Genomic DNA, 257316 nt, shown 5'->3' on the forward strand with positions numbered 1-257316 from the left:
AAATTCTTACCATTATTAAGCAATGAAGTAATAACTAACGTGCAATCCATTTAAGCATGATTGTGTTTATCATAATTGTCTCAAGAAACTATAAAGTTCTCTTTCTAAGTTCATGCTTGTGGATGTCCAAACGTAGTAGTTTATGAGGATCAAGTTTCATTTTTTATTTGTTCATCATCAAACCAGAGTCCAACCTTATTAATTTAAGAGGCTTTCATTTAGTTTTTATCAACTTCGTGTCCAAAGGTGTAAGTGGCATGATTTTAATAGCTATGAAATTCAAGTTCCTTCTGTTCGATAAAAGGTCTCTATTCAATGCAAATTGATGTCCAACCTTACTTATTTATAAAACTTCAATATCGTTTGTTATCAATACAAGTTCAAAGATGTAAAATATGTGGCTTCGATCGTTAGCAAGTTCATGCTTATCTTAACCAATTCACAAGGCTTAAAGAATCTAAGATGGATTGTGTGGATGTCAACAATTTTGAGTAGCTGAAAAGAACTGTTACATTCTTAGCAGAGTAAAACCTGCTTGGTGAAGCAGAGATGAAACTTGAAAATTCTGTGTTCTTGATTCATCCTCCAGAGAAAATTATATAAATACAAGGTAACATTACACAAACTAAGTATTATATGCAACTACAAAGCATGCCATTTCAGAACTCTCTTCCTCATCAAATGTGTTGAGAAGATATTGAAAGATAGATATCAAGTGAAGCAAAAAAAGTGAGAGTGAGGATAATTAACATCATATTCATATGTATCCTCCAAATGGTGGCACTCATTAGTTGCATATACCGAGTCTGATAATTGCCTTTCTACACTGAAACCATCTTTTGGTAATTCGTTAATTCTTTGATGGGGAAAAGGCCAAGAGAAATCAAGTTGAGATGCATCTGGTGTGATACCCATCACACAATTGATCATATTCATATCTATTCCATACGTGTTATTAGAGACCTGGTTCTGAATCACAAACAAAGACTTATTGTTATTACCTTCACCACTAAAACCAGAGGTTTCTTCCATGACCATGATGTTATTGATATTTGGAGTTGTTGGAGTTACACTAGATGGCTGGTTTTGAACTTGACTTTGATTTGACATGGCGTTCTGATGAAGGAGATTTCTGAGTTTTAAGGAAATAGGAGAATTTGCAGCAATGGTGGTAGAGGGTTGAGCAAAGAAATTTGTGCGAGTGTTTGAACCTCTAAGGAGACATGCAGCTTCATCATAAGCTCGAGCAGCTTCCTCAGCAGTTTGATAAGTACCGAGCCACATCCTAATCTTCTTTGACGTGTCTTTGATCTCTGCAGCCCATTTCCCTGAAGCTCTTTGTCTGACTCCAACAAACTTCCTCTTGTTCTTCATCTTCACTTTATCACACAACATCTCTTCCTTCACCCTTTGCTTTTGATCTTCCATACCATCAATGCAAGTGCAATCATGTTAGACATAACATAAACAAGTATATATATATATAGGTACATACATGTGAAGCTTGAAAAATGTCATAGGTTAAGGTTGAGTCCACATTCTTAATTCTTTGGTGTAATACTCTACTAAACGTTGAAAATGCATTTATATTGGTACGTTACAATTTTTTAATATATTTTAAAACATTAAAATCAGCGTTCATCAGTATATTTTAAAGGTATAACACTGAAAAATCCAATAAAAGAATTTAAATTTATAAAGGTTGAGTTGGTTTGAGTCGTGGAAAGCTCGTATTTTGTTTGTTGATTGTATTTGGCTTATAGTTGTAGTAGTGGTTGTCATCACTTCTCGTCACCCTGGCTTGGATTGGTCAACCGAATTGAGACAAAGCCTAATTCGATCGTGATGACCACTTACATAAAAATGTTGTAAATTTTAATGTTGTTCCTATGCATTTCTGTACAAGGCACGGGGCATGTGGCTTTATTTTATGGAATCAACAACGAAAAAAATAATAGTTGTACGTTTTTTCCACCTTGTAATCACACCACTTACATTTCATGGTCGTAGAATGTGACATATGACCTATTTCAGAGCCAACCACAATGTCTTAACTTTTGTTTTTGTCTCCTAGCATGTGTGTGTGTATGTATGTCGTTTCTCACCTAACTTGTTAAAATGCATTCTTCTTACCTTAACCCAAGTGTTTCGTTTGTCCAAACACAGTATATTTGGTGATAAAAACAGTTCCACTAATCAACATTTGAAGTGGAAAATCCATGAAACCATGTTTCAGTTTTGAATAATGGGGTTTTGTGTGTATGATGTTGTCTTTTGCAAACCAATTGTCCATCACATAAATGCGACATATGTTCATTCTCTCATTGTTGGTTCACTTATCTCTGGAAATGTGCGTTGAAACTTGTAATAATGCTTAATCAGGATGATGTTCTCATTACACTGTAAATAAGATAAAAACATAATTCTAATTTTATTTGTTTCTTTATTCTCTCATAAAATGAACTTTTTTCATGAAATGCTCCCGTTTGGTTTATGTTATTTTCCTTAATTCTTAGAGATCTTCATTGCTTAGTAACTTGCAAAAAGCATTCCCAAGATCCACAATTTCTATTTGAGGAAAAACAAAATCATGTTCTCTTTTTCGAGAGCATTTTAGTATGAAATCTAGAAGTCATTTTTTTTTGCCATATTTTATATTTTTTCTTTAAATTTTTTTACAATTTTGTTTTCTTTTTATTTCATTGTTTTAGTTATCTTTTCATGTTTTAGACTTACATTTTATAATATTTGATAATGGATTTAATCAATATTAAAAAATGGCCACAGTCATCACAATCATGCCAAGAATTTTTTTGAAATGTATATAACCTTTAGCACACATTGCCAAAAATAAAATAAATATTTTAATTCAACAAGATGTGCTAAGATTATCCTACTTTATCCATTTATGTAATTATTAATAAAAATAAAACCAATTATATTAATAACATTGATAGATCCTCTAATAAGAAGTATTATCTCACATGAATTACAATGGTCTCTTTAACTTTAATGGATCTAGAGTTGTTAAAGTGACTCAGAATTCGTAGGTCAATTCGGCTCACCACGGGTTTGGGTTGGGTTGGGTTGGGTTAAAATTCTTTTACAAATCTACAGGTCAAATTTTTGACCTGACCCATCAAGAACCCAGCTCATCCGGATTGAACCCATGGTGAGCCGGGTTGGCCCACCAACCCGTATGGTTTTTTTTTAACCAAATACATTAATGGGTTGGCAAATGAAAATCTAGCTTCAACTCCAAATAGATGGAGAAAAAGAAGATGCTTCAAGAGATGAAAATGTTGTGGATTTATCCATTCAAGACTCTAATATTATAGTTGGATAAGTGACAAAAATGCTTTGATCTTAGATAGTAATTTTTTTTTTAAATTTTGGTTTGTATTAGAGTTTAACATCATTTTGGATTGTACTTAGATTGTATTGAAATTTTTTTAAATTTAATCTGAATTATAATTTATGACTTAAGAAAAAAAATTATATTTTATTTTAATTAAGTGGGCTAGTGAGCCAACCCATGGTGGGTTGGGTTGAGCCAAACCGGGTGTCCTATTTTGACAGCTCTAAATGGATCTAATGAATTTTTCAAAAATAAACAAATATGTGAACAAAATAAATAAATGAGAAAACATTGATCTGAATACGAGTTTTGAAAACAAAGGTAATTAAAATTACTGTGACATCATGAAACCAAGTCTCATTCTTGTTGTATAATTTTTAAAATTCTTTGGTGGCATGTCTTTAGGATACAATTATCATTTTAATGCTAATGCACCTTCTTTTCCTTAACATGTTCATTTATGACTAAATATTTAATATCTATGTGTTTATTTTGACTTTTATACTTGTTATAGTAGTCATAAATATCGCAACAAAATTATTACAATGCAACTTCAATAGCAACTTTTTTCCACAACTCTGAGTCCAAGTATAACATTCTTTAATCATACAATGTGTGACATAGCCTCAAAACAATGTACAAGATCAACCTCTATAATGAAAGTAGCACTCAAGGTATGTTTTCAACTGATGTAAGATACAACTTCACATGGTAGCATAAAAACATAACCAGATGCATATTTCTTGGTATCATCGTAGCCAACTAAGCTTAAATTAGAGTATCATATGACCTTCGAACTATTAGTTTGATTATATATGAGCATGAAATTCTTTATTCCTTAAAGGTATCACATTATCTTCTTTACAAATATATAACCGTCAAAACCTAGCTTGTCTTGATTTTGTACGTTGAGAATTGAATCTAGAGCTTATAGATTGTAGAAAATCGATTATGCTTGCCACAAGAATCAATTCTCTTTTGTTAAACATTGATTTTGGCACTGTTTGAGTGCATACTGTTGATAAGAATTTTCGGTGTATCACACAACAAAGGCTAGTAAGACTAATAGGAGAATACAAGACATTGTGAACTTCGGACTAGATCTTTCAATATAAGACGAAATTCTTGTCCCTAACAATTGGATATTAACATGCACCACACATTGCACCCTTGGCACCCATGCAAGCTGGTTGTGCACCGGTTTGTAGTGAACATTGTAAACCACTCACTCAATTATTATTTTAATTGATCACTTATTCAATTACTATTTTAACTAATCACTCATTCTCATGTAAAACATTCTCATATTTTTTCCTTCAAATTCATCATTTTTCACTTCCTCAAATTTATCCCTAAAAACAAACAAAAGCTAAAAGAAAATATAGGTTTTTTTTATTTCTGGGTAGTTTTGACCATTAATTTGTAGAATAGGGTCTGTTGAATTTTTTATTTTTTAAATTGGGTTAAGTCGTCATGGGGGAGGATGACATTAAAGGTGAAGTCATCCTCTCCCGAGCCGGTTTCGTTTTTACTTTTTGAAAAAGCGACGTCGTCAGGATGGAGACCAGTTTCTACACATATAAGATTGAAGTCATTATGGTGGAGGCCGATTTCTGCAATTGAAGTCGTCAAGATGGAGGCAAATTTCACTTTTAGTTTTTTTTTTTTTTTTTCATGTAGCACTTTTCAAAAATACAAAAAAGCCTTTTAACCCCTCATTCTCCCCACTGCACTGGATCAAAATGTCGTGCCAAGTTCCGGTGTCACAGAACTGAGCCTTGGTGGCGTAAACGGCGTTGCCGGAGCACTGTTCACACTGGGACAGAAGCGAAACCTTGGCCAAAAGGGTTCTCGTTTTGAACTTCTTCACCACATCTTCTTCTCCCAGAACGAGCCCTATCTCTGCATCGACCAAAATCGCCACGTAAAACCCTTCAACAAGTTCGGGACCGGTCTCGTACTTGGCCTTCGATAGGTCACAAAACACTTCAACCTTGGAGTCTTCGGATTATATGACCTTGCTTCCTTTCTTTTTCAAAAAAAACAAAAAAAATGAAACCGGATTGGGGAAGGACGACTTCACCTTTAATGTCGTCCTCCTCCAAGATAACTTGACCCTGTTTCGAAAAAAAAAATGAAGAAACCCTTTTTTACAAATTTGAAATATAATGGACCCCTAATTATAAAAAAACCCAAAATATACTTTCCCTCTGTTCGAACTTGAGAATAATATTAAATAAATATAATATTCTCTTAATATCCTCCGATATATACATACATTGTTTTCATAATAAATACTATTGTGAAAGTCATAAATTTCGTTAATTTTGACAATTGATATACATATATATAAAAAATAAACTAAATAAAATATAATCTATCAATCAACGATATTACTAAATCATAATTTTGCAATGATATTATCAATTAAGTAATTTGACGATTCATATATGCCTATAATATGATGCATTCACACGTGGAATACACACTTTCAATCTACACATGTAAATAATTATTTACACATTAAAATTGTAAATAATTACCAAGAGATGAAATGCGTAGATAATTACGTAAGATCTCTCTTATAGGACAAAGTCTGTGTTTGTTACCTTAGATCGCACTGTTCACGCATGTGTATGAAGGTACGAGTGACTGAGATGTTTGAATCAATGGTTTTGAAACGATTTTCGGACGACAGTATGCGAGAGATAACCATGAAACATTATGCGAATTGAGTATCAAATTTGAACTGTTCAGCATTGGAAAATACCAAAACACCCTTCACTTTAATTTGAAAAAATGATTTTGGATGCACGCTCAGGTCTGTGCTGCTGTTGCTGCTTTATGTGATGAATCTTTGGTGTTGATGGTGTGAAGTAACAGCGAGACTATGTAAGATGATTGTTCTTAGTTTGTGCGGAGGATGGAACAGGAAACAGAATATGCATGGCAGAGAAGATTTTCTTTATTTACTTATTATTACTTCAATTATTTTTTATTTTCGTATTTAAGTTATGAACTAAGAAAGTAAAACATCATTTTCAATAAGACATCGTTGCCAACAAAATCAACTTCTGGTAAAAGTTCATTCTATTAAGGGAAGTATGAAATTATAATATACACAGCCGTACCTACACTATTTTTTTTTTTCATAAATGAGTAAAAAGGTAACTTTTTAAAAGTCTAGAACATATTATCAATTTTATACTGTTTCATATACATATAACAATCCCAATCAAAAGATGTATCTTAGGCCTTAAAGAATCTTATTGGTACTTCAGAAATTGTAGGAATGATGTTTTCTATAATTCACCAACCTAAAACTTGCGAGCGATTCAACTCACATTTTTGAAATGGCCACCTGCAATAGAGATTCTTATGTCTTACGAATATCGAGGCATGCACTTTTCCCCTCAATGATTGCATATATCAGTGGCATCATCACGGGTTTGATGCTTTTACTGCTTTTTTTTTATTTGTACCTATAAAGACATTAGAATAAAATTTAATAACTCAATAATCAAATTAGTATTAATAAAATAATAATATAATTTATAAGAATATTAAAAATATATAATATAGCTTTTTAACTTAAAAATTAAAAAACAATATTTTATAAATTCTTAAATTCTTAAAATCCAAAATATGTATAAAAGTTCAAAACAAAAGCATCATCCAAATTAAATTTAAATGAAATATAATTATATCTATTAACAATATAAATTTAAATTAAAAAAATAAAAAAGAAAATAACATTAATATAGTAAAAAGTTTAAAAAATGTATATTAGAAAAATTTTTAAATTAATATAAGCAAACATATATGTTTCTTAGATAAATTAATGAACATTAATACCATAACTTCCACCTATTTATATTTTTCTTTAAATATATAAACTACGTCAAAAATAACTACAGTACCATTTCGCGCCGAGTTTAGCATCGATCTTTTTATCACAGTTTCACAAGTAAATAAAATCTAATTTTAAGGGTTAATGTTCACTCATTCGATCGGTTCAAATTTAATAAGCAGACAAACATATAAAACGCGGTCAGTACAAATTTGAAAAGCATGCTTTTCGAGTGAAAAGGACCTGTCCACACTTTCCCACTAAACACAATAATTTCATAAAAGCGGCTACCATGCAATAATAAGTTCTTCAGCCTCCGCTTCAACAAACGATGGATTTGAAAAACAATTTTGCAACCTTAATGAATAAATAGCATTATAATTTCATATGGTACACTTAATACTGTCTGATGTTGAAATAAAACCAATACAATAATATAGGCCAAAACTGCAAGAATTGCCCCAAAGACAACCCTATATTCTCACGCGACATGGTAAGAAAAAAACAGTAAGAGGAATAGAACGAGAAGCTCCCACACCACAATTGCCTAACATGCTCTTTTGGACTCAATCGGACTATTAACACTCATAATATACACATTCTACAGGAAGTTCCCTTTCCAATCACAATTGACTCTGCATTCTCAAAACTGAAGCCATGTTGCTATAAAACAACACCATGCATGAATGAATGATGGAAACCATCTTATGGCAAAAAGAATGAGTAACAAATAGAGACCACCAAACTGGAAAAAGCTTGTTCCCAAGAAGAGCAATACACCAAATGCCAAGCCAGGATGCTATGAATAAATGATGGACTGTAAACGCAGTGAAAACTATGAAGAAAGGATGGATTGCAATGCAATCTGTTGCTGTGGCTGCAAAGATGACCATGTAGAAGCAAAAGTAGAGGGTGGTAAAGTTTGCTGGAGCTGTCTCAGTAAATTAACCATACGGCCAGCTGTTTGTTCTGTCGCAAGGTCTTTACCAGCACACAAAACCTGTCGCAAAGGTTTCCATTAAATACAGAAGCAATATCAAATAAATATAATATAAAGCATACACATTATCAAAAAAAACAGTCGCTGCATGTGTCTCTTGATTACTGCAACGGAAGAGTGATAATTTCATAAACTCTACAGTATTCGTGGGATTAATGCATGAGGCGAAAATGTCAACTATGCATACATAGCATTGAATATGAAAAGGGTAATGGCTCGTTAAATGAAAGCACACTACTGAAATGATTGCATGACATCAACGAAAATAATTTGTCTAGTAAAATATGGCACGTTCTTAGTTGACAAGCTAGAGAAGTAATCACATTCTCCTTATGACTTGATTTATATAACAAGTCCTGTCATAAAAAACAAAAGGTCTAATCCTGTTTCTGATTGTATGCTATTCCTATCAATAAAAACAAAAAACAAAAAGATAAAAACCCTCAAAAGTTCAGGAAAAGCAGATGCAAATTGGAGTGGCAAGAAAAAATTAACCTCAGCGAACACTGCAACTATTTTTGGAAGGTATTGATTGTTTGGGCCCAGCAGCTCCCTGTCCGACCTGCAAATAAAAGCGATAATTAGAACACAGAAAAATAAGCATGGGCAAATCAGAATATTGAAAAGAGGAGTTATGTCCCAACCTCTCAGCCATTAAACAAAGTTGATCGTGAACAACTTTGGCCTCAATCAAATCACCTTTTATTGGCAAACAGTTTAGCCATGCGGGGACTACCTGCAAACATAACAGAAGAGATTAGCAGAACTATAATTTCAACAAAATAAAATAAAATAAAATCAGGATCAGAATTGGTTGTAATAATGATATCAAGAACCAAACCCCTAAAAGCGGGCTATAAACCACAAGAACAATTAATGACCTGGGCAGAATCAATACTGTCCCGATGAAATTGGCAAATTTTTCCCAGAGCAGAAACAGCATTGTCATATGCCATTACATTATCTGCATGAAGAGCATTGGGATGCTGGATCACAGCATTTAACCTCGAAAGAGCCTCTGCAGTAAAACACTTACTCGTTACTCAATGAAATGAAATATAGCATTTTACAAGTTTATTAATGTATCAAGCAGTACCTCCAACCAGTGGTTTGAACACAGATCCACCAAACTCTGCACAAACACCAAGGCCATAGACGGCAGCCTGCAAAAATGCCAGAAAATACCAATACCAACAATCAAACAACTTGAACAATAAAAATGGTTTTAAAATGCTAAGCAACAGAGAGAGCCTAATCCTGACCTGTCTGACATCAGGAGTTTCATCATTACAAGCTTCCAACAGGAAAGGGAGATATGTATCATAATACCTGCTCAATTGGCATATAAAAAGGTTAATAACACATGTCTTCATAATTATCAGTGCAAGCTAAAAAGGAAACATAGCACAACAAAGGGATTTTACTTGATAGCAGCTTCACGACACTGCTCTGCAACATCATCAAAAATACAAATTGCAATCCTTCTCTCTTCAGGAGTCTTGTCCCTTCCCTGTTTCCAACATATTAAACAAAAAATAAAAAACCATGACATCCATGTTTTATTCTTGAAAATGAGGCTTGAAATTAATCAGAAGACACAAAGCCTGTAAGAAATCTACTTGAGATGATAGAATAGACCATTCAAATAACAGAATGTGACTAAACCTTAGAGCTTAATCATGGTAGACTCATTTCATGAAAGAAAAAAAAAGAGTATTGTTCATGCAAGCTAGCTGCACTGGAGAACGAAAATAAACATGAACTTTAAGAGGGTAAGTGTACATAAAGAAAACAAAGACAAAAGAGAGCTCAGAGATTATAAACGTATAGGATTGAATTAGGTTAAACACAAGAACATGTGCAGGTGTGTGCTCCGCAAGTTTATCTCTAGATCTATACCTGGAGTTGCACCCAATCACCACTCAATTCACAATCTCAGAAAAATTGGTGATTCAATTGCAAACAAAACTAGGGTAATCACCTCGCTGTTTTCTTTATAAACTAAAGATTTCTTTACAAGATAATCAAGTACAGTATCATATTGACAAACAAAATGCCAAGCTGTTAAAATGGCTAAGTTAAAAAATTAGCAGCATGTACATCTTCGAAATCAATTCCATAATTTACACCAAAATAAAATACAGAAGATAAGGCCAGAAGGCCAGCTGAATGAATGAATGGAAATAGAAAATCTATATAATAGAATTACTAGCTTCCTCAAAGAACATACCCACATAGGTGTCAAATATGATGACAGTTCGTCAAAGAAAGGTAAGAAGGAGGCTTTGAAGGTTTTGATCAAAGTTCCCAATATCTCACCCACCTGCAACGATGTATACATAAATTAGAAGACCACAAACTGATCTGTAAAAGCTTAAAAACACAAAGATAGCAATCTAGTACTACTTATGATATTTTTAATTATTTTAGATTAGATTAAAAAACCAACTTGGTCAAAAACTTCTTCCTCTTGTTCATTTTCCTCTTTAATAAGTTCCCCCTCTTCGGCATCAAAATCTTCAGCTTGGGTCCTCTCAGCTCTCTCCCGTTTTCTGCTTGAACTAGCTGTGATCACCTGCTTAATCTCGTCAACAACAGATTTGACCTGGCTTTCGTCCAAAAGCATCCCAGAGATCTAAAAGAGGAAACAGAAACATTGGAACACACCCAAAGCAGACTTATAATGCACTATAGGCAAGGAAGGGAAAAATAAACAAAAAAGACACAAGAAATGGATCAATCATTACCCAAGCATCTGACACAATAACTCGTAATACTCATGCACACTTAACAAAAGCATGCAATGCACATGAAATGGAAGCAAATAAACAACAATTTAGCCTTCTCTCACAAGGCATGGTTTACTTCAATTTAATGACACCAAAATATTCTAATACTGGGAATCATATTTATAGAAAAACCACCGAGCTCAATATTGCTTAATAGTTTCACCAACAAAATATGAGTCTCACTCTACCTAGTCAGAATGCTAACCTAGATCAGCTCTCCTTAATAGGGCCTCATGGTGAGATTGAAGAAAAGCCGAAAATGCAGTGGTTGAAAAAGATTCCATTAGAAAATGAACTTTAAACCTAACTCAATCTCACAAAAAAGAAGTGAAGTTTGCACCCTACTCGTATTATAATTTGGCTTTATCTATAGTCAATTTGGAATCTCCAACAGATTCAATCAACATAATAGGAATTAAATTACCTGATAAAAAAACCTAGTCAAATAGTTATAATGGGATACTAGAAGAGGCTGAGAAAAAATAAACACAAGCAAAATTCACAGAGAAGCCTAATTGCACATGGCATATTCCACTTTATAAAACAAATATCACGAATCTACATCTATATGGAGTAAAGTGTGAAGTGCACCTATCATGAGACATTTATGAGGCAGGCAGTTGGGAAGTGAAAAATAAAAATATTGCAACCAAGTCAACTAAGCACCAATCTAAATCCCCTTACAAACCAAACATCAAAAAGGACTTAACCAAACTAAAAAATTTAGTTTTTATTTGCCAATTGACAACAAAACCTAGAAGGGATTGCATTGATTAGAATAATAAATTATAGCAGTTCCATTGAGGCTCTTCATCGACTTCTATTTTTAAATAATAATAATAATAATGATAAACATCAAATTTTAATTATAAGATAACACAACTATCCTAAGGTATATTCAATAGTCATGGCTTTGTACAATACATAGAATTTCATTCAAAAAGAGGCAAGGGAACTATATATATATATAACCATGTCATCGCATGATCCAAACCTGTAAGCATTCATTTAATGAATCCAACATGCTTGCACAAATCTCTGTGTCAGGTTCCTGCAAAACAAAGAGATGGTAAAAGCTTAGCAAGGAAACGCAAGGGATAGATAAGTCAGGCAACGCTCACCACAAATATAATCTACACAAACCTTGATCCTCAAACTCAAGCCACAACTGGGTCTCTTAGACTACTCACAAACGTTTACTTGAATATTTAAAACAATGAACAGCTTTTGAAGACAATTTTAAATCAAAACAAAAAATATTCACTTCTAAAAAGCACACATAAATTCCAAAATAACATAACAAGAATAAATAGAACTTGGATAACAATTTACCTTGTGTAAAGCTTCCACCAGAGAAGGGATTACACTATCAGACAAAAATTTCAAATAGGATAAATCTCGACCTAGAGATTGCCCCTTCTCTATAGCTAACTTTGCAGATCGCAATAGCTCCGGCATTGCTGTAGTGTTGATGGAAATTATAACAATTAAACAGTTATGCTAATGATTATAATTCCCTTTTACTGTGTAAGGAAAAATTAAAAGTGAAAAAAACATGCACAGGAACAATAATTTTTTATACCTGAAACAGCTGCCTTTCTGACCTCCTCATGGAAATAAAATTTAAGGAGTGGAACTAAAATTCCAGCGACCTACATATCATTAAAATTGTTAACATGGGAAAATATGTAAACAGACACAGTAAGAAATCTCAATGCCTAAAGGGATTCAAAGTAACATTCTAACCTGATCAATCCATGGAAAGAATCCTTCCTTGAGCTCATCAGCATAGCAACAAAGCATGTTACACGCTGTAGCTTTCTCCTCTAAAACACTAGTCTTGATCCCAATTCTCTTGTCCCCAAGAGTAATAGTTTCCATACTACAGTGGATAAACAAAAGTTGGTTTGAATCATTCAGCCTATACAAAAAATGTATTGATGCGCAGTTCTGATTCTCCAGTACAATAAATTGTTATTAGAAAATGAGAATGTGCATTAGGATTTTGTAGACATTAGTTTTCTGTGATCATGGTGGTGACGGTCATCATAATAAAAAAGACAAGAGTAAAACAATAAATGTGCCTTCACGTTTAAGGCTTAAACTATAGGTGAACATAACCAAAATGACAAGAAGTGCAGTAGACGCGTACATGAACTCATAATTTTAAAATTTTATGAAAAGAAGGACTAAAATTGAGACCTTTCATCGTCGGAATCCTCGATATCATTGTCTGAATCAGCTGATGTAATGGTTACATCGGGCTTAAGTGAAGCAGATTTAAGTAATGGAGGCATAACAAACTCCATGTAAGGAAGAAAATCTTGTCCTAGACATTTGCAGAGTCTCGCCCATGCCTGTAACAAATTAAAGTAATTAGACCAAACATAGTCCAATAGGCACTTCATGCATATGCTATATAAATAATACAAAAAACATACCTGTAGCATGTAACTTGTTGTTGGATCATCGGTCTCCAGTTGAGATACTTGAAGGGACATGAGAACTTCCATAACCTTTGGCACATATAGAATATTAAAATCATGAGATCTAGCTGAACATATAGAGAAGGCAGTGTTTAAAGAAGTTTCCGAGGCACCTAACTTCCTATCCCCCCCCCCCCAATTCTAGACCAACTATTTTCCAAATAATGATAAGCAGTATAAAATATGAATATACAAAACCAACCATACATCCTTGTAAATCAAAATTTTAAATAAGTTTGACTGAGCATAAAAATAAAGTAGCAAGAAACACCTACCTGCTTAGCATCTGCCCTAAACTTCTCCTTCCCAACAGCCATTCCAACCAAACTGATACACTCCATGGACTTAGCACGAAGCATCCGGTTAGATTTGTCGGTTGCATTAATCAATATAGCCTTCAGATAAGGCATTACAGCATCGTAATATTTTTGGAAGTGCTCCTAAGAAAGACCATTGTATTAAATGAGTAATCCAAAGAAGAGAAATAATTATAAATGTCAATTGAATAAATAAGTTCCCAAAGTACCTGAGAAGAATCAGCAACTGATGCCAAAGCAGTTAAGGCACCTTCCTGCACCATCTGCTTACCATTCTGAAACATGTATAGAACATCCAAAATTAAGGGAAAATTCAATCATATGATAATTCGGTAAAATGGCAATAATAACATTAACATACCTGAAGAAGTACAAGCAGTTTGCTGACTATTCCATCTAAGTATGGCGTTAAGATATCAGGTGTGCAGTTCTCACTGAAGTTGAGAACTGCAGAAGCAGCATGTGCCTGTGTAAACAATATTTTGAGAATAATTACACTAGAAAGCCTATTTAATTAACTTCACTTACAAATCACTCAATGACTAAAGGATAAGAGAAACAAATCATACACATTGCATACAATTGCAGTATATCAAAATGAATCATATCTGTATAAACTTAACTCGCATAAAGTAAAAAAATTGCAATTATTGTTTACAATATATATTGTAAACAATCAATGCTGAATAATATCCACTGAAAGAATCAGAAAATTTTCATTTCTAACACATTGAGCAAAAATTAAGCAATAATAAAGAAAATAAAGTAGATAAAAGGCCAGCTGACCTGTACACGAGGATTCTGAAAATCATCCATTGCACCAGCTAACGCTGGCAACACTCCTTGATGATATTTAACTTGCAAATCCGGACCCAAATCAGTAGATAGTTGTCCAATTGCATTAATGGCTGCCCACCTTACACGGGGGTGTTGGTCAGGAAAGGAGTTTAACACCATGGCCACCACTTGCTCCAAATTTTTTATCATCACCTGTATCAAATAAAAGGAGAAAATTAAAATCACAAGTGACACACACTCACCCGAACACAAATATACTTGCACAATAATAAATTGTTCATCATAATCAACTACAACTAACACAAACGTAATTATTGCAACAGAGCAGACATCTCCAATCAATACCTTCGAGCAGCCTTCAGCTATCTGAGCAAGTGCTATAAGTGCAGCATGGCGTTTTTGCCATTCCGGAGCAGCCAAGTAAGCAGGCAACTGTTCAGATGCAACCGGAACAATGGTGTTTCCACCCAAAGATATAGAGAGCCTATCCAAGCACTCTTGCCCTACACTGTAATTACTGGTTTCACCAGCATCCTCATCCTCTGTCTCGGCACTGTGCCACGCAGGATCATCCTCGATATCAAGAAGCATCTTCATGAGTATTGCAAACAACCTACTAATAAACTGCGGCAACTTCCTCATCATCCCAGGGGCACGCTCCCTTGCCTCTGCGAGTGTAATCACAAACTCAATCGCCAAATGCCGAGTTCCCTCCTCTAAGGACTCAGCCTCGGCAATCTGCAACATGGCGCCAACGACATCCACAAGCTGCCGCCGCAAAAACCTTGGCTCAGTGCCGGCGAGCTCGATGAGAAGCTCGAGCGCCTCTTGAGCGGTGGCCTCCTGGCCAGAATTAAGTGCCTCTGTCAAAGTGCGCATCATCGCAGGCAGCAGGTCCTGGAACCGGTCACGATCAGCGGAACCGGAGAGGCACTGAATGAAATTGATAACGGCGTTAAGCGCAGCAATTCGGACATCAGGATTAACGGAGGGATTGGTGAGGCACTGTAGGAAGATATCGTGGAGGTGCTTGATGTGAGGAGTGAGGGAATCCCCGATGTACTGCGACAGCTGAGCGAAGATTAAGAACGCAGATTCCTGAAGCTTAGGGGAATCGGAAGACACGCACTGGAACATGAAAGGGAGAAGCTCCGGCCAATCGTTATCCGGTAGAATTCCAGAGGCGAGTTCGGAGATGGTATCGCAAAGTTTCTTGGAGATTGATTTGGAGTTCTCAGTTTGAATCGAGGAGAGGAGGAGCGATTTAAGGGAGGACTGCGTCTGTGGAGAGAGGCGCGGCCAGAGGTAGGAGTCGTCGCGAGTGAGCTGCTTCCGGAGGAGGATTGCGGACATGGCACGCCCCTCGTGGTGCGGCGATGAGTGGAGGAGGTGCGCGAGCTTCAAGGAGAGGTTATCGGGATCGGTTTGTTTGCAGAGGTTGAAGAGTGCCTCTGCGTGGGAACGCTGTTCGTTGGAGGATGACATCAGGTGCGAGATCAGCGTCTCGAAAGCCGTTGGATCGGCACCGAGGATGGCGGCCACCTGCGATTGCTGCACCCCGGGATCCATGGCGGCGAAGAGAAAAAATTGAAGATGATGAGCGGCGACGAACACGCGCTGTTAGGGTTTTTATTGATGATGAGAGACTCGCGTCGCCACTCTCTTCTCCCTCGGGGTGTGTGAGTTTGTGTGTCGTTTATATATATACTGGTGAGTTTGCTGTTTTGTGTTGTTACTTGGCTTATGGGTGATAATATAAGTGCGAAAAGGGTTAGGTTACCGTGCACAGGAGTGGGGCTAATTAGGGCAACCACATGAATTTTATTAGCTGTGTTTTGTTTTCAAGGTCATGAATCATCATTAGCCTGTGCTTTTCTGCTCTTCTTTTTTTTCCACCATTGCTTAAATTTAATTTATTACATGTATCTATGTTTAAAATGTCTCCATGATTGGTCCTTTAAGTTAGTTAATGTAATAGTTTTAAGGGTTACTTTTTTTTTTTAATTTTAATGATTTTGTAAACGGTTTTAGGTGTTGACAATTTTTTACCTCTTCTATTCTTATCATTTTTTAGTTTCCATTCTTTTGAAAAACTACTTATAAAGATTGAAATTATTTTGACTGCATAATTATAATAATCAATAAAAATTAAAATATTTTATAACAACTTTAATTTATAATTTTACTTCTATTTTTTATGAAAAATTACAAATATTTCTACATATAATGATAATATTATAAAATATAATAAATAAAAAATTATGTCAATATATCAATATATTTTATGTATATCAATTACTTTTTTAAATAGTATACTTATAACATTTCTAATTAAATTTTAATTTTTACTATCATAAAAAATAGAAACGCATAGTCAGTGATGCATGTCCTTCCGATTGTATTTTTTAATAAATATTAATATATTGTAAGTAAACTACAATTAAACCGTAAAATAATTTTTAAATGGAATATTTGTGTTGTTAGTTGGTGGTTAATCATAGTTAAACATGTATATTGTACTTAAGTATACTAAGTGGTTCCCTTTGTTATTTGAGGTTTTTAGTCTTAAAATTATCAATTTTTTTAAATGAATTCAACTAGTTTCAGTTTCCTTTCTTTTTCTTCAGGAGACTTGAGTTAAGGAGATTTTGACTTGTTCTTTGGACAAAGAAATTCAACTTATCATTGTTATACCAAAAGATTAATGACCTACGTTATATATATATATATATATATATATATATATATATATATATATATATATATATATATATATATATATATATATATATATATATATATATTTTAAATAAGTTATATTGTATTTTCCTACAAACTCTATTGGTTTATATCCTTATATATCATGCAATCATTTTGGGTTTTCAAATGGTGTTTACCAATATATAAATATAAATAATATAAATGAGTATTACAATTTTAAGATTTATGGACATGATTTGTAGAATTTGAAATGCACTAAATTAGGAAAAACTAATGAAATATTGAGTAGATTAAAATATGTTGAAACCTGTTTCCAGATTCATAATATCTTTATGTACAATTTGAAAAAAATAAGATATAAAGGTAATTTTTATCTTTTATTATAATTTTAATCAGGAAAATTTGAGTTTTGTGGATTTTACCAGGGTGCAGGGAGAAGAAGAGATAAAAAAAAATAGTCGTACTATTGACATGACAAATTTATGATAAAATTATTATATATATATATATATATATATATATATATATATATATATATATATTTATAAACTAGCCTTTTCTCTTTCTACTAAAGGGTCATTTGTGGTGCATAATCTTAACAAAATTATAAATAACAAGGAACTGAGGTAAAACAAAAAAATTATTCAGTACTCAGAAACATAAATTTTTCTAGGTGGATACTTAATTTTAAAAAAATAATAATTGTAAAGACTTAAGACTCATTTACATGTGTATATATCAAGCAAGTCTTTTTTTTCTTCACAGATGTCATTGGTTCTCATAGAGAAAAAAATATTTGACTAACTCTTACATTTTTGTTTTTCTTTTCCCATCATCCTCTTACCATTTTTATATCTAATTTAAGATAATTTATTGAAAAAAAAGTGTAATATCCTTGTCTATCATATTCTTAACATATGTTTTGTTGTATGCTGCAAATTTTGAAAATAATCTATTTTTACTTTTAGTAAATTTATTTTGCCAACAAGAGTACAAAAATAGATGACTTAAATTCAAAAAACTAAAGTTAGGTTCAAGAATCATCAAAGAAGGCATTTGACCGAGTTAGATCCATATAAAACAAAATTTATGATTTTGATTAAATGTGTTAAACCAGTTTACTATATTTAACATACATGATTGTATTTACAAGAGCTCTTATGTTTTATTCTAGTAAAAAATATACAATGTACATCTTTTAAATTGTATTACTGATATGTACATGTATGAATCCTAAAAATATTGGTCAAGTGACTTATTTGAATTCGTCACATTTGATTGATGAATACATTGTATGAATTTAATTTAGTTTAGTTAGAAGATGTCAATTGTAAAAGAATTTAATTGAGATTGTGATTTTATATACCGATGTAGATTAATAAGTTTGAGATGACACAAAATGTCAAAAAATAAAATTGAACAATTTTATATTATTAAAATAAGATAATTAATTGTTAAGAATTTAAGTGTAAATCTAAATCTCACATTGATTATAAATGAAAAAGTAGATCACTGTATAAGAATAAAGACTCATAAATTCATTGTCTTATAAAATATTTTGTTAAAAATAATGTCAATTTCTTATATGGTTGGACTCGGATCTCATTAATATTTGTTCTTTTCAGTGAAACTCTTCTGTAAACCTAATATTACTTAAAAAATTGTTGTCATCTAAAATGTTAAGTTTGGTATGGGAGAGGTAAAAAAAATACATCAGAGTATAAGATTCAGAGATTATGTTGTTGTTATAGAGAAATAAAGGATGATGGTTATTATACATAATTGTTTTGGGGAAAATTAAAATTACCTGGTCTTCTACCTTATTGTCAACTAAACCTTTGATTCTACATCACGTGCTCTATGTTAGCTGAACGATTACACTAAACACAAATATTAAAGTTTCATTCATTCATTCACTAAGTAACAGGCCAACTAAATTATGCAAAACCTAGGATCGCTAATGTAATTGTGCTTTTTTCTTTCTTAATATTTACTCTCATGTACGTGACCTCATTTTATGCCTTCTCATTTATTATATTTATCTTTTATATTTAAAATTAAATATTAATCATTTAAATAAAATTTAAACTGTTCTAATTCAAGGTTGAAGTTTTAGCATTGTTCAAATTTAAATAAGCAAACTTTAATCGAACTTTATTTCATTTTTTTTACAAAACTTTAGAATATTGACTATATCCATTAAAAAGTATTTAAATATTTATTATAAATCTAAATGTAATTTATAAGCTTTATAAGTTATGCTTTTGAAAAATAATTTAGGGAAGGTGAATCAATTAATTTTGAGGGGATACAGTAGTATTGTTCTTCTTGAGAGATATAAAAGTGAAATTTAAAAGATTTGAAGAAAAAAATTGTAAAATTTTATGAATGAATTGATAAATATGACAAATACAAATATTTTATTAAATTAAAATGTAAAATTATATTTTTTATATTTAATATAAAATAAATTATAACCAGTTAAAATTTAATTTAAAATAGAATATGGATGATTGGTTTTAAAATAAAAATAATAATAGGGTAATTAACACTGATATTAACACACACAAAAAAATTATTTGTTACTTTAGTTTTTTTTATGTTTATTGCAAGTCTAATGTAATTGCGAAAGACACAAATTTACATTTGTTAAACTCTTCAACATACAGTATGTTAAAGAGATAACAAACATAAATTTTGGAATTCTTTTTCCAATACTACTCAAAATCGCTTAATGAAGATATCAAAACCCACACATGACCCTTGTTTCAAGTTCAGGTATGGATTATCTCATCCTAGTCCATTGAGCTCGCTAAGCGCTTTGTCTTTCTACATAACTCCAAAGTCATAGTCACCATTGTCACTTCCCAAACTTCTCGCGTCAAAACACATACCCTAAACTCAACCCTCCCACCTTCCCTTTCACCACCTCCGACTGCCTTCCATATCCTGTCGAGAAACTCAACCTGTGTTCTCCTCTACCATATTTTGCTGCATTGCCTCCTTAGTGTCTATATGGAAAGATGTTTGATTTCGCATTTCGGCTAGCGTATGAGCTGGTACTTTCAAAAGCGACACGGTAAAGGAATTTCATCGTACTCCCTTCACAAAGGCCCTCACTAGCGTTCCCTCATTTGGTTCTATTGGCCTCATACTGAGGTTGCAAAACCGATTTAAGAAACCCTTGAGTGACAAGTCCATCTACTGCTTGACGTTAAACATATTCGCCATCTCGAAAGATTTTGCACGGTTTGCAGCAAATCGTTTGAGAAACATCTTGGAGAACACATGGAATGAAACGACTGCATCATTCAGAATGACACTGAACCATTCAGAGGCGAGCCCGTCAGGGTTCCTGCAAACATCTTATAGTGGACCGCGTTGTTTCTGCCGTATTAAGGTCTGATGATTGATGACTTATGTTATATATATATATATATATATATATATATATATATATATAATACGAGTCTTAATAATTTATATAGGGACATGAATATGACAAGGATGAATATTATGGCAGGTATGTGGACAAGTACGAGGTGGATATATACATCCGTATCCTCCATCTCCAATTGAAAAAGTCGAGTATTATTTATACCCATTCAATGGAGAGATTCTCCCTCAAAATGAGAACAAATTCATACAATATCCATTGAGATAATTTTACTTGTCATCCTTAATCACAATAATAATTATGGTATAATTTATACTTAAGAATTTAAAATGATTTTTTTTATTATTTTAAACTTCAATTATATGATTACTTGAGTTAAACTCATTTGGTTAAAATTAATATTTCAGGTAAATTTTATCCTTGATCAACTTGAATGATTATCATCTTAATGTTTTAAGAGAAATTACAATAAAATATAAGATAAAAACAATATGAAAATGTAGAGAAGCAAAATAGTTATAGTCTCGTCTTGCAAGTTGCAACCTTTTGATAGGCATAATTTGTTGGAAGAGATGGTGAATCACAATTATTGCTTTGTGTAATAATTGAGGTTTTGGGTCACTAGTTTTTTTCCCTTTATTTAGGCATAATTTCAGAATACATTATTAGGCTTTTATTTCTTTTGAATATTACATTACCTTTTTTCTTTCTGAGAGATTAGAGTGCATGATATTTTTTTCCATTTTTTATTTTCTATTAAAGTTCCAGTCACGTTTTTGCAAAAAAGTACTATTTTTTTATCTGTTAACAGGTCAAGCTGCATACAGGCCTGCAACCCATCACAACAAGGTTAGACCCAAGACTTTAAATTAAAAAAAAAAAAATTGTCTAATAAAATAAAACCATTTTCTTAGAAAATAATAATTTAGAACGAGTAAAGAGTATAATTTGAACGCAGTGAGAACGCGAAGAATATTTTTTTTTTGCATCATTATTTAATTATAGATGGTAATGTTGTAAAAATCATTTTAAAACTCATATATAACTTACTTTTTTTTTATTGATGGTTCAATTTTTAAGTGTTTTTTTGCGTGTGATACCGACAATGTTGAAATATTAAAGGGTTAAATATGATTTTGTTCTCAAAATTTTAATCAAATTTAAAATCAGTCTCTCTTGTAAATTTTGAATCAATTTAGTCTATCAATTATGTATAAATGTGTGGATTTAGTTCTTTTAACTATATTTTATTAAGTTTATATGATGTTTCAAACACATTTTATTGTAGTATTTTAGTTTACACTATTTGACACATGTTCACTTCAATGTTAATTGAGAAACACATTTGAAACGTCAAATAAACTTAAAAAATATTATTTTAAAAGACTAAATTCACTCATTTATAAATATAAGTGATTAAGTTGGTTCAAGACTTCCAAAATGAACTAATTCAAATTTTCATTAAAAATTGAAGGATTAAAAACATATTTAACTCAATATTAAAATCTAAAACACATGGTTCTAACAATTAAAAGCGTTGGCATATCTTTTCGATACATTTATTAAAGAAATCGCTGTGATGGATAAATGAGAAAGACATTATAAAATGTTAGTATAAAAAAATTTTACACTATCACCTAGTCACAAAATGTTATGCAGTTTATATCTATTATTTTTTACAATAATTACCTTCAAAGTCGTTTAACAAATTATTTATGATTAAATAAAAAATTTAAATTATTTTATATTATTATTAAAGTAAATTTAAATATATATTTTTCAATTTCAATAATAAGAATATAAGATTTGTTGTCTTTCAAGCTAAAACCCATAAGAATAGTTCATGATTTTAGGATAGTCAATCCTTACACTTACATTGTAGTATTCAAATGATGACATGTTATATCAAACATTAAAAAAACATTGTGTTTTGAAGTTTGTAACTTGTTAAAAGAGAATCGTTCTCACTTATATTAATTATACTGAGACTAACACTCCTTGATTAATGTAGTTAATGATGACATGAAAGTAAAAAACATAACAATTTTATTATTCAACATTATTTCAATCAATGCAATAAAAGTCACTTTTTTTTAACACAATATCATTTTATATTGACCATAATTTTTCATGTTTGGAAATGTTAAAATAATTGAGTAAGATCACTAGAAAAATTATCAATCTCGTCACCTAATTACTGAAAAATCAAATAACAAATACCCTGTCCAATTAATGAAACAGAAACTCAATTAAAAAACTAAAAATATTCAAATTTATGATCTCCATAAAAACTCAATTAAAAATATTCAAATTTATGAAGAACTTATAACTTAATTAAGTCAAACTAAAAATAAAGATTTTAAATATTATAAGATGATTTTTTAAGCACTAAAATTAAAATCAACACATTATACACCAATTAAAAACCAAATTTAAATCTTAAATTACATTGTATTCACTAAAATGTTACACAGGGTTGGAGAAACATGCAGTAGAGGAGGAGTCTGATTATATGTATTCATTTATTTATATACACATATGTAAGGAATAAAGTGTGAACACAACATATACATGTTTTGCTTAGATGTTTATGTACCATCAGCAGTGTTGGAAATGTAATTGATTTGTGTTCATAATGAAAAAACAAGTTATACTAATCATGTGTTTGTTAATTTTTCTTATTTTTTTCATGAATTTTTTACTTTTACGTTTCCTTATATTTGGAAGAGTGAAAATGTTCAGATATTGAATCATATATTTAGACCTAGTTTTCCACAATGAAGGAATGGAGGCTATAATAATTTCTCTAGATATTTCCATTTGATCATAGAACATATACAATATAATTTGACATTTTTAAATACTTTGACTACTTCAATCACTATTTAAACTCTATGACATCTCAGTTTCACGATCTTTTTACAATCTTTTTACAATCTTTGATCCTATGAACCGATCATAAAACTAATTTTTAAGTCCTTAATCTTTGATTCTATGAACCAATTTTATAATTGATATTTAATCTGAAGCTTGGACACGTTTAATGATTTTTGTTGCCTTGTTTTCTTTCCCACGTTATTTTGAACTAAAATGGTACGACTTCAAATGTGCTAAACTGAAATCCCACACAATTTTTGATGAAAAGTGCACTAATGTTGTAATTACGGTTTGAAATTACCCTAACATGGTAAAAAAAACCTAAGACATTTCCTTTCACATGATTCTTGGTAGGTGTTTGCTTCATGCATCCCCTTATTTGTTACTTGCACCCCATGAGTTTTGAAATAACCGTTTTACCCTCTTGAACTTATGTTTGGAATGATCTTCTCCTTTCCCACAATGTTATTCCACTGTTGATTTTTCACTGGGGCTTGGAAGAAAAAGAAGTTCGACAATGAGTGGTGTTGATGATGTTTTGAAGTAATGATGTAACTTGTCAGGAAAGGGATCCGATCGGAGCCAAGGAGGGAACCAACCCAGGACCGCCAGCACAACAAGGAAAGGGGCTCCGAGAAGTAAGCACCTCATCAGGGAAGATTCAATAGAATTATCTGGTGCTTGAATGCATATGATGTTGTTTTATGCCGAACTTTATGTTTTATGTTTTATTTGTTGTTGATTTATGATTCTGTGTGAGTTGTTGCTCGAGTGCTTGAAAGCATAATCCCACGGTCACCCTCATTAATAACGCTCATCAAACTTCCCACACTCAACACCAACACTTTCATCACCCTTCAACCTCCGACACCAACCACGACTCAACCAATACAGCTTCATATTCTGCATTCTTCTCCGCCAATAAAACACTCCAGACCGTGAATGGGTGAGTGTTGGCTCACGCAGAGGAAGAAGAACCCCTAGGGTTTTACGTTCTAGGAGTTATTCTGGCGTTGGGCTTAAATCTGGTTCTATCAACTTCGTGCACTAGGCCATGTTTTGTTTCCTTCGTGCACCCCCAATGTTTGTTTATCTCGTACTTCTCCTGTGTTTGTTGTGATTGGGCTGTTTTCTATTTTTGAGTTTTCTCATTGCACCCCTAAATTTATTGTATACACTTTTCTTCCTTACTCATTGCACCCCACTCACTACATCATAGAACTAATCTCTAAGCCTTTAAACCGAAGCTTGGACACGCCTAATGACTTTTGTTGGCTGTTTTGTTTTCCATGTTATTTTGAAATAATGTTCTTCAAGCTCCTGGTTAAGTTGAAGAATGACGTGGTTTTGTGAAATAGAATTATTATGGAATTATGATTTCAGAAATGTGTAGTATAACTAGGTTGCCCCACAATTCATGAGAATGATTTCTTGATTTTACTTCTATTTTTCCATCAAAGCATTCTTTTAGAACAAGACTTGTAGACTGTTACATGTCTGTGGTTGTTATAAAATAAAATACTTGTTCATTTTTCTTGCTTGCCTTTAAGCATGCTGATTGACTTTAAGCCATGCACTGTGATGTTGTTGTTCACTAAAATATTAATAAATTTAATGATAAAATTTTAAGAAACAGTATACTTTCAATGGTAGCAAGTTTTTATTTTAACCTTTAAAAGTGGTGTTATTCGGTTGCAGAACTTAACTCACAGTCCAGTTTTTTCTCTCAAATAAAGCAAGATAGTGATGCCGGGGAGAGGGACTCAATGCTCCCTTTGAACCAAACTCACGGGATTGTTTCCCGTGGGTATCTTTCGTATATGTACTCCCTCTACCCCTCCACGTTGCTCCAGAAAGTTAGAGAGAAAGAGCAACAAAGTAATAATAATATTGCAGTTTATTTTTGTAGGATAATACTAACAACATAACATAGAGAGAGAGTGAGAGTTGTTGGAGTGTGGAAGGGAATTCAGCTGTCTTTTTTTTTTTTTTTTCATTCAAGATCAGGTAAGAAGGTGTTGTCTTGGGTCTTGGAGGTTTTCCCTATGATTATTGTCCCTTTTCTCATAGGATTTTACCATTGTGCTTTGTCTGTAATTCTTATCTCTTTACTCAAGGGTGAGGTTTTAAAGTTTTTAGCAACTATTTTAATGTTTTTCGTTATAGTCTCTGCTAACTTTCTCTGACCATTTTTTGTCCTCTAATGCAGTTCTTCACGAGGTCCTGTTAAAGTTTTTAGCAACTATTTTACACTTTACACTCTCTCTTCTGCACTAAACTCCACTTTCTTTGTCCCTCAACTTTTAAGACCAAGATTTTTTCATTTTGGTTTTCAGTTTTTTCTTTTACACACTGTCCCTGGTGTATTGAAACAACATTTGGCTTCACTTGGTTGTTACAGGTTGGACATGTTTGCTTTTAAATAAATGGACGTCTTTTTCGTCTTTAATTGTCAAAAGATATGGATTGTCAGTGGGGATAATTTGGTACCTGAATCTGTTATCGGTATAAACTGAGTCATACTTTTCTTTCCAGAGTTATAGCTTCATAGGTTGAATATTCACGTCTTTGATCAGAATCAGAATTTTGGTCCTTGCTTACTAATTGCATGTATGCACTTGTGGAATTTGTAGTTCTTACTGATTGGAAAAGGCTTGGTTGTTGAGGTTTGTGATTTTTGTCTAAGACACTTTGAAATTACAGATCTTGGAGGCAAAGACAGAGATTTGAGCATTAGAGATCGTAGAACAACCTAGACCTAAGAGAGCAGACAAGCAGGTAAGTGATCACTGTTCTTCATCTATATTTTCTTAATTCTTATTTACATAATTTTTCTTTTTAGCATTATTTTTACATGATCGAGTACATACTTGTTACGTGTTTTTTAGAAAATAAAGCAAATATCAAGTTCCACAAAATTTATCTTTAAAATTTGATTTCTTGATAGCGATACTTGCTTGATATTTTATTTCTCTCCAATTTGAAAATAGATTATTCTTTAATATTGTTGTAATAAAAAATATGAAGAGTAACCTATATTAATCTAATTCCATGGATTTTTAGAAAATAATCAATAGCATTTTTTCACTGGACAACATTAAACAAGGAAATTTGGTTCTTATTGTCATTGTTTTGTTCACGTGGTTTGATAGCCATAGGTTTCCTAAAAGGCACAAGTTCAACAACTCTATTAGTAAATTACGGGTAAAACCCGACACCCATTGCTCGATTGCACGGCTTCGAATCGTGGGCGCACATAACGGTGAGTTGCTGCAGTGATTAGTGATTGCGAAGATGGAGAGAGAACGGTGATTGCTAAGACAGTTAATTCATTAATTTACTAATGCATATTCAACTTCGTCGTTTCGTTGATTTTCTCCGTTTACAACAGCATCGGATAGATGAAAGTGAAACTCTCTTATTTTGAATTTTGCTGCAGAGGAAATGCTTAATGGGTTAAGCCGGCGATGTTTATGCACCATTGCGCCACGCCCATGGCTTTTCGTGGGGTTGGGCAATCCTGGTGACAAGTACAAAGGAACTCGCCACAATGTACCTTTTTCCCTTTCCATTTTTCTTTTTTCTTTTTTTCGGCTTCCGCTTCTACAGCTTGTTAGTAGTTTGTTTTGGTAGTTACAAGTTTTAGTCATCTGTCTTTAACTTGCATTAGAAGTGTTCTGCAGTGTTAGGAGACATAATCAGCATCTGATTTTGCATTTTCTTGATGAATTTCCAAAATACGTTTTTGTCTAAATCAGGTCGGCTTTGAGATGATTGATGCATTTGCTGAGTCGCAGGGGATTCCTATGAACACTGGCCATTCCAAAGCCATTTTCGGAAAAGGTTTGTCTGCTGCCTTGCTTAGATATTTCTATTTTCTGTTTTTCTCTCGATGTTTGTTGTATTCATGAATTTTTGCGCAAGTTGGTTTGTTGCAGGTTTTGTTGGTGAAGTTCCTGTCTTCCTTGCAAAGCCTCAGACTTACATGAATCTGAGTGGTGAATCGGTAAGGAGACTGAATGTGCTATTTTTTTTTTTTCTCTTAAGCATGTGTGGATATTTAACTTTAGATTGTGCAAGTTGTGCTGTCTATATAGCTTGTCACTTGCCACTCCCAAAAATTTATTAACCAGGAGTTCCTTTAATCGCTTAAGCTTATAGTCTACTTTGAAGGCTAGCTTTTCTAATCTGCACATTGAAATTTACTCTTATTGGTTGGCATTGTTGTGAAGTTATATGTACTATAAAAATTGTAAACAGTTAAAAGATTGAAATTATTTAAGTTTAATATTACGACAACAGGGATAGGAAAATCTTGAAATTGACAATGGCTGCTAAAAGAATAACAGTATTTTCGGCAGTTTGAGCTCTGACAGAGTGGATGGTGTTTAATTCCTTAGTTTCTTCTCATTTTGAATATTGGGTGTTTAGAAGAGCTTATACTGAGCTAATTTTAACGTGACTTGTGAATTACTTATGAGTCCCTTTAGCTTATTTCAATTAGTTTCAAGGTGAATATAAACATAATCTCTTCTTATTTTAGTATGCTTATTATATGGGCTCTTATGTTATATTAGTCTTGAATAAAAACTTATTCTTCTTATCCAAATGCACCTATAATATTTCTAGACTGTTAGAGCCTAGCATATTGAAAACTAGGAAGTTGTAGCAAGTTTTGCGGTCATGCTGGCAATCTTGAAATCAAAAGTTCCTCTTGGTGAACCATGATTATTTGATGACATATTGACATTTGTAACCTTGTAAGTTTTGAATTGAACAGAGTACTTTGATTGTCTGGTATTATATGGCAATCAAAAAGAATTTTAAATATAAGAACTGTGAATCCAAGTTAATAGTTGGAAAGCCACCTTACCTGTGATCGATCTTGGGCTAGAAAAGGTTACCTACTGAGGGGTTGACCAGAAATACCAAGTTAAACATCATAGAGTACAACCATTGGGATGTAGGTCTTATGCGGTTGAGTCTCATCGATTAGAGGTATGACTTAATAGAGTCTATTGTTAGAATAGGTAAACTTGTTTGTACATCTATGATTTAAGGCTGTTTTGTCAGGGAAGACATGTAAAAAGAAATAAACTGTTTCAGCTACAACTTGATCTCTTTTATTCCCTCAACCTTTCTGATTCATCTTTCACATTTTGCTCTTCAAGAATTGTGTCTTAACTCTTCATTATCTTGTGTTGTTTTTGCTTGCAAGAATGATGCTACGCTTCACCTAAGTTGGTTGCCTTCGCCACAAACACTTTACCTTTGCTTCTTCATTTAGTTTTGGCTTGATTTCTTATTTCTTCACCGACTGTTGCACCATTTGCTTGAGCTTAGATTATTGTTGGTCCTCTCTTTCAAGAACACCGTGGAAAGTCTGCATTTCTTTGATGCAAGTTTCCATCTCATTTCTCTTCTTGCTTTAAGGTAGTCAATCTTTCAAAGACACGGTTACCACAAGTATCTTCAAATCTTTTGATCAAATCTGTAGAAAAGGATTCCCAATTTGAATTTGGGTTCATTTGGCACCAAGAATTTCGAACCATTGCATGACCATACCCTTCATGCCCATGAGTGCATATTGCAGCTTATGGAATGAATGAATTTCTTGTACCTCAGAATTTTTCAGCCCTAGCAATCAACCAATTGGGTCTGCCCCTATAGATGCTGGCAGCTCCTCCTTGTCCAAATTTGCACTTCATCTCCAACACTGCCTGTCCCTTGAAGATCCAGCAATTTGTAAGAATTACAAAAAGAAAAGAAAGAGGGATTTTTTATTGAATAGGATGAAAAGAACAAGAAATAGGAGAACTCTCTCACCTCCAAGGTTTGCCCTTCACAAAGGATTTCTCCTTTCATAAAGTGTCAAAATTTAATCTCCAAATGAACATTTATAAATACATGCATTTATTTAACTTATTAACTCCCTAACCAGTAATATCCTACCTGTATTAACTAACTATCACTTTCTCATAATCCTAACAGGTTGATGTTTAGGTTACATACGAAATCTTATTCTTATTATCAATTTATGTCATTCATGACTCTTCATTTTACTGCAGACAGGACCACTGGCTGCTTATTATAAGCTACCTCTAAATCAGGTGCTTGTGGTTAGTTATTCTGTATCCCAGTCCATTTCTTTAAAGTATCAGTGACAGGTGTGGTATTCTTTATTTACTCATCTATTTTTGGTTGCAGTTCCATGATGACATGACCTTGCCATGTGGGGTGCTTCGTCTTTATGACAAAGGGGGTCATGGAAGCCACAAAGGGTACAATACTAAATGATAATTCTGAAGTAAAATTAATACTATCTGTTTGACATTGACCGTAAGAAATTTGTTACTAATTGAAGTACCTACTGCCCTAGAGTTATTATGGTGTTTATTATGCATCACTAGATTATGTAACTCACTAATTTCCCATCCCAATAGTTATCTATGTTGAAATTAACATGTATATATTATTGGACTCATAATCAAATTCACATCACTTCGGAAGTCGGTTCTACGTTTTGTTATAATGAAAAAATAGATGGAGTAAGCCAAATTACATAAAACTGTGGTACATCAACATTACTGTGAATGGCTGTGCAATTTCATAAAACAATTTGGATATCTTAAGAGTCCTGATTAGGTTGCATCTTGCTTTGTGTGGCAAAAAACCCATGACCTATAAACTTTTCCCTCTCGATTAGATATTGATAGGAAATCAATATAGATTGAAAAAGAAAAAAACTGATACATATGTATTGAAGGATTCCCTTGCAACCAGAGGAGGAATCCTCTGTTATAGAAAACAAATGACATGAATGGAGTGAGGTCCTTAGAAGATGCCAAATAGGAATTAGAGCAAAATAAAAATGTTAACACCCGGTGACTGAGAAATGACAAGTTCCTCTGCTCAGACTAACAACCCAACACGATGCTTCATAAATTCCCTCATTTCCTCGTCCCTTTATTTGTTCGCACATCAAACTAAAAAATCGTTCTCTTTCCGTGTTTGATTTCTGGCTTCCGCATTCTGTCCTACATGCCACCTGTACAATTTGTTATTCCTCTCTCTTCTCCTCACGGTTTCTCTCATGTCATGTTTTTCCCTTTCCTCTCATATACTACCAGGCCTCGATTCTCAGGTCCACGCTCCTTTCATTCACTTCCTTACCCCTCGATTGCATAATTGGCCTATATCATACATAGTATAGTCCTTCCTAATGGTTCATCCTTTTCATTAATTCTTTCATGCAACTTTGTTTAGTTTTTCACAATCTTGTGCTTGTTCTGCTGTAACATGTTGATAATAATGTTTTGAATGTTGCCCAATCTAATTGTTGCCTAATCAATCATTTTGCAATCCTTGTTCTCTTCCAAGTCCATTTGTTTCTCAACAACATTAACTTGCTATCCAAGTTTTCCACTTTTTTTTGTTCTGCAACATCTCCCTCAACATCTCTGCAACCACCCTCAACATCTCCACAATCAAGTTCACCTACTCCCTTTGTCCTAAGATGCTCCTCCTGACCCACCAAACGTAATGTTCATCTTGCCGGCTAACATATGTGAAGTTGAGACGAATATTAAAATGAAATTTGGGAACCAAGAGGACATCGTGAAGGACAAAATTTGGAGAAAAAATAACTATTCCAGAAATGTAAGCAGTGACAATGTCAACACGTGCCACGATTGATAGTTGGTTCCATCAAAGACAGGAGTAATAGACACAGAGGAAGGACCATCACTAGGATGGATGAAATAAGGACTGGAAGGGTTGAGCGATGGATCGTCTTTCTTTGGACTGGAGGGTGGAGGGAGTTGTTGAAGATAGGGGAGGACAGCAGGCAGAGCTCCAGGAAGGAGCTCTGATACCATAAAACAAATAAGAACGAGGGAGAAGATATTTGGAATACTGAGGTAATGATTTGGAATTCAAGTCACATTTCAGCCAAAATACAACGTTATATACACGTTTTTGCCTAACCAATTTACATCTCATACTATTCTACAATCTTCTCCAGGGTTATAACAGAAAAAGGTTACATACAGAGATATTTACAAGAATTATAATGGGCCGAGGACAATTGGGCTGTATGGGTTTGGGCTATTACTTATTTACTGTGTAAGTTTGGATGTTGAGATAGCAGTTGACACTGGAAAATTTTGGTTCTGACAGTCAGGGTTGTTAGTTGTATTTACAGCTTCGTCTTTTGGTCCTTCACCTTCCTTCTTCTCACCAGCCTGCTGTAAGTTTTGTGCCCGTACCTAAATTATCAAAATTGTGTTCCAGTTCATCTGGAAAATTTTCATGACCTTTATTGTTGCTATCCATTTGGTTTCTGAAACTATGGAAGTGTCTTCTTTGTCCAATTAAAGTATTTTAGAAACTAATGACTGCAAGGTTAGATTGTTTCAATTCTATTCCTGATTTGTGTTTTGATATCCAAGCTTCAATGCACCCATGAGGAGTTATCCTCGACACCAGTTGTGGTTATTTGGAATCTAAATGGTAGGAAAATGCATATCAGTGAGAAAATATTTTATATCAAGAACTTTGTTACTCGAAAAAACTTCTATCCGCTCTAAACTAGTGGCTGACTAACTTTCCGTAAACAAACAGTCTATTAGTACTTTGTATGGAAACCTAATCACATAGTTTTTCTTCATCATTCATAGTGGATATATAGCTTCACCATTGTTAATTACATTTTGACTTCTCAATGGGCCATATGTTGTCATATCTGTAATAGTTCATGGTTTTCGGTAAAAAGGAAAATAGTTTTTTGGCGAAGCTGAAATAAAGGTGTTTATAATTCAATAATATTGTTTAAAGGATAAGTGGTGATGGAAATTGAGTTCATGAAACCTTCTCAGCTCTGATTTTTTCTTGTTGAGTGCTTCTTGACTCAAGTAATGCTACTCATCCTACTTCCTCCTTGCTTCTAACCGACAGACTAAGGAGTGTGATCTATCACTTCAGAGGAAATAGAGAATTTCCCAGACTGAGAATAGGTTGGTGCTTTTCTTGCAAATCTTTTATTGTTTCCCTAGTTCAGTTTATTGCTGTCATTTTTATTTTCAATTTGCTTTGTCATAGGAATTGGAAGTCCTCCTGGGCAAATGGATCCTAAAGCATTTTTGCTTCAAAAGTTTAATTTAACAGCTAGACAACGAGTAAGTTCTTCCTTAACTGCTAAATACACTTTTGGTTTCTCATGTAATGAACGTTTCAGTTTGGTTCTCATGGTTCAAATTGCAATGGTGCACCTCATGTTTTGTATGAAGTACGTAACTTGAATCCAATTATCAATGTCAATGTCATAAAAACGTGCTAATAGTTTTATAATACACCATAGGGTGGCTTTATAAAAATGAGTGTACTGATCCTGAAAGTTTTAGAGCAAAAGTTTTATAAGAGAGCCATAGTTGTTAAAACCATGTGATATGTGTAGAGGCAGTAGAGCACTACCCTGGGTGACATTACCCCATTTATATACTAAAGCAAATTTCTTGTGGTAAGCTTGTGGAAATTGCTTTTGCATATTTTTCACATCGTAGTATATGCACTGATTAAAACGGGCCAAGTTACAAAAATCTTCATCTCAATGTATCTGGCTTTTCTCGTTGAACAGATTGACGAGGCTTTGCAAGAGGGAGTTGATGCCTTGAAGCTCCTTTTATCTAAAGGTTTTACAGAGAGTGCAAAAAGATTCAACAAAGAACAAAAGTATAAGCACTTGAGAGTGCAAAACTTACCAGTTTGAAAGGATTTCCTTTTTCTCTTTAGGTTGCAATACATGTGTACAACTTAGTGATTGAAAATTGCCAGAATTTTGTAACATTCCACATAATATATGTGTATAAATCTTTCTATGTTGATTTGCTTTAATTTGGATATTGTCTCTGTGATGTGCAAAGTGAAAAGTTTACTACACTGGTGGGATAACTTAAAACGTATTAAAGTATTGCCACATTGTTATTCAACACGTTCATTTTGTTAATCGTAATCTTAGACGCGCTATTAACCATGGAGTAGGTAGGGAAATTTGACATAAACAGGTCAAATTATTTTTTGTTGAAAAGTTATTAAGACATCTTCCATACATTAGTTTATATATATACCTTAACTCTAGCTTGGAAAAAAAAATGATTTTGTTATTAAGATCGAAAAGGTTCATCTAAACTCGTTAAAAAAATAATTTTTCAAACTTCAACAATATTGGACTTGGTTGCAACTAGAAAATTGCAGATTAGGAACCTAACTTCTACTTCCTGTCCACTACCTACGTATGTGGCTTGATATACAGGTTAGTTAGAAGGTACAAATACTTGGATAAGAACAAGAAAAAAAATTAAGAGGATTGAACCTCTATCATAATAATCAATAAGACTTGAGTTTTAAAGTGTTGAATAATTTGGTTGGTAAACCATCACGAGTCATGTTACTTGATTTATGAATTATCTTTTAACTAATTTCTTCTGATTCTTTTATCTTGACTTTTCGGGAGTTAACACCCTTTGATATTAAGTTCATGTTTACACATTTGATTTGATGTTTTCCATAGCTAATTTAATTTTAAAAAAGCCATAAATTATACGGCTAAATATTAATCGAATTTATCATGTGAAATAAAAAAAAAAGTGTTCAATCACGTTAATTTTTTCAAAATTGAACCTTGCATCGATCCAACAGGTTTCATTTCATACGCTCCATGTTTTGATTATCACACAACACAACATTATGGGCCGAATACGACAGTAAAGGATTTACAGTAGCAGCCAGCTGTTCTGAGATCCAACCATGTCGATTCTGAAATTTTCAGAAACAGGTTTTCAACAATGTGCCGAGTAGAAAAATTTGCATGTGCTCCATCCATCCACGTCCCAAAGGGACCTTATAAACAAAATAATTGACAGATTTGATTTTCCGTAGTACCATATGCTTCCCTTGTACCATATTCACACTTCATATTTAATGTATTTATGTTTTAGGAATGCTTCATTTATGATCAACCAAAATAAATGAAAAAACCCACTATTCTTTTCTTTATTTACTTTCAAAACAAGTAGATGGCATTACATGTTCTCTGAGATACACCATGCTCATTCTTAGCCCTTTTCTACTTTTTCTTCTCTTTCAAAATTTACGCTGTTTGATTTATTCAACACGTCTATTTTCAACAGCTACATTATCATTTTCACAAAACACTTTTTGTATTCAGCTATAAAAACAGTGAAAAGGTCACAGTAATCGAAAAGGGGCAAAAACAAGCATTTTGGTGTTCCATGAAGTGTTTAGTACTAAGACAAAGCATTGTAACAGTTCAAACACTACTATTTGACTGTGATTCGATCTAATTTTTTTTCATAGAATAATTAATGTCACCTACAATATTTATGATCCATGAAGGGGGAAAAATATTAATTTTGATTGAAACAACTAACTTTATGGAGTGATTGTATAATAAAGGTGTATGTATATGTTGATGCAGGCCATGCAATTATGAAAGCTTAATTAATGTAATGGGTAGTGTTATCTGATACCAAATTGGAAATGGTACAATTGGTAGGTGGATTGTGCATGAATCATATATGCATGCCAGCTTGTTCATTTGGTGGTGTCCTTTTATTCATATAGTTGACCCTATCTTCTCTTCTCATCACTTCTTCTCACACTCTTTACCCTTTGCCTACACCTTCTCATTTTCCAACAACCTTTTCCCAGATCTAGGATTAAACTAATGTTTCACTTTGGTCAAATTTCATTGTTCTTTGCTTTCAAATACCTCTTTACTACAACCAAAGCCATGGCATGGAACACATGCTGCCTGCATTATTAATCTAATCACCAAGTTATTTCTACAGCTATAGCTTAGTTGATCACCTAACTATTTCTTAATATATTATTACAAAATATCATTAAGAAATAAACTTTAAACCTAACTCAATCCTACAAAACCAGCGTGTAAAGTAAGGTTTTACATCCATTTTTATACTATAAAACTGTCTGATCTCTAAATGATACGTGATCTTCAACGTATATACAGAGAGCAATGAGTATGTAACTGGGGATTGCTTGAGGCAGTGGTTAATTATGGTTAGAAATACACACATCATTGGAGAATTATTGAGGGACATATAATTGGTTCATCATTTATTTAATCCAACCACTGACATAGTGACATGTTTGTGTTTGTTTTAGCTGTAGGTGTTTGCAAAATCATATAACCTGCTCCTTAATTTCATATTTCGCCTACACCACGCATGCATGCTGTGTGCTGCATAATTAAATCCATATATGCTACATTTTCTCCTTCCTTTCTGACGTTAACTCTAATTAATTAAAACTATAATCTGCTTAAGCAATCATTAATCATCTTTCTCTTAATACCCTTTTGTGTCACATGCATATGTTCTGTTCCTCTCCCACACACACACACACAGAAATTCCATACATAAAACCAAGTACACACAAATACACAGTACTGTTGCAATTTGCAATCTGCATATTAATTAGCCTAATTAATACCAATAAATAGCAAGTAGCTAGCATCACATGTTGACTTTCACATGCCAACCACAGTGTGAAAAATTAAAAAGAGTTGTTGAGTAAGTTCTCAAAATTAGGGTTGACCTTAAATGAACACTTGTCAACTCCACTCTGAAAGAAATGGGGCAAAAGTAGAAGAGGTTACAGAATACGTGTTTGTGCTGTGTGGTATCTGAGTGTGTCGAGTGATCGAGATCCTTATTTGTAGCTGTGACACAGAGATCAGAGCAAACAAGTCAAACATGTGTGTTTATTATACACATCTATCTCAAGCACCTTCGTGGCTGCTTCCTCCTTCATGGAAAATTTTATTCAGTTTTTTTGGTTTTGTTGTGAAGGTGCCAAAAACACACACATAATATAAAAGACCAAGTCACCGACTTCTCTCACAAGTATCATGGACCGACTATTCTTCTCAGATATGGTTTGGTGACTGCTCCAATACATATGAAGAACCTTGAAAAAACACACACACAACAAAAGTAATGGAATTCAATTCCTTCTTTGAAATTTACAGTATCTTTTGGTTTGGAGAATTCATTTGCCACCCTCAAATAGAAATTGGATTTTCTGTTGATTTTTTTTGCATTATTATCTTGTTATATTCTCAAAATATATTCATGATCACTAATTTTAAAATTATTAAAAAAATATATATTAATATAATATATTTTTAATACTTAATGGTGTATAATATAAAAAAATTAAATAAAAAATTTGAATTTCATGAAATATTACTTATAAAATCACATAATTATTATTACTCTTTTATACATTAAGAAACAAACTACATTTTCTCTTCTTTTCAAACCTGAAATATATATATATATATATATATATATATATATATATATATATATATATATATATATATATATATATATATATATATATATATATGAATTAAATATGTTATATTTTTTAAATTTGAATTTAAATTTTGAAACATTTTAAATTTTAAATTTTAAAAATAAATGGATATTTTCATTTTAATTTAGTTACTTTAATTTTTTTCCCTTGTTAAAATATGTTTAGATTGGTATTTCAGCTATAATTTATCAAAAGGTACAAACAATTCAAACACTAAACTGGATAATATTATTTGACAAGTCAAAAAAACTTTAAAAAATATATTTATTCATTCTTATATTTTGGGAATCAAATTATTTTGTATCAAAATTTGATACATGAGGTGAAAGTTTAAAATTAAAAATATATTTAACCTATATTAATACACTAAATTAAATAGTATTAGGTTTTGTATTGGTAAGATGGGGTTATGAATATTTGACGTGTTGAAGGTTGGTAAAATGAAGATTGGAAAGTGTTAAAAGGAGTAGAGATGAGAAGGAATTGTTTGGTCAAAAAAAATGAAAGAAGAGATGTTAATTTATGTACTTTTTGTTGGACTGTGTTGACAATTGACCCAAAAGTTCTTGCTTGACAAGTATAGAATATTTTGGAGGATGAGTTTTGACAAAAATGGTTTCACTCATAACAAGTGGCACCAAATTCATTAATCAAAAATGGTGCTGCCAACCACTTCACAACAACATTATCTGCTGCCTCATTTACTCCTTTCGCTACTCACTATTATGTACTGTTATTGAAAAAAAAAAAACAATATAAAATAAAGATTCATCTATTTGATGTATAAAGATTATATTTTTGTCTTCTTTTAATTTAGAATAATCTTTAGTTGACAAATATCATTTTGTTTATATCAAAGGCTGGGCACTCTTGAGAGTAATATGCAACAAAATAAGGTAATTTTATGTTATTACCTAATAATGAATATAATAAACTTATTGAGTTTACAATAATTACCGTTATAAATTACATAAACAATAATATGAGATTAAATTAGTATGTAATATCTATACTTTTATATTCTATATTATTAATGGATTATTTCTTTTGGTATATACGTCTTTTTCAATTGTATTATTTTTTTTAATTATTAAAAAAATAGTTTTAACTTTTATTCTTTCGATTATAACTTTTGGATTTAAATAATTACTCATAATAAAAAATTAGTTATAATAAAATGATAATATTTTTTTTTATAATTATACGTTTTTATTCTAAATAAAATGTATTAAATTCATAAATCATTAGATTTTTTTTAATGTTAACTAAATATCGTAAGTGAAGTGTTCCTAATTTACCATAGTTATTCTTTAATAAAAAATCACTATAAGTAAGACTCAATAAAATTTAATCGATCATTTTTTTCCTTTTAAGGTAGAAAATTGAACTAATAATTCTTTTTCTTTATCATTAATCGAATGAGTGTTTGAGACTCGGGATTCTATTTGATCATCAATCCAATCACCATTCATGGTTTTTATGTTTCTTATCGATGAATAGATTGTTTTACTTTGATGGCTTAGATATCTCATATTTCTCGAAAAAACAATTCGATTGATGGGATTTTGTATAATACTTATGAGATTGATGAGATTCCAATATTTATTCTTAGAACTATCTATTTGACCCCATAAGCGAGACCACCACCCCATAACATGTTGCTACCAAAAGCAAAACTTTATATTTCTTCTAGAGAATCTCTTAATTGTTTTAGAGTAACTAGAAAAAGATTCTTTAACCAGAAAGAATTCAGTTTAGATGTAGGCTACATATCCAGAAGTTTTCACAACTCAATCATGTACGATGGAATCATCAAAGATTTTATCTTTTCGAACTCTGTTTGTAACTCGCTATAGACTCGATAAACAAAGAGAAGATGTTTACGAACGAGATATGTAACAAGGAGAATGAAAATGATTGAATAAAAGAACTCCTAAACATTTAGCGATCTCATATGTGTTGATATCAATAGTAACTCATTATTTCAACGAGTCAACAACAAGGAAAAGGAAAATGATTGAATAGAAGAACTCATGAAAATGTAACGATCTCAAATGTATTGATATCAGGACATCCGACACCCACTTTTTTTTTTTTTACTTTCGAAAATCTATTTATGGACTATAGCTTATGGTCATGAGTCCCTTTTTATAGAAAATGTAGATTATAACAATAAATTTAGTTTACTAATTATAAGAAGTTTAAGTACTTGAATGTATCAACAAACTCATTTCATTCCTTTTGTTAACGGTTCTAACAAAACTCATCTCATTAGAAGGTTTTGGTATCATCGTGGATATTCTATATCCTATCCATATGGAAATCTTTTGTTCAAATTCTTCGATATTCGATAAAAGATATCACTTTCTTTCCATTAATAAAGTTGTTTTTTTTATTACAATTGGAATAGTCTTTTTCCTCAAAAAAAATGGATTTATATTTTTTTTTAAAAGAGTCGACGAATTTTCTTGTTCCTGTATAACTTATATGTATGAGAATATGAATCTATCTTTCTTTTTCTACGTAACAAATATGCACGAATTAGATTTTTTTAGGAACATGTTAGATTTGGTTAGACAATGTGTGGTTGGAAATCAAGGATCACTTTTTTAACAAGATACAAAATGTATCATCAAATTTTCAATATGATTCTGCAATATCTAGTTTCATTCAAGTTAACATACATACAATCTTCCTCATGTATTTTGATTAATTAGATTAGGTTTTTATAAATTCTAATACAAAGATTTTGTACATATATTTATGGACATTGCTTTAACATGTCATCTAAAAAAACATTGTTCCACTAATTCTATAAATTTGTTTGGAATATTATATTATTTAATATCATTAAAAAAATTAAATTGATTAGAATTCCACCGATTAATATATCAAGATTTCAAACTTTTCTTACTATTAATAAATCAAGATTCCATAATTTTCTTAAATAGAAAAAACACTTAACATGTCATCTAAAAAACATTGTTCCACTAATTCTTTAAATTTGTTTGGACTACTATATTATATAATATCATTAAAAAAATTAAATTGATTAGTATTCCACCGATTAATAAATCAAGATTTCATACTTTTCTTACTATTAATAAATCAAGATTCCATAATTTTCTTAAATATAAAGAGATATACAAGAAAAAAAAAACTCTAAATGTAAGATATAAAAGGTGAATATTTTTTTTTTCATTTTTCGAGACCTTTTAAAATAAAACTTGAATAGTAGTTTTTTCTCTTTATAAGTTCTACATTTTAATAGTAAAATATTCAACTTTCATCTATAAGAAACTACTTCACTTTACTCGGTTATTTTCTACAAAAAAAAAAATATTTTATTAATAATGTAAACAAAATTTATAGTTTTATTTAATTATAGATTATTATGTATGTTAAGTTTGTTATTTTAAAATCATTTTAAAAATTATACTATTACGATTTCTTATTTTCAAGTTAATGATGTATATAAATTAGGCTCATATTGACTTAAGAATTTAAAAAAAAAAAGTAGTTATAATCTTTGTATACACTTACAATCTCAAGTAATTTTATGATAAATTACATTAAAAATTATACCAATAATAGTCTATGATTAATTAAAAATATAATTCTATTTACTTTATAAATATATATATATATATATATATATATATATATATATATAAAATCATTGAACGGTTTATATTGATGTTATTTTTTTTATCCGACAATATAAAATCTTTTGTGAATACAAGAGTAAATGAATATCGAGTTAAAATATCTTATCGAGTGTATTTATAAGTTTCCATGAGCCTTCTAATATAATCACAAATAAAATAAACCGAAGATATAATAACATATTAATTATATTAACAATGTAAGAAATGAATTTAATTCATAAAATATTGGGTCTTATGAGAAAGGATCATCTAGGAGATACAATATCAATAAATACGAGCTCAACCTACATATAAAGGATTGACATTACTCTTAATCTCAAACTTTAAGATAATAGATTTATGGGTCTTTATCTTATATAGTACTCTACCTTTTTATTTTTAGCCAACGTGGAATTTAGACTCATACTTAAATTCTTATCGTAAGATGAGTTTTGTTTATATTATTATAAATATCATTTTTATTTTATTTTAGGACTGTTAAATTAAGAGGAAGCTTACATATCCTTTTCATACTCTAAAATTATTTTTAAATATTATTGGTTTTGAATTAGCCAAATATAAAAATCATATTTTTCGTATATTCAAAAGTTTTAAAAACTAAAAGTTCTGCTATTATCAAAGTTCCCCACGCACCGACGCTACTAAACTCGCCAATCTCTCTGAGCCGTTTGTTCCGATATTAGATACTGAGGTATAGCAAGAAGACTTTTGAACCCTTCCATTATTAATAGTATTGAATTTACAAAAAAATCAAATTAAAAAATAAATGCAAGAAAATATTATCTAGATGAACAAAAAACAAAAAGTATAAAAAACTGAACAATTGTTTTTCTCTTTTAAGTGAATAAAAAATTAAACAACAAAGTTTTCGTCATAACAATCAATGAAGATTATTCATTTATGTAATTTTCGTATTTACACACTTTTCCTATCATTTTATTCCTGTAATGACATCTTTCTTGAAATTTATAAGTGAAGCAAATTAGTTAAATATACAAAATATGAGTTTAAGAATAATTTGTTTAATATAAAAAAAAATCTAATATAATTGTGATCTATTTTTATCATTTTAAACTTTGCAAACACAAAGATTATGATTATAATTTAAGGATGGAGATGGATTGAATTTTTTAAACTTTAGTCTACATTCCATAAAATACATCGGATATAAATTTTAATTAGATGAACTAAATTTAAATTTTTTCAATCTAATTTAAATTAGATTAAATTTAGTTTGAATCACTTTATCAATGTATAATTCATTTGACTCAACTTTTTAGATTGTTTATATATATATATATATATATATATATATATATATATATATATATATATATATATATATATATATATATATATACTAGCGTACACATAACACATAGACGTGATAGTGTATGTGTGTACACATTCTTTAATTATGAATGATAGTATGTTAGTAGGTGATAATAATGTAATATTATTAAGTTAATATATAAAATAAATTTATATTTATTAAAAATAAAGTGAAATAAAAATAGAAATTAATTGTTGATGAATAAAAAAAAAGAAAAAAAGAAAAAAAGTTTTGTAGAAAATAAGTACAAATAACCATTAATTTTAAAAAAATTAATAAATAATTATATTATAAAGAATAGAATTGACATTACAAATGTGAACACAAAAGAGGAAATTCAATTTATATACTACTAGCCTACACACAGACGTTGTCGCGTCTGTGTGTATGCATTTTTTAAATATGTATGATATTATATTAATAAATGATTATAATATAATGTTATTAAGTTAATATATAAAATAAAATTATATTTATTAAAAATAAAGTAATATATAACAAAAAAATGAGAGAATAATTGTTAATAAATAGAGAAAATAAATTTTTAAAAATAATGGTTAATTTTTAAAATTTAATAAATAATTATATTTTAAATAGTCAAATTAGTATTTTGAATTGTGAAAAAAAAATCTCTTTATTTATATATATATATATATATATATATATAATTTATATCAATTAATGAGATATTCTTTGTGGACGGTGGTTGTTGAGAATTGATAGGGGACTAAAAAAACTGTCGTTGTGGGAACTTGGAGAGGACACGTTTTGAAGTTTTGTTGATTGTTAATTACTACACAACATTTGTAGGTGAAATCATGCTTATAAACTCCATCCACGTCAATTGCATTACTTTCATGAGTTGTGTACGTAAATAACTTATGTAAACAATAATAATAATTACTTCACTCTTTTTTGAGGAATTTAGTTTACTTACATCATTTTTTTATTTAATTTATGATTATTATATTAAAGATGTGAGTGGGTGATTTTGTTTTTTTCCATACAAGTTAAGAAGGAATATTTATTAGGTATTTTAGACTTAATCACTGTGTCAGATCAAGATAAAAGAGCAAATTTCTTTGAAAAGCACTATTTTAATTTATACAAAATATAAAGTATGATTAAGATTTTTAAGTTACTTTTTATTTAATTATATAACTTCTTTTATTTATAGCAATCAAGAATGTGACTACCTTCTCAATTGTTCTTTTTACATGATTTTCACTGCTTTTATTATTATATACAACTAACTTTATTTTATAAATTTAATATAAATTCCAGTAACAATTTTTTATTTTGATAATTTTTATAACAATTTTTTTTATTATTATAAACAAAAGTGGAGATACACGCTCACATGTTTTACACTAGTATTAGATATAAAAACGTTATTTTTTTTAATTTGTTCTTTTTTGTCTTTAATTTTTTCCAGGATTTTTAGTTTTAAAATATTGTTATTGAAGTTTTATTAAAATATAATTGAAATGTGCATTGAATTTTTGGTTTTAAATATTACCACACTATTTTAATTTTTCAAAGCGATTATGAAAAAAAAATCAATAAAATAAAATTTAGGTTTAATTTAATTCTATATTTTTTTAGCAAATAGAATATATATAAACATGTAATAAAGATTCTTTTATTTATTATACACAAATATTTTCTTATTTTTTAATAACATTTTAAAGTTACAATAAAAATATTAGACATTAGTTATAAATTAATATATATATATATATATATATATATATATATATATATATATAATAGAACAATAAAGAAAAAAATGAAAGAAACTAAATTAGTAGAAATAAACCATTACTTAATACAATTGGATTTACAAGTCTTTAGATGTTTGTTTCTACATTTAAAATATTTTTTATAGCATAATCTTTATACAATGCACTTAAATATCTTATTTTCATATAATAACAACAAAGTTCCATAAAATAAAATATATATTTAAAAAATAAAATATTATTTTAATTTAAATGTAATAAAATAAAATAATACACCACATAGCCACATTAACAAAAGAAGACATTTGCTTTTGTTGATATAATATACAACAATAATACATAATACATAACACTCTTATTTTATTATTAGTTATATTTAAAATAACATTTTGAATCAACTAAACTATTTTATCTGATTAATAGTGGTGAAAAAGAGAAAAAAAAAATGTAAACACGTTCGCTACAAAAAGTTACCTACATTTTCAACTATTTAACAATATAATGATTCTTTTCTTTATTTTATGTAAATCTATACTTTATAACACTCTTCCAATGTTAATTTTATTGAAATTATATGTTACACATATTAAATATAAAAATAGTAATAGTTGTACATTTGAATAAATTTGTAAACTAATATAAATATTAAATTTAACTAGTTAAAATAAGATGTTATGATAAAAAATATAAATACATAATCCATGTATTTTTCACAAATAATAATAATAATAATAAAAAGATAAATAAATAAAATTGAAGTTTTCACAGACAAGGATGTACCTGCCGCCGATGTTAATGTTATTTATTAATTGGTTCTTCCTTTTTGTTTTATTTTACTTTACGAAATCATGAAACGGATCGCGTATTATTTTGTCGTAGATTACATCAAATCTTCAACCATTTTTAAAACACAGTGACGTTTTCCTTCTCTCACCACATCAAAAAGGTGTCACACATTTCAAGACAAAACACCTTTTTTTTTTTTCAGAAGTACTACTATTACATTAATTAATATCATATCTTTTATTATGTACTACACCTATTAATTCAAAGTAACAAATACGTTTTCCTTCTTTCCCTAAACTTTTTAAATAATACTGTGATTTATATGGGTTGTTGAATCGGTCTGGTCAAAAGAATAAAAGTGAACTATAAAGAAAAATTAATTAAAATATATAAATATTACAGGTGACATTAATTATTTCACGAAAAAATTAAATGAATTAAATTATGATTAAACAAATCGTGAAAAGAATGATTTTTAGTTTAGCGATAAGCGCTCATCCTAATAATTGATATTGAAAAAAAAATAAAGCTACATACATATTCAACTATATTAATTATTAATAAAATTAAACAAAAGCTATTGATATTAAAATTATACTTAAATATTAAATTGAACAAATGATATATACCTTAAAACGTTAAAAGATAACGTAGAATGGGAAAGAAATGGAACAAACGTCAAAGAAGTGAAAGAGGAGTTTGACTTTTGCGTGAGTTGTGGTGTTTGGGATTTTGAGAGGTTTGTTTGTTGCATTTTGCATGCGATGCGAGTGGTTCCACACACACACGTACGGGTCAAAAAAACACGTACGAAAAACTCACCCGCTTTAGTTTGAGTCGGTGTTTTATATGGTGTGGTGACCTTTTCTTTTGGTTTCCGCGTTCCATCTTTTTTTTTTTATTCTTCTTTTGGTTTCGCTTCAGAGTTCACATTAGTGGGCAGTGACCACAGAATCAGTAGAAAAAGCGACCAAAACATAACAAAAATGAACGACACTTTTCGTGCCAGCTGCTCATATTTAATTCACAACCATGCTCTACAGCTATATCTTCTTCTTCCTTCTGTTCCAGTCTTTATTAGTTGACGACAAAAAACAAATAAATAAGTGAAATTTCTTATAATACATATACAAATTAATAAATTTTAAGTTTATTATATAAAATGTATTATTTTCATCGATTTAAAATTTGTTTACCAACTTCTTCACTAAAAACGTGTTATTTTATCTATGCATATATATACGAATTTGGATTTTGTTCTGAGTTTTTTTTATATTTTTTCATTGTGTCTTTATAATATATTGATTATCATTAATTTTGACGTTTTAAAATATATAAAAAAATATTTAAAATATTAATACAATGTATTTTTAATACTCAATAGAGAATAATATAAAAAAAAATCAATAAAAAATCTGAAACTCTACCTTTCTATCTTATGCCTTCCACAAGAATAAGAAGCTAGTTCGATTAAATATATGTGATTCAAGATGAGTCTGTTTCCATGAGTTTTTTTTTTTTTTTCTGTATTGTTTATGGACCTGGAATGATTATTATCTAATCATTTATTTAGTTATTTAGTGGGAGTCACATGCTTATTTAATGTAAGTGGCTTTTAAAATATTATTTTTGTTTTTTTAGGATTTCATGCATTAGAGATTTGAATTAAATGATAATATTTTTTATAGGGTTGCCTAAATTTCTCTTTCATCAAATCATATACAAGTTTATCTGTGTTTATTATAACGACAATAATTATATATATATATATATATATATATATATATTGTATTATTCATTATCAAGTTTCTCTTTATTTCTATTTTGAATGTTTCTGCTGTGAGATAGAGGGTTATAGATCTTTTATATCAACTAGTCATGTGATTAAATTTTTAATATATAAAGGAGTCCAAATTCACCTCCTTAAATAAATTTTTGAGATTGAAATATAAATTATCTAAAATTGATTTGAAAAATTATAAGACATATTAGAAAAGACGACTCTACAAAAGTTAATCTTGAAAATATTACTATTTGGCTTAAAAAAAAACCCCGCCTCTTACAATTTAGTATTGACCAAAAGAAATCTCATTTTCGAGATAAAATAAATTTCTAGATCAAATTTTTTCTTTAAAATACAATGTCTTTCTTTATAGGATTGATAAATCAATTCAATGAATGAAAAAGAGAACAAAGGCTGAAAATTCCATCTTTTATATCCAGTTTCAAAATTTAAAGAATGTAATAAGATACGCTATAGAGCTATAGATATATGTTTTATTATTTACATATTTTATTGTATATTTGATTGAATTAATTTTGTGAGAATGAGTTAAATTTATATTTAACTACTATGATATTGGAGTTATTAAAATTTTATAATTGAGATTTGCACCTTCTGTGTCATATTATTAAATGGGTTAAATATGTTTTTGGTTTTTCAAGTTTCACTTAATTTTGGAATTAGTCTCTTTTCGAAATTTTATATCAATTTAGTTATTTATCTTTAGAAATACATATATTTAGTCTTTTTTACAAAATTTTGTTAAGTTTATTTAACATTTTAAACGTATTTTATTATAATATTTGAGTTAACATTGAAGCGAAAATGTGTCAAACGGTGTAAATAATTCAAATATTATTCTAAAATGTATTTAAAATATCAAATAAACTTAACAAAATTTAATTAAAAATAAATTTATATAATTTTAAATATGAAAGACTAAATTAGTCAAAAATTAAAAAAAAAAAACTGATTCTAAATTTCGCTTCATCTTAATAAAAGTATAAGATAGAATACATTGTACGTATAGCAAAGTGGATTTCTACATGAAAGCAAAACATAGAATACAGTGTAAAAGGGACAACAGGAACTGGAGAACAGATTTTGTGGTCTAGGGAAACGGTACGGTGTTACAAGTTACGGTGGCAACGTAGCGTGGCCCACTCTCATTATGACACGTGCACATCCCTCTTCTCTTTCACTGTTCCATGCATGCAGATCTCAAACACCATGACAGTTGGAAGTGACAATGTTTTGTCCATCTATTATATATCACCCATCTTATTTAAAACAAAAATATCCCTATCTATTTATTAATTAATATTTCTCACATCTTTTCAGTTTGAATTAATTAAAATGTTTTTTTTTTTCTTTCTTAAAACATCGAGCGTTACTTTTTGAGAACAGACAAGAGTACTGAAATGACTTACTGGATTAGCGTAGCTTTCTTTGCTTTGCGTTTGACTAACAGGTGTATTCAGGGTACAAAATTCCCCACTTTTTTAAATATATTAATTATTAATTGATTTATCTTCATTCTATATTAATCTCACCAGCATTTATTTCTTAAACGGTGCCGATTTAAAGTTGTGAAGTTTAGATTGTTTAGAAAGAATAGGAAGGTTCCTGATTTTGTTGAACGAAAAGATAGAACACGTGGTTTGTATAATTGTGATACATAGTCTTTGTTGAATCTGAAATGGAAAGATCTTGTTGTGGCTTGGTATAGATATAGTTGTAATTTTTTAAAATGGGAAAAGAATAAATGAAATGACCGAAAGATGAAACAGGAACACGTAGATTCCTAAATTATGTTTCCTTAATTACCACCTAAACCGGTCCTTTTCAATTTTTACTATAAAAAAACATAAGAACGGAAGAGAAAGTTTAATTACATAATTATATATTGTCTTCTCACCAACTTATTGTATATCTGTACATCACTTTCCGACACCGTACGTTTGCATTTGATACCAAATTAATATAATGTCTCTCTAGTTTTATATTTGGTTTTAGACTTTTAACACCAAAAGTAAACAATTTGTTTCCATTTTTTAAGAGCTTTACATTGTAATTATCTGTAAAAGAAAAACTCCAAACAATTATTTTCTTACAAAATAAAATAATCAAAATTGAAATATTTATAGATAAAATAAAGTTATAATATAATTGGCATATCATTTTGAAAAAAGTGAACCATTCCTTATTCAGCATTATATTATGACATTTCAGAGAGTACAATGAAATTGCAAAAAAAAAAACTTAACAGTTCAGCGAACTGTTGATGTTATTAAAATTATTTTTCTTAACTTCCCTTATACGAATTTTACGGTCATTCATCTTTAAAGTGTGACAAAAACAATTAATAGTGGTAAAACATATTATTTTGATTTCTGCTTTGGTAAAAAAATATATTTAAGATCAGAATTTTATTGGAAATAAATTTTTAAACAAGTAATGATAAAAATGTTTATAAACTCATTTTTATTAATATCATTTCCCTTAAATTCATATTTTTTTAAAACTACCTTAAGTTTAGAGAAGATTTTAACTATTGCGTTAAGAGATTATATCTACAAGGAGATAAATATTTTTTTTAGGGAATTCAATCCCTACTAAAGAATGTATTATTTTCTTCTCCTCTTTCAATAATTGGTTAAGAAGGGATTTTTCATGCAGGTTTGATCTTTGAAAAAATTATTTGTAATTTTGTTGATTTTCTAGAAGTGTCAACAAAAATTTAAGCTTGTAGGCACACTACGTTTAGAAATTAAGGCAAGTGAAGTTAATGATTATAGGTATTCAATGAATTGGTTGTTTAGATGAGTAAATAGTGTGATGGTTAACACACTGTTGAAAAAGTACATATTTTTTTTCACGTTAAATACTTACAAATTTTATTATGAAAAATAATTTTAAACAATTACTACTAATTATTTTGTAAAATATTTTGTATAAAATATTTTTCATACAAAATTTTGTAGAAAATTTTTGTAAAATAATATTTCATAAAAGTTGCTACCAATTATAGTTATATTATTTTATGTAAATATTCTATATAATATAAAAAATAAAAAAAATAAAAATGTTAACTAGCATCTCACTCAACACGGATTCACTTGTGTCATGTTACACTTAATATATGTTGTGTACTAAAAAAACCAACATATAGGTCATAGGTGTGATGACTTAGACATTATTTGGACTTCCATAAACACTTTTTGTTGCTATTAATTAGCCAATTAGAGACACCCCAAGAAGAACACAAGGAAATTTCCAACCTTTCACATCCCCACCACATTTTTCAAATTCATTACTTGCTTTGCACATCAAATTAACAATCTTTTTCCAACGACTATTCAATTAACATAAAAAATTGCAAGACTTATCGTCAGCAATGAGCTCCATAGGAGACACAAAGTTCATGATTCAATTTTGTAGTGGTTGTTTATCTTAACTTTGGGATAGTTTGACAAGGTTGATCATAAACAAACACTTAAACTAATTGACCTAAAAACCTTAGAATCAATGGTTGATTTTGATAAAGTCAATCTGGTTCTCACTTCGAATTCATGGATTGCATTTTACTTCAAGACTTTGTCAAGAAAATGACCCCTTCAAGATAGGGTTTGAAAAAGAGGGTTATTTCTTGGAAATTTTCTTTGGAGGATATACATGATCACAAAAATACAAAAATGTTTATAGCAGCAAGTCAAACCAAAATTCTAAGTAAATATGTTTCCTTTTTAATGTACATAAACTCGTAAAAACTGCCAGAAAAATAAATAGATACACTGTTTGTTATAGTTGTTGGTCAAATATACAAAATATTTCGTTGAGATTTGTCAACTCTTTAAATGAGTCTCAGATTTTCAATACTCGATTTCTTTTTTTCTTTTTCTTTTTTTACTTTCAAAGTCGTGTATTTACTAGCATTGGTGTTGTAAAAACTCAGATTACATCATTAATTACTTTGATTTAATTTTGGTATATTTCATTCCTGCTAATCTCTATAAAGTTGTTGAAATTTCACCATATTCATGAATTTAAGAACTTTAATTTTTTTTCCAGAATTAACAAATTAATTATAATTATATATGCTTAAGGTTAGAGTGTTTTAATTTTTAGTTCTCTTTAATAAGTTTTATTTCTAAGGTTAATTATTACACTTCATATATAAACTTTTAGACATGGTAAATTGTCTATTTACATAAATTTTGTTTTAAGCATTAAAAAACATTCCTAACCCAAAAACCAGGATGTAAATCAATCAATTCAAAATTATTTTATGCTTTATTTATATGGATGAAAATCGTCGTAATATGTATTTTTAAAAAATAGATTAAGAAGTAAATGATTTGATAAACTTATTATTGTTATTTAACTTTAACAAAAATTAATAATAATCAAATTAACCAAAAATTCTTTTTAAAAATATTAGTAATGATATAATCCATAATAATATACAAAAGAGATATTTTTTGTTTTTTATGTATACAATTTATATTTCTATTTTACGCTTAACTATATTTTAAGATTAAAAAAATTATAACAATATATAAAATAATATATGCTTGATATTTCTATTTTACTCTTAGTTATATTTTAAAAGTAAAAGCAAACTATTAAAACACTAAAAGTGATGATTATGCAATATGAATTATTTTTTTATGCAATTACTATTATTGATATTATGTTTTTCTTAGAATATATAAAATCACAAAGTGTCTCTTTTTCATTAGTATTTTTAATAATTTTTTTTTAATTTTATAAATAAAATATCTCTCCCATATAGTTAGGGTTACCAATTTATATATGTTCTGAAGAGAGACCCCTTATAATTAAAAATTTTGTTTTCCCTAATCGGGTATACATTAGCTAAGAAATAATAATATAATACACATTCTTTTATATAAGGTAATTTGCGTGGTTAAATATAAACTTAAGCACGATTATTTTTATTTTTATTTTCTCGAATGTACTTATCTTATTTTAGGTATCAAAAACAGAGACGTTGCTTAAGATATTGGGTCGACACTTGAACTCCAAGATTTACGAAACTAGTTTTCCACAATATTATATCAATTTGACTATCCTAATTTTTTAATATATATTTTGAAGATTGCAATGTTACGCGTACGCGTGAAACTGAAACAAAACGTTCACCAAGCTTTATTTCATTATATAAATATAAATATTTTATCAAATTCTTAGTTTTTCAAATCATTTTATTTCATATATTTAATTTTGTATTAACGAATAAATTCCCATTTTTCTAAAACGGATAAGAAATTAAAAGAAGGTTACATGTCACGTCATGGGTGTGCTGGTAAAGAAGCCACAAACCAGAGTCCTTCTAAAAATAATGTGAGGAAGAAAAATCTGAAAAAGAAAAATGGAAATAAAATAAAAGGAATTTGAGTATACTTGTTCGACTCCACGTGGTTGGAAAGTGGAAACACTGTCTCTCTCTTCATCTTCATCTTATTCTTTCTTCTCCTAACATGTATATATATATGTTAAGTGTTTCATAGTGAAGGATCCCATTACCTTTGATAACAAGTTCAAGCTAGCTACCAAGTTCAGTTTTCCTCTATCACCATCTCAAAAACCACCATTTCACTTCATGTAACATCTCATTTTCCTCAACTCAACAACACTCTTCATTAATATTCATTCTCTCATCTTATCAACCCATTACAGATTCTCTTCTTTTCTCCTTCCTGGTTTTCGAATCTTCAGGTACTCTACTACCCTCCATTTTCCTTTTGTTTTTAAGAATCTGTTTTAATATGTATTTCTTTTTGTGGAATGAATGGTTTGCATATCCATTTCTGCATATTGAATACGCTGCTGAATGTTTTTTCTTTGAAAGATATTCAGCTCAATCTAACTAACTTGAAGAAAAATATAATCTTTTTTATTGTTGGTGTTTTAGTGAAAGTTTTTGTTTTTAGATCCTTGCTATTCTTTAACTGGGTTACCTGATATGCGTTGGTTGGTTGGTTTGGAATCTGTTTAGGAGAATGAAATGGGTTTTGTATTTACTGTGTTTGAGGTTCTCCTTTCATGTATACGAGACTGTTTCCTGTGATTTGTCTTTCAAAATGGGAGTTTGGTTGGTGGGTTTTGCGGATCCGTGATCCTTTGTTTCTGATGATTCTGTAGCAGCATAAAATATGAGTTCTTGTTGATGCTTTTTGTTCTTGCCCACAGAATAGTAAAAAGAACAATGCATTTTGAAATGGGTCTCAAGAATTTTAGTTTTCTGTTCTTTTTATCTTGGTGGAATTGTGTGGCTGTGATGTGAGTACGGTCTGAAATTTTTTGGACAAATGGAAAATGCATCTTCTTGTATTTTAATGCCGACTTTGCTATTTTCAGGTCCACGGATTGCACAAGTTTCTGCAGATTGGTTTTGCTGTCATATGGGGATATCCTTTTCATGTCCATTTGCCAAGTACAATGATGTGGAAGATGGCTTAGATTCTGTGGTTGTAAAATCCATCAACTTTGGCAATGATGAAATCAAGACTCCAGTACGATCTATTAGTTTCAAAAAAGAAGATTTAGAACCCACCATTCTGAAATCTGTAGGTTCTGGAAAGATGACAATAGAGACATCAGTGAGCTTCAAAAGAAAAGACATTGATGACATTATCTCCACCAACACTTTGTCATTTGACAAAGAAGAAAACATGCCTATCTCAAGGACTACCAAAATGAGCAAAGAAATGGATGATGATCTGCCATTCAAGTCAGAGAATCAAGTGGAAACCATCCAATCAGCACTTCTAAATCCAAGCAGCCCCAAACACATTGCTGCGCTTAAGTTGCAGAAAGTGTACAAGAGCTTTCGTACCAGAAGAAAGCTAGCAGATTGTGCAATTCTTGTTGAACAAAGCTGGTACTTATTCATTGTCCTAAAAATCTTTCCTTTTTCACAAAACTCCATGTGTTTCTAACATGTTTTTGTCGAATCTTTGAATAGGTGGAAGCTTTTAGATTTTGCTGAACTCAAGCGCAGCTCCATATCTTTCTTTGACATTGAGAAACACGAGACTGCAGTTTCTCGTTGGTCTAGAGCCAGAACTAGAGCTGCCAAGGTACTTTAATACCTTCAATAACTACCATGCTCTAACCTTTTAGTTCAAATTTTCATGCTGGATTGAACTTGATTAAACTTTTCTTTGTCATTGCAGGTTGGAAAAGGGTTATCAAAAGATGATAAAGCTCAAAAACTTGCTTTACAGCACTGGCTTGAAGCGGTTAGTCAAACATAACTGTTCTAGTGCTTTCTCTGCTTATGTTTTGGTTTGGTTTGTTAGTGATTCATCAATTATTACTTACAGAAATGTTTTTCATGTGTAAAAACAGATTGACCCACGCCATCGTTATGGACATAATCTACACTTCTATTATGATAAGTGGCTTCGGTGTCAGAGCAGAGAACCCTTCTTCTACTGGTGAGATTCTTTGTAAATGTTACAACTTAACATAGATCTTAAGTCACCAGAGTTTGAAACTAATCTTGTTTGAAATTGCAGGCTAGATATAGGAGAAGGAAAGGAAGTAAATCTTGAGAAGTGCCCTCGTTTCAAACTTCAACAGCAGTGCATTAAATATCTGGGTCCGGTAAGGTTTCCTCCATTTATGTGAACACCTCTTGATAGATAAATTTGCTTGAGACTCTTTTATTTCAACTTTTACTAATCATTTTCATTCTGCTTTGTTCCAGATGGAAAGATTGGCATATGAAGTTGTTGTAGAAGATGGAAAGTTCTTCTACAAGCAATCCGGAGAACTCCTTAACACCACTGGAAAAGATGCACATGCCAAGTGGATTTTTGTCCTCAGCACATCGAAGACATTGTATGTTGGAAAGAAATCAAAAGGTTCATTTCAGCATTCTAGCTTCTTGGCTGGAGGAGCTACATCATCTGCTGGAAGACTAGTGGTTGAACATGGTGTCTTGAAGGTATAAAATTTACTTGCTTAGTTATGAATCTTATGCTAGATTCCTACCACCATGGATGACTATTTTACTTGCTTAGTTAAAACTGATTTTGTTGTTTCTTTTCAACAGGCGGTTTGGCCACACAGTGGACATTATCGACCGACAGAAGAAAATTTTAAGGAATTCATTTCATTCCTTCAGGAGAACAATGTTAGCCTTTCGGATGTCAAGGTATAGAAAATATTAAAACACAGAACCAATGCTGTAATAGTTTATGTAATGTGATTACAAGATGTGAGAGAATATCTAAGGAGATTCATTTTGTTATATATATGCAGATGGATTCAGTTGACGAGGGTGATGAATTACGTTCTGTGAGAAGTGGTCATCTGAGAAGCCACTCCTCTGAAGAGGACTTAACTGAGAACATGAATGGCCTGGAGATTGAAGATACCATGAATGTAACCTCAGCTGCAGCAGAGAAGGCCAATTTGATTCAAACTAAGACAGCTTCTGCAGTGGTGACACCTAGCCCAAGGCAATTTCAAATTCTTGGAAGAGAACTTAGCAATCTTGAAATACCAAAAAGGGGTAATGTGTTTGAAGGACTAGAGAAAGAGGTTGAAGGTTTCCAAATGGAATCTCTCTCAGTTGATGAAGAAACAGCACAAGAGAAAAACTCTTGTGATGATAATGATGATGTTGAGAGCATTCCACCAGAGTCCATACTCAAAAGAATCAATTCACATAAAGAAATGAAATCATATCAACTGGGGAAGCAATTATCATGCAAATGGACAACTGGTGCGGGACCACGCATTGGGTGTGTGAGGGACTACCCTTGTGAGCTTCAGTTCCGAGCATTGGAGCAGGTTAATCTCTCTCCAAGAAGTGGATCCCGCCATAAATCATCTTTTACTCCTAGAAGCACCACTTTGTTGAATTCTAGTCTTTCAAATTTATGTGGGGACATAGCTATTGAACCTCTTCACAATAGTTCAAGATCAGAATGCTCCCCTTTGTTCAGAGGATCATCAGTGATACCAGTTATTCATACTTCATGAGTGAATAGGAGACTCCATTGTTTTATTCTTTTTGAGTTCATAGGTAACCAACAACACTTGTATTTTTCTTATTCTTTCCATTGATTCACACAGGCATTCATTTTTCACTCATGTATAGTAGTACTATTATACTATATCATAGGATCAAAATTGTAAAATTATCATGGGATCTATTTATCCTCCCATTACAAAGGAAACATTTGATCTTCCACCATGGAACAAGTTCATGGCTTCAATATTTGAAGGTGCAACTTTATGTTATCCTTTTCACTCAAAAGTTTAAGTCTAATCCACAATTGCTGTTGTGCTGTGCTGCTGGAGGCATGTTTGGACTTCAAGTACGAACCTATAATGGTTTTTCTGGAAACAAAAAATGATTCCAGTTTCAACCTGCACTACTATAAACTCTTGTATTTTAAATTGTGCAAACTGAAATGTAGTTTGTTCCAAAAATAATTTTGTTATGAAAGAGGTTAAGTGGGTTGGGTCACAATTGAATCGTGACATCCGGGTTGTTACACTCTTGAGTAAAAAGAGTTACGTCCTAATAAAATTATTCTAAAATGCATTTCATTTATTTTGAGAAGCTTGTTCCAATAATCTTCTGAAAATCTTATTTCAAAAATTCTATTTTTAAAAACTTGTTCCAAAAAGTCTGTTTTAAAAATTATGAAAAGTTTGTTCTGAAATAATTCATAAGTCACTTAACAATGATAAAATAATCTTTTAAAAAATATAAGAGTACAGTTAGAAATAATGAGGGTACATGAAGAAAAGACCCAAATGTAAATGGAAAAGTTTCCGTGGACAGAAAATAAAGAAAATTTCTTTATCTAAGCAAAAATGTTCTTAATTAGTTTAAATTTATTTCATAAAGATATTTTTTTCGAATAATCTCTGAGAAATTACAAATATAGCAATACTTGTCTTTCAATAGTTTTTCTCACTTCTAGCACGGCCTTTAAAAAAAGTGAATAAATACTAATTGTAGTATTTGGTTTCGTTTTCAAACGTAAGTTGAAGAACTGTTTGACAAGTATTATTTGAAAAATATTGTTTCAGATAAGAGGAAAGATAAAGATTAATAAACTTCTACTGAAAACATAAAAGATATGCAAGAAAAAGAAATAAAGCAGAAAACTCATTTACTGGAATTTCAACTTTTTTATGATTTTCTAAAATTAGATATATGAAGTTGAATATGCGTGTCTGAGGTAAGTATAATTATAGTTTAATTAATAAAATAAGGCTCGCTATTATTTATAAATAAATAAACACTTATAAATATACGATTAAATGACTTATTATTTTATTTACATATGATTAAATGACCTCCACTCTACACATTTTTATCATCACTGCACGCTTCACCACCATCATCTCCATCATATTACAAATTTTCATCATTATTTACCATCATCGAAACCCCCATTACGCAGAATCCAAACGTTCTCCAAACACTTGCATCACACATAAACAACACGCACAAAAATCATAACTCCATTACCATCTATTCACAAACTCCCACAGAACAATAGAACACTCTCCTTCACAAATTTAACACCACACACTATTATCCCTGAAGGTAACAAGACAACAGAACACGCAACCCACTCATCGGACGAATTGGGCCACCATGTTCATTATGTTGTTAACTATTTAATATTAAATTGATAAAATATGTCGAAAATTGAGACTTTGTTGAATAAGAAAAAGAATTATGACTAAATTAAATAAATTCTACAAAAATAAGGACTAAATTAGTATTTAAATTTTTATAAAATAACTAACACAATCAAGACATACCCACAAAGAAAAAAAATGATAAAAGGAAATCTTATTTTAAATCTCCTCCTATTGAGAAAATATTGAACAAAAAAATTCTAAAAGAGTTAATTGAATTTTAGAGTAAGAACTACGGTAAAACATCTTATGTCTTATGTGTACTATGGGACTTAGAGAAAAATAATGTAAAATATTTTAAAATCTTGCACTAAAATTATGTAAGAATCTAGAAAATAGTAAAAAAATAATAGGAAATACTTAATTATATTATCGCGTTAGACTATCAATAAAACTTTTATTAATTGAGTTTGATTTTATAATAACCACCATTTCTCTAAAAGGTTTCTTCTAAACATTTTTTCTAACTTCTCTCTAGGTTTTTTGCTCTATTCTTCATCTATATGACTCTTGGCATCACAGTTCTAAGTGAGTTCAATTTTATGCTTTTCTTTTGAGTTTTGCTAGTAAATTTGTTACATGTGAGGGGTGTAGGGGCTTGCGTGTGATGTCAAAGAGGTCAAGGTGAATCTTTGTTCGGTTAGGATTGTAAGGGTATGTTCTGATTGTTGATCAGAGTTTTATGTGTGCAGGTAGAGCAACTTGTGTGAGGTAAATAGAGCCTATGTGGAGCACCTTTTAAGTTTAAGAGTGTCCATCCAAGTAAGGGAAACTAGTATTAATTTTGTACCGTTTGATTTACCTTGTTTAAATTGTGTGTATGTTGATCTTTGATAGAATGATTGGATTGTTTGATTTTAAATTGCTTTATTTAGTAATTGTGTACTGGACATGCTTGCGGTAAATTTGTTATACTATTAGTGAGAACTCAAGATGGATATATGACTTTGTATCCTTGGTTGCTAATGGTCCATTTTAAATTGAGGTAGTACTGATTGTTATTGAGATATGGATAAAAATGCCCATTAGAGCTTGTGGCACAATCTGATATGAAGAGTTATGTTTTTGGTTTATGCAAACTTGTTGGACGAGTCAAACTTCTGCCGAGTGAGACTTAAAAATATGATTACAAAGAGCATCGAGACCTTTCACTTGTTGCGCAAGTTAGAGCTCGCTAGGCAAGCTTGATTTAAATCAGTTCCCAAAGCCTGAGTTGTTAGGCGAGTGAATGAGTCATTAAGCGATAGTGAAATTTGAGTTTTGATAAAGAGGCAATGGAGGTTGGTCGTTAAGCGAGTCTACCTTCACTAAACAAATTTATATGTTTTTGGTTCTAATGCTTGATATTAATGATGTGGAATGAGAGACAATGATTCCTAGGGTGAGAATACTACTGTCTTTGGTGATGTGTGGAGTGTATTGGACTCATGTAGAAGAAGATATTTAGTGTGAGAGTTGAAAAAGGTCTTCATTTGTAAAATTGGTAAAGAGGGTCAAATCTTATAGATGCGGGATTTATCATGTCATACTCGTTGGTGGAAGATGTAGCCCTATCATGATATATCTATAACCCTTGAGAGGTACAGGTGAGTATGACATATGCATGATATCAAATGTTACTCAATACGCTCTAAGTCTTCGGAAGTTGTGTCAGATGTATATTGGTGTATAAAAGTTATGAGGATCTTTGCATTTGTGATATTTTTTAGATTTTGGTTTATTGAATGTAATGTGTGGTTCATGAGTGATACATATAAGGTCTAAAATTTTAAAATTTGTTTTTTGTGTTTGTTTGTGGTCTATCTACTTGCGATGATCGTATGTTATATGTAGGGATGTCAATGGGGCGTATAGGGTACGGGTAATAGCTCTCCCGTACCCTACCCGTTGGATAAATATCTGCCTCGTATCCGTACCCATATCGGTCGGGTATCCGTTATGCGGGTACCCGTCTAATTTTTTCATATCCGCGAATATCCACGAGTACTCGCGAATATTTACAAAATTATTTAAAAATAAATATTTTATCATAAATTCAAATAAAATAAAATAAAATACATCACTGTCATAAATTTTAAATAAAGTTCAAACAAACTCAAGTCCATACAAGTCCAAATAATTATAAAAATAAATATAAAATGAAGTTCAACACAATGAAAATTTTTTAATTAATGTTTTGATAAATCTGCCCACTTTCCGCGATTGATTCCTAAAAAATAATCAAATAATAAACCCCAACTGTCACGTGCCAAATATTCTTATTTTGATTCCATCATTTCACAACAAGCACACCATAAACGTTACTGTCTATATAAGATTTGATGTATATGCCCAATTTCAAAGAAGGGAAAGAGAAGAATGTCAAGGAATACTTGAAGCTCGAAGAATGAAGACAGAAGAAGATAAGATGTGCAACTTAGAAAATATTAGATCAAAATGTTTTTTACTAATATATATATATATATATATATATATATATATATATATATATATATATATATATATATATATATAAGGGTATTTTTTTGAATTAAAGTTTAGCGGGTATGGGTATCCACGGATACGGATACCATGATACCTGTACATGTCCCATTAACATGCGGGTATAAAAAATACCCGTACCGTGGATAATTGGTATCCATTTTTAATATTCATTTCTTACCTATTGCGGGTTTTATTCGCGGATACCCGTTGGTACGAATATTTTTGACATTCCTAATTATATGTGAGGATAAGAGAATGTAGGTAGGAGAGTTGAGAAGCATGAGCCTATTATTAATGGACAATTATATATAATTGTTGCATAAATATATAGTTTTTGTACTGTATAGATATTCTATTTATTTGAAAAAAATTATATATATTTTGAAAAAACTATCTTGAATTTCAAAGAGGAGTGTAAATAGGTTTATACGTTTGTTTATTGCTTAATACCTAAATTGTAATAATTCATTGTGAATAGGTTAAATTCATATATTACAAATTTATTATTTGTTAATTTTGGAAAATTTAATTAATATTTATACTTTATATTATAATGGAATGATATTTAAGTATATCTTTAACTTTAGATTTCTTTAAAAGATTTAAATTTTAATCATCAATAGTCATTTTCACCACAGTAATACACGGCAAGTTGAGATAATTTGTTATATTAATATTTTATTTATAAAAATGTTAAATTTTTTCTTTGAATTTAATGTTTGTAGTTATTTATAATATTTTTTTAATTTAATTTTTAAATATGTGTTAAACTACAATAACGAACCACTAAAAAAATTATGTTTGTTCTATTTTAGGGGAGGAAATGAGAAATATATTTTCGAATTCAAAACATTTGTCTTTTCTAATTTAAAAGAATTGTTTATTACATTTTTTTTTAAAATTTTATCTTTTACATAAAATTTTATTTTTTAAACTAACATGATTATTTTATTAATTTCTTTATATTTTTTTTTAAAATTTAACTATTTTTTATTCTCTTACTTAACTATTGTTTTAAACTTGACTACTTTTTTAGTTATAAATTATCTACACAATAAATAAAAATGAGTTACAATAAAATTATAAAAATTATTTATATTTAATTTTAAAATTATAATAATTAAATTATTATTATTTTATTATTTTTTATCATTATAAAAAAAGTTAACATGTAATGTCATTATAAAATATTAAATTGATTTGTATGCCACATTACCTAATTTTTTTTAAATAGATATTTTTCATAAAATATATAAAGGTGTATACGGAATTATTGTTCTTTAAACAAAAAATATATATATCTCACCCCTTTTAGGTGGAATTGGATTTTTTTTTTCTTTTGACTCGTTCAACTAACTTCCATGAATTGAGTTGGGTCAATTAATTGAATCACAAGTTTTAAATTTACTTTTTCTTATCAAAATTTGTAATTTTATAACATTTTTTAAATTAGTTACATTATTCAAATTATTCAAAATTTAAAGAGTTAAATAATTTAGCATTTTAAAATATAATTTTTAATAAAATAATTAACTAATAATTTTATTATTATTAATATTATTATTTTATAATTTTGGTTAGATTGAATCTATCAAAATTTTATCAATTAGTCCGTAAAAATCAAGACGAATAGATTCTGGCACCAATTATTCCACCAAATGAAAATTCATAAATAGATTCAGTTTTTTTTTTTTCTTTTCAAAATGCACTTATCAATTACATTCTTTTATCGTTTTTAATTGTTGTATTTCATGATTTATGTAAGTAAACGTATATTTATACCAGTAATAAAATTCTGACAGAATTTTTTTAAGTAGATTTTATTTTTCTTTTATAAGATTGTGATAGTATTACAATATTATAAGATAAGATAGTGTGATTCATGAAAAAATACCATTGGTTATAAGATATAAAATATCGATATTATTATTATTATTATTGGGATTAATTAAACTTTAAAATTTTTATAAATTTATGAATTTTTAATTTAGTTGATATCAAATTTGTTCTTTATTTGGTATTCAGTATTTAATATTTTTTAAAATCGAATTTGTGATGTTTAATTTTTTTATTAAGTATATCAAATTTAAATTTTGAGATTAATACAAAATAAACAAAACATCACGGTCTTTTTAATATAAAGAAAAAAAGGAAGATATATAATCAAATTATCTAATAAAATATAAAATTAAATTATACAAAATTAATTGAAAAATACGAAAATTTTGAATATCTAGTAATACATAAATTTATAAACTTAAATTTAATTAATTTTTATTATTACAATAAAGGAAGATAACGACAAACGAAAAGGCCAAACTGAATATGTTTATAGCTAGAGAAATGTACCTTTAAACTCCATCTAAATCGAATCAAGAATTGGAAAATTCTGGTCTCTACTTTCAATTTCAAAACCGAACGAAAGGAACCCCCTTTTTATTTTGCTGTTCATCGCTAATCCCTGATCTATAATCGTTGTATTCTCCTCACGACTCTTTCAGGTTAACCCTTACTCTTCTACTCTCCCCTTCTACAAATTAATATTATTCATTTTCCTTATTGCTTTGATCTTCTATTCATCTCTGATGATACCTACACAGATGATGTCAGTCTTTGGTTCAATTCTTTATGCTAGAACAATTGTTGTCAAATGCTGTCTGTGGTTTAAATATCTGCCTGATTAAGGATCAATTCAATTGCAACACGATATGCAATTGTGAAACATGTTTTATAGCATATTTTCTTTAATTTCTTTGTTGTTCAATTCTGTTTCTTGGGAAGGTGCTCTGCATTGTTAAGGATAAGATTTTTAAGCTGTTACTCAGTATCTCCTGTGATTGTTATCGGTGGAGTTAGAGTCTGATTTGTTGACTGTGGCATTTACTATCTAAAGATAAGAAGGCAAGCAATAAAACCCAGTTGATTGAATTTCTTTGTTTATGGATTAATACTTCCAATTTCATCATGGGTTTCTCAGCAAATAATCTTAATGGTACAACTGGTACCGAGGATGTAAGAATCTCATGTTCCTGACACTAAAGCTCTTTACATTGGAAAATGTCCTTATGTTTAAAGAATACATTGTATGGAAAACATGGATGTAAGGATAACAGATGATAGGTCCCAGTAAGGAGCATGTTAGTACTGTTGTCCCTAAGTAAGAATTTGGCCCTAGAGAGTTATCACTTTTGGTGGTTAGAAGACTAAAGTGTGTGAAGTTAAGAAAATGATTATATGGGTAAGCAGAATCAGAAGTTCAAACTTTCATATTTGAGTTGGCTGGGAATTGAAGAATTTATAGAATCAAATAATAAAGGAGATTTAATTCTCTTAATTGAAGTTAAAAGTACCAAAAAAACTTGCCCAAGACATTGAGGCAACACTAGAATGGTTCTGCGGATTACAGTGATATAAACCTGTGAATCTCAGTTGTCTAACTTGATAAAGGGGTAAAATAATTAGGATTCTAAAACAATAACTGGTTGTTGGTCTTTGGGACCCTTATTAGCTGGAATATCAGAGCACTGTTAGTTGAACATGATACTCTTCTGTTTCTATTGTGATGCTACTATGCTGGATTTGTTAGTTTTTGTGAAAAATCACGCTGTGTAGTAAAAAAAAAATTGTTTTCTTTTGTATTGTTAACTCATTCAGTATGGTGTGTACATTTTGTTACCTCTTGCCTTGAGGTATTAAAAGTCCCTAGTGCCTATTGGGTGCTTTCTGCCTTGGACTTCCTTTACGCCAGTTCCTCTATAACTCAAGCTTCTACCAAATTTAAAGTCACAATAAAATTATGCCTCTTAATAAACCATATTTCTGAATTGGGTATGTGCAATTCCGAAAGGCTGTAAAGGCTAGGAAAAAACATCTAAGAGAGGGAACCAGCCAAATTGTTAATTATTGGGGTTCAGGGGAGCTGGAAAGTAATCATTGGGCCTAGTAATAGACTACAGGACTGAACATGAAATGACACCCACTCTTCACCCAAAACATTAAGGAATTGGGTATAGGGGTCTGTTTTCTTATATTATTGTTAGAAGTGGGTTTAAGCCTAACTTAACCCCACAAAACTGGCTTAAATCCACTTCTAACATGGTATCAAAGCCCGGTTAAAGCCTATCCTAGCGAGCTTTCTTGAACATTCTGTTCCACCTGATGTCGGGCCGCTAATGGAGCACCCATTCATTTCTAGTCTCACGCACACCTTGGCATGAGGGGGTGTGTTGAAAGTCCTACATCGACTAGAGATAAGACCAATTCACAATATATAAGTGGGTGCAATTCTCACCTTACAAGCCGGTTTTGTGGGGTTGAGTTAGGCTTAAACCCACTTCTAGCAATTATCATCGAACCCATTCTTAACCTACGTTGGACTTCAAATAAACTCTTGAATTTCCAACATTTGTTTAGTTCTGCAGCCTTGTTTTTGGATGGTGATGATAGCTCTTTCCTCCCTTTTTTTCCTGCTTTTGCCATGATAGATCAATAACTAGATGAAGCCATTATAGTATATCAAATAATAGTTTTATATAGGGGTATGCTGAATTGTTTTAGAAGAATGCTGAGTGTTGTTTGTCTTTTTTATGTAATAAACAATGGTCTTTATTTTTCTTTTGTCTTGGGTATATTGTTTTTTGCCATGAGAAAAATGAAAGCTGCTTGTTGCTGTCTACGTATGTTGTCATACCAATTCATCTATTGCAAAGCCACTAGTTCTTAAGCTTTGGTTTTCTTCTTTTGATTCTCACTTCAATATTACCCACAGAAAATATCTATTGTTCTGCATACCTTGTGAAATTAAGTTTTGAGGCTTTTTTCGGAGACATGCAGTAGCAGTAGATATCTTTAGTACATATCAAATTTTAGGATACCTAAGTGCACTTTGAAATTTTAGGAAAAGTTTGAACTTATCCTTCTTTCCTCGGAAAAATAGTTTATGGGCGGGATGCTGGAACGTGAATGGTTTTTTCCCTGTGGATCTATGGTTTTTTAGGCTTATGTTTCTGCTTCAGGTGACACAGTGCTCTTCTATATTAAGTATTTATTAACAAAAATGAAGTTCTTTAGTCTGTTTTAGTTAGTTTGTAATTGTTGTTAATACAAGCTCCCTGGTATAATTTTTCGGATCAAGTATTTATTATATGCTATTCATTCGTGTTTGTGAAATATGACGGAGTTGTGTGCATGTACAGCTTCTCAATGTCTAATGTTGCATTAATATTGATAAGAAAAATGAAGAGTTTTATTTAACCTTTTTATCCATGGGATTTACTGGAAAACTCAATTGTGCCGATATCATCTGATGTTTTCTGTACCTTCTCATTTCTTTAAAATTTATAAAATTTTATGCATTTGACTTTTTGCTTAATTTATGTCGTATCAAACTCCACTAAGTTTTTGTCTTTCTCCTGAAGAACATCTGAAACAACTGACATTTTGGGCAGCAGGAGTCAATATTCTGAAATTTTAAAATGTTATGATTGTCTTTTATGTTGTCAGTGACAAGCATGGTATCCTTTCTTAGTGTGTTTACAAAATAGATTTGATTATGAAGTGATATTTTAATGAAACAGATACACGATGCCACCATATACTATTGTTTTAGATCAATGGTCATTGGTCAGTAGTCATTGCTGGTGTCAATTTGCACCTTTTCTAGTTCCAACTAATTATGTAAATGGATGCAATCTTCAAAATCTTAATATTTGTGAATAAGAATCAATTTCGTAAATAAATAGTGGTTGGATGAGAGGAAGAGAATTCTATTGATGTGAAGAATGGATCTTTTAAAAATAAAGAGCTTGTTATGCTTTAATTATTCAATTACAATTGGTATTTCTTTACGTAATCCATTTACTTTTTGATTGTTTGAATTGTTACAGATCTTGTGTTTAGCTACTGCATCTTGAATTTCAAAATGCCAAAAGTTAGAAGAGTGAAGTCCCCATCTACTGATTGCAATCGATCATTTCCTTACCCATCCACCTCCAGAAACATTGAGATGCGTAAGCCTACGAATTTGTCCGGATCAGTTGATGAAATGAAGGAATGGGAGGAAGCTAGATGTCCTATTTGCATGGAACCCCCTCATAATGGTGTTCTTTTGAAATGTTCTTCCCACGAGAAGGGCTGCCGTCCTTATATGTGCAATACCAGTTACCGCCACTCCAACTGCCTTGACCAGTTTTGCAAGTCATTTGCTTCTCATCTCTCCTCAGAAGTACTGGAAGAAATTCCTGCCACAAGCAGAGTATCTCATGATAGAGAAGTTCAGCCAGAGCCTGGGCACCCATCTCATCTTGGGAGCCAGTTAAAACCAAAGCTCACTTGTCCTCTTTGCCGAGGAGAAATATATGGATATATGCTTTTGGAGCCTGCTCGAAGCTATATGAATTCAAAACCAAGGAGTTGTTCTTCTGAAACATGTGAATTCCAGGGGACATACCCAGAACTCAGAAAGCATGCTAGGTCTGAGCATCCTTCTGTTCGGCCATCAGACGTGGATCCCTCGCGTCAGTGCGATTGGTTAAGGATGGAACAAGAAAGGAGCTTGGAAGATCTTTTTAGCTCTATCCATTCAAGTTCTGGTGCTGAATACAATAGAAACGCCATTTTGACGGGTGGTCTTGCTGATTTGATGTCCTCATTCTTGTATGAAATCTTCATCTCGATTGAAGATGTTAGCCGAATGGCTAGTTCCTTGTCTAATTCCAGACACAGAGTGCCATTGTATGACAGAAGGTCTGGAATAACGCACAGGGTATCAAATCATACACAGGCAAATCAATCAGCTAGATGGAGATCCAATTTACCTTCAGTGCATCAACTGGAGAGAATTGCTAGGAGTAGTAGTAGTAGGGTGAGAACCAATTTTCCTATTCTATCATCCCGTGATCTGGAGGCAGAGGCTAATCGAACTGCAAGATGGAGGACAAATTTATCATCTTTAAGAACACCTCGTGACGATCATCAGTTTTATAGAGACCTCAGCGCAGAGGTCACATCTTCAACAAGGATGCCTCGGACCTCACAAGGTGCTCAGACTAATCCCCAGACCGACATTTCTTCATCTGCAAGGATCCCAGGTCGTCAATTACGTTGGCGTGATCAAAGATGGTCCACCAACAACTACTACCAACGATGAGTGCCAATACATACCAAACTCTCTTTCATATAAATATTTACTTCTGCTATCCATATGCTCATGGAGATACCTCATCTATCATTAAACTCCTTTTATTAGATGATATTTGCTTCAATGAAATCCTTTTATTTCACTTTAGGGTTCGGGTATGCTTAAACTAGATCGATAGCAGTTACAAAATATTCATCTAAATTCTAGATATTATCTTGCCCCTCAACTATCATTCTAAATTCTAGATACCAACATAATTTAATTCTCTTCTGACACTTGTCTTATTACCACAGTTTATAGTAGCATCATTTGTCACATCTGGCATGTGATGTCTCGTCCAATAATACCAACATTTGCTTGAAAAACCTACAATTGCATCATTTGTTTCAGCTCAATGGGTTTTAAGAAAATATTTTCACTTTAATTGTTACAATCATATGTCAATAGTGAAAATGGAATATCATAACTATTATTCACTCATATTTTTCTGAACTTTCTTTCGGGAAGTTTTCAATTATTTTTTTCATAGAAGAACTCTCACCTTATGATAAGTGGGTGGTTTGAAACTGCTTTTGTTTTTCAATACCATTCATCGTTTGTTCAACAAGTGAATTTTTACCAAATTTCGAAGGTTACAAATCCATGTATGCATTCGCTAATTTCTTGACTGATGTCATCTTCTATAATTTTAACATTTCATTCACATTTCTGAATTATTAATGGTAATTAAAATGTTCTGTCTAAAAGAATTAAATTAAATTTCAGTTACCCTAATTTACGTGTTTTTCTTTGATAATGTTTAGCCAACTAAAGTGAAACGAACATTTATATTAAAACTCTTAATAGGTATAGTTATTCATTTCTTTATTCCATTACATGCCTTTCTAAATACTTAATATATCAAAATTTTAGAGATGTAAATTTTCTAATCAATATATCAGATGAGTTAATTAATGTTGAACATTCAATTGTGTTTTTGGAATTACGTAGTCAACCAAATTTAAAGTAATCAAATAAATTTAGTATGCGCCACACAATCACACAATGTGTTATTTCTAGACAATAACATAAAACGTCTTTGGTGTCATTTGATTTTTCTTTTTTTTGTTAATAGAAACAAACGAGTCCCTCGTTATATTACATTATTATCATTATAACAGCATGAAATAAATTATAGAAATATTGAAATCCTCCTTTTTCTCTCTGAAAAAATCATAAAAAATAGAGGATTATTTGATGTGGATACACTCTTGATTAAAAAAAAATTGTTTAATATTTTAACAAGTTTTTTTAACCTTGGTGAAATTGGATCTTTTCAATTTTTATACAAGAAATATAGTTATGAAGTTTTTCTAACTTAGTTTTCACTAATATTTATGAAAGATAACTTAAATTTAGTTCACTCCAACAAATTGTTAGTGTAGGACAACATCAATGAGCTGGCACTTTTTAGATGTTAAAAAGTAAATTTTAAAGAATTTAAAATGTTACGAATTTAAATTGCACAGATTTAAATTTTCATGCTAACAAAAACGAAGATATAAAGACACAAAGATAGACACACCCACAGAAACACATAGACTCTCAACATTTTAGTTTTGTCTTTTCCCTCTACCTTTCTTCATTGGTAACTATAAAATTGCTAGTGTCTACAGACCCCTATTAAATGATAACAGTAAAAAGAGCAATTGAAATTAACTTATTTAAAAATTGAGATTAATTTATACATAATACCATTCTCCCTTATTTTCTCTCATACAATTATTTATGTTAGGGTTTCCTCAACTAGACCTATAAGAAGGCGCTTACTTTACAACTAAAAAAAATTGAAGAGCTTTATCTTACTCTCATTAAGATTAAGCAAAATAAACATGAAGAAATTCTTGAGAAAAAAGATACAAAACAAAATGAATATATGTTAAAACAATAAACAAAAAATCAGCCTGCTTTTGATGTTCTTGTTACATTTGGCAGAACAACAGAATCAAGATCCCCAGGATAAGGGGTAAACAAGCCTAGCCCTCCCCTACTTTCTCTTAAACTGCTATCCCTTAGTTTACTAAAGTCTTTAACCCATTCTATGGGAGAAGAGTGCTCTCTCGTGTGAGGGTGCAACACAAACAGTGAATTGTATTCACAGTTAGGAAACATGAAATATTTGAATGATTCCCCCAATCTGTATGCAACATAGCCAAAACTAAGTTGATCTCTTGGTGTGAAGAGGTGAACCTCATTGAACCACAAACAGCTAAACAAGTTACTCATGGCAGTGTGTTCCCGAATGATAATGGCTCCCTCTGGTACATCTGAAACATTATCATATCATAATTTTCAAATTTTACATTACACTATTTCTAACAATTTACCAAGTAAACATAAACTACAACGTTTGCATATCATACAGATCAGTGAAGTCATCAGAGAACTAGAGATAAAATTACTTTTCCATACGTTTCATTTTTTAACCTTACAAGCTATTTGTTGACAGGATTCTTCTGTCAATTGGCACATTGATTTCTTTCTCTACAAGGAGCTCTTATAAGAGTTTACAATGATTGCAAGGTAATTCTGGAAGAATCTTGCTATACACAACATAGGATCTTGAACCTTGATGTTTGTTTCAGGGGCCAACTAAAATGTTACAAATCCAATAATCAAGTGGTGGTAGCATAAAGGTGATAAACAATTAACTTCTATGGAGAAACTATAGGAGAAAAAAAATTCGGAATCACAAGACATGTCAACAAAGGTTAGAAAGGTTGATAAAGTTGTCTTGTTTTGGATGAATCAAAAAGGTTTTGGACTGGGCTAAGTAATGTGGGTGGTTGAATAAAACTATTCAAGAAAAGGTAAGAAACAAAATGGAATGGAGTGTCTTAAGGTCTTGCATGGGGTAAATAACGCAGAAATTTGGGCAAAGTATCAGAAGGCTAGATGAGACATGGAAAGTTGAGTAAGAAAATCAAATATTATACCAAGTAAGAAATATTATGCATGAAAACAGAAAAGTTTTGGTTATAGATCAAGATGTGATAGAGAAATAGAAAAATATTTCTAAAAGTTTTCAATAATGGGCAATGATTTCTTTGCAACGTGAAAGATTAGAAATCAAAGATATCAAACAAAATTTAACCAACTATAGCAAAGAAACCATTAAGAGGGTGAACATAATGGAGAACAAAAAATTATTTGACTCACTAACTGAGAAGAGACTAGAAAAGCTTTGGTAAAGGAGTATGTTTGCATAGATTATATCCAGGCTATATAAGGCAGTATGGTGAGACAACTACTAATGTGAGAACTTTTAAAGGTAAGACTAAGAATTTCATAAGGACAGGTATACATTTTTGATTCCTTGTTTAACCTAGTTTTTTGGATATGCTTCTCCGGGACAACTAAAAGATTGTCCCTAAATATATGCTTTTTGTTGATGATATAGTTTTTATTGTAGAATCAAGTATAGAAAATAAACCTAAACAAAGACAAACGTTACGGTCAAAGATTTTTGTTTATACAAGAATAAGCCATAATATATATGCATTGCATTTTTAACGAGACAACAAGAAAATGACTTTAATGTAAAAGTTGAAGTTATCATACCATAAGTTTCGAAGTTTAACTGTCTGGGATCAATGTTAAAAAATGAGAAGAAATTAAAATGAAGATGTGACACCATTGATCCATGTAGGAGGGTTAAAACTAAAAGACATTGGAGGTTATTTTTCATGCAAAGTACCAATCAAGCTGAGAAGAAATTTTTTATAATGTTGCTGTTCAACCAACTGTGTGAATGTTGGACTTCAGCAGGACAACAAGAAGATGAGCACAATAAACAAGAATGATAAGATAAATGTCATACAAGAACGAGATGGTATGGAACAATTCTAAACAAGAAAATTTTGGTGCAAGACCTTCCAATAATAAGACGACATAAAAACTATTATGATTTGGTTATGAGCAAAAAAGAAAACTAGAGGCACCGATGCAGTAAGGTGAGTAAATCACATAAATTTTAGTCATGTAAAAAGGAGAAGACCAAGCAGGACATTGACAAAAATTATTGAAAAGGATCTTATGGTGAAAATAACATCATTGAACCCAATGGTGACATGTAATCCGTGCAGTCAACCTGGACTATTGAAATAAGGCTATGGTTGTCATCAATGCTATTGTATAGAAGTAAATTAGAACAAATTTAGAAAATTAAGATAAAGGCGACAAAACAATGTGTAAGGATAAAAGTGATACTGTTTACTCTTACCAAAATGATTGAAATCAAACAGTAGAAATAAAAAACAAAACCAGAAGGTCGTGTTTCCTATCTTACCACTAATGATCTTTTTCTTTGAACTCCATGGTTTCATTCCCTCATAATAGTAGATTTTCATGTGGAGATCAATAAGGGGTCGAGCATATCGCTTTCGCCTCTTGTTTGCATCAGCCTCCTCATATATGCTACGGTGATGCTTGTGTTGAGCAATGGCAAATGTATGCTTCCCTCGCCACAGGTATCTACACAGTTAATATAATCTTACAAGGTTAGCATCACCTCCAGTCACAGAAAAGCATGCACAAATATGGTCAGCAGTTTATCAACATTGCAACAGTAAGCTCTTAACATGAAGCTACAATGGGAAAATTTATGCCAATAATTTTATTGTCTTCTGTTGGTCGAAATAGATGTTCTCAATCTAAGTTATCCCCAGGTTTATATATTGGAGACAAATATCATAGCAAATTAGCTTTCGAAAGGAACTACATATGCTTTTATACAACACAGGTATCATAGCATCAATTGCAAATAAACATAACCCAGATAACTACAGGAATAACAAAAAAGGTATCCATTCTGCTAAAATGCACTATTTTTATCAGTTTCAAGTAACCACTGTTTATTTGTTTTAGAAGAGAGGAAGGAGGAGGTTAGTGTCAAACTAAATCACAAGGGGCGATGAACAAAGCCTAATTTCATGATTCAATCAAATAGTTATCCCAAAAGCAAATCTACAAACACATCACAAGCAAGTCCCTACCAAACCAATGTTCTGTATCTATAATGTATCAACTTCTTCATTCCAAAATGTAAAAGTCCAAGTAAGAGTAAAATGGGAACACAAAAGACATCCATTAAGGTTTTTATGATAAGCACGAGAAATGTATCAAATTAAATATAAAATGCCTCCTCCCCAAGCCCCTTTTATCCTTCTAAGATCTCTTCCTAAACAAAGAATAAAAGTTTAAATGTTTTTTCAGGAAAAACAAATTTAAAATGGTACTCTCATCAGAAAAAACTTGGCATAAAGTATTTAAATAGATATAAGTACCTCTCGAGGATTAGCAATGGATCAACTATCAACTCCATTTTGCCATCAATCCAAATACTATACTGCGCTTCAGGGAACAACCTGTGGGTTAATATTTTAGGAACCTTCCCATTCCTTCTTGGTTCATCATAGGGAGGATGCTTAAGAGGAATAATCCGCCATATTCCCACCCATTTTCCACCAGCACTGTCTTCTTTGACAGTACCATTTTCCCTCATGAATTTCAGAGATACCTCATCCACTACCATAAGAAAGCAAAAAAGCTTCTTTGAACTGAAACTTATATTTGATGGTTCGTGCGGTAAATCATAGCCATCAAAGATGCCAGATGCAACAACAAATTTGCATTTCTTTACATATTTTTTGTCCGCAAGCTCCATTTCAGCACCACCACCTCGGATAAATCCACAATGCACCTAGTGGGCAGAGTACATGGGAAAATACGAATCGTTAATTGGGCAACAAGCCAAATACGACATAATCTTACAAAACCGGCAACTAAAATGAACTTGATCATATGATGCTAATTAATTTACCTTCATATTTGACTTTAGTTTGAAACTTTCCTCCCTTTGTTTCCAACTTGGATGGCCTCCAAACAAAGGAGATGATAGATCTCCATTACTTGGAAACTCATCTTCCATAACATATGACAAATTTTTGACAATTTCGTTGGGAGTTCTTCTAGTTGGGATATTTATTCTATCAGGGTTATTGGAAAGAGGAATCGGACATCCTAGTGAATATAGGTAGGACCAATATCAAACACATAATTACCACTTGGTGAAGACCAAAAAGAAGGGATGGGGACAAAACTGTTAAAATCTTACTGTGAGGTTTTGAATCTCTTGATACAAGCCCCATAGTGTCTAACATGGTATAAACCTTGCTATCTCTGTTACACATAGCTGCAGGTTAAGCAGAAAATTGATATAGTATTCAGAAATGTTATCATGATGTTGAAAATTTTGAAAAAAAAGAAAAGACAATGAATATTTATACTATACAAGCATTCCTTGAAGTGTACCTTTTAATAACCTAACAGAACCTCCCATTAAATTATCATCCTTCATTTCTACTCATGGCAAATTTGCACCCAAACTCACCAACCAAATTTAAGATATTTGTGTTTCCAAAGTGAGTTTGAACTATCTCAATATACATAAAATAAAATATAAGACAAGTGCAGCTCTGCTTCCCCTTAGAAAATATAAAATACCATCAAAGATAGGCAAACATAACAAGACAACATCACATTAAATTCACTTTCTGTACCTAGATACATATACTATTCTGATCTTCAACTAGAAATAAGAGTGTTCCTAACCTTCAAAGTCCATTGTCTGCAAAAAAGTTATGCTACTAGTAGAACTAACGGATATGAGAGAGAAAGAGACATAAAACTTAGCCTTATATACATTGAAAAATGAATTTGCAAACCGTTTCTTTTAAATGCCATTACAATAAATGGCAAGAAACGTTCTTTACCTGTTGTTTTTCTAGTCCAAGGAACCAATAAATTAACAGATAGACAGCTACAAAAGTCAAGTTAAAATATAAAATGATGTGATTTACTCCCTTCTACCCAACTCCCAAAATATCACATTAAGAATAGTTAGATAGATGAAGAGTCTGTGTTATTACAATTAAGAAGAGTTATCAATAAGAGAAAAACATATTCACCAAAGAAAGAAAGATAAACTTGAGAAGATTCACAAGAAGTAACCAAATGTAATATAAACTTTACTAACCTGATAAAAAGGAGACAGAAGTTTGGCATGACCATATATGAAATAATAATGCAAGAAGAATTAATAACATCCACAAGATCCCGACAACAAGAACCAATCGAACAAACCCTTTCTTCCAAACAATCTTCATGGGGTAATCTTGAGATACCCTCCCCGAAGAAAATAAACTCACATCAACATCTGCATCACCAACAAACAAACACAGTTTATTTGTCAGTGCCGAAGAGCCTGTTTCCCACACTGTAATATCACCTAATAGATAAACAAAAAGAACAAGGGAACGATTCCTCAACAGATAAAAGAACCGAAACAGTTTATAACAAACCTTCCTCACCTTTAGCAGGAATTTGATTACTTCGGTCTCCTCTACGACTTAGGCGCAGAGATCGAGTCCTTTTAAGATCACCCTCCATATCTAATTCTTTCTTTAAGTTATCATCCCTGCCATTGTATAACAAAAATAAGGAAGATTAGAATAAAAAAGATGATATTTTTTTCATAACCCATGAGACTAAAAGGCAAATAAGATGCCCAAAGTTACAACAACTAAATTGAGAACGAAAAAGGGAAACTGATCCACACAGCAACTGATACCCCATCAACTCCTAGAAAATATTCAATCAGAATAACTTCCAAAAACAAAACTTTAAGAGAAAAAAGAGGGATCTAAAGGGAGAAAAAGAAGAGGGCAGGACCGAAAAGGAGATTAAGATTAGTACAATGAGTGGATATGGAGAAGGGGTGGTGTCGGTGAGAAGGGTGTGGATGCATATAGCTGCAAAAAATAATGGGAAAAGGAGCAACGAGTTGAGGCATCACTATCAGGTGTCAATTGTGAATGAAGCAATGGAGGAAAAGCAGAACAAATCGGTACCTGGCAGTGGTGAACGAAGAGATGGTTTTGTTGACAGTGACAAGAAGAAACAGATCTGTGTGAAAAGTGTTATGTTGTGTTGGATTGCTTCCAAAAAGAAAGAAGGTGAAGTGAAACTAAAATGTAATGAAGAGATGTTGAAGTTTCAAACTGAAACAGATCTCCCTCTATCTATCCTTTGTTTTCTCCTCAACACTCATCTGGGTCATCATAAGAACATTGAAGCTTCATAATCTCTTGCTTTTTTCAGCTTTAATGTTTTCCCCTTTAACTGTGAATTGATTGAGGAAACCAAAATAAGAGGGTTGGGTGAGGGCACCAGAATATTTACTTAATATTTTTTAATTTATTTATTTTTTAAATATTTTAGTTTTAAAAATTAGATATTATTTAAATTTAAAAATACAAATTGCATATTTAAATATTTGATATCATGTTATATCTATTTATTTATATATATATATATATATATAAAAGAAATTAATAAGTCGATGTTAAAACATATTTTTCATATTTTTTATATTTTCAAAACTTCTAAAAATTTCAAAAATAAACTACTCATTATTAGAATAGAATAAAATTTATCACATATCATCATTGCACTCTTTGGTGAAAATTTATCCTGAATGCAAACTAAAAAGAAAGATTAGATTTATAAGAAATGCTACACGATGATTTGTGTCGAGATTTTTAGAATTTTTGGAGTTATGAAATATATAAGAAAAATATGTGATATATTATTACGAGAACATATATTTTTGTATTTAATTGATATATTCTGTATATATAGTCAAATATAATATAATATTAAATATAAAATATTTACGATATTTTATATTTAATCTAAAATAATAACTAATTACTATTACTAAAAGATATTTTTAAAATTGAACTATTTTCTAGAAATTAATTTAAATAAAATATATATATTAAGTAATATTTTAAACTTTTCTCTTTGTTTAATATCTTTATTTAAATTTATATTTTCATATTTGATTCTCCATCTTTTAGTGATTGATTTTCTTCATTTTGTTTGTGCTTGTAATTATTGTTTTTCTCCTTCTTCCATACGATCACATATTTCTTCACTTTGATATTCTTATTTGTATTTTGTTTTCATCTCTCAACATCATCTTCTGTTGTAAATATCTGACAAATCACAAACAAAAGGGTATTTCTTGATGCGTGTAAAATTATTGTCCTTAAGGACTTATCCGTGGTGTGTTACGCAAGTTTCACAAGAACTTCTCGGATCTTCTGAGGATCTTAGAACTAGCAAGGTACTCTAAAACGAGTAAGGAATTAGACCCAGAATAATAAGAGGAAGGAAGAACTAAGAGAACAAAAGATATAGGAGAGGAGAATGAAAGCTTAATTAGTCTGTCTTGGAGGAGGCAAAAGACATCTATTTATAAATGTGAGAGGACCTTGCAAATGGTGAACAACGGTAAAAAAATTAAAGACCAAATCAAAATTGATTGTGAAATAATGGCCAAATCAAAACTGAAGCACCAAGGCTTGCAGCACAATTACGGATGAACCTAGATGGTATTAGGAATCAAAACATGGTCTCTAAAATAGACTTGCAACGCATCATTGATTGGTTCAAAACTGCTGCCATAAATGTAAAGATCTTGTTTCTAGACTTTTCTTCCCTTTCGAAATATCCTCTATTTTCCAATAATCCCCCACATATTACAAAAGGGGGGATATAGAAGAAAAACAAAATCTTGGGTCTAAACTAAGATGTAAAGCATCAAAGCTGGTATAACAAGCTATATGAACCAGTCCTAGACAGATAAACTTAACACACAATGTAGTTGGTATAGTAAGCTATATGGACCAAAGACACTTGATATGTGTTAGTGGTTTATCAATCACAATACACCCCACAATCCTTCTTGTTAATGCTTGTTGCGCTTATTACGCCATGTGTGTGCCCGATATTCATGAGTGCTCTAGAGATCATGCCAAGATCTCATACAAGCGGCCCCACTTGACACTCATATAGGTGATTTCATCAAGTGTATGCTGCAAATCATACACCACCCATAAGGGATATGAAAATCATTAAAACTTTGTTTAAACTAAAAAATTCTTACACCACATCGAATTTTAATTTACAAAGTTTAACCTCTCAATAATGCAACCTCTAACACTTTCACGCACACCATAGGAATGGACATAATTGATTTAAAATCAATTTAGTGTTATCAAAACTAACAAGTGACTTGTTTTTACCCATATGAACCTTATTCATGGGATCTCTAATCACAAAAGTTGGATTACCATCACTTGTTTGTTTGCAAGTGGCTTGAGTTCCATTCTCCTCGACGTTTCTAAAATCATATTCCTTCCCAAGGATTTTGACAAAGGGTCTGCTAGATTCCGTTTTGACTTCACATAATCAATGAAAATAGTTCCACTCTTTAGCAGCTGCTTAACCAGATTATGTCTCAATTGTATATGTTTATTCTTTCCATTATAGTTTTTGTTTTTAGCTATAGTTATTGCTGATTGGCAATCACAATGTATAGATACAAATGGGGTTGGTTTCATTCCTAAAGGAATGTTTGCTAAGAAGTTTTTCAACCACTCAGCCTCACTACCGTCCATTTCGAGAGCAACAAACTCAAATTATGTAAGACCAAATTGGGGTGTTACAGATTCCATTGTTGATCTTGCAATAATTGTTTGCCTAGCTGATCTACATGTAATCACACCACCCTCAAGTGTGAATACATAACCACTAGTGAATTTTGTTTCATCTGAATCAGAGATCCAGTTAGCATCATTGTACCCTTCTAGTACAGCGGGAAATACTATATTCAATGGCATAATCCATTAAACCTCTTAAGTATCTCATAAGCCTTCCAAGTGCATCCTAATGCTCTTGATTAGGACATTGAGTGTGTCTACTCAATCTACCTACTGCATAAGCAATATCAGGTCTTGAAAAGCTCATTAAGTATAGTAAGCTCCCAATTATCTGGACATACTGAGGTTGAGAAACAGGGATAGTAATATACTATCTCCCTAAGGGGTACTCACTGGTTTAAAGTCATAATATCCAAACTTCCTAAGAAGTTTTTCAATGTATTAGTAATATATTATATCCCTTCCTTATGACTCTAACACCTAAAATCACATTGACTTCACCCATGTCTTTCATTTCAAACTTAGATCATAGAAACAATTTAGTTCTAGAGACTATATCAATGCATGTACCAAAAATTAACATGTCATCCACATACAAACATTTAATGACACATTCGCCATTTTCAGATTTAGAGTACACACATTTATCAGCATCATTAGATGAAAAACCATGACAAAGTAAGACAATATCTAACTTTTAATGCCACTATTTTGGTGCTTGTTTTAATCCATACAAAGATTTAAAAAGTTTGCACACTTTATTTTCTTGACCAGGGACAACACACCCTTCAGGTTTCCTCCTTTAATTCATCATTCAGAAAAACAATCTTAATGTATCACTAGCTTATGGGTAGCTGCTAGTGCTAACAAAAAACGAATAGAGGAAATCATAGTCACAGGGGCAAAGGTATCAAAGTAATCTATGTTGGGTTTCTGAGTAAAACCTTTATCTACTAATTTTGCCTTATATTTATCTATGGATCCATCATGGTGATATTTTTTCTTAAAGATCTACTTACAACCAATGGGTTTTGCTCCTTTAGGCAAATCTACTAAGGTCTAAGTATTATTTTTCTCAATTGATTCAATTTCAGTCCTAAGAGCCTTATCCCACTGTTTTGCATCAGGAGCACTAGTAGCCTCTAAAAAAAACTTGTTGGATCATTTTCAACTAGATAGATATAAAAGTCATCTCCAAAAGAAGTTTCGTTCATCTATCTTTTACTTCTTCTCAAACCCTCACACATGGCATCACAATTATTATCTATAGGTTGTTCAACTGTATCACTAACCTTTAAAGGAAATATATGTTCAAAAAACTCAACATTTTTTATCTCCACAATAATATTATGTTCAATCACATCACTTTTAAGAACAAGAAACCTATAGGCAACATTATGTTCAGCATAACCCGAGAACATACAATCAGAGGTTTTTGAGCCTATTTTTCTTTTCTTAGGATCGGGTAACATTACTTTAGCTAGACACCCCAACACTCTTAGATATTTAAGATTAGGTTGATACCCTCTCCATAACTAATAGGGAGTTTACCCGTTTTCTTATGAGGTATCCTATTTTGTAAAAAGCATGTAATAAGAAGGGCTTCTCCCCAAAGGTTATCAGATGCACTAGAACTAATAAGCATGGCATTCATCATTTCCTTAAGAGTTCTATTTTTCCTCTCAGCTACTCCATTAGACTCGGGTGAATATGGTGGGGTTACTTCATGGATAATACCTTCTTTCACACAAAAGTCATTAAATAAAACATATTCACCACCTCTATCTGATTTAATCCTCTTAATTTTCTTACTCAATTGATTTCCCACTTTTATTTTATAAGTTAAAAACACATCAAAGGCTTCATCCTTACGTTTGATTAAGTACAGTTTAGTGTATCTAGAATAATCATCTGTAAAGGTTACAAAATAATTTTTACCACCTCTTGACATGGTTTGTTTTAAATCAGCTAAATCAGTATGAATTAACCCTAACAATTCAATTTAACATTCTACATGATAACATGTTTTCTTAGTTATTTTGGATTCTACACATACATCACATTTACCACTTTGCTTATCATTCATATTAATTAATCTTAGTCGTTGCAATTTCATAACATATGATGAATTCACATGTCCTAATCTAGCATGCCACATATCATATGAGTCAAAGATATAAGCAGAAGAACATGATTCATTTATAATTTCTGAAATATTGAGTACAAAGAGACCTTGATCACAATATCCCTTCCCCACAAAAACATTATTTTTTGTCATTACAAAGACCTTATCAGATTCAAATGACACTTTAACCACCACTTTTCCCAATAGTGATACATAAATTAGATTAACTCTGATAGAGGGCACATGTAGCACATCACTCAAGGCTAGAGTCTTCCCAGATGTGAGTTTTAGAAGAACCTTTCCTTTTCCTAGGACTAGAGTTGTCCTGCAATCACCAAGATAAACATGTTCTTCTCCATCCCATACACTAGTGTAGAAGGTAAAAGCACTCTTGTTTGCACAAATATGCCTAGTAGCACCAAAGTCTACCACCCGCTTGCTCACATTGGTCATCAAATTTACTTGAGAAACGACCGCAACTATAGTATCTTCCCCTTGGGCTATATTTACCCTAGGAGGATTGTCGTTTCTTGCTCTACGCCTGCACTGAGCTGCATGATGGCCTGACTTCCCACACACGAAGCAATTACCCTTTTTCTTAAAAACGGGGTTAGATCCATTAGAACATAAATTTCAAAAGTTATTTTTCCTTTCGTGATCAAGTTTGTTCTTGTACCTTTTTGAAGCAGGTTTGTCTTCTACCACGTTTGTCGTTGCAGATAGTGCTTTGGCCTTTGTAGTAGCACACTCCTTCCTGTTGGTATCTTCAATTATGATGTATGTAATGAGCTCTTGAAATGTCATTTGCTTGTGTCTGTGTTTCAGTTGTTGTTTATAGTTAGTGCAGGACAACGACAATTTCTCGATCAGAAGTTCTAAAACAAACTCATCAAGCAGAAGTATGTTTTCTGCTTTGATATCTTCAAGTAGTTTGTGATATTTGTTGATTTGAATCTTAATGTCTTTATCTTCGATCATCTCCCAGTGGTAGTAATTCCCTATGATGAATCTTTGTCGGGCAACGTCTTCGGCAGTATATTTGAGAATCAATGAATCCCAAATTTCTTTTGCTTCCTTATATGAGCAATACACATCGAACATATCATTAGACAAGGCACTAAGTAAGGTGTGTCGACATACCTTGTTTGCATGAGCCCAATCTTCCGCTTGTTTGGCATTGTATTCGTCAAGTTTTGAAGTTGAGAGAGTCATAGCTACTCCATACATGTCTAAAAGAGTAGACGACACACATTCTTGTTAGCATCGAAAATTCTGCCCAGAGAATACCTCAATTTTTGATACATCCGAAAATGGTTTTGCAAAGATGGTATGAGTTCCGAAAATATTTTGATTCTCTAGAGTAGTAGAGTTGTTGTTGTTGTCAGCCATAAGTCCTTAAGATTGTTGTAAATATCTAACAAATCACAAAAAAAGGTACTTTCTGAGGTGTGTAAAATCACTGTCCTTAAGGACTTATCCGCAGTGCGTTGCACAAGTCCCCCAGGATACAACAGGAACTTCTCGGATCTTTCGAGAATCTCATAACTAACAAGGTACTCTAAAACGAGTAAGTAATTAGACCTATAATAATAAGAGGAAGGAAGAACTAAGAAAACAAAAGATATAGGAAAGGAGAATGAAAGCTCAATTGGTGTGTCTTGGAGGAGGCAAAAGACATCTATTTATAGATGTGAAAGGACCTTGCAAATGGTGAACAACGGTAAAAAATTAAAGACCAAATCAAAACTGATTGTGAAATAATGGCCAAATCAAAATTGAAACACCAAAGCTTACCGCACAATTACGGATGAACTTAGATGGTATTAGGAATCAAAACATGGTCTCTAAAATAGACCTGCAACGCATCATTGATTGGTTCAAAACTGCTGCCATAAATGCAAAGATCATGTTTCTAGACTCTTATTCCCTTTTGAAAGATCCTCTATTTCCCAACATCTTATTTCTCAATTATGGATTTCATGGTAGTGACATTGGACCTTTGATGAATATTAGAATGTGGACTTTCATTTACTTTCTTCACTTGGACCACTTTTAAGAGATATTCATCTTCTTTTGATTTTGATCATTCTTTTATACTCTCTTTATTTTGTCTTTCATGTGGACTTTGAATATTTTTATGTTCTTAGAATTTTTGATCACACAAACTTTATTTTCAAAGGAGATTTTATAACCTTTGTCTAACATTTGAGTAATACTTAACAGATTTTGAGTAATCTCAGGTTAACAGATTTTGAGTAATTTCAAGAACATATAAGATATAAAAAACTTAATTTTATACCTGAATGAGTTTTAATTGAAACAATTCTTGTACCTTTCACAACAAGTTGTTCTCCATTCCCAATTCTTACCTTGAAAATATTTGATTTATTGAGTTCCTTGAAAAAGTTATTTATCATGAGTCATGTGGTTTGTAGAACCACTATCTATAATCCAATCTTTTGTAGATTTGTTGGTTATGACACATGATGTTGTAAGGAGTAGTTCCTCCTCTACTTTATCCTTCACAATTTGTATACATTTTCCACATGTCCCAATTGACTGCATTTGTGACATTTGACATTTGGCCTCCACCAACACTAGTTGGGTTGATGACCTTTTTTCTTGCAATAGGGACAAGATGGAAAACCTGAATGTGGTTGTATTTACTCCTTCTATTGTTTTTTACTATGAGAGCATTCTCTTCAGTGTAATTTAAATTACCTTCAACCGTGTCATGATCTTCTCTCATCAATCTTCGTTGTTCTTGTGCTTGCAAGACATGTATCACCTCTGTCAAGGTAATTGTAGACAAATCTTTTATGTTTTCTAAGGAAGCAATAGATGCCTCATATATTTCCGACACTGTCACCATAATTTTCTCAACAAGTCTGGAATATGGAAACTCCTTTTCCAACAATTTTATTTTGTTAGCAATACCCAATAATTTGTTTGAGTATTCTTTAATTGTCTCTGACTTTTTCATCCTTTGCATCTCGAACTTCTTTATCAATTTCACAACGTTCATGCCTCGAATATTCTCGTTCCCTTCATATCCTGCTTTCAAGTATTCCCAAATTTCTTTGGGAGACTTTAGAGTCATGATCCTGGTCATAATCATTTGTGAAACACTTGCGAACAAGTATGAATTTGACTTTGCCTTTCTCATTTTTTTGTCTTTATACGCTTTGATTTGATCCACTGTGAGATTTTCAGGCAAGGGAATATCATCTTTCTCCACGACTTCTCATAGATCTAGTCCCTCTAGATATGTTTGCATCATTATCCCCCATAGATCATAGTTTTCACTATCAAAAAGTGTAATAACGACATGTGACATATTTCCTTCCACTAATGGAAATGGCTTGATTGCATCAAATCTCCTAAAACAAGGATCAAATTGAGATAAGTAAAGATAGAGGGACCAAACCGATATTTTGCTACAAAAATGAGACCAAAAACATAATTAAACTTACATCAAATAAAATAATGCTGAAAATATTTACTTAATATATTTTTAATTAAATTAATTTTTAAAAAATATTTCAATTTTATAACTAATATTCAAATAGATGTTATATATATAATATTATATGAATAAAATAAAAATAAAAATTTCTTTATAAAATATTTTTTTTATATTTCTCATATTTTCAAAACTCCTAAAAAAATTTGAAATGGAAATAATCCTTCCATGGTTTTTAAAATAATTTTGAATATGAAATGTCACCCAGATTTAGTGCATTTTATAACTCAAAAGCTGTTTTGCAGTTTAATGTTGAATATAACATTATTATTTAGTAATCGTAATATGCATAATGCAATATAAGTTAATGGACACAAAATTGTTTGAGTTTAACAAAAAATATTAAATTCAAGCTTTAAATATACAATTACATTAATTTTAGAAGGATGTACTCGATAAAGAAATAATAAGTAATGAATTCATTCAAATATTTGGTCACTTTAGATAAATTTACTTGGTTGAATTAAATTAGTAAAAGTCTAAAATAACCTTCAAAAGTTATAAAATAAAAAATACTGTTCAATTAAGTCATGCAAAATTTTACTTTTAGTATAGTGATTGTAACAAAGTATCATATTTTTTTTCTCCTTCAAATTATTTTTCACTTACTTAGAATTTTATTCATTTAAAATATTTTATTTTAAAAATAGAAAGTGTTTTTAAATTAATTAATTAGTAAATAAATACGATTAAGACATTATGTTAACTTAAATGGCAACTAATTGTAACTAATAACAGACACCTTTGAAAGTTACACAGATGAATCTTACGTTTTAACCATGCAGGTGAGTGATTTTTGTTCTTCATTTGTTCTTGTCCATTCAAAGCTCTTCATCATCCACGTGGCTTTGTGATCTTTCATCAAATGCCACAAGGGGATAAGGTGCTTAATTCAAAGTTCACTGAAAAGCCAACATGGCAACAAATGGAATTCTAATTGGAACGACCCTAAAATTTCATTATCACATAAAAATGAACATTAAACACGAGCCTCTAGTTTTGAATTGCAGTACATAATTTGGGGTGTCCATTGTTTATTACTCTGCTACTTTCGTCTCTTCTTGTACTCTTGTTCCTTGTTTGCAGGAAGGAACATGGAAGCTGTGTGTGCTTTTTCTGTTGGCACACTTCACATCCCAACAGCACCAGAAATACCAACCCCATTTAGGAAATCCATATTCTTGAGAAACCATGTGAATTCACCTATTTCTTTGGTTTCTTGGGGCATTTCAAAATCCAAGCTTTTCACTGCCTTGTCGCCCCCTCCATTGACAGAATCAAGTAACCAGCCTGAGGCTGAGTCAGAATTTGAAGGGCAATCAGAAAAAATTGATTGGTACTCTCAGTGGTACCCTTTGATGCCAATTTGTGACTTGGACAAGAGGAAACCTCATGGGAAGAGGGTGTTAGGAATTGATGTGGTTGTGTGGTGGGATAGGAATGAGGGTGCTTGGCAGGTTCAAGATGATGCTTGTCCTCACCGATTAGCCCCCTTGTCTGAGGGAAGGATTGATCAATGGGGAAGGTTGCAGTGTGTATACCATGGCTGGTGTTTCAATGGCAAAGGAGAATGCAAGTTCATTCCTCAGGCACCCTCTGATGGCCCTCCGGTAATTGCTCTTCATCATTAATTCTAGTTCATGAATGTTGTTCTACTATTACTTCTAAATTCAGTGCATTTTTATGTTTCCTTTCCTTCGTATCCAGAACATACTACAAAATGCTTACTTTTCAGCCCCTTTTGCAATCAAGAGATTCTGATTTGCACGCACCATTTACTCATTTCCTGGCGTTAATTTTAGTTTGTCACAATTTCATGTTTTGAAACGTATACAACATTGATGGTGTGACCATATTATGTTGATTCTTGGAACATGAGTAGTGCCTTGTGAGTTATGTTGATCTGATGTTATGTTTCAGTAGACTTGTACTTTGTTTTTAATAACCCTATAAATTAAAAGTGAGTAACATTTACACCCCAAGTTTAGAAGTTTCGTTTATTCTTTGCTCTCTATATGCTATCTAAATATAGTTGCAGATGGGACAATTTGATAGTCACTAAATTTGGTGACAAATTGTGCAGATTCATACGTCCAAAAAAGCATGTGTAGCTTGTTACCCAAGTTCGGTGCAGAATGATATCTTGTGGTTCTGGCCCAATACTGATCCTCAATATGAAGATATTATTACAAGAAAAAGGCCTCCATACATACCAGAAATAGATGATCCATCTTATACTAAATTAATGGGAAACAGAGACATTCCTTACGGGTATGATATGATCTTTCCTGTATTGTAGATATGTATCTCACTTTCTTTTACATGAACCACTTCTATTTTTTTTTTCCTTGGGATTGCTAATCGGCATAGATATGTGTCGTAATGGAGGTTTTGTATTCGTGCATCATAGTACAACCATATTTCCTTCTTTGTGTATCTTTCTTACAAAATGATTATGCAATTCCAGGTATGAAATACTGATAGAAAATCTAATGGATCCTGCACATGTTCCATATGCACACTATGGACTAATGCGTACTGGAGAACCAAAAGGTAGGCTTGTAAGATGTATCTTTCTTCACTTTGAGTAAATTTCTATTTACTATATATATGACACTTACATATGTAGAGCTTATTGACAGTGAAAGCTGATAGAGAAGGGGGCAAGCCACTTGAATTGCATGTTGAAAAGTTAGATATCAATGGTTTTATAGCAGATCAGGGTTTGACCAAAAGCAGATTTATTCCACCATGCATTTTTTATGCATATACTCCAGATCAACCTTCCTCATCTGGTGAAACAAAGGTAACTGTTAGGAATAATTCAAGTGTGAGTCTAAATCTCAAATTGGGTAGAAAATGACAAAGTTAAAATCGTATAAGAAAAAAGACTTATAAACTCATTGTCTTAAGGTTTTGGATTAAAAATGATACCAGTTCTTTATGTGAGTTGGACTTATGTCACACATATATAATCTCTCTCTAATGAATACACCCTCTAAAAATAAACCCGTCACTAACATGTTGAGTAGATGCTATCTTTAGATCAAAAACAATAAATATGCAGTTTCTTTATTTGTTGCATGATGTGTGTTAAACTTTATGCAGAAACCATTAGCTCAGAAGAAAATGGCTTTAATCTTTATCTGTATTCCGGTTAGTCCTGGTAAAAGTAGATTAATATGGTGCTTCCCAAGAAACTTTGGAAAGTGGATGGACAAAATTGTACCACGATGGATATTTCATGTGGGACAAAACCTGATTCTAGATTCAGATTTATATCTCCTCCATGTTGAGGTAATTTCTATTATAATGTATAAACCATTTATCCAGTTGACTAATCAGTTCCATTAGTCTCTGTTTTTTCCTCCTCAAATTATTACAAGTTATATTATACTAAACAAAGTAATAACAAAGAGCTGCAACAACTTATTTCACAAGTTAGTATTCGATACATGAACTAAACAATTTTTTGTTGGAAATCTTATTTATACACATAAATTTCCTTGAAGTTTGAGTAGTACTTTTTCTTATCATTGGTAACACTCGAGGTACTCTTCCATTTCAATCATCCTACACGAATCCTATGGTTTACATCTCCTCTTTTGCCCATGAAAATAATAAAAGAAACATATTAGTAGTTACTATTACATATTAGCAATCCAAAATTCAGTAACTATAACTTTTTCAATTGATTAGTTTATTTAGCTTGCGTCTGTGTTTATTAGCATACGTGGCCATTTGCAACAAAAAATTTGATCAAAGTATTCGTAGATGATATTTTGAATACAAATGTTTGGTAGCAGACATCTTGACTTTATCATTGAATTTGTGCACAGGTTATTAATGTTTAAAATCTCTTTTCTCAATATTTTTAATTGATTGTTTATGTTAGTTTCTTTAACTTTGACAGATTGATCTCACAGATTTCAGTAACTATCACAAATTTTCGGTCTGCTGAAATTTATGTCCACTTTAGTTTGACTCCTTATATTTGGTTCTTAAATTCTTCTGATAGGAACATAAAATAAGGGATATTGGTCCAAACAATTGGCAAAAAGCCTGTTTTGTTCCTACAAAGTCAGATGCCCTTGTTATTGGTTTCAGAAAGTGGTTAAAGAAATATGCAGGTGGTCAACTTGAATGGAGAGGAAAATACAGTGGAGCTCTTCCTTCAACACCTCCTAGAGAACAGCTTATGGACAGGTATTGCACTTGAACATGGAGGTTTCAATTTGCTATATTTCAAATAGATTTGCTTCTTCCTTCAATATGTTTTAAGGGAAGAGTTGGTACACGTATACCTTTTGGTCACTGGATGTGGCAACTTCTGTTGCTTTGGTCCATGAAAAAGTCTATACAGATTAGTCCTTCTATGTATGGAATTATTTACAAGTTGACAGCTTTAAAAGGGTAAACTTGTTATAGATCTGTTAGTTTTTTAGAGATAAAGAAATGTAACAAAGAAGTAGCAAAGAAGAAACGTAAGATGAAAGTTTGTTTTTTTTGGGGAAACTGATATATTAGATAGGCTTGTTTGAAAACCCAATCAATAGCTGCAGATGATCAATAATTATGTTGTACCACACCCTTGGGGCTTCATATAAAGCTTTTTCTTAGCAAGTACAACTTGTCTTTTTTACCTTTGATCACACAACTTTCTGGTTGCTCAACATAAATCTCTTTTTGTAAAAAGCCTTAAAGGCGGATTAGACGTGCATATAGTAGTCGGTTCCAAATGTTTAAGAGTAGCATTTCACCACGAATCTTGCTTTGTTCCTGTTTATAAAGCCACAATTGAACTTTGTTCTAAACACCCATTTCAACCCAATGGCATATCTATCTTGTGATCTTGAAACCAGCTCCCATGTCTGATTTCTGTAAATCATGGACAGCTCCTCCTTCATTGCAGCTATTTCTCCTTCATAACAGCTTCTTCCAGACTGGCTGGTTCACCCATAGCTATGTTGCACATTGTTGTATTTCTCCTTAGGTAGATATCAAAAAGTAACCTTGTGCCACAAAATGCGAATCATTTATTGTTTCTGTTGGGTTTTTAATAAACTTAAATGTATTAACCACTATGGGTAACTAGCCGTCGTAAGAAACTAGCCGTTGTGAGTGGTTAATGCACTAGCCGTTGGAGTCTAGGTAGTTAATAAGTTAGCCGTTTATAGCCGTTTATAGCTGTTGAGAGTACAATGGTGAGGAAATGTGGGTCTATAAATATAATGTATTGTATGAATAACAACAACACAAGAGGTGAATAAAGTTTGTTCACAAGATTATAGAGTTGTTGTCTAACAAAGTGCTAACAAAGTGGTATCAGAGCCAGTTAGCTTGAGTGTTTGAGTGGAAAAGAGAGAGAGCTAGAGAGCTTGAGTGCTTGAAAAAAAAGAGCTAAGTGTTTGAGAAAAAAAGAAAGTGAGATGGCCAGTCTTACAAATAGTATTTCCCTGCCCAAGTTGACAAAGGTTGTCAACTATGACAATTGGAGTCTCAAAATGAAGGCCCTTTTTGGATCCCAAGAAAATTGGGAGGTGGTTGAAGATGGTTTCGATGAACCCACCAACACTACAGGTTGGTCAAATGCCCAGTTGAAAGTGCTGAAAGACGCACGTGTGAAAGACAAGGCAGCTTTGTACATCCTGTACCAAGCTGTGGACGAGTCTGGCTTTGAGAAGATTGCAAGTGCCAAATCTTTAAAAGAAGCGTGGGATATTTTGGAGAAGGCATATAAGGGAGATGACCGAGTGAAGCAGGTGCGACTTCAAACACTTAGAGGCGAATTAGAGAGCATGAGGATGAAAGAGACCGAAGGAGTAGCCGAGTACATTACTCGAGTTGAAACCGTGGCGAACCAACTTGCTAGAAATGGAGAGACGTTACCCGCTAGCCGAGTTGTGGAGAAGATCTTGAGGTCATTGACAAACAACTTCGAGAATGTGGTGTGTGCGATTGAGGAGTCCAAGGACCTATCAAAGCTCACGGTTGAAGAGCTTGCAGGATCTCTTGAAGCACACAAACAACGAAAGAAGAAGAAGTGGGAGCCACTTGATCAATTACTCCAAACGAAGATGTCAATTAAAGATGAGAAAGCTCAGAACACTCAAGGTAGAGGACGATATCGAGGAGGTATAAGAAGCGGTCTTGGTGGTAGAAGCCAAGGACAAGAAGAGAAAGAACAATCTAGTCAACAAAATTGGCACGGAAGAGGATGAGGTCCATGGAGAGGAGGTCAATCAAGCAACTCAAATGTTGAGTGTTTCAAGTGTGGCAAGTATGGTCATTATGCAAAGGACTGTTACTCAAGCAAGTGTTTCAGTTGTGGTAAGTCCGGACATTTTGCCAAAGATTATAGATCTGAAAGTAGAAAGGAAGAGACGATCAACCTCACAAAAGATGTTGAAGAAGAAGCGACATTGTTGATGATGGCGTGTAGCTCGGGAGCTGAGCATAAGCAAGTGGTGAACTCGGCAAGAAGACCAAGTAGCATGGAGAATTCAAGTTTGCAAGAACAGTTACAAGTTGAGAAGGATCTGAGAGTTGCACTGGAGGTGCAAGATGAGAAGTGGCGACTTGAAATGGATGAGGAGATTGAGCACAATAATACGTGGGTGTGGTCTGATCATTCAAAAGGAAGTCGGCCTATTGATAAGAACTCAGTTGACGACAAGTCGGCCACAAAGACAAAGAACCCAATGAGTAACAAGTCGGCCAAAGAGAAAAACAAGTTTGCCAGTAAGGATGCAAAAACTGAGAGAGCAGAGAACAAGTTAGCCACAGGAAAAGCGAAGTACAGGTCAACCATAGATAAAGTGAAAGGGAAGTCAATCATGAAAAAGCGAAGAACTTAACTATTCATGAAAGGGACAAGCACAATGTGGGAAGAGTTATTGCACGTTGGAAGCCGTGATGAAGAATAAAGGAACAAAGATGGAGAATAAAAGAAACATTTAAGTTTACAAGGGAGTTTTGTTGGGTTTTTAATAAACTTAAATGTATTAACCACTATGGGTAACTAGCCGTTGTAAGAAACTAGCTGTTGTGAGTGGTTAATGCACTAGCCGTTGGAGTCTAAGTAGTTAATAAGTTAGCCGTTTATAGCTGTTGAGAGTACAATGGTGAGGAAATGTGGGTCTATAAATATAATGTATTGTATGAATAACAACAACACAAGAGGTGAATAAAGTTTGTTCACAAGATTATAGAGTTGTTGTCTAACAAAGTGCTAACCGTTTCTTCAAACTCAATTGCAAGACTTTGATTCTTCTTTGAGTCACTCCAGCATTAGCTTTCATCTTCCATGAAATGCAAATCATTGAAAATAAGCACTTTTTACGGTTTGAGGCTTATAATATCCAATCTGCAGGTTCAGCCCTTCTGTCAAATTTATCACACTTAAGATACATACATATATGTGAGTAGCACAAGCAACCACAATAAAAAATTAAAAGAAAGTTTAAAACTAGACCAGGCCTCAAAAGGAGTTTGATTCTCGAATTTCAAGTAGGAAGCCTATTTTGAATGAATAAAGTTGTATTTGCAGCTTCAACCCACACCTTTGGTGATTCCTCTTGATAAAGCATACAACTAGGCTTCTCCACAATTCATCCATTTTTGCTTTCACTCGCTCCATTTTCTTGAGAAGTCTAACGAGCTGTTAGTTGATGTTCCATCACTGCTTCATCAAAGAATTGCTCAAATTGATTAGCCACGTACTCGTACAACATTATTTGACCTCAAAATTTGAACTTGAGTAGCTCCTATTGTCAACGTGAGCTTTGAACTTCTAAAATGTTGCAGCCGCTTTTGATTTGTGTTTAAGAAAATAAATCCAACACATTCTAGTTAAATCATCAATGAAAATAATATAAGAAAGAGGAACTCCACGAACAAGTTGACTTTTCAACATGTAACTCATTCCCAAATGATGGAAATGGTCCAACATTTTGTGTCATTTGAGCTTGCTGTGATTGGAAAAGCAGCTTGATCCTTCATTGGATTGAAGGGAAAGCTTTTTGGTTTTCATTTTGGCCTTGAAAATTTCTTGCCACTAACATTGTTGGCTACAATTTAATTTGAACAGGTACTGGTCCCATGTTGTGAACTGCAAGAGCTGCAATTCTGCATACAAGAGCCTGAATGTGGTTGAAGTAATGCTGCAGATCATATCTGTTGCTTCAGTTGGGATTGTGGCAACCATGAAGCAAGGTACAATGTCAGTGGCAACAAGAAACTCATTGGTTGTGTTAGCAGTACTATCCTTTGCATTGTCTCGCTGGTTGGCTCACTTCATATACAAAAACTTCCGTTATCATGATTACGACCATGCATTCCGCTGAAATGTGTTTTCCATTGTTCTTCAACCACATATATATTTGTATATATCCATACCATACGAAAGCTCCACAAGAATAAACCCAAATTTTCTCAAGTGCCAAAAACGGAACTGATCGGTGTGAAAAGTATTATGTTGTGTTGGGTTGCTTCCAAAAATACAAAGAAAACTAAGAATGTAATGAAGAGATGTTCAAGTTTCAAACTGAAACAGATCTCCCATTATTTATCCTTTGTCTTCTCATCATAGGATTATGGAAGAAGCTTCATAATCTCTTGTTTTATTTGTTTTTCAGCAATAATGTTTTCCCCCTTTAACTGTGAATTATTACAATATTAGTCGCCTCGCCCCCTTTGCTTGCAAAATCAGAAATAATTAATTCCTCATACAATTCTTATTACTCGGTGACAATTCAGGTAGGAAAATTTTAGTAAAATGGTGATTTTTGTTATAGTTATAATAATAAATGAATATATCAAGATATTCCTTAAATAGCAAGTAATTTAAAACTGGGAGATTGGTAACAATGAATATTGCAGTGTTTCTTCTCGGAATAAAGTAGGGCGACGAAATGTTTATATATTTAATCGGATGAAAAATCTTTAATCATTTTGATTCATTAAAAAAGTAATTAAAAACAAGATACATCTAATAAAACTTCAATTCAATTCACACATAAAAAAATTATTTTTTATAAAATTAGAAATAAATTTTGAACACTATACATTTAAAAACAAATTTTGCTTTAAAATATATTTTCAAAAACAGATGTAAGAAAGATTTAATTGTAAACAAAATGATTGAATTAATCTATTGACAGGGGTTGATAAAAATAAAATGTTTGAACAATATGATTTGGTAAACAACGGTTAGTGATTTATAATGGGTTAGTAAATACAAACAAACAAGTAAACGGAAACGGAAGAGTGAAGAAGTTAGCACACTATACTTACACTTACACCACTGAATGACGGGTCACCAGATTCAGATCCACCGTCGCCATCATCGTCACCGTCACCATTAACCTCTTTCTCTAACCCTACCTTCTTCTCTTTCTCAGATTCAGATCTCAAACCTAAAAATGAAGGACTCCAACTCCACCACCGGTAGCAACAGTGGCAGAACCGAACCCATTGCACAAAACATCATAAAACTCATAAGCAACCTTTGTTTCTCCGTCTTCGTCTTCTCCGTTCTAATCTTCACTGTCATAGCCATAACCTACCAACCACCAGACCCATGGCTCCAGTCCACCCCAGCCCTAACCAACCTCTTCACCCAATCTCAAAATGCCACATTTCAAATCGACTCCTCCGTCATCAAAACCGGCGAGGACCTCGCCCCCTCGCCTCAGGACCCTCCCCTACCCCCGCCGACCCCTTCCGCCGCCGCTGTAACCGAAGCCGTCATCGAGAAAACCGAACAGCGAATTCTAAATTCCACCGCCAACTCCACAGCCCCGCCGCTGCCCTCTGTCGCCGACTGTGACTTAACCCTAAATTGCTCCGATCCTCGCGTCCTTATTGCTGTTCAGAGGTTTAACCTCCGCGCGTTCAAGTCCATTGCCTTCTTCGACTATCAGCCGCCGATGAACGGCTCCTCCACCGGCGAGTGCGACGTCGCGTGGCGCTTCCGGAACAAGCGCGAGCGGTCGTGGCGCAAGTACCGCGACTTTCGCCGCTTCAAGATCAGCGTCACCGACGATTGCAGGTACAAGGTGGTGCACGCCGGTGGGTGGCACTCCGGGGCCAATGCTCGCCGGAACTTTACGAGGACTGGCGCTGGCAGGGGTGGTAAGACCCTGCCGCCGCGGGTTTCTGCCCGCGATGATGAGATCAATGACACGATTCCGACTTTGGGATCGGAGAGCAACTTTAGGAATGGGAAATATTTGTATTATTCACGTGGTGGGGATTATTGCAAGGGGATGAATCATTATTTGTGGAGTTTCTTGTGTGGGTTGGGGGAAGCTATGTATTTGAACAGGACTTTTGTTATGGATTTGAGTGTTTGTTTGGCTTCCAGTTATAATCCCAGTAACAAGGATGAGGAAGGGAAGGATTTCAGGTACTATTTCGATTTCGAGCATTTGAAGGAGACAGCTTCGATTGTTGAGGAAGGTGAGTTCTTGAGGGATTGGAAGAAGTGGGATAAAACTCATTTGAAGAAGAAGAGGGTTCCTGTTAGGAAGGTTGTCACTCACAAGGTGACTCCTATGCAGCTTAAGAAGGACAAGAGTACGATTATATGGAGGCAGTTTGATGCACCTGAGCCTGAGAATTATTGGTACAGGGTTTGTGAAGGTGAGGCTGCTAAGTATATTCAGAGGCCATGGCATGCTTTGTGGAAATCGAAGAGGTTGATGAATATTGTAACGGAGATTAGTGGAAGGTTGGACTGGGATTTTGATGCAGTTCATGTGGTTCGGGGAGAAAAAGCTCAGAACAAGGAGCTGTGGCCTCATTTGGATTACGATACGTCGCCGGATGCTATTCTTGAGAAGCTTAAAGGAATGGTTCAACCTTGGAGACATTTGTATGTTGCCACCAATGAGCCTTATTATAATTACTTCGACAAGTTGAGGTCAAATTACAAGGTCCATTTGCTTGATGATTACAAGGAAATGTGGGGAAACACGAGTGAATGGTATAACGAGACGACTCTTCTCAACAATGGAAAGCCTGTTGAGTTTGATGGGTACATGAGAGTTGCAGTGGATACAGAGGTCTTTTACCGTGGAAAGACACGTGTGGAAACATTCTATAATTTGACTAAAGATTGCAAGGATGGGGTCAATACATGTTGATCAGGTTGGCACTACTGGTGTTGATGCTTATTTAGAATACATGGTACACTCTTTGGATTCAGTTTCAGATTCATACAATTGGGTTGAATATGAGCTACTTGTTGTACTTGCCCGTTCTTTTATTGTATTGATTTTGTTGTTTATCATGATTTTGTATACATACACTTTCCTTCAATTGGCTCAAGCTGTTAAAATCATTCTTATTCTTTTGTTCTCCTTTCTCATCAGAATGTCTGTTTCTAAAATGACCACACTGTATTGAAATTTAAGAAGGGTTCTTTGCGTAGGAAGCCCATTGAGATTTCATTATCTTTGATGTTTGCGTTTGGTAGTTGCTCTGCATTATATAATTTTTCTGAAGTCATATGAATACGATAAAATATATGGATGACTACACTTCATCTTTAAACACACCACGTTGTTGCCCCGATGATGTTCCATCCAAACTTTTGACAAGATCCATGCATAGCCCAAATTATTATGTGACTCATCTACCTACACTTCCTTTACTTCTGTATTTTGACTGCTAGGAATATCAAGTTTACCCCGTGCCACGGCCAACAAATGACACTAATTTTCAACTTGAGGATGACTTTCATTGTATCAATCTTTCTTCCCTTGCACGTGTCATGTCTACAACCCATAGAAGGTCTGTGTTATTGAGATTACAGATTACTCCCTCTCTAATGTGTGGTGGCATCTCTAAATTGGAACCCAGACCGTCATTTTTTCTGCCGTAAAATAAATCGTTTGGAGTATTAAGAAGAGTTACTATTAATCTTCTTATATTAGGTAAAAATTGTTGTTAAATCTAGACTGGAAACAGCCGTCTGAAAGAAAATAATATGGATCAAATTGTGTTTGAATTCTTCCATTATTTTACATTTTTATTCCCTTATATGTGATTAACTGCATTCATTCTTGGTTGTTTAAGCAAAAGTACAAATGCATATCACACTTTTATTTTGAGTGTACCCAAATCTTGCAAGCAACTATTGAGCAGTTCATGTTATCCTCCTGTAAGGTCACCTCAGAATACGATTTCCCATTGAAAGTGTAATATTAATTTATGTTTGTATTAGGTCGCCAATAGGAGACAAATGTTCTAAACCACAGATTTATTACCAGAATGTTTATCTGCACACTACTTGGTGTATGATCAATAAAAACAATATATTACAAATATGAATTTCTTAACCACAAATATCTTCGATTCTGAATGCCACTTCCAAAATCAACATTCTTGCCCTCCTCCGACATAATCTAAAACTTTTGCAAACGTATATTTTCCTTTGAGCCACAACATCTTAAATATGACAAACAAAAGAACAGTGGGAATAGGATATATAACCCGCTTGATAAGCAATGTCTTCATACTCTTTAGAGAAAAAAGCATTTCCAGAGTCAATCACAGATAGCTAATTCTCCAGTCGAAACATCATTTCTTAGTTCTACTCATAGCAGCGCCATAATGAAACTCGAAACCAAAAATCACCGTCAATTCAAACTGTTATTCCCCAAGTTAGCAGAGATATTACTAAGTTTCAAAATTTAAGCTCCGTTGTGAAACTGTTATTCCATATAAATTGGAAAACATTAAACACATTACTAACGGTGGCATTATGTGTAGCTTAGGTTAATGTTTTGTGCTGACGGAATAACTAATCAGCACAAGACCGTCCATAAGCACAACGAATAATCATAAAAAAAAAAAACGTACAAGTCTACGCAAACAAATGATTTCTTCCAAAAATAAACGAAATCAACAAATCTCGACTAATTGAAGAATGTCCATCATTCTGCACAAAACCTCAAGACATGCAAACCAAGAGGATCTCAAATATAAAGAATGGCATTCAATTTAGCACATGCTTTGAATTCACAGGCTATAATTGTGGAGCCTTGCAAATCTTCGATATGTGCAATGTCTTCATCGAATCAAGTTAAATTAATTACAAAAGGGGCACCTTATATTAAATAAAAAAAAACACAATTAGAACGCTGTGAACTAATTCGTCTAAGATAAATTTTCCAATTTATAATTTGTGTACCAAGACAACCAAATAACCAACAGGTGATCAATCAACAAAATTCATTGTACATCAAACTACAATTCTTCAAAAATAAAATACGCAAATCCGATATCCCAAGTATCAATACAATCACTGAATCAAATTGTCTATTCATCCTCCTGGCTGCGTAATCTGGCAGTCTTGTTTGTCACGACAACATCAAGCTGCGCAGCTCTCTCAACTATTTCCTTCCTCTTTCTGGTTGATACATTATGTGCAATCTCGGCACAATAAGTCCTTAAAATAAAAAGGATAAGCAACAAGTGGTTCAATAAATGCACTATATATGGAAATCAGAAAAAACTACAGTAAAGAACTATAAATTCTAAATAGATTTTCAGATGAAATACCTGTTGTGCATCATGAGCAATTCCAAATCTTTCACGTTACTAACAACAAACTTTTTGAAACCGTTAGGGAGATAGTGACGTGTTCTCTTGTCTGACCCATAACCGATGTTTGGCATCAAAACACATCCTTTGAATTTTCTCCTAACACGGGAATCTATACCCTTCGGTCTACGCCAGCTAGGCTGTTGAAAGCATATTATGAATGAAAAATCGTTATTATTTGAAATAAATTATAAACGAACATTTACAAACATTACACATCACATCAGCAAAAAGAAAGTAAAACCAGGTTAATACACCCATCCAAAATAAAACTCGTTTTTGCAATCTCAGCCGAAAGATGGTGATATTAATAGTAATAATCACAGACAATCAGCAAATTACGGTAATATCATCACAGATTGCAATTTCTGACAATTTTGGAGAAAAATAAATAATAACAAATGCAATAGTTTTTTGAATGTCCACTTATTAATAACTACACGAAGATAACTGCGTACTATGAAAACAGGATTAATGGGCTAAAAATGTAAACAGGAAAATAGTAACAGAAAGCTTATTAAAAAAGCCAACTGTGTCGCAAGGCCTGTAAAAATTTTATATACGCCCTGAAAAACGAAATGTCCAGCTACAAGGAGACAAAAGTCAAAACTCTGGACATCAGATACCATGGGCAATTAACAATGAAAAAAAAAACTAAAAACTAAATAATCGATTTGTAAGAATTTAAAATTTGAAGAGATCAGATGGTAGTGCATGTAAGTAATCATCACTTTAACTGCAGAAATAATGGGTTAAACATCATCATATCTCTTTGTATTTGACCAAAAAACGAATACTTCTAAGAGGAAATTATTTTGGACATATGAAAAACGAGAAAACGATGAGAAGATTTTAGTGGTAAAACAAGAAATCAAATTCAACAAGCTAAATGAGGCATCTAGCGTACAATTTCATTAGAGGTCAGACGGTAGTGCATGTAAGTAATCATCACTTTAACTGCAGAAATAATGGGTTAAATATCATCATATCTCTTTGATATTTACGAAAAAAACGAATACTTCCAAGAGGAAATTATTTTGGACAGATGAACAACGAGAAAACGCTGAGAACATTTAATTGGTAAAACAAAAAATCTAAATCAGTAACAAAAAAAGACGCATCTAGTGTACATTTTCATTAGAGGATCAGACATGTAATATTTCACCAGGGTGCACAATAAGAGCACGTAAGACTGGGTGTCAACAAGCTATCATCAAATCCCATGTTTACAATAAAAATAAAAACATGATAAAAGCTTTCGACCACACATAATCAAACAAACATTATTAAAAACTAGAAAAAAAAAACATCAGATCCAATTACGAAACACAAACCATAATTGATAAATATGGGATCAGATAGTCGATCTATCACCACTCATAAAAGTATATGGTAAGACTGGGTGTCAAAAGGCATCCTCATATCCCACTAGTAATTAAAATAAAATATCACAGAGAATGCTTTGTATCAGTATAGCAAAAAGACTAGCAAACTGAAATTGATTTAAACCTACAAAAACAAAATTAACACTACTGGGAGAATCAGACAAAATGTCAATCACCATCTTACACCTTATGGCGCAAATTAAGACTGGGGCGACAAAATACTATCATCATATCCTTTACAAAAAGCATTCTCATGTTCCAATGGTCATTAAAATAAAAGATCATAGAGAATGCTATATATCAGTATAACAAAAAACTGGCAAAAAGGAATTGATTTAAACCTACATAAAGAAAAATAACAGTTCTTGAAGGATCAGATAAAAAAGTCAATCACCATCTTACACCTTGAGGTGCAAATTAAGACTGGGGCGACAAAATACTATCATCATATCCTTTACAAATACCACGCCAATTCAATTCAAATCACGATGAGTGTTAGAAAGAAAAGATGTATACCTTCACGGAAATCTTGCGGTCACTTTGAGGCCTCTTGAACCTCTTCACTCTCTTCTTGACGATCTTCTTGGGGAGTAGAGGCACCGCCATTTTCTCTGAAGTGGCTTTGCTTGATGTAGAGCTTGCGGATAGAGTTGTATATATAAGCGCTTCAGCGTTTTAGGGTTTTGAAGTTATAACAGAATGCCTCTATTCTAGGGCTTTCTTGGATTCAGGTAAGTGTGAATGGGATTGGGCTAAACAATGGGCCCAACTAACAATAAAAGCTTGTTATTTCCACTCCAAGAATCTCTATTGTCACCTCCTCTGTTTTGAAATTTCAAATTTGAGACGTTAAGTGTTTGTAGAAAGTGACGTAGTACGCTCCCCGCAGGAGACATCAATTATGGTAGGAATCAAATGTTGTTCCTTAAATATGGTAAGAGTCAAATGTTGTTCCTTAAATATGGTAAGAGTCAAATGTTGTTCCTTAGTTTATAAGTTGTTTCTGAATAAATTATTGATGGAGTTTTTTTTCCATATACATTTTATTACTAATTTCGATACAAATAAATATATATATATATATATATATAATTTTATTATCTTAATAAAATTAGTAAATTGTTATAATTTATAATAATATATACGTTATTATTTTTCACTTCAATATTTAAGAGTTAGCTTTTGAAAATATACTAACTAAAAATTTTGTACGTATTTTATAAAGAAAAGCCTGTCCATCTTATAAAGTTCGCAAGCAATACATATTTCATCTCATCTTTCCTAAATCCATCTTCGCAAATTCAAGAAAATCCATGCAAATCTCTCATAAATCAGAGATTTTTTTCTTTTTTCATTCCTCTTTAATCGTACATCTATGGAAACAAACATACCTTTAATTAAGTTTTAAATATTTTATTAATTTTTAATTAAGTTTCTGTTAAATTATGTTTATGTTTATAAAAATTTTTAAAAATATATTTTTAAATTGAGTTTTGTTTAATTGTTTTATTAATTAAGTGCTGTAATTGTTATTTGAAATACTTGATACTTTGTATCGTTATTTTTTTTAAACTGTGGGTTTATATAACTTTATATACGAAATTGAGAATTTAGTGATGATAGTTTTAAAAGATAGTTTGTAAAATTATAAAGTATGTACTGAAAATAAAATTATTAAATTATTAAATTATTAAATTATAAGATATTAAATTAAAGATTATAAAATTATTAATTATATATGATAAACGAATAGTTAAAAATAATATAATTCAATTCATGCGACTTGACTCACTATAGGTTAACTTTAAAATGAGTCGTCATCTCAATCCGACTCTTTTTTTAGTGAAAAATTTTGTAATTTTACTTGATTTGTCACAGGTTGGTGGTTGATTAATTTAAAAAGTTTTTGTTATTTTGATTTATTTTATATATTTATTGATGTGCAATTTGTAACATTCCTTTAAAAACTAGTTCATACTTAATAACACAAAACAGATAAAATTCACACATTGATATAATATATTTACACGGTCATCCAAAAGGATTATAACTATACAAACGTAAGGAGGAACTTAACGTTTTTAACCATTAGGGGTTTCTATTGAAATTGTACATATATTCTAACCAGTTATCCTAAGCCTTAGGTCGAAGGTTCCTTAATGTCCATTGATGCATCAATGTATGCATCACCCTCTACTCACAACACATATGTGATCACAGCAAAAAAGAAGAAACATAAACCAAGACCATCAGAAAAACAAACATGGTAAGTTATCTGAATAAATGATATAGATACATTTTTAAACATTTCACCTGCGTATAAGTTTTATTTCAAAATATAAAACCTGATCACTCAATATATCATATTGTTAACTAAACTCTTATAGATTCAATATTATCCAAATAAGTGCAACTGAGTTTAGACTTGTGAAGCCAAATATTTGTGGTGATATAAATTATTTTATCGAGCTACCACGCATAAGGTTAATCCTTATTACAATTATAAGAATAATGGAACCACCCTTGTGACATGACCTTTTGCTACTCTCACCACCTAACCATTCTCTTTTGCATGAGTATGAATAATTAGTAGAGCTCAGGATAGTCTCACAAGATGGAACAGTCATAATCTCAAGGCACACCTTAGTGAACACACCTCATCAATGGGATTTTCCCCTTGGGAAACACCTTACAACAACTTAAAACACACATTTGTGTCAAAATATAAACCAATTATATACTTTACTTCACAATTTCACATTTAAAGAAAGTAAATCAGATAAATGATGGAAACAAGTAAAACAAGGCATCTGACGTTTAGTGCCCTATAGTTAAATCATTCAAAGACCTATTGTTAGGGATGACAAAAATACGTGTGCATGTGGATAAAATTCGTGACAAATAGTTAGTACTCGCGGGTAGCATGTAGTGAATATTTTAATATCCGTTTATAAACGATTCGGGTGCTGGTACCATACTATCTGTATTCGCGGGTATCCGTTATCTGCAAAATTTTGAAATTAAAATTAAATTCATGTTTTATTAAGTTAAATTTAATTAAAATTAAGTTTTAAATTATATTTTGTTATATTATATTTAATTTAATTTAATTTAATTTAATTTTTTTGCAATTTTATTTAATTTTAATTTTAAAATTTTATAAAATATATTTTTTTAAATATTTGCAGGTATCCATGGGTACTCGTATGTTTTAATATACCTGCAAGTATTTTTTAAACGAGTACTCGCATGGGTAGTGAGACGGGTTGCAGGTGAATTTTTTTATTGCATATTGGATTACGGGTAGACACTATCCGTGCCCGACCCGAATTAGAAAATAACAAATGCATTTTGTGGTTTTTAGGCGATCTGAATCTATTTCATAGTTCAAATTAGTATTCCTCTTTTAGGATTTATCCTTAACAGTTCTTAAAACATATAAACTAGCACCAATTTGACCAATGACTCAGATTCATTTTTCTTCCAAATACCACAAGATCAATCAACAACATACAACAAAAATTTGAATTCCAACTAAACAAAATCAACCAACCAAATTCATATAAATTCAAACTTTATCAATCCAAACAAATCCACAAATCATAAACACTCATTTTATATAACTTGTTTTTTAGAGAAATGAAATGTTTTAAAGTAATGAAACTATATTTCTAGTTATACTTAAACATTTGATTATTAGGATAACTGAGTTCCAATATTTTCAACACAATACCCATTCTAAAATTCAATTTTATAACCCTTTACACAATTAAAGTGAATTGATTTTTTATTACAATATCATCATACTCTTCACATCTTTCACCCAACATTAATATAAAGACAATGATTGGAAATTAAAATGTTTAACCTATATAACCTTGACAAATAAATTAAATTTATAAACTATTCAAACATTATAAAAAAATATAAAAAAGTAATAAATGATTATTGTTGGTGAAGTTATTTATTCACTTATTTTTAACTCACTTTAAATCTGTTCAACCCATAAGTTAAGTAAGCCAAATTCAAGTCGACTCACGTTTTAAATTTTTAAATCCAATCGAAATTTGTGTTGAATTGCATTAACTTATGAATTGTAATCTATTTTGACATCTATAGATAATAATAAAATTATTCGATCAATATTCATGTCGTTAAGTAAAATATAAATTTGTTAATTATTAATAGATTATAAAAATTTAATAGAATCATAGGTACAAAATTTAAAATTTATCAAGAAATTAAATATTAATTAATTTAACATGCAATATAATTTTGTTATATAATTTTCTTAAGATCTTTGTTTACTTTTTATAAAATTCTGCTGTCTTTTAGTTAATTTTTTTTAAAAAATTGTTAGTTATTTTTTTTCTGTATCGTAACACTTTTTTATTTCAAAATTATTTGAACATTTTATTTAATTTTTTTCAATAATAAAAATTTAAGAAAAATATTATTTGATGGATAAAACAAATGGAAGAATAAGAGCCATACTATATATGGAAAGAAAAATAATATGTCAAAAGAAAGAAGAAAAAAGAAAAAAGAAAAAAGAAAAGAAAAGTAGAGAACATTAATGAATAACATGGTCACGGGTTCTGTCCTTAGCTGTTGCAAAACCAAGTACCTTTTTTGGATTCATCTAAAGAGAACCATATTAATAACTTCTAAAATGTAAAAATGAAAATTCTATGATATTTAAACTGGAAAATGTACTTTAAAAAATAATTTTTCGTATTTCAAAATTTAAATGATTAATTATATTTTAATTTTCAGTGTCATTATGATAAAATAATACTTCAATTTATATTTGTATGTGTTTCTCATCTCTTCACAATACACAATTATGTTGTAATTTTCCAAAATAAGATAATCTCCATACATTCATTTATTTTTATGACAACGATGTTTTACAAGTTTTTTTTTTAATAAAACCACATTAATATTTTAATTTTTTGAGATTTTGAACTTATTTTTCTATAATATGCTAACTAATATTTATGTACTCTATTTTTATAAAGAAAATACTAGTCACTTGTATTAAGGTAGTGTGTCACTTTACTAAATAAAATAATTCATCTATTTTTTTTATACAATATACAAATCAGAATTAATAACTTATTTTCAGCAGTTATTTTTCCATCCACTACATTAAAAAAAAAGTTTCTTAAATAAGAATATGTGTATGAATTTCTAATTAAATTTCACTATTTTACAAATCATGAAAATTGAAAATAAATTTACATCATAATTTAAATTATTTATCACACATAGAAAATACAATTTATAAAATTAAAATGATTTGTTTACTGTAAGATAAAAATTTATCCTAAGCACGCACATGGTTTTTTCCACATTAATCGTTCATTAACCCTCTTAGCAAATCTTGAATCTTCTTAGATTAAATATCAATTATATTGAACTTCTTTTCTTAGACATACTTTTTTAACAAAAAATCTTGTATGGAAACAGAACTAAATGCAATGAGTAGTTAAAAAATTTAAGGGTTAAATATGTTTTTGGTCCCTCAAGTTTCAGTGAAATTTGGAATTAGTTTTTTTTCGAAATTTTATACCAATTTAGTCTTTTATCTTTAAAAATATATGAATTTAGTCATTTTAACCAAATTTTGTTAAGTTTATCTGACGTTTCAAGCACATTTCATGATAGTATTTGAATTATTTATACCATTTGACACATTTTTTGCTTCAATATAACACAAACATTATCATAAAATGCGTTTAAAATGTCAAATATACTTAACAAAAATTGGTAAGAAGGACTAAATCCACACATTTCTAAAGATGAAAGATTAAATTAGTATAAAGTTTAAAAATAAACTAATTCCAAAAACATATTTAACCCAAAATTTAATAGAAGCATATATTATCGATTCTACTTTATTTCATAAACAACACCTAAAATAGTAATTTTTAAGAAGTTATTGGTATTTTCATAAAACATTTTATAATTTGTATACAATTTTTTAGATTTAGATTTCTTATTTCTTATTAATTATTATTAGTCTTTGTGTTTCTTATCAATAAATAATAAAAAGGAATTTAAATAATAATAATAATGAAAATTACCTTGGTTAACATTTTTATAAAAATGAGTTAGTTTTATTACATTATGTTAGAAATATGATATATCAAAGAGGGAATAATGTTTTGATCAAAGAAGTGAAAAGAAGCTTTATGTTGCATGCATTATTTATGAATCATGAATAAAGAAATTGAAAGTTGCATGTGCAGATACATAAAAGAATGTGAAAAAAAAAATAAAAGGTAAATGAAGAGAGAAGAAAGGAAGAGCATAGGGCAAAATGGAAGGCAATGATGTGGATGTAATGTTGTCTGGTAGTAATAACTCAGTGGAGAGTGAGCAATTCAGACAGAAAAGTGACTGAGACTTGCCTCACACTGTTTACCTCTTCCTTCTCTCTCTCACTCTCTCTTTCTTCCCCAACTCATTCTCATTCATTCTTCTAACACACAAAAAACTAGTTGGTTGAATGCATCACTGCACCTACACATTGCAACCCAAATCCCCCAATTCAATTTTCTCATCGTTTCAGCTTCTGATACTTGGTACTGTGCTCAAAGTTGTTACCTTTTTTCTGTTTGTTTTGTTCTGTTCCACCTTTCAACTAGAGAAGAGTAGCTACCCAACACCCACTTTACTGGATTTCTAACAGAATCAGGTCCATACACTGCATTTCTCTTGTTTTCTTTGCAAACCCTTTTACCAGGATTAGGTTATTTTGTAATAAAAGGGGAATCCCTCATCTCTCTCTTCTCCATTTTTAGAAAGGTCTGTAAAAACGCAAACTTTTTTATTTTTTATGTTTGTTTTGACTGAGCGTTGATGTGCACAATGTACCTATTTGGAAAACTTGTTCTTACTAGATTTGATTTTGTGTAAGTCAGATTTCGTGCTAGAGTGCACGTGGGGTTTGTACATTGGTTATTGTTGTTTTGTCCTACTTTTGGTCTTTGTATATTTTAGTTTGCTGTTTGTGTTTTTGTTGGTGAGTTTAATTGTTCAAAATGTGATTTCGTGTTTTCTTTGGCTGAAGTTTGATAGCTAAGGCTTTGCTGGGCAGCAACATTGGTCTGAGCTTGGTGCTGAGGTTGTGCTGGCTTGATGACGCTTGAAACATGGCTTGCGAGTGTTTTGTTGCTAACTATGCTTACCACCACATTAGGTAATTTATACCTGTTCTGTTACCTTGGCGTGTGTTTGTTCTGTATATCTCAAATTGACTTTTTTTGCTCTATTTTTGTTCTTTTGAGCCGTCTACTTACTGTATTGTCCTGTGAGATTTTGTAGTTACACTGTGTGTCAATTAAATTTTGGATTGGAACTTTTTGGATTGAGATTGATAGTTACGAGCAAGGACTTTACAGTGAAAAATTACTGTTTTTCTTACATAAAAGGATGACCACATGTCTTGTACGTTGTTCATGTTTATTTTAATAAATGTGTTAGAGTTACCACAAGGGGAAGTGATTAGGTATGTGGGTGTACGGTTTTGACAGTATTATCTTTTTCAGTTGAAGCTAGATCTAATTTTTAAACTTGCAGGTGCATACGTGGGGGTAAACATTGGCACTGATGTTACTGATTTGCCATCTGCTTCGAATATAGTTGACATTCTACGGGCTAATCAAATTACTCATGTGCGTTTGTATGATGCTAATGTGCACTTACTACAAGCACTTTCAAACACAAGTATTGAAGTAATTGTTGGTGTCACCAATGAGGAGGTACTGAAGATTGGAGAATCTCCATCAGCAGCTGCAGCCTGGATTAATAAAAATGTTGTTGCTTATGTCCCTTCCACCAATATTACAGCAATAGCAGTTGGCAGTGAGGTTCTTTCCACAATCCCAAATGTCGCTCCTGTTCTGGTTCCTGCCATGAATTCTCTTCACAAAGCCCTGGTTGCTGCAAACCTTAACTTCCAGGTCAAAGTTTCAACTCCTCAATCTATGGATATTATCCCTAAGCCTTTTCCTCCTTCTGCTGCCAGCTTTAACTCTTCATTGAACAGTACTATATATCAACTACTTCAATTTTTGAAGAACACCAATTCCTCCTACATGTTAAATGCCTACCCTTATTATGGATACACTAAAGGAGATGGTATTTTCCCTATTGAATATGCACTTTTCCGACCTCTCCCTTCGGTGAAGCAAATTGTTGACCCAAACACTCTGTTTCATTATAACAGTATGTTTGATGCTATGGTGGATGCTACCTACTACTCTATACAAGCGTCGAATTTCAATAATATACCCATTATTGTCACAGAGACTGGCTGGCCATCATTTGGTGGAGCCAATGAACCAGATGCTACTGAAGAAAATGCTGAACTCTACATTAATAACATGATTCAGCGGGTCATGAATGATTCAGGTCCTCCTAGTCAGCCAAACATAGCCATCAATACATATATATATGAATTGTTTAATGAAGACAAGAGGAGCGGACCCGTATCAGAAAAAAATTGGGGCATCTTTTATTCCAATGGGAGTACTGTTTTTCCTTTGAGTTTTGGTGCTTCTGACCAGATTACCGCTGGAAATTCTTCAGGAGTTTTTTGTGTGGCTAAAGACGGAGCAGACACCGATAAGCTGCAAGCTGGCCTGAGCTGGGCTTGTGGACAAGGAGGAGCTAATTGTGCTGCAATTCAACCCGGGCAACCATGCTATCTCCCGAATAATGTGAAAAGTCATGCATCTTATGCTTACAATGATTATTATCAAAGAAAGCATAGTACTGGTGGAACTTGCGACTTTGACGGTACCGCTACAATTACTTCTAAGGATCCTAGTAAGTTGATATGATTTCTTGTTTTTGTTTTAACTCATATTCTGCTATTGTTCTCTATAACACATATAACCATTCTTTTTCCAAATTGCGCACTAACAGTTGTAGGAAACTGAGAGCATCATTGGTCACCGTAATCATATCTATTTGATTGACCAATGGGCCAAGGAAACAATTATAACTATAGCTTATCAATTTATAGGCACATATGCCTACATACTTTTTCCAAATTACACCACTACACATCTATGGCTTCGCCAAAGATTGAAGTTGAATAAATACTTCTAACCCCCCCTGCAAAACATTGTGGTATAATAAAATTATGGATTCTAATAAAGTCTTTGGTTGGTGACCTTGTCTCTATTTGTCATATTATTATTAGCATTAGATAAGTTTAGCAAGAAGTCTTTGAATCATTGTAAGAGTGATGTAAAGTTGTAGGTTTGTACTGTTCAAATTGAATTTAATTACCATCATTGGCATCACCTTAAAGTATAGATTCATTACTCTGTTGAATATTAGAATAAATAATGTATCCCTTACTTCATTGATCGTAGTGTAATACAACATCTCTTGATTCCAGTTTCATTGATTGATAGTAGTTACTGAATTAGAGTGACAGTGTCAATAAGTTGCACTTCAGTTGTCTATTAACTTGTTATGTAGGCCTAGGTAATTGGATCTGTAGCAGTATTACTGTTGACTGGGTGCATATCTATGCCTTTATCCTGATTCTATTTCTAGTTTCCGGTTAAGATATCATGGTTGCTGGTCTCTTATGTGTGAGGCTCAATGTCCAAAACCACAAACTCTTTAATGTTTGATAGAGTTTCTGAAGTTTGTTCTTTTGGTTTGGCAATATGGTAGTAGTATTTATGATCCTCAGGGCCTAGATATAAAACCTGTTGAAGCTTCATGAGCTCTACGTAATAGGCTACTATAAATATCATATTGTAACCTGAAAAGCTGAAACTAATAATTGCATAAAAGAGAAACTACTGGTGTGGACACTTTCAAACATGCATCTTATAAATATGGGTGCCATTGAAACATTTCCTAGATATCTTTGTGTTGAGGAATTGTAGGTAGTTACTTAACCAATTAATTCTGTGTACTTTGTTTCAGGTTCTTCATCCTGTATATTTACTGGAAGGTATAGAATCTTAATCTTTATACATCCTTAATACATTATTAGACTTAAGGTCTTTTGGTGAATTTTTTTCTGTAAACCCTTTTAATAGAGAAAAAGAACAAGAAAAAATGGAATATTTTTTTTTTTATCAACAAAAATTAGTTTATCTACTGGATTAGCTATAATAAATGAGCTACACAAATGAACTCATGATTAAATGAATTTAATTTTTCTTTTTTTCTCTTCTAGACCTATTTATAGAAAAAAGTTTCGAAATATAGGAACAAAGCAACAAAAGGTCAAAAGATACAGAAACAATACCTCTCTTATTATTGAACATGACTGCCACAAGAATATATATAGCAGTCAGGCAGAAACAACAACTGATAAATGGAACAGTACAAATAGCTGTAGAAAAAAAACTGACAAAATCCCTCAAGTTTCTAAATCTCTCAGCCTTCAATGCCTTGGTAAACAGGTCTGCAAGTTGCAATTCTGACTTGCAGTGTTCTATCTCAAGCTTTGCACTGTTAACTTGTTCATGTAGCAAGTGAAACCAAGTCTTCTTCCGTGAGTTGCTGGATATTAAGACTCGGTTTCACTTCCTACGTGGACAAGTTAACAGTGCAAAGCTTGAGATAGAATACTGCAAATCAGAATTATCATCTTGTGCCATATTTACTTGGTTTTTCGGTTTATTCTATGCTTCTTCTCCCTCCCAGCAATCTCGAGCAAAATGGCCCAGTTTTTGGCAATTATAACACCTGACTTTCTTCTTGTCAAACTTCCACTCCTTGCTTCCACTGGAAGGAGTTTTTGACTTATGATCTTTCGTCTTGGTAGTATCTTCAGAATCACGAGATTTGTGACCATGTTTCTGTTTGTTGCCTTTCTTGCCACCTTTGTTCTTTTCTTTATAATTGTACTGTGCAGCTTGTTCTTGAGTGTGTCTCCTCCTCTCATTTATCCTGTATTCGTGAGCTTCAAGCGAATGCCGCAGTTCTTCAATTTCCATGGTGTCTAAGTCTCTGTTTTCTTCGATTGCAACCACCACATGGTCAAACCTTGGAAGTAAAGTTCTCAGGATCTTATCTACAACTTGCTGATCTGAGACGCTGTAATTGCAGGCTCTCATAGCATTCACATGTTCTTGAATTTTGTCAAAGTAATCTGATATGGTTTCACTCTTCCATATTCAGAAATTCAAACTGCCTTCGCAGAGTTTGGAGTTTTACCTTCTTGATTTTATCACCGTCACCATAGGTCTTGATCAAGATTCCCCATGCTTCTTTGGCAGTAGCTGCCTTTGAGATCTTGTTGAAGATCTTGGAATTGACGCATTGGTAGATGAGGAACCGTGCCTTGCTATCAAGTTTCTGCTGCACCTTATAGTTTTTCTTTTCTTCATCAGTGGCTTTCAACCCCAGTTCTGCCAACCCTTCAGTGACCACTTCTGCAACATCTTGGAAACCAAAAAGGGCAAGCATCTTTATCCGCCAATCATCAAACAGCTTCCCATCAAACACTGGTAGAGCCCCTAGTATCATTCCATCCATTCCAGCCATGTGTTTCTTGATCAATCTTGGAGATTTTTCTACCTTATTATTGAACATGACTGCCACAAGCATATATATAGCAGTCAGGCAGAAACAACAACTGATAAATGGAACCGTACAAATAACTGTAAAAAAAAAACTAACATTTTAAATTTGACTTAATTCTTTACACCAAATAGACCCAATAATTAATTGGTACTTTTTAAATTTCTTATACGTTCATGTTTTTTTTTTTCATCAGTTCAAACTCGAGCACTGGTGGATTGAGTCTACCTCCAACGGCACTTGGACCATCAAGCCCCTTTGGTGGAAGTATGAAGCTGCAAGTTTGTAGCCTTAAGTATTTGATATCTGCAATTGCTGTATTTTTAGCTCTGTGAATGCTCATTAATGATTCGTGTAGTGTATGTGTTCATCATCGATTTTGTTTCTAACTTTTCTTGTCCATTTTATTCTTCAGATGTGTCCCATCTAGTGCATTTGGGATCATTGTAATTCATCACTCTTAAGATAGGTAGTTATTTAATTTAGTTTTTTCTTTTTTTCTTTTTTTTATTAATGTTTCTTCTAATTCGCCGATAATTGAGTTTTAGTATTTTTTTTATTTGCTTCTTTAAGATATACAAACTGGCCTCTTCTTCAGGAAGAGACAATCTTCCATTTTAGAGATTATGGAGATTTTCTTCCTATGGGATGAAAAATTCTCACCATGGACAAATACGATAAACATTAGATAAAATGGACGATCATTTTTTTTTTTCGAATTCATGTAACAATGCATACATGAAATTAGATAAAATGGATAACAATGATCAAGTATGGGTATTGAATTTAAATTTTTTTAATACCCGATACTAATATTTCAATATTATAATTTTTGAAGTATAAAAATGCAAGTTTTATTTTCGCACAGCAAACTCTGTTTCTGTTACCGCACTTCCATTCTTCACAGCAAACCCTATTCTTTACAAACGCAAATTTCGCGTTTTTGTTGAACATTCTTGGTGCGAGATTTATGTTGTTGAAAGGGAATTTTTTGTTGCTGGTATTGTTCTCTGTGTCCTCGGGTAAGTTTTAGTTCAGTGTTTCGTATTTTTCAATCTTAAATCAAATTATGCATAATATGTACTAAGGTGACAACAACATAAATGTATAGTAAACTTTTGCATTGAATAAACAATGCAAGCAAAATATTTGTTAAGACTCTTGTTAAGAAAAGTGGATTGAGAAATTGTTAAAAAACATTATAAGCATACAAATACATCCTAATAGCAGCAGAGACATGAAAAACAAAGACAGATTATGGATATAATTCTAAACTTAAATTGATATCATTTCAAGAGAAAAACTGTGTAACAAAAGAAAGAAAAAATGTAAAAAAACTCTTTAGGATAAAGTCCACTCAAAGAACCATATTAAATTAGACTAAAGAATATAATTATAAATTAAAAACTTATATAATGAAACAATACCAAGAATTTAAAAAAGTAAGTCATATATTTTTTCTACCATTGATTTTTTTTTTTCTTTATATAAATCACAATCAAGACCCGTTAATTAGAAAAGTTGACAACGTATTTGAATCAAAGTCAACATTTGCAAAAGAACAAATCCAATAATAATATCTTGCCCTAATTTGAATTTGTGATCGATCGAATCGAAACATGGAGAGAGTGTCGGGTTCAGGCACTAACGGAAAAGGGTACGCGTGGGCAGTTTCTGCTGGATTCAACGCCGCTCTTGCGGCCATTTCCGTAAAGCTCCCTCTTCACCAGGTTTGGTTAATCATTCAGATTTCACTTCTGCATTTCGTATTATAATCAATTCTCTTTTCTTCGATCTTTGTTACTCACTGCGAACGGAACAGTTTTTCAGATACGGGATGGTGTTACTGTTCAATGTAACGATGTGGGCTTGTTATGTCAATAGCCTTAAAGCTCTCTCCTCTCTTCAGGCAACTGTCACCAATTTCGCTACCAATTTTATCTCTTCCGGTTTAGCAGGTTTCTTCTTCTTTCGGGAATCACTCTCTTTTCAGGTACACTTTCTCTTATCCATAGTGTAATTTCAATTCATGCACAATCCTTTCTGTGGCCATGTTTGAAATAATTTTTCAAGAACACTTCCGATAAAGAAAAAATAAGAAGAAAAAATGACAATTAGTTTATCTATAAGTTAATTTACCCGGAAACATTTTAATATGACTTTTGTACATTTTTATTTTTTGCTTGTATATAAACTAATTTTAAAATTTATAGAAAAGTTAATTACTTTTTTTCTGGTTCATATTTGTTCTCACATTGTTATGAAGTTTGGTTAATTTTGAATGTTTTAACTTGTTGGTTTACTCCATTTACGTCTAACATGGTCATTTAAAACTATCTACAAATAATTTTTTATAATCTTGTTATTTGTTAGACTTTAGAACCTTACATGGTTTTAAATTGCTGATGTGAAATTAAGTATCTCCCACACCCCGGAAACATTCTACACTGCAACACTTGGAGTAGGAGATTGAAGTTTGACTATTTTCCTTAAAGTAACATAATGATGTTGAAACCCTGTTGTGACCTGCTGCTCCATTTCATGCGATTTAGAATCACACTCTAATTGTGAGTAGCTACGCAATAGCAATGTTCAGGCAGAAACAAGTGCCGTAATCTGCCTTTAAAATCCCTGGAACCTTCACATACACCATTTTGGAACTATTCTCTCTGGTTGGATCTTGGAAGCTAAGCTTTCTTCCATCAATCCCTATTTCGGACTTGTAATTGTTTTTGGATTAAGAATTAAGCAGGTTAACCTTATAGATGCTTCAGAGTTATTGTGGTTGTGGGCTAGAGTCAGTTTGGTATGCCCCTAAATTTAGCTGAACTATTCCGGGATGAGTTTTTGATGCACTTTTACACATCAAGTCTATCTTTGGGTTTTAGTGTGTTCGGTTTGGATTCACATGAGATCATTTAAGATGACCTTGAAATACCATTTAATGTAATTTTAGGTAAACATTCACACGTTTGCTTCATTTCGATGAATTGATTTTGTGTCCAAATTAATTGATTCAAAAAAACTTTATATAGCTTATATGTTGCAACAAAACAATAATGGAGTTTTTTCTACTAACTTGATTTTAGAATAAAAAAAATCCAAACATAAATCGCTTCACTTCAAAATCAATTTTACAAACGCTATCTGAGACAGTTAATTTTCAAGGGTCACCAAACAGATGACCCTTAAATGTTGTCCTGCTCCTGCTTTTGTTGCTCTAACCGCGTAGAGGGATACTTGGCTTTTCTTACTTTGTTACTGATGCTGACAGTAAATAAATAACTAAACCATCGAAAAACTTGTAGCCGGTTATTTACCTCTTGTATATTCAGTTTCTTGAATTGTGCATTTTTCTGATGAAAGAACTGTTCCACAGTGGTTTGCAGGTGCCATACTTATAATAATTGGTGTAGTAATACTTAGCAACTCAAGTATTGAGGAGAAGGTTAGCACAGATTAGGTGTTACAGTTCAGCATGATACCTTTTAAGGTTTGCTTGTTCAAGATGGAGGCTAGCATCTGCAGCTGCATGGAAGCATATTTTGGACCACAATTTTGAAATATCAGGAGTAGTAAAGTTAGATCGTTTACAGGGCTTTTCACTTCACATGAAACAAACACAGCAAAATCGCTCCTTGCCTTCGCCTATTTGATAACTCTTGTTATATGTCATTCAGGTTCAAGCAGCTTTTAGTTCCACCATTCTATGGCTTCTTTCTTAAATTTAGATTTGTATTATGATCTCAAGTTTCAATCTGCTATATTTCTGAATGTTCAAAATTCATCTGCAACTACAAGTTTTCTTGCTGATCGAATTTCTTCTATGAATTCATTCATTTCAGCATCAATGTAAAAATGATTTTACATATATGAGAGAGTATTACTACCATCCTAAAATACAGCATGGCACGCGATACACTTGCTACTCAGGCAGTGGGGAGTTGTTTGTTTATTCATATATATAATCTATAACTATCAAGTAACCATTTTTTTAGTTTACGTGTTATATCAACAGTTTTACTGTTGTGAATACAATTCCTTGATTGATTTTATTTTTCGTAAAAAACTACTAATGATACATAAAATTTATCATCAAGTGCTATGAAATATAATGTCATAAAAGTTAATAAAAGTGGATACTCATTCACATGGATGCAAGCAGTGTCACTGTCGAATTTATTCTAACAACTTTTTCGTTGATTTTTCTTTTGAAAAGTATTAAATTGTGTACATGGATAAAAAAATTGTAAATATTAAAAACAAGGTGATTATTTACAATCTCAAGAAACTTTAGAGTTGTAAAATAATCCTTCTACTTCCTTTTAACATCTATAAGTGTATGATATATACTGAGGTATAATGTTGTACTTCTTTTAACAATTAAGGCGTATATTAGCACTTCCCTTGAAGTTTCTTGAGGTTATACATAATCTCATACTTTTCAAATGCTCATAATAACTTTTCTTATTGGTTACACAATGCAATATTATTCTTCAAATAATATGGGTAAGGTGCACTGGGAGTAGAAATATGTATCATTTGAGGAAACTTTACTAGTGCCAATGTCTTATTCTATGATTTGTTATCCGAAACAAGCCCAAATAAATACAGGGTAAAAAATGTTCAATGTTCAACTATGAAGATGACATAATGTAATTAGGGTGTCAATGCTCTAAGTTTGTTATGAGATGGCGGAACTCAATAAATAATTAAATTAATCCTACATTTTTAATTAATTTTCATTTAAATGTGATAAATAAAATATCAGTTATTCCACGAACTTATGAAAAAAACAAATTGTAACATATGATAAACTATCACAAACTTTTGTCATGGAGAAAATTTCTTATCACATTAGGATAATGATATTTTAACATACATATTTTAACAACTTCTCTGACAATTTTATGTGACACCTGCCTGGATTTTTTTTTTTTTTCATTTCCACATTTGCATTGTTTATGAAATGCTTTTGTCTACATTTTTTCTTCAATTAAGTCGTGTAACTGACTTAGTGTAGTACTGAATTTGTTGGTTGAGAGCTTGTGTATAACAAATACCTCTAAGGTTTAGAAAGAATGCTCAAATTTATATCAGTCCCATGGACTCCCATATTGTAAGCACAATGAAGATATGTAAATAATAAATACCTCTCAGGTCTAGGAGTTAGAAAGAGAAATATATACCTTCGAGGTTTAGGAATTAGGAAGAGTAAGAGATACCTCCGAAGTTTAGGAAGAGAAAGAGATACCTTCAAAGTTTATGAATCAGGAACGGTTAGAGATAATTCCAAAAGTTTAGGAATTAGGAACAGTAAGAAATAATTATGAAGTTTAGGAATTAACAAAATACTCACTGGTTTAGAAATTAGAAAGAATACAAGATACCTCTGCAGTTTAGAAAGAATAAAAGATATAACACAAGAAACTTAAAACCAATCTAGTCAAATAAAATCTCACCAAAATACAAAGAACTCAAAAAAATAGAATCTAGTCAAATAAAATTCCAAAACATAATGAACTAAAAATTTGAAAAATAATGAATAATTAAATTGTGAAAAAACTAATTAATAAGGGAATGTTTTTATTTTAATTATTTTAATTATTTTAATTACAAATATAAAAATATTTAACAACAATGTCCCTCTAATTTAAGATTTGAATGAAACAATGTAATTGTGATTATAAGAAAAACTAAATAATAACTTTTATTTAAGTATAAAATATTACATGTTTTGGAGACTTTTTATATAATAGATGTTCATTTAAGTTCAATTAATGGTCGCATGCCCTCTAATTTAAGATTTGAATGAAACAATGTAACTCTGATTATAAGAAAAACTAAAGAATAATTTTTATTTGAGTATAAAATACTATATGTTTTGGATACTTTTTTATATAATATAGGTGTTCATTTGAGTTCAATTAATGGTCACATGTTACATTTTGGACATTATCACATCTCATTATTAGGTTAAAGACTCATAGGGTGACAAATTTTGTTTTCATACGAAGATTTGACCTTGGTTTTTTTAAGGATTATGGATAACATCATGTTATTGACGTGTGTGTTTTATTGTTTAACCCTTGTTAAGGCCATAATAATTCATATTAAAGAACATATGACAAAAAATTATGTACATTTATAGCCTTTGCAAAACTTAAACACTAAAACACACACGTCAATTAGTGATGTTATCCATTATTATTTTCATAAAATGAAAGATTGTAGATGGATTTTTTTTTGAAGTGTGAGTTATCTAGGTTAGGCTTAACATTTTGTGTTGTTATTGTTTGTAAAATGCTTCCACCCTCGTCTTTTCTTCGATTAAGTCTTATAAATAAGTTAGTGTAGTGTGAATTTGTGTAACCCAATTGGATTAGGCGTTTTGCGTATAACAAATTCTTTGAGGTTTAGGAAGAATACTCAAACTTATATTAATCCCATCAACTCTAATATTGTAGGCACAATGTAGAGATGTAAATAATAAATATCTCTGAGGTTTAAGAAGAGAAAGAGATACCTTCGAAGTTTAGGAATTAGGAACAATAAGAGATAATTCCAAAATCTAAGAATTATGAAGATACTCATTGATTTAGAAATTAGAAAGAGTACGAGATACCTCCGCAGTTTAAGAATAGAAAAAAAAACACAATAAAAACTTAAAAGTAATATAATGAAATAAAATCCTACCAAAATACAAGGAACTAAAAAAAATCTAGTCAAATAAAATCCCACAACATAAGGAAGTAAAAATTATAAAAATAGTGAATAATTATATTATTGTAAAAAAATTAATTAATAAGGAGATATTTTAATTTTAATTTTTTTAGTTACAAATATAAAAATATTTAACAATAATATCCTCTAATTTAATATTTGAATGAAATAATGTAACCATAATTATATTATATATAAAGTTAAAGAATAATTTTTATTAAAATATAAAATATTATATGTTTTGGAGACTTTTTATATAACATAGCTGTTCATTTGAGTTCGATTAATGGTCGCATATGTCAAATTTTGGACATTATCCATTACATTAGTACATAACATTTGAGTTGAAATTCTTGAGATAAAAATGTAGTGGACTGGTTGTGGGGAGCAAAAGATGGGAGAGGATGAAATGAAACACTCTGGTCCTTGGTTGTGGAAAGTTTGAAGAAGAAGATAATTGTTGAGTTTGTTTGGGGTTTGAGAGATTGATGATGATATCAGGAGGAGGAGGAAAATCATCGTGGAGTTCTTCAACATCGTCATGGGTACCCACAACCTCCGTGTCGGCTTCAGGAAAGAGGATTCAGAGGGAAATGGTGGAACTCAACAACGACCCTCCTCCCGATTGCTCCGCTGGCCCTAAGGGCGATAACCTATATCACTGGATTGCCACTATTATTGGAACCCCAGGTAGCTACACTTTCCCAATTCTATTTATTAATCCTATCACTGTCCTATCATCTTCCCAACTCTGATTTTTCCTTTATCAACTTCTTCTCTGTAGGAACACCCTACCAAGGTGGAATCTTTTTCCTTGACATCAAATTTCCCAGTGATTATCCCTTCAAGCCTCCCCAGGTACGTTCTTCATGTTGCTTGCGCCATTCTTTTTTATGTTTTCTACAAAGGAGTGAACATGTACTTCTTTTGAGTAATAATCCGTTTCATCTTTTTTAGTCTGAAGATTGTTTCAATTTCTCTTGTATTCCGCTATATTTGTTTGTTATTTTGTTTTATGCGCACGTAATTGCAAACTTAACTCACTTTGAACTAGTGTTGTTTTCATTTTTCCTTATTCTTTTATGCTAATTAGGAAATTTAGCCAAACAGCCGCATTAACCATTACCTGACTTATTAGCAATTATTTAGCCTCTTTTTTCAGTTGATGTTTCTTTCTCACAATTTAGTGTTTGCATTGGCGTGTAGAAGAATTTTGCTAGGCGTCTGCTGGACTGGATCTGATAATTTTGTTGCTAGTTCTGATAGAAGTGCTTCTGTCCCCTTTATTTTATAGGTTATGTAATTATACAACCAAAAAAGTGTACGAAGTGGGTAAATATAATGTTATGTTCTAACTTTTTCCCTTTTTATTTATAGAGCATTCTATAGTAATGTTTTAGAACATGTGTTTTCTTCCTTTTCACAAGTAAAGGTGAAAGATTTGCATGAATTTGCACGCTTGTGGGTGTGTATGAATATTTAGCATTGATTTTTATTTTCTCTTAAGAACTACAGAGCCATAGGGGTCTCTTTCTGATCAGAAGATGATGTAGTTTTCAAAATATTTTTCATTGAATTCCTTCCATTTTCACTTCTGTCAAGTTGGATATGTGGTTTTATCTGTCATTTTGTCATTGAATTAAGAACTGAAGGGGATCCGCTTGCATATCTCAAAGATAGAGCGGATCCCTCTTGAGTTATTATGCTTTCATTTAAAAAATCATATTAGAATACAATTACTACAGCGATGAGCCCAATTTGGAAAATGAAGCATAAAAGAAAATACCAATTAAATTGATCACTGTAATACTAGTTACAATACCTATTATCCAAAGTGGAATACTCCTAGTTCATTGAACTTGGTGAGATATGGCACAGTTTTGGTTCTGTCAACTCTTTAGTCTGAGTTTATTGGCATGCATGCTAGGTGAATCAAGACCCAGGAGGGCTAGAGACTGCTTGACAATGTAGACAGTAAGCCATAAGGAACTAAGGGGTGTAGATTCAGACTAGGATTTTAAGTAGAAGAAAGGTTACTGTTAAGCACAAATGCGTGTTCTGACGTGTTGTATACATGCTTGGCATGGAGCTGTATTTTATACAATGATTGGATTGAATTCCTTGAAATCCATGCTACTTGTTGACCAGATAAAGTTGTTTATGGATGATGTTGATATTTACTTATTAGGATTGGTTGTGGATCAAGACAGGCTTTATCAATTTGCACATGGGGTGCACATTTGGACCATGATTCTCTCAATCACTTGAGTCATTTAAGCAGACTGTACATATGACTTACTCCATCAGTCACTAGTTCGGTTTTGCAAGGCGATGAACTTGTCTTTGATTATTATGTTCGATATTGAGTATAGGGGCTCAATGTGGCACTTGAGCCATGAGGCTCTTTACCCAACAGACTAATTTTATGGAATTCATGTGGAAGGGTGACTTGAAAAGAAGCAGCTAGGGAAGTACATACATGATACATGTGCTTAAAGAGTTAGAATGAAAATCATTCAATGAGTGGTTAGGTAGAGTATTCTCTCACTTAACAGATCAGTCTTTTTGGGATGGGTTTTCTCATGGACATAAGTAGGAAGTCTTAAAATCAAGACTGGGGTAGAGTCCCTTAAAAAAAAGCAAATTAATTCCAAGGACCATTAAGCTATCATCACTGTTGTGAAAATAAGGATATGGCGTATAACTTGGAAAATAAATAAAATTGAATGTTCGTGTCACCTTTCCTTTTCAAGAGTAGGAAGGTTGTCCAAAATTCCAAGATATCTAATCACTAGATGCTCATTTTGTAAGTATTAGACAAACTAGGAAGCTCAAAGATGTCTCCTCAATGGTGTGCCACTATGTTTGACATGAATTGGACACCAACACACATAAGATGACACATGCATGATACGTATCAGTGAAATGTCTTATTTAAAAAGGTATTTTTTGGGTCTCTAACATAGTTCTAATGCAGTTCCAACACAACCTTAATCATGGTAGACATGGTGATTTTTTGTGTCAAGTTCTATTATAATTATAGAAATAAGGATCAAATCGTATATAATCAAGAGTATTTAGATTATATATGTATTATTAGGAACTTTTTTGATTTATTCTACTATCATATCTTAGTACAATGTGAAATTTTTTAAAGTTATTTTGTTTTTGATGAACCTCGTTAAAGTGTCTTTTTCAATGATGATGATCAAGAAGGGGATGAAATGTCTTGAAACTTTTCACTTTTTTGGATTTAGATAGATGAATTAAATTCATTTTTGTATAAGATGACAATGTGTTTAGATTGATATATTTGATTAACCTTGTTTGTAGATGATTTTGGATAAATAAATCTTTATTGTCAGTTTAATTAATTCTTAATGATGTTCAATATATATATATATATATATATATATGTGTGTGTGTGTGTGTGTCGCAATGTCCATGTTAGTCTCTGTGCTAACAATTGTCATTGGAAAAGGTTTTTCATCAATTGCTTGAATGCACATATTTTTGGCTTTTGATTTGGCAAATGGAAAGTTTGCTGTCTGCTGTGCTGTTTTAGGGAGTTGATTGGATCAGTGTGAACTTCCATCTGTTTTTTAAATTCTAGTTTCGTAAATTGAAATTTGGAGCAGATCAATTTTTTCCCCTTTTTGAGTATATTACTGTTACCTCTTCTATTTTTGCAGTTTTTAAAAGTATATCACCTTTGTTTTGAAATCCTGCACAAACCTTCTGAGAAATGTTCAAAATCTTTAATGAAGAGCCTAAATTATCCTCCTTCTGTTTTTCTTGATTTTCATAAACTTCCCCTGATCAAGGAAGAGTGGTAGTGGTTCTGGAAACAAAGGAGCGATATGCAAACAAACCAGAAAATAATGGATATTGCTGTTGCAGTAATTTCAGTGTTTTAGTATCTTAAATTAAAGATATGAGATTGCAGGTGGTATTCAAAACACGCATTTACCACTGCAATGTAGACCCTGACGGCCTTGTAAGTATGGGAATATTGAAGGATGATTGGAGTCCAGCACTAACAATTACTAAGGTGCTACTTGCAGTTAGATCAATTTTCACAAATCCTGATCATTGTAAGTTCTTCCAACCTCTTAAAAAAATACTTATTCATATGACTATTTTGGTCATTGTATTGTATTCACCTGTCTTGTATTCATTTTCTATTTTGTTGCTATAAATGGAGGTTGTTGATGGTCTGTATGTTAGTTCATTCTTCAGCCTTGCCCTGTATTGGAGATGTAGCACATTGTAACAGGGACACCAACTAATTTTGTTTTCTTTTTTGACACTTTGGATTCAACCAAGTTAAGGGGTTGCTTGATTTGACAATATGATTCATTTTTGTTCTAAAACAGAAAATAAGAATATAAAAGCGTTTTGTTAAACCAATCAGCTCTCTGATATAATTCCTACATCATGTTTTCACACACATTTCTTTTTTCTTCTGTTCTTCGTCATATCTATCAACCATCTTATCTCATACTTCTCTTCCTTAACTGTAAAAAGTTGCTGTGGCTGATGAAATCTTGTTTCCAAACATGTAATATTAATAACACCAACACTTTCCATCAACATATCAAGTAGGCATTTATGATCTTGGAGTGTAAAGTTGTAATAATTTTTGCAGATAATGCTGTTGTCCCTGGCATTGCTCACTTGTATTCAGGAGACAGAGCAAAACATGATGGTATTGCTGCAGAGTGGACTGTTCGATTTGCCAAGTGAATGTGGTACAACTGTCCTTTTATTAACTTAAATCTTATACAGTGTTCCAGTGTTTATGTAAATGAGAATGATAGTTAATAATTCAATAATAACTCATCCTTGCTCGTTGTTCTAGAGAGTGACTTAGTTGATTCTTCATAGTTGTAACTGGATAATGGTTATTTATCATCACATGCTTTTAATTGTTTTCTCAGTTCTTGTTTTTATTTACTTTGTTATATTAAATTTGTTTGTTTAACTAAATTTGGGGAAACAACAACAAAGATTTGTAAAAATGTGTTTTGTTGAGTAAAGGAAAACACGTCTTTTAAATTCACTTCTTTTGTAAAGAAGTTATGGATTCTAATTAACCGAATTTTGATGATATCTGTGAGAAGTAAGAATATATTATAGGGAAAAAAATATGTTGATATATATTATTTGAGGAAGCAACTTAAAATACTTAGAAAAAGTGAGTAATAACTTCTGAAAACATATACTTTGTTTTTCAGGTTAATACAATGTATTATATTTAGCTGTTTTAATTGTTAAGATCTCAAATAGATCGTTTTTCAGACTATTATATCATGTTATATATGATAGTAACATAGAGTTTTTAAATTATAATTGTTAATTACTATAATTATAATTTTATAAATTAAAAGGTGTTTCGATGATACTCAGCAGAAAAAAGAAATCAGTACGTATGGCATGGGACAAAACGTTATGTATAGTGAAAACACATGTTCATTTTCTTTTTATTCTAGTAAAAGTTTAGTAACTATAAAATTATTTTTATTAAAATTAATGATAACAATAAATAATTTGTATGTATTTTTTATTATTATTTTTTTAATTAATAGAAAACCAATTTTTTTTGGATGATATTTTTAAGAAAATATTAAAATTTAATTAACATAATTAATTTTCAATATTTTATTTTACGTCTTTTTTAAGTATAATTTAATCAATAAAATTCAATTATATGTTTTAGTTTGTATACACTATTTACAAACTTCTCTGTAAATACTATAAACACACACAAAAATGCGAAAAAGTTATCTATGACCAAGTTTTCATAAATAATCTTTTTATTTCCTTTTTAGGCATTATTTCCAATCCTTTTGCTAAAATATTACAAATACATAGACAGCGTTCTTAATTTGAGTGACAAGAATACTGAACTATGAAACCAAAATAGAATAAAAGAATAACAGTAAAAAAAAAAAAAATTCAAAGAGATCGTTTAATCAAATGTTTTAACATAACTTAAATGAAAATTTTCTTTAAAAAGAATCTATAAAAAACACAATTTATTAAATGAACTACCACAATATTTTAATTTTAAAGTTAAAAATTTAGGATTATTAAATTAAAAAAAATAAAGAGGCATAAATTAAATTCAAACTTACTAAATCATTTATAAATAATAATTATTTTCTAATTAATTAAACTAAATTATTATTTTCAAAACCAATTAAGAACTTATTAATTTCACATGAATAAAATATAATTTCACATGAACTTATTAATTATGATTTTTGGAGGGAAAAAAACGTGGTTGGTTTGGTTGTTTGTGAGGAGAGGCGTCACCTACTACCTATGTTGTGGTCAACTTTGGGACCTTGCCTCTGTTGGTAGCTGCAATAAACGGAACACGTGTGAAGTTGTTCCAACCTTTCTCAAAGTTTTTTTTTTTTTTTTTTTAACAATACCGAGTTGGAAGTGTTAGGTGGTGTGAAGATACTGCATGATCCACTTGAATCACCTCAAACTCAAAAACTCAACAACCATTCTGCAACTTTTCATTCAATTTCCAGATTTCAAAGAGGAGAGAAAGAGATGGTGAAGAGTGTGAGCGAATTGCAAGTAGAAGACTTGGTGAACGCAGGGTTAACACTAGCAGAAGCCAATGAACTGTACCGTGTTTTGAGGGATATTCTGTCTCAATGTCCCTCCGACACCGACAACCACCGCTCACTCATATGGCGCCACCTTGTCTCTCGAAAACTGCTCAAACCATCATTTCCACACTCCTTGCATCATCTTCTCTACCATTCTGTTTATCACTCTCAACACGCTTCCCTTCCTCTCTATTGGTTCCCTTCTCTGTAAGTCTTTCTCTGCTCATCACACTTATCACACTACAATCTCCACTCACTTCTCTTCTTCCTTTCAGGGACACCTCCAAATGCACCAACCTTGGCCGTTTCATGGAAACTCATGCCCCTCAACTTTTAGGACCTTCCTACAAAGACCCTATTTCCAGTTATCGCCTCTTTCACAACTTTTCCGTTCAACACCCTCAGGCAAGCAAAACCAAACACCTCTTTCTCTATTCAGACATAACATCTCTTCTTCTCTTTCTTTCTTTGTTAATTCTTATTGTGAATGCAGCTCTACTGGTCCCTTCTTCTGAAGGAACTTTCTGTCTCCTTTGTTGAACCTCCCAAGTCTATTTTAGATACTTCTGACCCTTCCAGACATGGAGGCACGTGGCTTCCCGCTTCTGTCCTCAACATTGCTGATTGCTGTCTGCAACCCAGTTCACATCCCTACAAACCAGATGACAGTATAGCCATCGTTTGGAGAGATGAAGGTTTTGATGATTCCGAGGTTAACCGTATCACGCTTAAACAACTCCGACAACAAGTAATGTAAGCCTTTTCAGCTCACACTTGCTTTTGGACCAAAGTTGTGTTATTCAATATAGGGAGTCTGATCTCTTGACTTTGATTTTAGTTCAGTCTGTATTTTTCAGTTGCACCAGTACATTTAATTTTTGTACTTTTTGATCAGGACAATTTGTGAAAATGAGTGTGAATTTGGTATTATTTGTTTCCATTCTTTTTGTTCTTGTATCTCACTTTTTAGATTTTGATCTTTCTCCCTTTGGGTTTATTCTTGAAGTAGTTTTCATAGTTTTTGCTGTGTTTTTTCCAGGTTGGTAGCGAATGCAATAGATGCCTCATTCTCGAAAGGAGATGCAATCGCCATTGACATGCAAATGACAGTGAATGCAGTGATTATATATCTGGCCATTGTTCTAGCAGGATGTGTTGTGGTATCAATTGCTGATAGTTTTGCACCAAAAGAAATTGCAACTCGCCTGCGTGTTTCTAAAGCTAAGGGTATTTTCACTCAGGTGATGTTTTAAATTTGGCATTGTGTATGACTTTAATAGTAACATGTTGTTCATCAAAGTGTACTATTCAATCGATATTGCCTTTGTTCTTTCCTAGTTATCAATTCCTGCGTGTTATACGGTTCATTGTGTGTGAAGCAATGCTAAAGTTACCAAATTGTTCTTTTGGCCTAAAAAAATTCATTTTCATTAAATGTTTCTTGTTTGATGAGATTCAACCAACAGCCCATGGTCACGGATACCTAATTCACGGAGAACTTGTTAAAATGATGATTTCTATTCGGGAAAACTTATTGGCCTATACATGTTTGATAAGGATGATGACTACATCGTATAGCTTTGATCCTAGATATTAGAAAAGAGGTGGATCTTGTTCAGGCTTATTACTCTTCGTGAATGGTGCATTGCAATAAATTAAGACATCACAAACTTGAGAAAGGTCAGGGTTTTAATAAATATTAATTAGGTAGAACAGTAGCTGCATTGAAAGCTGTATTTCGTGTGTTGAAGGGTGGCATGGAAGGAGTTGATAAAAACTAACAACCATATTGGTAGCAGTTTTAGTGATCAAAGAGTGCTTATTGAATTAGATTTCATGGTGCTGAGAGTTTTAGTAAGAAAAAATTAATTAAGACACTAAGTGATCTTAAAAATGTCTAGCCATAAGATAAATCTGGACAGATAATGAACATAAAGAAAATTGAAGATTAGAGTTCTAGATAAAGATGGTGGTTATCCCTGGCTTTCTGCCTTTTCTGTCCAGCACTTTCACACTCAAAATCTACAAGTAGCAATTATCTAAATCTTAAGCTGATAATTACATGGATGAACTTGTCATATATTGTTAGTTACATTTTGTTATATTCCCAACTATCTGTTAGTTAGAAATTAAATTTTCTAGGTTGCACCTGACAAATTAAACTGTTGGGAGACTGTTCATGATATCAGATTCTACCAGTCGTCAAGAGTTCTGTCCTCTCTGACAAATTCCCTTAATCAAATTATAATTTCACCAAAAAATCAGAGTGCACTGGTATTTTGTTTGTGCCTGAATCCCAAATGGGTCTCACTATTATTGGGCTTGTGCTTTATAGCTTAAGCTTTAAGACATTTGGTTCTTGAAACTATCGTTTAAGACATTGCTTCTTTGGAATGTTCTTTAGATATAAAAACATACAGCTTTAGCTTTTAGGAGAGTTGATCCTTGGCATGGTATAAAACTATCCTGATCCAGTGGTGAAGAGTTTGATCCTAGCTGTCATCACATTTAGGATCTTTAATATATGCACTTACATGATGAACTTTCAAAGATAAATTCGAACTGTTGTAATTTACTCAGCTTTGATTTGTTTCAGGATTTCATATCAAGAGGGGGCAGGAAATTCCCTTTGTACAGGTGAATAGTTTGTTGGTTTCTATGCTATATGGATGCTTAGTATGCATCTGTCTCTTCCTTTCATAAAGCATAATTATGGTACTTCTTCAATGCTCTTTCAATATGATTCTTCCACTTGGAATGTCGCATTTCTTGCTCATTTGTATTTTCTTGGCATTTTGATATGCTTAGACTTTCCTCCAGATTTTGGTCAGAACAAGGCACAACTGCCTTCCATTGACCAAGTTTCGTATTCTAGATGCATTTCCTAACTACTGCTTAATGCATACTTTAGTGCCACTCAGAATATTTTTACGAAGCAAAATTTAAAATATTTCAAGCTTTCTTGTAGTTTAAGCTAGATAAATTTAAGGTTGTTCCTTTTACATATAGAACACCAGCTCATTCTGCTTATTTCTCCTTGCAGTCGAGTCATTGAGGCAGCTTCATGTAAAGTTATCGTGCTTCCTGTGATAGGTGATGATCTAGGTGTGCAATTAAGAGAATGCGATGTATCATGGAAGGATTTTCTTTCTTCTAGCAGACAGCATCCTAGGTAATGCATACATTAAAATGTTTCTATTATGTGGTCTAAAATAGTCACTACTCAAGGTCCCATAAACAGAAAACATGGGTGAGAGAAGTTGCAATGTTTCTCTTGTTTAGTCTCACCTTAACATTTAAACCGTGGCAGGTCACATCATTACTCTCCATTCAATCAATCAATTGATGCTGTCACTAACATACTTTTTTCATCTGGAACCACGGGTAAAGATTCTTCCTTGAACAGTGAAACACATCAATAAGAAACTCCCATTATAATGATTTTCTAGTTACATTTTTACTTTTCAGGGGATCCAAAAGCAATTCCTTGGACTCAACTTTCACCCATAAGAAGTGCTGCAGATGGATGGGCTTTTGTTGATATTCAACCTGGAGATGTCTATTGCTGGCCTACAAATTTGGGATGGGTGATGGGCCCAACTCTTATATATTCATGCTTTCTATCAGGTGCAACTCTTGCTCTGTACCATGGATCTCCTCTAGGACATGGTTTTGGAAAGTTCGTTCAGGTATTTGTCCAACTCTAATATTTCAGTATATTTGTGAATTACAAAACACGTCTTATTCTAACAGACGGTCATTATTTGTGATTAACATAACATGTCTTAATCATCCAAGACTTTGGGACAGCATGCTAAATAAAATAAATGCTAACTAGTAGCAGGTCTGAATGGGAACTATACTAGGTTAGTTGTTTTTTCTTCCAAATTCCGGATGCAATGAAGTAATATGTTGCAGTGGGCCGTAGAGGGCAATGGTTGCAAGTTAGTGTCATCTACAGTGGCATAACTCATGAACATTCCTATCCTTTGTGAAAACAATTTGCATCTGTATGCCACTCCGATGTCAAAACAACGTAAACAAAGTTTTCTCCGTAGAAATTGTCTCATAAAATAGAATTACTAAGATGAAGCTTGTGATGACAAGAGAAGTATCTTGTCGGTGAGCTATGTCCATAAAAGTATATATGTTAACTTATGTAGTTTTGTTATGGTAAAAGAAAACAGAAAAACGAGTTTCCTTATGCATTTATTTGGCTGAGCCTCAACGACTAGGTGCTCTAGGCCTGAATGTACACGAAAGGGAAAAATAACCTTTTAGAAGGCAAGAATCTCATTTCTAGAACCTGACATAGCTACACACAGGTTTATTCTGGATGGGGTGAATCAAATATAAATGCAGCAATATACATAAGCGTCATACTAACTGTTGTATTCTGCGTCAATAGAATTTGATACGTTGCTCAAAGATCATCATTCAAATGCAATTGTTCAGGATGCAGGTGTTACTATTTTGGGAACGGTTCCGAGCTTAGTAAAGACATGGAAGAATACACAATGCATGGAGGGCTTGGATTGGACAAAGATAAAGTAAGTTCTTGTTTAGTTTGAACAATCAAGTAACTAATGAAAAACTGAACTAAACTGAGATTATATGCAGAACATTTTGTTCCACTGGAGAAACTTCAAATGTTGATGATGACCTCTGGCTTTCTTCGAGGTCTTATTACAAACCAATCATTGAATGTTGTGGAGGCACTGAGCTTGCATCTTCTTACATCATGGGAAGTCTACTGCAGCCCCAAGCTTTTGGAACATTTAGCACAGCATCAATGACAACTGGTTTGGTCATCCTTGACGAAAATGGAGTTCCTTATGTAAGAATATTTTCTTGGTAGTTTATTATTTGATCATATTGGTATTAACTATTTAGTATTTTGCCACCGACTTCAAACTGCTTTTCATCGTGTCAATACTTACCTATAATTTTGTTGTTGCAATGGATAATGGATGTCAAGTGCTTGTTAGCTGTAACATAGTCCAGACTTTTGAACCAATAACGCTAAATGGAAATACTAATCTCAAAATCTTGAGACTGTATGAGTGTGTTTGTGTGTCCTGTTAGAATTTTCAATTCTCTCAAGTCTTTAAGACTTTTTACTTTAAGGCTTTCTAATTTGTTTGCCTCTTTGACCAATGTGACAGCCAGAGGACGTTGCCTGTGTTGGTGAAGTGGGCTTGTTTCCTATATATATGGGAGCAACAGATAGATTGCTTAATGCTGATAATGATGAGGTTTACTTCAAGGGAATGCCAATGTACAAAGGAAAGGTATACACTTCAATTACCTATTTCCAACGTGACATTGTTTTCAAATTCAGTTAATAGCTATCTTAGAATAGTAGTTCAGATCTAAATGTATTTTTTGTGGCTTTTCTTGCATCCTAATGACATTTTAGAGGTCCAGAATGAATTGGTTCAATACATCTTAATGCTTGTTTGATGTCCTACTGCACAAGCACTCACTGACCGAATTGCACAGATAAAATCCAAAAATAAAGAAACTAGAGGATGAGATTACTCTTTAACTCTAAACTTAGGATGTTTAACTTCATAAAGGTTCAGTTAGTCACATTGTAACTTACATGGTAACTTAATAGACTATGTTGTGAGCTGTGATGTTAACTACTCACGTTCTGTTCTTATTCTAATAAACTTCTTCAAGTGGTTTGTTAATTTGTAATGTCTAAAATGATATAAGCAGGTTCTTAGAAGACATGGAGATATAATCAAAAGAACTGCTGAAGGCTATTTAGTTGTACAAGGGAGGGCTGATGACACAATGAATCTTGGTGGAATAAAGGTACCTCATCACCGCTACATTTATGTTTTCCATGTCAATGTCCAGCATAAATTAATAAGAGTTGAAGCTACTTGCTACTGATAATGGATTCTTCAGAAAATCATAAATTCCTACCTTGACACCTCTGTGTGACTGTCATTCTTACCTGGAATTTTCTGTTCTGATACGCAGACAAGTTCTATAGAAATTGAGCGTGTCTGTGATGGGGCTGATGAATGCATTTTGGAGACAGCTGCAATCAGTGTTGCACCTGCACATGGAGGCCCAGAACAACTGATTATATTTGTAGTTTTAAAGAAAGGATACAATTCAGATGCAGAAACTCTAAAAAGGAAATTCGCTAAAGCTATTCAAAGCAACCTTAATCCCTTGTTTAAGGTATGACCTTTGGTTCATTGCAAGCAATTACCATTTTGAATTGAATAAATCATGAAAAACCACAACTCAACGACTTAAACATTCATGAAATTTCAAGTTTGGAGGGAAATTCAAAATTTACCGGAATTTTAACCTGACTTGTGATGATTAAGTTATTGAGTTGATGTTCACAAACTCATTTTGTTATTTTACAGGTGAGCCTTGTTAAAATCGTTCCGGACTTTCCTCGAACAGCTTCCAACAAATTACTAAGGAGAGTTTTGAGAGATCAAGTGAAACGCGAGCTTTCAATTCAGAGCAGACTTTAGTGACATTATTAATTGGCAAAAGAACAAGACATACATCAAGATTCAGTTCATTCTCTTCACCTACCGTCTTTGGCGTGTAAACAAGATTCAGTTCCTTTTTCTCTGTCGTTCGTGTTCCTCTGCCACAATTCCTTGTAACATTCATTTTCTTCTTGCCGCAATAAAACCACTGATAAATCTTTTCTAAATTTTTATTCCCGCATCAAAATTCGTCAAAATCATTTTACAAATTCTAGAAATTTCATATTCAAAGACTTTTAGCATATTTTGTTATCATTCAAAGAATGATGATCAAAGCTGTATATTTCATAAATGAATTTAATTGGCTTTCCTGAATAAACGTTGGCTACTATTAATGTCTAATTCCTATCACATAATGAAGCGATACATTTAACAATGAACAACGTCTTGTATAAAAAATTCTCACATCCTTTTAGGAGACTTTATTTACGCCCTGTTCAAGTATCAGTAAATTGACCCTCGCTAAAAAATTACATTATAATCTTTAATTATTTTTTGAAGACAACTTTTTCATCATAAACAAGATTGGAACACTTCATTATTATAAATCACTTTCCGCCAAGATATATTCAAACATAAAGATTCATTTCATGAAATTATGATAACCAATCACGTTATTCCTCATTTTGCTAAACGTTATTTTGCGGTAATTTAGTAACACGATACCATTAGTAACTCAAAACATTCGCACACCTATCATCATCATAATCCCATCGCACAATAGGGAAGAAAAAAGTTGAGCTTAAATGAATTCTTACAAAGCAGGTACCAAATTCAAGTAAACATTATTATCACTAGATCTATAACAAAAACTAAAATGCAAAAAGCCCAAAAGAAATACGTCAATAGTACTGCATTTACTCGAATACAAAACTGATGCCTCTGGATGCCCAAAAGAAAGTCCCTTGTAACTTGAACTTAAATGGCAGAAAATTGTGATGAAGCGGAAATAATTAGTAGTCATTTACACAAATGAATATTCAACACTAATTGCAGCCATTTTCAAACAAATAGCAAGCAAAACAAACTGCAAAGGACACGCGTGCAAGTCGGAAGTATTAGAATTTCTTTGCTCCTCCTGCCAACACCAAATTGTAACTGCCGTCAGCAAAAAGCACAAAATTTGCACCAAGCAGTGATGAAGCAGAACATAAGTCATTTTGGTATGTATTTCCCAGCCTGGAATTTCACATCTCAGTTTCATTTCTTAGCCAAGACCTCTCCCTTGCACTCACTACCAGCAGTGACCACATAACCTGCTCCAACCTGCCAATATAAACAATGTCACATTCCGATTCAAATTGCAATCATGAAAAAATGGCCAGAAAAAGGTGAAACAAATTACTTGACAATCTTTTACTACTGCACGTTCTTGGAGCTGTACATTGCTACAGATAACAGAACCTTGGATTGAACAACAGTCCCCAATAGAAACGTGATTCATAACTACTGAATTAACAACCTGCGTGCATAAAACAAGTCACAAGAAAACTTGGCATTAACGTTATTGAATACAACTCATTAGTAATATGCCAGACTGTGTTGCTGATTACTCATTGTGGGTTGGAGATCATATACCACAGATAAATCAAAAGATCAAAAAGTAACCTCCTGTTAACTTGTAAGAATAACATATCATATCCAACCTTAACATTGGCACCTATCCGACAGTGACGGCCAATGACAGATCGTTTCACACTGCATTTGTCACCCATTTGTGAACCTTCCCCAAGCATACAATGTGGTCCAACCTACACAAATCATTACTATTTATATGAACCTAAAAATGGAATGAACAAAAAATAATGCTCCAGAAACTGTATATCAGACCACTAAAGTAACTCACAGTTGTTTTTGCCCCAAGCTCTGCAGAAGGATGGATAATGTTGTTTTGAGCAGAGAAAGAATACCCTGATAAATGGCTAGCCTCTCCTGTTACCTGTCACAGTAAAAAATGAATAATGCCAAAGAACCAGAGAATTTAAGACAACCACAACTTCCTGATAAAGGCCATAACAACAACAAACTCACATCTCGGTTTATGTCATTGTACGCTTGTATAGAATTTAAGCGAGCACAGTACTTGCTGCTTCCAGCAATATACACACAGCATTTGTGGGTTTTTCGATCAGAAGTAGAACTATAAGAACCCAGTGCATGCCGTAGATGAAATGTTGGTTCAGATGCATTAGCAAGTATTTGAGATAGCATTTGTTGGTTGCTCTGAGATATAACCTTTTCCGTTCCATTTTCTTCCACTGGTGGCATACCATTAAATAATACTTCTGATTTCTAACTCTCATTAAGAAAATTTGAACAAGGTCAGAATCCCTATAAGTTCAACAATACCCAACCTATCTCTTGAAAAAACATTAATAACTAACCAGTTGGCTCCGGACTAGATATGGCAATACGTCATGCTTTAAGCTCTGAAATGCACTTTTCTGATCTAGAACTTCTTGTAGAACTGATCTGCAAGAAAAGTTTGTTTCAGGATACAAAAATAAGTGATTCAAGACAAAAGAACAAAGAAGGAATTTAAAAAGAAAATGAATATACCTTTTGAACGCATACAAGTGGGCATCCATTAGATCAGCTCGTATTTCTATCTACATGAATGACAAATAACAATAAAGAGAAATAAGAAATAGCAAAAGTCTTGCTTTTAATTTCAAGTTAATCAGATGACCAATTCATATTTTCACAGAAGATGCTACTTCTGTAAGATTGTCAGATAGAACAGTTTTCTAACTCTGGAAGCATGATAACCAATTTCCATTTCTACATAAATCACAAACAGAAAACAATTTCAATGATAAAGTTGGTCAATGTGCTGAACAGGAGATGCAATAATAGTAAATAGCAAATGAAAAGTAGAAAGTTTTGCTATAGAATAGACAGTTAAATCTCACACCATAAGAATGATAAACTTGCAATATTAGAGAGATTATAGGCAGGTGGAACCAACTAAGAAGGTCCAGACACGAGGAAAAGAAAAGTACCTGGCCAACTGCAGGGAGTATGCTCTTCTGAATTCGAAGATCCTTCTCAACTTCTGCTCCTGAAAAGTGTTGCAAGATTCCACATGAACACACACACAACAATACTATGCCATATATAAGTACAAGTTAGATAACTAACCAGTTGCTATGTGAACTAAAAACTGCTTTGTGGGATCCAGCCCTATCAAATCATAGCGGCCAGGTTTCTTTGTTTTGTCTTTCCCACCAGAAGATACTGACTCTGAAGGTCCACTCACAGGAGCAGAGCAGAGCATAGCAGTAACAACTGCATCATGTCGTCTATGAGTAGCTGCAACAGCACCAAGCGGCACATCCGTAACAAGATCACCACTGACAACCTGCAGAAAATCAACGCAGCCATGAAGAACAACATTATTTAGATCACAGAGTTCACAGGCAAGGGAGGGAGGGATATTCCACCAAAATGTCTTTAGCAGTTAGGTGATGAGAAATAGCTCTAATTGCACCTGCTGTACCCACATCCTCAGGAATTGCAGCAACCTGGACAATTGTTAAGCAAAAAAAATCATCACACATGTCTTTGCATTATCAATCTTTTAAGGAAAAACTAAATAAGACCATTTAGATCATTTTCTTAACAAGCAATCATAAAAGAAGAAAATGAAAAACAAAAACGAATCATACTTCTTCCACAAGTTAAAATCAACTTGTGCACCTCAGCTTCTGAAGAAGTTAGATGAGAGATCCTCAATAAAAATTAAAGTGCATAGGTTAATTTGAACTTATTAAAGAAGTGTAAGACCCTGTTTAAATAAGCTTCTCAATAAGCACTAATAAGAGAATAGAATAAGAAGGTAAAACAAATTAAGGCAGCATCTCCCAGGAATCAAAACTGACTTATACTTAAGCTAATTTATGAAAACTCTTCCATTTCACTTCTTCAAATCAGACGATTTTAACTTGCACGAAAAATTAATTCATTTTATCTTTTGTTTTCTTCTAACGCGGGTGATCAATGAGAAGTTTCCCCAAGAAAGAGTCTACTCATGTTACTATTTAAAAGTTCATCCAAACAAAACGTAAGTAAGGCCAAGGTACCATTATCCTTACGGTCACTATCAAGATACATAGCGACAATGAATCATGTCTAGTAAATGAAAGGTAATACCAAAAAATCGATTACCTCAACATGGAGGCGATCAGCATAAGCCCCTGAAATCCAAGCCCCGACACGAAGAGCCGCTTCTTCGCCTTCAACCACCTACGGTTAAATTTCCTCACTAATTTCACTATTTACCCTTTCCAATAACACCTAAGATTGCGAGAAATGAAATTACCACAATGAGATCCTTGAGGTTGCTAAGCTCCAAGTACTCGAGAACGTAAGAGATAACGGGGCGATTCGCCACCGGAAGCAACGCGTTCGGAAGCTCCTGCAGACAGAAATAAGCGCTTTCATATAACATAATAGCGTCGAAAATTGTTTGGTTAGAAGCATTTCCGTTGGGAACCTGGGAAACGAGGGGGAGGAGCTTCTTGGAGACGCCACCGCCGAGAACCACCACTTGAAAATCCATGGCCACAACAAAACGCAAAGCCAAACAGGGTTTTGGGGTTTTCGAGGGTTCTGTTTCAATTTCCCTAATCAAATCTCGGATTCTACAAACGCTTACTCATTCATTCATTCCCAAAACCCAAACCCAAATCCAAACACGCCTTTAATCCACCTTCTGTTAATGTCAAATGCACCTTCCCTAATTGGTGCACCAAATTTGTTCCCTGCACACAACTTTTTTATTTTATTTTTATCCTTTTTCATGAAAAAACATCCTGGTTTAATTTTGGTTTAACAACATAATATATATTCAGATTTTTCTTTTGTCTATAATAAAAAATATGTCAGTCTTCTGTGAAAAAATATTTTGTATTTCATTTTATCATTACATGGATTCTGATAATTTAACATACAAAACCTATAATAAAAGTATTTTTGAGATCGTATAATAAAACCAAAATTTTCCAAAGACAAGATTAAAAATAAATGAAAAATCAAGGTCGATAATAATGAAAAAATTATTTAGACATGAAAACATGTTTAGTTAATTAATTTTTATGTAATGCTATTACATTTATTCGTTTTGAGCATTTATTAAATTCATTTTAATCGATTAAAAGTTGTGGTCGGTATAATTTTTAAGTTAGTGTGAAAGTTAATAAGTTATTTGTGATTAAGATAACATTGACAACTCAAAATATGGATGGATAAATTATTTTTATTTTTTATTTATTTTGAAATGTAAGTGTAATTATATATAAGAATGACTTGTTCTTACATTATATTATATAAAAATACATGTAAGAAAAAATCATAAAATTATAATTTTGATGTTTTAGATGGAAAATAATATTAAGTTGTTATTTATAATTTTTTTAATTGGGACATTTACACTGTTTTTTTCCTCTTCGCCGCAAATATCAACCAACATTTTGAATTAAATTTATAGTGAAATATTTTAAAGAATATCTAGTGTATTCCTTGTGTTTTTTCGTTATTGATGTTTTTATGATAAATTAGGTTACTTTTTATTTATCTTAGGTATTTATTTAATTTAGGAAAACGAATGTTTGACAAAGTAAATGTTATAAAGTTTTTGACAAACTGACGTGATATATATTAAATGAATTTTTTGAGTTAAAAAATACTAGGATTGCGCGTGTGAGAGAGAAATCGAAGAAAAGGGAGGTGGTTTAAAAAATGGGGTTCTCTTTCACAAAAGCAGCTCCTGCGCCGTGGAGTTCTTTATCACCTGCTCTTAAGCTTTTCTTCCCCACGATGAGAGAGAACCATTCTGCAAATTTCCGTTGATTAAAATTTCCATTGCATTTACCCAAACTCCATTATCGTTACACATCGAATCTCACCTATACGAAAGCAGTCCGTCCCGACAGTGGTAGACGAAATTACAGTGGAACGTTCCCGACGGTGGTTGACGAAAAGCATTGCAGGTTAGGTTTTTCGATTGTAAATCAATTTGGGGTTTAGGGTTTTGATTGGAAACCATAGCTTCTTGGAGTCAAATGCATTTTTGGGGCTTAGGGTTTTGACCGGAAACTGACGTGGTCCTTGTGATATGTGTCACAGCGTCGTGCTCCGTAAACACCACACTTCAATTTTTGACCTAACTACGACAATGGCACGACGCTGTGACACATATCACAAGGACCACGTCAGTTTCCGGTCAAAACCCTAAGCCCCAAAAATGCATTTGACTCCAAGAAGCTATGGTTTCCAATCAAAATCTTAAACCCCAAATTGATTTACAATCGAAAAACCTAACATGCAACTTCAATGCTTTCCGTCAACCACCGTTGGGAACGTTCAACTGTAATTTCGTCTACCACCGTCGGGACGAACTGCTTTCGTGTAGGTGGGATTCGATGTGCAACGATAATGGGGTTTGGGTAAATGCAGCGGAAACTTTAATCAGCGAAAATTTGCAAAATGGTTCTCTCTCACCGTGGGGAAGAAAAGTTTAAGAGCAGGTGATAAAGAACTCCAGCGCGGGAACAACTTCTGTGAAAGAGAACCCCATTTTTTGAACCACCTCCCTTTTCTTCAATTTCTCTCTCACACGTGTAGTCCAATATTTTTTAAACTTGAAAAATTCATTTAATATATGTCACATCAGTTTGTCAAAAACTTTGTAACATTTACTTTGTCAAACAATCGTTTTTCTTTAATTTATTTTGAATACTTCTCATTAAATATAGTTTTAATTAAATTTTTAAATTTAAAGCATTATTTGTTGGTAAAACTATTACAGTCTGTTATATCTTGTAATTTTGCACTTCTTGAAGAAAAAAAAAATACAGAAGTGTTAGTTTAAACCTAAACCTTTGTATAGAGAAAAGAGAAGCCGTGTGTTTAGGTTTTTGGGATGAAAAAGTGAGGAAGAAAAGTTATACGCAACATTTTAAAAATTCATGTGTATCAAATTCTTGGTGGTCAAATGTAAATTTAAATTTTTGTCCTGCCTTTGTAATAAGACGTAAATAAAACTTTTTATGTATAACTCTTTGTAGTTAGAGATAAGCAAATTTCTTATTTACATCTAAACATTTGTGACCAAAAGTAAAGAGTTTCATTTATGATTAAACATTAACCATTAGTGTCTGACGTAAAAGAGACTTTTTTTTTTTTTATCTAATTAGAAAGGTTCAAATATAAAAAAGTTTCTCGTATTTTCTCTTATTTATAAGAATGTTAGTATCCTTTTTAATGTATAATTATATGTAGTCAAAACGTAAATTATGTTGCATAATTGACTCATTTTCCATTAATAATAGGTTTTCTAAAAAACTCGCTAAAATGTAATATAAAATATGAATACATAACTTAAAATCTCTAAGACCTACAATTATGGTTATTAACTTTAAGATATCCATTACATTTTTGTGCTAGACTTACAATAAAATCTCCATCAATTTTTAACCACATGAATCTATATGACTTAAACACTTTGTAATATAAGTTTGTTACAATACTTGCCATTCAAATCAAACAAAAGCATAGATTTATTTAGTATAGCAAATTCCTAAATTACATTACATAGACATTATTTATTAATATTTTCATAATTATTTGTAATGTTTAATCATTATATATCATCATTTGGTTAAAGATGTATCTTGCTTAAGTGAAAATTAATATATTGAATGAAAATTGGTCAAAAACTATCACGAGTTTCCAATCTCATTTTCGCTTGAATATAATTACTCTGACAAATAAAAATGTGACTTTTACATTTTTTTTTGAGTGAGAGAGAAAATCTCGTTCAAGAAAAACAGAAGATAAAATGACAATCTAACAATAATTTAAAACATGTTTTCAAAACATATAATTATCACTTCTAGCACATCATTAATTTTGAACAAGTTTAAACTATAAAGATTAATAATTCATGCACAAATTTTATATACAAATCACTTTTAAATTAGGGATTAGTGGTTGATAAAATTACAAGAGAAAAAAAAAGACTAAATTACAAAATTATATAGAAAAAAAAGTTTAGATTTGTTGAATGAGAGGAAGAAGGAGTTTTCAAAAGGTTTTCTTTTAAAAAGAAAAAAATGAAAAATGTTATAATATAAGACAAATGTTCTCCATCCACTAAAAGAATGAAACTTAACAAATATTCCAACACACTAAAAGGGTAAAACTTAATTTAGTATATATAAATATTACCATATAAAACTATTATCAAACAAATTAAATCTTCAAAATCTAAATTTAATTATCACTTATACTTTGCAATGTTTATAGTAATAAAAAAAAGATATCCATACATTGTATGGAATCTAGGAAAAATTTAGATTATGAAAAACAGTACTTTTTTTCACTTATACAAAGATAAATTACAATTTTGTTGGGCCTTTTCATACAAACACATTGTCTTGTTTATAGTAAAAAAAACAATATACAGTCTAAATTTTTCAAATTTATTTGCTCGCCCTTGATATTTAAAATAGGGTGAACTTAATGGCATTTCTAATTATAAGTAGTAGAGGTTGATTTTTATATAATGTATTTTGTCAAGCAATATGGAAATGTTTTAAAAATGACCTAATACTGTACGTAAATGGTAAAAGTCAATGTTAAAGTAAGAAATCACTGTCATAAAATTAAATTGATGACTGTAATTTTTCTGGTTATGTTGAAGTTGAGTGAGAAAATTTTCTGGTAACATTAAGGTTTAAATAGCTTTTAGGGTATGATAAGTTGAAACCTCATTATCACCATTGAAAAAGGGGAAAAATTTCAAGAACGAAGCACTCTTTTAACATACTCAACCTATATTAGTTGCATAATTTTTCTACCCATGAATTTTGTGAGAGAAGCATAATTTGAAAGAAGTAGAAGGACTATCAAATTAAAAGTAATATACATGTGATATTTGTATGGTAAACAAAAAACTAATAACAAATTTGGTATAATTATATTACACATCGCTCCCTCACTATATTTCAACACAGCACCCTGATTGAACAAGCCCAGAAAAACCCTCAGCAACACTTATACTTTTCAATTTACGATTCTGCCCCTCCTCCATGTCCACCAAATAGAACCCGTGAGCTGCCCCTTCGTATTCGGATCCACTCAACACAACGCTCGACCCGATCGCAACCCCACAAACCCCGACCTTAAGACCCGGATCCAAACCTCTAAAATTCACCAGTTTCCCATCTTTCCCAACGCCAACACAAGACCTGGGACACCGACCCTCTTCCCAAACCCCGTTAACCTCCCTCCACTGACCCGACCCAAGATCCAGCACCTCCACCGACCCGTCAAACATCCCCTGCCTCTCCGTACCATATCCACTAACAACCCAAAACTCATCCCCCACCACCACCCCCTCGCACTCGTCCCTCTCACGGCCCATCGGGCCCACCCCGACCCACTCGTCGCGCCTCGGGTCATAAGCCCACGCCGACCTCAGCGCGTTCTTATTCTCGTCATGCCCGCCCGCCACATAAACCCGACCCCTCCCCGACCCGATCGCGAAAAACGACCGCTTCTCCGGCATGTCCTTCCCCCGCCGCCACTCGCTCGTTCGAAAGTCGTAAACAAACACCGCCGTCAAGGGCTCGTAACTCGCCGGGTCCCACCCTCCCATGAGCACGAGGCTCTCATCGCAGCTCGCCAGCTGGCAGAACAGCGGCAACCCGTTCGGGTATTCCGGAACCGGTTCGACCCGGTCCCACGCCATGCTCTGGGGGTCGAACAAACTAATCCCGTAAGACGGTGGCAGTGAGCCGGTGAGTTTGTCGTGGTGCGGTTGGTCCTGACGCGCCTGAAGGAGGCACGTGACTCTTCGCGTGCGGCCGGTTTTCTTGCGATGGGTGTAGAATTGGTCGCTCTGGAGGAGGTGGTGCCATTGTCTGCAGACTCGGAGTGCGACTCGGTGCGCTGAGTGGGGCAAACGAGTTAGGCACTCGAGTCCAAGGTCTGTGGGTAACCCTGGTATCAGGTCGTTGAAGTGGATGAAGATGGAGAAATCCATATTCTAAGTGTGTTAGTGTTTCATGATGACGCGGCGGTTGAAGCATTTATAGAGATAGAAGCCGTTAGATAAGTCATCATAATCCAGTACAGTACTTCCCTCCCAGATATTTTTTATCACCTTAAAACCTAACTACATTTCTTAAATATTTTCACTTTATCATCTCTGTAATAAACGATTCATCTTAAATTTCACAAAAAAAAAAAACAATTTTCGAATTAACATAAAATTAGCATAAGAGTCATGCGTGTAATTTCAGATAATTTATATTTTTAGTATATCAACTCTTAAAACTTTTACTTGTAGTATAATTATAATCACGAAGAAATTGACACCTTATATCTCAATAGTTACGTGTTGTTCTATAGAATGTGTCTGTATGAAAAGAGAAAAAAAAAAAAAAAAGTGCCTTGAAACCAGTCAGTCGAAAAGCAACTTCACAATCCAGAAACAAATGTTCTGTTGTTTCCTCGTATTGACAACATAAGAGAAAGCACATCCTTCTTTCCAAGATTCATATCAAAACCTATGTCATTGTAGTCCCTTTAATATTTTCTTTCTATTTAGTTATAACTTAATATTTATGTATTACCGATAGAGTCAAGTAATAATGGTATACTAACTCAAAAATAGGATTAAAAAGTTAATTTACTTTGTTTTAGATTATGATTACTCAAAAGTGTATATTTTTCCACTGTGAATCTAATGAGGTTTTTTATCATCAAACAAATGAGACATTGGCTTGGTTTATAAAATTAGAGAGAAGACAAAGAAAACTTTATAGAAGAAAATTCAATTAACATAAAATTTATTTATATTTAAACTTTTTATAAATATAATAATGAAGTGTCATATTTAAAACCACCACTACTCTTAAATTATTTTCTAAATTTTTACAATTATTTTGTTATTTAGTATTTTAGATTTTGTAACTTTTTTTAAACACAATTAACTATATACAATTGAAAAGTTACATATGACAAAATGATAAAGTTTATTTATTTCATACATGATTTTTTACCGGTAATCTATAACAATATTTTTTAAGTTACCTTTAAGTAGTTACCCTTTATAACTAGAGGCATTTTACTAACTCTTTTTACCATATACAATTTGTTGTCAATTTTACATTTATTAATATGATTCATTTTATTAATTTATACTTTAAGTTTTGTAAGTATTTTGTCAAATTCTTCAAGGATCTAGAAAATAGTTTAAGAGTAGTAATGACTTTAACGAGGACACTCGATTATTTTATTTTATAAGAATCATCTTCTCTCTAAAACATTTTTTCTAAATTCTTTGTATGCTTTCTCTTTAGATTTTTGACTTCATCATTCATCTGTTTAAAGATTGGAGTACGTCATAAGACTCATGTCATCAAGGTCTATAACCCTACCAATCAAAATCTTAAACAAAGTAAGTTCATCTCTTGTTTTTTTTTTTTTGTCTTTTCATAAATTTGTTGCATGTGGGATGTTTTGGGCTTGTATGTAGCGATTAAGGGCTCAATATGAATCTTTGTTTAGTTAAGATTGCTAGGATGTGTTATGATCGTTGATCAGAAATTCTATGTGCAAATAGAGTAACATGTGTGAGGTATAGCTTGTGGGAAGCACCTTTTGAGTCTAGATCGTATGTCCAACTAAGGGAAACTAGTTTATTTATAATAATTATTTTGTTCTAAAATTGATGAATTTGGGTTGTGTTGTATGGTTTTAAATTGTTAACCTATTTGATTGTGGCTTGTGTTCTACCTAAAATCATTGAATTTGTTTTACCTGTGGTCTACTTTGAACTAAACAATGAAATTTTCTATAAGGAGGAGTTGGATTAAGTATAGTAGTAATATGAAATGGTTCTAATAAATTATGATTTATATTAATAACTGGGTGATGGAGTTTATGCTTAGTAGGACAACCTAAGACATCATTGTGGTAATCTGATTTCTTGGAATCTTTGATACAATCTTGATTTAGAAATAACTAGGGATGAATCAAATTTAAGTGTATTGAAATGAGATATTGGTATTTTAGGTTATCAACTACAATTATGTACTTGAAATGTTGGTATCGTGTTCTTTTGGTTGTAAATGAGAGATTTATCTATGAGATATTTAATTGTTCAAATTGGTGCTTCTTGAGCTAATATAGTGTTATATTATTATCTTATAAAGTATACTAAGTGGTAAATAGTTCAGGAAGAGTCAAATTGATTAATTAACACTCATAGAGACATTTCAAATATCTGGTACAGTGTCGGGTGCCGTTGCAATGTCATTGAGCACCAATTGGGCAAGGGCGACTGACTTGGCCAGCGTTGGGTGAGACTTTTGTATCGTTGGTGCAACCAAGACAGTGAAATCACTTACTAGTTGGTGTTGGGTGCCATCAAGGGACCGTTGAACACAACTCTTGTTTTAAAATGTAGGAAGCACTAGGAGATCTAGCGTTGGGCACCAAGTGCATGGTGTTGCCACCCTATTTTGGGTTCTAGGAAATCTTGGGAAAATTGAGATTTCTACTTCATTAATCGTTGGATTTAGTTGAAATTTTGACATCTTGTGTTGGAGTAATGTTATTCATCATTTTGATGTACTTAATATAAATATTGTATGTGAATATTAGGGTAATGCAAAATAAAGAAGTTGATGTATTATTAGTGTTTCAACTAAATTAAATGGTATGTTGTGAGTTTAGATAGAAGTAGGAAACATATGTATAACTTGGTGTGATAATTTAATATTATATGAGAATGTGATGTGGGAGCTATGGTGCGAATGTGGTGAATGCAATGACTCCTATGAAGGGAGTATTACATTGATGTAATGTTAGGTGGTGTATTGGGAAGTTATTTCGTGTAGAGGAAGATGCCTAGTTGTGAGAGTTGAAGAATGTTTTATGTTTGTAGTTTTGGTGGTTGATCAAAATTACAAACATAGAATTTACCATGTCATGCTCGATGAAAGACGGATTTCTCGACTTTGTATTATATAGCTATAACCCTTGTAAGTCAAGGGTGAGAGATGACATGTGCAAGATCTCCGAGTCTATTCAATACATGCGTCTTCTAGAAGTATAGTAAAATATTAGTGTTATGTGAGTCATTTTAGGCATGCTTTGTGTGGACATGTGATTGATGATTTATATGTTTTTGAAAATTGATTTGGTGCAAAAGAGTTTGAATATATATATTTTTAATTTGAGTAATAAGAATTGTTATAATTGCACTAACTTACTCTATTGTTTGTTATGTTGTGATGTGTCCGTTTCCAATAATTATATGTTGTACATGAACAAACGATAATACATATGAGATATTTGTAAAATAATAAACTTGTCGATAATCATCTAAAAATAGTAATAATCACTTAGATATATAATTATTGTATTGTATAAATCCTCCAAGTTAACAAAGTGCTATTTATCTTTGAAAAATTAAGTTTTATTTTTCTCATTAAGGATTTGTAAATACAATTTATATACTATTATTTTGGTTTATATTTTTTTTTATCAATTATGTAAAATAGTAAATATGCTAAATTGAGATGTTACAATATCAATTTACTATAAATAATAATAAAAATTAGATAAAATTTGATAATATATTTATTTGATTATTATGTAAAATTGTAAAAGTTGAGTGTTTTATTAATTTATAATAAGTATATGAAGACGGAAATAAATTTAAAAAAGTATAAACAAATTTAAAAGAGCTAATTTTAGTTATATAATATAACACACACACACACACACACATATATATATATATATATATATATATATATATATATATATATATATATATATATATATATATATATATATATATATATATATATATATAAAAGAGCTAAAATAATTAATACTAAAACATTTTTTCCTCTGAGCATTGTTGCAATTTCAAACTTGGAAACTAATTCATTAAATGGGATTTAATGTACGGGATACATTGTTCCTCGACGGAACAATTTCGAATCAAAATATATAAGTGATTTTAAAATTTCTCATTTCCGTTGTGAAAGTAAACAAAATAAAAATAAAATATGATTTGTAATATTTTATTTCATACGTTTGATACCTTTTCCCAGCTATAGAAGTAACTAATATTAGGATCGTTTTTGTTTTCAACTACTTCAAAATATCAATTTACTCTTTATCGCATCTGTGTTAAATTTACATTAAGACTAAGTCCAATCATTCGTATATTTTCAGAATAAAATATATATTTTATTTTTTATAATTTATATTTCAAATTAAAATAAAAAAACTTCTTTAAGCCACTTATAAATTTTATATCAATGAAAATTGTTAATTTGTTAGTAAGATTTAAAAGAAAAAAATAAAAACGTAAGTAGAAAATGAAGGTAAATTAGTTTCCGAATCAAGTACACTTTGTTTCACGAAATCCTTTTCTATTTTTCAAAATATGAAAGTGGAAATGTATGTTTTTGTGCTTGTTAGAATGCTGTAAAAAATGTTTCTTTCGTTTGCTTTTACGAAAATTACAATCCTTTTGTCTATATGGCTTGAATTTTCATGCTAAGGAGAGGATAAGTTATTTTTCATCGACATGAGAAGTTACAGTTTTTTTTAAAATTAAAATAAATTTAAAAAGTACTCACCTGAATATGAAAAATTAATTTAGACATGCTTAGGAATAATTTTCCAATTATAAATTACTAGAAATTACGTCACCAAAAATTGTAATTCGAATATTATATGACCATCAAAAATATAAGAACTTGTTTTGGAGTTCAAATATCACAAAAATAAGATTATTTTTTTATCAGGAAAAATGGCAACAATAAGATAATTATTATCTACGTTATCTTACAGTGTGCAGATGATCATAACCAACTAATAATATGTTGTGGTGATTTTAATAATAATAGTTATCGTACTGTACATTTCATCGGGCCATCGATAATGCACAGTTCTTTGGTCCATCGAACAAGGTTGGGAGGGCTTGTTTATAAAACAGGACCATCGGTCGAACGATCCTACAGAAAAACTATAAAGTACCATCGGTCGATCGGTCCCACAAATAAATTACACGCTACCACAAAAGGGACCATCGGTCGATCGGTCCCACAGATGAATCACGCGTTACTTCGTAAGGGACCATCGGTCGATCGGTCCCACAGACGAACTACGCGTTACCTCGTAAAGGACCATTGGTTGATCGGTCCCTAGGTCGATTACGCATCAACCCAGGGAGATCTATCGGTTGATCAGTCTCATAGGTGATTCGCGTAGTGCCTTACGTATGACCATCGGTCAGACACATAGATTAATTATTCACTTAAAGTTGTTAAACTCAGAAGATAACTAGCCTAATCAAGCGGTCATCGGTCGATCGGCCAAACGAGACCAGTCAGTTGGATTAATTAACATTAAACAAGTTAGTAATTTTGATTAAAGGATCATTTGGCCGTGATTAAGGAACCCTAATCACATGCCCACTTTGGAAACTATAAATAGGGCCCAAAGGTAGGTTGGTGAGCATCTTTGATTCGCATTTATTACTGCAGTTATACCTATACACCGATCGGTCCATCAACTGACTTAAGCATCGGAGCCTTTTAGACAGGTACCCCGATTGTCTGTTCAACCGATCGAGCGAGGAGGAAGATTTCTTGGCGAGGAAGTTATCACAGATTGTGAAGAGAAGAGACTTAGAAAAGAGAGGAGTAAAATTGAAGTGATTGTTAGTAGGTGCTTGGTCCCTACACCCGAAACAGTGATGATAATAATTACACTAATGAAAGTCTGATAAATTGTTATAATATTAATGATGATTAATACTAATATTAAGAGTGTTTGTAAAACCGTCATAATTTTATGTTGATTCATAATAATTAGTAAATAAGATGTATTGTAAGATTAAATATGTAATATCTGAATTTTATCCAAAAATATTTGAGTGGATTTTGTTTGATTCCCAATGAAGTGCGTAGAAGTAGATAAGGATGCATTCGTATGTAGGGACTGATGGGAGCCAAATTCCGGATAGGATCGGAGACTACCCTGCACAAAAATACCACTTATCTTTCTCCTAACAAAAGTAACCTTCTCATAAATAATCTTTCCTTCCTTCTTATCCTCATAATCATTTACTTAAATGTACATAATAAATTTTTATTTTTTATTTTCTTAAGTGAGTAATTTTTTTGTTTATTTATGTGTATTTTCACATTAAAAACATATTTACTCTAATTAGAAGCAAACTCTAAATATATATGTTAAAACTCCAATTATTTAGTCATTTATTATGTGTAATTTGTATTAGGATTAGCTTCTTAAAATGATTAAGAGGTTAAGTCTATTTCTAGAACTAAAATTTGTATCCATGTCTAACTTCCATTTCATTTTTTTATAATTCGATAACAACAAATAATATGATAATTTATTATATACATTAATAATTAAAATAGAACAATGAATACGAAATACAATATATTGTATAGGAAAATTTATAAAGAGTATGAATTTATTACATCTAATACGATAAAATGAAACTTTAACTACTCTTATATGCATCTAGAACATATATGTAAGCTGAAATCATGGAGGAATATAAATTTTGAATATCCTAGAGTCACGTTTAATCCTAAACCCCAAATATAATACATCTTTTTTTTTTTTCATTTACGATATATTGATCAACAATTTTTCATCAAAATAACATTAAAATTGTTTTAATAAAAATAATTTACTTTGTTGGTGGTATAGTTAACATAATTTTAATATAATTTTGATCGAATATCATTAATCTGTTTTAAAAAAATAACGAAAAAAAGAAATTACATCATTTTTTTTAAATCATAAATTGAGACTGAACAACCAAATTAATATTTTTTTCAAAACAGAACCAATAATTAAACCATTAAAAAGATGGTAATGAGCGAATAGAAGGATGTAACGTGCGAATGAAGATAATTTCAACTACCTTATCCATTCACCTCTGCCTAAACCTCATTGCAACAATGGTTGCATTCTCCAACCAGATTAGTGTAAAAGTTGAGTGGCCAAGCAAGATCCAAACCAGAAAATAATAATAATAATAATAAATTGTTCACATACAATATACAAAGATTGTGTTTTCATGTAAAATCACCATCATTCATACATCATTCAGACGCGTAAAAAACTATAATGTTAAACAAACTTGCCATAAAATATGTAAAACTATTAACTCAATAAACAAATGTACTACTGAAATTTTTGTAAATTGGATGCATTTTTACGGGAGAAAGAAATAGAAGAAGATTTACTTGTAAAAAATAAACAGAATTTTTATGATTATGCTATTAGGATAAAACTAATAAAAATTTTAATTTTGAGATAAAAAAATTAAGAATTTTTTTTTTCAAACATTTATTGCAATCTTTAATTTCGAAGAAAAAGCTAAGGCAGAAGTGACTCTGAGCGTGGACGGCAGTGCAATAGCCATAAACACTCTGAATGTGATATTTTACCGCTTATCGTATCGCACATGTTTTTGCTCCTCTTGTCTCAACAATGTCTTTTATTAATTAGATTGTTGTGACTCACTTACAAAATTTTATTTTAAATAAATAAATATTTATTTCATCATGTTTTAAGAAAATATATTAACTATCTTTATATTTGATAAAATAATATTCACCTTCCTTATTTTATTCATAATTTTTAAAAGTTTTCTATAAAAATATTTAACTTTTATATTTCAAAATTTTAAACTCTAATTATAATTATAATTATAATTTAATTTTAATCAATATGATATAAAATAAAATAACATAAAGAATTATTACTCATAAAAATACAGAGCTATAAGAGTCATTTGTTGAAAATATAAAAACTAATATATATATATATATATATATATATATATATATATATATATATATATATATATATATATATATATATATATGGCAAATTTACTAGACCCACACTCTCTCTCTCCTAGTTGCTGCCACGTCTGTATCGGTCATAAATAAAATTATTTATACTCAGCAATTTATAGTTTCTTCTTTCAATGTGAAGGGTTGATAATTTTATATTCGCATGGAAATGAAAACAATGTTTTAAAGTAACTTTTTTAGTTTTAGTTTTCGAAAATATCGGTTAGAAGGTTAAATATATTTTTTATTTCAGTAAAATTTTAAAAAGTTGAATATATTTTTGGTCATTTAATTTTCAATGAAAATTAAAATTTGTCATTTTTTAAAATTTTAGTTAAATTTAGTCCCTCAACTTTATATATGTGTATATTTAATTCTTTAAACTAAGTTTTGTTAAGTTTATTTGATAGTTCAAATACATTTCTTAATAACATTTAAATTAATTACATTATTTGACACATTTATGTTTTAATGTTAGTTAAAATTGAATTATGAAACGCGTTTGAAACTATAAGAAAACATTACATTATTAACTAGAAAAAATTGTCAATATAATAACATCTACGGTCAGATTTTTGCTGACGAACTTTAGAATTTTGATTACTAACATATATTTCCATTAGTAAAGGATCAACAAGGTAGAATCCATTAGTAATATAGACATTTCGTCGATAAATTTCATTGGTAAAATGGATGCCAATGTTTTTACTTTAACTTTGATCATGTTGTGGTAAGATATGTTCTTGAGTCATTAGAGTTTAGGATTATATAAGTGATCTTGTAATTATTGGAACTCTATTGATTTAGTGAAATCCTTTTAAGTTCGAGTTGCTTAGAAGAAGACTGAATATAGATTTATTTTGAATCGAACCAGTATAAAAATTGTTGTATTCTCTTATTTCTTTCATCGTTTTTGTTATTGCTAATTGATTCAATTAATCCATTAATGCAACATTGATAAAATTGATAAAATGATTGAAGCATTATAAAGATTGAAAAACAATTCAAGAATCTTTTAAAACAGTAAAATCTTGAAAATTCAATTCACCTCCTCTTGATTTGTGTACATTAGACGTATCTGTATTATCATATCATTGTCTTCTATTCTTCATTTTCTCACCGTTTAAGAACATGTGAAGAATAGTTAAGATCAAACAGGTGATTTTTTTTAATTAAAAACATATTTAATATATCATGTAAGAATAGTTTTTCTGATAAAATTTTAGGTCAAATTACTCTTTTAGTTCTTATTCTTGTTTATAAATATCAAATTGGTCAATTTTTTTTGTTTTAATCTGATTGTGATTTTTTAAAAGTGATTCAATTTAGTTTTTATTATTAATTTTTTTACAATCAGTGTTATAATCAAATGTGATTTTTTAGAATTTAATACTTGTTATAAAAAATAAATGACAAAAACTACATTGAATCACTTTTAACAAAATCATAACTAAACTAAGACAGAAGAACTAAAGGATCAATTTAACAATTTTTCTACAAAATAAAAAAAATAATAATTTAGCCAAAATCTTAACCTTTGAATTTGAATAACTTTTAGTGCAACGAATGAGAGGAACTTTGAATTTTAGAAGTGCAGAAACAATAAGATATTTATCCCTTACATTTCTAGAAGCATTGTACTCTATCATTTTTAATTTGAAGTTGATCTGCCACGAATGCACTACTTTTGGGCCCAATTATTAGGAAAATAAAGTGACATGGACATTCTCCTTATCCCTACAAGAAAAGGAACACCTCTCATTTTCAATCAAATCGAATTAGAGACATTTTCAGCATCAGATCCAAAAATGTGTCATAGTTTAACTAATTTAATATTTTTATTTTTTAACAGTTAAGATATATTATTAAAATGTTTTTTTAAGTTATATATATGAAGAATCGTGTTATTTAAGAATAAGAGTAATTCAAAATAATAATATTGAATAAGATTAACAGAATTTAAAATTTGTGTATATTTAAGTAAATAGATAATTTCACAAAAAGAAATACAATTTTATATTATAAAATATATTTTTAATGGAGGGTTAAAAATATAAAATATCCTTTAAAAAAAATTTTAAACACATTTTAACTTTTTTGAGACATGAAAGGACTAAAATTTATTGGTCTCTTTGACAAAATCCTCTGCATGTATGAGAGAGGGAAAAATCCAATCTCTTTAGCTGTATTGAAAGATTCACAACGATTTCAATTTTCGAGTAAATTGTTCGTTTTTAAAGTAATTTACTTTGCCGGGAGGATTTAAAAAATCAAATCCTGAGTTATTTTATGGAGAATGCTAATCACATATTCCAAGTATATTGATTAATGAATAATTAATGTGTATGGATATAATTATTTTATGTTATAAATAATTAACTACACTAGTTAAAACAGTACAAATATACATAACATATTTTATAGGAGGATGTTAATCGATGCTCTAACAGTATTCGTTAAGAAATTATTAATGTATATATGTATCATCATTTTTATATTAAAAATTGAAATAATTAAATACATTAATTAAAATAATATAAATGTATATTACGTATTTTTAAAGATAAAAATACCGTTTTAATTTTTTGACAAAATTTTTTTGATACAAAACAATGATTTTGGAATTTTTATAATTTTAGATGTTCAATACTATTTTTTTCTTGATTTTTCTGTTAACTTAAACTTTGATATGTTTAATTATATTTAATTTTTAACAACATTAAAATATATTTATTTTATTATTTTTTTTACTGTATTGATAAACATTAAATAAAATGAGATAAATATCCGTCGAGCTTGGACATAAGGATGAAGATAATTTTTTTCTTTGAGGATAAGATAATGAATGTCGTCCCCATCCCGTTAGCATCCTTTTTACATGTTTGAATCTTAAATCGATCATCCAAGTCAATAATATAAATATATATAATATAAATGTCTATAAATATACTCATAAATAAGTTAAGAATATATTTTTTAATCAATAATCAAATAAATGGCCATGAAGATAATATTTGAATAGAACTTGAATTATTATAATAGACAATAAAAAATGTTAAACACATACAAAACAATACAAGAGTTTTCACGAGTAAACAAAAGTTATATGCAAATGACAATATACTTGGAATGTGATATTAAAGAATGTGTCATGGAGAGTTACACTTATCGTATCAAACTATTAAGTCAAGGAATTTAACTCTTAAATTTATTGAAACTTCTCAAATTTTAAAATGTATTGGTTCAATAACTTACAAGGATTTACCACAAAAAAAATAACGTAACAATTTCTTAGAAATAATTTCTCTTGATAAAAAAGTTCTCACATTTTTAACACTAACAAAAATTTAAAATGACACTAAAAGAAACTCACTTGATATCTCCCACATGTTATTACTTCATATTTTGACTTACCCTTATCGTTTTCATTTTTTTCAACATGGTTTGGCTATGGTAGTTGATTCTTTTAGTCGTTAGTTGGTTCATATCAATCTTATCCTTTGATTCAACATCATGATATGAGAAAAACTTCTTCCACAACCTTAGAATGAGAAAAAGACAAGGACAGGATTTAGCATTGAATGTTAGGACTAAGAATTTTTAAAACGTAGTACAGTGAGTTTAAGAGAATGTCTGAATGGTAGAATGCTTTAAATTAAAAAATAAAAATAAAAATGAGCTGTTAGGAATATAATATAACTATGAAAAAAAAAGTAGGCAATTATTACCAGATTCATTTAACTTTTGGTTACTAAAAAGTATTAATATAACTATTATAATTTTTCAGTCACCATATCTTCCATTATATGGACATTGATGTATCAATATATTTTATTACATGTATAAATTTGTGTGTTAACTATTTGTATAGAGTAGTATTAATGCGTACTTACACTAATCAATTTATTTATCAACCAAAAGAAATTTAATATCTAACCGATATATGAATGTTTTGATAAATCACCCAACAGAATAAAAATAAAAGTATTAAAGATATTTTGGGTATCATTTAGTTAAAATGAGTATTTAGTCGTGTAATCCCTATAATAATTTCAAGTCGGGTAGTATTTTTCTTTCCTTAGTTGAAATTTTTAGGACATTAATTTTATAGTATTCATAGTGTGAAATATATTTTTATACAATTAAGTAATTAAACACTATAATATGATTTTAAAATTAGTTTATATATAAAAATAAATAAATATTAAAAAAATCATATAAATATTTTTTAATGTTTTAATTGATTATTTAATGTTTTTAATTGAATAAAATAAAATAATTATTATATTACTCTTATAACTCATTATTAGAATTTAATGTATAAATGTTAATAATTTAAGTTACAATATTATATCATATTTACATCTTTAATAGAATATAATATATAAAAGTTAATATTTTAAATTAATTTTTAATTTAAGAAACAAAAGGAAAAAAAATATTCTCTTTTAACAAGTTGAAAATGTGAATCCAATGTATCTTCTTTTGGACATGTTCACGGTCGAGTTTTAAGTCGTGACCCACTTTACCGTATCTAATTGCATGACAATGATAAATGATTCCAATCTATTTTATTGGGTTCAAATAAAAGTAGCTAACATACAGAGAAAAAAAGACTATTATTTCCTACACCCATTATTACTGTCGCTATATAGGAAGAAGAGAGAAAATGGAAAAAAAAAAAAAATTGTTTCAAAAAAGCTTTTTCTGAAACACATTTCATGTTTTCTAATCCGCTCTTTTTGAAACATATTCCATTTAGGGATGTCTTGGAAAACTCGTTTTGAAAGGTACTATATGGACTCTCAAACAATTTTTCGGGCTATTCTATTCTATTCCATAATTAATTTTTGATATTTAAGAGATTAATTTAAGAATGAGGCAATTCAAGAGTAGTCTTAACTACAAAACTCTTATTAATTACACAAGTCTTAATTATGAAAGTCTTTTAATTACATATTTTCTAATATTTAGGAATGAGAAAATTTAAAAGAGTAATTCATTTATTTAGAGACTTTGAAATTCTTTGAAATAATTTGGATAGGAGGTCGAGCCAAAATCAGGGACTAAGACAAGTCAGTTAAGACTGAAAGTCAAGCTGAGTCAAACAAGATCGAAGGTTGAGCTGAATTGGTCCAAGTCGAGTCAATCCAAGACGAAGTTGAGACAAGTTATTTTAGTTCAAAGGTTGACCTAACTCAATTCAGACTCAAGAGTATAATTGAGTTTGAATTAAAATATAAATTAAATTGTTTTATCTAAACAATGAAATTGAAATCTTAAAGATAGTTTAATTACTCAATCCAAATAAAGTATTTAAGAAATAAAAAGAATTCAATTGTAAAAATAAAGTTGAGTTTGACTTAAAATATAAATTAAATTATTTTATTCAAACAAAAAAATTGAAATCTATGATATTTTAGTTACTCAATCCAAACAAAATATTTAAGAAATGAAAAGAATTTAATTGTAATTAATTTAAATATTATGTATTTTAATTTCTTGAAATTGTTGAAATCCTTCCTCTAACCACAAAGTTAATGTATTATAAAAGCTTTGTTCCAAAAATTTTAACCTGAAAAGTTTGTTCCAAATTTTTTTCAAAACATGTATTCCAAAAGTCAGTTTCACAAAGGATAAAATGATCATTTTGAAAATTTAAGGAGAAAGTGAAGAAATTGTGGGGTGCAGAAAGTAAAAGCCTACAGAAAAAGTTAGAGTTGGACTTTTGTATTATTTGGGTGAAGAGTAGTTAGAGGAGAATAATAGAACGACGGGTGAATTTGGAAAGTAGAAAGTACAAATAGTAAAATTCCCGAAAGAAACACACTTTTCTTTTCTTTTCTCTTTTCTTCTCATTTTTCCTCCTTGAGAAATAATGTAATTTTACAATTATTAAAATAATATTTAAAATTATAAAATATAGACTCCTTTTGAGATACTTTAATATTGTCTACATGATTCAAATCTTCAGATTCTTTTCATTTTAAAATTAATTGAGGTTTATTGATGATGCATATCTACTAAAACTTCTTAAACTTTGCAACCCATGGTAGTAAATTTTAAAGACCAATTTAGGATTAATTATAATTTTTTATTTATTATAGTGATTATTTTAGTAATCAATAATTTTTAGTTTTGTCAATTAGTATCTAAATTGGTCATTATAGTTACTAATAATTATTGGTCGCCAAAAATTGATCAGTATTTAAAAATTTTTCTTGTAGTGTATTATGTCTCTTTGTGTTAATTTTATTTATCTGTTAATGGGGGAAATTCTTGCTAATGATATGTTTTTACCATATATGTGCAGGTGCGAGTAATATGGCTATGTATGTAATGTCAACACTTTCTTATGTTTAATTCAACATTGTCTTTCAAAAGTAGACTCTAGTATTGTGATGATGTAATGTCAATGATTGATAATACAAGAGATAGCTAGTTAGTCTAATATGTGTAGCTACTTGATTCTAAATTATTATGATTGATTATACAAGTTATTTGTTGGATCATATCCATTAGATTATTTTTTATAAAATTTAAAAATAATACTAGCTTATCTTGTGTCTCTGTGGTGTTGCTTGTAAAATTGTAATGATCGTATATTACAATAATATTTTAAGTGGAGGTTTTCAGCGATGATATATGAAGAAGACTTAAGATTTTTTTTTTATTGTAACATGTGCATATATGTTATTATATGTAACTTTTAAATTCTTTATGAAGACGGGGAGAATAATTATATTTTAAAAAATATTTCATTTTTTTATTAATATACCTATGTATATTTAACCTGTGTTTATATAATTAATAATAATATAATTGTTAAATAAACTTCACATTAATAACGATTATTCAGAGTTATTGAAATAACCAAATTGAGCTAGATTCAAAAGATAAAAAGGTTAAATTAAATTTCTTTTAAAATATCGATTTGAATTTAAACAATAAAGTAAAGACTAGAAGAGTGACTTTACCTTAAAAATAATATATATATTACTTTTACTTTTTTGCAATTATGGTAGTGCCGTAGGTTATTTATAAGGTGAATTGTTCGAACATGTGATTTAATAATGTACCATCATTCATTCTCATTGGATGATTTGAGATGATAATATATATTTTGTTACCACGTTAAATATATATATATATATATATATATATATATATATATGATATTTATTAAAATTAATAAAAATTAAACATAATTAATTTTAATATATTATATGTAATATATAATAAATAATATATTTAAACGTACATAAAGTGACATTAAACTCAACTTTTACAAAATATTAAACTCATTAGATATTTTTCAACATCATTTAAGTGATGTGACTGAAACTAGTAAAACAGGTTTGCCTCGAATTGTCTCTAATATTAGTTGTTTGTGCCAAATTGGATAAAAAACAACTTCTTAAATTCGGTGTTAAATTGAGTTTTGCCGGATTTGATTCACCGATGGTTGCATCAACTTATTTTTGAAAATAATAATTATAATTTAAAGATTAAAAGATTATTTTATCGTATCTATCTATGACAGAAAAAAATTAAAATTTGAAATTAGCATTATTTAGATTACGTAAATTAAAAAGCTAAATGAATTTGATTTTTCAATTTAGAATTATCTTAATTTTTTTTTTAAATCGGAATAAAAACCCGCCATTAACCCCACAAAGATCGGTCCAAAATACTTTGACCCATTTTGCGGGATCACCATAATTTCTCCACTACCTTTGATTTTTTGTGGTACTTTAACACACACAAAAAAAGAAAAAAAAAGAAAATTTACTCTTTGACATTACTTTTTCTCTCTTCTTTTTCTTTAGAAATAGAAAATAATTTTACCAGGTGTCAAATAATTATTTTTTCCTCTTTTGAAAACACAATCATACAAATAAGCACATTTCAGTAATTTGTCTTATCTTCCCTGTGACGTAACTACAGGAAGAGTAGTTGGCACCCAAAAAAGTAGAAGGGACACCAATTCTTAAATCAGATCTTTATGGCCTTTGAATTTATCAGCTTATCAGATTGGATCTAGAAATGCCAACTTGAAATAAAATAACAATTCAAACTAAAAATCAACCACTCATTGCTGATTGTACAGGGAATCTACATTGTCATCAATATATTTGCATGACAATTTTGTACTTGTATACATAATATCTGAAGAGAATCCAATTTCTCTAGCAGAAATATGAACCATGATTCTTCCACCCAACCCAGATAAATAAATCTGATAAAAATTTCAATCAAACAGGGGCACTCACACACACCCAAATTCTACAACACATAATCATCTTCATCCAATTTATCTCCAACGCGGCTGAATTCAAACCACTTCCAAGACTTACAGATGTTCATGAAATAATATAAAGCAATCCCAAGAGAGGTCAAGAAGAAACTAGCCACATAAACAATTTTTGAAGCCACACTCATGACATACACCAGAAGCACAGAGGGGACCAAACACATTAGGACCAAACCAGAGAACCCCAATGGAACCTCAAATGGTCTTTTCAAAGCTGGGAATTTCCTCCTCAATCTTAGGAATGCAGCAAACTCCAAAAGCATTCCCAAACTGTACAAGAAATTCACAGTGGATATGATATCTGTGAAGGATAAGAAACACATGGAGATTGCAATAACCGTTGAGACCAGAATAGCCATCCAAGGAGTGTTGAACCACCTTGACCTTTCTCCAAAAATTCTTGGTAAGAATCCCAAATCAGCCATACCCAGAAGTTGGAATGCAGCACTGCTGAGTTGAGCTTCAAACAGTCCAATTATTGATAAAACAGCACCCACTTCCATCCAAATTTTCAACCATTTCCCAGCAATGATCTCAGCCACATCTGCAAAATACCCTCCAACCCAACTTTTCTGGTCAAGTGGCATAGCCCCAGTGGCAGCCAACAAGGGAATTATGTAACCCAAACAAGTAAGCAACCCTGCAGATAACAGAGCCTTTGGGAATGTTCTATGAGGTTCCTCAACTTCACCAGCAAGAGTACTGGCACTGTCCCAAAAGTTCAAGTTCCAAAAGATGGTGTTGAAGTAGAGTGTCCAGTCCCTCTCCACACCCTCCTGACCCCAACTTAGCCACCTGCTGGGATCAATCTTGGGCAAGGAAAACAAAGAGAGTAACACAAAAGGCAATAGGGAAACAACCCCCAAAGCAACTGCAGTATAACCCACTATAGCCAAACCAGAATAGTTGAGAAAAGACAACGTGCAGGTGGAGAGGATTATCGACACAAAGCGGGGTGAACCAGAAGACAAAGCCGGAATCACTAGTTTGAGATAATCTATGCAGAGAACTGGGTATGAGGCTAAGTTGATAACCCCACTGTAGAACTTCCAGAAGCCCATGAGGGAACCCCAGAAGGGACCAAAGGCTTCATTAGCCCATATGACAAACCCACCATTACCAGGGAACGTTGTGGCCAATTCTGCAGTGAGGAGAGCCTCAGGGATGCTCCAGATGAAGGGGAAAACCACAAAGCCAAAGATTGCAATGAGGGGACCTGCAGCCCCCACTGCAGGCTCTTCACCATAGGGGCCTCCAGCAACTTCAAAATAGATGAGAAAAACCAAAGGGAGAAGTGCTAGCTTCTTGTGTGGCTTGGTGTTGGCGCCATGTTGCTCTCTCTCTGTCCCTTCTCTGTGGTCTAAAAGATGTTGCAGAGAAGTTGGAGTTGAAGAGTGGAGCGAATCCTCCATGTTGAGTTGATTGATTGGATTGGAAGTGTGAATCAAAGCCTTTATGAAGATTCCATCCCAATTGGACGAGATTCCAGTGGATTAAGATACCAATCAGAGGGTTGGAGGTAGATATTTTTGTTTTCTCCACTGTCTAGTTTTCTTTGCGTAATTCTCACGAACACCTTTTATGCTTGCATTCCCATTCCAAACCTAGCCAACAAAGTACCTCATATTTGTCCCCTTCTTGGTGTACTCTAGCCCTAGGAAACTCACAATTCTAGGCTTCCATTTCGTGAAAAAAAAAATTGACCCAACTATTTCCGTCGAAATTGGAACGCATTTTTGTAGCAGAGATTCCATTTTTGGGAAAAATAAATAAATAATTATTTTTCCTCATTGATCCAAACAATTTGGGAGCTACGTTGTTAGTTTGTGTTGGAGGAGGAAGAACAAGAGCAGCAATTGAGGAAGCTTCCTCTCACCGTTTTCTGTTCTCAAGTCTTTTCAAGTTTTCAAATATCTGGAGTTTGATTAACGAGTAATTATGAACACTTATTCAATATTTTAGTGATTTTCTATATAACATGATCAAGATAAATAATGTTAAGCGTTTATAATTACTTATAGAAAATTATAATACAATAAATTAAAAAGACTTTATTTCTCTTGCAAGGAACTTTAAAGATTTTTGCTGAATAAGGTATGAAAGGGACGATACACACTATATTGAATTCATTATTCTTAAAGTTATCTTTTACACGTCTTAAAAAAAGGTGGCCACGCAGAACTTATGATAATATAATATACTATTCATCTTATAAGACATGGGAAATTATATATCAATATTCAATATCTTTTTAACGACTTAAAAATTGTCTCAGAAAAAAAATTATTTAATCAATAAAATATTTTCTTTATTTTTCTTCTGTTTACTCACACGTGCGTAATGTTAGTATTTGACTTCGTTTCAAATACAATGATTTTTAAAATAACATATCTGAAAATAAAATAAAAAATTATATAGAAAATATTTTGAAATTTCAATATATAAAAAAGTATTGCGTAGCGGCCTTTTGTTTCTTGGCCGTAAAACAAACTAAATCTTTTCAGACACATCACCATCTTTTTGAATTTTTTATTTTTTATTTTTGTTTACGCTAGCTATTATTATTAATTTAGAGAATAATCATTATATTTATTTTGCTAGAATATTATTTTATTTGCTTGAGATATAAAAATGAAATAAATTATTAGAAAGCATTTGTTTACAATTACTCTCCAACCTCCATAAAATTGTTTCAGAAATATTAAAAACAATACCTATTTGATTTAATCAGATCTGTTTCTCGTTAGTTTAATCAATTTCTACTTTATTCTTTTTGTTATGAGAACCTTACTACGGAGATCGCGTTCTACCATTATTAGTTAAATTCGAGTTTTTTTTATATATATTTACACGTATTTTTTTATGAAAAAAAATCACTGTAATCAAATTAAATAATTCAAAGTCAAAACTGCTAGTTTAACTTATTAGATTTGGTATCAGTTCATTTTGCGTATCGGTAGTTGGACTATATTTGTTGAAATAAAATATATTTTAATTTTTAAATTAGCAATTAAAATCAAAGCAGACAAATATTTTACTTTTGAGAACCAAGTATAATTACGATATATACTTTTATTTAATAACAAATTAATTTATTATCTACCGAAACAGCTAAATAACATGTGCAGAATTATTGATTAAACTAACACATTTATTGTGTACATTGAGAGAATGGTTATTCTTCAACCGACCTCCCAATTGGTTTCAAATTAGTTTTTCTTGCTCAATTGAAAAATCAGTTGTTGAAACACCTTTATTCTTCTCGTTTTTTTTAGATGTTTACAATTAAACTTTATTTAAATGTTCTATTAATAAATAAGCTCTTCAACACTAATAATTGAAAGTAAATATTATCATAGAAAAACATATCATTTACCGTTATATATATATATATATATATATATATATATATAAAAAGATCTTTTATGTAATTTAATTTCTTTATCATAACAGGGATATAGAAAAAAAATAGGTAAAGAATAGTATTTATAGTTTTTAAAAGATTATATTTGATTACTTTATTATTAAAAGTTGAATTGTAAATAGTTTTCTAATCATTGACTTTCATTTAAAAAGAATATTTTATCTAAAACTATCCGTAGATTCTCTTCTATCTTTTCTTTAAGTCATAACATAGAATTTTACATATATGTCTAATTAGAACTGAAAACATGATAAGTTCACTCTTTATGTATTTGTAAAGACATTTACAATTGGTTTTGAGAATCATGCATGTACTTGAAATCAGTTCAAAGTAAATATTTGTTTAGTTGTGATCTTTGTGATACATGTAATTCTTTAATTCGATATTTGTGTATGTAGTTAACATATTTTGTGTAATATAAAACTTTACAAGCATCTGTGAGTAAAGGTTATTTTCTACAATGGAGGCTTGTATGAATTTAAATATGTTGTTGTTTGATAAGATGTAATTAGTATGACAATGTATTATGATGAATTTTTATGTGGAATTTGATTTGAAATGATGTCTCTATATAAGTGAATTGTTGAATTAATGTTTCATATGTGATATGAGTTGTTTTCATTTATGGTACCTCTGATTAGTTGTGTGAATTATATAGACTTGTCTAAGGTTGTGCTTTAACTATAATTTTGTGTGTTTTCAACTAAAAAAATAGTGAGAAGCCTAAATAGGTTGGTCAGGAACATAACCACATGAGAACTTGGTCAGCTAAATTATACAGACTCGTTGGACGAGTTATTCCTAGTTAGGTGAGCTTATCAAAAGCGGTGTTAGGAGGTATACTCACTGAGCGAGTAAAAGCATGGCTGAGCGAGTGGGGAAATGCTAAAAATTCGAGAGCAAGGTGTGTGTTTGACTCGATGGATGAGTGAGTCTCATTGAACATTTTTTAAGGAATATATTTATGCCATGTCAGAGAGCATCAAAGTTATATTCTAACTAGGCGAGTATTGTGTCAATGGGTGAGTCTCCTCCTATGAACACTCATTGAGCGAGACATTGACTCGTCGAATGAGAATATCAACATTAAACAATGAAGTTATAGTTTATGTCTTACAAATTATATTATGAATTAATATAAAATTTTGTTTTTTTACATGTTAAACGTGTTTTATGTAAATATTTGAATTATTTTCACCGTTTGACATATTCGCACTTCATTGTCAATTGAGAAACGTGTCTGACACATACAAAAAATTTAACATAATTAAATTAAAAGGTCTATATTTTTTTTAATGTTTAAACACTAAAATGTATTAAAGTTTTGAATAAGAAAAAAATTCTAATTTTACGTCAAAAATAGACTAAAAATATATTTAATCTATAAATTTGATAAATTTCAAAGCCTAAAGTTTTAATAAGCATAATGTACAATAACTTCACTATAAAATAATATACAAATATTCTAGCACAAAAAATAATATTATCTGATTTCATCAAATACAAATATGTTAGATCTTATTATATCTCAATTATTACTTACTACTAAGACTAACTCTTTAATCCTAATTTATCAGTGAAATCTCAAAATTGTTAATTTATCAATGAGAGTCATATAAAACTTTTAGCACTTTTTTACCAGTTTACTTAAACTAAATCCCAATTTGTTAAAAGCATTTAGAACTCAAAAGAACATAGACAAAATTGAAGCTTAAAAGTTGTCTCCTCCCTACACTCCTTATCTTACCTATACTTCTTAAGTTCTTCTAATTATTCATCACATTAGTATACAAATAAAATTAGTATTAGCTTCCGCCTGAAATCCAAACTGGAAAACTTTTCTTTAGAATAAAAATCTCTAAAAATATTCTTTTAACACTAATATATATCTAATAAATTAATTATAAAATTATGTTTAAAATTAAAATTTAATTAAATTATTAAGAGTGATTATCATTTTTACAGTACATTTTTAATTAATAAAAAGATCTTATTTTAAAATTTATTTTAAACCTTCGAATGTTAAAATATATTTAACAAAGAGTTTTATCAATAAACAAAAATATCTCATTTTAAAGTTTATTTTAGGTCTCCGACCTCTCTTATTAGTATACACAAATAACTTTTTTAGTTTTAATGTATTTTATATATTTTTCATCTAAGAAAAATTATACCTATAAACAAATTTTGGCATTTCTAAAATATATTTGGAATACAAAAGCAAAAAAGTCAAACATCTAACGTGTCCAACGTATGGTCAACAGGCAAAAGGCAATGTGCATGAATAATGCATTCCTCTTTCGCTCGTGGTTGGTGTCGGTTAAGAATAAAAGAATAAGTTTACGAGTTACATGCAAGGACAATGTGGCAATTCACACAACAATCACTTTATTTTTATTTTTATTTTTCTTTATGGAGAGTAAGTTGATCGAAACATTTTAACCTATTCAATTTACTTAATAAATTTAAATAATTTGGAATATAATATCATTTTAGTTCACTTTTTATCAATTCAAAGTTGACAAAAAATATTAATTTAAAAATTTATTAAATTGATTTAACGTGTTTTAAATAAAAATATAGTAAAATAAAAAAAGCAATAAGAGTCCCTCATATATAAAAGAAAAATTATTAGGAAAATAACACCTAACCTAACCACTATAGGCAAACGAAACGTGTGGATTTGTGTGATGTCTAAAGGCCACTCATATATCCTATATGGTTTTGTTTTGTTTTTTTTTTTTTTAAATATCCCAGTGGATCCGTAAATAAAAAAAAAGTTTTAGTTTTCACACTCTATATATTAATATAAAAATATATGGCATCAATTAATTAAAAGAATCATTGATAGAATTTTAAAAAAAAATTATTGTAAGTTTTTTTTAGTTGAACATTGTAAACTTACTGGCTGACTTTTGAGAAATTGAAATATTTCTTCTGTATATTTATTTTCTTTGGAAAAACTTTTTTAAGAGAATTTCATATACTGAAATTTACTTAGAGACCAAAATCAAAGGGAAATTATAACAAAATATTAAAATCAAAACTCACTTGTTTTTACATGAAATAAAAATATATTTAAACTGTTTATACATAATCAATATATATTTCTATTAACTTCTCAAAAATCTAATCTCTTACACATAAATTAATTATTTCAACTTTGAAAAATATTATAACTTTTTTCTTCTAAGAAAATAACTTCTTCTAACGAATACACTGGTCAGTCTTTTATATTTTAGTTCATGCACATTTAATTCTTTGTTTTTATTTACTGGTATTTAATTTTCGTGATCTTTATTTAAAATCAAGTTGTATTCGAGACATTGATTAGTTATTATCATATAAACTATAAAGCGAGATTTTAATCTACATAAGTATAAAATGAAAATTATAAAAACTACCTTCAAAAGTAAAAATAAGAAACAAAAATAACATTTGAAAACTAAAAAAAACAAAAAACATGCGTTTGCCGGGAGTCGAACCCGGGTCTATTGCTTGGAAGGCAATTATCCTAACCGTTGGACTACAAACGCTTGTTGATATCAATAGCCCTTTCTATTCTAATTTATTATTTAGAGCTTTCAAAATGTGTATTTGTGTTGTGATTGCATCTCTACACTGCAATTTCTGAATTGGTGGTAGAGTCATGGAGGGAATTCCTGTAAGGAGTGTGATACCTTCAGCTTCAACATCTCACTCTCATCATTTCCAAAGGAAAACAATCATACAACTATCATCTTCTTCAACGACAAAGGTTCTCACCCAAAACAGATACTTACGTTTTTCTGTTCGGGCCAAACTGTCTTCTGCTGATTTTCAAGGTACCCCCGTAACTATTTCCGGAGAATTTTATTAAAAATCTGAACTTTTACCTAATGGATTCATGCTACAGAATTTCAATTTTGAGGGGTTGGGGATTGATACTATCTCTACCTCTCTGTTCATAACTTGTAACAAATTTTAATAGCACCATATCTTTTTAATATTTATATAACCACTATCTTTACAAGATTATGGTCCTCACTTCAGTTGATGAAGGCAATGATTTACTTGTAGAATATTGGCTTAACGTTTGAATGATTCTCTTCTTGTTTTGTTATTATATATTTGTATATTACTTAAATTTTACAGCAATTTTTAAGCATCATTAAATTTATCATGCATAAACCATTTTTTCTTTTATCGCAATCTGATATATATTAATTATTGATCCTAACTATTAGCTACTTTTGCTTTAAAGTTTGGGGAGTCAAATGATATCTGAGAAATAACTGAGTACTGATAGATTTATGTTCTTGTTTATTGACTTCTATAATAATTACTTTAAAAATGGTACTGACCATTATTTGTGATTGGATGGTAGTATAAAATCTCAGGGCATAACCATTGATCACATTTTTTTTTATTTATCCTGCAAAAAAAAACCTCATTTTGAGGATGGATCCATTTATAAAATATATGCTGGTTGTCAAGACTGATACGGTTTACTCTTTATACAGATTTGCATTTGTCGTCACCATTTTCAACTAATATATGATCAAAATGGGATTGTTCTTTTGTCAAGTCATTTGCTTTAGTGGGAAAAGTATTAATCAAAACCTTTACATTTTAATGCTGCAATTATGATTTCAACTTGAAAGATATTTTAGTGTGACATTATTGCGATAGATCTAATTGGTTGATTTTGGTTTTCCACGTATGTGTGGTCTAACTTGGCTTCATCCTATTCCTGTATATAGTAGAAGTTCAAAATTTAGCAGTTACTGATCACTGCAGTATCCTGGAAATTTGCCTTCTTTTTTAGCTCTAGCATGAGTGATAAACACACGAAACTTGGTTTAACAACTAATTTGCAAAACTAATTAGTTTCATATTTATTGGGTCCACAAAATGATTGGTAGTAACTAACATGACTTGCTTTTCACATTTTTTTGGACCAAAAAGAATTTCCCTAAGTTCCCTTTCTAATTTATTAGATTGAACAGGGGTAGATGCATTGATTGTCTAGGTTGCCAACTAACTTTAATCTGTTATTTTCTGTCACCTCTTTAATTGAAATGAAGACCTGAGTGATTTCTTTTCTGTTAACATACAATGGAATTTATTCCTATATTGTGACCAAACGGGGTAAGGAAATGGTTATGATCTACTAACACATCTTTCAATATGAACCTTTTCTTGGTATACCATTTCATTGAAAACTATTAGAGTAGACATTTGGTCACTAATGTTCTGAAGAAGAGATTATTTTATTCACCAATCTGTGGTGTTCCCGTCACAGATTTTCGGAGCTATGCGAGGCCTTCGCATCTTTTACCAGCCTCTGAGGTGAAAGTGTACACAAATACATCAGTAGAAAACATTTTATCATCTCTGAAGGAGGGTGGATCCAAATCTTTATATAGGGTCAAGTTATGTACAAGCAGCTTATATGGCTCGAGTATTAGTGACTTAAATGCTGGAATCCTACTTTGCTTGATAGATGAAAATGGAAACTCCATATTGCAAAGAATCCCTGTTAGTTTGATGATGGATCATTCTACAGAATCAGGGGATATTACTGATATTGACGTGCTTCATTTCCAAAGAGGTTCTGCAGATGAATTCATTTTTGAGGGTCCAAAAATTGCAAGACTTGAGGCTCTATGGGTTAGTGTTGAATCAGGTATATTATTGTTGTTGATATGTTTTGCAATGATTGAAAGCTTCTGTAGACATCATCCGTGACCTACAATTTTAAGGTGCCCTTGATTAACACTCTTGTTTGTCCTCAAGATAAAGACTAGTTTTAATTAGTCTTACTTCTGATTTTATAGATTTGAATAAATTTTAACTGATAGGATAGAGTATGTTATAAATTGTTAAAGAATGAGTTGCTTGGTAGCACTCCTCTTGCACACAAATCTATTTCTAAGTACTGAACTAAACATCCCCCCTTGGGTATTATTTGCTAAGAAGCCAGTGTTCTACTATTTTCCTCTAACATCTTAGGCTCAAATCCGAGTTTTCAAAGCATTAAACAACCAATATATACTCTTTTTTGAAATATCAAGTAATTGGTGGTAGAATTATGAATTCTTACCTATGAAGCTCTGTGTCCCGTGTACTATGTTTTTCAGTTTAGCTGTATCATTGTATCCGTACCCGTATTTGTGTCTGGGATTCATAGGTTCTTACCATATTGACCTGTTTAAACCTAGGCTTTCTTACATCATCCTTCTTTTCTGTCTCTAAGGTCAGGTCAGTGGCGCCTAGGAAGTGTATCCTTAATGGTTATTAGTTGTGAAGGGCAACCGTCTGGGTTGGTAGATGGGTTACAAAGGTGCACTGGCTTTCAGTATGACTTTCAGATTGATGATGTGCTGCTTGGTGAGGGAACTGATCTATCCATGTTGGAATTAAGACCTACCCTTGTGACTGTGCTGGAAGGGAATGATGTCACAAACATCTTCAATAAAGGACTTAGTGACTCTACCTTGCTTTCAAATCCTAAGATCTCAAAGGAAGATAGCATGAGGGAATATGCAGATTTGAAGTTCTCATTGTTATTTTATGATGCTATGCTTACATTTTTTGGTACATCTGTGGCTTCCTTCTCAACTGGAGAAAATGCTGGGATTGATTTCTTGATTGGTGGAGTTGGAGGCTTCTTGTATCTGCTACTGTTGCAGAGATCTGTGGATGAATTGCCAGCTTCAGAACTAACCACTGATGACAAGGGTAGAAATGATGCATTATTCAGGGGAGTTAAGGGTCCAATAGCAAGTGTGGCTTTAACTCTAGGCTTGGCTGTAATTGCATCAAGGTATACTGGAGATCTTCAATTCATGCTGACACCAAAAGATCTCATATTTGGAATGATGGGATTTCTTGTATGTAAAATATCTGTGTTGTTGGCTGCATTTAAGCCTATAGCACTAGGTTCAAAGTTGCCAACTGATATGTAACATTGTACTTTTGTCTCCTGTGAAGTGGTTTAATTTTTAAACCCGTTGTATCATCAATACAATGATTCATATTGTTGTATAGTGCTGATTATAGATGCATGGATTCCTCCTATTTCCTATTTCCCTCTTACCAAACAATGCAAAGGTATGAAAGGGGGAATGATATTTTGATAAAAGTTCTCCCATCCCTTTTCATCAGATTTCTTTTTTCTTCCCTTCTTTTCTTCAATTGAAAAACCACATAATTTTCAGTTTTAAAATACCGATAATGTTTGAGGAATATGTTAGACATGGAAGCATCATAACAATTAAAAGAAAAAAAAGATTAATAAACATAGCATGAAAGCATGAATTCTTTAGTAAGCTGTGTCTAGTTCCTGTAAACACAACAAAAGCAATACTATTATTTGTCTAATTATTATAACATCTATCCCACGTAAATAGATTGATATATTTCAAAATACCATATTCACAATTTAGGGTTTGTTAGACATATTATCATTGTAATTTTACGTTATCAACTGATTCAAATTAATCTTGGAATGACAAATAGTTATTATCAAAGTCAACAAAAACACCCTACATAAAGATATATGATTGGATGGAAATATAAAATAGCCATTATTACATACTAAGTACATTTTATTTAAACTTCTTGAAATTCTACCTAATAATTAACAAATAAACAAACTCAAATACAAATAGTAGTAAGTTGTCACCCCAATAACAGATTCCAATTATGTTAATATTGCCCTCAAGGTAAGAACAGATTCTGGAGAACCCATCTTCGTTATGAGCTTAAAATAAAGACAGACTAGGCTTAGTGACTCTCTGAGCGAAATGAACCAATTTGACGACATTGTAGCAATCTACTCAAACTAAATGATAATCAAGTTCAGTTTGATTTATGAAAAGTATGATTTACGACAATTTATGTGAGGAAAGACATTATTTTATATTTTAAAATAAAAATGTCATGTTGAAAGAGTGCTTAAGAGAAAATGGTGTGAAACTATGTGGTGAATTAGATGTGAACGCAGGTTGTGGATGGACAGAAAACGGAATGGGCAATTGCTTCACCTCATCAAATTTCTCCTCCCATTCCGTCGAAAGCTTTCCGAAAAATATTTTCCGTACGGGGAGATTGATTTCCAAAATTGTTTATTGTGTTTCGGAAAATGAATTCCAGAATGTAGGAAGAAAATGATAGGTGTAGGAATAATTTCCAACGGAATGTTGTGGTTTAGTTAGGTATGTGGCATGTGATACTTGACATGGAGACATTGGGTGCAAGTAATCCCTCACTACTATGTATCCAAGACAATCGATGAGTAGCTTTTGTTCTTCTACCGATCTCAACAACAAATAAAAAAAATTAACTCGTCATTTATGAGAAATCCTTCCAGAACTTAATAAAAAATCGAGGAAAGCAAATAATAATTAACTGAACAGGTAGGAAATATAAATATATATTCAATACAAAATACGGTATTTGAATTACCAAGGATAGAGGATCATGTTTTTTAAGATAAATAATTTTATTAAGGCATACGGTAGTTAAGATAAGCTATTGTTTAATTTTTCACTAGGGTTATCCGAGCATGAATATCATAATCATCATGAAAATCACCTTAAACTCACCATAGATGCGTCCCTCTCACTTTCGTGTAAAATCAAGAGTCACAAGGCGGGTAAAGAATCACAAAACACTCATTAAAAGATATATTAAAGCATTATCCATCTACAGAAACCCACCCCCTTAATAATCCTAAATTAAGAAAAGAAAGGCCAAGAGTTTAAAATAAATAGAGAAGGAAAATTGGGGAAAAAAACATTAAAATTGATACATTGCAAGCTGGAATGATACACATGCCCACAATAGCATCGCCTACTGCTCAGCTTCCTCTTGGAAAGATTCAGTTATAATTCAACTAAATAACACATCCAGCGAAGCCTAACTTCGAAAATTATAAGTATCAAGGTGATTCATGGCTCTGGTTTGGACAAGTAGATGAGCTTGCAGATTACTTACTGCAGGGCATTAGTTGCTGTGCTGGTAACAGCAACTAAACCAAAGGAGTATCATAGGAAGTAATCAGGCGTTCTCCTGGTTACATCTGGCTCTCCCCTCCTTGGAGCTGGTTCAAACTGAGATTAAAAAGATAATAGTTAAGTATAGATCCAACATATTGCTTAATGCAAAGCCAGCTAAAGAATAATTGGAACACCTAATAAAAAAAGGAAATCCCAACCTGAATGAATGTGTGTCCTTTGCAGTCATCAACCTCGAGAATTGATGCCATGTTCCCACAACGATAACAGTAGTTAGGTGCACTAAAGATAGTAACCACCTTTTGATCCTGTAACAAGGGACTATTGATCATCCATTTATCACAACGAATGAATACAAAAACAAAGTAAATGATATGAAGTATTTACATGACCCCAGTTATATCCTTCCATAACCAGCTGGTGAGCTCTAGCAATCAGCTTCAAGTTATTGGTATGATTAAATTGCTCAGATATGTCCTACACAACAGCAATTTGCGTAAGCAGTAAAAAAAGGTAACGGTGACAAATGAAAATAGTACAACCTTGTTAGATATAAAACTGGATTACCTGCCCAAAGGTATATCCAGCACCTCTAGGAGAGATGCCCCAACCACAACGATCATCCGGATCCGACCACAGAAGATCACACATGGGTCCCTCATGAGGAACTTCTTGTACGCGATCAAAATTACGTATGTTGTCGAGGGTTTCAATAGATGGTGACAATCCACCATGAAGACAAAATATTTCAGATTCAACCTACCAAAGTTAACATATCAAACTTAAGTAAGCACCATTCAGTTATTTAAAAACTGGAATCCATTGAAATACGTGAACTGCAACTGATTGAGCGGCATATCATGAAAATTTAAAAAATGCGATACGAGAAAGCTTCAGGGGAAAAATTTTCCAGAAATATATATCAGAGAGAGACAAAGCTTAAAAAAATCATACTGAATTCAGAGTATTAACAAAAAGAACACGGAACTAGGAAAGGTTGTTAAAATCGAAATTGTACTAAGGAACCGGAAGGGAAGGGGGCTAACAATCATCAATCATGACATTGAAAAAAGGATTGTAAGATCCTACAAATTTCATAGTATGTGTATGCTGCATATAAAATCATATTTTTGTCATTATATTACTAATATCTCAATCTCATTTTATATCTTGATAGTAATAATAAAAAATCAAAGATGCGGAAGGAGACAGAACATAAAATTCAGCAATAGATCCAAGAGTGGTTTTATTTTAAAAGAAAAACCCAAAATCCGTTTCTTAGGTTTCAGAAACACAAAAGCCACAAGCTTCTTCTGCCAGCCCTTGCTTCCACGCAGAAAGCAGAGCACAAATAGATCAGAATGATGCTTCAGTCAGATATATCACAAATAGATCAAAGTGACTTCGGAACAAGAACAGAAAGGAGCAGAAGATTTCAAACGAGATAAAAAGGTTAGAAAAGTTGGATGCAATTGCTGTCATGAGATGGGGCTTTGAGCTTTTTTTCTAAAAAAAAAAGGGTTACAGCTAGACCTAGAATCTCAGTAAGTGACATTCAGTTTTTCTTTGACCAGGTGACACGTGATTCCTTACATGTGGCCACATGGCACAATCTTACATGTAACCAGCACACTAATTGCATCATCAACCATTGAAACAAACAAACTACCATAGGCCTGAGAATAATGACAATCTAACAAAATATCCCATGGTACTTTCAAACATTATGAAATGACGGTATACTAACCAATGCTGTTAATGGAAAGTAGTCAAACAAATCTGTAAAGATCTTCCAAACATTAGCAGAACCATACCTGCAAATCAAATAAAAACATTCAATAATACAGGACTGCACAACTTCAAATATGCAAGCTATAAAAAGAAGAAAAAAATACAAAGGATTAAAATTGAAGAAAAAAACACACCAGTAAAAGGCCAGGGTACTAACACGATATGAATTCCAAATCAATTTTCACTCAAAAAATTAATTTGATATATTTATAATAATATAATATATACAACTTATTCACTCAGAATGGCAGGACCCACCATTATTCGTATAGGGTCCATAAATTAGTTTGTTTCTCATGACAAGAAATCAGTATGTCAGTAAGAGGCGAGAAAGAGGATACAAATCCTTAAACAGGAATTAAAATCATGTTTGTAATTTTTATTAAATCACATTAACCAATGAAGATGCAGATAAAATGCCTAAGTAATTTAATTGTTTACTACTTAATTCAGGAATTCCATGTTGAATGTAAGTGACCCGGATCAAATGTCAAAGCTTAACAATCTGAGTAAAACCTAACTTAACTGCCAGTGAAAACCTTAATTACAAGGGCGAAATGTTTTCTGATACTGAAGGCTTATCAAAGTAGAAGTCTTGGCAATCTATTGGAGAGAGAAATAATACTTTATTTTTCATCAATGTCACCAAGTAGGATAAAGGCTGTTGTTGCTATCATCAATTGGGGAATACTAAAAAAACTACCTAATAATATGCTAAAAACGAGAATTTTATACATCAAGCTCTACAAAGGGGAAAATAATAAGACAAATAACAGATAACAGGTAAGGAATACAAGTTGATTACAATGCTAATAAGGAATATAGGATAAGCAGTAAAATTTTTTAAAGAATTGCCTAATAAAAGGAAAAAAAATGATCCCAAACAAATATTATCTTAAACAAAAGCACCCATAAATAATGAATTTAGCAGGTACTCACTTCCGTAAGCACTCATCATAAAACCCATAAACTTGAGTAATCTGCAACAGAAAGCTAAGATCAGCAATTACCATTCAAAGCGAAAAACATACAAACAAAAACAAACAATTAAATTGATGATGTACACAGTACTACTGTCAGTTGCTTAAAAGAAGTTCTAACCCTAACTACTTTCTGAAATTAATGGTGGTATAGTATTTTTATAAGCAATTTTGGTTCATGAGATACTAAATGATTTCCTCAAGAAGGACGTACAACATGAAAATACAGCAGTATATTAACAGAGAAAATCTGTCAAGAACTCAATTGGTACAGACTATTCTACCTCCAAGGGACAAAATATGATTTTTAATCTAATCTGTAACTCACTACTGTCAGGAAGTTCACGTAATTTTAAAACAACAAACCTGGCGACTTTCATGATTTCCCCTCAGAATGGTGATACGTTGACGATAACGCACTTTAAGGGCAACCAAAAGCTGCATTGTTATTTTGGAATTAGCACCGAAAATGTTACAAAAAGAAACACCATCTTAAATAAGCAATTAAAAAATAGCGGTTATCAACTTGTGCCACAAAATCAGTTTAAGTGTCATACATATATCCCCACAAATTGATGTTTATTTATATATTAGTGAAATACAATGGTATCCCACATGTTCAATGGACACAATGCATTATGTACACACGTATATAATTATGGCTTATAGGATGAAGTTTGGACTCACTTATATAGACTTTAAGTCTAATTTAATCTCACAAAAACTAACTTATAAGATGGAGTTTGCACCCACTCACATAGTATGATGTGGTCATATTTATAGTTGATGTGAGATCTCTAATAATAGTTATAGTCCAGCAAAAGGAATTCTCAAATAAAAAACAACTGTTGATAAACTAAATAATTATCTACTCCTCTAAGCAGATATCAACTCACTAATACAAAAATACAAATCAAGCTTGGTCACTTAGCCAAAGACCAAGACATTTCTCTAGAACATCCTAATCAAACAATCACATATAACATATGAAAAGTAAATAACAACAAATAAAATATTTCATGATGAAGTTGAACTCTTAAAATAGTAAAGTACAATAGTTCATATTTACCGTAACAGTTTCGACAGAATAATAGCCACGGTCAACGTAGTCTCCCATAAACAAGTAATTTGTATCTGGACACTACCAACAAAAATAGTGACTAGAAATCAGTATGTAATCCATAAATTTCATATTTCAACTAGAAGCAAGAAAAAAAACAAACACACACACACACATATATATATATAGGCACAGAGAGGAGAGGTTAAAATTAATGATTCACCCAAGAAACAATAAATACAAAAATACATTTGTTTTCAAATTTGAAATAAGATAGTGAGAAGCTGAGTAATGAAACTGATTTAACTTGTTTCTCAAATAAAAATAAAACTTTGGGGCAGCTGCATTAGAAATTAAGAATCAGATCAAACTGCACATGGGCGTTTCATGACTTTCCATCCAGTATATTACCATTTACAATAAAAATCCAAGCACAATAATTACTCCCTAACTACATGCATTCAAATTTAAGTGTGCGACTACTAATTTTTAGACCATGTGAAACTCCAAAAGAAATTTTCTATTTGTATTGCTGCTACCCAAATTCCAAATTAGAATACAGCATCTGGCAACTGGAAGGACCACACTGTTGTGAACATTTAATTAAGAGTGTTTTACTATGGCATAAGAAACAAATCAAACTTAATTTCACAATACAACATGAAAGCCGCAAAGAATTTCCTGAATTCCAAGTACTATTTATCTCAAACTTATAAATTAAATCTATATGATCTAGTTAACATAACTTTAATAGATAAATGTTGAATATAAAACCAACTATCATAAAAAAATACCTTTCCTCCAATGCGAAAAAGCTCTGCAAGATCATGAAATTGCCCATGAATATCACCACAAATTGTAACAGGACTTTTAACAGGCTGCAATTATAGGTAAATGAAAAATCCTTTTAGTTTTTTTTTTTCATTTATTCAAAATCATCAGGTGTTAAAATCCTACAAAGAAACTCATAAAACAAAGTAAAAAACCATCATAAAGGGTGGTTAGTAAGAACTTAACAGATAATGGTAAAAAAATGTAAAGAAAAGGGGCACGAAAACAATGTTGGTGCAATAAACTAATTCAAAGAAAAATCCCTAAACTGAAAAGCAAATAAGTATAATCTAAACATGCTGACATAAATTATAAAAAATAGACGGACCTGCACATTGCTCTCTTCCATCAAAATCTCCTTTGCCTTATCACACAAGACCCTTACCTGCATACACAAGTGCAGCACGAAATAAAAGTGGGATCACCAAATAAAAAGGAATCAAGACACTCTCAATGACAAGGCTATTAACAGAGAGTAGAGTAAAATCGAACAAATAATGGAATAAAATAAAATAACTGCAATATAATTTACGTTCTGCATCTGTTGGTTTTGTTTTATGAAAGCAAATCAACCTAACTCATATATTCAATCAAGATCGCAAGCATTCTATTCTTTAGATTGAGAGATGAAAATATACGTAGATATGTGGAGTCGGAGAGTTAGCAATGCAGTTTGTTATACAACTTACGTGACTTTTCTATCAGAAATGTGTTATAGACAATCTGATGTTAATTTGGCCACAGACTAGAAAAGGTGAAGTTGGATCATTATTTCAAAACAAAACAAACTGGCTGGGAGTGATTTTTTATGTTTAGTTGCCCAATTGGAACCAAATTGATTTGTTCCCAAATAGGAAAAATTGATTGGTTCAGTTTGGAGGACACTTTTCCCCAAAAACAAAGTGTTGTTAATGCAGTATAGATCTGTGAAGTTGCCATCTACAAAATGTAAGATAGTGGATAAGAATGATACTGTAGCACAATAGTCTGAAGGAAGACGACTTCTATAGTGAAGAATTTGAGTGCAATATTGAAAATAAAAAACAACAAAAATTCAAGGCATGTTTATGAAAATATGATGAAAGGCATATTCATCAAATTATCAAAAGTCAGTCTGGATATAAGCAGAAGTTATATAAAACAGAGGCAACAAATCAAAGACAAAAGAAGTGAAAACAGGGGCTGAGTTTGCTAAAAGGAACAGGTTTAGCCATAAATCATAAGTCTAGACCACAATTATCCTTCACAAATACCAGCATAGAGTGGCCCACGAAGACGGTATAGCACATTTTTTATAGTGGATGGAGAGATCATGTTTGAAAACCCAAAATCCATTTGATTCAGAAAAAAGAAAATAAGTTTAAATTTTAAAATCACAAAAGGGAAGTCCCAAAAATCAGTTGCATTATAAGAAAGGTAGATAAAAAAAAGGATTCCATCCTGTTCCAAATAGTGGCTTGTAGAGGTGTGAATTTGTCTGTGAATGAACATGACCTCAACTATGATTTGTGAGAAGCAAAAATACAGCACGACTTAAGCAATTAAAGCGGTCAGAGGACCCTCTAACCCCACATCACCACAATAGCAGGTTGTTGCTAGCAACTTTGCAAAAAATGGAAATTGCTCTGAACCCACAAACTTCTAGATAGCACTTGCTTCTTATTCCCTAAATCTCACCCATCAAATACAATGACATGTGTGAATAACAAAAGGAAAGTAAAATTAATTGGAAATCTCTAACTTGATTAATACAGATGCTTCACAAGATAGGCAGTAGGACAAAGAAGTAAGGAATTTTTGGTCATTAATTATTAACCAGTGCATTCAACTGTTCTAAATATTTCCCTAAAGTTTTGCAGGCTCTCTCCAAGTGCAAGGAGACATATTAATCCTGCCATTAAATACACACTTTCTCAATTTGATGAAAATAAGACAAAAATCATGCATCATGCTTAATGTTATAGCTGTAGCCTAACTTATTGTGATGAAAACACATCTTCCGTTTTCTATTTCTTCTTACAAAATCAAGATTCAAATCAGTGTTCTTAACTTGCAGAGTGAATAGGAGGAAGTATTCATTCAATAGCACTTATTCCTCCCGAGGTATGAAACCAGTCAGCCTGCTTTTCGTATAAAATCATACAATTCATATAATCATACAATTCACAACCATATATATGTTTTCCTCTATTTCAAATAATCCTAAGCCAATGCTAACAATATGGGCTCCTTAAATGCAGAAACACCTAAGTTAATGGTGACCAATTGATTTAGGACTAAAACTCACAATCCACAATGAAAAGATATGCTCAAAATAAATCCAAAACCTAGAATAACTTGCGGAAAATCCTACAAATCTGAAGGAATTTTCAAACAAAAGACTAATTCTAAACACCATTACAATTCCATGAGAAAAGATATTTCACGAAAGAAAAACAAAAACCTGTTTAAATTTCGATGGATCGATTCTAGAGAAGCAATTTGAGCAAAAGGCACAAAAGCGATGAGAACTAGAAGAAATCTTCTCGATCCGAACGTCACATTCGCTTAAAAGAAAGGAGTAAAACTCGGAAAAGAAAAAACTATCTGAACATTACCTCTTGTTCGGACAAGGGTTTGCACTGCATGAGCTGAGAAATCTGCTCATCGAGGTTTCCATGTGAATTCGAAGGCACCGAATCCATGCTCTAGTACTCCACCTCCTAACCTTGCCTTGCTGAGGTCGTTTGATGAATATCCTCTCACCGAATCGATGGGAACCCTAGATCTCACTAGGAAAACCCCTTTTGTCTTTTCCGTTTGTGTTTATTGTTTCTGGTTTTTTTAGAGAGAGAGAAAGAGAGAGGTGAAGGATGGTGGTGGTGAAGAAACCAAAGCATTGGAGGCTTCCGTGCTCGTTTTGTTCGATAACCACTCCTTTTTTTGGGGGGCAAAATTGAAATTACACATTGGAACTTCACATTTAGATTTTAAATACTGCAAAGTTCTTTTAATTAAAATGCACCAACTCTCAGTGTAGTAATTTTATATTTCTTGTTTAATTAATATTTTAGATTTTAGAGTTATGGATCATGTCTTTACCACCAAAATATATATATTATAGTTTTAGTTTATAGTAATATTTTATAATGTGATGTATGTTATTTTTAATCATTAAATATTTTAATTATAAAAAAATCATTTAAATTGAGACAAAAGAAAGTCAATTAAAAGGGTCACACAATTAGAAAACGTAAATATATAATTAAAAATAAAATAAGGATAATTTGGTATGTTTGAGATAATTTTTTTTTTTTTGTTAATCACATGGATAGTGTACAAAATAACTAACATGAATTCATGTTGTTTGAAACTAATTTTAATTATGGGATAAAGGATACATCATGATACCCTAAATCTAAAGGTTATTAAAATAAATCTTAAATTAATAAAAAATGTTGTTGTGAACACTTAAAATTAACTTAAATTTATACTTTTAAAAAAGAAAAAAAGGAATTTGTGAACTCATACGAAAAAACTCTCGTACAAATTAAGTTTTTATTATAATATAAATAAGAAAAAGTACTAATTTTATTATTGAGCTTTCTAATTTTTAGAAAATTATTATTATGAGGATAAACTAAAAATTATATTGAAAAGAATATTGAGGAAGATATATAGAATTGTAAATTTGTAATAATTTTCTTAAACTCATTTGATTGGTATGTTACTTTTAAAATAAAAAATGTATAAAATTAACTTTCAATTAGATTTTTTTTTTCCTATTACCATGATTTGTCATTGTTCTCTTTGCTAGTATTGACACTAGAAGAATACTCGCTTAACATATTATACTATTGTATTTTATTTGAATGAGTTGAAAAATAATATTTATATTAATTTATAAATTTCATATTTGTACTACTTTTTATATTTAATATATGTATTTTATAATTTAAATAAAAATAATTTTGAAATAAAAATTAAATTACATATTTGTATGAAAAATAATAGTGTGGAGTAATAAAAGTATATGCAACTACTTATGTACAACAATATTTTACATATATATTTTTTAATATTAAAATATAATTAAGCGTAAGATATAAATATAAATATGTACATAAAATATGAGAATTATCCTTCTATTGTTATAAAAATATATTATTGATAATTGAAATAAAAATATTTTTTCAAAATAACTAAATTAAAAAAATCATGAAAAATAAATAAATATATTGTGAAGCAATTAAAATGTGTGTAATTATATTTAGCTAGTAGCTTGTATTTTTTTATTTTAAAATATAACTAACGGTAAAATTAAAATATAAATTTGTATATAAAATGGAAGACTCCTTATTGTGTGTTATTAATACAAAAATAACATCTCTTATTCTTGTATTTTTTTTAAGAAAGTAAAATTAACAATGACAATAATAATTACATAAAAAAATTATTTGTAGCATATTGTGTTTTTGAAGATGTGTGTGTATAATTACATAATTTGTTTTTGTTATTTAGTATTAAAATAAAATTAAAAATAAAATATAAATATAAACTAATTTATTTTCTAATTAAATTTGTTCAATGGATTGACCTTCTTGTAAATTATATAGTTGATTTAACTATATAAACTGTAAATGATTTAAACATTAATGTATGTTATATACTTACTGAAGTGATAGATGAAATGTTGAATGGGACAAGTGGACATTTCATAAAACATCTTGTGATGAGTGCTAATAATATTTTTTTATTAAATATTTGTATTATATTTAGATTCATGTATTGATTTTTATTTAAATAATATTGATGTTTTGGATAGAAGAATTATAATTATATACACGTCTTATTTATTATATATATATATATATATATATATATATATATATATTACTATTTTTATTTATTGTGTTATTGTTTACGTGTCATATACGTGAAACTTTATTGTGGTCGATCTTACACATTCAAAAGTTGAATCAAAGAGATAACGATAATATGGGTCATTATCTCTCCCTCATAATTTTTCTATCTTTTATTCGTCTATAAACTAATGTAAATCTTATTTTTATTTCATTTCAAAAATGAGATAGTATATCATCTGTGTTTATTTTCGGAAGATTAATTCGTTTGACAAAAGCTTAATATGAAAAATAGTTTGCCAATATAAATGGAAAAAATTTTGTCCAAAATAAAAATTAAAAAGAATTTTGTTACATTAAATAAGTCTTCTCTTTTATATTTTGACGTGATATTCCTTGAATTTGGAATTTTTATTAATTTTTTTTATATTGTCACTTTAAAATAATCATTATTTTTAAAAATTTAAAATATATTAAAATTATTTTTCAAATATTAAAATAATATAATTTTAACGTTCAGATTAAAAATAATACACAATAACTCAGTAGAAAAATCAAAGTCGTATTCCTCATAATTAATCACATTATCAAATTAATCGAATCAGTGTTATAAACGGATAAATCCACTAACTTAATACGATACAAATATATTAAGAAGCTAAAGAAAATAAATAAATTAGAAAAAAATAAACAAAAGTCATACTAAAAGTATATTCTATCCTAAATGTTAGATTTATATTGAAGAAAATACTAAATTGTGGTGTCAACAAATATAGGATAGGAAGTGGATATAAATTTAGCAATGAATATAAATATCTTATTAGTAAATATTTTACAAGTATTGTTTGAGTTTTGAATAACGTAAACCCAAACAAACACACTTGTCTAATTGCTTTGAATTATGTCACAACGTTTTTATACAATTCACACTATAGTTCGAATCTTTTATTTTCTTCAATAAATATAATTATCATATATTCCATTTCCAATACCACAGACTATCGTAACAAGAGTTTACATAAGCAATTATATATCGTACTCAATCGACTGTATAAAATGAAAACATAATATATAACACGCACTGTAAATCACGTAATTGATATTATTGTACCATATTGGATTACAAGGATTATTTTGGCACAAGAAAACAAATCCAACATATTTTTTATTATTAAGAGAGTTAACTTTTTTGTTGGCGTTTTTAAATTTACATAATATTAATTCCATAAATAATTACAAATTTTCTTATAATGTAGTAACACTGTTAATTGCATTTAATAGTGGTGTAGCATGAATTAAGGTTTTAAAAGCAAAACTTTTAATAATTATATTTTCACTTATTAATATTCAATTAAAGAAAAAGGAGATACATTTACCAAAAATTAGGGATGACAAACTCAACAGACTCAATCAATTTTATTTTGAATTATAACGAGTTGAATAAAAAAAAATATTAATTCACATGGATCTATTAAAAATCTCAATAAAAAATGGATCCAATTTAATATATTCAATAAAAACCCAATTCATCTATTAACAATTTTTATGGTAGAAGTTCCATATTGTTTTTCAAAATTATAGCCAGATTTTCAAAAAGATAAATTTTAGCCAGATTTAATCAAGAAAATTTTGGTTGGATCAATGTTAATCCATTAAGTTTTGAAAAGATTATTTATTTAAATTTGAGAAACAATTGATAATTTCAAACATGTATACTTTTATATGTTTAATGCATGAATTAGATAGATTTGCTTATGACTAATGAAAAATGAATTATTTCATCACTGCTACCAAAAATATCAACGCGTGTAGACATCACACATCTTCAGCAGATACAAAGACATTTAGAAAAGTTTAAAAATTCCATCAAATAGTTTTGTTTTTAAACAGATATTGTCACGTTATCTCCAATTTCTTATATAGGTTCTTAAATAAGAACTCTATTTTTATTTAAAAAAGTTACATTAAATTAAAGATTAGTTGAGTACCACCTTAGAGAACTAATTATTGTTCAAAAGCTCTAAAAATTGCTTACTTGTGAAAAACAAGTGACAAAGGAAAGAAGAAAAACACTTGAAAGTATAGTACATTATGGAGCCCACATTTTAGAACCAGAGAAAAATAAAATATATCAAAGTTCTCGATGAACCCACCTTACCAAAAATAAGTTCTACCATATTAAATCTATGATGCTCCGACACACTTCATAATAATGTGTTTATATCCGACTCATAATAACTTGTTCGTATCCAACACATATCAAACACCGACCGATACTAATATGATACTTGTAAAATATATTATGTCTAATTTGAAAGATATTTTTTTGTGTTCAACATAATTTTAATAATTAAAATAAAGAACAAATCTTATACGATCACTATTTTTAAATTTTTGAATATTAAATAAATTAGATTCATTTTTATGTTAGTTGACAGTTTCAAACTAACATATATATATATATATATACAAGTCATATCCCATGTCCTATATGTTCTCAATTTTGCCGTATTTTTGTGTCTGTCTCCATGTCTATATCCAAGCAACATAGTTGTAGATAGCCTTTAGATATAACTATTTTTCCATATTATCCCTTCTTCCCTCTCCCTTGAAAGGTCTAACTTGAGCCTTCTGGACCTAAAATAATTTCCCTGGACCAGCTTCCATGCCTAAAGCGAGTTTGTATGTTGCTGGAACAACAATCTCACGTGGTTGTGTCAATGTACCTAAATCTAATAAAGTACATCTTACCCACTACCTATTCAACTAACATTAACTTGTTGTCACGAGAGAGACCTCATTATTCTCTCCATGATTGGCTATTTTGAACAAAGGGAACCCCACCCACAAGCAATCCTAAACGCTCCAACAAGGCCTTCTGTAGCAGGAAATGTCCATTTATACATGCCACCAATAAATTTCACACACAAGAGGCAAGCAAGGCCAAACAAGTTCAGAATAATGACTCCGATGATTTGAATTTTGAGATTTAGAGATATTGACAGTCAATAAAGTTGTCTGAAAGTATACCATTGAACATCAATGTTTCCTATCATGTATATCAACTTTTCTTTGCCACATGAGCAATAATAATTTATATAGCATAAAACTACCCATAAAGAATAATGCCTCTGCAACCTGAGTACATGTCCCACAGCTTGATTTCTTAGTATGGAAGAGCCTGGTTAAACAAAATTCCAATCTCCTCGTAGATATAATGTTCGTTTTAATTTAATGACCATGACCTATACGAACAATATCTTTATGACCAGTCTTGAGGGGTTTAGCAACACCCATGCTATTGAATCAATTTGGTTCCCAAGATACACCTGCATAAAATATTCTTGTGAGGCTTTCCCAAATTTTGCTTCATAACACGGTTGACAAAAATATCAATGGTAAAATATATATATATATATATATATATATATATATATATATACACACGGTTAAGAAAACAACATAGTAATCCACATTATCATCATACTGATATTCTAAAATGACAAATAAATGCTCAAAGACAAATCTTGCAGACAGCTATCAATGCCCTGGATCAACTCCTTATATTACATTCAAAATAGACTCAGGTTTGATCCACTACAGGTTAAAGTAAAACAACATCAAGTAGTCAAGCATTTGCCCGGGTTTCAAATGATATCCGGGACAAGGATGAATGATTATTCCATGTCCAATGGCCAAATGAACAGTCCCTTTGACAAGTGTTTTGCACATGGGATTCAAGGATTTAATTTCTTCTCTGCTAGACGCAGTGTTCTAAATCAGAGACAGAAATTCTAGGGTGAACGGACGCAGCATCACCCATGCAACAGTCCACCGGTTATGCATAGAAACTATTAGTTTACTTCTCTTTTAAATCATAATGTTGCCTGTTGTTAAGAAAAAAAGAGAAGGATCAACAATTAAGAGTCAATATTTTTACATTTGAGTTAATTAGCATTGCCTCAGCTCTATTTTTCATTGTAAACCCAAATATGAATTGCAATTGCAACTCCCGGAAGTGAAAATTAAAATCTAATTTTGATCTACTTTAGAAAGCAACGTTAGGATAAGGATATATTAACACCATCAATTGGAGATGAACCTGTCACAACTCTCTGGTTTTACCAAAGCATTTAGAGTTTTATAATCTAAACAACTTAGTCAGCTTAGATAAAGTATAGCTGCAATAAACTACCTCTAGGCTGCAGTTTTACTGGGAAATTTCATAGCGTGGTTGGATATAGTGCATACTAGAAACTAAGCACACAATGCATTGAAAAACCATGGGGTGTATGAGCAGAGAGAGTGGGTGTGTGCAGAGAGACCGGATATATTTCATGTAAATTGAGCTTAAGTATAGTTGCAGTACAAAACATGCCTACCAAAAATGCTGTCATTTCAGTTTATTAGCAACCAATAAATAACAAAGGAAAAACATTAATAAGAGGCAAGCAGTACCTCATGTTCACCAATAATCCCTGCAGGAGCATAGCCCGTCTTTAAAATGGTGAAACCTTTTCGCATCTCGAATAATGAGTTCTCTACCTACAAGCTTAGAAATAATCTTTAGTGCTGTGTGGCAATCACCACAAACACGGAGGTTCTTAATAACCCTGATGGGAGAGCGAGCAGAGCTGCTAAGGAGACCATACGCAACAGCAAGTCTCTCACTGTGGGCAAGAAGAGCATCTTCTTTGCCTTCCTGGTCTATGTCATGCAACACAAATTTTGTTTCCGGAATATAGCCAGCTTCTTTCATTTGTGACTTTAGACCTCTCAACAACGCATATATCTTATCATTTTCAGGATGAGATGTATCTCCTGCTCGATATTCATGAACACGACTCCTTACTTCAAGAAGATTTTTGCTTGCTAACTTTTTTTCTTTCTCTTTTGACAAGTCTGAGGCTTTTACAGGTACAAGGCCAGCCTTTGATTGATCACTTAATCGAGATGAATCTAGCTGCTCAAGTAGCTCAGCACAGCGATCCCCCAGCCCAGTGTTCCCATGAACTCTACACAGATTCATCAAAGTCTCCCATATATCAGCACTTGGCTCCATTGTCATTTTCTCAATGAACTCAAAGGCTTCATCAAGATGCCCAATGCTGCCAAACATGTCTACTACACTGACAAAATGAGCCATTGATGGTATAATGCCATAATCTCTGATCATGGATTCAAAGTGCAGCATTCCCTCATCAATATCTCCCAGCACACTACAAGCAGAGAGAACTCCAATGAACATCTGCCCATCAGGTTTAAGTCCTAAGTTTTTAAATTGAGTAAATAGATCAATTGAATCTTCTGCAAACCCATTCTTTGCAAGTTGTGTTATCATAGTATCCCAGGTAGTCAAATTCCGCTCAGGCATAGTGTTGAAAATGTTGAGAGCATCATCTACAGCTCCACATTCAAAATACATCTCTAATATTCTATTATAAGTGCTGCCTAGTAGAGGTGACAGATGTTTTAAAGCATGTCTGTGTACAATTTTCGCCTCTTCAAGAGATTTAGCGTCCCCACATTGGCGCATTAATTGCAAACAGCGAGGCAAATCCACAGGAATAAGTAGTTTTTCCAGTAATTCCAAAACTTCAACAGCTTCCTTCACTTTACCCTCAGTGCAGAAACTATCTAGTTCCTCAAGTGTACCTCTATATGGACTATCATTAGATGCCCCATTTGATTCACCACCAGGATTTGCATTATTCGATAGATGAGAGCCAACAGCCATTGATCTCTGTGAAATATTAAAGTTTGGAGAATATTGACCATCTTTAAGACTCTGCTGAAACTGTCCAGAACCTGAGTATTGTTGAGGCATTTCATTACCCCCTTTGTATTGAACAGTTGATGGCTGCTGAAAACAATCAACGTTTTGGTTCAAGCCCCCTCTAGGATTTCCTTCTGATTCTAAAAGCCTAGGTGAATTATATGCATTGAGAGACTGCATCCTTTGTCCAGGATCTTGTGTCCAACCATGATTATCAACAAAAGCATTTGGATGCATCCCAGATGCCCATTCATTATCAACCCCAACATTTTGTTGCATTTTCATGTTGTCTTGACCAAAGCATCCATTGGCACTTCCATTATGTCCCACCAAGTTATTCTTAATGTTTATGGGTATATTCATATGGCCTCCATCTGCAATCTGACGAGCTCCATAAGAATTTTGCTCCAAACTTACATGATTATTCCAATAAGACCGACTTGAATTTGCTTGGGCAACATAATCAGGTCTTTGCTTATTGAAATGCTCATTAGTATCAGCCTTCATCTGGCTTTCCTGATAAAACCCAACATGACTTTGCTGGTAACCTAAAGAATCATCATTTTGATGGCCACCACAAAACTGAAAATCAGTCCTTTCAACAGCAGTGCTCATAACCCTCAATGTATTCAGGCCTTTGATACAGTCGGCAATGTGTTGTAAAGAACATTGTTTGCACAACTTCAAAACAGAACTAACAGTAACTGATGAGGCTCTCTTTGTAGACATTAGTTGGGAGTTAACATAATCTGAGGAAAGACATTGAAAATTAAATCACGTCAGCAAAAACGGAACTGACTTATTGTGATGAATACGCAATTTACATTTTCTACTTCTTACGAACTAAGGTGCAAAGCATTGTTCTTAACTTGCAGAGTTAATAGGACGTATTCATTCAATAGCACTTATTCATCTGCCTAAGGTATGAAACCAGCCAGCGCTATTTATACAAGTCACATGAAATCACAAAATTCTTATAATCACACAATACACAAGCATATGGAAAGATATGTTTACTCAATTTCAAACAATCCTAAGCCAATGCTAACATTATCAACTCCTACACAGCATAAACAACGTTAATAGCGAATTACCACAATAAAATGACATGCTCAAAATAAATTCAAAACCTAAAATCTGACGGAATTTTCAAAACAAAGGAGCATTCCAAACACCATTATGATTCCATGAAAAGACCGATTTCACGAAAACTACAAAAATATTCACTCTTACCTACTGCACAAATCCGTAAAAACTTAGTTAGCTACAGATTACCTACGGTACCAAATCCGTAAGTAAATGCATGCATTCATGGTTATCAAACTCGCGGGTTAACTCGTACATCCGTACTAGTCTGCGAGTCATGACAGTGTTCACGGGTTAACTCGCATATAAACTCGTTTTTTTTCAAACTCGGAGTAAACTCGTCGACTCGTACCAGACTCGCGAGTTCGAGAGCGAGTCACCGAGTTCGAAGAACGAGACGAATTGACACAAAAACATGTTGTTGGCTTTCGGATTTTAAGCCCAAACCAAAACCCCAATGCCCCAAATCGAAAATCCAAGCAAAAACAGAGATCGAAGCCCAACTCGAAAACCCTAATCGAAGAAGAAGAGAAGATCGAACTTGAAAACGTTGACCTATTTCGAAATCTCAGCCCCGGTCATTCACGTCGCAGCTCCGATCATCTCGCACGGCAGCTCTGATCGCCTCGCGTGGCAGCTCCGTTGGGTCGCTGGTTCAGTGGCGTCGTTGTTCCCTTCTTCTCTTCTCCCTTTTTCGAAGTAATGACATACGTATATAATATATCTTTCTTTGTTTTTCATTTCATTTTTTTTACTTTTACTGATCATTACATATATAATATATTATATATCTTTCTTTGTTTTTTTATTTCATTTTTTTTTTCTGGCTTTCGTTGTTGTTCTGTTATATATATATATATATATATATATATATATATATAATATTTATTTAATTTATTTATTTTATTTCTGGTTTTCTGAAAATTAAATTATTTAATTTTTAATTGATAGAGACTAGTTTATGATGTCTGGAAGTGAGACTGACAAGATGATGTTGGAGATGATAAAAGTAGAGGATTGGGGTCAAAAAGTTGAAATTATTTATGTTTTTTTGATTCATATTAACTTATGTGTTTGTTGAAATTTGAACTTATATAACAATCATGTTTGTTAAATTAAGTTATTTTACAATTATTGAACTATTATTTACTATTTGCATTAATTGTGGTGATTAAATTCTGAATTGGTATGGTATTATATGCAATTTTTCATATGAAGTAGGAGTATAGTAGAATCTTACGAGTCTACGAGTCGAGTCTACGAAGCTCTCACGAGTCTACGTAGACGTAGAGTCTACGTATACTCTCGAGTCTACGTAGACTCTCGAGTCTGATAACCTTGCATGCATCGACTCATATCCATAGATGATTTATAAACAAAAGTATAGCAGCATAGGATGATCTATAGAGATTGAATTGCCAACATTCCCCTAAACTTTACTAATTTAACTATTCTCTCCTTCCCTCCCCTATTTTAATATAGTTTCAACTTCATATTATCCTTTATGTTAACTGAATAATCTGATAATTTGATTTTTAAACACAAGAATATCAATTCTCATGTTATTCGAGAGATTCTGGTTCATGAGAAGTATTTTAAACATATAAATCAAACTTGATTGCAATCATAAACGAATTGGGTTGGGAAATATAAATGCATTGGAATTGAATATATTAAGTGTTATGTTAATGATTAAAAAGTTAAGATTAAATAAGCAAATATAAATATAAATATAAATAAGATCAGTGAATAGATATTATTCAAACTCTAAAATGCCCAATTAAGAAATAAAATCAGAACCACACAGACAAAATGACACCACAGAAAAATTAATATTACATATGAACCCAACAAGCACACAACAAAATATTAATCCGTAATTCCCAATTGCAGTACAGTAGCTTTTTTATTAAAAAAAAAAAGAGACGGAATTTCAAATCCTAAATATTGATATACACAACTTCCTCACCCAAATTAAATTGTATCAAAATAGAGGAATCCATAGGTTAATATACAGCGTATCACAGTTAAAAGGCGAACAGACCATTGCAAAAGGTAAGGGAACTAAGATGAAGAGGGAGAAGAGAATTGACAACCTGGGAGAGTCAGATTAAAACCTTAGCTATCACTAAGGTTCAGAGAGTATAACCTTCGACCAATTCAAGTATATTGTGCCACTTCCAAGCTACTCCGAGTCCCCTGAAACCAAACAAAATAAAAAAATGTTTGATACCACAAAAAACAAAAAGAGAGTATTTTCATCATGGTCAAAAAGCTTTCTAATTGGGGTTCAGTGACGAGTGTCACGAGGGTTTTATCTTGCGAGGGTTACAAAAGGCTTCAGGTTTGTTCAATAACCCTTCGTTCCAGTCGCTCTTCAACCTTGCATTTAAACACCAAGGCGTTGGCAACAAGATTAGAGGGAAGGTTAAGCAAGAACCGGTTCAATTTTCGCTACAACAAACCAGGGTTCAAATTAACTGAACTTGAACACAAAACAATGGTATAGAAACTCGAACACTCACAAATCACGCTGAGCAAAGAAAAATGGAACACCAACGGCGCAGCAGAGATTAAGGGTTCGAGAAGGAGAGTCTGAGAGTGACGAGAGGAAGAGTTCTTCCACAGAGTGAGAGGCATGTTCCTTACTTCGTAAAAACGAGGGAGAAGCACATTAGGGTAATGGCAAACCCGGATCTACCCGATTTTTTCGACCCGACCCGACCCGACCCGGAAATCTTCGGATTTACAAAATATTAATAAATGTTCACTAATAGATAGTGTTTGATAAAGAAAACAAACAATAAATATTAAAACACACCTCCATTATTTCTAATTATGGACGCTTATTCAAATTTAAAATAAGTAACTTCTTAAATATTTATTTATTTAAAACAGATAAAATTTAACATAATTAAATGGAAAATATGTCAAGAACAAAAAATTTATTTAATAAAATATTTTTCAAAATCTCATGCATAAATTATATATATATATATATATATATATATATATATATATATATATATATATATATATATATCAATTTTGAAAGATTATAGTGTTAAAATACGTGGGACAGAAACACTTTTCATATATGTCGTGGGGTAATAGGTCATCAAATTGTTCATGCTATAATCAACATATTATTTGATTCGTGTTTCAAATTATCAAACAAGTAACATATCTTAAGACTAGTTCATTTCTTGGCTCATTGAATCCCACTAACTTTTCACTTTAGGTTACATCACAATAACTTCTATTTGATATTTTTTTTTCATGTAATACTATGGTAGACATAATTGTAATATAATTAAAATCTCAATTCTTTTTTTATTTTGAAGTTTTGAATAATTTGATTTATATTACCTAATTGACATTTTTATATGAAATAAAAAATATAATATATAAAACACTACTATATATATATATAAAATGAGTTAAAAAAAAATTGATTATGATTGTTAAAAAATTAAACTCGATCATAATCTGATATTATTTTACAGTTTTAAGTTTTTTTTTCTTCTTCAGAATTTAATTTTCAAATTTTAACTCTTTCATCAATTTATTTGGGATCAATCATTAACAAAAATAAATAAAAAATTGAAGTTAAATAGTTGATAAAGATACGGGGTAGAAACTTAATAATATATTATCACTTATTTATAAAATAAAAAATTTTCATGACATTAGATTGAAGATTACTAAATTAACAATTTTTAATAGGAAAATACATTTAAGATTTGATAAAGGAACATGCAAAAAATATCTAAAAAAATAATTAAATGAATAACAGTATAACAAGTTTTAATTTTTGTTGCTTTTGGTCTTTAATATGATATGATGCAATGCAACACTGAAAAGAATAAATGTCAAATAGCTTCTACTGCTAGAAATAAAGACAATAAGATATATGCAAAATACATTAAAGATGAAAATAATCTAATGGGTATGAATTAACGTGTAAAACTAAACTACAAAAATAATGTTCAAGAATAAAGTAAGGAGTCAAAGAGTAAGGATGAGTATATGAAAAGTGATAATAGAGAAAAAAAGAAGATCGAAACAGAGATAACTAATCAATATTCTTTTCTTAAACAAAATTATGATTTCTTAAAAATATTTGTTGGCTCATTAAATAATATTTTCATTGGCAATAAAATTTAATACTATATCAAAATATTTTAATTAAATTTTATTTTCAAACAATATCTTACAATTAATTTAAGGAAAATTATGCTTTGACGAAATATTTTTTTTTTATAAAATTGACAAACTTTCCATAAATGAAATTAAAATAAATTATTTTTTTATTTTTCAATTAAAATAAAGTAATAAAGTAGTACTTTTTTACTTAGGTATTTTCTTTTGTTAAAAAAAAAATTGTTAAATTATCATTTTCCTTAATTTAATAAAAATATATTAGTACTAAAAAATATTTAAACTTTTTAAAAGACCAACAAGAAGTTTTACTTGGTTAAGCCTTTATTATATCCTTATTGATTTAATTACATAAATACTCTAAATATTTATTCATGAACATTCCATGCATATATTCTTACAACCAGTCATGTTATGTTAAATGAGAAATTAAAATTACAAAATACATATTTTAAAATTTCTAAAACTAACTTAAAAGAAATAGAAAATGTTTCATATGGGATAAAATATTATTTAACCGAAGTTTCTTCTGGAGTATTGTTCCTCACTAAATTAAAATTCTCTTAGGCTATTTTTTATTTTCCATTTAGAGGCATACAAGAATATCAATATAAAATAATATATAAGTTTTTGACATGAAAAGGAATATAATTTTAAGCACTTAACAAAATAAATGTTTTAATTGAAAACATTATTATAAAGTCAAAACTAAATTTATTAAGAAGTCAAGTGAATTTAAATTTTGTAGTGAGTAGTATGTAAAGATAAAAACTTATAAACTATGTATTTTAGGGTTTTTAATTAAAGGTGGTGTGTTAATTTTTAGTATAAATTGAACTTGCATTTCACTTATATTGTATCTTCTGATGTGTCTGATAACTCAACTTTTATACTCTCATATTGAAGTTTATTATTCTTTAGTCATTTTTGTTCATTTAATCTTTCAATTTTAGCTTGTATTTTTTTAATGAAGTTTTAGGAGTTGCAACATTGCCCAACATCATTCATTCGCGTCTAGTGCATTTTTTAACCTTGCTCATTGTCACTATACCACCCAGCATCATTTGATTGGCGTCCAGCAGAACCAAAAAGATTAGCCCTTGTTATGTTATAGTTTGACGCACACGTGTCTGATTGAGTTTTTTTTCTTTTTTGCTTGGGATTTTGGACTCGAAGAGCTTCAATTTGAGTACTGGAACATATTTTTTGAGAAATGTACAAGATGCAATTCAAGTTAGAAGTTGGCGACAGTGCAAGAGGCATAAAGTGATTAAAGCTTTTATTTAAATTTAGTACCAAGAAAGGTGAGATGGAATAACACATTTAGCCATGCCATATCACCAAACAACACATATTCAAAACATGAGTTCGAAATAACACACACCCAAGGAAAAAGTTGTTTTTGGCAGCTTTTGTTAGCCCCTTTTGCAAGTTTCAATGTGTTTGTTTTCTTTCTCTAGTTGAGAATACATTGAGGAGGAGTCGGATGACAGAAAGTGAATGTGTAATAGGGGTGAGTAAGGGTTGATTAGGGTTTGATAATCCCAGTTTGAATTTAAAATTTAAAAACCACATTCGACCGTTTAATGTCTCAGATTAGTCAGATTTGAGCCATTCGGGTACGGTTATATCCGAATGGATAACAGGTTATCCAGATAAAAGAGAAAAAAAAAACACTGAGGAAGACAAGTAACAATAACAAAGATTTTGAACACAAGTATACAAAAATTCAATAACACAAAAATAGCTCGTGAAGGCCATGGTTGACTGCATCTCTGCTGCACTCCTCTTTAGATCTTCAAAGTTTATTTCTTTAACCTATATTTTTTGATTTCATAAACAAAGAAGGAACATAAACAACAACAACATTAGCCACAAATCAAAGAGAATAATGGAGATAACACATGGTGGAAGACATGTACCAACAAGAACTCAAGGAGAAAGATGAATAGTGGACACCAAGTGGGGAAAACCCTAACGCTGCCACCACGACATCGATAGCAGTAACGACACCACCGCCTCCCACAACATTGACAGTGACAACACCACCAATAATCAAAAGATTCAACATCAAAATCATCCTTCAAATTGGTGAAGGGCATGGAAGAAAAATGAAGGTGGATAGGGAAGAAGTGACGGTTGCGACAACATATAATTAGGTGAAAATAAAAGTTGAGCTTTTATATGTAGGGGATTCAGGTCAAGTGTTTGCGAAATTAAAATTTAAGATCCATAAAGTTAGGTTAAAATAAATGATTTCTACTATATAAATAGAGTTTAAAAAATTACAAGTACACCTTAATAATTATATACTCTAAGAAACCAATAACTTGATACATTTATCAAGAATTATACCCTATTGCAATTGAAATTTCAGCTACACAATGAAGACATTGTAAAGAAATGAAATGTGCAAAAAATAAAAAATTAACAAATACACCTTGGTGTGCAAAATTTATAATCAATCCTTAATGCCAAGCAAGAACTCTCAAAATCATACCCATCTCGAAACCTGTTTGAAGAACTTTTGAAAACCTAACACTGTGATTTTCAAGAATCAAAGATTTCTTCTTTCCCAATATCTCAATGCCTTAAATCTAAAAAATTTTGTGTCTTAAAATGTGAGTCAATGTTGGTTTAAAAAGGCAGCCTTGTTACTGAGATTAATTGATTATAGAAATAATGTATTCGATTATTGAGTTCAGATTTGGAGTTGCTCAAGTGAACAACCCAATCGATTAGACAAGTAAGCCATTCAATTATTGAGTTATAGAAAATTTATTCTTAATTCAAACTTATCTTAATCAATTATGTTAATAGTCAAAGCAATTAAAGTGACAACTTTTCTTTTGAGCACCAAAATTATTTGTAATTGATTTTGACTAGGTTGGATTGATTTCAAGAGTTTTGAGCTTGGTTTACAATAGTTTTAAACAAAAAACACTATTTTGGACATGAATAGTTCAAACGATTGTTAGTGGCAGAACTACGACACTACCACTAACATGGGTATCATAAAAAACTAAACTTGGATAGGATGATAAGTTCCCCATGTCAACAATCTCCCATTTTTTTTTATGATGGTCAATCCTACAAAACAGAAACACTATACCTAGTCATACAAAACATAAGCGCTGTACGTAATCTTCAAAACAAAAACACCATACCTTTCTCTCCCTTTAGACATTAGCAAAAAAATCGGGGATCTAAATATGAATTGTAACAATGCAAACATAGTATATTAGACATTGTCATGCATTGTTCCAAATAATTTCAAAGAGATAACACCAAAACGACAACATGGTTCAAAGCAAATAGTTCACAACCTTGTTCAACAACACAACACAACACAATAGACAAAATGCAAATAGTTCAAAGCAACAAACCATTAAAGGCAACAAAGCATTAAAAACATCATAAAGCAAGACTATAAAGGACATCATACAACCTAGCATATAACATTAAAAATCTATAGGACACATTTAATCTTCGTTAAAGCTTGCATTTCCTCTAAAATTTCACCTTCAGTTTCATCCTCATTATTGCCATTGTTAGCTCCATCTCCACTAGTGTTAAGCATATACATTTGCCTTTGTAGTTTAGCAATTTGTCTGTTTAAGGAGTCAAACCTTTGAATTGATTGTCTGTCCAGGGAGTCAACAATTTGCCTTTGCCATTCTTTGTTTAGGGCAACAAAATTGGTTGTAATTGATTTTGACTATATTAGTTTTATTTGTAGAGTTTTGACCTTGACTTACATTAGTTATAGACAGACATCATTATCATGGACATGAATAGTTCAAACAATTGTTAGTGGCAAAACTAGGACACTACCAATGACTTGGGCATAATAAAAAACTAAGTTTGGATAAGATGATAAGCTCCATTGTAAACAAGCATTTATGCATATGATTTGAGTAAGTATGATGTGATATATATAGTCCAAGCTAGATTAGGCATGTTTTTTCTTTAGGGAATGGATTGATTCAGGGATTCATGACTGAATGTTATCTTGACACTCTGATAACAATTTAGACTCATATAGAGGATAATGAGTTATATGGTGAGAGTAGTATGGATGGCAAAATGGGTTAGGCCCGCCCAAAAAAGGCGGGCCGGGTTGGAATTTCTAACCCGTGAACCCGCTGCAGCCTAGCCCGCCTGGCCCACCAGTTTAGCGGGCCAAAATGGGGCAGCCCGCCAACCCGTTTTTTTTTTAATTTTTTATGTTTAAAATTAAAAATAATTAAAAAATAATACTTTTTTTATATTATATAAATAAATTTATATGTATAAAATAAATTTATAAACAAAATTTTAATAAAAAGTTTTAAAAAATAAAAAAAAGTAAAAAAAAAACAGATGGGCCAACCCGCCAGCCCGCCCGAAAACGGGACGAGTTACAGTTTTTGGCCCGTTTTGACATGACGGGCCAATCCGACCCGACCCTTTTTTTGCGGGCCGCTCCAAAACGGGTCGGGTTGACCCGTTTTGACACCCCTAAAGAGTAGTAGGGGGTCATAGTCTAAGGACAATTGTACGGGTCTTATGACGGAGGAACGACTAACCTTGTGAATGGTAGGGTGAAACCCATTGACAATGACTTTGTAGAGGAATATAGGTCACAACAAATGCAAAATTTCCAAGATCCAATGTCAATGCATGTACATGGATGATTGATTTAGTGGTTATTGTTTTTTTCTATAAATGTTTGGATTACTTTGTATGATGATGCAACTTGATAATTGATATATGATGTTTATTTTGTATATTAGCCTACTCTTGTGTGTTGGTTGGTTTGTTTGGGCTTCTCTTTTTACAATGATCATGTTAAGGATTGAATAGATAAAGATACATGTATAGATATACCTCTTGGTGATAAGGAGCCAACTCTATAAGATGTTAAATCATGTTAGATCATGTTATGTATAATTTTAATATAAGTTAATAATACATTATTATTTTTATATATATACGTCATATTATTATAATTGTACTTTGAGATAAAAGTAAATGATATATATTTTCAGTTATTTGCTTTTAAGTATTAATTATAAAATAACTTATTTTAATATTATGCTATCAAATGATATGTTAAACTTTAATTGTTAATATTTTTGAAAATATTTGAAATTGGATTTGAATAGTTTTAACAAGGCGTCAGAGAGAAATTTCATTAACAAATTCATAAAAATATCCTAAAATAAATTACATTTTTTAAAAAGATAAACATTACATATACTATTTTCTTTTTTGTTAAGACATAAAAGAATTATTTATATATATATATATATATATAAAATATAGAAATAAGTTATGCATGTAGAGTTGAAATCAATCAATCTTCTATCATTTAATCACACTTACATTATTTAATATATTTGAATTTTATACTAAATATCACATTAGCGATAATTTCTTTTATTGATTTACTGTATGCAACTTTTTACCTTGATCCATGAAGTTATCAGTTTAAATATTGATTAAAATATTTTGTCGTCTTCGGTTTTTACTAAAATCTCAATTTGTTCATCATATTTTTATTAGTCTTAATTAGGTCCTCAATTTTGTAAATTAGTATTAATTAGGTTTTTTCCGTTAGTGTAGAACTAACACCGTTAAGTAGGTGCCACGTGTCAGCTCATTGTTTTTTTGAATTTTTTGAATTTTTTTGAATTTTTTAATAATTTTTTTTTGAATTTTTTAAATTTTAAAAAAAAAATATTTATGCCATGTGTCACGTTTGTAGTGTGCCACGTGTCAATCTAATATGGTGACACGTGTCAAATTATTGTATGAATCTCAATTTGGTCATCATATTTGTTAATTTGATTTGATTATAGTTCCAAATTTATTTTAAAAATTTCAATTTTAGGCACTCCAAATTTAGACCAAATTTTACTTTTTTATAATGTTATGATAATAAAAATATAATCATAACATTATATAAAAGTAAAATTTGATCTAAATTTGGAGTGCCTAAAATTGAAATTTTTAAAATAAAATTGGGACTGAAATCAAATCAAATTAACAAATATGAGGATCAAATTGAGATTCATACAATAATTTGACACGTGTCACCATATTAGATTGACACGTGACACATGGCATAAATATTTAAAAAAAAAATTAAAAAAATTAAAAAGATATTAAAAAAATTAAAAAAAACGAGGAGTTGATACGTGACACCTACTTAACGGTGTTAGTTTTACACTAACAGAAAGGACCTAATTGATACTAATTTACAAAATTGAGAACCTAATTGAGACCAATAAAAATACGAGGACTAAATTGAGATTTTAGTACAAAAATGAAGACCAACAAAGTATTTTATATATATATATATATATATATATATATATTATTTAGATAAATATGATATTATATTTGTAGATGATATTATAATTTTATTAAAAGTAAAGTAGAATATATGAAGATAAAATGAAAAAGATAATTATTAATGAATAGAAAAAAATGAAAAAAGATAAATAATAATATAAAAGCTTATAAAAATAATTGTTAATTTTAAAAATTAAACTAATAATTATATTGTACAAAATAAGAGAGAATATTTTTGTATATAAATATAAATTACAAAAATTTAACAAATAATTTTATCTGATATGATTGAAATTATGAAATATGACATATAAAAAGAATTTCTTTATATAGAATTTCTTTATATGTAATTATAGTAATTTTATGTACTTTTTATTTTCAATTAAATTAAATATATTTGATTTTCTGGAAAGTATGGTTTTGATTTTTATTTTTTTCAAGATTATGTTTTTAATTTTTGATTTAGAGTGACCATTAACACTTAAACACTTCTCTTAAATTTCTAAACTAAAAAAAATGAAATCAGCCAATAAAAAATAAAATTTAAATTTTGGTAGACGAGTGACATATTTTAATCCTTTATTTTTTTTTTCCGTTTTGAAATTGTGAAGAGAGAGAAAAACATTACAAAAGGTGAAAAGATATTTTTGTTGTTTCTAACTCCGAAAGCGCCCTCTCTTCTCTTTCTCTTTCTGCATCCAAAACCAAATTAGGGTTTCTCGATCTTCTTTATTTCTCACTCCTCTCACCATTTCAGGGTTTTACCTTCCTAACGCAGACGCAGGTACGTCTTCTCTCTCTGCAATCTGCATATCATTAGTTCTTCCTTGCTTCGGTTGCGGTGGGATTCTGCTCTTTTTGTTTGTTTGGTCGCTGTCCTACTTGTTTTTTGAAGACATTGTGATTGGTTCGGTAATCTAGGCCAAGTGTGCTTCTGCTATAGTCTATTTGAGATTTTGAGGAGGGTAAACTTCTTTGCATGTATTCATTGCCTTGTGATCTTTTGTTTAGTTTTTGCTTTGCATAGTTTGCCCCTTTGTTGATTGTGTTTTACTTGTTCTGCTACTAGGCTCCTTCTTTGTATGATATCATGAGGCAAATATATTGCAGGGTTACTGATTGAGATTCTGCTGTGTTTCAGGGTTAGTTCTGAGCAATTTTGTTCGTTTTGAAGAGTATTTATCCGTTTCAACTGTTTTTATTTATTCATCTGGGGCTACTTGTAAAGGTGTTATCGCGAATCTGGAAAAGAGGGGGCTTCCCTTTGAATTTTAAAGGCGGCTGTTGACAACAAGAATTTGTGATTGACTATGCGAACTTCATGGGCTGATTTGGCTGCAAATTCTGCAGCTGAAAATTCGGGTCCCGGGTTTTCTGCTAACAATGTGGGAACTGGTAGCACTGGTAGCACTGTAGCTCCTTCACGACCAGTTTATGTTCCTCCTCATCTTAGGAACCGCCAGCCATCAGCGGAAGCCCCAGCCCCATCCCCAGCCCCGGCATACAGTGGTCCTTCTTCTGGTTCTGTTGGCTCTAGTGCTGCTGGTAATTCTGGATCCCGTTGGCCTGCACCCAGAAACGATCATCGTTCTGGGTATGGTGGTGGTGGACGCCCAGGTGGATGGGGAAATAGAAGTGGTGGATGGGATCGTGGCAGGGAAGTCAACCCCTTTGAAGAAGAGGATAATGCTGAAGAGGCATTTAATGAGCAGGAGAATACAGGAATAAATTTTGATGCATATGAGGACATTCCGGTGGAGACTAGTGGTGAAAATGTGCCCCCACCTGTGAATACATTTGCAGAGATTGACTTGGGTGATGCACTTAATCAGAATATAAGAAGGTGCAAATATGTGAAACCAACACCTGTTCAGCGGCATGCTATACCAATATCTCTAGGTGGACGGGATTTGATGGCTTGTGCACAGACTGGTTCTGGAAAGACAGCTGCATTCTGTTTCCCGATCATCAGTGGAATTATGAGGGGCCAACCTGTCCATAGGCCACCTCGTGGGGTGCGCACTGTGTATCCACTTGCGCTTGTTCTCTCTCCTACGAGGGAGCTATCAATGCAAGTGAGTTAGCTATATTAACCTTGTGGTATGACTTTTGTTGAACAATGTTGTGCTATGAAAATGTATTTTAAATGTTGTATTTGTTTTCAGATACATGAAGAGGCTAGGAAGTTTTCATTCCAAACTGGTGTTAAGGTGGTTGTTGCTTATGGTGGAGCACCAATAAACCAGCAGGTTTATCTTTGTTTCTCTTTATTTTTTCTCTCTGTTTTTTCAGGACTAGTCATGAATGAGTCCTTGACATGATATTTTTGGTATATGCTTCAATTTGTATTGGTCTTTTTCACTCAGCTCTGTAGATACCTTGTTATTACTTAGTACAGCTCACATCTGAGAACCAAGCATAACAAGTGTGGTTGTCAAATACAGAGTTGAGTCATGCATAAGATTCATGATAAATAACTAAAAATGTTTTATACGGCCAACAAAGTCATAGCAACTTTAAAACATAGAACTAAAAGTATTTAGACATAAAAAGAAACATTGAAAACATCTATATATTGGCATTTTAAAGTTCAATAACTCACTATCTTGCAAATAAATTGAAATATGAACTTCAGAATAAACTATAATTTAATGCATAATAGTTAAAAAACTTCAAAATAAAGCAATTTATGTAAAGGGGGCACAGCCTCGCAGCCATTTTTTATTTGAACCTCTTTTATTTGTTAAAACGTCATTTTTCACCCTTTTAGCACACACAGCCAGAGCTCATGTGTAAGGCACAATAACTTAATATAGAGATAACAGCAACAATTAAATACTAGAATAAGAGGTTGGGAACTGTCGACCTTGAATAATGAATGGAAGCAGATATAAAGTACTGGGGAACAGAACATATATATGAAGCAGGTGTAGTTTGGGGAGGGAGAGAGTGGAGAACCGAAAATAATGTTTCTTCTTCTGAAGTATTTCATGTAGGTGTCATTGCATGGAGATGATTTGATGGTTTTTAGCAAGCTAGCCTCTGGCAAACGCATGTGGCTAGCCCACTCCCTCTCTTTTCCGTTTTTCTTGTTGACACTTTTACTAGAGTTGTCAGTCTTTAAGCTAGCCTCTGGCAAACGCATGTGGCTGGATCTACTTTTTGGGGAATGAGTTAAAACAATTACAAAAATATTCTTATTGGAATATCTTTCACAATCCTTGGAGAGCTAGTTCACTAAAAGATCAAGAGATAAGTATTTGCGGTGAACTTGGATAGGAATTTCTCGTTACAAAATAATGTGTTGATCTAGTTGCCATAAAAGCACAAAAGACTCGCAAAGTTTATTCTTTTCTGTTGATAAGCTGTGATTCTGTCCATAAAAATCCTCAACGTGTTCTGCTATGAGGTGATTCCAACCAAGTCTGTCTTTCCATAATCAGTACTTGCTTTGTGCCCTCTTCCTTTTTGATCTGGTTATGAAAAGGGGGTTGTGGATAATGGTGATCTTATCTAATGATTGTGTTAGAATAATTTCATCTATGTAGTATCATTAACCCTAAGTATAGGGTGTAGTGTTGGAAACATCTATCAGCTGTACTTACAGCCGTATCTAGTTCTGCACCTAGGAGTCTAGTGCAGTCCCTTAATCTTCCATGTATCCTTGTATCAGTTCTTCATTATAAATAGAAGATAGTGAGAGAGTTCCTTTAAGCCCTTCAAGATATATTTCTTTCTTTTTAATCTTAAGATTGAAATACCCAAAAGCCTAGAACTTGTCTACAACTTGTACTGAGATTTTCTCCCCGAAAAGTGCTCTAACCTTACTGCATTGCGGTAAAGCGGTGTTTAGAGGACCATAAGGTTGCTCTTTGCACAGCACAACTTTGGCAGCTGTTAGTTAAGTTGGTCCTTGCTGGATGCTGTAGGGCTTATAATATATTTGGGTGTTCAAAAGTTCTCCTGAATCTTGAGTAAGGTCAGTTTAGAATGACCTGAGTTTTTGGTTTGCAAAATGCGTTGCAGGTCATACATCTCAAGTGAGTTTAGGTGGGATTGTATGATCCCAGTCATCTTTTAAGCTTGCACAGAGGTATCATCAACGTTTTGAAATTGAAGATTCTTTCACATACTACTCTTATTTTGACTACCATGGTGGAAACAACAAATATTGACTTACAAACATACATGGATGGTCAAGATTGATTTTTTTTTAGTTTTAATTAATTTTAATTTTAATTTTGTCCATCCATGTATGTTGTACTATAGTAAAAATTTACTGTTCTTGTATGCAGTGCATATATGGCTAATTATGTGCCTATGCACAGTCTGATTATTAGCTTGGCATTTTTGTACATATTCTTTGCTTTTGGAAGAAGTTAATGTTGACTATGTTTGATGAGTATCACTGGTTTGGCTTTATTCTTCTGTCAGAGCCACAGAACATGTTCTTACCCTATGGGGCTTTAGATGTGTAATTTACTTCCCATAAACATTACGTTTTATTATTTACAGGATGATAATTTAATTGTGTTTGGATATTTGACTGTACTGTTTTTTGTTATACATTTGCATGTAGATAGTTTTGGAAATGATTTTCCTTTTATGGTGGTATGACATCTTCTATTGTGCATGTAATTGTATTTCTAGTTATGTTTTTATCTATTAACTTTAAAATTGATAGACTTTGATATGTTTTGTATTAAAATTAAAATTGTCAATTTTAAGCTACTGTATCATCATCTGCACTTCATAATATATAGTTATGTTCAAGGTAATCTTGTTATCTTATTGTTAGTATTGGAAACACATATTTTAGGTCGGTGAAGCAGTGAAATTTTATTACACCCTTTTAGAGCTTTATTGGATGTGCATATATTCATTTTTTCAATAATTTTGCAGTTTTGTGCTACAGAAGTCTTTGCATGTGTATGTATTGGTTGGTTAAGAACTTTGTGTTTATATATTGTATTTTGTAAATTATCCCTCTAGATGTGTTCTTTTTGTAGATTCTGTCTTGTTTCAAATTCTCCTTGATGGATCCAATATGGAACCCTTATTGACCTATAAAAGTTTACCTTTGAACTATGGTAAGGACTTTTAGGTTGTTATATACCCTAACAGGTTATTTTCTCTGTAGCTGCGGGATCTTGAGAGAGGGGTGGACATTCTTGTTGCAACTCCTGGAAGACTGGTAGATTTACTGGAGAGAGCTAGAGTTTCACTGCAGATGATTCGATATCTAGCCTTAGATGAGGCAGACCGGATGCTAGATATGGGTTTTGAGCCACAAATAAGAAAGATTGTAGAACAAATGGACATGCCTCCACCAGGTGCTAGACAGACTATGTTGTTCAGTGCAACATTTCCGAAAGAGATACAGGTCTGATATAATCTGTAAATATAATCTTTTGTTAAGCATGATTTTATCTGGCATGTGATTTAAAAAAACACGTTCTTAATTTTGCTACCATTCTTCCCTACTTTGTTCCGCCCTTGTCTCTGTGGCCTGCATACAGGCTCCTTTTAATGCTGGCTATGCACCTCTTTATTATAATGATTTCTGGTTGAAATGCAGAGACTGGCTTCTGACTTTCTTTCAAATTATATTTTCCTTGCTGTTGGAAGAGTGGGTTCAAGTACTGATTTAATTGTCCAAAGAGTTGAATATGTTCAAGAGTCTGACAAGAGAAGTCACCTAATGGATCTTCTTCATGCACAGAGGGCAAATGGTGTACAGGGAAAGGTACTTTATTACTTACATAAAACTTATACAAGTGATTTTAGAAACTAAATGAATATCAATAATTGATCCAAGTTGTGTGAATGCATAAATCCATTGAGTTGGGAGAAGTACCCCAGAAGATCTAAGATGATCAATTTTACCTTTGCCACCACTGAATTTGGAGCTTTTGTCAGTTGTCCAGTCACTGACAATGGACTCCAGTGTCACATTTCCTTGAGAAACACCTGAACTTTTCACAATGGCTATTTTCTCATGAACCCATCCTGACCCATTTGGGATGGTTCTGTTTACTGAGATGCGTATACTCATTTACTTGTGATTTTTGAAACTAAATGAATATCAATAATTGATCCAAGTTGTGTGAATGCATAAATCCATTGAGTTGGGAGAAGTAGCCCAGAAAATCTAAGATGATTAATTTTACCTTTGCCACCAGTGAATTTGGAGCTTTTGTCAGTTGTCCAGTCACTGACAATGGACTCCAGTGTCACATTTCCATGAGAAACACCAGAACTTTTAACAATGGCTATTTTCTCATGAACCCATCCTGACCCACTTGGGATGGTTCTGTTTACTGAGATGTGTATACTCATTTATTCTTGCATATATTTTTCTTTAAAAGAATTAAGAACATTATAAGACATATGCTAACAGATGAAAAAAATTAGAGACGCTCCTTGAGAAACATAAGTATACAGAAAATCATTCAAAGACCTCCTAAACATTACTTGGTGAGCCCTCCTAAAATGACCATAAACCTTACATACCCAAGAAGGAGACTAACATCTAGTCTTGTTCCAAAGAATTTGATTGTCTATATGATTCTCCATGAAGATACAAAAACTCTACTCTCTGACTATATACCTTTAAGTGTGGCACATATTTATTGCCTCAATTTGGCTTCTTAACTTCTAGCAAAAGCAACAGCCATAAAACTGCATGGAGGACTTTAGGGTATGCCTAACTCAAAAAATGTGAAACAAATAATTTTTTCGAGAAACATATGAAGAACAATCTTATTGATTATGAGCAACATGCTTGCACTTGTTTATATTGACATTTTAGGTGATTGCGTGGATTATGTTGTTTTGTTGTTTTTGAACTGTGGTTATGCCTGTGCAATGTTGCATCTATGTTTCAGTTTGTATGGATAGTGTGGATAATCTATATTTGTTTTCTTATTGTATAGTTATTTATTGTGTTCTAGGAAGCAACAACACCTCTAAAGAATAGTGTTTTGCCATATCTGACACTCTTGTGCCTTTGTATTGCTTTTGCTTCCAACTCTCCTTAACTGTGTCACAATATGTTTTCTTAAGTTCAGACATCTCCTTGGCAGATTGGGGACACCTCTTTGTTACAACTTGAACACGTGTAAAGAGAATGAGCTAACACCTATTAGTGGCTAAATGCTTTTAAAAGACTGATATCATAAAAAGTGAGAAATTAAAAGAAAAAACTTACCTTATAAACTTTAAGAGGCTAATAACATTTTTTGTGATGCTTTATTTTCATAAGACACAACTAGTTGTTTTAGCTATTAAGAGATATAATTCGTAAAATTTTACTGAGAACCTTTTTTTTATAGACTGTTAAATTTTTCAAATTTGCTTATACAGTGTGAATTATGTAAATTTTAATTGTGTTGAGATTTTTCTCATGTTAATCATGTATATTAGTCAATTCGTTGTGCCCTATATATATTATGAACATTAACTTAAGTGTGAATTATATAAATTTTTATTCTCAGTTGAGATTTTTTTCATGTTAATTATATATATTAGCCAATTCTTTGTGCCATATATTTTGGACATTAACTGTGTCTCGGGGTCTGTGTTCATGTCAGAGTTGGTGTTTCTTATATTGCGTTTCTTTAAGAGTAAACTGTTTCTTAATTATCATTTATAACATTATTTCATGCATGACTTTGCAGCAAGCTTTGACTTTAGTTTTTGTGGAGACAAAGAAGGGAGCTGATTCACTGGAACACTGGTTGTGTCTTAATGGTTTTCCTGCAACTACTATTCATGGTGACAGGTCGCAGCAGGTTAGTTTATTGTGCGAATGTCAGCTCCTATTTTTGTGGGTTTAAACACTGCTAACTGCTATTTGAAAAGCTGAATGACTTAGACACTCCCATTTTTCTCTTTTCTTTTAATGATTTATTTTTCACTCTTGCAATTGTTATCTCTCAAATCAACGCCTGCTGTTTTATAAAATATTATGCACAAATTAGGATTTGTCATCACTTACTGAAAAAAGAATATATCCGCAAACGAAATTCACATTCAAAATGTAATTCATGGACAGTTGTTTGTTGCCCGGAAAATGAACATGTCTTGGACTTCTTAGAGCATTTGTACTTGTGCTCTCCATTGTATCATGCCTCTCACTCAAGGACCATTTGCATTTAAAATTTATAGTAATTATTTATTTTAGCAACCAGTCCTTAAATTTTTAAGCAACAACAATACATGCACCCTTAGCTTAATAGTGAAGGAAAATTATATCTAAATTCTAAAAACTAACAACCTGGCTGTCTCGTCAGTCCTATGTTTGGTTGCAGGGAAGGAAAATGAAAGAAAGTGAGATAAACTAGAGGGAAAACTGTATTTGTTGGTTTGAAGAGAGAGTGATAAGGAAATGATCATTTTAAAAACTAAGAAGATAGATTAAAGTTAAGTAATTGTACAATTACAAAATTACCCATACATATATATTATTAAGAGAGAAGATGAGAGGTGTAATTTTGGAAAATACCAATATCTGTTGCACTTTTCACTCTTTTCTCCTTAAGTCTAAGTGTAAAATAAAACACGTGAGAACTAATGGAAAGTGGCATCTTTCTTTACCACCTTTTGTACCGTACAAGGAATGCTTTCTCTGCTATTTCTCTACACCAGTCATTTCCTGCTTTACGATTTCCTTTTGAAACAAATGGACCTAAACAAAGAAGCACGTCAAAAGTGAGATAAATAAGGTTGGAGAAGAGAAGATCAGGAATGTGTGAAAATACTTTCACCTGCACAGAGGGCAAGAAGGCTTCCATGGCCAATGAAGTTGGTTTGAACATATTTTTTTGTGGGGGTTTATGCTGGGATGGCTTGAAACACCAAATAGATGGTTGTATCATTTTTCCATTAAAATTACAAGAAACTAATTTGTCATGGTTCTCCTGCAATTTATTGAATTCCAATGTTCTGTCTAGTGCATGCCTATGAAGCTTCTTTCAACTCAAAATACAAAACACAGAATCTCTAACCTTGCCAGATACAGTGGCCAAACATTTCAAGAACAGTCATGAAGTGGTTATTCCTATAAAAGAATTGTTTTTTCTACAGGCAATGTTGTGAAGTATCAAATTAATTATGCTTTCTTGGGCAACCTTTATTTGATTATCTCTTGTGCTTGTTCTCGAATGATATGATTAGTTTGTTTATTTGAACTTGGATCTTACAAGTATCTGTATGCTTATTTATTTGTCCCAATTTGTTCATTAATAGGGTCATGGTTTGGTTTTAATGCTATTCAACTGTTACCCTCATATGAAATGCAGCAACTTTATAGCATTTGATAATTTATCTGTTGTTTGTACGGGTGGAAAACTGGACGGATTATTTTGGATTATAGCGATTTGGATAAAAAAATCCATTAATTAAAATATTACGTTAAACTATGATACAATCCAATCCAATCTATTTAACAGAAATCCAATCCTGCCCATCCATTAGTTTTTCTCATTGATGGATATATATCCATCTGTAAAAGTTAAATGTATATTTTTAAGTTGTATTTTGAAAAAATTAAAAAATACTTTCTTTAAACAAATTTGAAGTTATATTTTTGAAAAAAAAAATAAAAGAAGAAATTTAAGAAAGATTTAGTTGTGAAAAAAATTGTTGGATTTTGAGAAATTATGGATGGATCATTAACCATCCATGAAAGTGGATAGATTTGATCGAATCTAATTTTTTTTTTTTATATATTTTATGTAATGGATGGATTTACTGGTGATTAACCGGATTGATGATGAGCAAATGGATTGCTTTGCCACTCCTAGCTAACTAACTGTACATCGAATTATTGTTTATACATATGCTTGTTTGTCTTACTGTGCTTATCAATTTTGAAATACCTGCAGGAAAGAGAACTAGCATTGAGGTCTTTTAAAAGTGGCAACACCCCCATATTGGTTGCTACAGATGTTGCTGCACGTGGTCTTGATATCCCCCATGTTGCTCATGTAGTGAACTTTGACCTGCCAAATGATATTGATGATTATGTACACCGAATTGGAAGAACAGGGCGAGCTGGAAAGAAAGGTCTTGCAACTGCATTCTTTAATGATAACAATTCATCACTAGCTAGAGCTTTAGCAGATCTGATGCAAGAAGCAAATCAAGAAGTACCTGCTTGGCTCTCTCGGTATGCTGCTCGGTCTTATGGTGGAGGGAGAAACCGCAGATCAGGTGGTCGGTTTGGTAGTCGTGACTTTCGGAGAGAGGGCTCTTTTACAAGGGGTTCTTCAGATTACTACAGTTCAGGAAACAGCAGTGGTGGATATGGAAGCTCTGGTGGATATGCTGGAGGAGGAGGGTATGGTCCTGGCGTCACTAGTGCCTGGGACTGACTTTCTTCTTTTCATATCATTACACCATCTTAGGTATAGGTGCGAATACACACACCTACAGGATGATTTTTCTCCCCTCTTGTTTTAATGGTCTTCAATTCACTTGTGTTTCAAGCCGTCATTTTGTACTATTTTACAGTGCTAATCATTGTGAGGGATATGGGTTTGTGTATGTGGTCGAGTTGGCACATCAATAAAGATTGTGTAATGTTGGTAGGAATTGGAGATTTACTAACATATTAGGAGTTTCTGGTCGACGACTTTTTGACCCCTTCATTTTGGGTGGTGATTTTGGTGGGAGACTGGTTGTAGATTATGCCTGGGGAGAAATTTGAGCTTTTTGTTATGGCTATCATGGTTAACTGACTCATCTCTCAAGCATACTCTTCCCAGTTTCAACCCATTTTATGTTTAAATTTAATATTTCCCCACTTTGATGGGCAAAGGTTTTTGTAATATTATAGTGGTGGCTGAAATGAACGATAATTCCCCCATGCTTCGATTGAACATACAATTTGCATCTGGTGACTAGTTTATTTACATGTTCTTTATCTTTGTATCATATATATATATATATATATATATATATATATATATATATTGGGTGATCTTAACTTAGACCAAGGGCAAGGTTATAAAGAGTCAGTAGCATTAACACCGTTCCTTGACATATTTTTTTGAAGAGAGGTGTCAGTTTGAATACGTACTGCCAATTTTCACTCGTAATGTCTCTAATGAAAGAAAGTTTGTTTCTAATGACCACTCACTCCCAGTTTGATCATTCGTCTTTGGTGATGTTCGTATTTCATTTCTTTAAATCCAATAGAAGAAATAATAGGTTCTTCGTCCTCCAATTTTATATTGTCAATTATTATTATAATATTCATATTTGTTGTATTTGAAGGACAACATTTATGATGAAGTCGCATTCGTTTTGTCTTGTCTATTCAAGATAGCTTGAGGTGGTTAAAGAAGTGGACCGACCATGTATCCCAAGTTGATGATCAAGTCAATAATTCCGATTAATACAGAAAGATACTTGAGTGGAGAAAAATTACGTATAGAAGGGGACCCTTTTTTATGATATGTGGATGTGATTATTATAGTTGACCTATAATAGCCAATAACTCTTCATATACATATAGTTCTATTATAATCTAAGTCCACTAATGTAGGTCTTTTCAAATTCCTTCAACCTTAGACGTGTGGCAAAAGGGTAAACATATAATTGTATTTCTTTTCAATATCCATCACCTGCAAGTAATTTTAATGAACTTTTATTATAACATGGAATCCTAATTTTGTGAGTGAAACTCTCTTTTTCTACTTTCTCAGGTTTAAATTGGAGTTAAAGTAAGGGTTTTTGTTGACCACCGTCCTAAGGGAGTGGTCAAGAAATTAAAGAGAAAGTTTTTATTATAAACCATATATGTAGTTTTAAATAAAAAAAAAAAGTTATGAAGGAGTGCTTTTTATACACTCTTATAAGTTTCCGATTCCTTAACAGAGGACAAATATTAGCATTTCCCTAATATAGGTTACGTTGGATGATAAAAGCCAGTGTCTCTCTATCCTAGGAGGAGATGTTAAACATATACATATAATGAATGATCAAATTACTTTAAAATAGTTGTTTTTTTTAATCTCAATTTTTCTTTCTTTTAATTCAGACATCAATGATTAGCTCTCTTTTAGACTCGTTAAATTAGGAAAATGTAAAGATTAAGATGTGAAATACATTTTTTTCTTCTCTTTAAATTAATAATTAAAGGTGAGTTATTTTTAAGACCTATTAGATTATATAAATTGAAAGGCTAGGATAGGACACACACATAAGAAGGGATTAAAACACATGGATAGATCAAGATCAAATTACAAGAGCTTCAGTAAAAGAAACCATTTTAGTTTTTAGAAAAAAATATTTATAGGAAACCATGTTTTCGGGAATGACTTTTAATCAATCTCAAAAACATTTTCATGGGGAGGTGAGATTTAACTTTTCCTAATGAAAATATTAAATTTACGAACGAAATTTCCATGACATTCTTAATAAATTATTTAATGTGGTAACAATTTACATATTTGGTTAAAAGAAATGGTCAGAAAATTACACAAAGGATGGTGAATCGGTAGAAGAACAAAAAATTATTTATAAATTTCGAAAAAGATTGGTTCTTAAACCACTTTGATGTGAGAATTTTAGTGCAGTTAATTTTCAACACAAAGAATATCATTGTAATACCATCAAACATTATCAAAATATAAGAGGCAGAGGATGAAGACAATATATATTGATTTTTATATCAAGTTGAATCTAATTAATCCAAATTAGATTATTTTAATATATAAAATATAATATTACTAGTACAACTCACATGGGTATGTAAAACATCAAAGAAGTCTTCTTGAAAAACCAAAAGTTTTACCAACACGTGGAAAAGTCCATTACATGCTCATAATAATCTCATGACAGAATGTGAAAAGATAGCACATGAACAGTGAAATATATGAATAACTTGTGCACAAAATAAAGACTTCTGCTTATGCTTTAAACAATCCTCGAGTTTCACTTTCTTACTAAAAAACTTTTAGAATTTTAGGAACTAAAGTAAGTATTGAACTCTATTTTGTAAGCATAAAAATACTAAAGTTTGTTAAAGATGTTGTGATGATACCATCAAAAACTGCTATATAAACTTTTCAAAACAGAGACAATCATTAGAAAACACTTATATGGTTCTTCAATCCACTTGGATTCAACCAAAATTCAATAAATCATATTTACTTATGATAGTAAATTATTTACACATTAGAAACCCTATATGCTTTAAATAAACCATTAATATCTTAAGATAATTAATTACTTGTGTATCATATTAACTCTTCACAATGATATTTCCAATTAATCACTTTTCAATAAGTTTATGAGAAAATAAATTATACCATTCTATAAATACTAAATGGATAATATTTTGAACTTAATCAGATTTAAGTATTTTTGAAAGATGCTTGAATTATTGATCAATTAAATTTTGAAACTCATACAAATAGGTGAAATACTTATTCTAGTGCATGATTAGCGCATGTAAAGACAAAGCTTTTACAAAATACACTCAATTATTTTTATTATTAAAAAACTTTAGAATAAATAGAAAATAATTAAATAAAGTTTATCTATATAAAAATTACTCTAAAACAATTCATCTTTCTTTACATTCGTTTTAAGAGTTCTAACTTTTTACCATCTATTTGAAGATCGGAGAGCATTGTAGGACTCTTGACATCATAACTTACTTTTCTACGCAATCATTTTGTTGAATATAGTAAGTTTTTCTTTTGTCCCTTCTAAGTCGTTTGATGTTAAGGTTGCATGTGTGGGTGGGTGGGTGTATATGGTTACATGTTTGTCTTAATGGTTCTTGATGAATCCTTGTTCAATTAGCGTCATTAAGGTTTGATGAGATCTTTAATCTGAGCCTTCTTTTTGCAAATACTTTATTTCCTTGCAATTAAGGGTGCATAGAGTCAACAAACCTTTTTGTGCTTTTAAATAGGTAAGGAAAGTTAGTTCTTTGAAAATTGTAATGTGATGGATAGAAATTGCGTTTGATGTGATCTTAATCGATTGAAGTTGAATTATGAACTAATTTGTTGTCGTGAAATGGTTTGGTATTGAACAACTAGTGATAAATGTGTAATTTGCTTAGTGTTATAGGATTATTCAAGATAATTGAGTTTGATTCAATTAGTATCATAGAGTGTATGTTGTCCCTGTAGAACCTTGGCTTGTCTGTTTATGGGAACTCCTTTATGGTACTTCTTGAGCTAAGATATGGTTGTGCTATAATTTTGTAAAGTCATTTTAATAGGGAATAGCTTCAGAAGAGTAAAGTTTGCTTAATTCAAATTTAAAGAGGAAGTTTAGCTTTTGATATACTATTGGACGCCTTTGTAGTGTTGTTAGACATCGCTTGGGAAGTGGCCTCTAACTCAGTTGGTGTTGGGTTGTTGTACCATTGAGCGCAATAAAGTTAGTGAGCTCATTGACTTGTGAGCATTGGGTGCTACTCAAGGATCGTCAGATGCTACTAACGAATTAAAATCCAAGAGCTCCAAAGGTGCCCTTGCTATGCGACCTCTTGGCTTGTTGAACGTGGAAGGATAATGTTGGCTAACACATGACCTGTGGCTATGTGTGACTCTTCTTGGGACTTTTCTATTTGAATGGTGTTAAAAAGAGGTTTGGGGCGTTGGGTGAAAATCTATCAATTTTAATGGATTGTTTAGTCTTCAATAAGTTTTTGTTATATATATATATATATATATATATATATATATATATATATAAATGAATGGTAGGGATGTTTAATTGTTGAATGTGATGATATGTAATATGAATAAGTTAAAGGTGGATTGACTTTTAAGGGAAGAAACCTTCTACTCTTAATGTTAGGTGTAATGCGTATGGGCTCGAAAGGAGATCATCCACACTCTAGTAAGTATCCTAACTCATATAGAGTAAGATATCTAGTTAGTGATAATTGATGGAGGTTCCTGTGACATGAAATGGAAGGGAATGAACATTTTTTGGTTGACATAAGCGAACTAACCCTATCATTAGGAGGGTTGGTAGAGCCATGACTTTATAAGCCAAAATGCTATTGATACTTTGATGATAGGGAAAAATATTTGTGTCTGACTCTATAAAAAAAAAAATCCTCCTAAGGTAGTTTTTGGTTCTCAAACTTTACAAATGAATGGATGAAGTCCTCGTCACCAAATGACGTTAAGAATTTGTTGATGTGGCTAACAACTTACCACGTCCTGATGTGGAAACACAAATGTCAACACATAGACATACACGTGACAACTCCGTTAGCCATATCAACATGTCCTTAATGTTGTTTAATTATGAGAACTATATTCGTTCACTCTTAAAGTTTGGAGACTAAACACTGTCAAAGTTTGGGATAAGGATGAAACTCAATTTTTCGCTATAGTTTAGAGACTAAAAACATATTTGATCCTATATTTATTTATATAATTGTTAGATCAACCAGTGACACAAGAAGAATTGAAGGAATTGATATCTTATTTTGACTAAGTCTTGGATATTTGTTAGTCGTAATTGTAAAGCCTTGTCAAAGAATCTTTTTCTTATTGACTTCAAAAGTTAAACATATTTTTTCATAACTCATACTAAACAGGATAAAGCCTTTAGGTAACCTATTTTTTAATTGGATAATCACATCTTCATAAAATCAATCAAAACTTAAAAATAGGACAACTTTCGCATTTAAATCGATTAAGGTAAGTATCTAATTGATTATTTCAGTACAAAGAAAAACCATGTAGAATAATATGCCTTTCACATTTAATCGATTAAGCCTAGTATCTAACCAATTGTGGCTATGTTTTTGTGAAAACCATCCTCTTGCACTTAATCAATTAGGTTAAGTATTTAATTGATTAATTGGTTCCATATCAATTTTGAAAATGATTTTGAACAAATTGATTGATTAGATCTTTAATATAATCGATTAATTCTTGTAGTTACAACAATTGTTGCATTTGATTATTGATTTTAAAAGAACATAAAGGTTTTCTAAATGTAAGATTTTTTGGAAATGTGTAAGAAGTGCATTTTTTGAGAAAACTAAGATCTAAATCTTTATGCAAATCTTTTGTCATGTAATATAGTCACAATCATGTGTTAAATTTTGTTGTTATCTTTTGATCTTCTTTTAAGTCTGTATTAATAATCTAAACTCACAAACCAATAATCTAAACTCTCTATTAATAACTTTCAATAAAGTTTTCTTTTTACACAATGAACATTTTTTTTTGAAAATTAACCAATTCACCCCTCGCTCAATTGTGAATCAACCTAGTTTTGATTTTAACAATAATGTTATTCAATGCACAAATTAAAATACTATTTTATTTGTTGTTTGTATAATTATTTTACCCTATTTATAAATTTGAGAATTGAGCAGTGATAGCTAAAGACTTAAATAAATATTTGAAATGAAATTTGAAGTCAAATATCTCCTTAATTTAATTCCTTGTACTAAGCTAAACTGAAAAATTATATAATTAATCAATATTGGTTAGGGATGGTAAATCGGGTCAGTTCGGTCCGTTTTGGCATGTGCCACATTTTGACCCGCAAAATGCAGACCGAGCTGACTCAACTCGTAGTTCAAAAATGAATTTACTTTTCTGGCCTATTTGTGATGAGAAAAATAATTTTTTTTTTATTTTTCCATAATAATTGATATTCATTTTCTATCGAAATAATTTCAATTGGTCTAACTAATCAAAGATAAGAAATAATAGCAACGAAGATTATAATTAAAGTACAATAGCAACTTGTCACCTTACAAGACAAGTACAAATTTGTTAACTTAAAAATGTATAGAAAGATATTCCATATTTGAAAACTAAAATCATTATCTTATATACAATGCTTATACACAACAACAACAACAACAACAACAACAACAACAACAACAACAATAATAATAATAATAATAATAATAATAATAATAATAATATGGTGTGAAAATTGAAAAATGAGAATATTTAATTTTTTAACATCCCAACCCACCCCTTTTAGCCTGCGTGGGTTGTGAGCCTGTGCAGACTAGCTGGTTCAACATCCTAACCTGTCCCACGTTTCTTTCTGTGGGCCAGCTTGCCTGACCATTGTCATCCACAATATTCATTAGATTTTTATTCTTCATTTTAAAAATATATAGGTTAATAATTTGATAATCCAAATTGAGAAACCTATTTTTTTCTCGTTAAGTTGTTTGATTTTTTTTTTAAATTCATACGAAATGAAATTATTTAATTTTAAGAGTATAATTGCACTACACTAATTGAAAAATGTGTTAACATGTTTTTTCCCTTAATTCTGAGTAAAGATTGAAATTAGTCATTTTTTGAAACTTACTCAATTTAGTCTTCCAACTTTAGAACGGCGAGAATTTAATATTTAACTTTTCAAACACATTTCATGATAATATTTGAGTTGTTTATACCATTCGACACATTTTCACTTAAATATGAACTAAGTAATTATCATGAAACACGTTTGAAACATAAAATAAACTTAACACAATTTAGTTAAAATGACTAAATTTATAAAGTTACGAAGTTAAGAAAATAAATTGAACTAAAGTTTAAAAGAAAAGACTAAATTAAATTTTTACTCAAAAGACAAAAACACATTTAACGCATTAAAAAAACCTGCATTATTATCTGATAATAAATGATCACATTGGATAAATTTATTAACTTTTATAATAGTTATTCTATATTTCACACTTATACTACTTCTTCCTTTCTACATTTAAAGTTATTCAACACATATTAATAACACCAATAAATATATAACCTTTTAAAAATAGATTTTTGAAATAATATTTATTATAATTATAAATGTATTTAATATAATTAGAGTAAAAAGAGGATGAATTTAATGATATGATATATCAGGAAGAAAAAAATTAATATTTCAATTAAAGCATAATTCAGTTTCATTCCATTTCATCTGACAAAGGCTACATTTATTTTGAAACGATGTAATTGATTAACAAAATAATAATTTTATTGATAAGGCATGAAAAATAGTTTTGAATTTTATTTTGAAAATAAAAGTGCTGAATTTGAACTAATTCAAATATTTTTCCTCCAAAAACTGAACCATCGGTAATAGCAATAGCATAGAATGCAAACACGAAACTGGAGAGTTAAAGAAAAGAAAATCTTAAAAGCCCAAATGTGTTAAAGAAAAAGACAAAAAAGGTGTTCTAAGGAATCATGTGATGACCAATCTTCACAATCCCATAAAAGGGTGATATTTCTGCGATCAACAAATCGAAAAAAAGAAACTCTCTCTCTCTCTCTCTGTCTTTCTCTCTCATCTTTGGCTTCAAAGTTGGGTTGGTTTGACCCATGAACTGCAACACATTAATTAAAGAGGACCATCGTCACAAGCGATGTGTCCTCTTAGGACAGTTATGCAATTTATATTAAATTCCAAAATTCACACAACTCACTCAGTTTAGCATTAAAATAAATAAAAAAGCAACATTAATTTTTCCCAAATCCCCAAGAAAGGAAAAAACACACAATTTCTGAGAAGCTAAGCTTGTGGTTTCTCATTCTCAGCCAAAGGTGAAAGAGGAGAGTGAGAGAAGGTGCTCGTCACATCATCATTACTCTTGCTTCTTCCTTCCAAATTCCAATGACCCATTTCTTTGTTTTTCATTCTGTTGCAGTTCCTGAGGAAAAGACACGAGCTTCTCTCTTCTGCGCACTGGATCGGGTTCTGGGAATTGAAGGTTAGGTTCAAAAGGGGCTGTGTTGATCTGCACCAAGATGCTTAATTTGCGCTGAAAAACCCATTCATACGCAAGTCTCGGTTTCGGAGATGAACCAGTTAGTTGAAAGCTCAACGAATTCTCAAAGGGTCTCTAGAGTTCAAGCTCCACTGGTGAGTCCAATGGACTGTTATCTTTTTTATTATCGAATCAGTTATGTTGTTTTGAATCGGATAACTTTTTCTCCATTCTTTTAGTTTCAGCTTTTTTGTGTGTTTGTGTTGATAAAAAGGTTCAATTTACCAGCTTTGTGTTTGAGGTTTTGTTTAACCGGACATTCTATCATTCTCTGATCGTGTTTGGAAGAGAGGCAAATACCTAAGGTGATTGTAAGTTGCAACTTCAGTCAATTGGGCAAAAAGCTCTCTGTTATTTCTAGGGCTCTTGTGTCTGACCAAGTCAAAATTAGATTTTACAAGTCTCTTGCTGCCTCAACATACATTGTGTGTTGGCTTCCTATATTCTAATTCTACATTAGCATGATATACTAGACTAAGAAGTTCTACGCAGCTTAACATTTATTGAGTTGCCAACCTCCATCGTCCATATTCCGCACCTTTGACTGAGAATGCTACGATTTCTTTTCACGTATACTGAGAATGCTCCATTCCAAGGTCTCATATCACTAGTTTATTAGCAGGAATGAACCCAAAACCTTTTTGTCGATGCTATTCGGTCTTGCTAATTGCAAGTTGTTCTTAGCTAGTGTTTTTACGAATGAGAAATGTTAGCTTCCTTACTCTACGCCCTTGACAGAAATTGTTACAATTTTTTTATTGTGCTAAATTAGTAACAAGGAGGATTTTCTTTGTATGCCTTCTCCGGTATATTGGGTTTGAAGCTTAAGAATTTGTTGGAACTAGGATACATTCCCTTTTTTTTATTGGGGAGGATGTGGGGTAGAATACATTTTTTCATTTTCTCTTTTTCTTTGTTCCTCTTGATTATCCATTAAACACTATCAGGTTACATGCAGAGGATAAATTAAATTCATGTTTTATAACTAAACCTTTTTCCTGATCATACTATTCTTTAAAGTTCTTCTGCTCATCAATATCACAATCGGGGGTCCTTGTCATTCTCTACTTTTGAAAATTATCAGTTATCACCAATCTTGTATATAGTTCTGCTTATCTACTTTTTTCCTCCTCATTAGTTTTCTGAACTGTTTTATATTTCCTTTTATTTTGGTTCTCTCATCTCTTCCCTGTAAAGTTAATTAATATTAGTACTCTCTGTGTATCTAAATTAAAGCATTGGTCGTGATATTCCCTTTTCGGTTAGCTAAATTAAAACCTTCAGCTGAGGGCAGTATCTTGCTCAACCCTGTTTAATCAATTATTTCACTTTGTCACATCCTTTTATGATCCTTGAAAATTATTGCTTGTCAGTGTCCTCACTCATTCTGGAAGTATAACTTACTTGATATTTATGTATGTGTAACAAGTGCAGGTTGCAGGTACTTGAAGTTTTCAATGATTTCATTTTTATTAACTAGGGGTTAATTTATCAATGATTATCTCCTTATTTTCACATTCAAACTCGTGTTTTCTCTGATCATATCCTAATTCTCCCTGTTTTCTCTTGAAATATTCTCTTATTTGTATTCTATATGTGTATCATAATGGTACATGTAACACCTTTATTTAAGCCTCAATAACAGAAATCAAGTGATTTATTTGATCTTGTTTTTCTTTTTGCACGATAATTGAGCATTAATTGCATGTATTTGAATTCCAATATATTGCACATCTATCCTTTATTTTTTCTTTTCTAAAATTTTAGGATTGCTGGACCTAAGGACGGTGTAAATAGAACATTTTAGTTTAGTCGAAGCTGAAGTGTTATGACATTTGTTATCGGACCTAAGGAATAACAGTGTTTCTCCAAAGACAAGCTCTGTTTGAATTTTTTTATTGCCGATGGTGGGTCCTGGATTGTCAATGTGCAAACAAGGATCTGATTTTTTGTTTCTTATAAATTGTTGCAATCAGAGAACAGACCATTCCACCAAAGAGAATCAGTGAACAGAGCAGAACATGTGGGTTGAGAGGATTAGGCTGAATGTAACATAGAGACAGCTTTTTTATTTCAATAATGTTCGGAGTTGGTAGAATGTAATGGAACTCAACTTTCCACGTCTTTACAAAAGTGATAGCTTCCAAACCAAATTTAAGGGGTATGCATACATCTGCAACTAGGTAGTAGGTACTATATTTGTGCCATTTTAGAAATATCATTGTTGACTACAGTGCCTTCCCATCTTTCTGAATCTTAATAGGAGATCTTGCTTACAGATGCTAAATATATGTTACTGAGGTGTGTAGGTTTCCTCCCTTGCACCTGCCTTTTTCTGATATTCCTTTGACTCTGGAAAAGCCTGCCCCTCGTCATATTCATTGCAGCACTCATGGGATTTGTATCATTCTTGACTCTGAGATGTCATCATGTAAATGGTGATTGGGTGTATCTGTTTGTATGTAGTGTTACAACTTATTGTCCTCTAACTTGTATTAAAATTTGTCTAAAATCATGATTATGAACTCAAACTGTCACTTCTTCACAAATCTGAGTTTGTGAAGTCAAATTCCAGTACATGTATACATAGCTGCTCCTTTTTTTTTTTAATCCTATATGAATCATTAACAAAAGCTAATGTAACCTTGCTTGGTCTTATGATTTTATGATGCATGTGATGGAATGCTTTACTAGTTTTTCATCTCACCATCCCACTTACAGCATCGAAAATTCCTTGGCTGCATCATATATAATATTTTTAATACTTAATCTGACCTTCCTAGGAAAATAAAATTTCTAGCTTGATAAATAAATAATAATTTAATGTTTGACAAGTCAACGAATTGCTATGTTAGTGGTCTGGAACTAATGTTTTTGCTGAAGAAAACTGTACAAGAATTTTCAGTTCTATGGAACCTTGAACTAGGGCATGGAAAAAATAAGTAAAGCTTGCTGTCTTGTGAATATGATCTTTGACGTTAGGCATATACATATTTTTAGTGGAATCTTTTTCGTATTTTCAACATACTAACATGGAGAATTTCACAGGTTGACTCTGTTTCTTGCTACTGTAAAGTAGATTCAGGCTTGAAAACAGTTGCTGGGGCAAGAAAATTTGTTCCTGGGTCGAAATTATGCATCCAACCTGACATAAACCCAAATGCTCACAGGAGCAAAAACTCACGCAGAGAGAGGACAAGAGTTCAGCCTCCTCTTCTTCCTGGTCTTCCTGATGATCTTGCTATCGCATGTTTGATTCGGGTACCTCGGGTTGAGCACGGTAAACTGCGTTCAGTCTGCAAGAGATGGCATCGTCTCCTGTCCGGAAATTTCTTTTATTCACTCAGGAGAAGTCTTGGAATGGCGGAAGAATGGGTTTATGTCATCAAAAGAGATCGCGATAAAAGAATTTCATTGCATGCTTTTGATCCCATCTACCAGCTGTGGCAATCCCTTCCACCTGTTCCTGGGGAATATTCTGAAGCATTGGGATTTGGCTGTGCAGTTCTCAGTGGTTGTCACCTGTACTTATTTGGTGGAAAAGATCCTCTGAAAGGATCTATGAGACGTGTTATTTTCTACAATGCTCGTACCAATAAATGGCACAGAGCACCAGATATGCTGCGGAAACGCCATTTGTTTGGTGCTTGTGTAATAAACAACTGTCTCTATGTTGCCGGAGGGGAATGTGAAGGAATCCAAAGAACTCTCCGATCTGCTGAAGTTTACGACCCCAACCGGAACAGGTGGAGCTTTATCTCAGAGATGACCACAGCAATGGTGCCCTTTATCGGCGTTGTTCATAATGGCACATGGTTTTTGAAGGGTCTTGGATCAAACCGCAACGTGGTATGCGAATCGTATTCACAGGAAACCGATACCTGGACCCCGGTGAGTAATGGAATGGTCGACGGTTGGCGCAACCCTAGCATATCCCTGAATGGACAACTGTATGCACTTGATTGCCAAGATGGGTGCAAACTGAAAGTGTATGACAGAGCAAGTGATTCATGGAAGAAGTTCATGGATAGCAGACTCCATCTGGGTAGTTCTCGAGCTCTTGATGCTGCTGCTCTTGTTCCTCTTAATGGAAAACTGTGCATTATACGCAACAACATGAGCATTAGTCTTGTTGATGTTTCGAGTGCGAATGGACGCGTGGAAAACAATCCTCAGCTTTGGGAAAACATTGCTGGAAAAGGTCATGTGAGATCTTTAGTTAGAAATTTATGGTCTACTATAGCAGGGCGTGGTAGTTTGAAGAGTCACATTGTTCATTGTCAGGTTCTTCAAGCCTGAGGTAAAATTGTTGATTTTGAAAGGTCATTGCTTTACAATCATGAATGAATTGAATAGGGAGCAGATATTGTAAATGTTGTTTCACTCTCAGCCTGTGCCTTTTCCCATTTCCTTTCTTTACAATATATTAGGTTGTAAGACATGTTTTTGGGCTGTATATGATTCATTACAAAACATCACAAAAACATTTCAATCTCTGCTCAACTTTATTTATTTTAGTAAGCAGGGAGAATAGCATATCAGATTCCATCTTCTGCCAAAACCAATTTCAATGTATGATTCAAAATCCTTACTGAGAAGTCTATACTTGGTATTTTACTGAACTTTGAGCAAAATTGATTTTGATGCTACTAGCCTTTTGAATGTTTGGTGAACAACATATATAGTATGTTTGATGGAGATTTTCTTTAGAAAGTGATTTATTTTTACAAGGAATTGGAGAGAGATTTTTAAAACAATTTGAAATTTAATTTCTATGCCTGCAATTTTAAATTTTATCCATATAGTAAGAATTTGAAATTTTTGCTACTCTTCCTTTTATTATACTTATACTTTTTTTTTTTCTATTCTCAAATTCACCAATACCGCTAGTTTGACTTCGGTTGTGTCAAATTTGATAAATATTGGACCATTGTTGATATGATTGAAATTGACCCGATATCATTTTTTCTATTGATAGGTTTCTTACATTATGATTTTTTTTTTAGTATACATTGCCCAAGACTTTTCATTATTGACGTTGATCATGTTTTTCAACGTGTTTACTCGATGTCGATCAAATTGATGTTGATCAAATTTATCTTTTCAAGAATATTTTTCCTCCAATATAGCTCAAACTTGTTTCTTAATCAATGTTAATAAAGGTTTATAGACAATCTTTACAAGATTTTTTTATTAAATGTTAATTAGAGTTTTTATTTTATTTTATTTATGTTTGTAGTAATTATTTTTTGACGAAAAATAATGTATTAACACCTCAAACAATCACTTGACACTAGGGATGGCAACGGGGCGGGGCGGGGATGGGTTTCGCTATCCCATACCCATCCCCGCATAAAAAATTCATCCCCATCTCCATACCCAAACCCAACGGGTATCAAACTTTTTTCCCATCCCCATCCCCACCGGGTAACGGGTATAATCTCGTACCCATACCCGTACCCGTGTTCTAACTACTCCAATATTAATTTTTATAAAAGAAAAAAAATTACGGTAAAGAAAACATAATATTATGAAATATTCAATATTAGGAGGATTTTCTTCGATGCCAAATACCTTAAAATAAATTATAATTGTTTACATTTTATATTAGAATACCAAATAAAATTTCATGTGAACCAAAACATTTGTTAAATTTGCAAACTACAACATTGATGAACTTAGTTGATAAAATTAAAAAATATTTCAAAAAAATATAAAAGGAAAACAAATATTTAAATTAAAATATATTTTAAATGTTTGTTTACTTCAATTTTTTAAATTCTAATGAATATCTTTTTTATACACTAATAAAAGTTATAATATATCACTTGATCAAAATGACACAAAGAATAAATAATAAACATAATAATAAAAGGAAAACAAATATTCAAATTAAAATATATTTTAAATGTTTGTTTACTTCAATTTTTTAAATTATAATGAATCTCTTTTTTATACACTAATAAAAGTTATAATACATCACTTGATCAAAATGACACAAAGAACAAATAATAAACATAATAATAAAATTTTGACATAGATTTTGTATCTTTTGAACTTCAATATATGTTGGATAGTGACAAAAAAATATTCATAGCAATTACATTAAATTTTTATATTGTAGTAAATAAAAGTTATTTATACAATTAAAGTGGAAAAAATTACAGTATGATTAATAGTGAGTTATAAAATAACAAATAATTAGATAGAATATATCGAAATATTATTCTACATGATGAAAATAAACAATAAATAAAAATATTAAAAGACTAACAAATGTGTGTTTTAGAAATAATTTGAGAGACTATCGAAAGAAATCGCACAAAGGAAATCAAATGTATAATTAAGGTATGATAAAATGAAAAATACCTTACAGAACTAATTATTAAATTATGTTTGAAGTGGTTAAAATTAAATAGAAATATCATTAGTGACCAAAAAATTTGTCATTAAATTACATATAAATTAGTAATTAAATTGGTCACTAAATCAAGTACAGATTCGATCATTGAATCGGTCACTAATTTAGTCATTGATTCAGACAATAAATCAACTACTACCACCAATGACGAAAAATAGTGACTGATATGGGTTACTGACTAAATCAGTCACCATTTCATGTTTTTCTTGTAGTGAATTATCATATACTATTCCTAAATATCATTATATATATATATATATATATATATATATATATATATATATAAAATTTTAACCACTTCAAACAGAATTTAAAGTGAAAAAATTACATTATGATTAATAATGAGTTATAAAATAAAAAATAATTAGATAGAATATATCGAAATATTATTCTACATGATGAAAATAAAAAAAATAAATAAAAATATTAAAAAAACTAACAAATGTGTGTTTTAGAAATAATTTGAGAGACTATCGAAAAAAATCACACAAAGGAAATCAAATGTATAACTAAGGTATGATAAGACGAAAAATATCTTAGAGAATTAAGAAAACTTTTCAAATATTAACATATAATTAATGGTTGAAAAATAACGAAAATTATTTTAATGAAACAAAAGAGTTATTCAAATTAAACAAAAGTTAATAATAATAATAAGTAAAGAATTTTTTTTATATTATCTTAAATTGAGAGTATAAACATTCTCATGTGAAAGAAAAATTTATAATAAATAAAAATATTAAAAAATAATATAAATATTCAAATGTGAGGCATAATTTTTTTTTAATTAACATACATCATTTTAACATAATTACATAAAGGTTATGATAAGATAAAAAATATATTGGAGATGAGAATGAGTTTCATGACAAATGAAATAATTAAAAGAAATAAAAAATAGAAAAAAATATATATATATATAGGGGTTACTTGATTAATTGTGAATATTTTAATAATTTAAACGAGAATGGAGACATGGCGGGGACGGGTATTATGGCGGGTATATGTACATCCCCATACCCATCCCCATACCCAACTGAAAAAGTCGGGGATTCCCCATACCCATACCCATACCCAGTCAATGCGGGGATTCCCCGTCAAAACGGGGACGGGTTCGGGCAATACCCACGGGGACGGGTTTATTTGCCATCTCTACTTGACAATCTATTTTAATGGGTAATTTAGAAAAATAAACAATTGCAATAGTAACGAAAAAAGGAGGGCAAAATAGTAAATATCAAATTGTTGTATAAATTTGTTAGTGTCGTCATATAATTTTTTTATTGATGCCACCAACGCTATAAAGTTTGTTACAATTTTTTTTATTCATGTTAGTTTGGACAATTTTTTAGGTCATATCGATCGAAAAGTAGATAAAAAAAAACACATCGAAAAAATCATAGACTTTCATCTAACAACAACCTTAACTAAAATTAACGACATTACATCACCCATTAATATTTTTTCATTACTAAACTTCTTTAATATTAAGATAAATTTTTATAGTCGGCTATTATCTAAATATCCTATTCACACAACAACATTAAAATCCAGAAAATTAAAATTACTTTATCTAGGAAAAAAATATTTAAATGAAAGTCATTGATATTCAACGTATTTGAATTTTTTGATTAATCTTTAGATCCAAACACAGAGTAACTAAACACATTCTAACAACGAAAGAATTTTTCATCACTGAAGTATATCAAACATTTTTGTATTGCTCTCAATTTTAAGAAACAATCACACCTGGTTTTGTCCGAGTTGGTAGATAGATCAAGTGATAAAAGTTGGAAAAAAAGTGTCTCAAAGGTCGTGGATTTAATTTTTGCAAAGGAATCCTATTTTTTTATTTCTAATATTTATTTCTTGACGTGATTTAGTATAAACTATTGATTAATGTATCACTATTTTTTTTTTGAAAAATATCGATAACTCACACTAGATCACGTGAGATAATAAAGGATAAGAGTTAAAGAATAACCGTTATAATATGAATTTTTGAATATATAAGATTGATGGGAGTAAGAAAGATTATGGATACAACTTTTTTCATTAACAAAAATTTAACAACTTGGATAAAAGAAAAAATAATGAATCGAAGCAATTCCACAATCTGATATCACTGAGCTCCTCTGTTGATCATATCCTGAAAACGTCTGAAGGAATTTTCCCTCTCAATCTTCAACTGTTTGCGGAAGTTGTTGATGAATGCATCAGCCATTTTATTGACGTCTTCTTTCTCATTCTCCATCACTATCTTTCTGCTCATCAATAACTTCTTCCTCTCTGAACTTTCACTTTCACCGTTACTCCTCTTGTTGCTCAAGCTCTTTCCATAATCCATGGTAGAAGACAAGACAACGCAAAACTCTAAGCTCAAAGAGAAAGTGATTTTGGTGTGGAATGACTTCTTGGTTCCTCAAACATCTAACATTTATACTCGCAATCTAAGCATGTGTTTAGCATGCCCACAAATCTAAGAAAAAACATGGAAAGTGGAAACACTTGAAGTGAGTGTTTTTTTGTTTGTCTTTACGTAAATGCAAAAGTTGGCAACATTTTAATATTACTCAACTTGCCTTGGCATCGTGGTTTTTAGCTATTGTTAACTAAAAAGTAAGCTTTTTTTTTCTTTTTAAATAAAATATTTCAATGGGAACATTGTTAATCACGATAGCTGCCATAAATATATAAACGTGTAAACGTGTTTGAATTCTTGGTCAAGATTTGACAAACAAACTATATTGTATTGAAACTTTAGCACCATATGTTATATAAAATGCAATCACTTTTTACTTTTTTTTTTTACAATTTATTTTATGTGTATGTATTTCGAAATACACCTTGAAATCATAGGAAAAGTTTTGAATCCAATTTGCCAATGAGGTGATCTAACTCTGACTCTGCTCATACCTCGGAAACTTTTAAAATAAAATGAGGATTTAATTAAAGACTACCAAAATACTAATTAATTTTCTAAAGTTCAGAAACTTTTAAAAAGAAATTAGATTTTGTAAAGACTACCAACAAGTTGAAATAAGATAATTCAATTCATCTTAAAAAGTAGGTTGAGTTTATTTTTAAAATTCAAATCCCCTCCAAATTAATTTCATGTCATATCTCAGTTTGAAAAGTAGTTTACTTCATTTTTTTTTCTTTATTTATTTGTCTATAAGTACTTACTAAGAAATTAAAGCTTAACCTTTTTAACAAATAAATACAGTGAAAAACTAATAATACTAATTTTGAATAAAAATATTCTAAAATTGCCGAAAAACAATGGTCTTCCTGATACAGCGAGCACAAAAAATAGAACCTTTTTTAATATAATTATCAATCCTTCCCAGAGGTACTAAATTAAATTCATATATATTTTTCTAGAACTTAAAGATACACACTAAAAACTATTTTCTTTTCTCTATCTATATTGGATATATTGGATTTTTTTTATTGAACTTTTGGAGTGTTTTCTTTCCTAGGTGGTGGGTGTGATAGGAAGAAAAAGAATGAAAGGTTGTGAAACAAAATTATTAAGGATTTTTATTCAAATAATTTTTATATTTTTATGATAATTAATTTGAACTTGGTTAAAAAAAGTATTTGTTTAATTTATTCATTATTACTTCTCCGTATAACCCTATGAAATAAATTTTTAATCAAATTGTTATTCATTTCTTATTTATCAATACTTTGATATCTCTACGCAAATTTATTAATATAGAAATTATTGTAAAATAGAACAAATGAGAATAAACAATTTATTTAAAACCACGTTAATATCTAAATGATCATAGTACTTTGTAAACTTTAAAGTTATTTCACCAAATAAAGGAATTTTTTTTATATTATTTGTTTGAAAATTTTTATAAAAATAAAACAATTTTAACAAAAATTAATTTTAATATTTAAAACAAAAAGTAAATAACAATGAATGTGAATAATAATAAAAAATAGTGTAGTGTCAAAATACCGTTGTCTACCCATAAATTATACTTTTTCCTTTTTGTAAAATGTCACTTTTAAAATTTTAAAGTTGTTATGATATCAGTCCGGTCAGTGATCATGATCAAAGACAGAAAAAGACTAGTGACCAACAATATAAATGATAAAGATGATTTAACAAAAATATTATAAGAACTACTATTAAAAAATTTTATATTTAATGTGATTTTTCTTACAAATTTATTAAAGAATTTATAATAATTTATTTTTTCTGTTATTTTTTCTAAAAATTTTAATTAGTATTTAATTTCTTCGTATGTAATTATTTTTTATAAAATTATAAAATTTACAAGTATTTTTTACAAAATTTGTAATAAAAAGTATTTTGTAAAAGTTATTTTGTAAAAAAATTGGTAGCAATTTTTTGCAAATTTTTTTTTACAATAAATTTGTAAGTATCTCTTAAGAACAAATTTTCAAAACAAAACTAACAAAAAATATGAGTTTTTTTTAGCAATAACTAAAATATAAAAAAAATAAGGTAAATTACAAGGATTATAAGTGTATTTAAGCTAATTTTAATTACTCTCTTCTACTTTAGTTCACTTATTGAATATTTTATTTCTTTAACATGAAAAATATGAATAAAATGTAATAAACACAAAATGAACATTTTGCACCAAAGAATTAAAGAAAAAACATTAACTCAAGCAATAAATCATTTACCACTTGTTTTATACGTATAAATGAGATTTTTTAAGATAAATAGAAAATAAATATTGTATTACTTTAAAGGTTGTACATATTATAAAATAAATTCGTTTTTAATTTCTCTATAACACTTAAACTTTTTAAAGTTAGAAAACTTCAGACTTTTATGTAAAATGGTTTTTTTTTTTTTTTATTTGGTTCGAATACACTCTCTAGAAGACAGATAAGTTTGAACTATCAGATTATCAGTTCTTTATATCTATTTTCTTCTACATCTGTGATTTGTGTTGCAATAATCAATCTGTTAATTTGAATTTATAGTAAAGAGGTTAGTTTTGACAAGGCTTCTTTGAAGCAAGATAGGATTTTCCTAACTCTTCCATTTTTTATGTATTTTTTCTTGAATAGCCCAAAATTTTAAGGTAAGTTATTTAAATTTAGTTCATTTGGATTTACTTGAGTAAAAAGTTACGTCAGATAATAATGATGTTTGGTCCAGATGTAATTATTTTAATGTAGATTGACCTTTAAATAAAAAAATAGTGATTGTTTGTGTTCTTGAATATTTAATCAAAGTAGATTTAGAGAATATGAATCAATTAGATCAAGTGATTAGTCTCAAGCAAGTTAGAACTTCTATAGTTCTTATGTTTCCTAAGTATTTTTGTTAAAGAACATAAAATTTCAAGGAAACCATTTAAATTTAGTTAACTTGAACAAAAGTATTTCATAGTTTAAACTTTTAAGCATTCTCTATGTATCCTTTTTTTTATTTCTTATAATTAACTATAGTTAATTTAAAAGAATAAATAAAAAATATTAATTAATATATTTTAAACAATAACGAATGAATTTTAAATTAAGATAACATTTTTTTCTAAATACGCAATTTAAGTTAATTATCACGTTACTTTATACCCTATTAACTCAATAATTTACTTATAACATTTTAATCTTTTATTAGAAAAAAATTTACTCAATACTTTTAATTTAGTTTCTGCATATTAAGTTATAAAATAACTTACAACTTGTTAATATATCATAGATAGGGATCTTATTTCTGCATACAAAAACAATAAAATACTTTAACCTTTTAGAATTGCCAATTATAATATATTAAAACTATATGGTAATTCTTTCTCTTTTCCTTTTTCTATTCTTACATAATTTAAAACTAAACAAAAATTATAAAACTCAAATCATAAAATTCTCTTACATTAGCCTATCCAAATATATATATATATATATATATATATATATATATATATATATATATATATATATATATATATATATATATATTTAAAATCTTTGATGGTTGACTACAACACTGAACAATCCTTCTCGTATCATAGCAATTTAATTGAAGAAGCTAAAAAAAATTGTAAACATTTTTAGGAAATAATCAACTGTGTTTGCGCCGAGGGTGGTAAATCTAACTCCAAGAGTGAGTGATTACTGGGTAGTTTATGAACGAACTGAACTACTTCACTCTTATTTCGAAAAGAAAATCCGATTTACAACATCAACAGGCAAGGCATAAGCTGGATCTATCGGTTTCACTCCTGGATATTCAAGAAGAGAAAGTCCTGTAAAAAAAATCAACGTCCCTAGTTTTTAGTATGATTGGAATAAGAAACACATGAACAAAACCAAAAACGTTGTCGTCAGATAAATGGGCTTGTTCCCAGATGACAAGATTTTAGCACAAAAAATGGAACAAAAAACAATAAAAAAGATAAGAGGTACTCTACCTGCAACCCCAAAGAATGTGTGAAATACATCCACGGCATCATCTGGCCTGTCTGAAATCCCACCATTTTCTGTGTCCTTACAGTTTCAACATACAAATTATTTCAGAAATACTAACCTGAAAGTAGTTTATGCACGAAAATAAAAATAAAACAAAGAATATGCAGATTTATAAACACCGTAAAGACATTGAACAACTAACCTGGCAGTCTATGATAAACCTTATAAGCTTCTCCTTACTGATCCAATGAACTCTATCAATCATGGTCAGGCTAGAAAGAACCCACCACGAGTAGCAGACCTGAGATGATCTAAAACCTATTAAGAGAAATGAGCATATCACATAAATCAATAAATGTAAATTTGAAAAGATTTACTCACATCAGGAAGTTTCTCAGGACGCCCATTCAGACCTCCAGATTTAACCTGTCGCTCACATAACCACCAACCTAGTAGGTCCTTGTCAACAAGATCTAGTGACCCCGTTATGGCAAGGGCTCCCACACAACAAAAAACTGACAATAGGAAAAACAAATATTTTATAAGGAATATATTCCCAGATGATGATGATGGATGAATTAACGAGTTTTAACTTACACAACATTTAAACTACAAGACAATTACTCTCTATATTAATGTTTAGAGCTTTCTTAGTGTGCTGCCTAGATAGGATTAAACAGATTATCCATAACTTCAGAAAATATATTCCAATTTCAAATTATGCCTTTCATGTGGGGAATAAGTAAAGAACATAATTGTTGAAGGAAATAGTATTAGTACATTCATCGAGTAAGTGATAGAGAAATTAATAATTTAAGTAAAGATCATGATAATATTACATACTTTGACCAGCATGAGATTCCCCACCAGGGGTGCAACCAAAACCACCATCCATATTTTTGCAACTTATAATGTACTTCACAGCTTTCTCCACATTTATTTTATCCAAGCGATGTAATATTGATAAGCAACAAATAGCAATATATGAGAACCTAAGACAAACAATTCAGTGGATTTTAGTTAAAAATACAGTAACCTCTTACATGCTCAATAACGAATAAGGAACTTAAGAACAGTACCGCGTATCAACTTCACCCCACATATCCCCTGAAAAGGATCCATCTTCATTTTGCAGGCTGACAATATCTGACAGATATTAAGTACCAAAGATCCAGTATACTTTTTTCACTGATGTAATTTTAGTAACTAATCCATCAAACTCCACTAAAAATCACAATAAAATCTTTTCAATTATCTTTCGAAAAAGCACAGCATGATAGCCAACTAAAGCTTCCTGATAAAAAACAGAAATATACCATTTCAAAAAACGGGAAAAAGAACAAAGTTTCTTCTGTATCGCAAAATATTTGTGAATACAGATTATAGGACCTTCAAAACCAGTCAATAAGTGTAAGGATACAATTTGTCACCTTATCTACATCAATAACGTCCATCTTATCAAAGAGAGCCAACACCTGCACGGCACTTAGTGTATACAGGATGTGCGGGTCATGACCAACATTTCCACCAAATCCACCTTCACAACAACACGATCTCATAAGAAATTATCTATAATGCTGATGTCTAAAATAATTCCAAATACAAAGTAAGGAAACAAATTAAACATTGAACAACCTGACTCATGTTGACAACTGAGCAACCATGAAGTAACCTCATCAACATCAACAATATCAAGCTTTCCCAGAAGATCCAAAGCAGTCAATCCCCAGTATGCCCCACTCATTCTCAGATGCTCCATTACCACAGATTCAAAATTATCTTTCCTCTGGAAAAATAAAGAATGCGTAAAAAGAAAAATGAACACATCCAACCTTTTAAGCATAAAAGAAGAGTTTGCAAGTCATCCATGTTTTGGATAATCAACTCAAGACAGTTTCTTCTTCTTTTCAGAAAGAATGTATTATGTATAAACAGGAAGCAAACCTTTTCAACTGATAATATGTAGCGAACATGTTTCTCAGTTGCCAGCTCTGCCATCTATTCCAAGAAAAAAATTAGAAAGATTAGAATCGGCGATTGTAAAAGCCTACACAACCCATTCATTTTGTCCTTTCTAAAAGAACGGAATAGAAATGGTTTGATAACTACATAAGATCTGAAATAAACAAAGCCATAACTGCTAAGAAATTATAATGCTCAGCACACAAGACATCCATAATACAATTACTGACTCACTTTGCAATTACAGTTTTAATTTGTGGTCAGTCAACTATATTTGATATTTCAACGAAAACAAGCGATAAATCATACGTTAAGAGGGAAAGTTTCCTCTCCATTAGATGAATCAGTAATAATTAGTCAAAGGATTAAGTGGAGGAACATCAAATCTTAAATTCTAGGTGGCACAAAATGTACCAATCAAGATCCCATGATCAGGGGAACAAATACTTCACACATTATACCAGTCAATCAAATCTGGTTTATACTTCATCAAAATCTAATGTCAACCAACCAAGGACAAAAAATAAAACTAACCTCTCATTAAGCATAGAGTCGTCATAAGTCATAAACAACACTCCATGGTTTAGTAAACTATGAACAAATCCATCCACCCTGACTTTTTGTGATGGAAATAAATCTTGTATTTTCAACTTCTTAAGAGCTCAGGATTCAAAATCACAGTTCTTGACAGGAAGTACTCATTCAGTAGCACTTATTGGCATCCCTAACCAAGCAGGTAAAAAACTAACGTAGCAAACCAGCTATATTGCTTCAAGTACAAGTCATAAAACCACAGCATACATAGTCATATAGAAAGATGTGTTTTCCTCAATTTTAAAGATTCCTAAGCCAATGCTAACAATCTAACAGATTGACTCCTCAAATGCAGAAACAACATAAATAGTGTCCTATTGATTTATGTCCATAACTGACAAACCACAACAACACGATATAGTAAAAGAAAATAAAAAACCTATAACTACTAGCACAAATTCCACAAATTTAACAGAATATTCAAACAAAACAGGCTTTCCATACGCCATTCCAATTCCAAGAAAAGCCAGATTTCACGAAAGATGAATCGATTCAAATATCCTACAAAGGGCTATGGATTGAAGCGCAAGATACGATTCAAGCAAAAAAACACAAAAGTGATGAGAAACAAAAAGAGATTTTCCCAATCCCTGAGTAGCATAGCATTTCAAAAGAAAGAAAGGAATAAAATGCAGCCAAAAAGAACTTAGGTAAAAGCTCCGATTTAAGAGTACGATCACATATCCTTACACTAAAAGCAACAATATAGATATCGAGCACTCACAAATCATAATCAAGAAAGCAAACGGAACACTCAAGTCGCAGCAGAGATGGAGGGTTCGAGTAGAAGAGTCTGAGAGAGACGACAGGAAGAGTTCTCCGTTCGTGCTCGTGTGCGTCTTTGTCTTCGTGAGAGTGAGAGACAATGTTCGTTACTTCGTGAAGAAGAGTGAAGACGACGAAGGAGAAGCGAATCAGGGCAAAGAAAAACCCGGATCAACTCACTCTGTTCGTCACGACCCGACCCGAACCGGAGACCCGGGTTTACAAATATTAATACATATATGGGCTTAATAGAACTATGTGTTGATTTGTAACATGGGTAGTTCAAAATTGTTATTTTTCAAACTTTTACTATTAATTACTAACTATAATTTTTATTAATAGCAAGACTAAAAAATAAAATAAAGAAATAACAAGAAGAGAGAATTGTTATTAAGAGAAGATAAAAAAAGGAGAAAAGAAAAAACTGTGAAACAAAAAGTAACAATAATTTAAAGCGAGTTCTAATTGAAGCAACAATGATTTGGTGACAGAAGAAAGGGACTAAATTTTGGAAAATAATAAATACTCAGTTGTAACTAAATAAAATTGAGCCAAACATTAAAAATGTTGCGATGAGCATCGGTAATTGTAAGCAATGTGTTACTAACCTGTGATCTCAGATCATGAAGTCCTTGAATGCCAATTTTATACTTCCTACAATCATATTTTGAATTATTTTAGAAAATTCATTCCGAAAATTTTATTGCATGATATTTCAGATTAAATATTTTTAATTTTGTTCACATAATAAAAATATAAAGATTTTGAAAGAATATTTTCTTCTTTCTGTGAGAGGTGAACCAGAAACCATTTCCATACTAGAAGATGCTTGTTTCTGCAATCCTACCTTTTCTCTCAATCTTTCTTCTAATGGCGGCCTCAGATCCTGTTGTTGAAGACGCCATTCTGCAGTGTCTCTCTCTTCATTCGAACCCTTCTTATCCAATCTCTTCTGTCACGTATTTCCCCAACACTACCTCGTACATTCCCATCTTGCACTCCTACATCAGAAACCTCAGATTTACTTCCCCCACTACTCCCAAACCATTGTTCATCGTTGCCCCAACTCACATCTCCCACATCCAAGCCTCAATCATCTGCTGCAAAAGTTTCCAACTTCAGATCAGGATAAGAAGTGGGGGGCATGACTACGATGGTCTTTCATACGTGTCACACTCTCCGTTTGCGATCATGGACATGTTCATGATGAGATCAGTGGAGGTCAACTTGGAGGGTGAGACTGTGTGGGTTGACTCCGGGTCAACGATTGGTGAACTTTATCATGCGATTGCTGAGAGGAGTAAGGTGTATGGTTTCCCAGCTGGGGTGTGTCACAGTGTTGGTGTTGGAGGACACTTCAGTGGAGGAGGGTATGGGAACATGATGAGAAAATTTGGTCTTTCTGTGGATCATGTTTTGGATGCTGTGATCGTGGATGCTGAAGGGAGAGTCTTGGACAGGAAGAAAATGGGGGAGGATCTTTTCTGGGGGATTAGAGGAGGTGGGGGTGCTAGCTTTGGGGTCATTGTGTCGTGGAAAATCAAGCTGGTTCCTGTCCCTGAGGTTGTCACGGTTTTTAGAGTTCAAAAAACATTGGAACAAGGGGCCACCGATGTTGTTCATCGATGGCAGTATGTTGCCGGTAACATGCATGATGAATTGTTTATTAGAGTGGTTCTTAGTGCTGTCAAAAGGAAGGGTCAGAAGACAATCAGAGCCAAGTTCAATGCCTTGTTTCTTGGAAATGCTCAAGATTTGGTTCGTGTGATGAGTGACAGCTTCCCTGAATTGGGTTTGGTTGGTGAAGACTGCATTGAAATGAGTTGGATCGATTCGGTGTTGTTTTGGGACAACTTTCCAGTGGGAACTTCGGTTGATGTTCTGCTTGAAAGGCATGATACGACCGAGAAATTCTTGAAGAAGAAATCAGATTATGTGCAGCAACCTATATCCAAAACTGGGCTTGAAGGTGTTTGGAGTAAAATGATGGAGCTAGAAAAACCTGTTCTCGCACTGAACCCCTATGGTGGGAGAATGGGTGAGATTTCGGAGATGGAAGTACCGTTTCCACATAGGGCTGGTAACTTGTACAAAATTCAGTACTCTGTGAATTGGAAAGAGGAGGGTGAAGATGTTGGTGACAGATATTTGGATCTGATTCGGAGGCTCTATGATTATATGACGCCTTATGTGTCAAAGTCACCCAGAAGTTCATATCTGAACTATAGAGATGTTGATATAGGGGTTAATGGACCTGGAAATGCTACTTATGAAGAGGCTAGGGTTTGGGGTGAGAAGTATTTCAAAAGAAACTTCGATAGATTGGTAGAGGTGAAGACAAAGGTAGATCCAAGCAATTTTTTCAGATATGAACAGAGTATACCATCACTTGCAGCATTTAGTGTTGGGATAATGTCAGAATAGAAGATTGGTTGAAGAGGTATAGAATAATGGTTTGATTCAGTAGTATAAAAGATAGCAATGAAATTTGATTGGATAGTGAAGGGTATGTATTGTAATTCTATTTTACCTTATGAAAGACATTTGTAATATCAATTGTATACTAAAATTGCTACACCAATTATAGTAACAAAATACTATTATTTAGCCACTGCAGCAATTTCATTATGCATAAGACATTTTGATGTGTTCTTTCTCCTTCACCAACGCTATTTGTCTGTTCATCAATAGCTTCTTCTTCCTATCTGAACTTTCATTGCTGCTCTTGTTGATGCCACTGTCAATGGCGAAGTCCTTGTTTTTAGTGTATATTTTTGAATAAGAGGAAAATTCAAATTATAGATTAGAAGGTTTTTTATCCTTCTGGTTAAGAATAGTATCACCCATACTTTCTTTGGCTCTCCTCCTTTTCGTTGAGACTTCCTTATTTAATTGAATTTTGTTTGATTCTATTAATTGAAATCCAATTTCAAACTTAAACTATAATTATATATTTAAAGAAATTTAATTAAAAGAAAATAATCAAGTCATAAACCTTATGGATCCATGAAATATTAATGAAAAAAGCTATGAATTATTTTTATGAGCAAAATTATTGTTTTTTTTGTCATATTTATCCTCTCTTAGATCCTTTAACTCCTTTCTTCTTGTTAATTCATACACTCATCATTCTCCATTTGTTTGATGAATTTTTTTTCACACATTTGTAAAATCTGCATAAAAAGAAATTTGATTACTCGCATTAAAATCAGAACTAACATTATAATCCATGAGATAGATCTATCTCATTAACATTGTCATTAATTGTTTCTTAATTGTCCTTAGCCGTCGGATTAAAATCTTTTAGAAACTATTAGTTATTAGTATAATTGCATAAACTTCTTTATAAAGACTTCTGCATAAGAAATTAAGAAGAAAATTAAAATTATTTTTTCTGCATGTGAAAATTGGGTAATATATAAATTAATTTATACATTATATTTTTAAAATTTTTATTTTAACTTATTAAAAACTAGTTTCGACTTATTGATAAATGTATTGTTTTTTAGTTTCTTTTAAATATTTATCGAAAAATTTTATCTTAGAAAAAATGTCAAAAATGAATCTGAATTTTCTGTTGAATTTTTACTTTAATATCTACTAAACTTTTAATATGTACTGATATCGTATATAATTCTTTTTAATATATTTTAAAACATAAAAATTAATATTTTAAAAACTAACTAAGAAACAGCACCAAAAACAATAAAATCACATTATCTGTGCTTCCGATTAAACAAGTGAAGAAGAACTTTTACATTCCACTTTCTAGATCCTATGAAGAGACAAATTTAATGACGATAAATTTTACTCAAAATGCAAACAGATTTCAATCATTATTATTTCTGTTCTCAAAATAAAGTGTTTAATTTGAAGAAGACAGATGAGAGAAGCAGAAGGATTACAGAGGAAGGAAAAGATTGGGATTGAGCAGCGATCCTCTGCGGGCGCACCCAGGTACATCTTGGAAGTCGGTGACGGGGAATTCCTGCGAAAAAGCTCCGACGAAAAACTGAAGCGTGCCGGAATCCTGGTGGAGCTTGATTCCGGTGACGGGGAGCCAGAGGAAGAGTTTCTGGCCCTGAATCCCTGAGACATGGGAGACGGAACCGTAGGTGAGGGTGCCCTTGATTAGGGTACTGTAGTACACCAACTGGTCCTCCCAGTAGACGTAGCAGGGAGCATCTAAGTGGATGATGAAGGAGCCGTCGGAGGAGAGTGTGTAGGAAATGACGTTGTTCGGAAGAAGACCCTTCGGGAAACCGTACTCAGGGAGAACATCGTGGATATCTGGAGATCCTGTGCTTGATCCCAGATCTCCATGGAAGAGGATTAGGAACGTTGACAACAGAATCAGCTTCTGTGGGGACATGGCTTCACACTTAGCCCTTCAATAATCATCCAAACCCATATATGTATGTATCCAGATTATTATACTATTATCCACTCAATACATTTTTTTAGTAGAGATAAATTAACTTGTACAACGCTTTCATTTAACAAAAATTTACATTTAATTAATCCAAGTAGTTTATCTTAATTATTCAATTACTTACTCTAATTAATCATAAGTATGCAACAAGAATACGTCATTAAAAAAAGTCAATCTAATATGTATCAAGATGCTATCTATACATGATTGAAAAATATCTATACATAGTATTACACCAAGAAACTTACATAAGACGATTCTTTAAGAAAATTATCTTCAAAAAGTCATTGAGATCTTTCTTCTTTTTTTTAATATTGGAAAGTGTTGAAAAAGAAAATTGGAAGACTTTTCTTTTTTAAGGGTTTTTGTGGTTACTAAGTAATATCAAAAGATCAAGAGTGAGTCCTCTCGAAAAATCTAATAGTCTTATCATATCAGTTTTAAATTTATTTATACGATATAATTTGATTATATTTTAGTTTATATGAGATCGAAAGAATGAAGCTACCAAAGTTGATGTGAGAGGTTCTGTCATTGATGATGCCACTTGAAATTGGAATGGCAGTGTAGCTTGCTAATTTCATTAATGATGTGAATCAGTTGTATAGGGAAAGATCAACACGCGAGCTTTTAACTGTAAGCTTGATTTTGCACAGCGCATATGAAAGCTTGATTTTAACTGTAGGCTGGATTTTCAATGAGTTCTTGAGTAAGAACATAAAGGTGAGAGTTCAAATTTTCCTATAATAATAGATATTGCATTTCTAAGCTCAATCTCACATTTAAATTTCTAATATTTAATCTAGAAGTTGAATAAATAAGTTAGTAAATTGAGTTGATTATAGCAAGCTGCTTGAGACATTTTTGTTTTCATTTGTGATCAAAGGTTGGTTTAAAATGGATCTTTTTTGTGCATAGTATTTTCTTGTGGGGTACATGACTTGCTAGATAGCTTAGCAGTGAAGGTTTTCTTCAACCAGTATTGCATAGCCACACAATATGCTCTAGTAACCCTTGGTTTTCATGGGTAACTTTTTTTTGTTTCCTACCAGTGACTCTTTAACAACTAGTGCAGAGTTTTCTTTACTTTTCAATTCATGTTCACACTATTTGCTTTACATGATCATGGCTTTTGGACATAAGAACACTATCAGAATGTTCAGCTTACTGTTTGAATCATGACCCACATGCCACTTTACCAATCCTCCAACGTTAAAGTGTCTACATCCCTAAGCTGCTTTTCTATCTTCTATGCTTTTTCTTTCGTATTTGTCTACTTTCTTTGAACTGTACTAAGATTCCACAACCTTTCTTTTGCCTTCAATTATTTTTCCTTTTTCTTGCTCATTAAGCCTTCCAACTCTCACTCACTAGCCCCCTTCTAACAAGATAATCTCAACACTCTCAATAGTTTCTTGAGTTTCAAACTTGGACGACCAACATCCAACCATGGTGAGAACATCCTCCAAGAAGATCCCAATTGTTATACCAAGCGATGATGAAAACTTTTACACTGAAGTTTCTACACCCTCAAAACGCACACCTCCTTCAACCTCTAAGTTGCACAGAAATGACAAGTCAATTGACTCAGTTTCAGGTAAAGCCAAGAGAAGGCTGTGCATGTGTTCAGAACCTGATATTGAGGACTATGGCGATTTTCTAAAGAAGAAGGAGAAGAAGATCAAAGCAGATAACAACACGTTACTCCACCGGTTTAGGAGCAAGAAAGGCTTGTTTGTCACCGATGTCACCAAAACTGAATGGTGTGAAAGGCAAATGGAGTTTTCTCTTTTCTCTGAAGAATGGAAGAACAATGAAGGCAGGCCAATGGATTCTGGAGGAGGAAGGAGGAACAGTGAAGCTATGAAAGCTGGTAGAAATCGACATGTTCAACTTGAACTGGAGGTTCACTCTTGGGTGGAACTGAAGGTGAAGTCACGTGAGGATGACATGGCAATGAAACTTGTTAACTTCATAAATGGGGTGAATCAGTTGGCGTATGATGGGTTAACACGCGAGCTTCCAATACTGAGTTTTGCTTTTGCAGAAGGCATATGGATGGTGGGGAAGATCGATGAAGTTCAAATGCCTAAAGCAAAGAAAGATCGTAATCCGATACTAATTGAGACAAAGACTCGTTTCCAAGACACGGTTCCTTCAGAAGCACAGAAAAGAAACGGAAGGATTCAGCTAATGTGTTACAAGTATTTGTGGGACAATTTAGTTGCACATGCTCATCATGATTTCCCACGCAAACAGTTGTATGATTATTTTGAGTTGAATCCACGTCGTACTCTAAGTAAAGATCTACAAGCAGCGTGTGAAGAATCTGGATTCACAGCACTGACCCTTGGTGATGTGGTGAGGTGTTACCAAAATACATGCAAGATGCTGCCACCTTCTAATAAGAAGTTAGTGTTGAGATATGAATCTCAGAGGGACCATTCAGTGCTGGATGAAGAAAAGATTGCATATGATGAGGGTTGGGTGAAGAGTGAAATAGGGAATTGTCTTGAGTTGTGGCTTGGACAGAGAGAAGCCAGTTATGTGGCTGAGGATGAGCAATGGAAGTGTGGTTACTGTGATTTTGTTTCTGAGTGTCAAGGATACACTGATACCGACAGTGAGAGCACTCAATTTGTAAGTGATTACTCAAGTGAGTAGAAAGAAATGTAATGTGATGTAGCATAACAAAAATAACAAAAATTCTGCAGTCATTTTATACACTCTTTTTCAATCTTATCTTTTGTTAGTATCAGTAAATTCATTCCTACTTATTCTTCACCGTCAAGCCAAGTTCCCCTGCCACAATAACAGTGGTAGCCATATCCAGAAACATGCCATGCTCCACCACCCCAGCAAGCTGCAGAATTGCGTCACTGGCAGCTTTCAAATCCCCGAAACTCCTCTCGAAATACAAATCCACGATGAAGTTCCCATTGTCAGTGACAAAGGGCTCATCCTTCTCCCCAAAAGTTCTAAGCTTTGCAACACACCCAGCCTCCTCAAACAACCTGCGCAACCTCTCAGCGGTGAACTTCCAACAAAACTGAATAACCTCAACGGGCATGGCCAATCCACTCCCCCCTATATAGTTCACGAGCTTGGACTCGTCAACAATAACAATAAACTTCTTGCACGCGCTCTCCACCATCTTCTCCCTGAGGAGGGAGCCGCCGCGACCCTTTACGAGGTTGAGGAAAGGGTCAACCTCGTCGGCACCGTCGATGGCCAGATCGACGACGGGGTGGGAGTCGAGATCGGACAGGGGAATCCCAAGGGAGAGTGCCTGTTCGTGGGTTTTCTTGGAGGTGGGGATTCCGACAATGTCTTTGAGTTCGCCCTGTCGGAGAAGTTCTCCGATGCGGTCCACGGCGTGCTTGGCGGTGGAGCCAGTGCCGAGGCCGAGAACCATGCCGGATTCGACGTACTCGACGGCCTTGTAGGCGGCGATCTTCTTGAGGTTATCTTGGGTGATGATGACGGAGGGGGAGGAGGGGAGGAGGAGGGCGGCGTCCATGTCGGCGTTCTCGGTGGCGGTGAAATGCGGGTAAGGAATGGCCATCTTAATGGTGGAGGAAATGGGTGAAAAGACCTAAACTTGCCACGCAGAGAGGTTTAAACGTGTGGTGGAAGCAGAAAGGAGAGAGATAAGGTTGAAGGGTTAGAGAGGGATGAGATTGATTATATAGAAAAAGGGATAATGAAGAAAAAGGAATTTGGTTCAAACACTGCGTTTTTGTTGTTTGAAGAGAAATTGACATGTCCAGAAAGGAGAAAGAGACACAGAGAAAGATATTCGAACCATGAATGCAGGCATGCAGCTTCCCAGTTTTTTGGAGGGATAAACCTAAACTATTTGTATAGTATAGTCAGTGTTCTAACCGCTGATCCATTTCATTCAGTAGCAATCAGTTACTCTTATTTGTTTTTACATCCCATCTTTAATAAATTTGTTTGGATTAGAAAAAAAAAGTAAATTTGAATAAAAAATTGTAATTGATATAATTGATGGATTGATTTTTTTTCTTTTAAAAATTTAAAAGTTAAAAAAATTAAAGACGTAACCATTAATAGTTTAGTAGATCAAAAACTTTAATAAAAAATTCAACTAGAGAAAGAATGATGTTTTACGATGCACAGATATTATACTTATACGGATATGCATATTAAAAGATATACAATTTTTTTAATAAACATACAAAATATATAATTATTCTTGTGTAAATTTAAATTAAAATCAAATATATTAAATATTTTTAATATAAAACTTTATAACTTATTATCATCATAAAATATTATTAATTTATGTATTAGATATTTATTAATAAATATTAAAAAAATATTTTAAAATATCATATACAAAAACATAAAGAATCCTGTAAAATAATATTATAACAAATATATTGTCATAACAAAAACAGAGGATGCGGATTTAATTCCTAGATCAGGCGTCACTTTATTTTCCTGCACTAAACTTAATTACAGTGCTGTCCAAGATGGAAATTTGATTTCAAAAAATTCTAAATTGTAAATAATAAGTTATTTATATGAAATGAAACATTCTAAATACTTACAATTTAATTTTATTTAAAAGTAAAAGCAATTGCTTCTTTTCTTCTTATTATGTTGTTAGTTTCTTTTTGTTTTTTCCTTTTTTCTATATCTTTATTTTTTGTTTTAAATTGATACCTTTATTATAAATTTTATACTATAATTTAAAAATATTACAAAAGGTAAAATACAAAGCGATTTAGATTATTATGATCATGTTTTAGTTACAAGATTGAAATTTTATAATTCAACTTCATATCATCAAATACTATACAATAACTAAAGTATTTTCTTGTTCCTGATTTCTATCTTAAAAGCATTGATTTAACTAGAGATGACAAGGATCAGGTCGGACACGGATAGTGTCTACCCGTAATCTGATCTGTTAAACAAAATTTGTCTGTTACCTGTTTGCTTATCTATCAGATATCCATTTAAAAAATATTCGTAAATATTTTTAAAACCTACGGATACTCGTAAATATTCAATACCCATAAATATTTTAAAATATATATATATATATATATATATATATATATATTATAAATTGTTTAATATGAAATTATAAAAATAAAATATAAATTAAATTAAATTATAATTATAATTAAATTTGACATAATAAAATATACTGTTAATTTTAATTTTAATTAAATTTAACTTAATAAAATATAATTTTATTTTTATTTTAATATTTTTATGAGTATTAGATACTATCCAACCTATTTATAAACGGGTATTAAAATATCTATTATCCGTAGATAATAAATATCCAAAAATACTAATTATCCGCATGCACTGATATTTTTTGTCATCTCTGTATTCAACACAGAAAAAAGAAAGATAGAACTTGTGCACTGTGCCAAATGTGAGGATATCATTCGTTAAGAATTAATTCTTTTCAGTCTGAAAAAGCATTCAATGTTCAATGTTCCAAGTCTTCAATTCCAAATTCTCCCATTTTTCTGCATTTCAATGGACCACAGCATGGAAATGCAAATTGTTGTAACACGACACTATCTGCGTTTAACAATGTGAAACCAAGAAACACATTTTTTAGTGATAAACAAGGCGTGAAGATTGCTTTTCTTGCTAATATTCGCATATCAAAGTCAAACAATGTCCATTCATTCCTTCTTTATGTCATTTGTTTTCCTTAATTAAACAATGCACTTATTTTATCTTTTTTGTTTTGATTTAAATAAATATCTTTTTATCTGTATAAATATGTTAGATAATTACAAAGGAAACATGTGATAAAAAATTATCTTAAGAATTTAGCGTCAATAATTTTATTTAAGGTTAAATATACTTTTAATATCCAAAATTTTTATGTAAAATTAAAATTCATTGTTATATATCTTTAATATATTTTGATCTTCAAATTTAGAAAATAAATAAATATATCCTTCTAGTCTAGTTATACGAAGTTTTTTTAACATTGTAAACTATATTTCAGATTAATATTTGAGTTGCTTATATTATTTGATCTGTTTTAGTTCAAATGTTAATCTAAAATATCGTTTAACACTTAAAAAATAAAAAGTTAATATAATTAGATTAAAAAAAACTATATTCATTTATTTTTAAAGTTTAAGAACAAAAATATATAAAAAATAAAGGTGAATTCTAATTTTATATCTTAAATTTAAGAATAAAAATATATTTAATATTTTTATTTATGTGAAATATTTTCTGTCGTTTGCTTATAATAGATTCTTTGTATTATTTGACTATGGTAGCTATGAATTGACCAAACACCATGTTTGTTTGGTAAGTAAGGATGAAAAGTGTATACAATTTGGTTTGTCCTTTTAAAATGAATTTTTTTATAATGTTTTGTTTTTAGTTTTCTTTTGCTGGGCATCTTATTCTTCGGATTGGTCAATGATTTTGGTCATCTTCTTCACTCCATTGGGCTGAGAAAATCCAAAATCTTCATTAAAAGCTTGAGTGCAAGCAATATGTATTTTTTAAGGAGAAAACTTAGAGCTTCGTATTTAGGTGGAATAATTTTAATGCAAAAAGATAAACTATCCAAGAGAATCAGTGATGAAAAAAAAAAAGGAATCCAAGAAAAAGAAAATTAAGTTGAACATAAAAAGAGAGAAAAATTACGTAAAAAATAAATCAACTAAAAAATGTTTAATACATAATTTAGTTTGTGTTGACAAAAGTCTTTGATTAAACATTTGTTAAATGAGACTGCAAAATTCTCTCATTTGTTATCATTATTTTCGGTCACCGTGAATCCATCATATGCTTTAGGTAGTTGCACTTCCATGCATTTCTTCCCACACCCCCATAAATTGTGATATTCCTACTTTACCCTTTATTCAAAATTTATTTAAAAACCCTACCTAGAGTAATGGGGCATTTCCCGCTCATGCATAGATTGTTACCAATTTGCCGACAGGAAAACAAACTCTTGATTACAAGTGAGTCTATAAAATCAAGTATCACTCATGCAGTACCATTGATAGATTTAAAGTAAGGTTGTTCATTATAGGGAACCACCAAGTTGAAGGGTCATACTACACAAAAATATTTGCCTAATGGCAAAAATCGTTAGTGAATGTATTTTTAGAAATGTCAATTTGTACAATAGCCATGGTCGATCTTAGCAACTTTTGAATAATTTTTTCTTTTAGGGAGCCTTTAAAATGAGAGAGAAAAAAAATGTTTAAATTCTCAAAACTTCCTCTCAAATAGATTAGAGTCTGGGCTAAAATGGATTTAGTCTCACTAAAAGACTAGAATTAACTCTTAAAAACAATACCTTCAGTCTCAGTCAAAGATTGAACAGAGTCGTCTCATACCAAAGGCTAAGATGGACAAGTCAAGCCGAAGTTGAATTTGTTCAAGTTATTCATAACCAAAACTTGGTTGGTTGAATTTGTTCAAGTCATTCATAACCAAAACTTGGTTGAATTCGGTCGAGTCAGCTTCAACCGAAATTTGGTCAAATTTATCCAAGTCATCTACTACCGAAATTTGATTAAATTCAACTGAGTCAACTTTGGTCGAAATTTGGCCGAATTCAACCAAGTTAATCACGATCAATCAAAATTTGGTTGAATTCGGCTAAGTTGTCCCTGACAAAAAATTTGGCAAAACTTGATAGAGGGTCACAATCGAAATTCAGTCGAGACAACCCTGGCTGAATTCAATTAATGGGCTTTGACTAAAATTCGGCTGAATTTGAATGAGTCAACCTTGAATGAAATTTTGTCGAATTCAGTTAAATCGATTCCAACCAAAATTTGACTGAATTGGTTTTAACTCAGGCCGAAGGTCCAGATAGACTCTCTTGGACTAAAGGTTAATCCTAGTCGATTTGACTAAAGGTTGGGACAAGGCTATTCAAACTGAAAGTTAAGACAAACCCGTCTAAATTGAAGGTCTAATGTTATTTTTTTTCATATTTATAAAAAAAGTTCATAAGTTTGTCCTGTCTATAGGACTTTTGTGGATATTTTAATTTTGTGAACTTTTTCAATGAAATACTTTTGGACAAATTGAATTTTTTAGTCTAGATCTACATAGGTGAAACGATACTCTGAGATGAACCAAATTAACACATCTATATACTCTATTGGTTGTTACCGCTGCTAAAGATTGAAAACTCCATCAAATAGATGTTCACATTTACATGGCTATCTTCAAAAGATGTGTGTAAGAAAATTCCTCTTAGACAGAACACTATAACGTGAAGATACCTTGGAGCTCAACTATTTGACAACATAAAAAAAATCCAATGCTTTGCTGGTACCTTTACGTTAAAATATCAACTCACCAATGGAGGAGAAACATAAGAAGAAAAAAAGGAGTTTTAAGAAGTTAAAACACAAATGAATCACAAACGACAAAAATGTTCACTTTTGGAAAATTGGGAATATATGAGAAAATTACGGGGTGCAAAATTAAACGATGATAAAAAATCTCTTAACTCCCAAGCAACTTTTTTTTCTATCTCGTGTCCTAACACAACTTGAAAACTTCAAAATTTGGATTTAAATAACAACACACAAGCAACACGGGTGTATTTATTTATTTACCAAAATTTTATTGTTCTTGTAATAAGATTTGAATCATTCAGTGTAAAACCACCATATTTATAATTACGTTATCGTTCTAAATTTTATAGCTCATATTTATTGACATTAATTCCTGTTAAAAATTTTATTTTTGACACATTTTACATAAATTTTTAAACAAAATAATGATATTTTAGAGAACGTTATAAAACCAAAATAGCGTAATTTTATCACTACTTTTTTTTTAAAAATTGATTACATTTCAACTTTTCTTTATGACAAGTAATCACTTTGTTAGAATTTTAATAGACCAATGATTAAGGATTTCAATTTTTATGAGTAAAAAAATTGAAAGAAACACTAAAAATGATAATAGTTAAATATTAAGATATGCTACCCACACGTCCATGCGTCCCACGAGTTTGAATATTATAAAATATTGTGTTAGAAAATTATTATTATATATTTTATTAATATGATTGATTAGACAAGAAAAAACCGAACGACACAATAATATATCTAAATTTCTATGCATTCTTATGGAGTTATTGCAAGGTGATTTCTTTAGAACCACTATTTTTTAATTCGATCACATGCACTATTTTCTAATAATAAAATGCTAAACTGTTAGAGTAATATCCAGATTTGAGAATAAAGTAATAACATAACGTATGGTGTTATGAAGTAATTGTCTAGAACAATATCTTTGTCAAATATTAGGGGTCAAGGTGTGTCACTATTTTATTTAGAGACGAATGAGTTTAGTCTGATTTAATTTTTGTTCCTTAGATTTATTCTATATATTTATTATAGACTAATTAATGCGATTTATTTTGCAATCCGAAAACATTTTGGAACAGTCATTCGAAAACGTAACTAACAGAACAACGGAATTTCTTCTGAAAACAAATATTATTCAGTGCAGTGATAATGAGTGATGAAGACAATTTCTGTCAGCAACAACGGAAGTGTCGACAATAGGTCTACAACACTGTCACAAAGGAAGAAACAACCACTACAGAGAAGTGTAAAAGAAAAAAATTAGGTTAAAATTATGAGGTGCAGAATTAAAATAAATGTCCAAATTTTTTTTTAATAATAGTTTTAAAATAAGAAGAAATAGAAAAATTTGAACCATATTCAACGGCTACAAAATTTCCTCTCATACTCGTGCCATGGTCTCTCATACACGTGCCATTATCTCTACGCAATTCTATCACAAAATTTGCAATGTAATTTAAGAAAAAAAAATGACAACTTTAAACTAATATTGCATTATTTAGGTAGGGTGGTTAGTTATTTAATTAATATCGTTCAATCATCAGAATATTACGCATTAAAAATGGTGTAGTTTATAGTTATAAAGATTAGTTATTTTATTAATATATTTTGATAAAAACAACAGTTGGAAATTATAGATAGGGGTTGCGGTGTTTAAAGTTGAAACAGAGTCTCTTCGGGGAAGGAGACAAAGCGCAGAGATAGAGAGCTACAGAGGATCGTAACACCGCCGGTCACTGCAATCTCTCTCTCTCTCTCTCTCTCTCTCTCAAAATTGCAGGTATGGCAAAACGGTCATCCCACGCGCTCGTCATGGCAATGATCGCTCTGTTCTGGGCGCGTGCATGCACGGCGAAGGAGAGCGTGTACGACGTGCTCCCCAAGTTCGGGCTCCCCAGTGGTCTGTTACCGGACACCGTCACCGACTACACGCTCGACGAGGACGGTCAATTCGTCGTCGTTTTGGCGAAGCCCTGCTACATACAGTTCGAGTACCTGGTTTACTACGACAAAAAAATCACCGGCAAACTCAGCTATGGCTCCATCACGAATCTGAAGGGAATCGAGGTGCAGCGCCTCCTCCTGTGGTTCAACGTGGACGAGATCAGGGTCGATTTGCCCCCTTCCAACAGCATCTACTTCCAGGTCGGCATCATCAACAAGAAACTCAACGTTGACCAGTTCAAGACCGTTCATTCCTGCCGCAAATCACTCTCCTCCTCTTCCCCTTGCACTCAACGCCGAATTAAGGTTCTTTTTTTCTTCTTTTCTCCGGAATTGCTTTAATTGGATGTTGTTTTCTCCAAACAACCTCTTATTGGTTTCATGAGATGTGTGTGTGTGAGTGTGTGATTTATTTGATCCAATTCAGCGTTTATAATTGGGTGTGTGTTTTAATAGATGTGTATCCACATGATTAGACTTTTCATCTAAGGTCCATGGAAAGGTTAGGATATACCAAATAAGGTTGTGTTTGGTATAAACATAAGTTAGCTGAAACCTCTCTCACTGTGGGTTCTTAACATAAAATCAAGTTTTTGCGCAATATTACCATTGGAGTAGTCTAGTCTGCATTCCACGTGTAACAAATGAACATTGTAGAAGAACTCGAAGCAAATCAAAATGTGGGGTCCTTTGTGAGATGTTAACAACTCAGAATGAGTTCTGCTGGAAAAATATGTGTGTTCTTAAATGAGATGCAATGTTGATAAAATTGGTTGGCATATATTGAATGACATACAATGATATATTTAGTTATTTTCATAATCTGTCGCGAGTATTGTTGCTAGCTTTTCTATCATAGAGACAAATTAAATATTTAATGAAGTAGTTTGTGAAAATAAACTGGAAGATTAGAAAATAAGTGTGTTTTAAACAAACATATTTTGGTCAAAGGTGTTTGTGTGTTTTTGTTGTCAAAGATGTTTGTGTTTTTGGAGTAACTTATCAAACACACTTCAACTCTTTAAAGGGGACTCTGTATCTTAACTGCAAAGTTACCCATAAATTATAACTAAACTGGTATTTTAGAAGTTGGGGGAATTGTCTCAATGAAGTCTAATACAAGGAACCCTGCAACGGATCTATTTGTTTGTAGTACAACACTGAACAATGTTGTTGGGATAAGGGTCCATTTGCCCTTCCATAGTTCCTGTTTTATAAGCAGTTTATGCTAACGCGCCTTCAATTCTGAGGCAGCCTCTAAGCATGTTTTGTGGACAAGGGGAAGTAAGGGTACAGATTGTAGAGTTCTGTCTCCTGGGACAACTTTGAATACGTATTAACTCATGAAATACTAGGACTCCCAAAGCCTTATCATCTCTCATTATATGCCCAAAAGGATCACGGGGGTGCATATTGGGTCTCGAATTTGTGTTCAGTCTGGTGGCTCTTGTCCAATAACTTTTACATCAGGAATGGTCTGTGTCTGATGCAGGGTGTCATGCCATGAATTGAACTTCTGCTAACCTTTGAACTTCTGTAAACACTATTGATCATACCATCTGATATGAGTATTGTTGCTATTTATCTGCATCTTATTTCTCCTGCATGTTTCCTGCTCCATTTTAGTCTTGGTATTTTTTTTTTTCTTAAGCACTCAGAAAAACTAACTAGTATAAATCTTTGGCAATTTGTACTTGCAGTTTCCTGCCCCGGTAGATGAAATTCCAATGCTTCTGACAGAATAGATTCCGTTTCAAAAGTATGGCATAATAGAACGACGTTTTAAGATGTTACTGTGCCTCTATTGCCCAGCTTATATATGTCAAAGTGTCAAAACTGAAACTGGGGTATGGTTTCTCTTTAATATTTCTCACGGGAGACTTTTATGAAAATATGTTATGTACATATTTAAGTTGAGACTTAAACTTCAAATCTGTTGCAGAACTTTCTGTTTCTGATCAGATTTAAACGTGCTTAATAATGAATGGCAATGTCGGGTCTTGCAAAAGAAACAGCTTTGTATGCTACCCCTGCATCACCTTGTCACCTTACTAACCTGAATTATTTTCTACGTCATCTTTTTCTATGTGGTTCAATGATCACTTTCCCCGACTTGCTAGGGATTAAATTTATTCTAAACCACTGTAATGTCATCATCTATATCAAGTGTTTCCTTGAAGTTTAACACGTAATCAGTATTATAATTGACTGATATAATCAACAAGCAAAATTTAATTTCCGAACGAAGAATACTAACTTCAGATCTTCTGCCATCTTATTTTATAGGAACAACAATTACACTGCTATTTTAGGTTTACAAAGATCGGAACTAAATTACAACAAGCCTATTTTAAGGCTATGTAGGAAAAATCAATCAAATGAGCTATAATCTGATTTTACTAAAGTTAAGTTAAGAATTTTCAATAAATATCTATTTTATAAACTTATTTTCTACGGTTTTGATTATGTTGCTATTTTGGGCAGAGGTTAATTCCATTTTGAGGTCCTTGTAATTTTTTTTTTGTATGATTATGTCTCAACTTGGTGAATGGCATTGGAGAAAACATAGGTCAAGTTCCTTATATCTTTATTAAGTTACATAATAAAATAATGTTTTTTTCTTTAAATTCTGTAAAGTATGTCTTTTTGATCTTATAACATTGACTCATCTCACTCCTAATTACAAGCTATTCCAATGGAGTTCACATTTATTTAACTTTTTACCCAATTTAATTATAATTGAGTTATCATGTTGAATAATTTAAAAAATAAAAAGAAATCATTCCAATGCTCCTTATCTAGATTTAACAAAAACTAACTCACAATTCTGACTACATAAAAAATGGTTGATATTGTACAAAAAATTATGAGCATAAAGGTACCTACTGCACATAATAAAACACCTTGGTTACCTCTTGCTCATCTTCTCCACTTGTTACACAGTGTTCTTTATACAACTTCTTTATACAACTACTGCACAAAAAAATTCATGTTATTTTTCTTATTGCAACTCATTTACCATAAATTGGGCCTTATATTAAAGTTACGTTCTCCTTTGTTTAAACTTTAGCTTGTATATTCATTTGTTCTTCAATGATTGTTCCCTTTGAATAACTTCATAAACTTATTATTTTGTTCTTATGGGACAAGGTCATCTTTTCATTCATGACTTTGATCCAATTTTTGTGTGTGTTTTATCTCTATAGCTTCGTCAAAACTTTGTGGTTCACCATCAACAATTAATGTAACATTTCCATTATTATTGCTTGCCTTGGATTTTTCCTATCCATTTTATTGAAGTTCCTTAATCGTCTAATCTTCAAATAACATTACGTCTCTACTTCCAACAATCTTCTTATTACATGATCTTATAATATATACCCAAATACATCATTTGAAGATTCAATGTATATTCATTCCTTGATCTTATTAGCATCCAACTTCATTATTTCATCTTCAAGTATATAGACAAATACTTTGGATTTAAAGACTTACAAGTGATTGCATGAATCCTTTTTCACTTGCAATTATTCCTCTAAAATCTTTCCCTTCAAATGTCAACATGACCAAAGATTTTTTTTCGGCCTTATGCTTTATCAAGGCATGAAATCTAATAAAAAAAAATGAAAAATTCTATCTTTAGTTTTTAACATATATACCCGAAATCTTCTAAGTTAATCATCAATAAAATAAACAAAATAATATGCATCTCCGAGATATTTTTCAGACAAATCACAAACATATGAGTGAACAAATTCAAGAACTTCCTTCCTCTGTGAGGGATCGTTCTTTGGAAACTTTACTTTGTACTTCTTCTCGATCAAACAACCAATGATTTCAATTGGTTTCAACTTATTATAGAAACATAAAAGGTTCTAATGAATGTAATGATAATGATGTTAAATAGAACCAGGGGCGTACCTACATTGTGACAAAGGGAGCCAGGGCTACACTAGGTTTTTAATTTTTAATTATATATATATATATATATATATATATATATATATTTCTTAAATTTATATTTATATATTATTTTTATTAAGTTATATATATATATATATATATATATATATATATTATTTATGCATTAAGTTATGTATATATTTTTAAAAAATAAAATAAAAACTAATTTTATGGACCTTAATTAATAAATCGATTAAGGTTTTGTATCTAATCGTAAAGTTTTTTCAGAGAAAATCATTAATAAAGTGTAAAAGTAAAAAGAAAGAAGATTGAGAAATTGAGATTGGAGAGTAGAGAGATTGAATAACTCATACTCACAAGATTTTCTGAATCACAGTATCTTAGTATGATTTATGTATGTTAGATTTATGATTATCTCATTACTATATTTCTTTTAAATTAAGTTTTTCCTAAATTAGTATGAAAACTAATTTTATTTTAGGGATTTTTTTATGAAATTGGCATGAACCCTAATTATATCTTCCCAAATTAGTATTACCCTACATTATAATATTTTTGAATTTTATGTTTTCCACTTTATATAACAAATTAGTTGAATAATATTGAATTGGAATAGAAATTAGAATACCTATTTTGCATGAATTCAATATATTAGAAAAATTAAAAATTGAAAAGTGTAAATTGCGGTACGAGAATGATTTAAGTAAAAGAAATAAAGAACTTTTTTAATTAATAAATTATATATAACAAATATAAATTGACATCCTTGAATTTTTAGTCCAACGCCACTGAATAAAACACACTTTAGAAGTCTCGTAATCAATGTAAAAGGGTAATAATTAACTCAATTAAATAATATATTTATAAATATAAAAATTTTCCACCAAGAGATGATATAGTGTTTCTAGACACAAATTATATCGTCAAGGTCTTAACAAAGTGTCACAAATCTTAGGTAATAAATTGTGTGTAATTCATCATCCACATTTAATTCAATCTTAGGTAGTTTATCATGCCATGTATTTCCTTTTCATAAATTCGTTTGACAAGGTGCATTTTATTTTTAGGAGTTTTCTTTTGGATCATAGAATTAAGTTTGGACCACAACTCTTATATATATATATATATATATATATATATATATATATATATATATATATATATATATATATATATATATATGAGCAAGAGGGGTTGAAAATTATACATCAAAGTAGATAGAAACAGCATCTTATTGGTTGACTGCTAAATATTATGTGAGCAGTTTGGGATAATAACAAAATGAATGATAGGAATTGATAGCGTAAGTGACGTTGTTCCAATCACTAGTAGGAAAAAAAGAACTCTTAAAACATGTTAAAGATGAAAAAGAAAATTACAGTATGATTTAGTGGAACTTATTATCATTTAGTCCATTATTTCTAGTTTAGCTTGTATCACATTTGATCAGCTCAAAATAGGTTAATGTGGACTCAATCGTATAAAACTTGTGGGCTAATCAATCTCATTTCTTCCATATCATTGAGCATTTCATATAAACAAATATTTAGTATAATTTAACAATTATAAGAGAAAAAAAGTTTAAATCTTAATGATTCAGTACAAATAAAATAATGAAATTTATTAAAATGAACTATAAAATAAAATTTGGATTTGTATTTCTAAATATATAGTATTAAAGAAATAACGAATAAGAAATTTAAGAATATTCACCATATAAATAATAATAAATAAATAAATAATAATAATGTAAGGTAAGTTTGTATGAACCACGGACACTTAAAATGTCCAACTATTTTTCACATTTGTTTACAGCGATTTTCAAGTCGACGACCCATATAACGTGTCTTGTATTATAAATTGTATTGATTCATAGATTTATAAATTAGTCTATTTTATAAAATATTTATATTTTAAATATAATAATGATTAAATTATACTTTTAGTTCCCATTTTCATAGCAAAATTTAAATTTGGTCTCTCAATTAATTTTTATCTCAATCTGGTCCCTATTTTGGGAAATTTAACCCAATCAAGTCCTTTCCGTTAGTGGTAGAGTAACGGTGTTAAATGGGGTGCCACGTGTCAGTTTCTGAATTTTTTGAATTTTTTTTTTTTGAACTTTTTTTTTATGAATTTTTTAAAAAATTTTGCCACGTGTCAAGCTGACATCGTGCCACGTGGCAGTGACATTGCCACGTGTCACTATTTGGAAGGTATCATTTTCTTATTCTCAATTTGGTCCCTGTATTTTACTTTTTGTCTCAATTTAGTCCCAATTTTTGTAAAAATTATGCAATTTCGTCCCCCTCCAAATTGAAATAAAAATTATAAAATGTTATACAAATATTTTTATTAAATTTGATTCTTTTATTCAAATTGATATTTTTATTATATATTTTCAATAAAACCAAGTTTCTTTAAATTTGTTTCACATTAAATTTTACTTAAAATTGTTTTCAAATTTTAAATTTATTTGTTTTTTATTGTTACATAAACTAGTTAATTTTTCTTAAATTATATAATTGTTATTTTTATACTAACTAAAACATTTGTATAGAAATTATTGAATTTTACACATTTTAAAAATATGCAATTATTTAAAATATAAATTCAAATAAAAAACAATATTAAAGTATAATGTAATAAAATATCAATATAATTTATAAATTTTTTTATTAACATTATTTTCTATTAACAACTTTAAAACAATTTTAAATAAAGTTTAACGTAAAATATAAATTAAAATAAACTTAATCTTGTTAAAAATATTTACTTGAAATATCAATTTTGATAGAAATATTTGTGCATATTTATATAGAAATTAAATTTGGTTTCAATTTGAAGAGGGACAAAATTGCACAATTTTTACAAAAATTGGGACTAAATTGAGACAAAAAATAAAATACAGAGACCAAATTGAGAATGAGAAAATGACAACTCTGAAATAGTGACACGTGGCACTATCACTGCCACTGCCACGTGCACCCATTTAACACAGTTACTCTACCACTAACGGAAAGGATTTTATTGGTCAAATTTCCCAAAATAGGAACCAGATTGAGATAAAAAATAATTGAGAGACCAAATTTAAATTTTGCTACGAAAATGGAAACTAAAAAGTATAATTTAACCTATAATAAAATAGTAAAATATATATTTACTTAAAAGCATGTCAAAATGACTCGGTGACCCACATTTCCTACATAAAACCGATTTAAAAGTTACTATCCATGAATACAAACTATTTATGCCTATTGTTTAGAGTTTAGTGTTGGAAAAATCAACTAAAGCATATTGTTTTCTGTTTTTTCTATATTTATATTTTAGTATAAAAAGGGACAAATCATCTTGGCAAAAGATTAATGGTCGATTAATATTTAAAATAAATAATTAAACTCTCAAAATACACCCTAAAATATCTAAATCCAATTTAAACACGGAACACAACTGGATAAGTCGAAAATGGGTTTGGCCCACCATGTCTTCGCAAGCAGGTAATGCTTAGAAATGATGAAGCTTAAAATTCTCAATACTTATCTTATCCTCATTTTCTTTGGATACACACACAAACATATATACATATATATCATTTATATTTTAAATCAGAAAAGCAAAATAATAACTTTTTAGAAAAGAAAAATTACTATCATCACTATTTAAACCATTTGAATAGTAAAATTATTAAAAAATGAGTAAATGGCTTTTATAGCATTAAATGGGTGCTAAGAAAAGTGTGAACATTGATGAGTCGATGGTTAGAAAGAAGGGAAGAGAAGGTGGTAGCAGAAAGATATTTAAAAGATAGATGTTGTGGAAGTTAATTAAAGGGTCCCTCTGAATGGTTCCATTAGTTGGAAAATTAATCACCGAGAAACAAAAGAAGATGGGCACACACTGAAGATAATAATAACTAGAGGAAAAGGACAACACACCACCTAGGTAGCTACTAGTAGCAACAAATTACATATTGCATCCTCAACATATCTATGCACAAAACATGAAACCACATAACATTAAAACACACAGCTACCAACCTTCCATTTCCATCTTCAACCTTCACACCAGGAACAACACCAAATGGGATACTAACACTAAGGGTAAAATTCCACATACCACTTCTGTCACCAACCACTTCTTTCCCCACCCTCCACTCTTGCTATTACCACTTAATGTTTCTCCCTTTGCAGAACCTGCACACAATTTTCAATTTTCAATCCCCCCACATTGTTAAAATCAACCAAAATTATATTTTTACTATAAGGGTGTCTCTAATCTACTTGGATCACTAGCAAGAACAGCAAAAGCTAAGTTTTTTTGTTGATTGATTTTGTCTGCATATAAAAAAAAATGCAGAAGGAATGAATAATGGTATATATATATTTACCAGCAGGGGCGGAAGAGGGGCTAGTTTTGTTGGTCAAGGCTTTTTCAAAGCCTTCAAACACCTTGGCGTCGGGGGAGTTAGGTGGCAAATGCAAAAGATCTGAAACAAAACAAGAAACAAAGTTTGGTAACAAACCAACATAGATTATTATTACATCACAAAGAAAAAGAAGAAGAAGAAAAAACGGACCAACACACTGAGTTATGTTGGTGGGTGTTTTGCAAACTTCTGGGAGGTTAAGAGCGAGGGTGACGTTGATCTTGAGGCCGAGACTTGGGTCGTTACGATCCTTGATGAGGATGCAGAGACACCTCTTGTTCTTGTCGATAACTTGTTTGAGACCAGAGCAACAATCCATGGTGGGAGCTGAGGCGTCGCCGCTGGCGTAGGTGAGACAACCAGCGAGACCAATCAGTTTGTCCGTACAATCTGCTTTGTCTTGGGTGATGTCCGAGTTTGCAAAACCGACCAGAAGGAGCAACAGGGTTGAGGAGAGTACTAGATTGGTTGAACCCATGATTTTTTTTTTTCTTGGAGATGCAAAAGAAAGAAAGAAGAAACCTAAAAACAGAGAGAAAAATGGGTTCTCCCTTTCTTTCTAATGTCGCTGAGCTTGCTCACTGCTATGCTTGCTTCACTGTTCACATTACATAGCTTTGCACCAATTTACTAAAATTGAATACTTACGCCATTTTTAATTCAGATAATAAATGCCAACAGATACTTCTTGTGTTTTCAAATAACCCAGTGGTTTTTTTAGGTTAAGTAGGTACACGAAAATGGTTGAAGTAAAAAAAAAATAAAAAATTGAGTATTTTAATTGTGTTTTTGTTAAAAGTTTGAGTATTTAAAATATTTTTTGTTTTTATTTAAGTAATTGCCAATTATTTTCTTTTGTTAGTAAAATCATCTGATTGTTGTTTATGGATTCGTCTTCTTTTTATTTAGTTTTTTTTCAACTTATTAATCAATTTACTACTTCTTCTTTTTTCTTCGAGAACTATTTAATTGATGAATTTGGAGATATTAGAATAAAAATACAAATTGAAGACAAGAAAACAAAACTAACAACCAAACTTTGATAGAGAAATCAAATCATACGGTACTTGGACAAAAACAATAAATATTTCAATTTCTCATTACAATTTTTTTTTAATAAAAGCTCAATTAAAAGAATTTAAATTTATAAAACATTAAAAGATTAGTTGAAATTATTAAAATTATTGGAATTTAAGATTTGGATCGAAGTGACGTAAATTTATTGTATGGATTGGATACATATTAACTCCATCTAATAAATCCTTCTTTGAAAAAAATTAAACCAATGAATTTCTTTTCTTATAATTAGAAGTGATAATTCGTGTATATCTTATAAATTATTTAATCTTTTATTGATTTAAACTGAAATTCTGTCTAATGCCTCTTTAAACATTTTTTTTGGGTTTGTAGGAATTAAATCTAAAGTATTTTATTAATGAATTTTTAACTCGGTGAAAATACTTTGACACTTTATGAATTCTACATAAAAGCTAATCAATTATGTCAAAAATCAATAAATAATAAGAAAATGTTATTGTACTTTAAAAATCTAGACATTAAAAGGGTTGGCAATTAATATTGGATAATAAAAGAGCTTTTCAGCGTTAAAGGACGAACAAGAATAATGAAACAATAAATAAATTTGGATTCAGATGGTGCAATGAACGTTTGAAGGACCTCCATCTTCTTTCGTTGTTGGTCACAATCATCACTGAAAGATGTTCTTGACTAAAGGATATTAAATATAATAATAATATCAGATTAATACTTATAATTTTATTAATTTTCATTTCTACCTATGTGTGTACCATAAAAAATTATCCGAATTTAAAATACCGAATTATTAATTTGAGTGGTATATTTCCGAAATGAAGATGAGTTGTCCGTATTAATTAAAGTATGCTACAGTACAGCTACGACATACAGCTACGTTACGCAACTCACGAATATCCACCATGTGTAGGTTTAATTGTGATTTTATACTTTATAAATATCACTTAATTTTTAATCATATCTAATTGTTTTCAATTTTGCATTTAATTATTTATAATTTGGCTTGTTATTTTGCAATTTTTTATCGTTAAAATTGGAAATTAGGGATAACTAAAAGTTAAAGATCAAAATTACATAAAAATAATTAGGGGGCAAAAATTATGAAAAATAAAATTAAAGAAACTAAAATTGCGGAAAAATTTGTAGAAACCAAATTTCAGTTGAGGCATTTCTAAAAGAAAAAATAAACACTCAAGTGAAGAGCTTTAATATTTGTAAAGTTTCAAACTAGTATGTGAGGTAAACACTTTGTTGCTAGCTTTTAGGGTGTGTTTCTTTGGAGGTATAGATTTGGGGGAGATTGTGAATATAGATTTGTGTGGATTTGAGTAGATGAATTTGTGTGTTTTTTTTAGTGAATTTAGAGGGTAAAGTGAATGGATTTGGAGATAAGTTTTATGAAAGTTAGTGAAAGATTTGATTGATGTAATAGATAAAATAAATTGTAAAAATAGATAAAATTAGAAAGTTACTAAAATACCCTTGATGAAAAAGGAAAATGATTTTATAATTTGATGTTATAAAAATAATTATAAATAATTAATATGAATTAAAAAAAATATTAAAATTATATGAAATTATAAAATAAAAAAATTTAAAATTTTATAAATATAAAAAAAATGTACAATTAAAATTAAAAAAAAGGTTATATAATTAAATGTTAAACAATACAAAAAAGTAAAAAAAAAAAAAAAACACGACACCGGTTACATAACCGGTGTCACCCTCCTCTTTGCAAAGGCACCAGTTACGTAACTGGTGCCATACACACACACAATGCACTGCACCGGTGCACAACCCCTCACATGCGCTCACACTCCCAACCCCTCACATGCACTCACACTCCTGCCCATCTCCTTCACTCACACACTCACACCAACACTACATCACTTTCCCCACACCAATGAGAGACAAGTTTGGTTACATGTTAGTGAAACTGTAGGGTTAATTTGGTAAAAGTAGTTATAACACTTTCAAATCCTTGCATATATAAGATGAAATATGATAGGGATCCCGCAAATCCGCTCTTGCAAATCGATTCATATTCAATCCATATTCGCTCAAAAGAACAACGACCTGCACATAAATCCATCCGCGCAAATGCATTTAAACAGTGCCATCCACACAAAGAAACACTGCCTCAGGGTGTGTTCTTATGTAGGTGATGATTTGAGAGGAAGATGATTTATTTGGATTGATTAGAAGATGATATTTATGTTGTTATTTTTTATGACTTTGGGAGTGATAGTAGAGTAGATTTGAAAGTAATTTTTGTACAAATTTGTGAAGGATTTGATGTGACTAAAAAAATTAAATTTAATAAATAAAAATGTAGAATGACCTAATTGTCCTTGGTGTTAAAAAAATATAATAAAATAATATTTAGATAAGTTATAATTATTTTTTCATATATTATTATCATAAATAAAAATATTATAAATATTTATTAATTTGGTCATAGCTAAATTGTACTCCAGCAATATCTCAAAACAAATACTATAGTTTAAACAAAAGCAATAGCACTAGATAAAAAAAAGTTCTACATGTAACTAAGAAGGGTAATTTTGTCAAATAACAAAAGTTGCTTAAAATCTCTTCATAAAAGACGTGATGGATTAAAGCACGAATCTCACATTTTCTCACTCTTCCTCGCTTTCAATTCATAGCAAAAAAGAACACAAAAATTGTTATAAATCCATGCTTTCAATTCTGTATAAACAGTCAATCACTTCTAACGAACACACGTTTAATCCTTCGGTCATTTTGGTCTTCTATATCAACATAACTTACTTTAAGAGTGTGTTCTTATGAGTGGAAAGATTTAAAGGAGAGAAAGATGATTGATTTGAGTGGGTTTGAGAGTGAAACTTGTGTTGTTCTTATAAGAGATTTGGAGGTGATACTAATTAATTTTGAATTTTTTCTACATAACTTAAAAATTAAAGATATTTATTAATTGAAAAAAAAATATTATAATGCATTTGAACCGAAAAATAAAATATTTAATTTTTTTATTACAAAAAAATATGAATAATTTTTAATCACACAATTACTAAAAAGTCAACTGCAAATGCCACAACATAACAACAATAAAATAAACAAAAGACTGGAATCAGATACAAGCAGTATGTATTTGGATACAAGTAGTATGTATTTGGATACAAAATTGAAGCACTTGGAACCGGATACGCAAACAATGGAATCAAGTAATTGGAGAAAAGAAAATATGTTGGAATCAGATACAAGTACAACATATCTGTTCCATTACTTCTTCATATCTACATGTATGAAAATTCTGCAAAGCTTGGGTGTGATATGAAAAATCAAACAAAGCAC

At 31.4% G+C, this 257316-nt stretch overlaps 28 protein-coding genes and 7 non-coding genes across 64 annotated transcripts; 15 read left to right on the forward strand and 20 right to left on the reverse strand.

Annotated features, from left to right (window-relative positions):
- Positions 1-407: 407 nt before the first annotated feature.
- On the reverse strand, positions 408-1526 carry LOC114179849 (ethylene-responsive transcription factor ERN3). Its single transcript, XM_028066328.1, has one exon. The coding sequence runs from the start codon at positions 1426-1428 to the stop codon at positions 712-714; it is 717 nt and encodes a 238-aa protein (XP_027922129.1). The 5' UTR covers positions 1429-1526; the 3' UTR covers positions 408-711.
- Positions 1527-7544: 6018 nt separating this feature from the next.
- Positions 7545-16319, reverse strand: LOC114176012 (importin-5). Its single transcript, XM_028060899.1, has 20 exons — positions 14944-16319; positions 14587-14790; positions 14162-14266; positions 14010-14075; positions 13759-13923; positions 13439-13513; positions 13200-13354; positions 12744-12879; positions 12580-12649; positions 12330-12457; positions 11992-12048; positions 10658-10843; positions 10439-10531; positions 9633-9718; positions 9471-9537; positions 9305-9371; positions 9090-9226; positions 8853-8944; positions 8704-8770; positions 7545-8208 (listed from the first exon to the last, which is right to left on the reverse strand). The coding sequence occupies exons 1-20, from the start codon at positions 16165-16167 to the stop codon at positions 8044-8046; spliced, it is 3345 nt and encodes a 1114-aa protein (XP_027916700.1). The 5' UTR covers positions 16168-16319; the 3' UTR covers positions 7545-8043.
- A 7716-nt stretch (positions 16320-24035) lies between these two features.
- Positions 24036-33484, forward strand: LOC114176092 (peptidyl-tRNA hydrolase, mitochondrial). 13 transcript variants are annotated; one of them, XM_028061009.1, is made up of 11 exons: positions 24036-24231; positions 26297-26371; positions 26746-26916; positions 27033-27145; positions 27352-27436; positions 27532-27599; positions 29662-29712; positions 29801-29874; positions 32549-32607; positions 32693-32769; positions 33228-33484. In XM_028061009.1, exons 4-11 carry the CDS (start codon positions 27038-27040, stop codon positions 33357-33359), a joined length of 654 nt encoding a protein of 217 aa, XP_027916810.1. In that variant the 5' UTR covers positions 24036-24231; positions 26297-26371; positions 26746-26916; positions 27033-27037; the 3' UTR covers positions 33360-33484. The 13 variants fall into 13 exon arrangements, with proteins under 13 accessions (XP_027916810.1, XP_027916808.1, XP_027916807.1 ...); XM_028061007.1 differs by having other exon boundaries at positions 26746-26901; XM_028061006.1 differs by having other exon boundaries at positions 26746-26855.
- Positions 33485-51843: 18359 nt separating this feature from the next.
- Positions 51844-55348, forward strand: LOC114175657 (IQ domain-containing protein IQM2). Its single transcript, XM_028060431.1, has 9 exons — positions 51844-52069; positions 52712-53234; positions 53319-53433; positions 53530-53595; positions 53705-53793; positions 53875-53962; positions 54066-54305; positions 54414-54515; positions 54623-55348. Exons 2-9 carry the CDS (start codon positions 52756-52758, stop codon positions 55346-55348), a joined length of 1905 nt encoding a protein of 634 aa, XP_027916232.1. The 5' UTR covers positions 51844-52069; positions 52712-52755.
- Positions 55349-61859: 6511 nt separating this feature from the next.
- On the forward strand, positions 61860-66800 carry LOC114178868. Its single transcript, XM_028064991.1, has 2 exons — positions 61860-62016; positions 65401-66800. Exon 2 carries the CDS (start codon positions 65436-65438, stop codon positions 66660-66662), a length of 1227 nt encoding a protein of 408 aa, XP_027920792.1. The 5' UTR covers positions 61860-62016; positions 65401-65435; the 3' UTR covers positions 66663-66800.
- Positions 66801-68475: 1675 nt separating this feature from the next.
- Positions 68476-74900, reverse strand: LOC114178537. Of its 8 annotated transcripts, none has more exons than XM_028064511.1 (9): positions 74603-74890; positions 74448-74503; positions 74054-74169; positions 73729-73908; positions 72808-72885; positions 72514-72713; positions 71978-72393; positions 70981-71165; positions 68476-68959 (listed from the first exon to the last, which is right to left on the reverse strand). In XM_028064511.1, the coding sequence occupies exons 3-9, from the start codon at positions 74139-74141 to the stop codon at positions 68592-68594; spliced, it is 1515 nt and encodes a 504-aa protein (XP_027920312.1). In that variant the 5' UTR covers positions 74142-74169; positions 74448-74503; positions 74603-74890; the 3' UTR covers positions 68476-68591. The 8 variants fall into 8 exon arrangements, with proteins under 8 accessions (XP_027920312.1, XP_027920313.1, XP_027920311.1 ...); XM_028064512.1 differs by having other exon boundaries at positions 74424-74503; XM_028064514.1 differs by having other exon boundaries at positions 68592-68959; positions 74063-74169; positions 74603-74889.
- Positions 74901-83842: 8942 nt separating this feature from the next.
- On the forward strand, positions 83843-91520 carry LOC114174997 (protochlorophyllide-dependent translocon component 52, chloroplastic). Its single transcript, XM_028059746.1, has 7 exons — positions 83843-84518; positions 84992-85179; positions 85376-85461; positions 85551-85714; positions 86017-86205; positions 86927-87114; positions 90998-91520. The coding sequence occupies exons 1-7, from the start codon at positions 84003-84005 to the stop codon at positions 91251-91253; spliced, it is 1587 nt and encodes a 528-aa protein (XP_027915547.1). The 5' UTR covers positions 83843-84002; the 3' UTR covers positions 91254-91520.
- A 614-nt stretch (positions 91521-92134) lies between these two features.
- Positions 92135-94345, forward strand: LOC114178855. The gene has a single exon (XM_028064977.1). It carries the CDS (start codon positions 92331-92333, stop codon positions 94053-94055), a length of 1725 nt encoding a protein of 574 aa, XP_027920778.1. The 5' UTR covers positions 92135-92330; the 3' UTR covers positions 94056-94345.
- A 1683-nt stretch (positions 94346-96028) lies between these two features.
- On the reverse strand, positions 96029-98602 carry LOC114178488 (60S ribosomal protein L32-1-like). Its single transcript, XM_028064423.1, has 3 exons — positions 98421-98602; positions 96478-96659; positions 96029-96364 (listed from the first exon to the last, which is right to left on the reverse strand). Exons 1-3 carry the CDS (start codon positions 98508-98510, stop codon positions 96235-96237), a joined length of 402 nt encoding a protein of 133 aa, XP_027920224.1. The 5' UTR covers positions 98511-98602; the 3' UTR covers positions 96029-96234.
- Positions 96800-96883, reverse strand: LOC114180053. Its single transcript, XR_003603628.1, has one exon. It is a non-coding gene; the product is annotated as a small nucleolar RNA Z196/R39/R59 family (small nucleolar RNA).
- LOC114180051 lies at positions 97214-97292 on the reverse strand. Its single transcript, XR_003603626.1, has one exon. It is a non-coding gene; the product is annotated as a small nucleolar RNA Z195/SNORD33/SNORD32 family (small nucleolar RNA).
- On the reverse strand, positions 97435-97513 carry LOC114180052. The gene has a single exon (XR_003603627.1). It is a non-coding gene; the product is annotated as a small nucleolar RNA Z195/SNORD33/SNORD32 family (small nucleolar RNA).
- LOC114180002 lies at positions 97662-97740 on the reverse strand. Its single transcript, XR_003603581.1, has one exon. It is a non-coding gene; the product is annotated as a small nucleolar RNA U31b (small nucleolar RNA).
- On the reverse strand, positions 98058-98139 carry LOC114180001. The gene has a single exon (XR_003603580.1). It is a non-coding gene; the product is annotated as a small nucleolar RNA U31b (small nucleolar RNA).
- Positions 98275-98357, reverse strand: LOC114180000. Its single transcript, XR_003603579.1, has one exon. It is a non-coding gene; the product is annotated as a small nucleolar RNA U31b (small nucleolar RNA).
- Positions 98603-104225: 5623 nt separating the features above from the next.
- Positions 104226-109982, forward strand: LOC114179283 (glucan endo-1,3-beta-glucosidase 4). Of its 4 annotated transcripts, none has more exons than XM_028065554.1 (5): positions 104230-104607; positions 104983-105111; positions 105492-106742; positions 107865-107892; positions 109669-109982. In XM_028065554.1, exons 2-5 carry the CDS (start codon positions 105051-105053, stop codon positions 109805-109807), a joined length of 1479 nt encoding a protein of 492 aa, XP_027921355.1. In that variant the 5' UTR covers positions 104230-104607; positions 104983-105050; the 3' UTR covers positions 109808-109982. The 4 variants fall into 4 exon arrangements, with proteins under 4 accessions (XP_027921359.1, XP_027921355.1, XP_027921357.1 ...); XM_028065556.1 differs by having other exon boundaries at positions 104230-104494; XM_028065557.1 differs by lacking the exon at positions 104230-104607 and adding an exon at positions 104626-104717.
- A 975-nt stretch (positions 109983-110957) lies between these two features.
- On the forward strand, positions 110958-113161 carry LOC114177009. The gene is made up of 3 exons (XM_028062225.1): positions 110958-111202; positions 111295-111465; positions 112852-113161. Exons 1-3 carry the CDS (start codon positions 111092-111094, stop codon positions 112933-112935), a joined length of 366 nt encoding a protein of 121 aa, XP_027918026.1. The 5' UTR covers positions 110958-111091; the 3' UTR covers positions 112936-113161.
- Positions 113162-116494: 3333 nt separating this feature from the next.
- Positions 116495-121134, forward strand: LOC114179079 (constitutive photomorphogenesis protein 10). Its single transcript, XM_028065289.1, has 4 exons — positions 116495-116885; positions 116980-117053; positions 120142-120289; positions 120844-121134. Exons 1-4 carry the CDS (start codon positions 116684-116686, stop codon positions 120939-120941), a joined length of 522 nt encoding a protein of 173 aa, XP_027921090.1. The 5' UTR covers positions 116495-116683; the 3' UTR covers positions 120942-121134.
- A 1478-nt stretch (positions 121135-122612) lies between these two features.
- On the forward strand, positions 122613-129525 carry LOC114174986 (probable acyl-activating enzyme 18, peroxisomal). Its single transcript, XM_028059728.1, has 14 exons — positions 122613-123031; positions 123100-123229; positions 123318-123577; positions 123864-124065; positions 125421-125461; positions 125868-125996; positions 126135-126208; positions 126293-126513; positions 127280-127374; positions 127445-127661; positions 127990-128115; positions 128549-128647; positions 128819-129025; positions 129220-129525. The coding sequence occupies exons 1-14, from the start codon at positions 122763-122765 to the stop codon at positions 129331-129333; spliced, it is 2184 nt and encodes a 727-aa protein (XP_027915529.1). The 5' UTR covers positions 122613-122762; the 3' UTR covers positions 129334-129525.
- A 552-nt stretch (positions 129526-130077) lies between these two features.
- On the reverse strand, positions 130078-134118 carry LOC114174926 (translation initiation factor eIF-2B subunit gamma). Its single transcript, XM_028059658.1, has 13 exons — positions 133850-134118; positions 133676-133771; positions 133522-133599; positions 132798-132878; positions 132496-132715; positions 132357-132415; positions 131914-131963; positions 131739-131826; positions 131386-131646; positions 131201-131293; positions 131001-131105; positions 130700-130816; positions 130078-130620 (listed from the first exon to the last, which is right to left on the reverse strand). Exons 1-13 carry the CDS (start codon positions 133913-133915, stop codon positions 130555-130557), a joined length of 1380 nt encoding a protein of 459 aa, XP_027915459.1. The 5' UTR covers positions 133916-134118; the 3' UTR covers positions 130078-130554.
- Positions 134119-138241: 4123 nt separating this feature from the next.
- Positions 138242-139474, reverse strand: LOC114176731 (F-box/kelch-repeat protein At2g44130-like). Its single transcript, XM_028061865.1, has one exon. It carries the CDS (start codon positions 139400-139402, stop codon positions 138356-138358), a length of 1047 nt encoding a protein of 348 aa, XP_027917666.1. The 5' UTR covers positions 139403-139474; the 3' UTR covers positions 138242-138355.
- Positions 139475-155347: 15873 nt separating this feature from the next.
- LOC114177776 (probable polyamine transporter At3g13620) lies at positions 155348-157480 on the reverse strand. The gene has a single exon (XM_028063295.1). The coding sequence runs from the start codon at positions 157017-157019 to the stop codon at positions 155580-155582; it is 1440 nt and encodes a 479-aa protein (XP_027919096.1). The 5' UTR covers positions 157020-157480; the 3' UTR covers positions 155348-155579.
- A 5015-nt stretch (positions 157481-162495) lies between these two features.
- Positions 162496-162567, reverse strand: TRNAG-UCC. The gene has a single exon. It is a non-coding gene; the product is annotated as a tRNA-Gly (tRNA).
- A 67-nt stretch (positions 162568-162634) lies between these two features.
- Positions 162635-166080, forward strand: LOC114177777. The gene is made up of 3 exons (XM_028063296.1): positions 162635-162855; positions 164316-164699; positions 165275-166080. Exons 1-3 carry the CDS (start codon positions 162681-162683, stop codon positions 165979-165981), a joined length of 1266 nt encoding a protein of 421 aa, XP_027919097.1. The 5' UTR covers positions 162635-162680; the 3' UTR covers positions 165982-166080.
- A 1593-nt stretch (positions 166081-167673) lies between these two features.
- On the reverse strand, positions 167674-175581 carry LOC114178946 (serine/threonine-protein phosphatase PP2A catalytic subunit). Its single transcript, XM_028065101.1, has 11 exons — positions 175293-175581; positions 173024-173080; positions 172659-172742; positions 171874-171945; positions 171171-171242; positions 170764-170804; positions 169781-169847; positions 168601-168792; positions 168421-168510; positions 168234-168341; positions 167674-168129 (listed from the first exon to the last, which is right to left on the reverse strand). The coding sequence occupies exons 1-11, from the start codon at positions 175377-175379 to the stop codon at positions 168064-168066; spliced, it is 936 nt and encodes a 311-aa protein (XP_027920902.1). The 5' UTR covers positions 175380-175581; the 3' UTR covers positions 167674-168063.
- A 4905-nt stretch (positions 175582-180486) lies between these two features.
- Positions 180487-187056, reverse strand: LOC114177549 (pentatricopeptide repeat-containing protein At4g32450, mitochondrial-like). Of its 5 annotated transcripts, none has more exons than XM_028062939.1 (4): positions 186924-187056; positions 186495-186597; positions 181995-184061; positions 180487-180865 (listed from the first exon to the last, which is right to left on the reverse strand). In XM_028062939.1, the coding sequence occupies exon 3, from the start codon at positions 184039-184041 to the stop codon at positions 182002-182004; it is 2040 nt and encodes a 679-aa protein (XP_027918740.1). In that variant the 5' UTR covers positions 184042-184061; positions 186495-186597; positions 186924-187056; the 3' UTR covers positions 180487-180865; positions 181995-182001. The 5 variants fall into 5 exon arrangements, with proteins under 5 accessions (XP_027918740.1, XP_027918739.1, XP_027918738.1 ...); XM_028062938.1 differs by having other exon boundaries at positions 186495-186780; XM_028062937.1 differs by lacking the exons at positions 186495-186597; positions 186924-187056 and adding an exon at positions 184954-185153.
- Positions 187057-195508: 8452 nt separating this feature from the next.
- On the forward strand, positions 195509-205814 carry LOC114177305 (DEAD-box ATP-dependent RNA helicase 37-like). The gene is made up of 7 exons (XM_028062587.1): positions 195509-195682; positions 196040-196973; positions 197064-197147; positions 200039-200281; positions 200477-200644; positions 202578-202691; positions 204786-205814. Exons 2-7 carry the CDS (start codon positions 196209-196211, stop codon positions 205272-205274), a joined length of 1863 nt encoding a protein of 620 aa, XP_027918388.1. The 5' UTR covers positions 195509-195682; positions 196040-196208; the 3' UTR covers positions 205275-205814.
- Positions 205815-213172: 7358 nt separating this feature from the next.
- Positions 213173-218243, forward strand: LOC114178421 (F-box/kelch-repeat protein At1g55270). Of its 2 annotated transcripts, none has more exons than XM_028064312.1 (3): positions 213173-213481; positions 213563-213777; positions 216731-218243. In XM_028064312.1, exons 2-3 carry the CDS (start codon positions 213715-213717, stop codon positions 217979-217981), a joined length of 1314 nt encoding a protein of 437 aa, XP_027920113.1. In that variant the 5' UTR covers positions 213173-213481; positions 213563-213714; the 3' UTR covers positions 217982-218243. The 2 variants fall into 2 exon arrangements, with proteins under 2 accessions (XP_027920113.1, XP_027920114.1); XM_028064313.1 differs by having other exon boundaries at positions 213189-213458.
- Positions 218244-226090: 7847 nt separating this feature from the next.
- On the reverse strand, positions 226091-230798 carry LOC114178535 (geranylgeranyl transferase type-2 subunit beta 1-like). Of its 3 annotated transcripts, XM_028064506.1 has the most exons (11): positions 230680-230798; positions 230441-230486; positions 228456-228509; positions 228147-228297; positions 227932-228048; positions 227591-227657; positions 227355-227503; positions 226893-227026; positions 226714-226812; positions 226514-226589; positions 226091-226348 (listed from the first exon to the last, which is right to left on the reverse strand). In XM_028064506.1, exons 3-11 carry the CDS (start codon positions 228507-228509, stop codon positions 226254-226256), a joined length of 942 nt encoding a protein of 313 aa, XP_027920307.1. In that variant the 5' UTR covers positions 230441-230486; positions 230680-230798; the 3' UTR covers positions 226091-226253. The 3 variants fall into 3 exon arrangements, 2 of the variants coding, with proteins under 2 accessions (XP_027920307.1, XP_027920306.1); XR_003603336.1 differs by lacking the exons at positions 230441-230486; positions 230680-230798 and adding an exon at positions 229792-230051 and having other exon boundaries at positions 226714-226822; XM_028064505.1 differs by lacking the exons at positions 230441-230486; positions 230680-230798 and adding an exon at positions 229792-230048.
- Positions 230553-232443, forward strand: LOC114178534 (berberine bridge enzyme-like 8). Its single transcript, XM_028064504.1, has one exon. The coding sequence runs from the start codon at positions 230658-230660 to the stop codon at positions 232254-232256; it is 1599 nt and encodes a 532-aa protein (XP_027920305.1). The 5' UTR covers positions 230553-230657; the 3' UTR covers positions 232257-232443.
- A 1095-nt stretch (positions 232444-233538) lies between these two features.
- Positions 233539-234280, reverse strand: LOC114178276. Its single transcript, XM_028064093.1, has one exon. The coding sequence runs from the start codon at positions 234202-234204 to the stop codon at positions 233734-233736; it is 471 nt and encodes a 156-aa protein (XP_027919894.1). The 5' UTR covers positions 234205-234280; the 3' UTR covers positions 233539-233733.
- Positions 234281-235372: 1092 nt separating this feature from the next.
- On the forward strand, positions 235373-236986 carry LOC114178274 (exonuclease V, chloroplastic-like). The gene has a single exon (XM_028064091.1). It carries the CDS (start codon positions 235714-235716, stop codon positions 236926-236928), a length of 1215 nt encoding a protein of 404 aa, XP_027919892.1. The 5' UTR covers positions 235373-235713; the 3' UTR covers positions 236929-236986.
- Positions 236987-237021: 35 nt separating this feature from the next.
- Positions 237022-238209, reverse strand: LOC114178275 (probable ribose-5-phosphate isomerase 2). Its single transcript, XM_028064092.1, has one exon. It carries the CDS (start codon positions 237827-237829, stop codon positions 237035-237037), a length of 795 nt encoding a protein of 264 aa, XP_027919893.1. The 5' UTR covers positions 237830-238209; the 3' UTR covers positions 237022-237034.
- Positions 238210-244267: 6058 nt separating this feature from the next.
- Positions 244268-246604, forward strand: LOC114179542. The gene is made up of 2 exons (XM_028065913.1): positions 244268-244883; positions 246278-246604. Exons 1-2 carry the CDS (start codon positions 244416-244418, stop codon positions 246320-246322), a joined length of 513 nt encoding a protein of 170 aa, XP_027921714.1. The 5' UTR covers positions 244268-244415; the 3' UTR covers positions 246323-246604.
- A 5691-nt stretch (positions 246605-252295) lies between these two features.
- On the reverse strand, positions 252296-253620 carry LOC114176392 (protein YLS3-like). Its single transcript, XM_028061434.1, has 3 exons — positions 253078-253620; positions 252889-252987; positions 252296-252694 (listed from the first exon to the last, which is right to left on the reverse strand). Exons 1-3 carry the CDS (start codon positions 253403-253405, stop codon positions 252561-252563), a joined length of 561 nt encoding a protein of 186 aa, XP_027917235.1. The 5' UTR covers positions 253406-253620; the 3' UTR covers positions 252296-252560.
- Positions 253621-257316: the final 3696 nt, after the last annotated feature.

This window comes from Vigna unguiculata, chromosome 3 (assembly GCF_004118075.2).
Source record: "Vigna unguiculata cultivar IT97K-499-35 chromosome 3, ASM411807v1, whole genome shotgun sequence".
In the NCBI taxonomy this organism is placed as follows: domain Eukaryota; kingdom Viridiplantae; phylum Streptophyta; class Magnoliopsida; order Fabales; family Fabaceae; genus Vigna; species Vigna unguiculata.

Bases quoted from the DNA above. Each gene is read 5' to 3' on its own strand.
- LOC114179849 (XM_028066328.1), bottom strand. From the start codon at position 1,428: ATGGAAGATCAAAAGCAAAGGGTGAAGGAAGAGATGTTGTGTGATAAA.
- LOC114176012 (XM_028060899.1), bottom strand. From the start codon at position 16,167: ATGGATCCCGGGGTGCAGCAATCGCAGGTGGCCGCCATCCTCGGTGCC. The intron at 12,650-12,743 runs GTTAGAATGTTA...AATGATATGTAG, and splicing joins TCTTTCCATGGATTGATCAG to GTCGCTGGAATTTTAGTTCC. The intron at 9,719-10,438 runs GTATGTTCTTTG...TGTTGGAAACAG, and splicing joins CATATTTGACACCTATGTGG to GGAAGGGACAAGACTCCTGA.
- LOC114176092 (XM_028061009.1), top strand. From the start codon at position 27,038: ATGCTTAATGGGTTAAGCCGGCGATGTTTATGCACCATTGCGCCACGC. The intron at 27,600-29,661 runs GTAAGGAGACTG...ATTTTACTGCAG, and splicing joins TGAATCTGAGTGGTGAATCG to ACAGGACCACTGGCTGCTTA. The intron at 32,608-32,692 runs GTTGGTGCTTTT...GCTTTGTCATAG, and splicing joins ATTTCCCAGACTGAGAATAG to GAATTGGAAGTCCTCCTGGG.
- LOC114175657 (XM_028060431.1), top strand. From the start codon at position 52,756: ATGGGGATATCCTTTTCATGTCCATTTGCCAAGTACAATGATGTGGAA. The intron at 54,306-54,413 runs GTATAAAATTTA...TCTTTTCAACAG, and splicing joins TTGAACATGGTGTCTTGAAG to GCGGTTTGGCCACACAGTGG. The intron at 54,516-54,622 runs GTATAGAAAATA...ATATATATGCAG, and splicing joins TTAGCCTTTCGGATGTCAAG to ATGGATTCAGTTGACGAGGG.
- LOC114178868 (XM_028064991.1), top strand. From the start codon at position 65,436: ATGCCAAAAGTTAGAAGAGTGAAGTCCCCATCTACTGATTGCAATCGA.
- LOC114178537 (XM_028064508.1), bottom strand. The intron at 73,909-74,053 runs GTTTGTTATAAA...TTGGTGATGCAG, and splicing joins TCCTGCTAAAGGTGAGGAAG to ATGTTGATGTGAGTTTATTT. The intron at 72,886-73,728 runs GTTAGTAAAGTT...CTTAACCTGCAG, and splicing joins TTCTGTCTCCTTTTTATCAG to CTATGTGTAACAGAGATAGC.
- LOC114174997 (XM_028059746.1), top strand. From the start codon at position 84,003: ATGGAAGCTGTGTGTGCTTTTTCTGTTGGCACACTTCACATCCCAACA. The intron at 84,519-84,991 runs GTAATTGCTCTT...CAAATTGTGCAG, and splicing joins CACCCTCTGATGGCCCTCCG to ATTCATACGTCCAAAAAAGC. The intron at 86,206-86,926 runs GTAATTTCTATT...TTCTTCTGATAG, and splicing joins TATATCTCCTCCATGTTGAG to GAACATAAAATAAGGGATAT.
- LOC114178855 (XM_028064977.1), top strand. From the start codon at position 92,331: ATGAAGGACTCCAACTCCACCACCGGTAGCAACAGTGGCAGAACCGAA.
- LOC114178488 (XM_028064423.1), bottom strand. From the start codon at position 98,510: ATGGCGGTGCCTCTACTCCCCAAGAAGATCGTCAAGAAGAGAGTGAAG. The intron at 96,660-98,420 runs GTATACATCTTT...TGCTTTCAACAG, and splicing joins ACCGCAAGATTTCCGTGAAG to CCTAGCTGGCGTAGACCGAA. The intron at 96,365-96,477 runs GTATTTCATCTG...TTTTATTTTAAG, and splicing joins TTGCTCATGATGCACAACAG to GACTTATTGTGCCGAGATTG.
- LOC114179283 (XM_028065554.1), top strand. From the start codon at position 105,051: ATGACGCTTGAAACATGGCTTGCGAGTGTTTTGTTGCTAACTATGCTT. The intron at 106,743-107,864 runs GTAAGTTGATAT...ACTTTGTTTCAG, and splicing joins AATTACTTCTAAGGATCCTA to GTTCTTCATCCTGTATATTT. The intron at 107,893-109,668 runs GTATAGAATCTT...TTTTTTCATCAG, and splicing joins TCCTGTATATTTACTGGAAG to TTCAAACTCGAGCACTGGTG.
- LOC114177009 (XM_028062225.1), top strand. From the start codon at position 111,092: ATGGAGAGAGTGTCGGGTTCAGGCACTAACGGAAAAGGGTACGCGTGG. The intron at 111,203-111,294 runs GTTTGGTTAATC...CGAACGGAACAG, and splicing joins TAAAGCTCCCTCTTCACCAG to TTTTTCAGATACGGGATGGT. The intron at 111,466-112,851 runs GTACACTTTCTC...ACTGTTCCACAG, and splicing joins GGGAATCACTCTCTTTTCAG to TGGTTTGCAGGTGCCATACT.
- LOC114179079 (XM_028065289.1), top strand. From the start codon at position 116,684: ATGATGATATCAGGAGGAGGAGGAAAATCATCGTGGAGTTCTTCAACA. The intron at 117,054-120,141 runs GTACGTTCTTCA...ATGAGATTGCAG, and splicing joins ATCCCTTCAAGCCTCCCCAG to GTGGTATTCAAAACACGCAT. The intron at 120,290-120,843 runs GTAAGTTCTTCC...TAATTTTTGCAG, and splicing joins TTTCACAAATCCTGATCATT to ATAATGCTGTTGTCCCTGGC.
- LOC114174986 (XM_028059728.1), top strand. From the start codon at position 122,763: ATGGTGAAGAGTGTGAGCGAATTGCAAGTAGAAGACTTGGTGAACGCA. The intron at 126,209-126,292 runs GTAAAGATTCTT...TTTACTTTTCAG, and splicing joins TTTTTCATCTGGAACCACGG to GGGATCCAAAAGCAATTCCT. The intron at 128,116-128,548 runs GTATACACTTCA...TGATATAAGCAG, and splicing joins TGCCAATGTACAAAGGAAAG to GTTCTTAGAAGACATGGAGA.
- LOC114174926 (XM_028059658.1), bottom strand. From the start codon at position 133,915: ATGGATTTTCAAGTGGTGGTTCTCGGCGGTGGCGTCTCCAAGAAGCTC. The intron at 133,600-133,675 runs GTAATTTCATTT...ATTTAACCGTAG, and splicing joins ACCTCAAGGATCTCATTGTG to GTGGTTGAAGGCGAAGAAGC. The intron at 132,716-132,797 runs GTGGAATATCCC...GATTTTCTGCAG, and splicing joins TAACTGCTAAAGACATTTTG to GTTGTCAGTGGTGATCTTGT.
- LOC114176731 (XM_028061865.1), bottom strand. From the start codon at position 139,402: ATGGATTTCTCCATCTTCATCCACTTCAACGACCTGATACCAGGGTTA.
- LOC114177776 (XM_028063295.1), bottom strand. From the start codon at position 157,019: ATGGAGGATTCGCTCCACTCTTCAACTCCAACTTCTCTGCAACATCTT.
- LOC114177777 (XM_028063296.1), top strand. From the start codon at position 162,681: ATGGAGGGAATTCCTGTAAGGAGTGTGATACCTTCAGCTTCAACATCT. The intron at 162,856-164,315 runs GTACCCCCGTAA...TTCCCGTCACAG, and splicing joins GTCTTCTGCTGATTTTCAAG to ATTTTCGGAGCTATGCGAGG. The intron at 164,700-165,274 runs GTATATTATTGT...CTCTAAGGTCAG, and splicing joins ATGGGTTAGTGTTGAATCAG to GTCAGTGGCGCCTAGGAAGT.
- LOC114178946 (XM_028065101.1), bottom strand. From the start codon at position 175,379: ATGGATTCGGTGCCTTCGAATTCACATGGAAACCTCGATGAGCAGATT. The intron at 171,946-172,658 runs GTATTTTTTTAT...TTTTGTTGGTAG, and splicing joins TTTTTCGCATTGGAGGAAAG to TGTCCAGATACAAATTACTT. The intron at 169,848-170,763 runs GTGAGTACCTGC...TTTGATTTGCAG, and splicing joins TATGATGAGTGCTTACGGAA to GTATGGTTCTGCTAATGTTT.
- LOC114177549 (XM_028062939.1), bottom strand. From the start codon at position 184,041: ATGTCTACAAAGAGAGCCTCATCAGTTACTGTTAGTTCTGTTTTGAAG.
- LOC114177305 (XM_028062587.1), top strand. From the start codon at position 196,209: ATGCGAACTTCATGGGCTGATTTGGCTGCAAATTCTGCAGCTGAAAAT. The intron at 196,974-197,063 runs GTGAGTTAGCTA...ATTTGTTTTCAG, and splicing joins CGAGGGAGCTATCAATGCAA to ATACATGAAGAGGCTAGGAA. The intron at 200,282-200,476 runs GTCTGATATAAT...GTTGAAATGCAG, and splicing joins CATTTCCGAAAGAGATACAG to AGACTGGCTTCTGACTTTCT.
- LOC114178421 (XM_028064312.1), top strand. From the start codon at position 213,715: ATGAACCAGTTAGTTGAAAGCTCAACGAATTCTCAAAGGGTCTCTAGA. The intron at 213,778-216,730 runs GTGAGTCCAATG...AGAATTTCACAG, and splicing joins CTAGAGTTCAAGCTCCACTG to GTTGACTCTGTTTCTTGCTA.
- LOC114178535 (XM_028064506.1), bottom strand. From the start codon at position 228,509: ATGGCAGAGCTGGCAACTGAGAAACATGTTCGCTACATATTATCAGTT. The intron at 227,504-227,590 runs GTACTGTTCTTA...TGTTTGTCTTAG, and splicing joins TGGGGTGAAGTTGATACGCG to GTTCTCATATATTGCTATTT. The intron at 227,027-227,354 runs GTATGTAATATT...TCCTATTGTCAG, and splicing joins GGAATCTCATGCTGGTCAAA to TTTTTTGTTGTGTGGGAGCC.
- LOC114178534 (XM_028064504.1), top strand. From the start codon at position 230,658: ATGCTTGTTTCTGCAATCCTACCTTTTCTCTCAATCTTTCTTCTAATG.
- LOC114178276 (XM_028064093.1), bottom strand. From the start codon at position 234,204: ATGTCCCCACAGAAGCTGATTCTGTTGTCAACGTTCCTAATCCTCTTC.
- LOC114178274 (XM_028064091.1), top strand. From the start codon at position 235,714: ATGGTGAGAACATCCTCCAAGAAGATCCCAATTGTTATACCAAGCGAT.
- LOC114178275 (XM_028064092.1), bottom strand. From the start codon at position 237,829: ATGGCCATTCCTTACCCGCATTTCACCGCCACCGAGAACGCCGACATG.
- LOC114179542 (XM_028065913.1), top strand. From the start codon at position 244,416: ATGGCAAAACGGTCATCCCACGCGCTCGTCATGGCAATGATCGCTCTG. The intron at 244,884-246,277 runs GTTCTTTTTTTC...TTGTACTTGCAG, and splicing joins GCACTCAACGCCGAATTAAG to TTTCCTGCCCCGGTAGATGA.
- LOC114176392 (XM_028061434.1), bottom strand. From the start codon at position 253,405: ATGGGTTCAACCAATCTAGTACTCTCCTCAACCCTGTTGCTCCTTCTG. The intron at 252,988-253,077 runs GTCCGTTTTTTC...GTTTTGTTTCAG, and splicing joins CAACATAACTCAGTGTGTTG to ATCTTTTGCATTTGCCACCT. The intron at 252,695-252,888 runs GTAAATATATAT...AATTGTGTGCAG, and splicing joins CCCCTCTTCCGCCCCTGCTG to GTTCTGCAAAGGGAGAAACA.